Source organism: Lissotriton vulgaris, chromosome 3_1 (genome assembly GCF_964263255.1).
Source record: "Lissotriton vulgaris chromosome 3_1, aLisVul1.2, whole genome shotgun sequence".
NCBI lineage: Eukaryota > Metazoa > Chordata > Amphibia > Caudata > Salamandridae > Lissotriton > Lissotriton vulgaris.
In genome coordinates, this window is record NC_141689.1 from 1,888,236,312 (window position 1) to 1,888,524,669 (window position 288,358).

A 288,358-nucleotide genomic window follows, 5' to 3' on the forward strand; every position below is an offset into this window, starting at 1 on the left:
GCAATACTTATCTTACTGTACGTACTTTTTATAATAACAAGTCTTGCAATTGTGGCAATACATTTCTCTTGTACGAGAAGAAAGACTGTTCAATAAATGTTAACCCTTTATTGACAAACGCCCGTCTCTCTATTCTCTACATATCGTGAAAGTAAACTGCACTAATCTGACTGAGTGAAATACATGTCTATTGTTTCACACGACCCTAGAGATTGACTCTTGATCTGAGGAGCAAAGTTGTCATGTTGCACGGTTGTTGGAAAGCTGAATCCCTTCTTGTCTGTGCCAGGGAAGCTGATCACTTCCCATGCAGAGAAGAAAGTTTCCAGTGACCTCTGAGCTAGTTGGTAACAAACCCAATTAAGTTTAGCATAGTCAGTGGAGGCCTGGAATATCCGCAGTTCCACGTCGATACTACTGTTTATGTTATTCCAATGCGCAGGGCCTAGTGGGAAACTAGGAACTACACTACAGCCCTTGTGACCGATTGTCCGGCTCCGCAGCCAACTTTTGCAGCGCCACCTCCATGTCGTGCCGCTTTGCTGCCTTACAAAGTTCGCTCAGGGCCAGGAAATCCTCCCGTGATGCAGGTTTTCCGGCTTGTGCGCGAGCGCGCTTCGGCGCCATGCTTGAACCTACTAATATGAAAGAAACAACATATCATACATCAGAGAGAAATGGTTGAAGAATTACGCATTGTGCTTTCCTGTACTGTGCAGGTAACTTGTCATGTAGATAAATATCAAATTATGATCCATATACTTTTTTTTAATTTTTTTTTTTTTTTTTTTTTTTTAATGTATTTTTTTTGTGGCTTATTTATTATTTATATATTTATTTATTTTTTAAAAGGGGCTTCATTTAGTTAATATGTGGTAGGGACCCTACATGATAAGTGCCTTGCGCCCAAATTCTACTGACTTGTGCAGGAAAACTGATGCAATTGCCACATATAACCTGCATCGCACACAAGCTGCATGTGCCACCTCAGCAAGCAATGTATAACGTTACAATGGCAATTCAATCAAATGAAGTCAGTGCCTTGCCACTAATTCACTGCTGCCTCTGCTTGTACTTTGTACGCTTTTGTGATTTGCACACATGTCACTTTCCTCCTGAAAATACGTAAGGTTGCGTTTGTAATATATTCACTAGTAACTTCCTCATCATGTTTCATTATTGTTCCTTTTGTGAAGTGCTCTGACACCTTCGGGTAAAATCTGCGCTATATAAAAACGCATCAAAACGAGAAATACTTTTCAAGTGGAGAACTGAAGAAATGGGCTTATGATCAGGCGCAACACTTCAATTATAGACAACAGCGCCATCTGGTGGATCTATTTAGCACAGAAAATGGTTTATCTTTTATATGCCAAAACACGTTCACCTTTCTGCAGATGTGAGTTTAGCTGCAGGTTGACGCATTCCACCATTCGGAATACGATTACTATTAAATGCAAACCCCCGATTACAAACTCAGAACCGATCAAGCAGCCGATCAAAATGCCCGCAGCGGCCTCAACTAAGCTCGCGGGGCCTAACCTTCCTGCACGAGCCTGTAAGAAAGACATACAAAACAAATACATCGATAAAAAAGAGGAATAAAAACGCCATTGACGTGGATGATGCCTTAACTCCGCTCGTTTTATATATGTTTTAAAGAATCATCATCGGGGATCGAAGAGGAGCCCTGAACTCAGCTCGCTTTTTTTTTTTTAATAGAGCCATCATCGGGGATCGAACCCCGATTGGAGGTACAGTTTTGTTACATTGTAACCGCTACACCATCAGCAGCGCGTTGTCACGCATTTCAAAAACCCAGACATCAATTACACAAACGCATCACTATGTAGCGCGCGCCAGCCCCGCCTCCATCTTGCGAGGCCCGACTCGAGGAACTCCCAATACATGCCTCTCTTCCCCGTAAAGTGGCCGAATTAACCTTCAAGCTCACGATTAATGCATTTTTTTTAATTTAATTTTTTTTGTACGCTCCTTTGTGCCTCTTCTCATTTCTCTTTTTAATAAAAGAAGAGGATCGAACTATGTATGTAGCACACTAAAAGCCGACGCTCGCCAAACCGAGCTATAAGCTCTTCATTACTACGTCTGCCCTCCTGAACACTCCTTGCAACACACCTCGCTTCCGACCTGAAAAGTTCTTGCGGCTTCCCCGGGGTCCCAGGAGACAAAGAGGAGGAGACCCCAGGGGAGCCACCTTATATAACCGATACCCTTAGGTTTCGGTTTCCAGACGTGGCTCCTACGTCATCCTCAGAAAAAGGTCGGTGGTCGCCACCAGCCCTTCAACTTTGTGCCATGACTTCATAAGCGACTCGGTCACGAGATTCGTCTAGTTTTTGCTGACTGACGCTGCCGGTAGTCACATGACCCGGAAGTCAACTGAGCTTCAACAACAAAGTCAGCAGCTGTGCGCAGACTGGAGTCAAGGAAGCTGATGCCTGCAGAGCAGACAGTAGTAACGAACCAGCAATCGGTAACTATATTTTAACTAAATTCTTAAGCAATCTACGGAATTTCGGTTCCATCTATTAAAATGAGTTCAAAATGTAGGTAATTAATAAGCGATTTACTTTAGAGGAAGAGTAACACACACAAAGAAAAGGAGACACTGGTAGCTCAAATTAAATCTCCGCTTGAGTAAAAGAGCAGAAAATGCTCAATAATGACTTGCAACGAGGTTCAGAAACCTGGTGATTTGATAAGCACTATACAAAACGTATTGCAAGATCATTGGACTTTCTTTTTTAATACGGAGAGATTTCAACCCTACTACCATTTTGAAGTTCGTTAAGGGGTCAATTTGAGGTAGCTTGGAGCAATAAGTTATAGAATGAGTGACTATGAAACAGTGCAGGGTTTGCCTATTAAAATCGTGCATTTTAAAGATTATTCTTTATAATATATTGGGCCAGATAATAGGATTTAGAAGCAGTACCAAATAGGGACACGTTAATTCAAATATTACTTTAACACGACCGCTGATATCCGAAAGCATTATTGTTCTGTAGCTTGAGATGCGTGTCTGGCGGAAACCGTTGTTTCTATTAGATATAATGAATTTGGCATACCATGAAGTGTCACTGGTGTAATGGTATCGATCTGAAACAATTTGACCCGAATAGAGCTGTGAAAAATAAAACCTGTCCCAGGAGAAGTAACTCCCATTGTGTAAAATGTTACTGAAAACGTAGTGACCATCAAGTAAGTAGATGTGAAAGAGGATTTTTTTTTTATTATCCTATTTACAATGAATATCCCATAACAATTTTGTCACTATCATAATTAAAATACCGGAGGTGGTGGGTATTTGATCACAGAATCCTCTCTGGCTGGGGCAGCAGTGTATATCATCTCTGACACCTTCCCATATGCCATAATTTATATTTGGACTAAATTCCTCCAAAGGCAGTGTTAGAACTGGCTATTTCTGGTAGGCTAAGGCTGACGCCAAAGCCAGGCAGAAACCACCAATCTAGTCAGGGCAAGGAAGTCACACGCCAAGATAACCCCTGCTCACCCCCTTGGTAGCTTGGCACGGGCAGTCTAGGCTAAACTCGGAGGCAATGTGTAAAGCATTTGCGTCAGCGCACAATAGCAACAACATACTAGGCACACCACAAAGGAGACTCCACACAAGGTTATTATAAAAATACCTTTTGTATTGTAAAAAGCACATCAGATAAAATCACACATATACATGGTGCCAACTGGCACGGGAAATATTCACATGGGATTATTCACAAGACAGGGCCACATGGGCCACTGTCATAATCAGCACTTAGTAGAAATGAAATACTGTCAGAACTTAGAATAAAAGAATATAAAATCACTGTAGCACAAAGTAACAGTTATGAATCACATCCAGTAACTACTGGGAACAGGTAAGTACACACTACGCAACCCTAAGCCCCTTAGGAGCATGTCACGCAGGGAACCAGGACCTCGCTAGGACCACCTGTACTAGAAAGAACAACCACCTAAGGATAAAATCCACTTAGGGGTATAAATCAGAACACATTACCCATGATGCATGAATATACATTCAGAGGAGTAGTAAAGAAAGAAAACACATGCTGTATAGACCTACACATTCAGCGGTGTTCAGGACAGAGCACATGATGCAATCAAAATACATTCAGGGGTGCAGCGCAAGAAGACACATGATGACTAAACATTCAGAGGTGCAGCGCATGAAAAGAAAGACACATAATGCATAAAACATTCAGAGGTGTCAAGAGTAATACCATAGCGCAAATATCACATGAGGCCTAAAAACCTTCAGAGGTGCAGGAATAACACATGATGAAAGAGATCACATTTTGAGGTCCAATAACCATACCATTGCGCAAACTCACATAAGCCACTACCTGTGGCAGTCCCTAGGCCAACGGCCTTGTTGGGGCTCAGATGCCCTGAGTCTCAATGTCAGGGTGTCAGTCTCAAAGTACAAAAAGCCTAAACGTGGCAGATGCCCACTAAGAGCTGGGCAACTGGGGAAGAACAAAACTGCGCCAGGGCCCTCACTGGCCCTTAGGCGCCAACTGCGCCACTGCTGGAGCCACACAGGCTCTGGGCATAAAGCACATGCCCCAGACGTTGGAGCCACAGAGGCTCTGCTACTGCAACTAGCCAAACGTTGGAGCCCCACAGGCTCTTAAAACAATGGTGCCCCCATGAGCCTCACTGGGCTCTACCCTCACACTCGGAGGCAGGAAGGGACGAGCACCGACAATGTGCCCCGAAGCCCCCTCTATCGAAGATGGCCCTCTCTGGAGCCAAACGGGCTTGTAAACATAACATGGCTCCTCCGAGCCTCTCTAGGCTCATGCACGTTGGGGCGACCCACTGCCAACTGGGGCCGCCCTTGAAGCCCTCGTGGCTTCGCGCTGACAACAGGCGCGCTCTCAAGAGCCCCTCGCGGGCTCTGTAATCACGGTGGGGCGACCCACTGCCATTCGGGGCGGCCCTTACTCGGCGCCTTGACCGGCACCGCACGGAGCTTCCCCCCGCAGCCCTTCACTCACCGGCTCTGCTGCGGGGAGGCTCCATCATCGTGCCGCTCAGCTTTCTCACTCGGGGCTCCCTCTGCACACGGGAGCCCCAGCAGCCACCATCTTCTCTCCTCTTTCCCGGGCTTCCGTCCTCCGACCGCCGGTCACTCGGGGGTCGGTCTCCGTCCGCTGTCCCGCTCTGGCGATCCTTCGTGGGGCTCACACTGCTCCAGCCAATCAGGGCACGAGTCAGCCCAACCGCCTATCAGGGCGCGAGCTTCCAATGACGCGGCGCCGCCGGCTCCCATCAGCGGGCTAGATGGCTGATGACGCGCCGGCCTGCAGACCAATCGCAGCGCGGCTCTGACGGGCCCAGCCTCGGTACTGCTGAGGGGGGCTCGTCTCCATCGACCAATCCGGGCGCAGCTCCTTCGATGCTGGAGCAGAGCCCTCGAGCCGCGGCGGCGATCCCGGGAAGCGAGACCTCGGCCCCCGTCCGGCTCCCCAGGCTGGTGGCGGCCACGAACATGGCACTCTCGATTCAGCCAGAGAGCAGCCAGTGCGCCACCCAGGCCAAACGGCCGAGGCTCTGTCCCAGGGGCACACACGCAGCCCACAATCCCAGCGGTATGCAGCAGCTTCAGGAGGCAAAGACAAAAGGTCCAAAAATAAAGCGCTCCCCAGCGCTGGGGGGAAGATAAAGCGCTCCTAGCGCTAAATACGCTTTACAGCGCTACGGGCAGAGAATGAAGCGCTCTTCCAGGGCTGCAAGCACCAAAGCGCTCCCAAGGCGCTAGAACACCAAGTACAAAGGTCCTTCCAGCAATGCAGCTCCACCATGCTGCACAAAGGTCCCCGAGAGTCCCAGGGGGGCAAAGCAAAGTCCCCCCCATCAGCCCAGGCAAGGCAGAGGGTCCCCCAGGAGTCCAGGAAGGTCCATCAGGTGCCCAGGGCTGGGCAGAGCCCAGGGATTCCCCTGAGCTCAAGCAGCAGCAGCCCCTGGCAGATTCAAGTTGAAAACAAGAACAAGTTGGAAGGAGACACAGCCCCTTCTTATACACAGAAATGCCTTTGAAGTACTTCGTGCAAGGGGCCCTGAGTACTGGAATGTTTCTGGTTTTCGTCTTCCTGACAGCTTCAGGGCCAGAGGTGACAGTGGGCCGTCAGGATGGAGAGCCAGCAGGGTGGGCGGCAGGCACGGCCCGGCACCACCAGACGCTCTTTCCTCCCATCCCTGACAGCAGAGGGGCCTTGCATCTACGGCTGACTCAGACCCCCTCCTCCGGGGCCTTGCAGACCCTGCAGACCCTGTCCTACTCAAACCGGACAGTCCATCCACCAGCAGGTCCAGGCACTCCTGGGCCAGGCTCACCAGCCAATCACACGCCAGACCCAACTTACACAAATATACCAACTTCCAAAAGTAGTACTTCTAGACTAGACACAGTCATGCCGCATACATCATTTTGCAGCATTCATTCTCACGAGTTCACACATATCAAACTCGACCCTGCACTCCCCACGCATCAGGAATCTACCATGGGCATACATATTCCCCATTCATTCCTATGGGAGGGCAGGCCACTCACCACACCTATACAGAGAGCTCAAGCACTTTACACTGTACCACAGTGAAAAAGTGCGCAGAGGCCTAAAATCACCAACACCAGGTTCCAGAAAGAGGCTAGGAAAAAGCAAAAAGTCTAGGGGTGAACCTGCCTAATGGGCCGGGTCCAACACGACCCCCTTCCAGCCAAAACGCAGGGTAGACCAATCACACCACTGATGGGCTTCACTGCTTTGGGCGACAAAAAACACGGACACGGCCCCGCACAGCAGGGAGAGCGTCCAGTTTTTCGCCACTCTGAACCTACCTGGTTACCTCCAAACAATAACTCCCTGACACAACTAGGATACCCTACTGGTATTCACTCGTCATCTACAGCCAAGACCATCCACATATCACAGGTCCTAACTAATCCACAGAGCGGGGGGCAATAACCCCTGGCACACAATAGCCATTCTCCACTCTCTCTCTCAGTGTAGCTACAACTACCACTGATCCAACAACCTAGGGTCCACACCCCCAAGCTGACCAGAGGTCTCGGGCAAGAAGGCCCCACCCTACCTCTACTTCTGGGTTTCCACACCCTCACAGAGAAGCACTCACCAGAGCACAATTCTCCTACCAGATCAGGACCTCACTCCGTCACTGGTCTACCACCTGGAAACTATTTCACTCCTGAGGCACCAAGCACACAGCCCAGTTCCTCTTCAAGCAGGTGTGGGGACACAGCACACAGCACAGCCCCCTTTCCTCTACCTTAGTGGAAACAACAACTGCAGTTGAGCCCCAGATCACACAGCTAGGGCCGCCCCCTCAGTCTCTTCAGCTGATCCACTTGGGCAGAGATTCCTCTTGACCTAGAAGTTTCCTAATCTCCCAACCTAAGATCTAAACCCTCAGGTTGCACCGGGGTCAGAAGTAAGGACACCGTCCCTCTGCACCCCCTTCCAGTTCCATGACTACAGGCCCAGTATGTCTCAGGCTAGACAGAGCACACGCCAGCGGCGTATCAGCGACACACTCTCCTCCAGTACTCCCTATCACAGGGTAATTCTCAGTATGTCCCAGGCTAGACAGAGCACACGCCAGCGGCGTATCAGTGACACACTTTCCTCCAGTACTCCTCCCAGGTCAGGCCACAACCCCAACCCGGCTTTCCCCCCTCCTCGGGGAACAACCTCCAGAGGCCCCACAAATGGTCAAGCAATCTAGACGGTCAAATGCTCAGCGAGCCAGGACTTCTGCACCCTCCACTTAGGAGCGGTACTGCCCAACACTAGGACCGCCGGAGGTCTGGTTACAGACACTCCCCGTCCTCTAGACACAGGAAGATCCTCCTCAACTGACCTGTATGTACAGCCTAGGCCCCTGACCTGGCGCTCCCTTAGGGAACCCTCCGGGCCCTGAGATAGGGTTTCAGGCCAACGTGGGACACACCGTCCCACACTCACTCCGCCTCCACTGAGACAGGACGTGAGCCCCTACACCCTACCCTTTCTACTGGGATCTAGCTGGGCTACACATGAACCTCTTCACCTACACAGGATCATCAGATACACAAGCCACTGCTTTTAGAATCACTCCCTAATGCCAGTGCAAGACATCTAGCACACCGCCAGACATCCACCTTCTTGTCCAGTTCCTCTGCAGGACCTCCTGCACACCACCAGAGGTACACCTCACGTGCAAGCTCCTTTAAAAAAAACTCACACCAGCTCCTCCAGTTCAAGACATAACTCATTCGCACACTCCCCCCCCTTCGGACTGGTAAGGCAGTTTTTACCACCCCTGATCACTCAACCTGACCACACGTGACACAGGTACCAAACTCTGGGAGCGGGAAATGGGAGTTAACACACTGGACACATTAAAGCTGCCACCACTAGATCCTATCTCACTGGGGAATCCAGACACACACATTACACTCAGGGAACAACCACCCTCCTGAGCTAGTCATTTCTCCTCACACTCCCTCTCTTCCATCTACCCACACAGGTACAGGATTTGGGATTGGACACTGGACCCAGGAAGGGATTCCTAATCTATGGGAACCTCCCCTCTACTGGCGTCCCGCCCTGTCACTTTCTCTCATCTGCCGCTAAACATAAAGCGCAGAAACACATTTGAAAATGACACTCTTGAGGAAAAAAATCAAAAACAATAATCCCAAACATGTGACTATCTGAAAAAACAATTGCAGAGTTTTGTAATGTAGCCAGTTGTCGCTATGGCGCTGCGCAAACACCAGTCCAAATCCGCACCGCTGACCCACCAATGTTAGAACTGGCTATTTCTGGTAGGCTAAGGCTGACGCCAAAGCCAGGCAGAAACCACCAATCTAGTCAGGGCAAGGAAGTCACACGCCAAGATAACCCCTGCTCACCCCCTTGGTAGCTTGGCACGAGCAGTCTAGGCTAAACTCGGAGGCAATGTGTAAAGCATTTGCGTCAGCGCACAATAGCAACAACATACTAGGCACACTACAAAGGAGACTCCACACAAGGTTATTATAAAAATACCTTTTGTATTGTAAAAAGCACATCAGATAAAATCACACATATACATGGTGCCAACTGGCACGGGCAATATTCACATGGGATTATTCACAAGACAGGGCCACATGGGCCACTGTCAAAATCAGCACTTAGTAGAAATGAAATACTGTCAGAACTTAGAATAAAAGAATATGAAATCACTGTAGCACAAAGTAACAGTTATGAATCACATCCAGTAACTACTGGGAACAGGTAAGTACACACTACGCAACCCTAAGCCCCTTAGGAGCATGTCACGCAGGGAACCAGGACCTCGCTAGGACCACCTGTACTAGAAAGAACAACCACCTAAGGATAAAATCCACTTAGGGGTATAAATCAGAACACATTACCCATGATGCATGAATATACATTCAGAGGAGTAGTAAAGAAAGAAAACACATGCTGTATAGACCTACACATTCAGCGGTGTTCAGGACAGAGCACATGATGCAATCAAAATACATTCAGGGGTGCAGCGCAAGAAGACACATGATGACTAAACATTCAGAGGTGCAGCGCATGAAAAGAAAGACACATAATGCATAAAACATTCAGAGGTGTCAAGAGTAATACCATAGCGCAAATATCACATGAGGCCTAAAAACCTTCAGAGGTGCAGGAATAACACATGATGAAAGAGATCACATTCAGAGGTGCAATAACCATACCATTGCGCAAACTCACATAAGCCACTACCTGTGGCAGTCCCTAGGCCAACGGCCTTGTTGGGGCTCAGATGCCCTGAGTCTCAATGTCAGGGTGTCAGTCTCAAAGTACAAAAAGCCTAAACGTGGCAGATGCCCACTAAGTGCTGGGCAACTGGGGAAGAACAAAACTGCGCCAGGGCCCTCACTGGCCCTTAGGCGCCAACTGCGCCACTGCTGGAGCCACACAGGCTCTGGGCATAAAGCACATGCCCCAGACGTTGGAGCCACAGAGGCTCTGCTACTGCAACTAGCCAAACGTTGGAGCCCCACAGGCTCTTAAAACAATGGTGCCCCCATGAGCCTCACTGGGCTCTACCCTCACACTCGGAGGCAGGAAGGGACGAGCACCGACAATGTGCCCCGAAGCCCCCTCTATCGAAGATGGCCCTCTCTGGAGCCAAACGGGCTTGTAAACATAACATGGCTCCTCCGAGCCTCTCTAGGCTCATGCACGTTGGGGCGACCCACTGCCAACTGGGGCCGCCCTTGAAGCCCTCGTGGCTTCGCACTAACAACAGGCGCGCTCTCAAGAGCCCCTCGCGGGCTCTGTAATCACGGTGGGGCGACCCACTGCCATTCGGGGCCGCCCTTACTCGGCGCCTTGACCGGCACCGCACGGAGCTTCCCCCCCGCAGCCCTTCACTCACCGGCTCTGCTGCGGGGAGGCTCCATCATCGCGCCGCTCAGCTTCCTCACTCGGGGCTCCCTCTGCACACGGGAGCCCTAGCAGCCGCCATCTTCTCTCCTCTTTCCCGGGCTTCCGTCCTCCGACCGCCGGTCACTCGGGGGTCGGTCTCCGTCCGCTGTCCCGCTCTGGCGATCCTTCGTGGGGCTCACACTGCTCCAGCCAATCAGGGCACGAGTCAGCCCAACCGCCTATCAGGGCGCGAGCTTCCAATGACGCGGCGCCGCCGGCTCCCATCAGCGGGCTAGATGGCTGATGACGCGCCGGCCTGCAGACCAATCGCAGCGCGGCTCTGACGGGCCCAGCCTCGGTACTGCTGAGGGGGGCTCGTCTCCATCGACCAATCCGGGCGCAGCTCCTTCGATGCTGGAGCAGAGCCCTCGAGCCGCGGCGGCGATCCCGGGAAGCGAGACCTCGGCCCCCGTCCGGCTCCCCAGGCTGGTGGCGGCCACGAACATGGCACTCTCGATTCAGCCAGAGAGCAGCCAGTGCGCCACCCAGGCCAAACGGCCGAGGCTCTGTCCCAGGGGCACACACGCAGCCCACAATCCCAGCGGTATGCAGCAGCTTCAGGAGGCAAAGACAAAAGGTCCAAAAATAAAGCGCTCCCCAGCGCTGGGGGGAAGATAAAGCGCTCCTAGCGCTAAATACGCTTTACAGCGCTACGGGCAGAGAATGAAGCGCTCTTCCAGGGCTGCAAGCACCAAAGCGCTCCCAAGGCGCTAGAACACCAAGTACAAAGGTCCTTCCAGCAATGCAGCTCCACCATGCTGCACAAAGGTCCCCGAGAGTCCCAGGGGGGCAAAGCAAAGTCCCCCCCCATCAGCCCAGGCAAGGCAGAGGGTCCCCCAGGAGTCCAGGAAGGTCCATCAGGTGCCCAGGGCTGGGCAGAGCCCAGGGATGCCCCTGAGCTCAAGCAGCAGCAGCCCCTGACAGATTCAAGTTGAAAACAAGAACAAGTTGGAAGGAGACACAGCCCCTTCTTATACACAGAAATGCCTTTGAAGTACTTCGTGCAAGGGGCCCTGAGTACTGGAATGTTTCTGGTTTTCGTCTTCCTGACAGCTTCAGGGCCAGAGGTGACAGTGGGCCGTCAGGATGGAGAGCCAGCAGGGTGGGCGGCAGGCACGGCCCGGCACCACCAGACGCTCTTTCCTCCCATCCCTGACAGCAGAGGGGCCTTGCATCTACGGCTGACTCAGACCCCCTTGTCCGGGGCCTTGCAGACCCTGCAGACCCTTTCCTACTCAAACAGGACAGTCCATCCACCAGCAGGTCCAGGCACTCCTGGGCCAGGCTCACCAGCCAATCACACGCCAGAACCAACTTACACAAATATACCAACTTCCAAAAGTAGTACTTCTAGACTAGACACAGTCATGCCGCATACATCATTTTGCAGCATTCATTCGCACGAGTTCACACATATCAAACTCGACCCTGCACTCCCCACGCATCCGGAATCTACCATGGGCATACATATTCCCCATTCATTCCTATGGGAGGGCAGGCCACTCACCACACCTATACAGAGAGCTCAAGCACTTTACACTGTACCACAGTGAAAAAGTGCGCAGAGGCCTAAAATCACCAACACCAGGTTCCAGAAAGAGGCTAGGAAAAAGCAAAAAGTCTAGGGGTGAACCTGCCTAATGGGCCGGGTCCAACAGGCAGGGCTTTAGGTTGGTAGAGTCTCCGGGATACAGACCCTGCAGTAATAAAGAAAACTTATAGTGAAATTGGTCCTTATTCCGCTCTATATTACTTTACATTTTGCCTGTAAAGTTATTGTTACTTTAAATTTACAGGCAAAAAGCGTTAATCGATTTCTCAACAGTGTACAAACCGCTAAGGTAATTCATTTAAACGATATAGTCTCTGTTTAATTTTTCAAGTGTTTTACTTAATTTTGCATTCTTTAATGATGTTTTTTTTCTGTAGGTTTTTTTAGCATTATATATTACTCTTGTATCATGAGTACTGCAAACTCGATCGCAACGGTATGTCTCTGTGAGTTCAGGCTGAGGGTGGTTGTTTATAGCAGGCCATGCTTGAGAGTGCTGAAAGCATTGTCACTTTCACACAGTATCTGTCAGTGGGTCATAAAGATGTTCAAAATACATGCTTAACCAGTCCTTTGCCCCTCTGCTAATTGTACAGAGTGCTCATGTGTGCCTATTGTCATTCTGTGCTTAAGTGTTTGAAGGTTTTACACGTCCGTCAAAATACTGACGGAGAAAATAAAAAGCAGTGCTTAACAGGAGTGCGTTGTGTGTTTAGGGGACATTGTGAAGTGGTGGAGATGTAAGGAAATACATGTAAGAGAGTGAAAAGAGTGAAAAGAGGGTGCTGCGAAGGAGAGATATGAGGTGTGAGTTATGTAGATGAATAGTTATAGAAAGATGTGAGGAGGAAAAAAGGGCATACATATGTATCTGAGAGACTTCAGAGGAAAGTGGTGTGAAGGGAAGAGAAAAAGTGACGCTCCGAAAATCACTATCCTTAGTAATATTTAATTCACAGTCTTCTATGTTCAGAATTCTAATTATTTACTAGGAAATCAACCTTTTCTCATTTACCTGATTCATTAAAAATACATTTTTTAGTTTCAAAGTATTTTATTAATTTTTATAGACCAGTACATTAGCATTTCCGTTACGAGGTTCCAGCCAAACATGGTTGGTGTTGCAGTAATTACAGGTACTTTGGTATACATGTTTAGCTGAACCGCTCTACATTGACTTGCTGGGAAATTAGGGGCAGGATGATAGAAAGAGAGAGGATTGGAAAGAAAGGATGGAGATAGGATACAAGAAGTGTTATATATCAGTGAGCCTAGTCTGGGTTTTTGGTACAAAAGGGGGTGGTGATGGACGGAGCATCTGAACCAATCAAACACTCACACCCAGTCAACAGATCTGGGTTTAATCCATCACCATTCTTTAGCCCACTCTGCCACCCCAGTTCCGACATGGCCATATGCAAATCAGTCTGACCCTGTGCCTCATGGGAACAGTCCAGCCCAAACTGCCAAGCCATGCCTTCCCTGGACCGGAAACAAGCTTCCTAGGACCGGTTTCAGGCATTACAGCCGTCTTCAGCCAGGCTTGCTTGAATCCAGTGGCAAAGTGAGCAAGGGACTCACGTCTGAGCATACCCTGCCAACTTATGGCGAACAAAGCGGTACAAAAGGGGGTGGTGATGGACGGAGCATCTGAACCAATCAAACACTCCCACCCAGTCAACAAATCTGTGTTTAATCCATCACCGTTCTTTAGCCCACTCTGCCACCCCAGTTCAGACATGGCCATATGCAAATCAGTCTGACCCTGTGAATCATGAGAACAGTCCAGCCCGAACTGCCAAGCCATGCCTTCCCTGGACCGGAAACAAGCTTCCTAGGACCGGTTTCTGGCATTACAGCCGTCTTCAGCCAGGCTTGCTTGAATCCAGGGGCAAAGTGAGCAAGTAACTCACGTCTGAGCATACCCTGCCAACTTGGGTTTGTAGCCTTGTGTGAAGACCGGCACCTCCCTGGAGAGCCCGAGTGGCCTCACGGGGGTTCGTAGGAGTCCTCTCAGTTTTTTATCTAGCCTTAGTTTTTTTATATTTATATTCTTTCCACGCCCAAGGAATTTACTGATCAGGTTATCCACTTTGCGGTGGAAATCATCTGTAAGTAGAAGTGGTAGTATGCTCAACAGGTCAATTGATCATTGGGGTGACCATCTCCTTGATCGTTTCTATTCTGCCTCACCAGGTTATACATTTGGGGGACCAGGATTCCAAAAGTTTCTTTATTTTTTCTATCAATAGCTTCTCGTTTTGGTCTAGTGTGGTCATGAGGTTATTACCAAAGTGAATCCCTAGACATTTGATGAACCCTGTTTGCCAGGCCCGACCCCCCCAGGGTGTCCCTAGCGCTGTGGATGTTGAGGGGTTTGCATTCTGATTGGTCCCTGTTGAGATTATACCCAGAGTGTCCTGAGTATATCTCTGTGGTTTCTATCAGGGCCTCAATAGAGGTCTTAGGTTGCTCTGTCACAATAAGAATGTCGTCCGCGTAGGCGGGCAATTTTATTTCCACGTCATTAATAATGATCCCCTTTATTTCTGCGTTAGTCTTGATGTCACTAATTAGGGTCTCCAAAGCTAGCACAAAGAGTGAGGGAGACAGAGGGCAGCCCTGTCTAGTGCCGCAATATAGTGTGAGTGGTTCGGAGAGTGAACCAATAATGAAAATGCGTGCTCTTGGGTCCCCGTACAATGCCCACACCTTCCGTATGTACCCCTCCCCTAGGTTGAATGAATGCATGCATTGCTCCAGGAAGGCCCAGGAAACTCTGTCGAAGGCCTTCTCGGCATCAAGGGTTTGTGTTTTAGGTGCATGCCCGTTACTGTGTCATACATTTCGATGCAATAGCTGTAAGCGCAGAGGCACCAAAATGCTGGTCAGGTGGCATGCTATACTAAGCACAGGATTTTTAATTACATGTTTTAGCCTCATCACTGCGGCGCAAATTCCGCCGCAGTACTGAACATTCCAATCGCGGGCGTGGTCATGACGGCTTCCGGCCATCATCAGCACACGCCCACCGTGACTCATGACGGCCGGGAGCCTTCATGAGCATTGAAGAGGTTAAGCAGCATCCAAATTACATAGGCCACACCCATTAGGAGTCCTAGTTAAGCTTCTTAGGCCGAGTCCTTTTTAGAGACCCGCTTTTTTTTATTTCTACTTAAAGCCCTTATGAAAGGTGTGGCTGAGTATTCCATGCCTGGACATTCTGTTGCACATACCAGAAGAATGTCCCATCTAAAACGAGAGTGATTTTCAATACAGTATTGAAATTGTTTTGTTTAGCCCACGTTGATATCTCTGTTCATATGCCATGGGGTGTTAGGTTATTTATTTCAATAGTATAATATATCATTTATTCAATGGTTGGCATCTCATCAGTTTTTTTTACCAGTTACAGGATATATAAATGTATCTGCATGTGTGCTAATGAGGTTATTTAATATTTATGTCAGAAGGATGATGCCATTGCATATGACAATTAGATGAGGAGAATGGGAGTCTATGGGCCGGAGAAGGAGTGCTACTGTTCTTGGTGTGGTTTTTTTCCATCCGTTTTTCGCTTTTTTAAAATCTTTGTGAATGCAACCACAATGCTTCTGATGAGCCATAGGCTTGTTCAGTTAACATTTCTTTAGAAAGCAGTTTTCATGAGTTAGGCATGGAAGCCTCTTGTTTAACCTATATTTAGAGATGAATGGAGGAAGTGAGACAGCATTACAACAGGAAGGTATTTTGCAGACTTATGCTATCGAGAGGATTTCCTTTTCCTTGCTCATTGCACCAGTCAGCAGCCAGATGCTTTTCTAGTGAATCAGATGTAGTTGTAGAGCATTTCTCAGGCAAATTATTGAAAAAGTAAAACATATAAGTTCTGGTATTGAAAAAATAAAACCTATACATTCTGTGGGTGCAATAGTTGATTTTCTGATTGTTTCATTTGTACTTTTTTCCATAATTGCTCACTTTGAGGGTGTTATTTATTCTGACTGTTGCTTTGAACAGGCTGGCACACACTTCCTCTCAGTCAGCAGCAGCATATAAAGACTAAGGTGCTAATTCCTTTTTTAGCTGGTTCACCTTCTCATGGAGATCCTGGGTGTTTATGATGTTCCCAAGGCTGTATAAGAGCTTTCTCATGAGCTGAACAGTCTGAATCTCCAGACATACCACTGGTGGAATTGGTGAGTCCACTGGGCGAGACAGATTCAACTTTACTTCAAGGTTTAACCTGAGGAGAGGGAGGGCTATGTTTTTTTATCACCTTCATCAAGCACTGGGGAGGCTGCCACTTTTGTCTGAGGTAGATCATGAGGTGCCGGATTTTTAGAGACCCGGTGGTGCCAGGGGACCACACCCGAAGACCTCTAGGTTCTCCCTGTTCTGGACTACAGAAACACAGAGTCTTCTAGGTGAAGTCAGAGATCGAGGTTTATTGGTTGCAACCAAGTAACAGGTATCCTAGAATTACAACATCACGGGTCATAAGTTCTCAGGAGACTGTTCGTTTTTACAGAACCAGCCTTCTCCTTATATACATAAATAACAGCTGCGGGCAAGAATTCTTGAGTTTATGATATGGTTATACACATATTTTCACAACAATACAATGAGCAAAGTCATGCTGGTCAGCACATATTTTAGATGTCCGGATCGTGATGGATTACCCCACCAGACCCAGAATTCCCATCAGATATCGATGAAACACCAAGAAGGTCGGGCACCCTCCCATCGTAAAACTGGTCATAAACAAGAATCATGGACAGGTGTATGTGTATGGAAAACATGGTCTGTATGTAGTGAATGGTTTATGGCATGTTGAGCCTTGATGATATCTTACTCGGCCACTGGGCGAGGAGCTGCCCAAACAGGTTTGGCTGGAGGCAGTTGAGTCAGCTCGGCCAGGTCATGGGGAAGTCGGCTACGGTGGACGTGTCCTTTCAGATCAAACTCAGCCTTAATCAATTGACTATATGAGGGCAAGCCATAAGATGGATGCCGTTCACAAAATGGCGTCTGAGGGTTCGAGACGGAAACCACGATTTAAGGGTGTCAGCATCACTCGATCATGACGCAAATGCATAGGGATGATGTCCTAATCATTAAGGGTCAGTCGATACCAAATTCGTCATGGTACGACGACATTTTGTGATACGAGTGTGTGGACCCCGAGGTGGGTGAAACGGCAGGGTCCGGAATTGCAGTACCACAGACCCTCCTTTTGCCCTCATATTAGGCAATAACTCTAACCTGAATCCAGATCTGTATTGATGAATTCGTGGAGATGCTGCTGGAGCATCATTCTGTTGCTCAATTCGTCCCTTGACACAGGCTTCCTTACACATGAAGTAGCACAGAGGCCACATAATGCAGGAGCGCACTGTACAAACAGGCAGAACATAAACAGAACGGTTAGGATCATCCCAATGAAGATCAGAGTTTTCCATCCCCAGGCAGAGATCAGTTCCCACAGCCATCCTAGCACGGACCAATCCCCTTTCTCCACGTGAAGGGAATCAGAGATCTTGTGTAATTTGGAGATGGCCTGGTACACTGTCGGGGCATTATCGGGGATGAAAATGCAGCAACTAGATTGGATCACTCTGCACACACCACCACGGTCTGCAAGTATGACATCTAGGGCAACCCTGTTCTGAAGTGTCATAAGTCGATCCGACTGAAGCTCAGCTGTTAAGTTGCTAAGGGCACCGGCTGTTTCAGTCACGGCGGACTCAACTATCCTCGTCAATTGTCGGATGTTCCTGCTGTTCACCATAGGCCCCCAAAATGGCAGAAAACCCTTTGCGAAGTCTCCAAATTCTTGACCCGCGGTGTCGTCTTGACTCACGACACCCCTAACTGTCCTTGTCCGATGGTAATCTGCCCCGGCCGTGTAGGTGGGTGGCAGCAGAAACGAGATGAAGCATGTGCCCGAGAAGTCAACGGGCAACCATGTGTATGCCTTGTCGTGGCAGATGAAGTATGTACCCTTAGCCGCCAAGAATGGAGGGGAAGTTCGGGATGCAAACACATATGTTTCTGTGCAGATGTTTTTCCCCAACTGTGCTTTGGGATCCCTGCCAATACCTTGCAGACATAGATGACCACGGTGGGGTACTACCCAAACTGAGGAGGATTTCTTTGATTTCTGGCTCTCACTTAAGGAAATCCCATACTTGGTGATGTTCCACCTACTGTATGGGGTAAACTCATCCTTGGGAGTTGCTCTGATCGTGTCAATATCTCTACTCATATTCTTGATTCCTGCCACTAGTGCCTTGTTGTTTGAGTTTTCCCCTTGAATGTATGGTTCAAGGGAGAACAGGAACATGGTCTGGAAAGCCCACAAGGAACCGAAATAACTGAAGGGCAGGACGAAGTAAGGGATACCCTTGTCGGTTGTGTGTGGCATGAGTCCACATATCCAACAGTTCGTAGTATTCATAACATATTGGTGCTGGTGTAGGAGTAAGACAAATGAATTATTTACAAATTCTAGTCTTCTGGCAGACTCGTGTTCAGGTAGTGGATGGAAGGAGTGTGTGGGAACGGTAGGAGGAGGTGTGAGCTGGGTGTTGTGTATGAATGGAACTCGAAAGATGGACAGAGCATAGCCAGTTAAAAACATTATTATACTACACAACATTGAGATGCTCAATACTAGGAATTGTCTCTTTGCCATTATAGTGCATATTCTCTTTTCAAAGTTCATGCGTCTAGCAGGTCTCTCTACCCTCAGAAACTCCATCCTCTGGTTGCTGCCCGCAGTGGGAGGTTGCTTCTGCCAAGATGTGCGCTCTGTCCATTCCGGGGTGATTCCCTCAGACTGACCAGAACCGTTGACCTAGGCGTCCCCGGCTGCACTCCTCAGACTTCAACCGCGGCCTTAGCAGCAGAACCGGATGGCGGTTCGAAAATCAAAAATGAGCTAGTTCCCTGGGCGAGAGAGCTGTGGAATCAAAAATAGTTCATGGGAAAAAGAGGGAAAATTGCACTAATTCGCTTCTGTCAGTTCTTTGGTCTTGACCTCAGATTGTATAGTTCTTTCCCTGGCACGGTGTGATTTTCGAATAATGTTTCAGGCTCGGTAGTGTCCAACTGCTTTGCCGGTGGTACAGATCCTTGCAGAATGCAATCGCTCTCTTTGTCGATATCAGTTCCTTTTAATCGTGCATCGCTGAAAGGGACAAAACGAGGTATGAACTCTGTTTCGGAGTCAGCGACTCCTTGCTGGACCCACCGGTCATATGGAAGGGGCAGCGGGACCCTTTTGCAGTGGACGCCGTGCACCCAGTGTTTTTTCCCGTGGACACGTACTGCAGAGCGGGTCGACAGCAAGACCTGGAAAGGTCCGGTCCAGTGAGGCTCCTCGTTCTTTGTTCTCCTGAAGTTCCGAACTAGGATCCACGAGCCAGGTTCGATGGCATGGCCTGGATCGTCAGATGCCGGTGGAGAGGAGCTGTGGACCTGTTGATGTAAAGCATGCAGTTTAGTTGCCAATTCCTGCAAATAGTCAAACAGTGCAGGGTACTCGATCTCACTGGAACCTGGAACTCACTTCCCACCCACCTTCGCCTTACCCAGAACCATCTAGCATTCAGAAAGCAACTTAAAACGTGGATATTCGACAAGTAATTCCCCACCCTTCTTCAAGCGCCTTGAGACCCTCTGGGTATGTAGCGCGCTATATAAATCTACTGACTTGACTTGACTTGACTTGACTGAGCTTTCTGGGCCTCGGTACTCCCCATATATTTGCTGGGCGCCCGAACACGATCTCGTGTGGGCTAAGTCCCAGTCTAGAATGGACAATCATCCTGGTAGACAGGAGTGCTAAAGGCAGGGCGTCTGGCCACTTGAGACCTGTGCTGGCTTGGATCTTGGCCAGTTTCAATTTTAATGTGCCATTATAGCACTCTACCAATCCCGCTGATTGGGGGTGGTTTGCAGCGTGGAACTTCTGGTGGATGCCTAGACACTCACACACTCTCCTCATCACTCGTCCCACAAATTCACTTCCGTTATCACTCCAGACAATCCTAGGCATGCCAAATCTAGGGAAGAATTCTTTGACAAGGGCTTTGGCAGTTGACAATGCAGTGTTGTCCTTAAGGGGGTACGCTTCTACCCACCTGGAGAAGGCGCAAACGACAACAAGCACATATTTCAGGTTGTTGCACTTCTCCATGTGGATGAAATCGAGCTGCAAGACCTCGAATGGATACGTTGGAGGTGCAAAACGACCAGCTGGGGTTGGGGTCCCTCTACCGGGATTGTGCTTCAAACACACCATACAATTTCTGACCAGATTCTCTGCACATTTTGGGATACCACTATTCTGCCATACTGGGGCCAACAACTTACATATTCCTTTCACACTGATGTGTGCCACTCCATGGGCCATCGTCACCACTGCAAGCACATAAGCGTTAGGTAACATCCATCGCTGATGTTCTGACAGTTCGACCCAACAACCATTCGCATCTAATCTACCCTTGCTTTCTCTCCATTCATTCACCTCTTTCTCTGTCGCATCAGCTTGTATAGACTTCACACTTTCGATGGTGTCCTCACACATACCCACATCAGGGGTCCATCTAGCAGGACCTACAACATACATCCGACTCATTGTGTTCCTTGCAGTCTCTTTCGCGACCTCGTCTGCAAATGCATTCCCTCGACCAACATCATCTTGAATCTTTCTATGTGCACTGCATTTCACGATCGCAACTTGTAGGGGCAAGGTCAGTGACTCGAGAAGGTCGTGTACTAGCTGGCCGTGTTGGATTTTTGCACCATGTGACGTCAGGAACCCACGTTCACGCCACAATCTTCCAAAACTGTGGGCTACGCCGAAGGCGTACTGACTATCAGTGTACACATTCACTCGTTTTCCTTTCGCCAACACGCACGCTCTTGTGAGTGCGACTAACTCTGCTGCTTGCGCGGAATTGTGGGGGATGCGAGCTGTCTCTACAATCGTGTGTAATGTTGTCACGGCATATGCTGCAGTCGTATCACCATTTGGCAACTTGAAACATGAACCATCAACCCATAAATTATCATTACATTCAGGGAGGGGAGTGTCCTGCAAATCTACTCTCCCTTTTGTCTCTTCCTCTGTCCTAAAGCAGCAATCATGTTTTTCGACCTCATCTGTCTCTGCCGGAATGGGTAATAACGTAGCAGGGTTGAGTGTATCACACCTCTTTATGTGAATGTGACTTGCTAACAGTGTCAATTCATAGCTGGATAGTCGAGCACTAGTCAGGTGTTGTGTCTTCGTTCTGTTTAGTAAAATATCTACTGCATGTGGGACCATAACGGTCAGGGTATTATTCATGACTAACCCAGCAGACTGTCGAATACAGACAGCTGCTGCAGCAGTGGCCCTCAAACAACTTGGTAATGCCTTAGCTACAGGATCTAGAGTCGCGGAGAAATACGCACATGGGCGTTGTTTGTCCCCAAAGTGTTGTGTCAAGACTGATAATGCGCAACCTTCCTTCTCATGGACATATAATGTAAAAGGCTTGCTGTAGTCAGGGTTGCCCAACACAGGGGTCGAACACAATGCCTCACGCAACTCATGGAAACTCGCCTGACAATCTTCAGACCAAGGCAAAGGATTGGGTGTATCTTTACGGATTAGTGCCAGCAAAGGTTTGGCCAACAGTGAGAAGTTCGGTATCCATTGTCTACAGTACGATGTGATGCCCAAGAAGGCACGCACTTCTCTTTGTGTCCTTGGGACACTCAGTTCTGCAATCGCCTGTATTCTTTCTGGGGTCAGTCTCCTTCCCTCCTTCGATAAGATGTGACCTAAGTAGGCTACTTCTTGTCGGCAAAATTGTAGTTTGGAAAGCGAGACTTTGTGTTTCATGTCGCACAAATGACGCAATAATGACAATGTGGCTTGCTTGCAAATCTCTTCAGTATCTGCAGCGATCAGTAAATCGTCTACATACTGGATCAGAGTCGCGCCACCAGGTAGAACAATCGTATCGAGTTGTGTTTTCAGAGCCTGACTGAATATTGATGGACTCTCACAGTAGCCCTGAGGAGCGCGTTTAAAGCGGAAGCTTCGTCCTCCTAGATTGAAGCCGAAGATATCTCTGCTTTCCTCGTTAATCGGGATGCTGAAGAAAGCGTTCTTCAGGTCAATCACTGAAAACCAATTGGCTGAAGCTGGAACCATTGTCAATAAGGCAGTAATGTCGGGGACGACTGGAAACTGCGGTACAACGATCTTATTCACTTCCCTGAGATCAATCACAAATCGGTACACAGGGGGCTGTGAAGGATCGGTACGCTTTAAGACAGGCAAAACAGGACTGTTACAAATGTTGCCTGTTGTCTCTTCGATGACATCTTTCTCGATCAGGTCGTAAATGATCGCTAACAAAGCCTTTTCACATTCGTTCGATATTCTATATTGGGGAATGCGTGGTAACCTAACATTAGCTTTCAAAGTTATGACATAGGGCGCTATCTCCAAACGACCCACATCATTGGAACCATTCGTCCAAAGTTCGTCCGGAAGAGATGACAATTCGGTTGTAATATTCTCCTTTGCCAAATACATTGGAGAAGTAACTTTTCTTCCTAGGGTAAGCTGTAATCCCGAAGGGGAGCAGTACAAAGTTGCATATAATCTTTTTAACAAATCCAAGCCTAACAAGTTTTCGCCACAACCTGTTGTAAGAATGAGGGGTGCTTCTAATTCGCATGGGCCAACAGAAAGGGGCATGGGATTGGAGATCGGGTTTCTAACAGGGGCGCCAGAAAAACCTACTGAAACATTCATTTCGCCAGACAAAGGTGCGCCAGGAAGTTTTGAGTGCATAATAGAACTTTTTGTAGCACCAGTATCCAGCAGAAATGGCTCCGACACTCCTGATGTGGTCACCTCGACATAAGGTCCATTCTGATCTACTGGAACTGAAACAACTCCCTCTCTTTGTCCATGGCTGTCCTAGCAATTATTACCCTCATTCTCGTTTTCGGCGTAATAATCATCAGCATAGTACTGAGCTGACCTGGAAGACGCATTATTCTGTTGGTCAAAGCTATTCATGGAATTTTGAGGCGGAAAAGAAGTGGTGTTCTGGGGGAAATTTCCACGGCCCCTTCCTCTAGGAGCCTGTTGAACACCTCTACCTCTTGCACCGGAAACACCGTTTAAGCGTCGCGCAAGAGCTGGACAATTACTTTTGAAATGACCCTCTTCTTTGCAATAGGCACATTGATTCGGGCCATACGGAGAACGCTGATGGGAAAACTCGTTTCCTTGCGCGTTTCTCGAATACTGCTGTGGCTGTTGATAACTGGGCTGACTAGCAGTGCGAGGCGGATAGGCTTGCTGGAGAAGAGCTTTAGTTTTTAACTCCTTAGTCTTTTTGTCTGCCTTATCTAGCTCGTCTTTGCGCCTATTTTCATAGTACTGGGCTGTGGCTAAAATCTGCGCTGACGTGGAAACAGCCCAAGCACTCTCTGAATCTTTCAATTTATTGCACAGTTCAGGAAGCAGATTATGTACAAATTTGTCTATAAACAGTCTTTGGCCACCCTCGGTAGCCATATCCTGACCACTGTGATCGGTGAAAGCCTCCTCAAATCTCGTGAAAAAGTCAGACACATTCTCATCTTTCTTCTGCTTGCATGCGGGCAGCTTGTCCCAATTTACGCGCAATTCAGGCATTAATGTTTTCATGTACGCAATAATCCTACCGGGAAGTTCTGCTATTAAAGGCTCGGGTATAGAACCACCGACCTGTCTAGCATCAGTAGCAGTAATATTAGCCCATGAGTCACCTAGTTCTTGATCATGATCTGCATGACGAATCTTACTCCATAAAGGATGCGGAACAACGTTCCCAAACAGCATGTCTACATCTGCTAAATTCATTATACATGAGCTGGCAGTCTGTGATAATTCCTTGTAATATCCAGCTGGGTTTTTACGCGGGTCGGGTAGTGTCTGTTTGAGTGCTAAAACTTCAGATCTTTTCCAGGGGACATGCACCCACACACGCTGGAAATGCGGCAGAATTGGTGGATTTACGGTTGCATCACCTTCCCTCCATACTGGAGGAACCTCTCTCATGGGGTACTGTCGCACCTTTTTCCTATCTGACACATCATCTTCATACAATGATCTAGAGACATTTCCCTTACTCCTATAGGATAACAATAAATCTATTGCTTTTTCAACATCGGCACCTACAATCATACCTTCATAGAACTTAAAACGCATGCGGAATAATTCCTTCATTTTGCGCTTGGGATCGTTTGTCTCTACATCCTCACATAGATATACACACATCTCTTCAAATACGTATCGTTGGGTGGGTGCATCCCATTGACGGAAAACTTCCATAACGGACTGAACATCATATTTAGCAGTGTCAGTAACCCATTTGCGTGCTAACTCATTTAGTACCTCTCTTTCTTCGTAATCGGGCAGTTGACTACGCAACTGTCTACGTCCTGTTTTAGGGATCGTTTTCGGCGACCCAAAGAATGGTGAGAATAGACCAGTGACAGTATTTGCCACTCTCTGTCTAACAGAAGGAGAAGCTTGCGGCGAGGCAGATGCGCCAGAGAAGACAGGCTGATGTAAAGAGGAAGTCGAGGCAATAGCAGAGGAAGTGGAAGCAATAGCAGAAGTAGTATCATAGTGAACAGTTGGAGCAGTAGGCAAAGTTGTAGAAGTAGATGGAGTATGTAGCAAAGGCGGCGGCCCTTGAGAAGGCTGCGCCGGAGAAGTAGGAACCAGCTGAAGAGGAGCTGGTGCTTGTGCAAGGGCTGCATTTTGTGCGCCTGGGCGCGGTATAACGAAACGCTTTGGGGGTGCAGTAGCGTCTAACGCATATGGAGGTGGTGAGCTTAATAAATGGGACATTAATGGATCTTTCTCGGATGTTCCCTTTGAGTCTTGTCCTTCATGGGGCAACATCGGGTAGCATTTATCTACTGCTAGCTTCCTGCTCCTAAGCATTCGTTCACTTTCTTGCTCTTCCTCATTATCCCTGTATGCAACGGCGGCTTGCACCATTGACATACCTCTTTTGTTTTTCTTCGCTAATTTTATTTCTTTCTGTTTGGCTTCTTTGCGCCATAAGCGAAAAGAGTCAAACATCGCCGGCCGGGCTTTCTTCTTGAACAATTTGACCTCGAGGTTATCTAAAATTTCTGAGTCAAAACTACCATATTGGGGCCATTTTAAAACACCATCCTTGCGGGTGTATTTTATCCACACTTCGTTATACGTGATAGGACCTACTCCATGTTTTATATATAACTCGTATGTTGGAGTTCCAATCGGAGGAACCGGACACGAATCCTCTAATCGGGAGTCCCTATTACAACCAAGACAAAACAAGTTTCCAAGTCTGCTAAGACCAGGCATCTTTGCTCACTAGCATAGCTTCAAACTTCAAGGGATTATCTAATTACGATATTTTCGTGAATACACAAATCCCTCGGTTTTGGTGCTTGCAAGTACCAGTACAAACCGTATCTCTGGGATACCAAAACTAAGAACCAAACTAAGAACTGGGAGACGCTCCACTTATACTTAACTGAGTATTGAAGATCGGTGACGTCACTAGAAGACTCGTCTATCGTTTCGCTCTACCAAGGATCACTGGGTCCAAAACAGGGTGATAGTCAGGGCAGCAGTCCTTCGTAGCCGTCGGGACGCGGGGAACCTCGCAGCAAAGACCTTCGGAACCACGTCGACATGCAGGGGTCGCTGAAGTGGCTGGCCTTCCTCCGGAATTTTCACACGAAGCTCCTCACGAACATCTGGCTTGGACCGTCACCGCTTGATATCGCCTCGAGTTGGGCGCCAACTGAGGTGCCGGATTTTTAGAGACCCGGTGGTGCCAGGGGACCACACCCGAAGACCTCTAGGTTCTCCGTGTTCTGGACTACAGAAACACAGAGTCTTCTAGGTGAAGTCAGAGATCGAGGTTTATTGGTTGCAACCAAGTAACAGGTGTCCTAGAATTACAACATCACGGGTCATAAGTTCTCAGGAGACTGTTCGTTTTTACAAAACCAGCCTTCTCCTTATATACATAAATAACAGCTGCGGGCAAGAATTCTTGAGTTTATGATATGGTTATACACATATTTTCACAACAATACAATGAGCAAAGTCATGCTGGTCAGCACATATTTTAGATGTCCGGATCGTGATGGATTACCCCACCAGACCCAGAATTCCCATCAGATATCGATGAAACACCAAGAAGGTCGGGCACCCTCCCATCGTAAAACTGGTCATAAACAAGAATCATGGACAGGTGTATGTGTATGGAAAACATGGTCTGTATGTAGTGAATGGTTTATGGCATGTTGAGCCTTGATGATATCTTACTCGGCCACTGGGCGAGGAGCTGCACAAACAGGTTTGGCTGGAGGCAGTTGAGTCAGCTCGGCCAGGTCATGGGGAAGTCAGCTACGTTTGACGTGTCCTTTCAGATCAAACTCGGCCTTAATCAATTGACTATATGAGGGCAAGCCATAAGATGGATGCCGTTCACAAAATGGCGTCTGAGGGTTCGAGACGGAAACCACGATTTAAGGGTGTCAGCATCACTCGATCATGACGCAAATGCATAGGGATGATGTCCTAATCATTACCGGTCCGTCGATACCAAATTCGTCATGGTACGACGACATTTTGTGATACGAGTGTGTGGACCCCGAGGCGGGTGAAACGGCAGGGTCCGGAATTGCAGTACCACAATCACCTCCGAGCATGTCATCTCTTTCTGACACAAGCACGTTTTTAAAGTTATTTCCCTAATACTAGAAGGGAGTCTAGGGCCTGCACTGGGGCAGGTACATTAATTCCGTTACTTCCCTGCTTGTCCCGCAAGTGAAATGCATTACATTTCAATGTGAGATTCAGCAAATATGAATTTCTAGAGACATGGACGTGTATCTCCAATCGCTGTAGCAGAGATTGGATGCTCCTTATAATTGAAACAGCACAAGAGACAATCCTAATAGAGAAGAGGGAAATAGAAGATTTAGAGAAAACCCCACAGGAGAATATTTTCCTTATACACACTTTGAGCCAGACAACAGCACTTTCTGATCCTTATCCTGCAGTAGTGATAAGACTGGTTAGCTGACTGGAGGAAGCTGGCTCTTTGTATGATATACTACTAAGTGGTTATATCATGCAGAGTACAGAGATTCCCCCAGAAGTGTACAGGGCTTAAGTGTAAACTCAAATTGCTCTTTTTCTGGTAGTGTGGTCGAGCAGTCATAGCTCTAACACAGAGGAGTGTAAGACATTTGTTATATATACCGTGACCAATAAATGACACACAACTCAAAAAGGAGATCCACACCAATTTATAAAAATACGCGTCTTTAAAGATTTTTTTTTAAGATCAAGATATACGTAAAAAGGTAAGTAAATTTTTCATAAGAAATACTTTTCACTTTAAAAAGTGGCAGTGTATTTTCAGTTAAAAATGTTAATCTATGGTAGGAAAACAAGAATGCAGTTTTGCAGGTAGCTATACAACTTACAAACTTGTTTTTTTTGAGGATGAAGAATCTGCACTAGGCAAGTTTCAGGTAAGTAGCAAATCTTCACCTCCAGCGGCACAGGGGCGGCTGAGTGCAGGGTTCAAAATCGGACCAATGTAGACCAAGGGGGTAATCAAAGCGATGCTGCTCACAGATAAGTAAAGCTGTTTGGAAACCCAGTCTCCGGGGTTTAAAGTAAGCACAGGGGGGGCCACAAGGCAGCACCAAATTTACACCCTCAGCGGCACAGGGTTGGTCGGGTACAGAGTGCCCGCACCACGCAGGGTGCCCAATGCAAACCAATGGGGTAAATCGGTCTTGACGAAAGGCTCAGGCCAGGAGAATGATGAAGAAAACCCACAGCTGCCCATGTAAGTAGAGATGCTACGGGACAATGGGACAGAAACATTTCTGGTGGTGGCAGGCTGCCTAGCACCAGCCACAGACCACACCAGGGTTGGAAGGTTTTCAGGGGGCACCTCTGAGGTGCCCTCTGGGTACATATTTGAATAAATCCCACACTGGTATCAGTGTGGGTTTATTGAGAGGAGTTGTTAGGTGCCAAACACTCCTGGGTTCAGTAAAGCCATCATGGTGCTCTGGAACTTGAATTGTCGAGCTTCCAGCCCATGTACTCTCTATGGCTCCATTGGCACTTACAATATTAAGAATAGACTCAAATATTGTAGGGGCATATCTACTCATGCATATATGCTCACACCTGAGATATAGTGCACCCTGCCTTCTTTTTTTTATTTATTTGTGTTTTATAGAGCGCAGACTTGACCCGGTAGGGTATCAGGGAGCTTTACAGGGTTAGCAGGCTGTATACAAATAAGACTTAGGTAGGGGGGTGGAACATTTGGGATAAAAACAAGTGCAAACATTTTACAAGAACAAAGGTCGAAGAAAATATGGGTGGAGTGCCAGGAGGTGCCTGGTGGATAGCATCTGGTCAGTCCAAGGTTTTGTAGTAATAGAATAAAAACAAGGTCGCTTAAGGTAAGTGCATTGCAAGAATTAGGAGAGGATTTTGCCCATTAGGAAGGTTTTGGCTTCCTTTTAAAAACGTGCCAGAGACGGGATTCTTCTAATGGCGGGCGGGAATGAGTTCCATATTCTTGGTGCGGCCCCAGAGAACGCACAATTGTAGGTTTTTTCCTTTCAAAAGCGCAGAGGCTGGAGCAAGAGGTTTCTGGAGGACCGGGAGTTTCAGGCTCCTCCGGATACCACGATTTTCTGGGTGAGAAATGCAGGGGATTTAGTGTTTAGAGCCTTGTGAGTGATACATGCCAGTTCAAGTTGGATTCTGGCTTCAAGAGGAAGCCAGTTCAGAGCTTTCAGATGTGGTGAGATGTGGTCAAATTTTTCAGAGCATGTTAGGAATCTGGCGGCTGCGTTGAGGCAGGCTTTTAGGGGGGCCAGGGAGATCTTGGATAGGCCAGACAGAGTAGAGCATCCATATTCAAGTCTGAAGATAACTTGTGCCTGGACTGCCATTTTTAGGTCGGGAGTGTCAAGGAAAGGTTTTAGTTTTCTTCGATAGCTCAGGTGAAACCTGGCGGTTTTGGCCATCGAGTTGATGTGGTCAAGCATATTCAAGCTGCGGTCCAGGGTTATTCCAAGGGATTTGGCAGAGTCTTCTATGGTCGGTGGGCAGTTTAGGGCTGTGATCGACTTAGGTAAAAGAGGAGAGAGATGACCCAACACGTTCCAGGGAACAGGGTTCTTTAAACTAAAGCCAATAGGAAAATCCCTGGAGGAAAATCTTACATGCTTTCACACCATCCTTTCAATTGTTATACTCATTGACTTCACCATACAACCAGTTTATATCACAGCACCCGAAAAGAAGACGCAGATCCCAAGTATACTCTCAAACTGAAATGTAATGCTTACACTATTTTATTAATAAAAATTCTCTTTTTTCTCTTGATTAAAATCTCCGAAATATCCCGAAAATATACATACAATCAATATATTAAATAATTTTTCACACTTTATACATTCCACTATATTTGGTACAAAAGTGCAAGACAATCATAAAAAAACAGTAGCAATGAAAAAAACAATCAGAGACAAAATACAATGGACCCCCAATTAAAAAACAGTCATAAATGTCTGTTTAAATATCAATTTGATCCAATAGCCCTACAGGATTTGTGCGGGACCATTCGTACAAGGATTTCCTTAGTATCTAAATGTCCCCTGACTTTTTTGGATACCTTAATATACACAGGCGTCAACGCGTTTTGGTGGTTTAAAATCAATATACCCAGAGCCACCTTCTTCAGGACAAAATTCAATATTGAGTCACTCTTCTCTTTGGACAATTTTATATCTACACATATAAAAAAGTAAAGGAAATCAGCTGTATACTGAGAGAGAGGCAATGCATTACATTTCAATGTGAGATTCAGCAAATATGAATTTCTAGAGACATGGACGTGTATCTCAATCGCTGTAGCAGAGATTGGATGCTCCTTATAATTGAAACAGCACAAGAGACAATCCTAATAGAGAAGAGGGAAATAGAAGATTTAGAGAAAACCCCACAGGTGAATAATGCCCTAGAGGATGCAAAAAGAAAAATAGAAGAAAATAATCAAGACATGAACGGTTACTGTGAATATCTGACCAATAGAAAAACTCAGAAATTAAAAAAGAATAGATTTAGTCAGGAGGTGGTGTATCCCTTCTTGAAAAAGGATTACTACACAGAAAAACAAGAACCTAATTGGAAGAGACAACCAAGGGGCAGATTAAATCGGAGGCAACCTAAACATGTTAATTTTTCCGATCCATTGGAAAGTAGTGGTGATGAGAAAAAACAAAGTAGAGAGGAAGGTCCCCGTCAAAATCAAGACAGAGAATATGATGATTTTTTAGGCCAGCGACAACAAAAACCCCAAAGGGGATTCTCAGACTGGGGGAGAGGGACTCCTATGAGACACCAAGGGGGAAGGGAACCATCATTGCAGGAATATCAAAGAAACCTGGTACCGTAGGAATACACGAGGACAAGAAACAAAAAATACTGGAAATAAAACAAAATCCGGTAATAAATCTCTCAAATAGACAATTAAGTAGAGTAGAAGAGGGAGTCCTAGGGATGGGATTTAACTTTGTCCCCACTACAGGAGTAAACAAATTTCAAATGGAAAAATATCTCGGAGAGTACTTTAGAAAGATACAACTTCGTCGATTCTTTAAAAATAGACCGGTAAGAGAGACACCAAGTGTCTCTGGCCTTAGAGCCAAATGCACCTTTACCCCGAGTCTAGGTATGGTCAGGAAAAATGTGGATACTTTTGAAACAGTAGTAAAATTAGAGATAGGGAATCTACTTGGTGAGAAACAATTTCAGACACACAACATAACAAAAGCACAGAGAGAAGCCATCAATTCATTGTCAAAGGACTCCACCATTACTATCAAACCAGCGGATAAAGGGGGGGGGGGGGTTGTAATATTTGATTCAAATGACTATGAACGTAGAGCATTGGAACTACTATCCAATGAACAGCACTACATGAGGGTATCGCAAGCAAAACTAGAGGCTTTAAAAAGAGAGGTGGAAACTACATTATTGACTGCTAGAAATAATGAGGAGATAAGTGAGGAAGAGTATACATTTTTGAACATCAGTAACCCCAAAACACCTGCATTTTACAGACTTCCGAAAGTCCATGGAAGCTTAGAAAATCCACCTATAAGACCAATAGTTGCTTCAATTGATTCACAATTAGAGCCATTAAGTAAATATGCCTATAGATTCCTCAAACCTATAGTTCAAAAACAAAAATCGTATATAAAAGACTCCTCAGACATGATCTCCAAAACTGAAGGTATGACCTTTAATAGTGATAGGGAATATCTATAGTCATTAGATACGAATATACCCCAAACAGACACTATAGAGGTTATTAGGAACCTTCTAGAGACAACGGAGATAGAGGGTGCGAGTAAGGAGTTCATCCTGAAATGTGTCTCAATGGTACTCCTGAACAATATCTTTTTATTCAAACATGATCTATATATCCAGCGGAAGGGCACCAGCATGGGCGCAACATGTGCGCCCAGCCCGGCATGTATATATGTCATTGTGTTTGAGGAGAGGATTTACAATGAAATAAGTCCATTCTCTGAAAACGTACACAATTGGGTGCGTTTCATAGATGATATCTTTTTTATTTGGACTGGCCCAGAAGAGGAACTGGTTGAGTTTCTTGAATGGGTGAACCTGGGGGACAGGAATCTGAAGTTTACAGCCCAATATAGTAACAGCAGGGTAAAATTCTTGGACATTAGCATTAAAAGCGAGGAAGGTAATTTAGGGGTGGAACTTTTAAAAAAAGAAACTGACCGCAATACTTTATTGCTCGATAATAGCTACCACCCCAAAAGCCAAAAAGACAGCATACCCTTCGGGGAATTTCTTCGACTTAGAAGGAATTGTCCCTCCATAGAAGATTTCTACATGCATGCCGAAGAAACCAAAGTTAAGTTCAGAGAAAGAGGATATACAAGAAAACTTATTAATCACTCCATGAAAAGAGCCAGGTATTACGATAGAGATAGCCGTCTTAAAAACAAAAAGAAAGACCAATCCTTGGAGAAAATAGTAATGGTAAGTCAGTTCTCAAATATAGCCAATAGAGTGAAAAGCATAATTAATCACAACTGGAAAATTCTGAACGATGGAGCGGAAATTAGTCTACCCAAACCAATGTTTGCTTATAGGAAGAATAAAAACCTTTGTAACAGTTTAGTTCATACCTACAGAGAGGATAAGGTGGAGATACAATACACGATAACTGGCGGTAAAGCCAGGGGCAACCACAAGTGTGGAAATTGCAGTATATGCGACTTATGGTTGGTCACTAAAGATATAACTTTAAACTTCACAAGACATGAAATCAAAACCTTAAACAACTGTAGGAGTAAGAATATCGTCTACTTAATTCTCTGTCCATGTGGACAGGGATACGTAAGGGGCACTGGAAGAGAGCAGATTCAGAATTTGCGAACATAGGTCAGCAATCAACACAAATAAAGAAAATGCGCCATTGGTAAATCACTCGAGAGAGAAGAACCATAAGTTGAATGACATACGGTGGGTGATACTTGAGAAGATCACTGAACAGAGGAGAATAGGCAACAGCACCCTACGTAGAAAACAACAGGAACAATGGTTCATGATTAAATTTAACATCATTAGAAACGGCCTAAATACTAGAGAGGACTGGGAAACCATTATTCAGATCTAAATGACCAGAAACTTATATAGATTAATTAGTTTAAGTTATTTAATTCCATAGTAACATAAGGGAATAAGCATACTTAGGGGCTAGATGACACTATAGGTGGGTAAATGCTATGAAGCTATTGATACAAATACTACTATGATGAAGTTGATTTGAACTGAACATGGACTGCATTTCATAGGCTCAGCGTCAAAAGCCATAGATGATACAGACACTAGAAGAAGAGACATTAAATGTAAAGCAGAACATCGGACAAGATGAAACTGTCCTAAGATGGCCGCCATAATCGTCAAAGAATTGAATTCCACTAAGATCTTTAATGTTCCGCTTAGCCTGCCAATTGTACATATAGTGCTGTAAGGGGGAATAGAATCGGTTGTCTAACCAAAGAAATAGGAAAGTTAGACAAAATTAGGGAGTTCTGATAACTAGTTACAGGCTCTTACATGGCCACTCCATAGGACGTTACATTAAATGTACGCTGAGGAACGTTAGCCAGATCAAAGATGGCCGCCAGACATGCGCGGCAAGAGTAACTTCTCGCTAGAGAGATTATATATCATCTCGCGAGTTTTCGCAATGATTAGGGACAATTATTCCGAGATAAAAAGAGCACTGCGAACCAGCGCACTGCAAAACATCGAGAAAAGAGGGGAATCTTTGCAGATCACGGCGCGAAGGTAAGGAGACCAGAGCGAGGGGGTCCGTATGTGAGGAGGGGGGATATGTAAGGAGCCCCCTATGAGTAAATAAATAGAAGTAGCAGGCATTGATACTTTCCGCAAGTGTAGATCATCCCCACAGCATCAGGGGTTGCGAAATAATGTTTCCATCAGGGAAGGAGACTGTGCTCAAGAGTACCGCGAACTAGCGTAGAGTATCCCCGCAGCACGCCTGTGCCCAATAGAATAACTGGGAGTAGAATGCTATCCTAAAGAACAGGGAGGCCCTGTGAAGCAAGGTGTCCTCGAAAGAGTGAGAACGGTGCCCAATAGAGAAGTTGGGTACAGTATGGTCTCCTAAAGAGACAACGAGGAGAGGGAAACGAGACCTGGCAAATTTAAATATCCCAGGCATTACTTGCGGAAAGAGAATATCCTTTGCAAAGCGAGGTAGATTTGGGAAACGAGACGGTCTATGTATATTAAATTTAAGTCGGAACCATGGTGGAAGTAAGAGTGGGGAACAACAACAAGTGATACCCTAAGAGTTATAAATAGATACACTACTAAGGTCACAAATAGCAAATAATGAGGGGATGATGGCTACACATAGATGAGTCCCGGTTGAAGTACGTAACAAGTGCGAGGAAAGAAGGGGTATTTTAACTGTGACATTAGGAGATATATGATTTGCCATTTTTTTCTCGTATATTATACATAGATTTTAAATTTCCGGTTATCCTGGGATAGACATATCAAGAGTCTACAGGGAAGAGGGAAACCACACGGGTGGATTAACGTCTCCTGAAATATAGCGTGGGGTTGAGACCCACTTTTTAACGAAAGGTAAGCCATTAACTGGTTATTTTAAACAAAGAAGAAGTGAGATTGGGAGGTGAATAATGGGAGCATTTGCCCCTCTTATTATATCTCCATAACAGACAGACGTATGTTAGTGAAAATATAAGGTAAAGTGATGGATCCCTTTGGAAGAGGTATTTCTAACCCATAAGAAAGTGCAGAGAACGAATAAAACCTTTGTCAATAAACCTCAAGGTAAATAAATAGATTGAATACAAGTATACAAAACGTAGTGAGTGAAGGTAATTTTTGCTTTTCATATACCTATCCTTTGTTTACCAGAAAGGGAATCCAAACCCCGAAGGATCTAAGATACGACCGCTTTGGGCCTTTTTCCAAAGCGTAACCACAGATTTTAAAGGTTAGTATGAGTGATTTTCATTTCATGCGAGGCATTTCCCTTCCCTGGTGTTGTTTTCCTCTTGCTACGGACCCACCTGCTGAAAGCGCTGCCACATAGCGCCCTGACTGAGAGTGGCGCTTGCTGAACTCCGACCGCTTTCCTGTGGGGGACTGCAAGTCCCAGGACTCCAAGTCCCAGGACTCCCTCTGGCTTAGCCCACCTGGCCCGGACCACCATCACGTCCGCAGCCTCAGGCGCTTTGAAAACAGCTTGTCGCACCTGCTAATGCGGGTGCCGCTACGCTTGAGGTGACTGCGGCGTGCACAGGAGACTTTCATTTCATGCGAGGCATTTCCCTTCCCTGGTGTTGTTTTCCTCTTGCTACGGACCCACCTGCTGAAAGCGCTGCCACATAGCACCCTGACTGAGAATGGCGCTTGCTGAACTCCAACCGCTTTTCTGTGGGGGACTGCAAGTCCCAGGACTCCCTCTGGCCTAGCCCACCTGGCCCGGACCACCGCCACGCCCGCAGCCTCAGGCGCTTGAGGTGACTGCGGCGTGCAGAGGAGACTTTCATTTCATGCGAGGCATTGCCGTTCCCTGGTGTTGTTTTCCTCTTGCTATGGACCCACCTGCTGAAAGCGCTGCCACATAGCGCCCTGACTGAGAGTGGCGCTTGCTGAACTCCGACCGCTTTCCTGTGGGGGACTGCAAGTTCCAGGACTCCCTCTGGCCTAGCCCACCTGGCCCGGACCACCGCCACGCCCGCAGCCTCAGGCGCTTTGAAAACAGCTTGCCGCACCTGCTAACCCGGGTACCGCTGCGCTTGAGGAGACTGCGGCGTGCACAGGAGACTTTCATTTCATGCGAGGCATTTCCCTTCCCTTGTGTTGTTTTCCTCTTGCTACGGACCCACCTGCTGAAAACACTGCCACATAGCGCCCTGACTGAGAGTGGCGCTTGCTGAACTCCGACCGCTTTCCTGTGGGGGACTGCAAGTCCCAGGATTCCCTCTGGCCTAGCCCACCTGGCCCGGACCATCGCCACGCCCACAGCCTCAGACAGGATTTAACTGCCATAACATCCCCCCGGCGCGGGTAGCGCGCGGGAGCGTCCCGGGAGAAGCCCGGGACAAGGGCGGGACCGTTTTTGGCTGGGAGAGGCCGGGCTTGCACCCCTCTTGGTCCTATGGTCTTGTACCTCAGCTCCTGTACAGGCTGCTTTATGATCCTGTTACTTGTTATTAGCATGACTGAGAGTTGTTATTAGTTAAGGGCTGAAGCTGCATAGAATCATCTACTAGAAGATTCGTACTCCCGCAGGGCTCTACATTTCGTTATATCTCAGGGAGGTTCTGGCAAGTCGTAATTTTACATCTAGTACCTAAACTTGTACTTTGTATTCAGTTTGCTTAAGAATGGGAAGACGCAACACCTCGAGATCTGTCCCTGCACCCAAGCAAAATGCAGCTGCTATTCCTCAGCTTCCTAGCTTGACGGCGATAGATCGCATGCTGCAAAAGACAATAGCAAGTACAGAACGCCGTCTATCACTGCCTGTGGGCTTTCTCCCTCCCTTGCCCCCCTCTAATACATCAATGCTTACCACTAACTCCCAAGACTCAATCTTGGCACCTTCTTTTGTCTCCCTCCCAGGTATTCGTCAGGCCACACCGGCCCAAGTTTTATCTCCTGTGAATAGTAATGTCCCCTATGTGATATCACCTTCATACCCACAAGATAGGTTGTTCCAGACTCCGACCACCCCCTTATCCCAGCCAGACGTTTCCATAAATAGCGTAAACTGTGAAAGATCCCTAAGTCCGACCTCGATTTCTGAGAGAGACAAAAGTGCAAATAGTCCGCGTGTAACTACCAGAGGACAGCTGGCTAGGCTTAGGTCTGAACTTGCTTCTAGGGAAAACTTTTTTTTCGCAAAAGACTAAGGGGAGTGCAGGAGACAATTAGTATAAGGAAACAGAAAGGGGCTGAAAAGCACAAGGCTCCACAAGAAAAGAATAATAGTAGCTATGCATCCGACCCTGTAATCACAATAGCTGAAACTGGAAGCCCAATAACAGGCGATCTCTTTCTGCAGAGACTGGAGGCACTGCTGGAGAAACCCTCTGCCCAAACCAGCAGTGGAACTTCTAGTACTAATATCGCTTCGCTTCTTGGCGAAGGTCTAAATCTAGAAAGCCCAACATGTCCTCCTAAAGATATCCCTCTTATTGCCCATATTGAGCAGAATATGACAGAATATGAAGTCCCTTATACTGCCAGTACTTGAGAGGGTAAAGGCTCTTTAAAAAAAGGCTTGATAGTTTTGAACAAGGGACTCTTGACAACTTCTTCTCGCTAAAGGCGTTAATTAAGCTACACTCTAAAAATAGCCTTGCTTTAGACAAGCAGAAGTTGCAAGATTCTCCGCAGTCATGCACTATTGTTTACCCAAACCAAAAAGGCCTCCCTGGGATTATGGGTAGCAACAATCCCCCAGTACCAACTGCAAAAAAGGGGAGCAAATTAAGCAAACATCAGACAACAAAAAGTGATAATGGGTGCAGAGGTAGGGAACTTCCCCAACCCCAAGTAGACAAAAATGCACCTAGTAATGTACCAAGTTTAGAATCCACGGGAGGCAGTACTGCTGTTCCAGCGCAGACTCTGAAAGATAAAAATATCCCTAGTAACGTAGCAAATAAAAGGTCAAATCTGGCCCACAGATCGGGCGAAATAAAAAGGCGAACGGACTGGGTCTCCCCTTATCGACTTGCCTCCTGCAAGTATGCCTTATGTAGTTGTTTTAACAGGAGTTTCCCGGCTACCGCCTGGCAAGATAGAATCATATTCTGAACTAAAAAATAAAACTACATACTGGCTAAACAATAACAGGCCTTTGCCGAGGCAAATAGATGGAAAGGTTCTGTTTGCTAGAAGAGTTGGCTGGGTGGGCAGTAGAGTAAAGGATGTCCCAGGCGATTGTATCCTAGTTAATTTCCGGGATACACGCGCCGCAAAGTTCATTTGCAACCATCATAATGAGCCTGGTAACAATGGAATAAGAGCATTTGGCTTGGGTTATTTCTACCCGCAACACGTGCCTCAGACCCAATGGTAGAATCATGGCTACCAATCCTGGGGAGGGTTTCCTAGTGACTATTGTATCCATCCTACTTTAAACTTTGGCAACAGGCGGGAATATTTTGCCCCAGCCTCAGGGTATTGATATATCGACTCCTCCCTTTCTAATCCAGTAGATAGCCCTATAAGTGACCCTCTGCCCCTAGTGGTACACCCAATTGATCAGGGAGATGCCCCAGACTTAGGCTCATCCCCTCGGCTTGTAGAGCCAGTTAAAATTGATTCCAACTCCCCCAGAGTACGACTGGACTCCCAAACGAATCAAGCCTTAGACGCTACTGAATTCCTCAAGGTCATCAACTGGAATATAGCAGGTATACATAAGAAATCAGGCTCACCAGATTGGAATACCTTGGTGGAGGCGCATAAGATTTGCATCTTCCAGGAGACGTGGAGCTTGAAATCCGTCTATAGAGTTGGTTATGTTACCTATTTTATACCCGCAGTATCCCCAATTACTGGGAAGGGTCGTCCGTCAGGGGGGCTTCTTATCTGGGTAAGCTTTTCCCTTGGTTGCTATACTACACAAAAGCAGTGCAACTCCCCAGATATTCTTAGAATTTCGTTCCGGGGTCCCAATAGGGGGAGAACCCTTGAGCTATTTAATATTTATGCCAGGGGTACAAAAAATGGCTCTTCGTCCCCAATAGTAACTATCCTTGAAAATGAGCTTAGAGATTGCAATGATGGTATGCAACTTCTGGTCGCAGGAGATTTTAATTGCACATTTGAGCCTCTTGCGACAGAGGACTTCTTAGACCTAGGTGAGGATGATGCAAGGAGGGGTATACCCATATTAACTATTCAGTCAATAAAAAGATGGTCCCAAAGGGCGATTCAGTTAAATGCATTGACCATGGAATTCGGGTTAAGAGCCGCTAACGGTCGAACCATCTCGGACTCCATGGGTGCTGTTACATTTAATAGGGTGAACCACATGACAAGGATTGATTATATCCTCCTTGATTTTACGCTCTGGAAGTTTGTCCAGGATATGGTTGTCTTACCCACTGTAGATAGTGACCACAACTCACTTTCGTTAACCCTTAAGAGCTTGTGGCCTAGAACAACAAATGAAGTAACATCAGGTAAACTGGAGCTTGCCCCCAAAGTTTTTCCATCAAACTGTGGGAGACGCCTTAAGTGATGTAAAGTAGCCCTGGATGAAATAAAGCTAGAGGCTATAGACATAACATTAACGTCTTCGCAAAGGGAGCTGGACACTATCTCTTTAGCCGACACTGCCCTTGGTAGGGTAACGCTCATTTTCCAAGATACCATCAAGTCTGTGGGGAAAGTATTTTTGAAGCAAGCACGCGGGGCAAGACGATGGGGTCTCAGAAGCCAAAGGGTGCGCACGATTGGTTTACTTCTACATGCAGGCATAAAAAGTCTGCCCTGATAAAGGCCATCAAAGGGAAGTCACAACCTTTGATATAGTGCGCTAGAAAAGAGTATAAGCAGGCAATAATAAACGCAAAAAAGGAGTGGGAAGATCAGTATTGGCAAACACTAAAAGAGGCTAGTTCTAGCAAGGATGCTAGATGCTTCTGGAATACAATAAGAGCTAGAAATAGACCAGATAGTGACCTCATTACATGCAATATTACTAGCCAAGCATGGTTTGACCACTTTTCAAAACTGTATACCTGCCAGTATGAGACTAGCGTTTTAGTCACATCTAATTTCCATGTCTTGGAGAATGCTCCTAATGAGTTCCCTTTCACAATTAAGGAAGTGGAGTATGCTATTAGTACCATCATGCCACAAAAAGCAGCCGGCCCAGACGGCATCCCTAGGGACTTGCTTCGATCAGATAAGCAGAAATGGGGGAAGCTCATACACTCTCTGCTTATGGCCATCGACAGAGGCGCTGCCATCCCCGAGTCCTGAAAAGGGGCTGAGGTTGTGCCCATTTTTTAAAAAGGGCTGAGGGATGACCCTTCCAATTATCGGCCTATAAGCCTGTTAGACTCAACTCAAAAGGTTGTTGGTAAGGTGCTGTTGGAGAGAATATTACAATGGATTGACGAAAATCAGATTCTCTCCGATTACCAAGCGGGGTTCAGGGCTGGTACGGGCACAATAGAGCAGGCCTTTAGATTAATGCTAATCTACTGGAAGGTGGTGGTTCTAGGCAAAGGCAGTCTTTACCTCACGTTTATCGACCTAAAGACTGCCTTTGACCTTGTGCCTAGGGAGACTCTTTGGGGTGTACTCTCTGATATGGGGCTCCCACGCTACATTTTATCTATTCTGGTGAGGCTCCACGAAGGCAATTTTGCCCAAGTAAGATGGGGCACAGAAGGCGAGAAAACAAACAGAATCCCGGTAGAGAGAGGGGTTCGCCAGGGATGTGTTCTCGCTCCCACACTTTTCTCGCTATACGTGAACGGTGTGGTTGAGCATCTGCTAAAAGATCCTTCAGACGAACCATCTCTGGCGGGCGAGCGAATTCCTACCCTCCTATTTACGGATGATACGCTTCTAATATCTAAGTCTCCAATGGGCCTCTAAAACCTCCTTAATAACTTCCAGGTTTTCTGCATGCAGCGGGGTTTAGTCATTAACACCAATAAAACAAAATATTTGGTGATGAATCCCCCAACAAAACTTAGCCGCCCACCTACACTGAATCTTGTGCCTCTGGAAAGGGTGATTGTGTTAGACTATCTAGGCATACGCATCTCGCATACTATGCAGTGGACCCCGCACCTCTGAAAAAGGTTGTTAACTCACAAGAGGGTAACCGGGACACTGCTCAAGGAACAGCGTTCTTGCACGATTAGGCCAATATCCCCTGTCATTGACATTTATAAAGCTAAGGGAGTTAGCTCTGCTCTTTATGGGGCAGACTATGGGGCACTACTGGTATAGATGAATTAAGAAGATCCAAAAATAAATTCTATAGGGATCTTATGTCACTTCCCCAGAGCACCCCAATGATACCCTTACTGCTTGGTTTAGGATGTCGCCCTATTAGCGATCTGGCAAAGCTCCGGCCGTTGCTCTTATGGGCCCGGTTGTGGCGAGTACCTGAATTGGCCAAATATGCTAAAGGGCTCTCTGAAGTAATGTCATTGCCTGGATGGCATAAAGTAAAGTGGCTAAAAGATGTAAAAGCCTTGCTAGGTGACTTGGGCCTTAGTGAGGCATGGGTTAGTAGGTCCTCTCCCCCAAAGGCAACCCTAAAGAGCCTCTATTGGAACTGGGTTGCGTCTAGAACTAGCACTGATCATGCTCTGGGCATGCTCACGGACGACTTTTTAAAGTTCAAGGATCTACCTATCCGGGAACCTTATTTGGATATCATCTGGAAACCATTTGATAGGGCCCCCTTTACTTTAGGTTTAGGGTCGGGCTCTCCCAGTGCGTGATCTTACAGCTCGCTGGAAATCCCCGGCTCAGACGATGGTATTCTGCCCTTTTTGTCTAACCAGACCAGAATCAATAGCGCACTTTATGTTTGAATGCCCGGCGTATACGGACCCAAGGAACAGGTGGCTCAAACCTCTGTGTCAGTTGCTAAACACTAGGTCTCATATTGAGGCGCTGCGTATTCTAATGACAGATTCACGGCCATTGTATGCCTGTGGTCTTTCCAAATTTTTATCATGTGCATGGTATGTAGAAGCAAAAGGCTAAAATGAAATGTTTAATCTGATACTTAACTGATTGCTTAAAATGCTGTTTTTAACCTGTAAATATGGCTGTAAAAATTTTGTGTAAATAGATAATTTCTTGTTTTTAATCCCTAATGTGTTTTTTAAAAATTGTGAAGCTTTTATGATATGTTTTTTATCGAAATAAAGCCTTTTGACTGACTTTGACTGAGTGATGTAAAAGTACTCTTTGAGTAGGAATGGGAGTTGGAATGGAATGATTTGAGAGACTCATTGGAAACAGGATAGACAAAAAACCAGCATACTTGCTGAATCTCACATTGAAATGTAATGCATTGCCTCTCTTTCTTTTCATTCTGTCGTTCTTCTTCCTTGAAAAAATGTTTATGTAGTAGATTTGGAGGACACATAGAATGGGACCATTGATAGGTAGTAGAAATGTTTTTTTAACCAATAGTTATTATTAGAAATCACCCATGTTAGTGTAAAGTTGATGATTAGGAAATGTAACGCTATTAGATAAATGCAAAGATGTATAGCTCAGTATACAGCTGATTTCCTTTTCTTTTTTATATGTATAGATCTAAAATTGTCCAAAGAGAAGAGTTACCCCATATTGAATTTTGTCCTGAAGAAGGTGGCTCTGGGTATATTGATTTTAAACCACCGAAACACGTTGACGCCGGTGTATATTAAGGAATCCAAAAAAGCCAAGGGACATTTACATACTAAGGAAATCCTTGTATGAAGTGTCCCACACAAATCCTGTAGGGCTATTGGTTCAAATTGATGTTTAAACAGACCATTTATGACTGTTTTTTAATTGGGGGTCCATTGTATTTTGTCTTTGATTGTTTTTTTCATTACTACTGTTTTTTTATGACTGTCTTGCACTTTTGTACCAAATATAGTGGAATGTATAAAGTGTGAAAAATGTTTTAATATATTGATTGTATGTATATTTTCGGGATATTTCCGAGATTTTAATCCAGAGAAAAAACAGAATTGTTATTAATAAAATTGTGTAAGCATTACATTTCAGTTTGAGAGTATACTTGGGATCTGCGACTGCTTTTCGGGTGCAGTGATATAAACTGGTTGTATGGTGAAGTCAATGAGTATAACAATTGAAAGGATGGTGTAAAAGCATGTAAGATTTTCCTCCTGGGATTTTCCTATTGGCTTCAGTTTTGTGATCGATGTGTATTTAGTTGGAGCTGGTTGGATGTGAACCATTGGACAGTCAACTTCAAGGCCTCATTCAGGGAAAATATCTCCGCTGGAGAAGAGATTTTGATGTTGATCTGGGTGTCATCGGCATACATATGGTAGATGATATTAGTGGTGCATAGTACTTCTGCTAGCGGTTTGAGGTAAAGATTGAAGTGGGTTGGGGAAAAGGTTGATCCTTGGGGTATTCCGACCGTAATCAGAGAGGGAGCGGATAGGTTACCGTTGATTAAGAATCTCTGGGAGCGGCTCTGGAGGAAGGATCTTAACCATTCGAGCACAGAGTTATCCAGTCCCATCCTGAGTTTGAGGCGTTCGAAATATTTCTCTTGGTTGACTGTATCGAAAGCTGAGGAAAGATCTAAAAGAATTAGGAGACAGGTTTAGCCTTGGTCAAGGGCTTGGAGAGCATCATCCATGAGATGTAGATTGGTGGTTTTAGTGCTGTGCCCAGGCTTGAATCCGGATTGAAAATAGTCTAGTGGGTTGAAGTTGGTGATGTGTTGGCTCAGTTCAAGTTGTACACATTTCTCCAGAACTTTCGCTAGGAGTGGTATATTGGATATAGGTCTAAAGTTGTCTGGAGAGGCAGGATTCAGCATAGGTTTTTAGGTCTCGCCCCGCCCTTTCTCCTTTTGATCCGACCCATCTGGACTGGATTGTCTGCATTTTGGCTGTCGTGAATCAATTTCTTATCTTTAGGGTGGCCATATGTTCCTAATAAACATGGCCTTAGGCCTTTCACTTTAAGTTTTGCAGCCGATTATAATTTATTATGTCTACCTCTGAATCCCATGACTCCGTTTCTACTTTTCTTGTTTCACTAAAAGAACCCACCTAGGACCCCAGTGTTCGAAATGCTCGCCGTTATGCAGGTTTACAGATTCTGAGCTTTTCACGTTTGTATGCAGCGTGCTGACACTAACCAACACCCCGACACCAGTCTGCCACAAGGCCGCTAGTCTATATCCTATAGACTATATGTCGAGTGTCTTCACAAGCGGGCAGGAGGAACATGTGCAGCTGGCTGCTGCTCTGCTCTAACCAACGGACTAGCTTGTTTCGACAGGAGCAGCCGGGCGCGAGCGAGTGAGCCTGCGCAGCTCTCCACCGCCAAGCGTGCCTCGACTGGAGACAAAGGCCGCCCCAGCGTGATGCGTTCCAAGGGAAGCCGCATGGAGCTTTCCTTCCCGTTGGCACATGACACGCGCTAGCCCCGGCTGGGATTTTTCTTTAAGGAGTAAGTTGTATATTTTCCAGTCAGTGGACATGGTTAATTGAACCAGCTTCCAAATTGGGGGTGGGGGGAGGGGTGGGGGGGGTCAAGGAGGACAATGATGGCGGGGGTGGGGGGAGTAAGACGAGAACAAAGAGAGAGGCACAGTGGAAAGAACACTTTGGTATCTTTGATAACTTTGAGCGTGGTGTGCAGACAGGGTTAAAGGGGACGGGGTTTAATCTAGCAGGGAATAATCAGCCTCACATCTTTCAAGAATCGGTCAAATGAGTACCAGAGGTTTCGGTAAGATCAACAGGTCAAGCGCTGGGAGAAAATGCATGGTGTGTATTGTGCAATGTGTGCGCAGTGGCTGTTAAAATGATTGTGCCTCTAGTAGCTAACATATTTTATAGAAATAGCGGTTGTTATTTTTTACTAATATTTCTCGAATCTCAAACACACGTTTGCCAATGTATTTATCCTATTGCCTCCATTTCATTGTCTGCTCAGGGGAACAGATTCACAAAAAAGTGGGAAGTTTGTTCTGGTTCAGTGAAGTTTCCCTTTGGTGGAGTTCGCGTGTTTCACTTTCTCTGGAGTATTTTACTCGCCACTAGCTAATGTAGTGTCTATACCTGTGCAATTCTTTGATCATTGTATTAAAGCCAGGGTGCCTTGCTGTGTCCAGTAGTACAGTAGCGCTGTGCAAACAAACACGTTCTAGCACACGAAACGCCATCTTGGTTCAGAAACCTCCCCCCTTTTGATCAATAGTTACTAGATTGGGCCTCAATGATCCAAAGTGCCTCGAACAACTCACAAATCAACACTCGAGGCACCTAGGAAATGGTGACACGCTTTGTAAATTCTCGGCGGGCTTGGACTCTCTGAAGACTGAGTTCACTTCCTGCTTCACTCCAAGGGGCACTTTGCACCGAGGAGGGCACAGCCTTGGTCTTTCCCTCTCTAAATCTTTTTAATGCGAAACCTTTGGTGGTAATAAGAGCCCCTTCTGAACAGAGGCATTGATCCAGTTTTATTGTAAAGATCATTTTCACTGTGTGGGCAATAATTTACACCCCCAGTTTGTTTATCAATATTTAACAACAGATTTAAGATTGAATTGTGGAGCACTGGGCCACGGTTTGGGGGTAGGGTTACAAGGGTGTGGGGTTACCCTCCCACCTCTGGCTGCTGAAAAAACATTTGTTAAGTGGTATGTTGCTGATTTTATGGATAGTGTTCTGTGTAAAGGAGGCACGCTCTCTCTATTATTTAATGTAAGAATAGTCTCTGTTTTAAATTGTCTTTAGGATTAGTATTTTACAATACGAGAGACTGTATTCTTACTAGTTTGTCTCATGTTTTTTTTATGACATAAAAAACATTATTCTCTCCCTTCTATGTCCAACAACAGACACTCCCTGTTTGTATGTGTACTTATTTTATTTTTAATAGTAAATTGTATTTATATAGCACTTGCTACCCCTGACGAGGCCTTAAAGCACTTGTGACAAGTAACGCGCTACTCCAAAACGCACTGTTAGATGTAAATATGTAGATTAGTAATATGTGATTCCCAATCCTTTCTAGGATTGGTTGTGGTAAGTTATTTGAGTGTGATCTTGCAATCACATGCATTTAGTATCGCATGCTCAATATAGATAGAATGAGGTGCATGAGTAAAGAGAAGATGTTATTGGGAGTGTTGGACATTTGTGCCTGTTAGTTGGATACACTGGATAGGAGGAGTAGTTTGGAAGGAAGTCATATTAGTCAGAAATGTTTAGAGGGAGGGCTGCAGAGGTGGAAGGATTTCTTTAATAACTACAAAGTGATATATCACCTTGGCTGCGCAGGATATTCCTCTCCTGTGCTGGGCAATAATGATCTTGGGTGTGGTCATGACGAGCTCAGCTCGTCATGAGCACACGAGCACCGTGCCTCATGACGAGCTGAGCTCGTCATGAGCACCGAAGGGGTTAAATTACTGTTATTTACTTTTTATTATGATATTTTAGTTGGTTATAATGCGTTCTATGTTTCATACTGCTACACAGCTAACAATTACAATCCAAACCACATAATGCCACAACACAACACATCACATACATACACTCAATAACATATGGCTAAAATACAATACCATTAGCAAAGACAAATACTAAAATAAACAAATGCAAGACCTACTGCATGAGCGCGGCGCCATCTTCACGGACACCGGTCTATGCAATGCAATACGTGTTGCTTTTGGTATTGTAAATAACAATGGCTTTTACTATTTTAAAAGGCATTGCCATTTACAATTCCAATAGCTCCAAAATTCGCAGTTGCAAGACCTATTGCAACATAAATGCGTGTTTTAAGATGGGGATGACTTGACCGGCTTTTAGAGAGTCATGTATCGACCCCTGTAGAAGGGAGGCATTAATTATTGCGGTCCAAATAGGAATGATAGATTGGGAGGCAGCAGCCAAACAGTTGGAGGGGAGTGGGTAATTAAAGTGGTTGTTTGGGTTTAAGGAGGATAGCATTTCCGAGACAGAATGGTCGTCATATACTTTGAAGTTGGACCAGTGCGCTTGGTTTTTGGGTGATGTCTGGGGAGGCAGCGCGGAGAGATGAGGCAGGTCCAGAGGTGGTTGGGAGTAGGTAGCAGATCTAAGTTCGTTTCCTAGGGCAGTCATTTTGTCAGAGAAGAAGGAGGAGAATTCCTTGCATGTTATTAGAGATTTAGGGGTTTCTTTAGAGGTTTTAGCCAGTTTATTAGATTGCTGTTTGACCATTTCAAAGACCTTGTGGGGTCTGTTCTTGGCGTTCCCCAGTTCTGATCTGAAGAATTATTTTTTTGAATTGAGGATGTTCCTATTATCGTCATTTCTGGTCTGATGGAGAAGTTTTAAGTAGGAGGCTGAGGGGTTCTGTCTCTAGTTTCTTTCTGTCTGCCTCAGGGTCCTCCTTTCATTGTTGAGGGGTCCGTTGAACCAGGGGTTTTTGTCTTTGATTTGGGTTCTTTTTAGCTTTAGCGGGGCAAGATCATCAAGTATGTTAGACATAGTCGAGGTATTGTGTTCTGTGAGGTTGTTGACCGTTGAGATATTTGGGTTGGGGGGGTCAATCTCGCAGCTGGCAGCCAGTTTCACGAGATCTAGGCTCTGTGTGTCTCTAACCCAACGTTTTGGATTCATAGATTGTGGTGGCCTTGTCTTGTGGGTGTCAGGTAATAGGAAGGTAATAGCGTAGTGATCAGACCAGTCGCATGGGCCTATAGAGATAAGCTTGACCGCGGATTCCTTAGCAATGATCCAATCTAGAGTGGCGCCTTTCATGTGTGTTGAGAGTGTGCAGGCTTGGATAAGGGCTGGGTCGACCAGGAAGTCTTTGATGATGTTGACCTGAGGGTCCTTGAGGTCATTCCAGTGCAGATTGAAGTCACTGAGGAAAATCTCATTAGATTTGGGGGAAGCCTTGGTTGTAAGGATTTCCATGAGGTGGTCAGTGAAGGTGTCAGTCATACCTGGGGGGTGGTAGAAGATGTACAGTCTGCACAATTGAGTTGCGTTGTTGCATATGGAGAGTGCAAGGTATTCACAGGAGTATGTGGGATCTGCAGGAAACCTTAGGGCTTGTAAGGCCTGCTAGAGGCATGACTTACCTATACCTTAGGCAGTGCTTCTTGGCATGGATGTATGCCATGCCGACTTTGTTGTTTTTCTCTGCACCGCAGCATGCAGGCTGCAGTGGCAGTTTGCTTGGCCTTGGTGAGGGGTACCTAGGGGACCCTCTTCAGTCAAAATGCCCCACGTACCAGGGTACCATATACTAGGGACTTACAGAGGGGTCTAAAGTGCCAATTGTGGTACAGTTTTACGGAAGGAGCTCTGGCACAGGGGACCTGGTTGACAGGGACCCTGTGCACTTTCAGTCGAAACCATATCATTTTCCAATCAAAAAGTGTGGTACAAACCATGTCAAAAGATGCACTTTCTCACTCTGACAATATTCCCAATGGGCATGCATTCTCAAGGCCAAGAATGTTTTGCTTGCTTGAAACACTCACTCATAAGAGAGCATCCAGAGGAACCAGTGGTTCCCTTCTTTCCTAAGGAGCTTTCGCCTGCTCCAAACCAACCTGAAAGCTCACGCACCAAAATGGGGACCTAGACATTGTGAAATTTTGGTAGTTCAACATGCCTCTGCACAATTAATATAGTTTGCACATGATTGTTTGGTTCAGTGTTTTTGAGACATTTGATATATTTTCCTGGATAGTAATAAGGATTATCCCAGGGCACAAGGTAGCTGTCTGTTATGTAAATAAAAAAAGGATCATTATGTGTCTTTGCTCGATGAAGTGTGATTCATGTACCAAAACCATTCAATGCTGTGTAACTGTATGCTTTTGTGTACCATGCACCAAAATGCAATTTCAACTTCACTCCTTGGCTTGTGTGGATATTTATTGCCATATGGTGATGTGCCATTATTTAGCCCACAATGTGCCAGTTTTTAGCTCATTAAATATAAACTTGCAAATCATGAAGAAACAGGTAGTCGTAACTTTTTTGATGCAACTTTAAATGATAGGTTAATAAAACAAGCATTGGCATAGCCAATAAGTCTCGCATTTGGGACCTTATAAGTGTTTAGTTATCCAGCACAATATCCTTGGTACAATATCAACTGTTGCATGGCTAAACACTTATAAGGTCCCAAAGGCGAGACCTATTGGCTATGCCAATGCTTATTTTGGTCGGCATGTGGAGATTAAGTGATTTGCCCAGAATCACAGGATGTTGAGTCCATGCTGAGACTCAAAACTGTTTCCCCAGTTCCAAAGTCGGTAGCTCTGGCCGTTAGCCATTTCCCATACACCGATTTACACACTTATGATTCATTGTCTCTGCTCTGTATAAAGTGAATGATGTAAAGTGCTCTGACACGTACACTGGTATGAGTGGTGCTACAAAACAAAAGAAATGCATGAGAGAGTGGTTATGGAGACTTGAGGGGCACTTGTAAAAGGTGATGGGGGGGAATCCGTGGAGAAGGAGGTCACTGGAGGACGCAAATAAACATTGTTGCACAGGGAGCCATCAGCACTAAAGCCAGCTCTGGGTTAATTTGTTATTCTTGAGTTTAATTCCGTACATAGAAGACATCTAACTCCACTTATCATAAGAAAAATATACCAGTCGCACACAGGTATCGGCACAGAATGTTTATTTCTTACATATGATCTGCAAATAACTTATAGTTACTCTCACGTATTTATATGATTGACTTCCCTGGGACATCAGGGCTCTAGATTATTGCTGCAGCTTGACCTGTTTGGTGTACTGTTAATATTTCATATATACCTAACAAAGTTTGTTTATAAACCACTTTAGTTTCAGAGCATCTCAACAGTCAACACAACTAATTCACAAGAAAAAAAAACTTTTTTACTAACCTTCTAACTTCTTATTTCTGACCTTGGGTTCAGAATAAAGCTCGTCGACTCTTCGTCGGATAGTAGGCCCTATGCAAATACAATTTACAATTACAATCTGGTTCTCTGAGGGAAGTATGAGAAGAAAAGTAGAGACTTCGTCGCTCACAGCCCTTGGGTGGAAGCGTGATCCTTCTTCACTCCTTCAACCTGCATTTCCAACTGCTCGCTCTCACCTGCTGTTCCAGGAATGGTCTATCACTCTTCAGATACCGGAGGGACAGTCTCTTCTCGTTTCACACTGGCTTGTTGGGACCTGCGGCGTAGTGGTGCGCTTCCGATCCATTTTGATGTGCAATAAATAGCCTCGACCCGCCTGGTGACAGCCAGTAAGAGGTGCTACACTCATTAAGAACACTGAAAGCTGTGCTAATCATACAACATGCAGGCATCCCCGTGTCAGGTTACTTTAAAAGACATTTTTCAATATGACCATTTTGCTTCCTTGTTAGCAGAAGAAACCAGCACCGCCTCACCCCCACAACCTCCATCTCCGAGGACTCCCAACGAAATGACGACACAAAAAAAAACAAAAAAAAACCGAGGTGGAAACAGGATACTGAATCCCGCCCCTCCAGGACTCCCTGACCTGCCTCATGGTTGCCAAGGTGATATTTCAAGAAATATTGTCGTGATACCGTAAGGCAGGCCATGGAGTCCTCGAGAGGCGGTATCCAGAGCAGACAAATCTGCAAAACAGGAGCTTTTTCCAATGGCAGGCCTTCGTTTCGAGAAGCCTGCCAATGGATAAAAGGGGCGTGGCTTCATGCCGTATTGAAAACCCCTCCTGACAATATCTCTTTGCCTGCTACAGCGCATGTGCTGCTAGCTGGCTTCGACCTAAAAAATGATTTCTAGATTATGAGCGTTTGCGAGGGTGTGGGACAAGCACTTAAAGACTCGGGCCACCAGTTAACGGTCCAGATGGAAGAGTTGCCAAAATCAAAAGCTCTGTATTATCTATATTGACCATGAGAGATTTGGATTTCAATCAGTTGGCCACTGATCACAAACCGCTTTTTAACTGGCCCTGGAAAAGTTTGCCCTTTCCTTCCAGTCACAAAATGATTTGGATATCACCTGTGTAAGAATAAAACCAAAGGATGTTAGATGCTATATCCTCAGCCAGGGGAGCCATATAAGGGTTAAAAAGCGTGGACTTAATAATGAACCTTGTGTGACTCTACAGTTTACTGTTTTAAACACGATTCAGCAGTGATCCATACAGACCTCTTGAATAAGTCTTTTAGGAAAGATGTAAATCAACTTACTACGTTGCCCTGTAAACCAGCTTTGGCTCGTCATTTAGAGGAGTGTGATGTGAAAATGTGTTGAAAGCCACCCAAAGATCAAGAAGCATTGGACTGCAGAGCCCCAGCATTCAAAATTTTCCGAACATCATTACTGGCAGCTGTCAACACCCTTGCAGTATTAAGACTGGGGCGAAAACCTGTTCGATAGGTATTTGGAAGATCTTCGATGTGTTTTGACAGTTTCATATTAATGCTAGGGTCTGTGATTTGTAGGTTTCATGGGTAGTAAACATGCATGACAGTTTCTGGGCCATATCGCAGTGTCCAATGTGAATTTCTTCAGCAGATGGATGCTGAGTGTTGTTTTCTATAGATCAAGCACCTTTCCAGAAGACAGAAAGGTATTGCAAATTGATGTTATCAAAGGGGTCACAGAAGAGGCAAAGGCTTTCGTAATCTTAGCTGGACAGGAATTCAGTGGAGGGCCAGAGAAAATTAGGGTAAGCTTAAAAAGTATGACTTCTTGAATCACCAGTCAGTAATCTCACCAGGGTACTGGAGGAGAACAGGAAAGGGTGGTACTCAGTCCTGCGAAGATGAAAGTACATGATTATCTTTTATGAAAAAACTAAAAAGGTGCATGACCTTATCCTGACAAAAGTCTTATAAGTCGGAGCAGAGCTTTTGTGTAGAAACAGCTGATGTAGTTGTAGCTTCAGGGTGACCCAGAGAGTTGTAAATACTGAAAAACTCTTTAGCAAGATTTTTGCAGTAGAAATACGTTTGTTTTAGTGCTTGGTCCAGCGACTGTATATTAAATCTTTTACACTTGTAATTCACGTTTGTACATTTATTTATCCTCATACTTGTAATTGTGGCACCAAGATCTTTCATATATTTTACATCGTCTTTTCGCCAAGGGGATGTCTTCAATTTACAAGGGGCAAATGGATACCTTCTGTGAGAGGCCTTACCTTTCAAAGGAAGGCGTCTGTGGCCGATGTGACAGTCGCTAAAGAGGCCCATGAACGCATTTAAGGCCTGCATTTCCCAAATACATGTATGCTTATATCTCACTGCACATGTAATTAAGAACTCTATTAGTGTAATAATACAGCTCTTGTACCAAGATTTAATAGTGGGTTATGCTAGCACAAATTAATATTTGGATGCCAGTATTTGCATCCAGTATTCGCTTTGTTTATGATCCTGGTATAATACTTTATAAATATTATTTATAATAAATTAAGTTAGACTATGCTATCACAGAGTGCTTTAAGATACGTTAATATGGGCCTTGAATTAATTATAAGTGCCATATTTATCAGAGGAAGTGTACATCTTTTATCTATGATAAACACTTAATGCATATAACCCAAGTCCTTTGCTTACATCATATTTTCTTTTTATTTATTGTTCTATAAGGCTGCTACGGTATATTTTATTTTGTGGGTTAAGATGACATCACATTGAAGTTATTGACAAAGTGCCTTGTTTTTCAAGCAATTGTCTAATTTAACAAATTATATTATGCTTTTATTTCAGAACCATACAAAGGACCGTTTGCCGGCAATACAGACATGAGTAGTTTGGCATTCACTAGTAGCAGCAATGCCAGCAGTGGAAGTGATCTGGGATTTGGCTTTACTTGCTCAATCATAGCTGTTCTATTGTTTGGGACAAACTTCGTTCCTGTTAAGAAATATGACACTGGTGATGGTAAAGAGAACACTCTACTATCCCTTTTGTATGATATTGTGGTTTTGGTAAATGTATTTTTTAAAACCTTGATTGCTTAATGTTTAGTGAACTAGTCAGGCAAATAGAGTATATGTGTTATACGTCTACTGAGCCATGCCTTCACTGTTTCTATCATTGCACATTTTTGCATGTTTTGAATTCAGTTCAGTTCAGTTCAGAAAAACTTTATTTAGGTCATTATGACCTTTAAAAGTGCAACAGTAAAAACACATACAACGACATGATTAATCTCAGGTATCAAAAATCGGGGATTGGGGCGGGGGGAGCAGCACCAGTATCTTAATTTTCAACTACCAGATACAATACAGAAGCTATGCTACAGATAGACGAACTATACTATACAAATCAGGGGATGCATGACAATAGATGAATAAATAATTTAAAAAAAACAGGCTAGTCTAGGGGGAAGTTAAGAGTAATAGCACAGTTTAAAACTAGAACATAATTTAAAAAAAGACAGTTAAAAACCGGTCCAAATAAAATCATTGCCAAGTAATCTAGACCCCATTAGATAATCTCAACAGGGCCCTTCTAGTGCTCCACAGGGAAAACAAAAATCTAGAAACTGAAAACGCAATCGGTATACTGAGATCAGATTTCAATATCCGAAAAGCTTCCCGATTGTTCCTGGATCCAATGTTTCTACAAATCTGTACCAGCCATCGTTTCCGTGCCTTGCGATAACCAGGATAGGCGAAGAACACATGTTGCACTGATTCGTCTAAGAAACCACAGGCAGGGCACTGAACCTCATGGTCCTTACTCCACATAGCCGTATAACAGCGGAGTGGAAGGATCCCGAACCTCAATTGTAAAAATCATGTGTAATCATGTCTAGTATTGGCTCAAAACAGACAACATCCTTGACTTCCAAAAAAGCCATGGATAGTTTACCAGTTCTGGGGCAAGAAAATAGTTGGGCCCTTCTGTATTCTTCATACCGGGATTTGATGTGTTTTCTTGTAGTTTGGGTGCAGGCACGTTCAGGGTCCGTCTAACAATCGCCCAAGCCCAAGTTTGTCAGTACAGATTTTATATGTAAAAACCAGAGGAGGTTAGATGCACCCCGAGCTGACATAACCTCTGCTAACTCCTCCCTGTATGACACTAATTCGGGGTGGACCAGAGGCGCCGCCAATATGATATGGGTCTAAGGCTTGAAGTATCTGTTATCGCCATTAGACCAGAGTCTAATCATGTTTTGAATTGCTTAAGGGACAGTTTTTCAGATATTCCTTTATAACTCCCTTTTAATTTTTTTTCCTATTGGTTTTTCCTTCCCAGAGGCAAAGTTATGCAGACTGTTTTATTGGAAAGTATTCACCTTCAATAGAGTTGCTGCCTTTGTCTTGAGGGATGGCCCTGCTGTTCTTCCAAGATTAACCAGTTATGTTTACCTCATTATGCTATGTGACTGTTTCAGCGTTTCTACCTGAAAAACAAGTATGTTACTATTGAGAAAACTGTCTTTTACTGAATAATGTATTCTGCAAGAGAGTTGGGTCTCCTACTTTCAGTGGTGTGCTGCAGTCTACTTGTCAATTACAGAAGTATGTGTGTGTTTCTTTCTGTGCTTCTTTGGAAGTCAGAACCATTATTTCAGCTGGGCATGGGGATATCGAAGCTGACTCTCATTTGGTTAATGACCGGCTCCTATGGATGGCAAATGCGGTGGCTCCAATGAAGGACAGTTCCAGCTTAGCCAAGAGCAGACGCTGTTCTGCTCCGTGGTTCAATAATGAGCTCAGGAGCCAGCACAAGCAGTGCAAAATAAGAAAGAGGTTGGAGAAAGGCTTATCGTCTAGTGGATAAGTGCACTGAGGGCCTCCCATCAAGCTATAAAGAGGGCTTAAGTTACAATCATGTGCGTGTACTTGTATCTGTGTGTTTGTGTGTGTCTGTACTTGTTTGTGTATGTTCTTGTGTGTACTTGTACGGGCTCCTGGCAGTTGCTAGTGTGTGCGCAGAGTGCCCTCGTCTTCATCCACAGCCTCTGTCCGTCTCATTCCCCTCCTCATAACCTGTGGTTGAAGCAGAGATGTGTGGATTAGGACAGTGGAAAGTTGACAGTAGAGGGACTTTACCAGTGTTCATAGCCTGCCATTGCTCTATAATCTTCAATGAAACTGTTAACATTACAATGTTTTAATTGTTATGCACTGACTGTTCTCTGGGCTGTGCCAACTGAGTGTTCGATAGACACCCCCCACCTATGGTGGAGGAGCAGATTCGTTACTCATGTCTTCACGTGTGAAAGGATAGAATTTATCCCTGAAAGGAAAAATCCTTCATGAGAAGTAGTGGCAAACTCTAATTGAGCATGTCAAATACATTTTTGTGAAATGCTTTTGTTCAACTACATGCCCACCAGTAAAAGTATTATGGATTAACTTTTCGATATTCTTAATTTATCTCTTTTATCTTAAGTCAGTGATCATCTATAAAGTTATATTCACTAGATCTCTAGGTATACCCTTCCCATGTACTGTGATAATTCAACTCTTAAGCTTAGTAAATGTAGTACCTGAAACAAATGAACCTGCATCTGGATCATACGGAGACAGTAGCAGAAAGTAAATCCAAATCCTCAGTGTGAAAAGTGCTGAGAGATTTTAAGTCCCATCTTGACCACAAATCTAAATTACTATAATCCCTGATACTTGTGATGCTGCAAGCTTGGAATGTTGAAACAAGAATGTTCTACATTCTTAAAAAGAATTTTTGTTGACAATCAATTTTATTGTTTTGAAAAGTATAAAACAAATCAGCAATAGACACAGAAGACAGTTAATCATTGACATTTACAGGAGCATAACATCCCACGATTTCCAATCCCGGAAGGAATACACAGGAATAGTAACTGAGCAAATTATGTCAGTCATTCCACAGTACCCAGCCATTTTCCCCACGCCATACAGTACTTCTTGGGACATCCTCTTTCCCCATATAGGGTTTTCTCTTGGGTTGCGCACCAGTCCACCCCCTTCGCCACTTCCCGGGGTCAGGTGGCTCTGAACATTTTCATGCCGCTGCTATGTCATGTTTATATCCAATCATGGCTGTGTTAAAAAATAGTTTTTCGTTTCTGGACCCATCCAGCCCATCTGTGATCCCCAATAGAGAATGACGATGATCATGGGGAACCGCCCAACCCAGGAGCTCCTCTTCAATAGCTCCCCAGAATCGTGCCAGGTGGGGGCACCGTACCTTGTACAGGACGCATCCTGGCATAGGCCCGCCCGGTGGAGGCGCAAGGGAGTGAGATATGCAGCATGCAAGTAGTATAGCTGGATCAGTCTAAGTTTGACGGACGCGCTGATCGTCTTGGGCGCCATAAGGGCGTCACGCCAATCCACCTCATCAAGGGGACCCACCAACTCCACCCATTGGTCCCTTAACTTGTTCAGTGAGGTGGGGGTGTTGTTGACCAAAGTGCGGTAAATGCGGAGTCACCCAACATAGTCTGTGCCTCGGGAGGGCTATACTCTGGGAGCCTAGTATCGTCTGTGATATGTGTGTGGAGGGCGTGCTGCAGCTGTAGGTATTTATAGAATTGGAATGGGTGGAGGGAATAGCGGGTCTGGAGGTCCTAAAATGAACGCATGTGGTCGTTAGCCCTGACATCCCCAAGTTGTGAGATTCCGATAAGGTCCCACGATTTAAACCCTTGCAGCCCACTAACTTCTTGGAGCCAAGTTCTGAGCCAGAGGGGTGTACATTGGGGCAGCTTACGTGTCCAGCGAGTGTGGCGTAGTGAGGCCCGCCAGGCCAACAGCATGCAACGCGTCGCATCGGGCAGCTGAGATGGAATGGACCCCCCTGTACATCAGTGATTGCATTTTGGGTAGACCTAGTCCTCTCAGCTCGAGCCGATAGGCAGGGTTGGACCAGCCCCCTTGAACCAGTCGTGTATTACTAAGAGGCAGGCAGCCAAGAAATAAAGATATAGGTGCGTCATCCCCACACCCCCATCAAAGGAGCGGATCTGGCAGATGGCCAAGCTCTCCCTCCCCCTCCCCAGAGAAATTTGGTGGCGAGTCTGTCGAGTTCTCTGAACCAGGTCCTAGGAAAGCAGAAGGGGGCGTTCTGGAGGACGTAAAGAAATCTGGGGAGGATCATCATTTTGAACAGGGCGACCCTCCCCAGGGGATTCAGAGGCAGCGTTTTCCACTTTTGAATATCCTCTTTAGCCTTCTTCACCAATGGGGTGACGTTGAAAGACCATCCCAGTTCGGGAAGAAGGGTGACCCATATCCTCAAGTTTTTGAATGGTTGGCGCCGAAGCGTAATTGTGGATTGCCAATCATATCAGTCCCTGGATAGGTGCAATGGGACCAGTATCGACTTCCTGGGGTTTAGCCGGAGGCAGGATGCTTGCCCAAAGGACTGCAAGATCTGGAGACAGTGTGGTCCCGATAAGGCGGGTTCGGCCAGGAAGAGCAGGACTTCGTCCTCGTATAGGGCGATCTTGTCCGCCTCTGTGTTGGGTCATTCCCATCCATGAATACGATCTTCGGCCCGCACCAGGGAGGCTAGGGGCTCCATCGCTAGGGCAAAGAGCAAAGGTGAAAGGGGGCAGCCCTGCCTTGTTCCCCTGTTAATAGGGAAGGCCTCCGATAACACGCCATTGACCAATACGCTTGCTCGTGGTTGGGCATAGTGGACATGGACCAGAGCCCTTATGTGGGGTCTGTATCCCCATCTCGACCAACACGTCCAATAGGTATGCCCAGTCCACCGGGTCGAAGGTCTTTTCAAAATCTATGAGAAGGAGTGCGAGGTATGGAGTGAGTAAATGCCAATGGGCTAGGGCCAGCTGTAGCCTCCAAAGACCGTGTCGGGTCCCTCGCATGGGCATGAAGCCACACTGGTCTGGATGAACCAGCAGGGACAGATATTGCTTCAGTCGTTGGGCGAGGATGGTGACATACAACTTGATTTCTGTGTTGATGAGAGAGATAGGACGATAGTCCGCGCAGTGACGAGAGGGCTGCTGGGATTTCGGTAGGACCACAATGGTGGCGATGTCCGACTCTGTGGGAAGGAACCTTTCTCCAACGCTTCCTCGAATAAGTCGGCCAGGCGGGGCACAAGAGTTTCGAGATACAGCACGTAGTATTCTTGAGGAAGGCCATCTGGGCCCGGGGTCTTTCCCGATGAGGTGAGGGAGATTGCTTCATCGATTTCCTCCAGAGAAATGGGGTGGTCCAGATCTTTCTGGGCTGCCAAACCCAACCGAGGGAGACATACGTTTCCCTGCTCGAGGAGGGTGGAGAGCGATAGGCCAAGGGGCTCGTGCTGCATATAGTCGTTGGTAGTAATGGGCGAAGATGCGGGCCATCGCCAGTGGGGCGCTGTGTACCATTCCATCCTCATCCACAACCACCGGGATAATGAGGTTCGCCCTGGGATATGTGGCCTTTCCATGTAGGATTGTACCATTTTTGTCTCCCCAGCCATAGACTCTTGCCACTGATGATCTCGAGAGGAGCTTACCAGCATCTAAGGATAGCTGTTTGATCTCAGCCTGAAGGTGAGTGAGCATGGACTGCGTCGTCAGACAGGGAAGGGGACTGCTCAAGGCGGAGCGCCTGCACCTCCTGTGTGGTGATTTCCAGCAGCTGCGCCTGTCTCTGGCTCTTAAGCTGGCCCTTTGCGACACCCCGAATAGTAGCCTTACCTACTTCCCATAAGGTACCCGGAGAAGCTACTGATCCTTCATTAGTGAGAAAATACTGCTTGAGCTCCGTCACCACCACCTTTTTGAATTCTTTATCTTGGAGGAACCATGCATTCATTCTCTGTGTTTGGTGGACCGATGGGGGGAGACCCTGTAGTAAGAAGCACTGGGAAGTGATCAGAATTCCCCCTGGAAAGGATACAGACATCTAGAATCGCAGAACAGTCGGTCGACGGGACGAAAATCGAATCTATGTGCGCCTGTTTATGGTGTGCTGCGGAGGTGTGGGTGAATTGGGTGGTGCGGGGGGTGCCAGTTACGCCAAGCATCACAGAGGCCCAGAGACTCGGACCAGTTCCGTAGCTGATTCGCCTGTGCCCGTCTAGTGGTGGAGGGAGGGCCTGTCATGTCAAGGGCTAGGGAGGAAACCACATTAAAATCGCAATAACGGTGGGACCCAGAGGCAGGGCAATTAACAGGGCTGCAGTGTGTTTAAGGGGGAGGGGGGGAGTAAATGAACAGAAGATTGTGGGGGGAACCAGCCAGCGAGCCACAAAGGTTCACTGATCGGCCCTGAGGGTCATAAATGACGTGTAAGTACAAATGGCATGGTGTGTTTTGGAAGGTTACCCTCCCCACGGGAACCCCTAGAGAAGCCTGAGTTCCATACTCTATCTTACCCATAGCGTGACTGGAAGGAACATCAGTTACCCATCAGATACGTTTCTTGAAGTAAGAGGACGTCTATGCTAAGGCGTTGCACATAGCGCAGGACTGCTGTGCGTTTAAGCCGATCCAAGAGACCATTGACATTCCACGATAAGACCTGGAGGGACGCCCGAGGAACAGTTGTATCGTTCATGGTGGGTGGGCTGTGGATCTGGGTTGTATGACCTTATAGGGATGTGAGAGCCCGCATATGTGCGAGTGAGCGCAAGTAGTGCAGTCGTGTCTGGCCCCTGGAGAGTAAGCACGAGCTGATCCGTGGTAGCTGTAACAACAAAACAACAAAAACACAACTTGGGGAAAAAAGTATCCCAAACCTCCCCCTCCCTACATTTCAAGAACAGAAGCATCTGTCGACCCCCTCATCGTAACAGTAACAAAACTAGAACGTTCTGGTTGGTTGCGTGGAGGACCACTCCATATGGACGGATATGCAGTGGTTCCGCAGAAAAAAAAGATAAGTGAGCATGAAAGTCTATCAATGTTCAAGATCCCCACCGAGGGTACTGTAGGCCCATGGTTTCTTTTTAACATCCGTGTAGGAGCGTCGGAGTTCTTGCACCTCACTAGTGTAGTCCGGGACTACCATAACATTTTGGTTTTGGAATTTGAGGGGTCCATTGCCATGTGCCGTCCGTAGGATGGCATCCCGATCTTTGAAGTTGAGGACTTTCAGTATGATAGGGCAAGGTGGATCTCCAGGGGGTGGCTTAGGTGCGAGGGATCGGTGAGCTCTTTCAACACCGAACCATGTCGAGAGGGCGTCCTTGGGCATCCACGATGTGATCCAGGCCTCGAAAAAGGTGGCTACCTGGTTCGTCAAGACCCCCTTCGGGAAACCCGACCAGGCGGAGGTTGTTTCGACGTGCGAGTTTTTCAGTATCTTCGGCATGCCGGGGGAGTTCCCTGGTGTGAGTGCGGATGTGTGCTACCTGCTCTTTCAGTTGTGAGATGTCGTCCTCCGCTGTGGATATGCGAGACTCGGCCTCCGTAAGTTGTGCAGTGGCATTGCGGAAGTCTTGCCGGAGGAGGGATTTTTCCACTTTGATCTCACCAATCTTCCCCTCGATGAACGCCTGCGAGACACTAATTGCCTGAAGAATGTGTTTAGGGCCCTGTCCTGGGGGGTAGTGGGGCCCCCGCCGCCTACCTGAGGGGGTCCTGTCAGAGGTGGTGAACCGGTCCATCTTCGTCTGCATGGGGGCCGGTGTGGACTTAGTGGCCCTGTCTCTCCCCATGGTTGATGATAGATCCTACCGCTACAGAGATTCCAAGGACCAGGTGGGGGGAACGGAGACCGTGGAGACCCTACACGAGAGCCAGGAACCCCAACCAGATCGAGAGGCTGTCAGGTGGAGCCACAGGGTCTGTGTGGGAGGCAGGCAGCAGGGAGGGCCAAGCCGTGTGGTGGATCGGAGCGTCCCACAGCACAGTCTGCATGGCCAGAGACTGTGGCAAGGGCGTCGGTGGGGGCACCCGCACCAGAGAACGTCCACGATAAGCATAGGCAGGGGCAGGGTGGAGCCCCCTAAAGGAGGGGATGGGGGACCAACAATTCAGTAGTCTTTGGCAGGGCCCTGTGAATGGACGAGCTCGGCCTCAAGTCCGTGGACTGCCAGCCGATTAGCCGTGGGATGCGACGCCCCTGCACTCTCGTGTGTCAATGAGGCAGTGGGGAAATTCACAGCAGGGGGAAGGCCTCGCCAGTGGGTAGGCCGGGTGGTCTAGAACTGGCGCCCACAGGCCGCTGTGCCCAGGGGTTGCCTACAGCATCGCCCGCACCGCCACCTGATTTGGTGGCCGAAGTCAACCCCCCTCGGAGACCAGGCACTGGGGCTCAGGGATATTGCCGGCTCCAGCTCCGCGGATGCAGCGGGCAACCCAATCCCCCATGCAGCGACATAGGCAGAGGAAGGTCTCTGCAGCTCACCTCTCTGGCTCGGCTGGGACATGGCCACCTCTCTTTCAGATCCCCCGTCCCCCGGGACAGCACCAAAGCGTAAGGCGAGTAGGCGTCCCACCGCACCAGTCCTGAGAAGGAGACAGCCGGTCCCCGCCCCGCTCGCCGGAGGATGTAGCTGTCAGCCAGGGGCACAACACCACATCCCGACTCACAGGCGCCACTCCGTAGAGCGCTGCAGGCACTCCAGCTGATTTGCTGGTCGAGAGGCGGAGGGTAATGCTCTTCGGCCTGGTGCCCGTCACCGCCGCCCAGGGGGCGGCAACATCGCAGGTGGTGGGAGTCCACAATTGCCGCTGAGCCGAACCTGCTCACAGGTCACCAAGAGCCCACTCGGTGCCAGGGAACAGCTCAGGATGACTCCTCTGCCGCGGATCAAGCAGCTCCAGCCGGCACAACCAAGAGAGAGGTGCCACAGGGCAGCTGGTAGAAGGCTGCCATGATGGGAATGTCGGGCCTCCGCGGATCGCAGGCTCAGGACGGCCTCCGAGACCCCATTGCAACATTTCAGGCACAGGAGACCAATGCCACCGTTCCGGGGAGTCGCTGCAGGCAGGTAGGGATCACGGATGGCTGCCGTAAATACCGGGATGCGAGGCGGATGACGGAGAGGTCCGGAGCACTCTTAGAGTGCGACCGCCATCTTGACGCCTCAGGCCACGCCCTCCTCTCAAAAATAATTTATGCGTGAATAACCAAATACACATTTGTAACTAAAAGTGGCAAAATTCTAATTTCACAATGTTGATTGAAACTCTGGAATATTCTGATAATAAACATTAGAGTGATCATATCTGAATCAAAATCGTTTAAAATAAACATTCACCTGCAATTCTAAATGTTATGCCCTCTGTTCAGTAATGACATTGCATTTCGTATGAGGCAAGGATATTGCATGCTCTTTGAATAACCATCTTAAGCATTAACACCAAGCTTATTCCAGAATGCATGTTTGACCAGTGGAGCCCCCCAAAATTAAGAATTCATACTTCCTTAATGATTTGCTTGCATGTAGTAAGTAAGCAGCCCCTAAAACTGCGGCAGGTGACACTACCACATCAAAACTGAAATGTGTTGTGTCACTCCTGCATATGCTAACTGTGCTAACATTTCAGTCTGTGCTTAGTGACTCTGTCTTATATTAGACTTCAATATATATTTTACTAATTGAACTGTTATTAGATAGAAAAATGATTCTGCCCAATTGAAGCATTGTCCTACTAATACCAATGAAGTGCTAAACCTAATAGAAACACAACCTTCATCACAAAGAACCATATTAAGGCTTTGACACTCTATCAGCAAAATAAGTTGCTAGTTATGCAGTGTACATACTAACAGTTAAAGCATGACATCATCCTGTGTCTTTCCTGATTTAGAAAACTCTATTTTTAGGTCTCACTCTCGAGACCTATTGTCGTCGAGATGCCTCTCAAGGGAGACAGACCGGGGCACGAGCAGATTGTGGTCTGTGGACGCGCACATCTCCTGTCCCGAGGCAAAAGCATGCAGTTTCACTTTCGCATCGACACTGCACTTACACCAGGCTTTTAGTGGACAGTAAACAACACAGCATTCAACATGTAAGTCTTTAAATGTTTTAAATGTAGATATACCCCACTTACCAGCAATTGTGGTGACTTTGCGCTGGTCTCGTGTCTTCATCGGCATACTCCATCTTGATCACAGGAGCACCCTAAAGTCTGCATTGCCGCCACTGTGCACGAGCCGCAGATCCAGGAACAGCGCATGCGCGAGCAGCCCTCGCGCTCCTATCCCCCCCTGTCTCCTCCCCGGCGCGGATGTGGAGCACAGGTGCCGCGATGCTTGTTTTCAAACAGGTCTTTACCCCACAAACTACAGTATTCCCGATTTGCTCATAGACCACTGCACCTTAAATCCTGCCCTTAATACATTATTTCGTTAGACAAACTTTTCGCAGCCCACACCCATGCCTTTTAGCACTTTCATTTTACATCACAAGCTCATTTGTGGTGCCTTACCGCACGTATTCCCGTTTGCCTCCTGCTTGCTTTCTCCCTTCCCTGCCGGGCCCTTCTGGAAGGGGTCTGTGTGGAGCACGTGAAGGAGTGAGTGAGAGCGAGGACCGGCACGTGGCAGGTGCATGAGTTCAGGCCTGAGAAGGCGGCAGAGAGGACGGGGTCTCGGCCATGGTGAGAGCCTTTGTTTCATCACTTCGGGCTGTGTTCAACTTCCTGCGGTTGTCGTTGGCGCTAATTAGATGCGGGTTCCCGCTGGAAAGCGACCGTAAGTAGAACTCAGCCTCCATGGGACGTGATCGCAGAGGGTTTAACATGGGAGGGTGCTTGGAGTAAGATTGTCTTTCGTCGGGGGCAGGTAGAGAGTTTCTCCTGTTAAGGTTTTGACCCAGGGAGAGGGGAGGGTGCAGAATTATAGATTTATTTTTACGCTGGTAGAGTGCGACCCCAGAAAATGAGGGGGCATAGGGAGAGATGAGTGCTTTGAGAGCAGGGCTGTTCACTTGGGGGAGCTTTTCAACGGCGTCACTGGGGGTGGTAGTGGGGGGGGATGTATGATGGAGGCATTTTATCCTATTGTTTTTGGGTGCCCCATACAGGACATATTTTGGTTGGGTGAACGTTTTAATGTTATTAATCATTTCCTACTAATCTGAGCCTGCAAGATGCAAAACGATTAATGAGATATATATTTACATTCTCAGAAACGAACCACAGAAACCAGCGGAGAAGTTAAGAGAGTCACTTTCTCAGGGAAGCTGCACGCTTTGCCCATCCCTCAAAACATCTCCGGATGGAATCCTCGCAGGGCATATTTTAGTATTTTGTATTTGGGGAGGGGCTCCTACTACACGATCCGTAGTTTCACGTTTACCCCACGCTCCCTCTCCCATAAAGACACTGAGGATTGCGCGTCTGGTCCACAGAGGCACAGATGTCATTCATGCCTCTCACTCTTTCAGGCACTACTTTTTATGGTCTCACCTAAAACACCACATGCGCTGTCCATTGCAAGACATATTGTTAGCTTACGGTGATCTTAACGCCTGTCCCTTATTTGCTGTTGGCTTACGTCATTGTCACTCATTTTCTTGCTTCTTATACATTGGTTCTCTGTGCGTTCCTTCGTCATCTTGTGTCTATCCATCCCCTGGAGCATAAACACATTATTTTGTCCTTCCACAGCTCACTTTTTCAGGCACGACTCTTCTTTTTTTCTTTTTATTTAAACACTCTGTGAGTGCATGTGTTTTCCATCTGTATTCTTCATGTATTCTTCCCCCCTCACCCTCCCACTCTGCTGCACTCCAGTTTCCTCTATTAGCTATGTGCTTTTCACCAACAAGCCCATGTTGTTTTCTCACCTGTGTGCTCAACTCTGCTGTCTGTTTACTTCCCCTCACCGGTGTCCTCCATTTTGCCTCTCCCTCACACCTTCTGTGTTGCTTCCCAGCTGCTAAAAAACAAAAAAAGAGTTCCCATGTTTTTGTTATTAATCCAACTTTGGTGGGTGCCAGCCTATATAACGTGACCGGGTGTGTGAAAATCTTTTTACTTAAGTTCTTTAACCATGTAGCTGTGCGGCGTTACAAAAAACTTTGGCATATCTAGTAAGTCCCAAAGCTGAGACCTATTGGCTTTGCCAAACCTTATTTTCAGTTTGATTAAGCAATCCACAAGAATGCATGTTTTCTGGCTTTCTTGCTTATGTACTTCTCATCCACTCTGTGCCACACTTCGTATTGCTGTCTCTTGCTCAATGTACCCCCCCACGCCGTCCTTGATGCACTCCCCCCTCCTCCTTGCTTTTTTGCCCATTTGCTTGTCCATCCAGTTCCATTTTGTTCTATCTCCTGCCCGTTTGCCCACCTCTGCGCTTCAGATTGTGCTTTGTTACACCAGTGCCCCCTACCTACTTAAGAAACAAGCATTTCCAATGCAATAGGTCTCACATTTACGCGAGTTTAAGCTATTGCCATTGCAAATAACAATGCCTTTTATTTTTGTTTTCATTTTAAAAACATAAATAAAAGGCTTTGTCATATAAAATGCCAATAGCTTTAACTCGTGTAACTGCGAGACCTACTGCATTGCAAATGCTTGTATTAATAGAACAATCTAGCTGTAGATGTTGCTATGTTTAAGATTAGCACAATTTACATATGACTCGATTCATGGCCTTGGATAATAAAATAATGCTGAGGCTGTAGATGTTACTCTGTCAAAGATGAGCACAATATATCGATTACTCTGGGAATTGGTTTTAACAATAACAGAAGGCTATAGCTGTATATGTCACCGTTTCATAAATTAATCTATATTTGTTGTGACGATCATATTTAAATTACAACAACCTAGTTGTACATACAAAACTTTTGAAGATTAGCACAATGCATCTATTACTCTAGAAGGATTGGCTTTACTAATAAAGGAATGCTATAGCTGTATGTGCTGCTCTTCTAAATATGTTTATTTTTTAAACAACACAATAAGGTTGCAAAGTGGTTTTTTTAAATATAGAAGAATTCAGCAGCTATAGATATCACTCTTTCAAAACCCTGCATAATTTATGCGGCACTCCTGATTTGGCATAATGGGTTTATTAATCTTGCAGCAGCAGGCGTTACTGTTTCGAAGTTTGCACAATGTATGCAGCACCTAATGTTTGTTTTCAAAAATAGAAGACTCTCGTAGCTGTAGATGTCACACTTTCGACGATCTTCATAAGGTATGCGGCATTTGACCTTGTGCCCTGTGTTTTTAAGCTAGTAGAATCCCGTAGCTGGACATGTTACGTCTTTGACGTTTTGAATAATTTGCGAATCCTAATTTTGGGCTCTTTACACAATTTACAAAACCTAATTTTTGGTGTCTTCTAAACTGACGTTATGTAGTTTAAAAACAGAAGGCTCCTGTAGCTGGAGATGATATTCCGTTCAAGATTTACATAATTTAGAGCACTCTGAGATTGCCACCTCGTGGTTGTTAAAATAGAAGTATCCTGTAGCTGCAGACGTTCATCCTTCACGATAATCATAATTTAATGGCATCTTAAGTTTGTGAGGTGCGGTGTAAAACACAGAAGAGTATTGTAGCTGGAGATGTGACTCTTTCTAAGGTTTGCGCACTGAATGCAGGGGGGCTGTGCATTATACATGACGGTGACTGATGGCAGCTGCTCTGGGCCTTCACGGAATCGCCTTCCGTGCTGCCCTCTGCAAGAGCGGTGCCACCGCAGGCGTGAGCTCTGTGCGCCCCGGAAGCAGCCCAGCGCCGGAGCCTGCTGTCTCGTGAAGGTGAGTTAGCCAATACAACCCCTGCCCTATTACTCAGTTTCCAAGACCTTTAGGCTGGCGGATCATTAGATTATGGGCCCAGGCCTCACTGCTGCTCCCTGTGCCTCCTCGACGCCCTTCATACTTCATCTCTGCCCTTGTTGGATCTCTGTACCATGTGCATACCCAGTGCCCCTGGCGGCCCCTGTGTCCTCTCTGAACTCCTGTGCCTCCCTGCTGCCCTTGATGCCTCCTACCTTAAACCCGTGCATCCCTCACTCCCCCTGCCCTTGATGCCTCCCAGCTGAACCCCATGCATCCCTCACTCCCCTGCCTCCCTGCTGCCCTTGATGCCTCCTAGCTGAACCCCGTGCATCCCTCATTCCCCTGCCTCCCTGCTGCCCTTGATGCCTCCTAGCTGAACCCTGCGCATCCCTCACTCCCCTGCCTCCCTGCTGCCCTTGATGCCTCCTAGCTGAACCCCGTGCATCCCTCACTCGCAAGCCTCCCTGCTGCCCTTGATGCTTCCTACCTGAACCCCGTGCATCCCTCACTCCCCTGCCTCCCTGCTGCCCTTGATGCCTCCTACCTGAACCCTGCCCCGTGGCGTTGCCCCAATGAAGCTTTCAGGAATCCCAGAGGCAGGGCTCCCGCAGCAACGGTGCGAGCCGTGCGTGTCCAGTCGTCGAGGGAACCCCGAGAGCTCTGGTGAGTGGGGCTTGGTGGGGGGCGCAGTGCTGGTGCTCGTTTATTGCATGAGATGAGAGGAGGGATGGGGCCTGGGAGAAGTGGGGTTTTCTGCTAAGCTGCTCTTGGGATGCCTTTACCTGTTGCAGTTTCTTACTTTTGCCTTGGTGACTGCTTCCTGTATGCTCTGACAATATTCAGCATGTTTATTCCAAGTTTATTTATACCCCAAGGAAGACTACCGCTCCCAGAATGCACTCCGTTCATTAAACATCATGTATTTCAGTGACATGGAGTTACCTAGAAGCAACATCTATCGGCTTCATAGATTTTCCGATATGGGTCATGACCAATTTATGGTCAAAGGTTCTTCATTTCCTTTTAAGCTGAGCACTCATTTACCAAAAAAAGTGTCTCCCCCCCTGAACTCCTCTTTGTGACATAATCTGCTAAAATGCTTTAAAATGTTTTCAGTGTGTGACAGGAAGGGCGGGCCTGGGAGTAGTGGGGCTTTGTTTAGGTCTCTGGCGGCCTCGTGACGCAGGGTGTTTACCTCAGCACCCAGTGATGGACCCCTGGGCGCACGGTAGCAAATGAGCTGTCAGCGCCTTCACGGTGCCCCGGATGCTTCTTCACAAGTAATTTTTAAACTACATTGGCTCTTGGAATTATGCTCTGAGGCTCTGTGTATGTATGTGTAGCTCTGTGTGTGTGTGGCTCTGTGTGTGTGTGTGGCTCTGTGTGTGTGTGTGTGTGTGTGTGTGGCTCTGTGTGTGGGGGGCTCTGTGTGTTTGTGTGTGGGGCTCTGTGTGTGTGTGGTTCTGTGTGGCTCTGTGTGTGTGTGTCTGTGTGTGTGGCTCTGTGTGTGTCTGTGTCTGTGTGGCTCTGTGTGTGTGTGTGTATGGCTGTGTGTGTGGCTCTGTGTGTGTGTGGCTGTGTGTGTGGGGGCTTTGTGTGTTTGTGTGGGGCTCTATGTGTGTGTGTGTCTGTCTGTGTGTGGCTGTGTGTGGGGGGCTGTGTATGTGTGGGGGGGGCCTCTGTGTGTGTGTCGGGCTCTGTGTGGGGCTCTGTGTGTGGCTCTGTATGTGTGCCTCTGTGCGTGAGGGGGGGCTCTGTGTGTGGGGGGGGGCTCTGTGTGTGTGTGTGTGGGGGGCTCTGTGTGTGTGTGTGTGTGTGTGGCTCTGTGTGTGTGTGTGGCTCAGTGTGTGTGGGTGCCATTTATTTATCTGTTTTCAAAACCAACACATAAATAAAAATGTTGTCATTTACAATGCCAATAGCTCTAACTTTTGCAAAGACGAGACCGTTGCATTGTAAAGGCTTGTTCTTCTTTCTGTTGGTACTGAAAAAAGCTAGTCAGGGAGACACACGTGCTGGGAATGCTTTTACCTAGATTATGTTAACAATACTATGTTTCTTATTCATTGTTCTATTTGTTGTACATCTAATGAGGCACACTGAGCCCTATCATATCTATTTTCACTTAGTATGCCAAAGGAATGTACAGACTAAGCTGAAGATTTAATTAATAATAGAGCTGAAAGCCTTTTATGTAGATAACTGTATTTTAGTGCCTAGACTACAGGAGTTATGAACCTATTCTGGTCCTCTCTTTTAGTGTGGCTATTTAATTTATAAGTACACCATGATTATTGTGGGAGGAATGTTACCTTTGCTCCTTGAAACCATTGGTTTCCTCTGAGTAAAAGATGAATGGGCGAGACAATAATATGTTGGACAGGCTAATGCCTATGCATGAAGACTTATTGGTCTACCAATACCGTTGAATATACCAGCTACCAATTATTATCTGGTGGCTCAGTGCATCAATGCATCAACTGCATGGATCTGTATTTGACCCCGCAGTCATAGGTTCACTTGGCCTTCATCCTTTGAAAGGTTTATGAAATGAGTACTATTGAGTTGGGTGACAATGAACTTCTGTTATTTAGTGCTAAAATAGCTAAAGGTGAACATGCATTTTACAATTTCACAATATGTTATGTAATGAAGAATCGGTACTAAAACTGTTTTCTTTCTTCAGGAATGTTCTTCCAATGGATCCTTTGTGCTGCTATATGGCTTGTATCATTAGTGGTCAACCTTATTCAGAATTCCCCCAAGTTCTGGCCTCTTGCCATGGTTGGTGGATGTGTATGGGCTACAGGTGAGGAGAGAACAACTTGATACCAACTTAGCGAAAGGAGAAAATAATCATGATTGCTCTAACCGAGTGCTGATGACTGTGAGCTACTATGCTAGTATAGTGGCCAGTGTAGGGTGTTGATTGTATGGTGGACAAAAAGTGATATCAGTACTGTTCCAGTATAAGAGTTTGAGATATCATACTGCTCCTTTAGAAATGTGTTTTTGAAATCAGTTTTGTGTGTCTCTTTTGGTATTGTTATTTACTTCAAAATGTAATTTATTGTCTTAAATATCTTAGTTATCGTAATTATGTGTTGTTAACTGGATGCCAAATCATATGCTTGGTGTAGTGTTTCATAATTTCTGAATAGCATGAAAGTCACTGTCAATATGCACTTAAGTACCAATGTTGGTATCTTTTGACCTGTGCAGAACAATTTGCACTGTCACCAGTACAAAGTTTGTTTTACTCCGGTTGGCCAGGCTGAAACTAGTATAGATTTGATTTAAGAATGCACTGCCACTTTTTCAATCTATAATCCAGAATTGGTTTTGCAAATTGCACCGCCACTGGTGAAAACTGCAAAATTCGACTAGTTAAAATTGACAATGACTAGTACATGTCTATACGCACTTTCTTTGACACTAATATTTATATTTAACATTTTCTGGTTGGTTATTTCTAATGAAAGATGCAGTTGCACATACTTATACATATGCCTTTAAAGTGTTCTCTTGCAAGGTGTAAACAATATATAGATATGTTTTCAGGGGCGTTGCCCAAAGGAGCTAAACAAGTTAGACATTATGAAACTTCGAAATGGCTGCAAATACGTTGAAGAACTGGTTGATGTGGCAGTAGGTAGAAGCTCATTGGTATAAGAGGACCGTTGCAGAAAGCAGAGTAGAATGCAGTTTGCGGGTGAGTGGTGGGAGCATTGTGGTATGGGTGCTATTGAAACATTTGTTTATTTAGCTGGCAATCAAGAGAACCACAGAAACATCTATATCTTATTCCCATAATAAAACAATAGTTTGTTACAGCAATTCCAAATATGTTTCATGCATTGTGAAATGATGCTTCTTCTTTAAAGATTATTTTTTAATGGGTAGGATTGAACATTGTTCATTTGACCCTCTCCTCACAAAACATTTGTTTAAAAAATCTAGCTAGAAGGGCCATACATTCTGTATATTTGTGGCGAGATTGAGGAAAAGCCAAATTTGCACTTCTTGATTAGCCTAAATGGCTGCCATATTTTGCATGTCACAGTGATTTACATTTGTGAGTCAGGCACCCAGTTTGTGATGGATCTGTGTTCTTGCATGCATGGCAGTCTGATTGCCAGTCAGTGTTATAGCTCTTTCATAAAGAAATGACATAAGAAGTCAGGGTTCCCCAAAATATTTTCAGCAGTCTCTTAGTCAGGGAGTCGGACTGTTCTAGGATTATTAAGCCATTGCTTGCACACCTTGCCCTCATTTTGTTAATTCTCTCTTTCTTCAAGGTGGACCATAGCTTGGTTACTGTTGGCTTTCATATCTGAATTGCTTCTTCTATTTTAAACTGAATAGATATATACGGCGCTCTGGAGTCAACCTGTTTTTTTTATTGGCACCATTATACCTAGACGTGAATATATGAGTTCTGTAAAATATATGCTAAGCAAACCTTTGCCATTGGGATGAGAATGATCAGTGGAACAGTTGTACAGTAATGGATGCCTAATTTGCTTAGAAAATAAATAAATAGATGCCTGTTTATCTGTAAGGATTTTTAATTATTCAAATTAAACCTTCTGGTAGTTAAGTATAGGATAATGACATATGATGAGGAAGAATTCATGTTGTTTGTATATATGGACTCTTTCTCTAATCACTAGCATTCAATTGAGTTTAATATTAAATACAGAATTGCATTCTCCATCCAGATAACGGACTGCACAGCTCCCATCAGTCTTTCTTCATATTTGTTTGGCTAACCTGGCAGGTAACTAGTTTGGAGTATGTCAATATCAAGTTTTGCAACAAGTCTTTAAATTCTGTTCCTGGGTCCATTCAATGTTTTCCGTAGGTTTTTTCATCCCCTGTGTGCTATGCACCCGCCTTACTCCCTCTGTGCTTGGTGACTGTGCAGAACAGTAGCTATCTCTTCTCCCAGAATTTAGTAGGATAAGTGTGAGTAGTACTGGCTAGCCCATGGTGTTGTCTAATAACAGCAGAGTCAGGTAGGAACCTCTCAAAGATTGCCTTATTTCTATTGGTTTTTCTTCTCTTTACACTGATACCGTATCCAGGCCTCTAATGTTTATTCCCATTGAATCAGTCCTTTTACTCCCTAGAAATTAAAGAACTTAATAGAGGCAAGGCCAACAGCATCACATGAGGAATGCGTGTGATGATAAGATAAAAAGCGGGGTGAACTTCAATATTCTTGAAGTACTACCTGTAGGTAAGCAATATACTTAAGTGGACCATTGGTTTACGGAGTATGCTGTGGTTGTTCTTTATAGTAAATAACAGATGAAAGATAATCTTCAGTTAATTTATTTGAACATTTACTCCACCGTATCATAATGTAGGGGTGCGCAAAAGCTAAAGTAGGGGTGCGCAAAAGCTAAAGTAGGGGTGCGCAAAAGCTGAAGTAGGGGTCCGCAAAAGCTAAAGTAGGGCTGCGCAAAAGCTAAAGTACCTAGAAGGTCCGCATCTATAGTTTCCTTTTTAACCTCTGCGGTGGGTGTATTGTTATCTGAAATTGCCATAGGAGAAAATGAACTTGGACTTGAGCCTAATACTGTAAATTTACCTAGCTTATCCCCCACCCTCTTGAAAAATCCTGTTCCTCTGGAGCCTACTGTCCTTGTAAATAATCCACCCGCGCCCCGGAGATTGAGGATTTACCCCGGTAGAGAGGGTGCCTGTATCCCCTAATGATACCCTATGTGAACTACCTAGTACTGACACTGTAACCAAGGGCAATCCCAATACCCATAACAAGGAGACAAAGAGAGCTACAAAAAGGGTGTACAAACGGGACAAAACTTTTAAGGGAGACCCTCTGGATAATGACCCAGTTCTTATAAAGAAAATCCAGTCTACTGTGCGGGTCATGGTCGAGGAGATCTTTACTACTAGATTGGAGAAGGCTTTAACAACAGCAGAGGCGTAGCTAGAGCTTCTGGCGCCCGGGGCTATCCCCCAGATTGCCGCCCATGGCAGGTAGCGGCGGGGAGGGTGGATCTGGTGAAAAATTTCAGCAAGCAGCAGGGGTGGATTGGCAGGGTTTAAGTTACAACGCCACTCTCTACTCCACTGCATAAGAAAGGGTGTGAAACTGCGGTGTAAGCCTAGAGCAAACCTCGAAGGTCAAGTCTCAGTTGATGAAGGCCCACCAGCACTAAAATGGTAGCTAAATGCATAAGTAAATGTATCCCTTCCTTCCCTTCCTCCTCTTACACCTCTCCATACTGAACTGCTGCTACAAGACCACAGCAGTAAAACCACCCGCTAGACATCAAGCACAACACCAAAACAACTCCCACATAGGTCACACTCTACACCCACACTCTACCAAACAACAACAGTATTTAGAAACATAAGCAAAGCTATAGCAATAGAACAGCTTCATTATCTCTTCCATCCATGCATCTATTTATTCATTCTTTCACCCTTCCATCCATCTACTGGCATCCACGATTTCACCTTTAGATTCTGTCATCCATTAATTCTTTCATCCATCATTCAATATTTCCCCATTCTATCCATTTATCTATCTATCCATCCATCCAATTTGCCATCCATCTATTATGCCATCCATCTACCCATCCATACAGTCTAAAAACCAACCATCCACTCTGCCACCCATTGATCTATTCACTCTGCCATCCATTCTCTTTCCATCCATCCTCCACTCTTTTATCTTACCATCACATCTGCCATTCATCGATCAACTGACATCCTTTCATCAATTCATTACCTCTTCCATTCATCCACTCAGCCAACCATCAGCCTACTCTGCCATCCATCCATCCATCCTCATATCCTCTCTTTCATCCATCCATCAATCCACTCTGTCATTCACCCTCTCTGCCATCCACTCTGCCATCCATTCACCATCCATCCACTCTGCCACCCATCCATTCATCAACTCTTCTATCTATTCATTCAACCACCCATCCACTCTGCCATTGATTAATTCATCAATCCACCCACTCTGCTATTCAACCACCCATTCATCCACTCTGCCATGCATCAATCCCCTCCACCATCCATCCATTCTGCCATGCATCTGCTCATCCATCCATCCATTTATCCACTCTGCCATCCATCCTGCCATTCATTCATCAATCCATCCACTCTGCTATCCATTCATGCATTCAAACACTTTGCCTTTAATCCATTCACGCTGTCATGCATCCATTCATTTACTTGGCCATCCATCCAATCTGCCATCCATCCATACATTCATTCACTTTGCCACCCATCTATTCACCCTGCCATCCATTCATCATCCATCCACTACAACTTCCATTCACAGATCTTTCGCCCACTCATCCAGCCCTTTACTCTATCCTCCTTTCAGCTGTCCCTCCACCTATTCATCCACTCAACTATTCATCCATTTGTTCTGCCATCCTTTCACTTGTCCATCCACCTATCCATTCACTCACTCGCCCATCCACCCATACCTTTACTATACTTTCATGTGTCCATCCATCATCATTCACTTCTTCTTTCACCCACTCATTCATCCACATATCCATTCATCCTCCTACTCCATCATCCCTACTTTTTTTTCACCCTTTTCTTCCAACATTCCTTCTTTCTTTCCCTGTTCTATTTACCCAGCAGTCGGTTTTCCTCTGTGGCTGTGGGAGTGCTTCCGGTTTCCTCGTGAGACATGTTTGGGGTCCTTCTTGCTAGTCCACAAAATTTAATGAACTGAATTTGTGCTTATTGCGGCACTGGGAGTGAGCCTCTCATACCAGAGCACACGAGGACGGAGACGAGAGCAGAGAGACAGGCGGGGCGAACATAGGAGGATATTTGACTTTTTTGGGAGCACTTCAGTCAACGTCGGGCATCGAAACGCTTACGAGAAACTGAATGAAAAAGTGCAGTCCTATTCTAACTTGCACAGTGCACTTACATATATGTGACATGTGCAGTGCTGCTCGACTATGTGCCTAAGTAAATCCTGGGCTGGCCACCAGTACCACGCAGCTGCCGCCCCCAAAATAGTGCCGCCTGGGGCGGACCGCACCCACCGCACCCCCCTAGCTACGCCAGTGAACAACAGTTGCCAAGGACATTGTTGATACTTTGAACATTTGTGTTTCGAATCTGCTGGAGAAGTGTGAACGTATCAATTCTTTTTTAATTTCGCAAAATCAAATAACATGTATTACCCAAACATCTGTCCCGACCGGATGTCCCTCACAGCCAGGGGTGGGGTTAACTGGGAGGCCTGGGTTAAACCTTATGCCCGCGAAGCCTGAAATGGAAAAAAATTCGGAGTCAGTTATTTGTCATGACTCAACAACCACCCAGGAAGGTGAGCAGGTGAGGTTTGCAACAAGGGAACCCAACCCTGAGTTAATTGCACCCCTATCTAAGCTACATTAGAAACCCGGGGCTTTACTGCACGGGCTTAATACAGCGAACCAACCTTATATCAACCTCCCGCCGGTGGCAGCTCCGCTAGTGGCAGTTCTTGTGAGAGTCCCCCCTCTGGCAAGTGGGGAGGTGGAATCGACCGAAGCATTATTATCGTTGACCAGAAACTGGTGCGATCGTAATTGCTCAGGTGACTCCAAAATCTCCTCTTATATTATGATGGCCAGACGGGTGGGGTGGATAGGAGGGATTAAGAAGGGTGTAACTGGGGATTGTGTAATTGTGAACTTTAAATGTAAATGTAATGTAATGTAAATTGATACTTGTATAGCGCACTACTCACCCGCAAGGGTCTCAAGGCGCTTGTACGAATACCGCTGTGGAACCCATCCTGGCTTTCCCTGTGAGGCATCCACTCCTGGGCACCCCCAAGGTGGAGGCCAGGCATCCTTAGCATTGTGGGGGCTGTTGTAGAGATTAAGCAAGCTGTTGCCCAGAGTTGCAGAGTGGGACTCCATGATTGGAATAGGCACCGAGGCGAGAATTATCAGGTCCGTGGAATTTTGAGCCCAAGACCCGCTGAGGCGGGGAATTGAACCCTGGTCCCGGACTAGACCTCTGCATCAGGGTCTGCCGCTCTAATCATTGAGCCACACTTTAATAATCCCCATGCAGCGTCCCGCATGTTGTGGGATGCTTCAGATCTTAAGGGGGATGCTTTTGGAATAAGAGCATTACCACTAGGGTATTTTTACCCCCCGCATCCCTCAAGTAGAATAGCGACAAGGATCAGCTGCCCAGAACAGCCTATGGGGAATGCTGCTCGTAACATTCAGAATGCCTCAATTGGGGTTGACCAGTCCAGCTGGAGTATCGCTAGAACTTCTACCCAGTTAAACACTAACCAGTGAAACATTAGTAATACTACCATCCTTCTTACTAATAGATTTTCGCCCTTGTCATGGCTTGATGAAAATGATTGACTAGCCCAATCTGCAATTTGTACCCCAGCTAAGGAACTCAGTGCCCCTGAAGAGCTTGGGGCTACTATAAGACTAATGAGCTGGAACATTGCAGGGTTACGCTCTAAGAGGGAAGATGTTAACTGGTTAAGTTTTATCCGTACCCATGAGATTATAGCCCTACAAGAAACTTGGGACACTGATTGTAACCTGTGGGTTGACGGATATAGATCTTACTCCAAGCCCGCCTGTCCAACTACAGCAGGTTAGGCAAAGGGGGGGCTGATGTTTCTTATATGAGTTAACCTTCGTGCCTCGGTAAAAATAATAGATTCAGCTTCACCAAACTGTTTAATAATTGACCTTACCCCAGTGAATCACCCGAAGACGTTAATTATCAACTTTTATATTTCTGGTGAATGTGTGACCCCAAATTAACATTTGTGTTATTTGACACGGTTTTTAGAACTATATAAAGTTCAGTATACCACTTTTTTTTCATTATCCTTATGGGAGATTTTAACATTCATTTATGTAACCTTAACTGTCGTATAAATGTACCCTACGCCCCCCCCCCCCTCCATTCTGACCTACCCCATTTTGAACATACCCCCAGAGGGGAGGCACTGGAAGAACTCCTTTTACATGCAGATCTCTACGAGCCAGGCTTTTTTGATAAAGGTGAGCGGGTCGCTACTTTTGAAGCTAGAGGTTGTGAGTCCATTATTGATTATACTTTTATATCCCCTGCACTCTTAGGGATTACACTGAAGTATAACGCATCCCTTTCCCCTTTTAGTGACCACAACCCAGTGATTCTAAGGCTGGAAAAGGGGGTCTGTCCGGAGATTGTTAAATCTATACTGTCAGGCCCTACCTCTGTGGTTCCAAAAGACCAAGGGAGGAGATTGAAATGGGCAAAAATATTTCCTGTTCACTTCCATGATAGTCTAAATTATAAAGTTAAGGCAGAAATCAAGGACTGTTTAGACCCTTTAAATCCGGGTAGGGATACCATCTTAGCCTTTGAAACCATCTGTAGACAAGTCGCTACTGACCTCACCACCACCCAGAGCCCTAGAGCAGGTCAGGTAAAAAGATGGTTTGATTCCAAATGTTTTAGAGCCCACCAAAACTTGATTAAGTCACTTGAAAGTGTCCCCCGGGATAAAATCCTTTTAGCTCGTTTGAGAAAAGAATATAAACTTATTGTTCAGACACGGAAAAATGAGGTTAAAAAGATGGCTTGGGATGCCCTAAATACGCAAGAGGTCCTTAAAGACAGTTCCAAGTTTTGGACTATCGTTAATAGTCCTCTGCTTACGGGGGATGAAAATGGGGCACTTGATATTAATATTTCAGATGACGAATGGTTGACCCACTTTGAAGGGATCTATGCAAGCAATGAGGGGTTTGAAACCTTCCAGGTGCCTGTTAGTAACCCTCCCCTACCTACCCTAAGTTTTAATGTACAGGATGTCAAGAAGGCAATAATGGACTCTGCTAGCAATAAGGCCCCTGGACCCGATGGGGTTCCAGTAGATTTTTACAAGAGTAATGAGGAAGTTTGGACCCTTATCCTGAATAATGTTTTTAATGTTAGTGCCTCGCAGGGGTTCCCCAAGTCCTGGTCAAAAGCGATTATATTACCTGTTTTTAAAAAGGGGCAGAGAAGCGATCCAAGGTGCTACAGGCCCATTTCCTTAATTGATTCTGCCGTAAAAATCTTAGGCAAAGTAATCCTGAATAAGGTATCAAATTGAGTGACAGAAAAGGGGATCCTGTCGGATTCCCAATATGGGTTTAGATCTGGAAGAGGCACAATGGATCAATGCCTAAACCTGTATTTATTGATAAGTAAGTACACCATTGCTACTAAAGGCTCCATGTATATGGAATTCATGGACTTGTCCACGGCTTTCGATTTAGTAAATAGATCGAGGCTGTGGACCATTCTTCTGGACATGGGTTTAGATCCTAGCTTGGTATACTTCTTAGCTGACCTGCATCAGGACATGTATGCGGCAGTGAGGACGTCCCATACGGGAAATTGTACCCAACCTTTTATATCAGGTAGAGGGGTGCGACAAGGATGCATATTGGCCCCCTTACTTTTCACACTATATATAAATAGTATTGATAAAATCCTAGGGGAAGCTACCCTGGACATTCCGCGTGTGGGAGGCCAACCCATCCCGGTCCTCTTATACGCGGATGACACCGTATTATTAGCACGCACTTCGCTAGGCCTCCAAAGACTCCTGAACGCCTTCGGTGATTTCATGAGTTCCTTGGACCTGGTTGTTAATATAGCAAAATCACACGTGCTAACTATGGGACCCCGAAAGGATAAAGTTAGAACATTTTACTGTAAAGAGTTGGAAGTCACCAAAGTTAAGGTTTTTACTTGCCTAGGAGTTTTATCCGACGACAGAGGATCATGGGCCCCCCAATTTGTAGCCAAACGTAACAGTGTAAGCAGGTCTTCATCTGCTATACTAATTTTTTCTCGTCGTCTGGGTGGTAAGCCAAGTCAGGCGATCCTTGCAATCTATAAAGCTAAATGCATCTCAATAGCGGTGTACGGTGCAGGAATATGGGGGTACCAGAAAGCAGAGGGGTCCAGCAGACTGAAAACACATTTTTTCACTCCCTGCTTTCCCTACCCAAATCGTCATCTACTTTTGCTGTCCACCAGGAGCTGGGGATGGAATATGTCTCAGATCTGATAAGCATGGCCCCTCTACTCCACTGGATCAAAACATGGCAGAACCCAGAACTCATTATGAATCGTCTGATTTTAAGGGACTGTATGCTTTTAGATAGAGCAACTAACATCCCATGGCTCTCTTTTATTACGGAAATGTTTCATAAATTAGGGCGCCCAGAAATGTATGTTAACCCGGTGGGAGTCACTAAAGCTGATGTTAGCTGGGTAAAAACACATTTTTTGTCTTTATTGGCACAGGAACGTGAGAGCGAGGAACTTAAAAAACCCATGGTAAGGGCTCATTACATCTCCACTTATTGAACCCTACTTTAAGTCAGTAACCAAGCCGTTCCACCGCTGGTTATTGATAAGGTTCCGTTTTAACTTGATTCATTTTATATTGGGGAACTATCAAGGCTGGAATAAACCGGAGGATGCAGCACTTTGTGAATGTGACCACACCTCAATCCAAGATACCTCCCATTTTGTATTGTTTTGTGACCTATACTCCGACTGTAGGAAAAAGTTTATTCTGCCACTTTTACGAGGAAAGGGGTTTTTACAGGTGAAACCAGCCTTATTGTATTTGCAACTACTGGACACCCCATGGGTTATTTATAACATGGCAAACTTTTTAGTAGCTGCGGCTAGGAAGAAGACAATTAGATGCCCCGTATGGACTATTACATGAATGATCTTTGCATTTTTAATGTATTTTTTAACATAATACATGATATATATTTGTATCTTGATAACCTCTTCTTTTAACTTTGTTATCCATATGTATTTTTGTAATGTATTGTGATATTGATGAACTTTTATGATTTTAATTAATCGATTAAAGTGGTTTTGAACTTGAACATAATGTAATCACATGACTGCATGTCTGTTAACTAACATATAACTGTACCATTTGTTCCTTTCTTCCTGCAGGTAACATAACGGTTGTCCCTATTGTTAAAACAGTTGGTTTGGCTCTGGGGCTTCTACTCTGGGCATCCGCCAACTTGCTAACTGGCTGGGCAAGCTCAAGGTATATAAGTGAATTATGATTATCACGAACAAAGTAGAGCAAAATATTGAAAAGTTTCCTGGTCTACAATTTTCCCTTGTAACAGTTTTTTGGGAAACTGATCAGATTATTTTTGGCACTGAGATTGTCTTTTTGGCATGAATAAAAATGTGAAGAAGAGGTAAAGAGTGTGGGCGGCCATGGCCAACCGCTTATGGTGTGATCCGTTTGGACGGATGGCTCCTGCAATGCTGCTCTGAATCTGCAAGAATCCTTGCTTCAGTAGGTAGAAGAAACAAGCATTTGCAATAGGTCTCGCATTAGGAAAGTTTGAGCTATTGGTATTGTAAATGACACATTTTTTATTTATGTTTTGTTTTTGAAAATAGCAAAATTAATAGCTTTGTCATTTACAATGCCAATAGTTATAACTTTCGCAGATGTGACACCTATAGCATTTGTAATGCAATATGTGTTGTATTTACGTGACTTACATGTATTGCTATTACAAATAACAATGGCTTTTAATTTTTTTTCAATAATTAATACTTAAATAAAAGTTATTGTAATTTTTAATGGTATTAGCTTGAAGTTTTGTAAATAACTTTTGTGAAGATTATGGTCAGTGTATTTTATTGTGACGAAAATCCAAGAACAGAAGTGAAATATTAGCATCTTTTTGTTAAATTTGTAATAAAGCTAGCTTGAAACATTGAGAGAACATATTTGAACCAGGTGTTGTTGAATGGTTGCACAGATTGATGCTGTGGTGGCGCTGAGTGATGTTGTGATGGCGAACGAGTGATGCTGTGGCATTTAGTGATGCTGTGGTAGCGCATAGTGACGTTGTGGTGCCCCCTGAGTGATGCTGTGGTGGTGCGGATTGATGCTGTATGCTATGCTATGTTTTGCTATCCTATGTTGTGTTTTGTTATGCTACGCTATGTTTTGCTATCCTATGCTTTGATTTGTTATGTCATGCTATGCTATGTTTTGCTATGCTATGTTTTGCTATCCTATGTTTTGCTATGCTATGCTTTGCTATGCTATGCTATGCTATGCTATGTTTTGTTATGCTATGCTATGTTTTGTTGTGTTTTATTATGCTATGCTTTGTTTTGCTATGCTATGTTTTGTTATGCTATGTTATGCTATGCTATGATTTGTTGTGTTTGGTAGGCTATGTTTTGCTATGTTATTATGTGTTTTGTTTTGCTATGCTATGTTTTGTTGTGTTTTGTTAAGCTATGCTATGTTTTGTTGTGTTTTGCTATGTTTTGTTATGCTATGTGTTGTGTTTTTTATGCTATGTTTTGTTATGTTATGCTATGTTTTGTTTTGCTATCCTATGCTTTGTTTTGTTATGCTATGTTTAGTTTTGCTATCCTTTGTTTTGTTATGCTATGCTATGTTTTGTTATGCTATGTTTTGTTGTGTTTTGCTATGCTATGCTTTGTTATGCTAGGCTATGTTTTGTTGTGTTTTATTATGCTATGCTTTGTTTTGCTATGCTTTGCTTTGCTATGTTTTGTTATGCTATGCTTTGTAATGCTATGTTTTGCTATGCTAGTATGTGTTTTGCTATGCTATGTTTTGTTAAGCTATGCTATGTTTTGTTATGCTATGCTATGCTTTGTTGTGTTTTGTTATGCTATGCTTTGTTGTGTTTTGCTATGCTTTGTTGTGTTTTGTTATGCTATGGTTTGTTTTGTTATGCTATGTTTTGTTTTGCCATCCTATGCTTTGTTTTGTTATGCTATGCTGGTGAGGGTGTGTGAGGGTGAGTGAGGGTGAGGGGGTGTGAGGGTGAGGGAGGGTGAGGGGGTGTGAGGGAGGGTGAGGGGGTGTGAGGGTGAGGTGGTGTGAGGGTGTGTGAGGGAGGCTGTGTGAGGCTAAGGGTGTGAGGGTGAGGGGGGTGAGGGTGTGTTAGGGTGAGTGAGGGGTGTGAGGGTGCGTGAGGGTGAGGGTGTGTGAGGGTGAGGGTGTGTGAGGATGTTTGAGGGGGTGTGAGGGGGTGTGAGGTAAGTGGGTGTGAGGTGGAGTGAGGGTGAGGGGGTGTGAGGGTGAGGGGGTGTGAGGGTGTGTGAGGGGGAGGGTGTGGGGTTGTGAGGGTGAGGGTGAGGGTGTGAGGGTGAGGGTGATGGGGTGAGGGTGATGGGGGTGAGGGTGTGTGGGTGTGTGAGGGTGTGAGCGGGTGAGGGTGTGTGAGGGTGAGGGGGTGTGAGGGTGAGAGGGTGTGTGAGGATGAGGGTTTGGGGGTGTAAGAGTGAGGGGGTGTGAGGGTGAGGGTGTGTGAGGGTGAGGGTGTGTGTGAGGGTGAGGGTGTGTGTGAGGGGGTGTGTGAGGGTGAGGGTGTGAGTGAGGGTGAGGGTGTGTGAGGATGTTTGAGGGTGTGTGAGGGGGTGTGAGGTGAGGGGGTGTGAGGTGAGTGGGTTTGAGGGGGAGGGGGAGTGGGGGGGAGTGAGGGTGAGAGGGTGAGGGGGTGTGAGGGTGTGTGAGGGGGAGGGTGTGAGGGTGAGGGCATGTGAGGGTGAGGGGGTGAGGGTGAGGGTGACGGGGTGAGGGTGATGGTGGTGAGGGTATGTGAGGGTGAGGGGGTGTGGGTGTGTGAGGGGGTGAGCGGGTGAGGGTGTGTGAGGGTGTGTGAGGGTGAGGGGGTGTGAGGGTGAGATGGTGTGTGAGGATGAGGGTTTGGGGGTGTAAGAGTGAGGGGGTGTGAGTGAGGGGGTGTGAGTGAGGGGGTGAGAGGGTGAGAGGGTGAGGGGGTGTGAGGGTGAGGGGGTGTGAGGGTGAGGGTGTGTGTGAGGGTGAGGGTGTGTGTGAGGGTGAGGGTGTGTGTGAGGGTGAGAGGGTGTGTGAGGGTGAGAGGGTGGGTGAGGGTGGGTGAGAGTGTAAGTCAGCGAGATCTAAAAACAAACGAGCTATTGCAATGTTTTTCTGTTATATTTTTTTATTTGCAGTGGAATGATCATTTGACCTATTTAAAGAGATAGGAAGGAAAGGGGATGGGAGAGCAAACAGTGAAAATCGGTGGGAGGTACGACTAGTGGTTACACTACTGCCGTTGCGCCGCATTAAACCTGCATCTGTCCCAACACTAACAATGGGTAAATAAAGCAACTGGCTCACCGTCATTATCCCACACAGAACACAAAATCTATTAAAGCAGGCGGAAGATATGAGGTAAATGAGCATGCGCTCAATAGAGACACATTTCATATGCCACATACGTAAAACGTGAACACACAGTTTAGAATGAATAGGATATTAAAAAAAAGGATAGAAATAAACTTTCCTTTAAGCAGCAAAAAGGTGTCAACAGGTAATCTAACGTTATTACACAAAAAGTAGAGCATAAGTAATCCCATACCACATAATGAGGCGTGCACCGCGCTGATCTTAACTAACGGGAATGGATTTGATAAAAACAAATTACCAGCTTTCTCGTCACATCTAAAGTGCCAATGTGGAGGGGGGAGAGGGTAGGGAGGAGGAGACAGCTGCAGGCTAGGAGAGGGAGCGAAGAGCAGCTGCTCGGAACGGGAAGCAATTAACACTGCGCTGTGCAAAAGTAAAGGCGTGTGTGTTAAAGGGCGGTGCTCAGCTCTGCAAAGGGCGTAGATTATGAAAAAATAAAGGCAAGCCTAAAGTGAAAGCTGCACCTTTAATAAAGACTTGATGTTTTAAAAAGTGGATGCAGCGAGCCTTGCATAAAAAAAGGCGCTCAGCCGCTATTAATTCAGTGAAAGCGTGGCATGTTGCGCTTTGAAAAATAAAGACATTGTGGTTTAAAATGGTAAAATAAAAAATGGCGCTGCCGCCATATTTAAAGAGAAAGCGAGACATGCGAGCATTAGCAAATAGAGAGTGCCGCTGTTCATTATTACAAGGAGAATTGCCATTTCCTACTCTGGCCCACGGATGAATCCAAAAGGGTTAATGGTGAGAGCTCCGAGCCCGTGCGCTCTCGGCATTGCTGTGGCGGGGGAGTGCTTTCCTTTCAAGTCTGATGCGGGGGCGGGGGAGCGGCAACCTTTAAAGTCTGATGCCGAGGCACAGACAAATGGTGGTGTGTGATGTGGCTGGCGATAATGTGCACGCGCATAGCGATCCGCAGCTACGTAGACTTTTCTTTTCAGCTTACTATAATCTAGCCTATTTATCCCTGTGGGATATAATAGACGAGACCTAAAAAGGGCCAACTGCCGCTGGGCTTGCTTACTGATGGGGCTGAGTTAACCTTTATAGAGGGGTTGAGCTCGGTGGCTTAGCCAGTGCCGGTCCCAATCTTCAAAATAGCACCCACCATCCTGCTGCTATGAAGCGAACCCTCTGGGAAGTCCTGTTACTGCCTGAAGAGGCCTGTAACTCATTGGGGATCTCATAACAACATGAGACAGACGGAGCAGAGAGACAGGTGGTGAATCCTGTTGCTAAAACTGCTTTTGTGTACTAAACAGAGTTAATACATGAGAACTGAATCACACACAGCAGACTTTGAATCCTTGGGAGTGTGCGGGCAATATTGAAAATATTGTGTGCAATGGAGTTAACTCGCAGCTTGGAGAGTTTTTGAGTTGTCACCCTGCCCCATGTGCTGAGCACATATTCTCAGCTAGTATTGATGCAATTATTGATAACATCAGACTTGGGAGGCAAGCACCAGCAGTTCCTCTTTCCATTCTATTTATTTCCCTGCCACGAAAAGACACCTGAGAACGGACGGTGAGTGCCTGCTCTGCAGCCACACATGAACCGTGGACCTAAGAGGCAGAGTGAGCAACCGGCCTGCCAAACTAGAGGAGAAGGCTGGGGCGCAAATATCGCTCCTTCTGACAGAGCCAGGGGAGGCATTCACGAGTTCCTACACCCTTGCCACACCTGTCTGTTCCTGCAGCTCTTAGACATTGTTGACAGGGCAAGGAGGGTTGGCTCCAGATTGGCTTCAGGGGGCATAGGAGATGTTGAGTGGGCCTTGGGTATTCTGACCACCTTCTTCCCTGAACATGAGGGGCAGTGCACCGCACTGAACTGAAGGGATATAGCTAGCCCTTGGGTGTCAACTATGTACTTGAAGGGCGAGACCAATACAAAATTGACCCCACCCTACAATTGAAGATTCCATATATTCCTACTGGTGCAGATCAACACAGCACTCAATATGGTGCAACCCATGGCGGACAAAAATGGCATGCACCCGCCATCACCAGCTTCAGCAGAACCCCCACTTTAGCCACAACTTTGGCACCAGAAGAGAAAATCACCTTGGACATAATACTATAGGCAGTTATAGACATCAAGTGGCTACCCCTACACACGAGACTCACTGTGACACAAGCCCTCATCACCAGCCAACTGGACTACGACAATGCCCTCTACAAAGAAATCACCGCACATCTTCCTTCGACAATAGAGAACGCTGCAGCCAGATACATCCTCAACCTTCCCTGATGAAGGTTGAGGATGTCATTGTTTCACTTTCATTCACTTCATTTCATGTAAATCCATCGTATGTTTTTGTTAAAGTTTGTTTAGGACAACCACTGATAAATATATGTATAGCACTGTTTTTGCTACAACTAATGGTTTATAAAATATTGAATATACAGGATTAAATCCAAAAATGGTGTGTTTGCTTAGTTTTTAACTGGATATTTGTATTTTCAAAATAATATTACAAATGTCACATGAGATTAATCTGTCCTTAGGACAAACAAAGTAATTTTTCTTCCCAACAGAACCACTGTTGCATATACTAACTTCTTATTTTTTGGCATGGTGCAACAAGTATATGATCTCCCTTTTAGGCAATTTTTAGCCTGAGCGGCATTTATTAAGACGGCAGCTCTCTCATGGGAGGGGTGGGGGGCAGAACCACTGCCTGACGCACTCATGCAGATTTTATGGACACTGGCCAACGGCAAACAATTTATTACGCTAGCCTATAGAGCAATTAGGGCCACAAGATCCAAAATATGGGCCTCTCTGAAAACAAGTTGGGAAGAGGTTGTGGTTCACACACACAGAGGTAGAATGGAATCTGCTCCTGCAATATGTACGTCACATTATGGTAAACACCCATCAATTAAATAATGTCCTACCAAACTTATATAATGCCTGCAAGTTGTGTATCCCCAGGCCTCCCTGGTATATCTTCGATTCGACCAAGTTGAGGGTCCCATTCATCTACATGGTTTGGTCTTGTGGGACCATTGGACACTGGTGGGAGTTCACCAATTGACTATCAGAGTGGACGGGAAAAAAGGGTCTTGGCTCCGGTGACGTAGCTAGGGGGGCGGTGGCGGCGGTCCACCCCAGGCGGCACTATTTTGGGGGCGGCGGCCTTTGTAGTTTATTTCTCACTGACTGTAAATGTTGGCAGGAGCGGCATTCGGAAGCATGGCTTCTCGCTTCCTTCCCAGCATTTCGCTTTAGGCACAAGCTTGGTGCGAGTTTTCTGAATCAAGTGAGTGTTCTTCACAGCAGCTGGGCTCAGTAAATTAATAGATGAATATCTGCTCTCTGCGCTGGAGAGTGCTACAATGTAGCAAATATGCCCGACAGCATATTTCCTGCGGCGCCGCGCTGCTTTAAAACGCACCACCACACTGAGACTGACTAGGGGTGAGACTGACTAGGGGGCCCGGGATTAAATCCGGATGTGACCGCCATAGTGCCTCGTCAAGTCTTGAAGGAAGAGAAAGTGAGGTTGGTCAGATTCGGCGCAGAACTTATATCTGAGTCTGAGTCAAGTGACAGTCCTCGGTGCGCTGCTGACTGTCTGCGCAATAGAATACATTTATGAAAACCCCCGGCGCTGCTGGAAGGGCGGCCAGATCAAGACCAGTGTCAATGAGGGATTAGTTTCTGTCACAGAGACACTCACGGCGGCCACGCATCAGAGGCATCAACATCGTGGTGATGATGACCGCGGGCACACAGTGGTGCTGCCGGGCGGGGGACGAGTCTGTGACTGGTGAGAAGACTGGCGAGTGCATCATGCAGTGTGCTGTAGCTGTGCGGCCACCATTCGAATCCCTTTGCGGCATACTGCGGCCGCCGGACGGGCCAGGAGGAACCATTAGACAGTCTGAACAATTCATTAAAATGTGTGTTACTTTAGCCAATGCTTGCAGCGTGCAGAGCCATTACTGACTTTGCTGTACACAGTTTATTATAACTTGTGTCAGCGCCGCACGCACAGTGTCTGATCTGATAACTGAATTTCACAGTCAGACAACATTGGGCTGGTGCTAGTAACTTGCTCCAAGTCTCTTATTTATAAGCCATTCTTTGCGGTTTTTATTTTATGTTTCACAGACGCACGTTTTAAACATGCTAATTGTGACATACTGAACAGTGCAGGTGCCATCAGCATGTTGCACTGATACTAGTGAAGCATTGTGCACTACATGCGTTAGTGGTGTGCTTTCCATACACAGGTGCTTTACTGCACTCTGCAGACACCAGCATGGTGCTGCGGGGTGTCAGTAACAATAGTAGCTCATTCTAGTTATATACTTTATGGATGCTAGTGACATACCGGGCCTGGCTTCATTTCACACAGACAACATTGGGCTGGCTGGAATGAGCTCTGCACCAGATACCCAACGTTGCAGGCTATCAGCAGTCTGTGTGGCGCACTCTGACTCCTCTGCCCCAGGGTCAAGAGAGCCTCTCCCTGTAGCACCACTGAGGCCACTAACTTGGGAAAAACTGGACTAATGTCTGCCTTGCGGCTGGTCGCCTTGCGACTGCCCTGTGCCCCGAGAGAGAGACCCTTCCGGTGCCCCTGTCTTGCTATGGACGCCAGCAGCACTGAATTGAGACAACACAGAGAGCAGCACTGGAGCCGTTCTGGCACGTTCAGCGTTTCCCACTGTCTGGTAAGGTTGCTAAATACTGCCATACTGGTCATTTGTTCATGTTGAGTTAAAGCTTAAGCATGACAAAATTACAAAAAAAGCATTGTCTTCATATAGTTTAGACATTTAACAATGGACTTTGTCTTTATTTACTTTAATTATGTGACAAACTTCGCAGCTTCAGAACACTGCAAAGTATGCACTGATGAGGGGAAAAATCTCTGCTTTTTGTAAGACCCCGAGTCAGGACAAAACAATACTGATCATGCCAATAAAAACAACAGATTGGTGGTAACCCTATAGTGACTGGTACCGTAGGAGCTACCTGGGATCTACTGCAGTAACAGTGAGCAATAGTGAAGGCAATAATCCAGTCAGGCCAGTCCAACCCTGGTCAGGCTCACGTTCTTCTTAATGGCAGGAGGGTGAATGTGCAGACTCAGAAGCATTTGCTGCTGCATTTGGGCCAGTCCAAGCCTGGTTGGAGATTCTTATTATTGTGGTGGGTAGAAGGCTTTAAATTACATTTTTGTCAGAGGGTGGCTCTGAGTGTCACTTAACACCAAGTGCGATAATGTGGCCCATCCATAGCTGCTTCCTGATGTGTTTCATGTGATTTGTAACACTGTGAAACCTGATTTGTTAATCCTAAACACTTTGCATGCTGAGGTTAATAATTTTCTAATTTCCTATAAGAATGAATGCACATACAATATCCACAGTACAAAATGCACCTAGTTATGAAAACCATATGTGTTGTGATCAATAAGAAGTGCTCTGCAGCAGTTCAAATACCTTTTTCGAGTTTCTCACAGCTCAAAAGGGTATAATTTGTAATGTTTATCCATTTCCATGGACTTCATTGTTTGGTTTTGCACGCAAGAAATTGTCACTCATAGTAGTTGCAATGTCACTCATAATTTCATTGCAATTTAAAAAATGTCACACATAGCAATCTGAAACCTTGGCAGCTATGCTGACGTGGCTGCCACACAGTGACACACTTGCTGGGATAGGGGAGCAGTTGAGACTCGGACCGATGTGTGTGAAGAAGGGGACACATTGCTTTGGGTGTGTTGAATGCTGTGGAGAGCAGGATTTGAGTGTGGCTGGGCACACACGGAATTGTTCTGTGTGGGTGGTAGGGTGGGACATAGGTCATTTGGCACATGGCTCGGGGTGGTGAGAGATGGGCCCAGAGTGTGGCGGGGTGTGGGAAGCCCTGGCACGGATCTCGATTGCCTCGGGCCTATATCGTGGATTCATTGGAGTCAGCTGACTCGCGGACTCCGGCAGCTGCGGTGAGCATGTGCGTAATGGCATGGTTGCTGAGCGGGCCTCAGGACGTGCATGCCGATCAGTCAGGCAGGCTGACGGATATGTTTGGAGGTATTAGGAAGAATCACACCCGTATGGTTGGGCGCGTGGCCTCGGGGTGCTCTGCAGCTGCGAGTTCAGATGGTTGACACTTGCTTGCACTGGTTGGTGGACCGGTGTGGAGCTGGCATTTCAGTGATACATGGAAGAAATATTTGTGCCCGTGGATTGACAGTGGGGCGAGATTCGAAATTCGAGTCGATACTTGGCCTCGCACGGTCATGGGGCTGCGGATGCCATGGGCGGCAGTCTGTTGGATGGCCCCAGGCGCCACAGGCTCTAGCTACGCCTCTGCTTGGCTCCCCAGAAATCTGTCTGCTTGGGCTTCTGAAAAGTTCTAAAACTAGAAAATCTACCACCTAGTTCATAGAATTAGCTATGGCTCTCTTCAAATGCCAAATAACTACGAATTTGAGACCCTCATATGCTGAAATCTGTCTGCTTGGGCTTCTGAAAAGTTCTAAAACTAGAAAATCTACCACCTAGTTCATAGAATTAGCTATGGCTCTCTTCAAATGCCAAATAACTACGAATTTGAGACCCTCATATGCTCCTACTTATGACGCTGGAGGATGGACCTAAATAAATATGTCAAGCTTAGCTTGATAGGAATTCTCACTTGACTGGAGGACTATCCAGGTCTAGGGTGATGCTCGGTTGGGAACTGCTCCTCTGGATTGTTTGCCCCCAAATCTGAATACAAGCCACTCTAAAGGGTAGACTGGGACTGTAAAGCTAAAGGATAACTGTAGATTGTTCCTGTTTGATGGGCTTGACATTCCACAGCTGTCCACTCCACCAGAGCTTTAGAGTGGCTTATATTCAGACCTTGTAGTTTGCCCTATGCTTCACAAAGTATTGTAATATGTTGACCCTGCAGCTGGATGAAATGGTAGTAGTGCCTCAGGTGGAGGGAATGGTGACCTGTAATTTGTTCTCGAATCTTTAAATGAGCATTGGAACACTCTTCCATTGTAACATAGGCTCGTTTTGGTGAAGACGAGCCAAGCATATTGTTCAATATTTAGGTCTCATTTTTGTATTGTAATTTGGAGCGCCTTAAGAAAATGATTTTTTTTTAAAGCAACTGGGAAAAAAAGGAAAGGTAAAGTGTCTGTATGTACTGATGACATTTGAAACGTGTTCTCAGACAGTAAATGTCTCACTTCCCTCAAAGCTGTCCAATTGTGGGGGCATGATGGTAGTCACCTTGAGGAGGGAAGCTGACATGACTTGCTTTGCCTTCTCTAAATCATTCGTCTTGTGATTATAGATTTGGGTTCGGATATGGTTGCGGAATAGGGGGTAAACTAATCGTGCACTGAGATCCTGATTGCAGCCACTTTACTTTGACTCGGAGTAGTCAGCTGTCAGACAGCAGGGACTCCGCAGTGTGGCAGCCTCCTGTCACTGCCCTTCCCAGCAATGCAGAACTCTTGAACCAAGGAGATGTAGTCACCAAATACCTGTAGGCCAGCAACAGAACCGAAAAACTACATCTTGCCAACAGACCTCTGGGTTAGATGGCAATTACATGCCACATTCTGCCAGTAAGATGTCCATAAATTCCAGTACCATTCAACAATATTACGTTAATTTCACAGTATGAAATGTGTTATGCCAACTCTGCATGCTTTAGAGAACGCAAAAGCACTGTACATGGGTATGCCTTTAGGGAGAGCCATGTACTGTAACTTCGGTGATGGGCTAATGAGGCAAATCGGTGTGGAGGAGCAAACATAGAATAGGCAGAGACAGGATATGGTTTGGAGCCTCTTGTTTTGGAGAATTCCAGATGATCTCATCTGGGCTTTGTCATCCCTGAGCCGTCTCCTCCCTTCGTTGCCTTCCTCTGTATCTCAGGTGTTTACTTGTTCGTCTACAAGCACCCTCTTGCGTAGCCAACCCCATTCTGCTCTTCCTACTGCTGAAAATTCCAGAGTCAAAAGGTCTTCTCCCTAAAGTCCCAAAACAAAAATACCCTTCAGCAAATGCCTACGCATGGAGAGAGCTCTCTTACATCTCAGAAGTTGCTCGATATGGCAACTAAAAGCGCTGTAAACCGCTTGTAAATGAAGTTTCACAGCAAATATATACAAAGACATATTAAGTCCTTTTCGGTCCCCAGCACTGTTGAAGCTTAGTGTCTGATCTACCCATCTATTATGTACAGCTATCGACCCCATATGATGTATTACACTCCTTTTGCTTGTCTTATGATCTACCTTTAACGACACCCTATCTGCATTGCTCGTTTCTATAAGCGGCTCAGGAGGTCCTATGTGCACACAGTTGTAATCTCCATTCCCAGGTCCTACTGGAGACATTGTGATATGCAGACATTTGAAGAGCCAGAGAGTGAAGTGGAATTGTTCAATCATCCAACAATCTTCCTGTTTTGGTTGTTTCTCCAAATAACCTGCATAACACAAGGAATGACATTTGAAAAGTCCCTGTACTATCCTCGAAGCGGCTGGGGGGAGGGGGGACACGTCCTCCAAATATTATGATTATTATAATTATTATGCTTTATATAGTGCTGCATGTTGATATGTAGAAACACTGATTTATGCAGATTTGGGCAGTATGAGTGTAGACAAATACAATGAAGATTTACGTTTCTCAAGCTCAGTCCTCAAAACGACTTCACTTGAATGTATTCTTAAATAATTCTGTTTTTATGAGTTGTTTTCTTTTATAGTTGAGGTTATGTCCTGTCTACCAAATTGGACTGTGGAATTCCTATAGTTTCAGCTTCTGAAACCCAACTATTGGGGGTGAAGATGTTGCAATAGACAATAGGAGAGCCCTAGCAGAGGTGTAGTGAAGTGGCAGTCTTTGTAGATATCCACTGCATTTTCACATCCTTCGGAAATTGACTCCTTATTACATCTCAACCTCAACATGAGATTTGGCATATCAAGCCTAATCATTCAGAGAAGAATTAATCTGAAGAGAGAAGGAGACCGAACTATCCACTGAGTTCTCAACTTTCAAACATCCTGAGCACAATCTTAAGGAATCATCCAAAAGAAACCCAGAGATGAACATTTTCAAAGAGGTATTTACCTCCCTCCTTGATGTCACTGAAACTTTCACTGCCTCCACTGAAGTTTAACATCAGAGTGTCTCCTAATCGAGGAAATAAGGCCTCCATGTGAGACATTCCGAATGCATACTGAGAATTCTCACGTCAATTAATATTTGGTGCGAGGTGGGTGTAATAAGGGGCGCCGTTATCTGTAGTGTAGTGCAGATGATCCTGATGCTGAGTCACTAGGCCAAGCAGTAGAAGGGGCCACTGCCAGCCCTTCATGAGCTGCAGTTCAGCCAAAAGGCCAGCCCACCAGAATTTGTATTGCAAGTGCCTGATTCAGGTATGGCTTTGTGTTTACATTCTCCTGGAGGTGTTGGGATGTGGGAGTTCGAAGGCATTGGGTAGAGCAACACGGAGGTCAGTCAGGTACTGACCTAACCCAATCGGAGACTACGGCTGTATATATGGGCAGGTTGCTGTTCATCATGAGGTGAGCTCCTTGGGAGCTTGATGACCAAAGCAGTCATCATGTAATTAGAAAGCAGGCCACTTAAAAATAATTATATGTCCTGTCACGTTAAAAGTACCTGTATTGGACTGGGTGATGAGAGAGGAACAGGTCAGTTAACAGTGAGAGTTTTTAATATTGATTGCATCATAGACTGTAGTAATAATTACCTTTCTCAATAAGTGAGGTTTAAACGCACAGGAACTGACCAGTATATCAATATCAATACAGTGCTTAATATCAGCAGCAAAGGTTGAGCCCCAAATAATACAAACAATACAGGGCAGATTTGTCAGTTGTGGAAACTAAGTGCCCTGTAGGCCACGATACCCACTGATTTCCAATTATTTGTAATAATGCCGCCCCATGGGCAGCAAAATACAGTTTCCTTGATTGTGTTGGGACCCAAGGCAGTTTTACTATGCCTCTGTTTGGAATGTGACTAACCAGCACTATACAAAGCATTTAAATGTAAAACATCGATAACTTCCTACATGTATTGCCTATTTTACAGCACTAATGTATACTTTGACATTCTGATGTAGTAGTAGCTTTTTTATTAGCCTTGCCTTGTATTATTTGTATGTGCTGTAAGCATTTTTAATGAAATCTAGCAAAGGCAAAGCTACCTAATGCGATGAAACCTTGATTCTTCCTTAATAAAGTGTTGCATGAAATGTTAAAACACGTGTTTTAATCTTCCAGGTTTGGCATGTTTGGCATAGATGCTGAAGTGGTAGCAAAGCCGTATCTAAATTATATTGGAGCTGCACTTTGTTTCCTAAGGTAAGAATGTTATGGTTTTTGTAGTATGCTTGTTTATTTTACTTGGCCTTCTATTTTGTGTTTTCTTAAGGATTGTCTTATGGTACCCCTTTCAGTGAAAAAAATATATTTAAAGTTCAGTTATATTTGCAAAACCTGAAAAACACTGAAATTCGCTCCTTATGGTTGTGTAAATTAACCATAACTCACACCCCATCAGGTGCTGATTATGGCCTTATGTATGACAGCACAAGCATAAGTTTACTGGACCAAATGGGTCCCCTTTGTGGCTATCATAAAATATGTAATCCCAGAAGAATACTTACAAACTTAACATTAAAATACTCCGGAGTTGATTTATACTCAATAGCATACAATAATGCCCTCTACTTTCCAATGTCTTTGCTATTTTGGATCAAAATTGTGACGTGGCATTAGTTTTTATAACATTTTGAATGCTCTATACTCCAAAAAAGTATGAATGTGCTGCTCCTAAATCAGATGAAGTATTTCTAATCTACATGAACGCTACAAAAAAGAATGGGTACAGACTCCAAGTAGTAAGCCTTATTAGAGCTTGACAGATGCTTGATGAACAGCTGCCAAAATCTGTGGTTGTCCCATCTGCCCTACTCAGACTGTATAGAGCCTTTATGGACTCTAGGTATGGCAGATGTGGTTTGGTGGTTGTCCTTCAACGGTTGAACTTTAAAAAAGGCTCTCTGTCTCAATCTGCATAGATATGATCAAATCAATCTATCCCTAACCTAATGTAATTGCCTCCTATTGGAATAATGCATATATTTCTCAATTCTAAGTCTACGTTACGAATCCTAGGGAAAAAGTCCCAAACCCCTGTGTACGGCTTGAGCATCAGATCCAGTAATGCAAATTTGATTTGTCTTCCCAATTGCAATAGGAAAAAAACATAATCTGGAAGCCATCAGAGCATATAACAAATCTTCTAAATACATTTATGTTTATGTTTAGGTGATTTGTATTGCGCGCAAATACCCAGAGGTGTCTTGGCGCATGAGGACTATGTATCTGGACATGGAAACGCCGGAGCGGACTTGTTGATTTAGCTTTTGCCCATTTGGAGTCCATCAGGCATTCCACTGCTTTCAAGGCTATAAAATAATCCACTCTGTGCCAATCATGTTGGTAGACTTGGTTGGGCAGTTGAATCGCAGGTATTTAGCTACAGCTTTCTCATCTTTGGTTGGTTCACCAACTTCCTGGCTCCGTTTCTTCTGTCTTATGGTTGATTATTTATAGGATGCTCAAATAAGGGAGCCCTGGGTATGAGTAGAGCAGTGTACAAAGTAAGTGCTTGCAAATAGAAATGATTTTCATCGTTATGATTTTCATCGTTTGTGCTTATGGGGAAAGTCATCAAAAATTGTTTCTTCTAAATGAGATGTTCTTTGAAGAGGATGGTCTGCAGCTCCTTCATGAATCGAAGGAGCAAAGTTATCCATTTGATCTCTGTTTGGATTCTATCAATCCTCTGGTGCAAAACAAGATCAGGGTCTTGTCTTTTCCTTCTTATGTTTATTTACTTGTCTGGCATTTTTTTGGTTGTGCATGCTCATTTTGGGACTGGAGTTAATGGTCTTGTCTGTGCAGTGAAGTGGTGTGTTGAAGTTGAACTGCTTTGCCAACGAGGTAGGCGTTCTTCAAGGATATCTAATCATGGAGCGGTAACACATTTAAGTACTGTAATGCAGAGATAGTCCTGTCAGTTTTTTTCAGACTCTTTAGGAATTGGTCTGTTTCATTGTAAACCCTGTTTATTGAAATCTGGTGCATATCCGGGAAGCCTTTGAGCTGGATGCTGCTGCTGTCCAAGTTTGAGTTGACTATAGCCATAACAGGTGTCGTCTAGGAGATGTGAGTTGATGTTGTGGACAGGTAAAAGCTGGTGCCAAGCCACTTGAATCTTCTTAGCAATGCCTGCTTTTGAAGTGGAAGGGGCTCTCGATGTTCTTATGTCTGTTTACAGGTGGGAGGGTGTCATGAATTTGTCAGAGTTCATTACAGTGAGCTATGCTTGTAGTTTAGTTATTAGATCGTCATTAATAATAATAAAACACTCTGTTTGCATTGGGTTTAGCTTCACATAAGCCTTCACCAAGCAAGCATGGATATTGGAGAAGCAAAAACGTTGTGTGTCATTGGCACTCTGAGGAAGCATGTTGACCACAGGTTCCATTGAAATGTTTTAGAGGAGTGAGATGCCCAGGACATATTGTTTGGGGTCAAGGACAACAAGTATTCAGGTTTATTTTGTCCTTTGGACAAGAAGGCCCAACCACCTGTAGCACAAACGTTTGGCTGTCAATTTATAGAACCACTTTATAGAGCAGGGAAAGGAAATGTCTGCAGTTGAGGTAATAGTTGTGTCTATTGGTTAATGCTGTTCAAACTTGTATTTCAGATTATTTAATGCCAAGCCCTTATTATTAGGGTGGGTGCTCTAAATAAATGTTGTAAGCTTAGACTGTACTACTGACAGTAGTTCCAGTTAAAAATTGTGTACACAAATTTGAAAGGTTTAACAAACTGCATCTCCATATAACGCTCCAAATATTTTCTCTGATTACATGTAAATATTAATATTAATCAAGGTAGGGAGGAGGACTTTTTGTCCATTTAGTTCCCCAGTTCAATATTCCACATAATCAAAAGAGAATGGACACTTGTAACTACGTTACAGTAGATTGATTGGATCACCCTCATAAACGCTATGTATACTTTGCTGTTTATATCGTTTTTCCGCCCCACATACGCGTTAAGGCATTATCATTGGGTGTCCCAAATTTGTGCTGTATGCCAGCCTCAAGCCTGACGCAACCTCTGGTGTAGCATAGTAGTGTCCAGAGATATGTATATACCCCCGAGAGGAGAAAGTTAAATTTACATAAAACAAGCTTTCACCTGGTTTGAACTTTAATTATCAGGAAGAAAATGTTGTTGTTAAAAACAAAGGGTATAATCGTAGATCGTGTTACTGGATCTTATTATATCACTTTAGACAACATGTTTCTGCCCCACCTAGCCCAGCCAGGTCTAAGGGGCATTCGTCAGAACAAACAAACAAAATTAAAAATATTTCACACAATTTGTGCGGTATATAGTGTTTTTTTGTTGCCACTCTGTTTCTTAGTAGGTATGATGCACCTGTACTCAAGAGAAACATAAGAAAGTATGGGGGTACACATTCAGCACTTATCAGTAACTCTCTGTTTGAGGTATACACAAATATGCATCATTCTCGCATCAGTTAAGGATTCATAAGAACAGTCCATATGAAGACCGTCATGTTTAGCTAAATACGGAGGTAACATTAGAGATAATTTGGTGACATTGTTGATCAATACTTCTCATCTATGGAGATAATGATTGTATTATATCCCCATGTTCTGTTTCATTATTAATCACAATAATTTGGTTATCAATTATGATTAGGTCTCATGAATTCATAATTACAAACACGCTGTTCAAAACTTAGTATTAACTATTAGTTTTTTGCTTCGTTATTAAAAACTTACCCGAATCGCGTTGTGCTCTATTGGGAACTGAAATCGGAAACACTCACTGATCCCCTCCCAGCGGCCTCAGCCAATCGACCAGAGCGGGGCTGAGCATAGAGGCGGGGTCAGGCTTTAAATTTGGGTGCAGCGGGAGGTGCGAGCAATTGTATGCTTGCTGCCGCGCGGACCACTTAGCTAGTGCTATTGAAATTTTACTCTCTGTTATAATAATTGTTTTTAAAAACTTACCTGAATCGCGTTGTGCTCTATTAAGAACTGAAATCGGAAACACTCACTGATCCCCTCCCAGCAGCCTCAGCCAACCGGCCAGAGCGGGCGGAGCATAGAGGCGGGGTCAGGGCATATATGCATACCAACACGCGGAAGCGCAGCAGACGCGCGCAGCGGGCGCGCCAAAGGCAAGCCCGTCTGTGCCGGTCCGTGCCTGCCCGGGCCCAGGGGCCATAAACCCTGGCCAAACCACTGTATATTCTTCGGCTGAACTTAGATTGCTGGAGCAACCTAAAATTCTGCTACCTCATGAAGTAATTGATCGCATCACGGATCATGGTATCTCTTACGATCAAGTGGGCCTTCTTATCTCCTTGCCAGAGGCGCCTTCTAACTTACCCACTGATCACCCAACTAGAACTAACTCGACCTCTCTTCGGGTTCTGTACCTTAACACCCGTTCCTTGGTGAGGCACCAACTTGATATTTTTATACTGTTGGTATCTGCCAAACCGGATGTTCTTCGGCTCTCCGAGACTTGGCTCACATCCAACTCCACTCCAGATATTTTAGCAGCACTCCCTTCTGATTTTTAGGTCTCGCATATCCTATTCCGCAAGGAATGGATAGTCGAGAATTATAGGAGGCAAAAAAGTTCTCAAACCATCGGGCGGATTTCAAACAGTTCACGTGAACACAAGCACGCGCATTTCCCCACATCAAAGCCATCAGCCTCCCTCCCACAGGCTTCCCCAGCGTGCGCAGTGCGTACTGGCCTCAATTTTCCTCCCCCCTAATTGCTTTCACTTTCACGGCCACTTCAAAGGGATCCTTTCCCGGACGCTTTTTTTTTCTTTCGGTTTTATAACGTGCATATGGCGGCCGCGCAACTTTATTATCGTGCTCACGGCCAAAATGCTTTTCTTTTTGAATGTATTTTGTTTTTATAAAGAGTGGAATGCCAAGCTTAGTATTCATGGTGGCTGCACACCTATATCTTCCCTTCTACCCCAGCCACGGCTGATACTGAGGCGGGCACAGCGAGGCATACGAACTTCTCCAGCTGCCTGTTCTACCATTTGCAATGGCCCGATAGCGACACATGATTCATTCCCAGCAACCATGTGACCATTGTTTACAAGGTTGCTGGGAGCGATGCCGCCGGCATTGATTGAAAGTGTGGAGGGCTGCTGGGGGCCTGAGCAGCTGCTAAGCATGCTGCTAGACGAGGGAGCCGCGGGGCAGGGATGGCACAGGGAGGCATCGGCAGCCAGGCCAGCTTCAGGGTGCAAGTAATCCACGTTTCAACATGATTTACAATTGTTATACTTATTCTTTGTGCAGTTTCTTTTCCTAAATTACCTTTCTTTATTACAATTGAAATGTAGCCTTTGTTGTTGGCCAGGACGTTTGTGACCTATTACTGCTTGCTGTAGCTGTTTTTAAATGTCTGCCTCTAAGCTGAAGTTTCTCCTCGTACAGTGAAGGTTTTGCACTGCCAATGCATCCTCTTCCGTTAGGCCAAAGAAGGGCAGCAGCTGCTAAGCATGCTGCTAGACGAGGGAGCCGCGGGGCAGGGATGGCACAGGGAGGCATCGGCAGCCAGGCCAGCTTCAGGGTGCAAGTAATCCACGTTTCAACATGATTTACAATTGTTATACTTATTCTTTGTGCAGTTTCTTTTCCTAAATTACCTTTCTTTATTACAATTGAAATGTAGCCTTTGTTGTTGGCCAGGACTTTTGTGACCTATTACTGCTTGCTGTAGCTGTTTTTAAATGTCTGCCTCTAAGCTGAAGTTTCTCCTCGTACAGTGAAGGTTTTGCACTGCCAATGCATCCTCTTCCCTTAGGCCAAAGAAGGGCAGCAGCTGCTCTGTGATGACTCACTCTTTTATGCACTACTAAGCCTCTCCAGCATGTGAAATTTCCTGCTGGTGCTACCCCCTAATTACATTTTCATTCTTGTTTGCTTTTCCTTAAACCTGGCCTCTTACACACCACTGTCCCTAAGTGGATGTGCCCCTGGTCTCACTCCTTTGCCTTGTGATTCCAAATTTGTTTAACTCTCTTTCAAACTAGATTGAGCCTTTGCAGCAACCATTTATTCTTCTTATTGTTTTCCTATTGTTTTCCATTAATTGTTTCTTCAGGCCTTGCCAGTCAGTGATTTACTCCGATTTATTGCCTGAATCGGTAAACCGTGGATAGTCTGATATAATTGGAATTTATCTGTCTGTGTGTCTTCATTACCCTATCATTTTTGCTTATCCAGAAACCCCATTAGCTTCACAAATTGGCTCTGGTATTCCTTTATTTCATACTTGAGGTACGTCTCCTTCATAACTGGACCCAACACCAATAGTTCCCACACCCCCGAATACTTTCACTCATGCCTTCTTTCTCATTTTATAGGGTTGCTAATTTTAAAATGTTGTTAGCACCATCCTGATAATGACCCCCTATAAATGATAATGTTGGGATCAACACATCAACATCTTAATTTGGACTGTTTTAACTTCCACCTGTTTATTTCATCTGGAGGCATATAACTGAATTGGGAATCCATTATATGCCCTTGTAGTCACTTTGGCTGCCGCTGCTCTTTTAAATGAGCTGCACTTGTATTACAATAGCACTATTTCTTGCACATTTGACTCACGCCATGACTGTGACTGAGTAACACATTATAGATCATATGCGCCAAACTTTTTTCACCCAGAATAATTAAACAGCCTGCTACTTGTTTCCCTTGTTTTTCTGCCCTTCTGCCCTCTGTTAGACTCGTTTTGTGTGCCCTTCTGCCCTCCGTTATTCCCTTGTTTTTCTGCCTTTCTGCCCCCTGTTAGACTTGTTTTTTGTGCCCTTCTGACCTCTGTTAGACTCGTTTTTCTGCTCTTCTGCCCTCTGTTAGACTCGTTTTTTGTGCCCTTTTGCCCTCTGTTAGACTCGTTTTTCCCTTGTTTTTCTGCCCTTCTGCCCTTTGTTAAACTGCTTTTTGTGCCTTTCTGCCCTCTGCATCACCACATCATCACTCAGCGCTACCCCAGCATCACTCAGCACCACCACATTATCACTCCGCACCACCACAGCACCACTCAGCACCACCACAGCATCACCAAAGCATCACTCAGCACCACCAAAGCATCACTCAGCACCACCACAGCACCACTCAGCACCACCACAGCACCACTCAGTGCCACCACAGCATCACTCAGCACCACCACATTATCACTCAGCACAACCACAGCATCACTCAGCACCACCACAGCATCACTCAGCACCACCACAGCATCACTCAGGCCCACCACAGCACCACTCAGCGCCACCACAGCACCACTCAGTGCCACCACAGCATCACTCAGCACCACCACAGTATCACTCATCACCCCTCAGCACCACCACAGCATCACTCAGCGCCACCACAGCATCACTCAGCACCACCACAGCATCACTCAGCACCACCACATTATCACTCAGCACCCCTCAGCACCACCACAGCATCACTCTGCACCACCACATTATCACTCAGCACCCCTCAGTACCACCACAGCATCACTCAGCACCACTCAGCGCCACCACAGCATCACTCAGTGCCACCACAGCATCACTCAGCAGCACCACGGCACCACTCAGCGCCACCACGGCATCCCTCAGCGCCACCACTGCATCCCTCAGCGCCACCACGGCATCCCTCAGCACCACCACAGCACCACTCAGCACCACCACAGCACCACTCAGCACTACCACAGCATCACTCAGCACCACCACAGCATCACAGCATCACTCAGCACCACGACAGCATCACTCAGCACCACGACAGCATCACTCAGCACCACGACAGCATCACTCAGCACCACCACAGCATCACTCAGCACCACCACAGCATCACTCAGCACCACCCCAGCATCACTCAGCACCATCCCAGTATCACTCAGCACCACCACAACACCACTCAGCATCACCACAGCACCTCTCAGCACCACCACAGCACCACTCAGCGCCACCTCAGCATCAATCTGCGCAACCATTCATCAACAACTGGTTCAAATATGTTCCCTCAATGTTTCAAGCTTTATTACAAATGTCACAAAAAGATGTGAATATTTCACGTCTGTTCTTGGATTTTCGTCACAATAAAATAAACTGAACATAATCTTCACAAAAGTTATATACAAAAGTTTAAGCTATTGCCATTATAAATTAAAATCACTTTTATTTAAGTATTAATTATTTAAAAAAATTAAAAGCCATTGTAATTTGTAATATCAATACATCTAAGTCACGTAAATACAAAACATGTTGCATTACAAATGCTATAGGTGTCACCTTTGCGAAAGTTATAACTATTGGCATTGTAAATGCCAAAGCTATTAATTTAGCTATTTTCAAAACCAACACATAAATAAAAAAAATTGTCATTTAGAAGACCAATAGCTCAAACTTTCCTAATGCGAGAACTATTGCATTGCAAATGCTTGTTACATTCTATCAGCTAACCGGCCTGCAGGGAAGACGGGAGGGGGAGTTGCCGCTATTATACATAAAAGTCATAAGTTTACCACGTTGACCTCTCATACTCTTCCAGAAGTCGAAAACATTGTTATCAATCTCGACACTAATTCGGGATCGCTGGCTTTGGTGTTTATCTACCGCCCTCCCCAGCCTATGCCCACTTTCCCTCTCTCCCTTAGTGAACAGATGGCAAACCTCGTCATGAACCATACTAGAGTCATGCTTATCGGGGACTTGAATTATTGGTTCAATGACGAAGGTGGGTGGCCTCAGTCGGCAGAACTCTCCGAACTGCTTTCTAATATTAACTTGGCCCAACATATTACGGCTCCTACGCACATTAAGGGTCACATCCTGGACCAAATTTGGTCGCATAACATAGAACTGTTGCCACCTCTTATTTCCCCGTGTATATGGTCCGGCCACCACTTAATTGAATTCACAGCCACCTTTAAAGGTAGGGTAAAGATTCCGAAGGTAGCTGGAGGCCTGACCAGAAAGTGGAGAACACTCGAGACCCAGGAATTTATTGATCCACTGGTTAGTTCCCTCCCCCTTGCTAATCCCAACTCTAATGTTGATTTTATGGAAAAAGATATCACTGATTGGTTACTGGCGGCCATTGAAATTCAAGTCCTGCTTATTAAATTCTCACGGGCCAGACATGCTGAAGCCCATAAATGGTTCACCACTGAACTTAAAACACAAAAATTATTGTTGCGTCAGTCCGAGAGGAAATGGAGGCACTGTTATGCTAGCGAAGATAGACAACTTTATCTGTCAGCTCGCAGGGTCTATAAGAAAGCCTTATTGGCCGTTCAGACCTTGTACTTTTCTACAAGGGTTCTTGCGGCCCCTCACAAACACAGAGACATTTTTAGGATTGTAAATGACCTCAGTAGCAATGACAGAATTTCACCCTGTTTGGCCCCCACCCAAAAGATGTTCAACTCACTGAACAGCTTCTTTGTGGATAAAATAGAAATCATTAGGGCAAGTATCCCCTCCTCAGCACATGGGAAGCTTCTAGATGACAATCCTTATAATTTATCCACTATGGATCAATTCATGACCATAGGTCCCGACATCCTATAAGAATTAATGTCCCGAGTTAAGTCGGGCTCTCCCAAGGACTGCTGCCCTCCCTCTATTTTGAGGGAAATATTTTCAGCCTTACCTCATAGTATCCTTCCCTTCCTTAATGAATCTCTTAGTAAGGGGAAGTTCCCAGCGCATAAAAAAATGCCACATTAGTTCCTCTTCTTAAGAAGCCAGGAGCAGATCCCTCTGATTCTTCTAATTTCCCTCCTGTTTCCCTCCTCCCCTTTTTCTAAAAAATCTTGGAGGCCCATGTGGCCAGGTGCCTCTCCAAGTTTATTGAAAAATCTGATTACCTCGAACCTAACCAAGCTGGATTCCGGCCTGCTCATTCTTCAGAATCAGTTATCCTGGCAGTGATGGATACCTTGAGGGCTAACGCTGACATGGGGACCCCGCAGGCACTTGTGCTCCTGGATCTGTCGGCTGCGCTCAACACGGTCGACCATAACATCTTGCTGTACTGTGTCGAACAAGCTGGGGTCCGGGGAACGGCCTACAGGTGGATAAAGTCTTTTTTAACTGGCAGAACCCAAGCAGTGCGCCTTGGGAATTATACTGCCTCCAACCTGTCCCCTTCATGTGGAGTCCCACAAGGCTCGTCCCTTTCCCCTTTATTGTTTAATCTGTATATTCGCCCTTTGATCCACTCGTTAAAACCATGAGAACTACTGTTTTCAATTATGCTGATGATCTCCAGCTGGTTTTTAAGTTGGATTCTCCAAACGCAGCCGTCGAATTCCAGGCTACAATGCTACATATCAAACGCTGGATGGATCTGAATCAATTAAAGCTAAACCCTGGCAAGACGGAATTGGTGCTGCCTGGGAAGAGCTCCACCGGCTGGGGACCTCATTTTTGGCTGGGCGAATTAGGTCCTCCTCCTGTCCCTTCTCTATCAGTAAAAAGTCTCGGGGTGACTATAGACTCTTTTCTCTCATTGAGGGGACGTGTGGGCACCGTGGTCTCCTCTTGTCTTTTTCAATTACGCAAAATAAGGAAAATCGCGTACCTGCTGTCCCACCAAGCTCTTGTTCAGGTGGTGATAGCCTTGGTGCTTTCTCGCCTCAATTTTTCCAACTCTCTTCACACTGGCCTTTCTCTGGGCCTGCTTAGCCGCCTTCAAAAAATTCAGAATCAGGCGGCGAGACTGATCTACTTACAGCCGAGATGGCAATCAGCCAGGCCTTTACTGTCTAAACTACACTGGCTGCCCATAGCACAACGCACTGCTTTTAAGACGATGTATAGTCTTTAAAGCATTGCATTGCAATTCCTTAACAGCCTGATTACCAGACATGTCCCCATGCGTAACCTTTGTTCCGCCCATCTTCATCTCCTCACTATTCCATCAATTAAACTAAAACGACAGGGTGGTCGTAGGTTTTCCTACCTGGCTCCCAGGCTTTGGAACTCACTCCCACTATCAGTCAGGAACTGTGACAGCTTATTGGGCTTTAGAAAAGCCTGGAAAACCTGGCTCTTCGGGCAATCCTGCTAAATTGGTCTTTCGCAGCTACTTTTGTATGATTAGTGCCATGAAACCTTTGGTGAACGTGCGCCTAACAAATTTATTATAACATAACTTAACATAACATAGTATTGGCCCTGGCATAATCAGAGAGGCTATTATCAATGCTCTTATGTAATAAGATTGCTGCCATAGTTTGTTGCCACACATCATGGCACTAAAGGAATGAGTGGATTGTTTTACATAGCAAGCTGATTTATGAAGCAACCTGTCTCATTAACAAGTAGATATTGTATTAAATTTCACAACTCTGGTTAGGTAAGATACTTCAAGACGTACAGGTACATGCATCATTGCGGCCGTTTGCGATTCCTTAATTGTGAAAATGAAGGAATCGCAATTAAGGAATCGCAAACGGCAATGCATTAAAAAATCGCAATTTATTTAGCGATTCCTTATAATTCCTTAATTGCGATTCACACTTTGCGAATCGCAATTAAGGAATCCCTTCCCATTGATTCCTATGGGCCATAGGAATGAATGGAAGACAATCTCAATTTGCGAATCGCAATTAGCTAATCGCAAATTGAGATTGCGATTTCAAGGGTGCCGGAGTGTCCAAAGGACACCCTGTTGCACCCCTGAAATCAATCTATGCACATATGTTGTGCACACACATGCCCTAAGGGCATGTGTGTGCACAACATGACAGTTAGAAAAATGCACAAAATTGCATTTTTAAGATTTTTCGCAAATTACCATGAGGTCCAACCTCATGGTAATTTGCTCCCCTTAATTGCGAAATCACAATTTTCAAATGTTTCTTGCATTGCATTTAAGGAATCGCAAAATGCGATTCCCTAAATGCAATCGCAATTTGAAAATTCGCAAATATTTGCGAATTCTTAAATTACGAGGGCCTTGAACCTTCATGCATTCCAAAAGAGGATTTTGCGATCGCAAACGGCCGATTTTTGCGATTCGCACCGTTTGCGATCGCAAAATCCTTTGATGCATGTACCTGAAAGTGCTTAAGATTTATTGTCTTCCAAAACACCAGTTCATCACATTTTTAATATTGATTCATTTTAATGATCTCCTTATAGTTATGTGTTCCTTATTTGTTTGTGTTAATGCTCTCCTGATAATTATTTGTTCTTAATTGATGTCAATGATGCTACTCATTGCATTTTAGGTATCACACATTCTTTTTCTGGCAAAGTAACATTTATATATATTTTCATGTATTACATCGAACATTTCATTGGATCTGTGAGCGCAAATAATATATGATTGTCCCAGCTGTTGAGATAGAAACAAATTATTTTTAAGGTGTCATAAAAAAAGGCACTAATGAAAATTTAATGAACTTGTGTATTGGTATAGGATATACTATAAATACATTTTCCTGCAGTAAAGGGCAAAGCATACCGTGGTAAAAACGACTGCTTCTCTGTTGATTTACTTTATCACGAATAAGGCGTAGGGACATGTGGTGCACCCACTAACCTGTTTTCAATATTAAAAAGTTACAAAAAGAAGTTCTGTAAAACCAACTCCAATTGAATTAATAGACCTTTGGGTACATCGTAGTGATGAGCTTGTATCTTTTTGCCACACAGAAAGCAAACAATTTAAGGATGGTGCTGTGGTAAATTAAATTACCTATACTTAATTTCTATGCGGTAAAGTTCAATAAGAATAACTCAGTCAAAAATGAGAGGCAGAGTCCGTGGCATTTGAGGTTATATGGGTTTTATTCCTTAAAAAGGAATTGGTTCGAACCAGGTATCATGTTCCATCACCACAAGGGTTCAGGAAGGGAATGGACATGGACATGGACATGTACAATGTTTTATTAACAGCATATCATATATATAGTCAAATGCCTATAGTGGTGATGAATGCAGAAGGCGTAACAGCTGAGAGAAATGAGATAAGAACACATGTGCGTAACAGAAGGCGTGCACGAAGGCGTACACGGAGGTGTGTACTAGACACGTCACAGAAAAACGTAACAGGTGGGTGGATCCATAGAAGAATCCTGCAGAGTCAGCAGAAATATGTGGCAGAGATGCGCGCAGCAGTATGACGTGTAATTGACGTGGAACTGGAGGGTGAAGGGGACTTGACATTTGCGCTATACGTGGAGACAGAAGTCTGGCGTGTCAGAACAACCTAAACCCAAATCATATCTAATATCTTGTGTTTGAGGAACTGTATTATCTAGAAGGAAAGGTCTCTCGGGCAGAGGCTATTCTATACTGACTGCTAGTGCGTGCATATGCGACTACGTGTCTACGTGTAAAGAAAGGGGCCATGGGCCTACCATGGTAACGGGAGCTATGAATTACTTGCATGGAGACAGAAAGGCCGGGCCCTTTGCTCTGCAGCTGGGAAGGATGTTTACCTAAACTACTAGACAGGAATGTATTTTCGAGGAGCGGAGCAGATAACCTGAAGGCTGAATGCAGTCTTGGCAGGCAAGCAGGCCGAGCCGGGCACCGCTCGCCGCACAGGGAGTAAGACAAGGGTCAGGGATACAGATGCAGGTCCAGGCTGCAGCTTCCAGAGGCAGAAGGCAGAAAGGGCTCGATGGCAGGAATCAGGGCCTAACTCGCCAGAGCCAGAAAAACGTGAAAGTGCACCATGTAAAGACGGTGGCAAGGCATACTTAGGAACTGAATATTCGACCCATTCATGGTGGATCTGAAAGAGGACATGTTAACGTTGGACGCAAATGTATTTGCGTCTTCATAGCTGGAAGTGGAGGGAACATACATGTACTTGCAGCACGTACATGGAGCCGTTGGGGTCTACGTTAGGGGACACAATTGACCATAAAAATTCATATTACCTCATTCCCTCCTTGTCCCCTACGGACCCTTCATGATATATCAATCCTCATTAATCTATCAATCTGTTCATGTAACATCATTTGCTCTTCTTTCTTTTTCTGACGTGATTTTGAACGTGGACTTGAATGAGGAATACATGATGTGGCGCACAAGCCGCAAATCGCTGGCCCACATTGCAGACATAGACAACAACTGAATACTATGAGAAGGGCTATTCCTAGGAAGGATAGGACTTTCCATCCCCAGGCTAATAACACGCTCCAGAACCAACCGGACCAAGTCCAGGTGCCTGGATTCTGGTGTATCTGACTTGCAATCTTGTGAAGACGGGTTATGGCTCTATATACTGATGGCGCGTTTTCTGGAATGAAAACACAGCAGCTCGATCCGATGACTCTACAGGCTCCGCCCCTATCGGCCAGGATGACGTCAAGGACAAGACGATTTTGAAGAACAACAATCCGCATAGCAGACTGCTCCTCTGTTAAGTTGCCTAGGGCGGAAGTAGTTTCATTCACTACTGCTTCAAGGGTTCTAGTTAATTTACGTATCAGTTTACTATTGAAGACAGCACCTAAGTAGGGGAAGAAACCTTTATTGAAATCTGTATACTGCTCCCATGCCGTTTCAGTATAGTCGACAATCGGGAGATCTCTCTGGGGTCTATTGTGTACTAGATGGGAGTCCCTATGATAATCAGGAGGGGCTAGGAAGACAGGTGGCAGAAGGAAGGCAATGTAACAAGTACCATCCCAATCTAGAGGTAAGCGTATATATGCTGTATGACCACAAACGAAATAGGAATGACGGGAAGCCTTGAATGTAGACTTGCCTTTATCACTAAAGTCAATCACAGTAGTACATGTGCTATGACCTAGGTGTACTGAACCATTCTTTCTGACACATAATTCACCTTTGACTGGTAATACTGACATAGCGGGCAAGACTGGTTCGGTTTCGGACTCAACATTCAGAATCATGAGGTTAAGTGTAAAGTTACCTAATCCATATACTTCGTTTTCTAGATCAGTCCCTGTCCTTTGGGGAAGACCCTCCTTGTCAGGGAAACATACTTTATGCAAAACTGTGTTCAAGTTTCCCCATACCCAGTTGCCCTGGTAAACTACGGAATCAGAATCTAGAGAGTTCATTATACTGAACCATGCACCACAGGAACCATTGTGTGTGAACGGGTACGGAAAGAGGGGCAGAACTCCCTTGTATTTCTGATAGGGAGGGAGTCGGCCACATATCCAACAATTAGTAGCATTGCTGGTCTGATGGGAATGGTGTAACATACTAATGAATGTATTGTTGCGCAGCGCAAGTCGGTAGGACAACTCATGCGGGGGCAGTTCACTGAAAGTGTGCTCGACAGTGTCATTTGAAGAAGAATGTGCACGTTTGAAAATAGGAAAATAAGCATGTAACAGTATACTTGCAGCAATAATCATGAGACTCAGAAAAAACATAATCAATAGTGTCACAATACAGTGACTGCGAAGTGATTTACAATATTCACGTTTCTTGAGCTGTTTCTGTCTATCTCTCTCTCTATTGGGGTCTAGGGGATACATGTCAGAAACTTGTCTAACCGATTCACCTAGGGGAGGACTTAAACAATTAAACTGTCTGACTTGCTAGACCTCAACTTTAATTTATACTCCTGAGAAGAAGTTTTCTCTGCCAGGGGGAGTTTTGAGTCAGTCTGTGGAGGAGGGCAGGGCTGGGAGTCTAAGTCTGGCGGCAGTCCATAATGTTTTTTAACATGACTCGAGTGAAGCCAGCCCTTGCGGCCCTCCACCTTGATCGCGGTCCTTGTTGTCAATAACACGAGCTTCGGCGTTTGCCAACGGGGCTCCAGCGGACTCCTCCTGTCGAAGTTCCGGACGTAAACCAGGTCGCCGGGAACAATCTTGTGGGGCTTCACCTCGGTGTTGTCGGGAAAGGCTGCAGCAACCTGTGAACGACATGATTGTAGTGCAGACATCAAGGAAGCAAGGTAATCTGTCAGCATGTTACAGTCAACATCAGTAATTTTTCTCGGCAAAGGCGTCCCCCACATATTCGGTGGCCTGCCAAAGACCACCTCGTACGGGGATAGCCCTGTTCGGGAGTGTGCTACCATTCTCATGTAAAAGAGTGCAACTGGTAAAGCTACTATCCAGTCGACGCCTTTCTCTCTACAGATCTTGGCAAGACGAATTTTCAGAGTTTGATTATGACGTTCCACAAGACCTGCTGCCTCGGGATGTCGGACACAGTGGAATTTCCATTGATAGCCTAGCAGGAGTGATACCTGCTTCATAAGCTCGGACGAGAATGGCTGACCGTTATCTGAGTATACGATACGGGGCAAACCATACCTGGGGAAAAATTCACGTACCAGCTGCTTGGCAGTGGTCGGAGCAGTGTAATCTGGGACTGGATATGCTTCTGTCCAACGGGAGAGTGCACATACAACTACGAGGACATATTTGAATCCTCGACAACGTTCCATCTGGATATAATCCATCTGGAGGACTTCAAAAGGGTGATCGAGAGGATGAAATCCACCTTGCTCTACGGGAATGCCTTTACCTGGGTTGAACTGACAGCAGATCATGCAAGTACGCACTTTCTGTTTGGCTGCTGCTCGTAAATGCTTATTGAACCAAAGGTTTTGAATACTATCTAACATGGCTTTTTCTCCTAAATGTGCTGGACTATGTGCTGTGTTAATGATAACTTGAACCATAGAGTCAGGGAGAAACCATGTGGCTTTCCCCTTCGTCATCCATCCTTGTTCTGTCTGGATCCCTCCTAGTTCAATCCATTTCTTGATTTCATCTGGTGTAGCATGTGTCTGTATGTCAATTACATCTAGGGCGGGATCCTTAACTGTCATGCAATGTGTTGGTGTCTGGACTATTGTCTTTGTCAAGTCAGTTGTGTAAGTCTGAGTCTGGGCTGTATGCTTGGCTGTTCGGTCTGCCAGGTCGTTACCCTGGAAAATGATATCTGTAACTTTCGTATGTGCCTTGCACTTCATGATGGATATCGCTGTAGGCAAATGTATTGCGTCTAACAGAGCTTGAATGAGGGGACCGTGTTGGATCTTGGCACCGTGAGAAGTCAAAAAACCTCTCTCTCGCCAGAGTACTCCGAAATCGTGTACAACTCCGAATGCATAACGTGAATCTGTATATATGTTAACTTTCTTGTTCTTTGCTCGGATACAGGCTTGAGTCAGAGCGATGAGCTCTGCTGCTTGAGCTGACAGGGTGTCAATACAATTTGTTTCTATGACTTCAGTTTCTGTCGTGACTGCATATGCGGCCACTAACTCTCCTATACTTGTTCTCATACATGAACCATCCACATAAAGTGTCAGGTCTGGATCTGGTAATGCGGTATCCGTCAAGTCTTGTCTGGGTTTCGTCGTGATGGTAATGACTTCAATACAATCATGTGCCAATGGATCTGTCTCGTTTAATGGCAGAAGTGTAGCAGGATTCAATGTATTACAACGTCTGATTTCTATGTGTGGCTGAAACAATGTCAGTTCATAACCTGTCAGTCGTGCTATAGTCAAGTGTTGAGTCTGTGTTCGGTTTAAAAGAACTTCCACGGAGTGTGGAACTTGTACTGTCAATTGATGTCCTAACACTATGGAATCGCTTTGTCTGATTGCTAGAGCTGTCGCTGCTACTGATTTCAAGCATGCAGGCAGCGCCTGGGCTACTGGATCTAATGTACTAGAAAAATAAGCACACGGTTTGTGTGAACCTGCTTGATCCTGAGTGAGTACTGACAATGCAGTACCTTCGCGTTCTGTGACAAAAAGTGTAAAAGGCTTGCTGTAACATGGTGTCGCCAAAACTGGTGCTTGACACAGGGCTTTCTTTAAGTCATCAAAAGCTTGTGTATGTTCCTGAGTCCAAGGGAGGACAGTAGATGTCGCTGCCTCCTGGGTTGTCAACTGTATGAGTGGTTTGGCTAGAAATGCATACTGAGGAATCCATTGTCTACAGTAAGAAGTGAGGCCTATAAAGGCTCGTACCTCCTTTTGTGTCTTGGGTTGTGACATGTTTACAATTAACTGGATACGATCAGGTGTTAGCTGTCTCCCCCCTTTGGACAGCAAGTGCCCAAGGTAAACCACTTGCTGAACACAGAATTGCAGCTTCGAAGGAGACACCTTGTGTCCCTTGTCGACCAAGAAATGCAAAACCGTCAGTGATGCTTGCTCACATTCAGGTTCACTTCGGGCGGTGATCAGTAGATCATCGACATACTGGAGTAGGGCAGTGTTGTCAGGCATGTGAATACTGTCAAGTTGTCTTTTTAATGCTTGGCTATAGATGCTGGGGCTTTCTGTGAATCCTTGAGGTGCGCGTGCAAATTTGAAGCTTCGGCCATTTAAACAGAATCCGAAGAGATATTGGCTTTCCGGATCAATGGGGACACTAAAGAAGGCGTTCTTCAGATCAATTACTGTAAAGAACGCTGCCTCTGAATCAATAGCTGTCAATAATGAAGAGATGTCTGGAACCACAGGGTACTGTGGGACAATGCATTTGTTCAATTCTCGTAAATCAATAACTAATCGATAAACAGGAGGTGCATTTGGATCAGTACGTTTAAGAATCGGAATGATAGGGGAATTACATAAATTCGAGTCGGTTTCTACAACCACTCCTTGTTCAATGAGCTCGTCAATGATTTTCAGTAAAGCCACTACAGCATCTGGGGGTAACTTGTATTGTCGGATTCGTGGTAGTACCACTCCTGGCTTGAGTGTGACTCGATATGGTGTAATGTGCATACAACCTACATCAGTGGGGCCTTGTGCCCATAAATGTGCAGGAACATTCTGTAATCTGGGATCAATATCTCTCAACACATAGTGACCCTTAAAGTCACGCAAAAGCAGTCTTACTCCTTCCGGAGAACAGCAAATCACAGCTCCTAGAGCTTTCAGTGTCTTGATACCTAACAAGTTTTCTGGACATGATTTTGTGAGTAATAGATCAGTAGTGCGAGACAATGGACCAACTAAAAGCGGTACTGGTTTCGATACTTCATTTACAATAGGCTTGCCTGAAAATCCAAGGGAAACATTCTGGGAGCCTGAGAGGGGTGCCCCTGGAACCTCGTCGCGGCTTATTGTTGTTCTGCTTGCCCCTGTGTCAATCAAAAATTTTCTATCTTTACCTAATACTTGACTATGTACGTAAGGACCCTCTTGATCTACAGGAACCTCAATAAGAGGCAAGCCAACTTCCCTCTCTAGGCTGTTTCATGTGTATCGCTGATAATCGGGATAATCAGTTTGGGCATACTGGTACATCTGCTGCGTTGCATGTTGTGTTGCGGCAATCGGTTGGGGCTGTGGTACCGCTACGGTCTGTACTGTCTGTTGTGGAGCATGCATAGGCTGGATACTCTGTGGTACTTGTTGTTGGACCTGGTCCTATCTAGGTTGACGCGGTCTTTCTTTAGTTTTACCTGTAGCTATATTGTGTTTCAAAACTGCACAATCGTTTATATAGTGACCTGGCTGTTTACAATAGTTACATGTCCCTTTAACAGGAGCTGCTGAATTATTAGACTGTGGCATACCCTTTTTCTGACCGTCAGCTGGAACTGACTGAGCAACTAGCATTTTCATTTTCGTGTCTTTCATACGTCTTTGTTCGTGATCATGTTCTTCTCTAATTCTGTTCTGGTGGTATTGTAACATTTGTAACATTTGTGAAGGCGTGTTTGCTTGCCAGGTGCTCTCGACTTTCAGTACACGATTCTTAACTTGGGGCAGGGAATTTTCGACTAACTTGGATACAAAAAGGTGTGGATATGACTCGCTACTTGCTTTCAGTCCACTGTTAATAATAAAACATTTCTCAAATCGGGAATAAAAATCACTAGTGTCTTCCTCGGGTTTCTGTTTGCAGGCTGAGATTGCATCCCAGTCCTCCTTTTTCGTTGCTAATAAACGTGGCAAGACTTGTACTAACAATCCTGGTAATGCTTTAGTTTTATCCCCAAGCCCTAGGCCTGGGGTTTGAGTATTTTCTTCGTTCTCTAATGCAGCCCAATCAATCTTTGCGTCTCCCACCTCCCATTCTTTTTCTTTGAGTTTCTCGTAAATACCGGCAGGCAGTAATACTTTCAATATTTTCATAATGTCGGGATAAGTATAATCACCCATGAGTAACATGTCTTTTATTTCACGGTGGAAACCTGCAGGGTCTTTATCGTGACTGGGCACTAGTTTCTTCATTTCCAATAATTCCATTTTAGTTATGGGCGTGTACACAAACACACGTCTAAAGGTATTATCAATATTCCTGACTGGATGCACTTCTCGCAAGGGGTTTTGCCTGTCTATGTAAAACATTTTTCTTTCTGGGGGTGGAGCTGAAACAAACTGTGGATTCAGGAAGGCACTATATCTGTGTCGATGTTCTAGAATTACCTTAATTAAGTCGGTACCCAGGCCCCTCCATTTATTCATGAGTAACTCTATTAGTACATCAGGTAAAGGACCTGGATCAGAATGTTGGCTCTTATACAATATAAGGAGATGTTGTATCATGTACATACTAGCTAGTCGCTGTTCATCTGGGGAAAGATTCAAAAAGGTCTGCGCTAATGCGTCATCACTATATTTATCAGAATTGTCAGCCCATTGGACTGCTGACCTGGCTAATTCTTGTTCATCCATGGAATCGAGTACATGGTACCCCATTCGTTCTTGAAGTATTTTATCGGTAGCCTGAAATAAATGTTCAGGAGTCTTCGGGTTTGACATAGCAGAGTGAAAAAGTCTCTTGCTTTCTGGGCGTATCGGCTTATTAAAGGATCTACCCTTTCCTACATATGCTATCGTACCTGTGTCTACTTCTACTTCTAGCTCCTCCTCCTCTGAGGAGTCATTCTTGTTATTATCTGCTTCACTTTCAGCTTTCTCTTTTGCATGAAATAGTACTATTTCTTTTCGGATCTTTCTGTACATGGCTTCTATACATTTCTGTTTATCATGTTTTCCGTCTGCAATATTCTGACCCCATGTAGTTAGTACCTCCATCTCATCTTTATCTACACCAGGCCTGTCTCGTTCTCTTATAAAAACAGTTTATGAGGAATTTTAAAATCATACTTTGGATGTCTACTTTCTGGTGTGCCATGGCCTCGTGAATGCATTCCTGACCCTCCCCTGTCTGAACAAAATGATATATCCTGTCTAGATAATCTTGCATTCCTGGAAATAAAACCAAAAAGTTTGCAGCACGTCTTATACGTATTGAGGCTAATATCATGCAATCGTCTTTGCCTGGTACTGGGTCATATCTACAGTCTGTAAGGTACTCTTTAAGTTTTTCCATTGGGACAGCTCTCGGGGTACGTTGCTTTGCTAGTTCTCTAATAGTTAATCGCTGTACTGGTGGTGGGGTGTGGTAACCTCCTGAGGCGCCTCCTGAGGCGGAGGCTTGAGCATGATCTGTTTGTAGGGTCGTGTCAGACCCGAAAGGATTATGCGGATTAATAGGGTTAATGGGGGGTGCAGGAAGTGGTGGAGGAGTGGTCTGTCGTTGGGGAAGGTTATTAGGGGGTGGTATAGGTGCAGGTGGAACATTGGTGTAGGCGGGTGCTACATCGTCTAAATAAGAAGAAAGGAAAATCTCTGCTGCGGTCTTGTGACGTACTTTAGTCGGAACCAATGGAGGGGGCAGATCTTTCGGTATTTCCGGGGTCGCCTTGGGCAGGCCCTCGGCCAGGACTGGATACAATCCTGTCATAATGGCATTACTCCGTCTATCGTGTTGTTCCATTCTAACTCGTTCTCCTTCTTCTAGTAGTTCTTTTTCCTTGGCTTTTTCGGAATCCTCTCTACTTCTCTCTGCTTTTCTGAGTGCTTTCTCTGTCCGTCTGTGTGATTCTTTACGCCATAATTCAATGGCATCCTTCTGTGACTGTCTGGCTTTCTTTTTCCATAATGCTTCTTCTACTCTCATGATGCACTCGGCATCCCATGTCCCTGTAACGGGCCATCTCTGATTCTCTGCTAGATCTTTGGTGTAGTCCACCCACAAGTCGAGATATAATACAGCATCTAAGCCGTGCTTGTGGTACATAAAATACCCTGGAGTGTCCCTGGGTGGGATGGGAACAGCTTCCTCGAGTATCCCTTTTCTAGTTCCTATCTGTTTCAATTTCGAAAACAGCGGCATTTCTCAGCCGTGATACTTGATACGTGATACTTACTCGGACTTGGACGCAACTAATACAATAAACACAGTAAATGAAAATCAAACAATCACTCATACCACAACATTTAAAACACATTGAAACATTTCGGAAAACATTTTCGGAAAACGAACAATAACTTGATAGCGGAATACTGGATATACTGCTAAACAGTACAGATACACTGCTAAACAGTGCAGACCGGGTCTGTGTACCCAAACTCGTCTTGACCGGACACAAATTAATGCACCCGTCTAGATGCGTCCCCAGCAACGGTACTCACCGGGAAGCACGGAACGGAAGGCCTCGGAAACTCGACACTGGACTGGACCGGACTGGACTCGACTCGACCTCGATTCTGGACTTAGGTACTTCGGAACTTCGGAACTGGTGGGCCTCTGAACACCTCGGACCTTGCTCTCTCAGCTGGGCTCTGGTCGGGATCCTCCGCACTCCTCACCGCCTCGTCTGGGTGTCGATCGCAGCCTCAGTCACCTCCGTTGGCCTGAGGGAGATACAGGAAATCCTGCGGGTACGCGTAGTTGTCCTTCACGGCTGTGGCAGGGGACCAGGCCTGCAACGCACCGCCGGCGCGTAAGGTGGGGGAGGGGTACCTATTCGGGCGCCAATTTTGTGGTAAATTAAATTACCTATACTTAATTTCTATGCGGTAAAGTTCAATAAGAATAACTCAAAAATGAGAGACAGAGTCCGTGGCATTTGAGGTTATATGGGTTTTATTCCTTAAAAAGGAATTGGTTCGAACCAGGTATCATGTTCCATCACCACAAGGGTTCAGGAAGGGAATGGACATGGACATGGACATGTACAATGTTTTATTAACAGCATATCATATATATAGTCAAATGCCTATAGTGGTGATGAATGCAGAAGGCGTAACAGCTGAGAGAAATGAGATAAGAACACATGTGCGTAACAGAAGGCGTGCACGAAGGCGTACACGGAGGTGTGTACTAGACACGTCACAGAAAAACGTAACAGGTGGGTGGATCCATAGAAGAATCCTGCAGAGTCAGCAGAAATATGTGGCAGAGATGCGCGCGCAGCAGCATGACGTGTAATTGACGTGGAACTGGAGGGTGAAGGGGACTTGACATTTGCGCTATACGTGGAGACAGAAGTCTGGCGTGTCAGAACAACCTAAACCCAAATCATATCTAATATCTTGTGTTTGAGGAACTGTATTATCTAGAAGGAAAGGTCTCTCGGGCAGAGGCTATTCTATACTGACTGCTAGTGCGTGCATATGCGACTACGTGTCTACGTGTAAAGAAAGGGGCCATGGGCCTACCATGGTAACGGGAGCTATGAATTACTTGCATGGAGACAGAAAGGCCGGGCCCTTTGCTCTGCAGCTGGGAAGGATGTTTACCTAAACTACTAGACAGGAATGTATTTTCGAGGAGCGGAGCAGATAACCTGAAGGCTGAATGCAGTCTTGGCAGGCAAGCAGGCCGAGCCGGGCACCGCTCGCCGCACAGGGAGTAAGACAAGGGTCAGGGATACAGATGCAGGTCCAGGCTGCAGCTTCCAGAGGCAGAAGGCAGAAAGGGCTCGATGGCAGGAATCAGGGCCTAACTCGCCAGAGCCAGAAAAACGTGAAAGTGCACCATGTAAAGACGGTGGCAAGGCATACTTAGGAACTGAATATTCGACCCATTCATGGTGGATCTGAAAGAGGACATGTTAACGTTGGACGCAAATGTATTTGCGTCTTCATAGCTGGAAGTGGAGGGAACATACATGTACTTGCAGCACGTACATGGAGCCGTTGGGGTCTACGTTAGGGGACACAATTGACCATAAAAATTCATATTACCTCAGTGCAAGAGAATCCTGTATGTAGTCGGGGTGGAATGTGACATTCTGGACTTGTGCTATTCTGAAAAGGTGTCTGTGGAATTCAAAACACTTGATCAGCTGCTATTTCTGGAGAGTGCATGGCACTGTGGAATTGCGAAAGATTGCATGTTCGCCTCCTATCTTGTAGGGATGTTCATGTACAGAGTTCTATTGGTTCTTAACAGATGAAATCAATATAACGCTCACCCAGTTCACTCAATTACTGTTACTACAGTGGCATTTAACGAAGCTTACTGAATTCCAGAAAATTGGATGCCAGTTGAATGAGCGAGGACAGAACATTCCATAAAAATTGCCCCTGAACCTGGAATATCTGCCACCACAGCTCTCCAGCTTAATGTTTGGAACTATAAAGACTGGGGAAGAAGATCTCAGTTGACATAGGGGAGCATATTTGTCAAACTTTTTTTGAGAGAAAAGACAGTGAAGACTCATAATTTTTAGGTGTCGCTGAGCCAGCGCATGCGCTGCTCGGAGAGACTTTAGTAGTCGAGTTTTCAAAGTGCTACTGGCTGGCCTAGCATTTGCGTTCACGCGAGCGTGCACGCGCGAACCGCAGCCTTTAGCGCCTCTGTCTTTCCTCTTGCTTGCTCCCTGTCTCCGCCCCTCCCCCGCCGCGTCTCACTTTTGCCGTCTTGTATATCGCGCTGCCCTTCTGTACGTCTCTATGCCCCATGTATCCCTCTTTACACTCTGTTCCACGTCTACCCGCTTGCCTTCTTGTGTGTATCTATGGACCCCTGCTGGCTTCAACGCACCATTATCTGCCCCCCCTGTATATCACGGTTGCACTCCGCATAATGCGAGTAGGACCGGCATTACATGGTGAGCCTTCTACCCCTCGAAGCATCCACTGATCACTTTCACTTAGCAGCTTAGCTCCCTACTCCCACTCCCCCCTCCCTCCCTCACATCTCACACCACTCGCCAGCCTCAGCACGATCATTCTCACTTTTGCCGCTTGCCTCCCTTCTCCCCCTCCCTCCCTCACATCGCGCATCACTCGTCAGCTTCAATCCAGCCTCGATCTAGTATGCGGGTAGGACCGACATTACATGGTGAGCCTTCTTCCCCTCGAAGCATCCACTGTCTTCCTTCACCATTTCAAGTTGGCGATAGTGGGGAAACTACGTAGGACGTTTCTTGCATGGCGCTATTTAGGGCTGCATGTGCAGGCCGGAGTACGCTCTGACAAGGGGGAGCCCTCACGCTCCCACGGTGGATAATTTCCGGGAATCTGCTCGGGAACCTCTGGACTTGTTTGAATCATCTGTTCCGGTAGTAAGGAGTCTGGCTGTGTCCTTTTTACTTCCACCCGTCCGTAGCAGTTTGGTCTGTAGCCTTTGTGGTCACAATTTCTGAGTGAAAATTCAGACAATGGCGAGTCATTTTTTGGTTTCTATTGATTTTTATTTTGTGTGGATTGTCCCAATGTGACCCACCGTGTTTTATCTCGTATTAACTTGCTGGGTAAATGATCGAATGCCTTTACAATCCCCTCCATGTGATGTGGTATTGCTTCTACTTGACATATTTTTTTGTTCTGGAATTCTTGTTCTGCACAGCAGTCAGGGAAGTCTGAATGTAACCCTGCCATGAGTCGATCGCATTCCACATACACAAAATCTGATTTACGACACCATTTGACACACTGGAGCCAAGGATTGTAGAACCAGCTTTTGTAAATTCTTTTCAACCCCAGTACAAAATCACTCTGAGAACAGCAGTAGTTAATGAAAACTAAAACACTAACCTGTGTTAATAAAGTGCATTCGGTGAGCACTTCGAACATGAGCAAATGAGAACTGTTCTAGAATCAACATTAGTACAGCAGGTTACTCGCACTTATCTTATTTGTACACTCGCTCCGTCTCCCCATCCTTTCTTTCCACCTCCACAGAAAGGAATGCAGAAGCACGCAATCATTTAGCAAAACCATCATTTAGAAGAACGCTGTAAGTTCTGAGTCTGTTTTCATTTGAAATGAAATCATTTTCCTTGTAGCGTCTATTATACCTCCAGTGATAGCAAAGTAAATTGCATCCTTGTTTACATTTCTTATGGCAGATGTGCATTCTCTTTGGTTACTTTAATGATTTTCGAGTGAGTTTATGTGCTTTTAATATGTGCTTTTTTTTGTTACCAGGCACTCATTTCAGTGGCGATTGCACTTTGAGGCGCAATACCACCTCAGTACCAGGGTAGTATCACCTCAGCACCAGCACAGCACCACCTCCGCACAATTACACCAGCACTACTCTGCATGACCTGAGCACTAGCGCAACACCACCTCAGCACCACCTCCGCACAGCACCTGTGCACCACCACCTCATTACCAGTGTACCACCACCCCACTACCAGTGCACCACCACCTCACTACCAGTGCGCCATCACCTCAGCATCAGCGTAGCACCACCACAGCATCACTCAACACCACCGTAGCACCAACGCAGAATCTCCTCCGCATCACTCAACACCACCACAGCACCACCTCCGTATCAGCACAGCACCAACTCCGCATCAGTGCACCACCAGCAAAGCACCAACTCAACACTACTGCAGCCCCATCACAGCATTGGCGCAGCACCACCTGTGCAGCATCACTTGAGCATTAGCGCAGCACAGCACCAACTCAGCATCACTGAGCACCACCACCGCATCACTGAGCACCCACCACCTCTGCACCATGTCAGTATAACTTAGCATCATCGGAGCATCATCACAGCATCACCTCAGCACCAGGACCGACAAACTAGAAGACATTGTATATGTTAACTAGCAGCCCGTCCCGACGTTGTCCGGGTATGAATTGCTGCCGGCCAGTAGTATATTGTTTTGTAGGATTTCGTTTTGATAGCATTTCTTATCTGCGACAGGCCTGTGAAACGCTCTGATTCACAGTGCATTGCTGATGCACTTAAGAGTGCGCGTTCAGTAGTGTGCGAACTCGAGTTTCCCTACTATATTTTTCCTTGCAATATTATATAGCGCGAACTCGACAACATGGCATGAGCACAATTTACATTACAGAAGAACACATTCATTTGTGGGAGGCACGGGGAGACAAAGCGATTTGCCTGGAATTACAGGATGTTGAGCTGATGCCGAGATTCGAACGTAGCTCCCCAGCTCTAAAGTTCGCAATTCTAGAACTTGTGGCGGGAGGTGTGTCTAAAAGTGTATGTCGGTGCTGGCCATCAATGAAAGAGACCTGTGCATTTTTAGGTCGAGCTCTCTCGACCTATTGTGGCCAAGTTGCTCCTCAAGGGACGTAGATTGGTGCACACGCGCCGATTGCACATCGTGGACGCGCATCATGCCCCGCCCCCCCCCCAGCCGTGCACATCTTTTGCTCCACATTCCACATTCACAGCGGCAACCTCTCACAATCACGCACACAGCCACACTCACAGAAGCGCGCGCACACACACACACACACGCACACACCACACACCATACACACCTCACACACAGGTGCCAAGCCCCACTTACCGCCTCAGCCGCCTCTCCTGACTTCTGCTGCCATCCACTCTGAGGGCGCGGGCTTCTCGCAAAGTCGGAAGTCCCGCCCCACGACTGCCGTGAGCGTGCACATCCCGAGACCGGAAGTTCGGGAGAGTGCACGCTCGCGGCATTTTTTTAATGTGCAAATGATCCTGTCACGGCCGTGCAGCTTTACTGCTGCGCAGCCAATGCTTGGTTTTTTTGGATCCATTTCGCGGCCGACGCAACTAAACGCTGACGTCTTGTTTCCCAATTGTTGGCAGAAGCGAATCACCTGAAGAGGTCTGATTTATGCAGGGATTTACTTCTGCTCATAGGGAACTAACACATAAAACGCTGCCCTGCCTTGCTCATGAGGAGAGTCCGTAAACGGATGTGAACAGGTGATTTTTCGCATGAGGTACCAGGATTGTTTTTGCTGAGTGTTGGTTTTTATGAGAGCAGGTTTCTCTGTTTGAGGTGACTTCCCCCAAATGTATTTTTTAACTAAATCAGGACATGTCGTGCCTTTTTTAGCTTCCATAGCTTCTAGCCTGATGATAGTGCATAAAGACTATCGTGACGTAGACACAGATGCGATCACGCACGGTGACTAAGATTGTTTTCTTTCCTGCACTGTGCACTTTTAGGTTTTTTCTAAAAGTCCATAAAACTCAGGTTAAATGAGTTACTAATGTAAATCTGTGAGACTCGGGTCGTGTGTGAGAGTTCATGTTTGGTTGTTAGCGCAAAATATGGATGTACGTTTACGAAACCCCAGTGGGATTTTTTTTAATCTTCACAAACAGGGGAGTACCTCGTCACTCAAAATCTAAAATGCACCATGTGTTTCTGAACCTATTGCATGGCCCGCGTGCTTTGTTGATCTTTCCCTTAATCAGTTTGTTTTAAGCTTGCATTTTATCTAACGGTCCTACAACATAATGGTGTTAAGGTTCAATGAAGTTATATTTGACGGAAGCAAATTTGCACCCATTTCAAAAATAAATATTTATGATTAGATATTTTAATTTTATTTATTACATTTTCGTCAAAGTACAGAATCAACAGTTAAGTGGTCAACCAGACAAAGGGCTAAAATGTGTCAGACAAGACATTATCATTTTTTCCTCAGCTACTTATTCCACAGCAGACATAAAATGTGCTTACCCTTGACCACAGTGATTGCGCAGCAGCGGCACATGGACATAGTGGATGCACGGGCTTCTCGCTCTTCTACATATTTCCTTTAAATGTGTATCCAGGGGGTTCTGACGACCATATTGCTTCCATTTTTCAGGTCCAAGATCATCCCATTTCACTCAACTCCTAGATTAGTTACTTCCACAATTGTCGTCCCTGTCCTGAGGAGTCGGCGCAAAGGGGCCCATATGTCTCTCGGGCGAGTCATTTCCAGGAGCATCCATGTGTATGTTTCTAGTTGTTCATTACTGTGGATCAAGTCCAACATTCACGTTTTGCACATTGGCATACTACCCTTCCCCTTTGGCACGCAACCAGACGTTTATCTAACAGTAGTGTTGGGGCTCTATTGCTGTAACCCAAGCCAATAGTGCCATCTGAAGCTTGAGGATGCCCGGCATGTCTATCATCTTTGACAGGGACTCCAGCACCGCTCTTCAGAAACCCCTCATCCCAGGGAAACCCCACGCCAGGTGCATAAACCCTTGCTTCCACTGCCTGCAATCTTGCACAATGAGAATCTTGCCTAATGCCCCATTTCTATTTCACAAACGCTGTATAGGAGAGTCTATGAAAGTATCTTGAGTGAATCAGGCGAAGTTTGCTATTTGATGAATAAAAACATATCTTGAGGGTTGTGTGTGTCTCGTCCGTTAATGTGGCCTGAGGAGATAAATATTTCCTCTTCATAGAGCCACCGCCTATTTCACAGTCGTTATTGTCTGTAGCTAGATATGACATTATCATCACTTGTCAGACTGAAGTGTTGGTGGTGTGGTATTGGAAGCGCATGTGAATGCATCAGTTCGAGTTTTGCTCTGGACTTGAGTATGCACCAGGCCTACAGCGTGCCATGCACCATGCTGATCTCAGCCGACCAGCTTTTTGCATGATACATTTAACAGTGGTGTCAGGTTAGCCATAAACTGTTCCACCACCAAGTGGGCCATATAGGTTTGGGGATTAAGCCTGTAAAAGGCAAATTGGTTCTGTTCACATAGGTAGTATATTTCCGTGCTGGGCGCGGCAAAGCTAACTTGTTGATATGGGAGAAAAATCAGTGGCAGCTGGTGACATTTGAAAGTGGTTGGGCGTAAAATTTGGGTATGACTTTTATGTTGCGGGCAGGCTTAATGGATAAACATTCCAGAGAAAAAAGATTGATAAATTGTGCATTTTAAAGGAAATGAATTTAGTGATGAAGCAATGCTTATAAAGCAGTGGGAACATATAGTCTTGGAATATTGAACACATTAAAAACTGCCCCATATCTATCTTCATTATATGTTATACAGCTACTGTAATGTGCAATGCACGTAAAATCACAATCTAAGTACAGGGGAGAAGTAAAACCAATTCACCTCACACTGAAGGGGTATGGAGTAACTGGCCGTACAAAGGCAGGGTGTATTTATTGCAGCTAAATATTAAACCAAATAGCCCTGTGTCACATCAATCACAGTAGTGTAATTGTGCAAAAGCCTTTCTAGATGATATAAATTGCCCTGGTGTCGTGGCGATTTTGCACTGACATTTTCAGATTATGTAAATTGCGCCGGTGCAACTTTGTACTGCCATTATCCTGCCTGGCAAGTTGACCGATGCAAAACCAACATTTGCACTTGTATGCCTGTCCTAATGTCAGTGGGAAATAGCCCAGGCTTGCAACAGTGAAATATTCATATTCTCAGGACACTAATGTGACCTTGGGTCCACCCTGCATCCCTCTTTTAAGGAACGGATGAGAGGTTGCAGACTATTCCTATAGGTGTCCAGCAACATTCTAGGATAACTCAGTGAGTTATAAGCTTAACCCTGTGATAACATGTCACTAGTCCAACTCACGAGAAGCCAGGGCCAACTCCGTCGTTCATGCTGCTGAGGCGGATAGTAATGCTAACTTACTGATAGTTGCCCGTGTATGCCGTACAATTACAAAATTGTGAAACTGATGTTGCAGGTGGGTGGTATACAGAAAACAAATTATCATCAGATGGGATCTATCTCTTCTCCATGAGCATCCTACAATGACGTCATGGAACTATAGAAATATTAAGATATGCAGCTGTCTGCCATGCATTATAGTCCCATTCAAAGCTACTCAACTGTTTACTTGCTATTATTAAATACATTCCTGATTTAGGATCGTGTTAGGGAAGCCTGTGACCTGGTGCATGACCCTGCCTTCTTTTAGTTTGGGTGTCAGCAATTTTCCAGGTGCAAATACACACATGCGTTATAGACAGTTTTGCGTTAAAGCGCATAGAGGTGTGTACCTGCCCACCATATGCGATATTTCTTAGTGAACCTCTACCCTAATTAGTAGGCGGACCGGAACATCCATGTGGAAGTTAATAAGCCTTTGAACAAAAAGATCCTCTCTGCTTTATGTTATTCCTGACAGAAGAGTAGCCTGACTCTGGTGCCCTCCTTAGCTTCGTGTCAAGACTTCGAGGTGGGGCATTTGTATGCTTAGCCCAAACACAGTAAAGAATGCATGCCATCCATACATACAATTTCAAGTCTCTACTCAAGTCCCGCGCTCCCCTTCCCTGTTCCCCCACCCTAACACCAGTGTTCGGTGTGGCAGGGAAGTGTGGACATGAAACAGGTGCCCATACCCAGTCTATCTCCGTCCCCTCACCCGCTGCCTCCCCGCCCCCACCCTCCAGCCATGACATTCATATCCGCGGTAAGTGGCGTCACGCTTGGTTCTCTGCAACTGGCATGTGTGTGTTTTAATTCCTGGTGGTGGACACACAGAAAGTGAAACTCACGAGCAATCAACGGGGCTCGGGGTGCACAACGTAGGCAGAGCACAGCTTTTTAAAGATGTTTGTTAAGGTGTACGGTCATTTTCACAGCTTCAAGTTTACAGACTTTTTTGTTTTACCGATTTGCACACCTTGTTATTTAAAGCTACCAAAATGATGGAACAGAACATATAATTTGCAAAAACTGGTTATTTTCCTGCATGCTCCACTTTGTGGTTCTAGAAAACGATGGACTTGTAGAGAATTGTCCAGACAGTTTCCTCTGTGCATAGAAAAGATTTTCAAAAGGTACATTGCGGGAAATATTCGTCATTCATTTTTGTGCAGTGAAAATGGTCTCATGCCACAGAAGCAACCCAAACATCGTAGCCATCGACGCTTAGAAGCGAACAAACATACAGTGTGCTTAAAAAAGCTTCCCAGACACTGCAGTGAATGTCTGTTTCTACTGTGCCCTCGGGTACAGAGGCCATTCGTTTGGAATGCATGTGAAGAGAAGGCAGGGAGAGAGTGGGACCCTTCAGGTGGTTCACAAAATATGAAGATGGGGCTGTAGCAGCTCCCTGTGGAGAGTTGTCAGACAAGAATTTTTGAATGGACAGGTGGTGATCGTTGTGACAAATAAACAGAAGTGAATATGAGAGGTAGTTTACCACGTAGAGGCCAAGGACAACTCCATACTAGGTTCCAGTCCCTCTGGGCACCAAATATGCAGCTTGTTCCCAGTACGCCACTAGAGTCAGCCTCATGTTTCTGCTCAAAAATGTACTTGTGTGAGGGGAAAGCATCACGTCACGTCACCCTTAAGGAAACACATCCAATCACAGTTTGGCTTGATAATCAAGCTACACCGTGATTGGTTATGATATTTAATTACCCGCCACCACACAGTGTCTCCAAGCGCGGTACCACAGGGACAGGCTAATCGAACAACAGCGAATCGTAAATTTGCTCTCATGCAGTTTCAAGTAGAACAATCATTGAAAATGCTATAAGTCTCGCCTTTTATTAAGTTAAAGCCATTTGCTTTGCTAATGGTTTTGTATAGCATAGCAAATGGCTTTAATTTAATGAAAGGCGAGACCTATTGCATTTTTAATGCTTGTTCTATTTCATGTTCAGTGGTGAGGCCTAGGATTCCCTATCAAGACCTATAAGCTTGTACAGTTAAAAAAAAAAAACGTCTTGCTAAATCCCTTTTGCATTCATCATACTTGGTTTGGCGAGCAGCTTTAGTTGAAGCTATTGCAGCTGTAATAAAGAGTGCCAAGGCATATGGGTAAAGACGTTTTATGTTTTGCACCTACATTGAAAGGGGCGTCGTGCTGCAATGCCCGTGGGTGCAAACTTGGCACACTGAAGCCCCTGAATGCATGCTGATGAGACATCCCTGCCTTTGGCTGATGTACAGCTCTGAATTATAGAACTTGCTTGAAATACTAATTTTTCTCCCCCGCCGCATCAGCAGCCCTTCACTTTCAGAGAAAAAAAAGTAGTGTCAGCGGTAAATATTGGTCTTCGTTGGTTATATAATTAGGGATTATTAATATAATAATACTTGTATTGATTGTCTGATTTTTTAGCATTTTTTACAGAACTCTATTATCATTATTAATAAACTACCAAAATTATATTAAATGGCAATTTAAGAGAAAAAAAAGATTTATTAACAGAGCTACCTTTGCTTTGCAATACGGATAATTTCTTTCACATATATATGCGCCTCTTTACTCGCAGGCAATGTAGTAATATTGAAAAATCACATTAATGAAGGCGAGAGCCTGCCTCCATCCATCCATGCCTGTTTTTAGGTCTCGACTATTTATCACTTAAGTGATAAATGGACGAGAGTATTGAGGGCCAAATAAGCTTTGAAACCAACGGCGGAATTGCCACAGTGCATGTGCTCCGTGCGCGTTCACAAACCAGCCTCGTCATAAACCAGCATCTGTCTCTCAGTGCCTCACACACTTCAAAGGCTCCGCTCCCCGCTTGCACTTTGCACTCTCCGACTTCCCCTCCCACCTCCCACGGCCGCTCTTCCCATTCACGCGCTCGCACATCAAAGGCTGCTGCTCCCCCGTCAATGCGCTCCCGCCCGCCCCCCCCACAGCAATGCCAAGAGCTTGTTGATTTTGAGTCACAAAAGCAGATGGAAAATGGCTAGGGTGCCGCCCGGCGTAAAACGCTTCAACGCCTCGTCGGGCGTAGTAATCGCTATATAATTACTATTAGTTTACTCTGTGGGGCTTCACTAACAGATCGATCACTTGCCGCCCACTACAAGTGCCCAGTCTATCCTGATGGAGCACGTAACGGAAGAAACTGGCACCACTGGAATGACGAGGGTACGTGCCACCCACACCATCACTTGGCCCCCTGACTGCGCAGACTCATTCACGCGTTAACTGCAGCCGCACAAGGATAATGAACACATTTCTGTGCCTTTTCACCCCCATTTTTGCAACTCGATTTAAAGCATTATCGAGTAGCTCACACGTCACTGGCACATGGCAATCTCACCATATATTTTTATCTTCCAAGCCCTGAAAGATTCTCCCATCTTGACATGGTTTATCCAAAAACAAATTTTTTTTCTTTGAAAGTAAACACTTCCAAGCGTATTAACCCATCCTTCACTCACAGCTGCTGAGACACTTGCTATTCACAAATGTATTTTTTTCTTGTCTGGCGTTTTTCAGTGCCAACAATAGGGGAGGCCACGGCGAGGTCATCCCCCTCTTATTAAAATTCACATCAGCTCCGGCCGCTGGGCCGCAGGTTTCCCACAATGCCGCTGCACCTCTCGCATCTGTGCAGCTCTCAGCGCCCCATTCACACCCGGGCATTCGTCATTCATTCGAAGGCCTCGCGCTCCCGGGCCTCAAAGGCGCGCGCCGGCTGCAATGACAGAAGCCTCGGCTATCATTAAAGACGAAAAGCTGAGTATTAAAGCTCTCCCAGTAAGTGAAATGCTGAATGTCTAAGATTTATTATCACTTATTATCACCACTTCACTCAGGCAGAGTGAAGTGGTGAGGCCGCTGTCCTGTGGAATTTGCTTCTTCAATCTCTATTACTAACACACACCTCCCTTTGTGAACACATGTGAATGTGTGGTTGTTACACAAGAAGCAGGGCATTATCACTCAGCACCACCACATTATCACTCAGCACCACCACAGCACCACTCAGCACCACCACATTAACACTCAGCACCACCACAGCACCACTCCGCACCACCACCACAGCACCACTCAGCACCACCACAACATCACTCAGCAGCACCACCACAGCACCACTCAGCACCACCACATTATCACTCAGCACCACCACATTATCACTCAGCATTACCACAGCAACCCCACAGCATCATTCAGCACCACCACAGTACCACCGCAGCACCACCACAGCACCACTCAGCACCACCACAGCACCCCTCAGTACCACCACATTATCACTCAGCACCACCACAGCATCACTCAGCACCACCACAGCACCACCACAGCATCACTCAGCACCACCACAGCACCACTCAGCACCACCACAGCACCACTCAGCACCACCACAGCATCACTCAGCACCACCACAGCATCACTCAGCACTACCACAGCATCACTCAGCACTACCACAGCATCACTCAGCACCACCACAGCACCACTCAGCACCACCACAGCATCACTCAGCACCACCACAGCATCACTCAGCACCACCACAGCATCATTCAGCACCACCACAGCATCACTCAGCACAACCACAGCATCACTCAGCACTACCACAGCATCACTCAGCACCACCACAGCATCACTCAGCACCACCACAGCATCACTCAGCACCACCACAGCACCACTCAGCGCAACCACAGCATCACTCAGCGCAACCACAGCATCACTCAGCACAACCACTGCATCACTCAGCGCAACCACAGCATCACTCAGCGCAACCACAGCATCACTCAGCGCAACGACAGCATCACTGGTTCAAATATGTTCTCTCAATGCTTCAAGCTTTATTACAAATGTCACAAAAAGATGTAAATATTTCACTTCTGTTCTTGGATTTTCGTCACAATAAAATACACTGAACATAATCTTCACAAAAGTTATTTACAAAACTTTAAGCTACTGTCATTATAAATTACAATCACTTTTATTTAAGTATTAATTATTAAAAAAAATGAAAAGCCATTGTTATTTGTAATATCAATACATCTAAGTCACGTAAATACAAACCATGTTGCATTACAAATGCTATAGGTGTCACATTTGCGAAAGTTATAACTATTGGCATTGTGAATGACAAAGCTATTAATTTAGCTATTTTCAAAAAACACACATAAATAAAAAAATTGTCATTTACAAGACCAATAGCTCAAACTTTCCTAATGCGAGACCTATTGCATTGCAAATGCTTGTTCAAATGGGTGGTGAAAAAATATGAGTATGTTGCTGGAGATGTGGGCCGCCGTGCCACCAATGTACTTACCGGGGGAGGGTAAACACCCATTATTCCGCAACTTTCTTTCCGCATACCATCACTCCGCATACTTTCATTACGAAAGTACCATGACTCCGCAATGCCATTATAACGCATGGCATTACATTTTATATGCTTTCACCACGCATACATTTACCAGGAAATTCGTTGTAAATGCATGAATGGTAAAAGCATGTTTTTTTTAATGTTTGGATAAGGTAAGTATGGGTATAGGGGTATATGTTTTGGGGTACTGAGGTATATGTTTTGGGGTGTTTGGGTATTTTAAGGGTTCAGATATAGTTTTGGGTTATGGGGTACAGGGGTAGTTTTAGGGTTTAGGGATAGGTATGGGTTTTGGGGTACAGGGTATTTTTAGGGTTCAGGGCTAGGTTTAGGTTTTGGGGTATAGGGTTATCTTTAGCGTTCAGGGCTAGGTTTGGGTTTTGGGGTACAGGGGTATTTTTAGTGTTCAGGGGTAGGTTTGGGCTTTGGGGTACTGGGGTATTTTAAGGGTTCAGGGCTGGGTTTGAGTTTTGGGGTACAGGGGTATTTTAGGGTTCAGGGGTAGGTTTGGGTTTTGGGGTGCAGTGGTATTTTTAGGGTTCAGGGCTAGGTTTGGGTTTTGGGGTACAGGGGTATTTTTAGGGTTCAGGGGTAGGTTTGGGTTTTGAGGTACAGGGGTATTTATAGAGTTCAGGGCTAGGTTTGGGTTTTGGGGTACAAGGAATATTTATAGGGTTAAGATGGGTTAGTGTTTAAGGGTGTTGGGGTATTTTAAGGAGTAAGGGTGGATTATGATTATGGGGTGCAGGGGTATTTAAAGGGAGCAGGGTGGGATTAGCACACGATATGAGACATTGCATGAAGGGCGGAACGTACCACACACCCCCAGCGTTTGACACGCCCCCAGCACACGCCCACAGCATAACGCAGACACGCCCACAAGGGACTACTTTGCTGCCACGGTTCTTTTACCTTTTAAATGTATATGGTGGGCGTCTGCATAGCCTATGTCCTTCTGCTGCAACTGCCCTTTCCAACGCTGTATTGGGTGTTGTGATTGATGCTGTGGTTTCTGAGATTACCTGCCTCAAAGGTTTGGGCTCTCTCTTTATTATGTTAGTATGGATTCTTAGGGTTGTTCATTTGTACACAATGTTTACTTGGGTATATATAAGGTAACAGAAATGCTTATAACACTTTATTATACATTTTTAACATGCTGTACAGCTGCCGCTCTGCTCTACAACATAGCTTGAAGACCCTGGCAAAGCCAATAGCTCTGGCTAAACACTTATAAGGTCCCAAAGGCGAGGTCTATTGGCTATGCCAATGCTTGTTATATTAGACATGCAGTCTTAAACTGGCACATATATTGATGGAAATCTAATTGAGTAGATCACAAAAAGGAGCAACATAGGTGGATTTATTTTGTGTTAAACACCAGCCTGATTGCAGTATGTTGAAGCTTTTGCGGTTGGTGTATATTGTTTTTTGCCCAATCCAGCTAGGCAGAATTTCATAATCCAACAAGGACCAGAGAAAGGCACTGGCCACCATAACAGTGTGACGGAAGAGTAAGAATGGAAAAATTCTCAAATAAAAACGGCCTCAATTAGACACTGCTGAGATCTGTGGCTCCAAGGATAATTATCATATTACGAGTTACCAGGCCTGGTTAGGGGCAGGGCCCTTGGAGGTAGACCGTAGGATTTCATCTCATTTGTTGATTTTATTATAGTTGAGTAGTATTTCCCTTTTACTTGGATACAGGAAAACTTTAAGTTAAATCCAATTTTAAGTCGTTTTTAATACTGATGAGGCAACCTCAGCAGCGGTGTTTGGAAGCTATGAAATAAGTGGAGATTCATCTGCAGAGGAGTATGATTTCACATTGCAGTGCTCGAAAAATCCTACAAATTGTACTAGTCCTGCAGGTCTGGTACCTTGAAAAATCTCCTCAATTTAACTGCAACTTACTTTTAAAAAAAACTTTATTTATAGTTCTTTTTCAGTAATACACGTTACAGTCATATCATGTAGGTGTCATCATTCATCTCTCAAATTACACAGGATCAATCTTCACCACTTTGGGGTGCTAGGCAGAGCCGGAGTGGGCTCCCGACTTCTGCTCTTGCTGTGCACACCAACTTGCACGCATCAGGCGTGAGTCGCGTTTTGGCGCGAACGGGTTTCCTTTTCTCGAGCGTTTCAGCGCTCGTTGCTCCGGCCCCTCTTGGCTCCCTTGCAGTCGCTGGAGGGACAGGGTCACCTGCTGCTGGCCTCCCTCTTCAGGCGGCAGCTCCGCTTTGCACAGCAGCGTTCTCCTTTTCTGGACGCTGCATGGGAGAGGACACTCTTGCAGGGTTCTGTGGGCAATGGACATGCCAATCCCACCCTCGTCGCCAGTTGTCGTGTCTCTGAAATGACGACAGACAAATCTATATATATTTATAGAGGAGCTTTATTGATTACCTCCTTCTGTGTCCCTGTCCCTACTCTAACTAACTCCATCCTGTCAATACTCCTCCTCTTCCCTTCCACCCAGCTAACTCCACCCACCCAGCTACTAGACCGCTAACTACATAACACTCTGGACCCGCCCCAGGACACTGAGGAGTCTTGGGGGCGGGTCCAGTGGATGACCCTGCTGGTGGGGGGGAGTGGTGGGCACTCCCTTCACTGTGTATGAGGTGTTTGGCTGTCTGTCTCAGGCCTGCCGAACCCCTCATGCACAGTGAAGCTTTCTCCAGGCTCAGCCGTGTTGCTGGGGCTGTAGAGAGCGGCATAGGCTCCTAGTCTGCTGGGAGAGCAAGTTGCCAGCACAACAACCAACCCTGACGCTGGTCTCATGCGAGAGCAGCTTCAGGATTGGCCGCACGGCAGGTCGGGAGCCTATGCACAGGATCAGAATGACGAGGCGATACGCCGGAGACTACAGCGTCACAGCGTCAAGGTAAGTTTTTTTTTTTTTTTTTGCCCCCTCCCCACCTCCTTCTGTCTCTGCCCCCCCCCCCCCCCCCCCCCCCCCCAGCCCCTCACTTTGGCAGGGGATGGCCGCTACTGATGGAACTAATGGTGATGGTGCCTAATTTTGAAAACCTTTTTTTGGTTTGATGAAGGTTATTCTTTCTGTTCACACTTTAAATTTATTTTTCTGTTGTTCTTGCAGTGCCGTCATATTTTTGTTTGTGAAAACTGATGTTAATCCACGGACAGTTTCATCAGAATCTACTCCTTTATTAAGAAATTCGGTATGTATTTCATGTGTATAAAATTCTAATTATTTCCAATAGCAATAACGTTCTTTTCAATGAGGCATAAAGTGGCCGAAGACACTTGAATCATTAGGGAACACAATGATGTATGGAATCTATTACTCATCTGAAAAAATACGGTACAAAGTTTGCTAATATTTTGCGCATGCCTATGTGAAGGAAATGAATAACTGCCTAGATAATTGTTTTTTGATTGAATCGACAGAGTGTTTGAATTTTGAAGATGGACTGATTTGTTGCTGTCCTCTCTTTTCGTATTTCAGTCTGATTGCAGTGAATTCTATATGTGTTTTTTATTAGCACATCATTTGGATTTCCTCTAAACACCTTTGTAAAAGGATTTTCATCGTGAGTCAACTTCTGCATATCCTGCTGAAATACAGTCCACAATGTGTTCTAGTCTCTCAGATGTATGTATAGCCTCTCATCTGTAATGACTCACATCACTTGGATTTTTGCTTTACCCAACCACTCCTGCATGTTGTTGCACTGGGTTCTGCCCCAGCAGTATGCCCAGATTATTAGCTTTTTCGATCACCTGCTTTTTTAAAACTTTTTGCGGTGGTTGAGCCTCAATACTGGTGTCTCACCCATGGTAATCACATGGTAAACTGTGCATGTTTACCACCAGTATCCACCTTTTAAGATAAGGTGACACAGCAAGGTTAAGGTGCACTTGACTGGTTACACATGAAAATGTGTGTGGGCTGCGCACAGAATATTACTGACGTCCTCAGCCTAGTAACAGCGCACAGGTAGCCTGGTGCAATGGTTACTCTGCAGGGTTAGGTATTCTTCTTCTTTTTTTGAAGACCTTTATTGTACCTTATTACAAGAACACAGCGTTTGGCCCACAACCCGAAAAGAGGGCCGGCCGCAAATCACTTCATGTGCATACCTTAAGTATCATGAGGAATCTCAATAGGCGAGACCAAAGGCAAGGTGTACAGCAATTTTACGTGATGAACCTGAGTCTTGTATTATCATTATACAGATTTATAAGCAGTCTCATTTTTGGTTATACCATAATAATAACAACGGAATACTTTAACATCCCCCCTCCCAAATAACCCAGGTTTCCAACCATAGCTTCGTCCATTAATACACAAAATCAAAAGGTAATCAAGGTATATGGGATATGGAATGTATCACAGCTCTGGTTGATGTATTGGTCAGGGCATGCAGGGGGCTTTCTCATGGAGAGAAACTGTGGCACAGGCAAACGGAGGCAAGTCAAGGGGTCCATCCATTTCTATCCTATAATAAATATTCACATGACGAGCAGAGGAACATCAGTATCATAATTACAGCTTGACAGTGGACATCTGCACAATTAAGACTAACCGGGGGTACCTTTGTCCATCACTGGGTCCTTATGGTTATGTCACATATCAATCGTCATCAAGTTTAGACAGCATATACGCAGTGTATGGGCCCCAAACATCACGTGGGCGTGAGGTGACAGGCAGTTCTTCATAATAACAGGTCAGCTGATCACGACAATATGCCATGTCTTGCAGCCATAGTTTGACATCTGGTGCACGTCTCCCACCCCAGCAAACAGCCACTCTGCGCTTAGCAATCTGTAGCGCCAAAACTACTAGTCGTCGCATTCTGGCAGGCACTCCAGAGGCCATACCCAGCAAGCATAAGCGCGGGTCAGCAGCAATTTCAATTGATGTCATTTCAGATAACGCTGCAGTCACAGCTGCCCAGAACTCCGCCACACGCTCACACCCCCAGGCCAAATGGATAAAGTCGGCGCCTTCCATACTACATCGTACACAATTTGACGTGTCGCGAAGACAATCCTAAACCAACTGTGCAGGTGTGTAATACCATTGTTGCAAGAATTTATAGTGAATGAGACGAACATTTCCATTTGCTGCAAACCCACCAGTCATAGAACAGCACTCAGACCATTCATCATCGCTCAATGGTTCAGCGATGGTGCATCCCATCTTGCTTTAGCAATCACACCGCCTCCGCCTTCATCCTCCTGTGAGGCCCGATACAACCGGGAGATTAATTTCATTCGATTAGTAGTTGTATATAACAGCTGTAAGGCACCCAGCACCGGTGGCTCATCCGGGAAAGTAGGATATAAAGCTCGCAATGCAGCCCGTAACCTGACGTAAATGAACGTGGCCATAGTCGTGTTAGTCGTCTGTTCTAATAGGGTCTGTGTTAGAACCGGCTGTCTCTAGTTGGCAGAGGTATACACTTCTGACAAATAGGGACACTCCTTTTCTAGTCAGGGCAAGGGGATCACACCCTTCGATAACCCCTGCTCACCCCCTTGGTAGCTTGGCAGAGCAGAACAGGCTTATCTCAGAGGCTGTGTGTTAAGCAATTATGACCACATACAGTAATACAGTGAATACACTACAAATGGACACGACACCGTAGTATTATAAAAATAAGTATTTTTATATAAGGCTTAGCACAAGACCAAAATAACGGCAAAACTGTACACAATCGGAATAAATACGTTTAGGAAGGAAAAAGGATAGTTCAAAGGTAGTTCTTCTTTAGCACACGAGTCTTTTATATCAAGCAAATCTTCTTCTTGGAAACACAGTTCTTTAGCAACAGGGTAACTCACACGGGAGCTACACAACGCTGGGCAGAGATAATCCACAGGTTCGGCGTCGACCGCGAGGAGCGCTGCGTCGGGCCTGGAGTCACACGGACCCCCAACAACACAGTACCTTAGGAAAATGAAGCACACGATGATCAGCGGCGTCGAGCAATCCGGCGTCGCGTCTTCGGTGTCGATCAGGCCTCAGCAGGCGTTGTCGATGATGCAGTTGCACAGAGTGAGCAGCGCTCACGGCGTCGAGGGGCACACGGTTGATGCGATCAGCAGCGGGGCAGACACGAGGTCCTCTGGAGTTAGAGCCGTACTCCTACTCACTGGCGTTGCTGCTGGCGTCGGTCGGGCCCAGCGTCCGATCGTCGTGGTTGCTGGTTCTTTCAGAGGTGCTGGATTCACACTTCCAGCGGATAGCACTTTTTAGCAGGTGAAGTCCTTTAGCCCTGTGACTTCGGCAGGAGACTGGCACTCTTCCAGTCCTTGGAGATTTTCTTAGCAAGCGTGAGAGTACACACAAAGTTCCTCTCTCCTGGTTCCTTGGCAAAAATAAAGAAGCACTGCAGGATTCCCCCAACAACAGCACACTGGCAGAAGGGGTAAGCAGTCCTTTAGATCAGCAGGCTTCTTGTCCTTGGTTACAGGGTTCCTTGTCAGAAGTGATCTGATTTCCTAGTTCAGGGGTCCTCCTCTTATACCCCTTTTCGTCTTTGATCCCTTTGTCTATGCCGGGGATTTCCCAACACCCTGGGTCTGTGGTGGGTGGAGCTAGGCAGTAGCACCTGGCCTATTCATTGAGCCGGGCCGGGTGCTCAGACGCCCCGCAGGAGGTGGAGCCAGCATTGACACTGGCAGGAGCAGAGCTATCGCCCTCCTGGCAGGAGGTGGGGCTAGGATCGTCCATGGCAGGTACAGAGCCATCAGTCGCTCGGCAGGAGGTGGAGCCAGCATTGTATCAGGCAAGGCAGGCTATCAACAACTACTCTCCCCCTACTCTCAACGTAATGTCCCACTCATCCCACACTGACTCATCCAGACCTCTTGGAGCCACCCAGCTCCTGTCACATACACGCAAGACCAGCAGAGACCAGATATGGTTAGACAAGAAAATAGACACTTTCTAAAAGTGCTATTTTCGAACCCAGAGTCCAAAAACCATCCACACCAACGGATGCGTAATTAAACCCCGAGTTCAGGGATACCAAACTCGACATTGCACCATGCTCCCCGAGCCGGCTAGGATTATAGCGTTAATAATCCCGGCGGCCCATTCTATCCAACGGAGAGCAGGCTACCTCGCAATAGTGTAGCCCTAAGATGGCGGCACTTCACTATCAGGACAGGCCAACTTGGTCAGGCTTGTCCTACCTTACACTTACAATGCACCCTGCTCACGGCCTACCATAGGGGTGACTAACATGAAGTTAAGGGAAGGTTGGAGGGCTGGCAGGTAGGTATACCTGCGCAGCCGACGTGACAGTGCAAGACTGCACGTGGGTCTCGCAATGACCGACCCGTAGACATTCTTTTACAAGGCCGCTCCTGTGGGTGGCACGACACGTGCTGCAAGCCCACGAGCGGCATTTGTATTTACAAGCCCTGGCACTCCTGGTGCACTAGACTAGGGACTGACAGTAAACCAAATAAGCCAAACATGGATACAATAGATACATCATTTTAACAGCGGGAGCACTTGCGCTATGGCACTGATCAGCAGTGACACGGCGCCCAAAGCATATACCAGCAAAACATCGTAACACAGTAGAGGCAAACAGAAAAAATGGAGGAGAGACTCAAGCCAATGATGTCAGGTCTAACAGTCTGTAAAGGAAGAAATCTGGCAATCGGGAATACATCTCCCATAGTGTTAATCCCTGCACCCTGCAGCAACTGTAAAGCTCCTATTTCACTCAATACCGAGACCTTAGTATGATACAGCAACGGCATACTCGGGGCATATAATGGCAACTTGTTCGATCGCTTGCCTAGTTCTCCCCAAGCCTTAGACGTACACTGCACCGTATCCACTTCACCCTTGTCAAACACCGAGTGCGGATTCACTATCATCGCCTTCAGGGGCAGAGGAAATACTGCGCTCGCTTCAAGTGCCACATGTGGCGTATATGGTGGAGCAGATAGCCAGTAAGTAGCAAAATGAGCCTGAGCACATAAATAATACAGTCTCATGTCCGGCACAGCGAAACCTCCCAGCTCGTAAGGTTTTGTTAAGACATCCCACTTCACACGTGGCTTCTTCCCTGCCCAGGCCAAGGTAATCAACAATGACTGAAGCTGCGCAAAAAAATGAGTCGTCAGGGCAATTGGTACGTGAACAAAATAGTACAAGAACTTAGGCAGAACTACCATTTTAATCAGGGAGACCCGATCAGCAAACAAGAGCGGTAGCCAAATCCAGCGTGTGACCTGATCTTCCAATTTTGAAATAGCCACTCCGTAGTTAGCTCGAATCATCTCTTGGCAATCCCTGTGCACCCAGATTCCCAGGTAACGAACTGGTTCCGTCGCCCACGCCAATGGAAATTCCAATGGGAATGGCAGCGTGACGTCCGTGAGGGGTAGCAATATGGATTTATCCCAATTGATGGATAAGCCCGAAAATCGCCCAAATTGAATAAATTCCCGAAGTACTCTTTCCAAATTTTGGACAGGTTCCCTTACATACAGAACCATATCATCGGCATACATAGATACCGCCAGGGACCTGAGAGGGAATCGTAATGCGGTGTCTGCATACCTTTGCCGCAGAATACATGCTAGGGGCTCCAATATTATAGCAAACAGTAAGGGTGAGAGGGGACAACCTTGCCTAGTCCCCCTCTGCACTGGGAAAGGTGCCAACACATGACCGTTAACCCGCACTCGCGCAATTGGATTCGTGTAAAGCAGAGTGATTAAGGATGTAAAAAAGAACGGCACTCCCATGCGGTGCAGCACTGCTATCATATATCGCCATGCCACAGAGTCGAATGCTTTCGCAGCATCCAGCAGTATCACCACCGCAGCAAGATCTGGCTTAAGAAGATGCAGAACTGCAAACAGAGCCCTCAAATTATGAGTCGTGGAGCGAAGGGGGATAAAGCCGGACTGATCCGGCAGCACCATAACCGGCAATATCAGTCGCAACCTCGTTGCTAGCACCTTGGCAATAATCTTAACATCCGTGTTCATCAGGGATAGAGGGCAATATGACTCGCATTGATTTCATGGCTTGCCCGGTTTCGGCAGAGCCACCAACAATGCCTCCCTCATCGTTGTTGGTAACTGTCCCTGCTCTAACGCCTCTTCCAGCACCATCGCCAAGTGGGGTAAAAGTAAATCAACATACTCCTTATAAAATTCAGACGGCAAGCCGTCAGTTCCAGCCGCTTTACCGTTTGGCAATGCCGCAATTGCATCCCGAAACTCCCCCTCCTTAATGTGATGCATTAGGAAATCTTGCTGTCCCTTCGAAAGCCATACCATCGCTATGTCCTCCAGGTAGTTCGCTATGTCGTCCTCCCTTGCCGTCTCCCGATGCTCATACATCTGCTCATAATATTGCACAAAACAATCCAGGATACCATCCGCGCTAGTCACGGTGGTGTCCCCATCCATAATCTCCTGTACTCCACAGTGCCTAGCCCACGGTTCTTTAAGTCTGTCTGCCAGTCCACGTCCCGGACGTCTCCCCTCACCATAATACCGTGCCCTGGCACGTTTGGACAAGAACTTAACCTCCTGTTCTGCTAGTTCGTTATATTCAGTGACTTTCACCCGTATGTCAGCCAACAGAGGTTCCGCCGGTTGCAGCTCATGTTGTCGTTCTAGAGACAACAATTCACTCTCCAGTTTATCCATGGAATCCCTCAGCGACTTTAGCACTCCAGATTGCAGCCCAATACACGCTCCCCTTACCGTCCCCTTAAAGGCCTCCCATACTGTTCCCATGTTCTCAACAGAGCCAACATTTTTGTCAAAGAATTCTTCAATAATTGTCCTCAGTTTCTCAGTAATACCAGGTCTGTCAAAGTACCAGGTGACAGACGCCACGAGAAGGGAGCAGGTGCATGCAACGGCATCCATACCTCCATGAGCACTGGAGCATGATCCGATAGCGTTCTGGGTAAATGGCACACTTTCATGACCCAGCCGCTAACATCCCGTGTCTCCAACCAATAGCCCAGCCGCGACCATCTGTCATGTGCTGATGTATAACAAGTACCTTCTCTCACTCCTGGGTGCCCCAGTCGCCACACATCCACCAATCCTAGCCCATTCATACCATCACTCACCGCTTCTGCTGCTTTCCTATGCGTGTAAGGTCTGTCATCTTTCCTATCCAACGTACTATCAAGTGTGACATTCAGATCCCCTCCACATATAATTGCCGAGGGTGGCAGAGCATATACCTTTTTCCACAGAGTGACATAAAATTCAGGTCATCAATATTTGGACCATATACATTGACCATCGTTATCAGCGTACCACACAGTTTCCCATGTAATATAATATATCTACCTTCTTTGTCAATTTCCTCATGTAGTGAAACAAACGGTACATTTTTTTAAATCAGGATCATGACTCCGCGAGCATATGAGGAGTAGTTTGATGCTAATCTAGTGCCCGCCCATTGCCTAGCCACTGTCTCCGCCGCCCTCCCCTTAAGATGCGTCTCCTGGAGGAAGACCACCTGCACTCCATGTCTGTTTAAAAATGCCAACACCTGTCTCGTTTTTTGTGGTCGGTTCAGTCCCCTTATATTCCATGTGATCCAATTAATCTTGCCCCCCTTATCCATATGACCTTTCCTCAGTTGTATCTTGAAACATAGAGAGCGAGCTCACCGCCCAGCACCCATGCTAATTACAAAGCAGCGAACCAACCAACCATCTGCAGAAATCATCTTAAAGGCAAAGTGGTATTCAAACCATCAAATCCCATTCCCATCTCCCAGCCCTCCTGACCTCCCGCTCGGAACATTAAAGTAAACGACCCAATCCTGAGATCCCTGGTAACCCCCTGCCCTACCCCCACCCACTTAAGCACCCCCCAACCTGCCAAAGCCTTCCCCACCCCCCCATACTCCAAACTCCCAACCCTGCTCCAAACATATTGTGGGGATCTCCCATACGTGGGGGCGTAGAGGCGCTCAACTCCCGTTAGTAGCCTTACCAGGAGAGAACCAAGCCATTTGTGTGAACAGTCAACCTTTGCCACCTCAGCGCCGTGGCCTACATCATAGCATTTCTGTACTGTGCAGACTGATAGGCGTTACCCCAAACAGTGTTCTGTGTAGCGCCATTATGCAACCATTAATACATTACAATACTGTATCAAGCGGCAATTCCAGCAAGCAGCCAATCCCTAGTCCATATCCTTCTAATATTCTTACAGGAAAGAGTGGTCCCATAAGGCCAGCTGTATGCCCTTAACAATTGTTAACTCAATCAGTGCATAAGTCTTGTAGTGTCAGCTGGAGTGTGTGCATTACCATTAAAAGTGCAAAGATGCACAAACCCACTACCCAACAGTTAAAGTTATGTATCGCCGAAGTGTCAGTGATGAGAGTGGTCTTATCAATTGGCATCAGCACCCCAGCTAAGGGGATCAAGGATTACTGAGTTGTCCGAAAGGATCAAAGGCTCATGCAACTTCGTCGTGTAGGTCTTCCTCCCTATCCTGCGCCACATTGGAGTCTCGTTTTCTCTTCTTTTGCTTTTTAGCACAATCCATGGGCGCTTTGGGAGAGGTGAAAATGTTGTTATCCGATGGCGCCCCGATCCGTAGACCGGGTCGGGTACAGCATGGCATATGGTATATCTTCCGCTCTGAGAAGTTTGTTAACCACATTGAATTCTTTTCGCGCTGTTTGCACTACCATCGTGAAATCAGGAAAAAACTCAAGTTTGTTACCCTGATATTCTATGGTGCCCTTCTCTCGTGCCAGGCGCAAGATCACGTCTCTGTCTTCATAATTAAGTATGCGGGCAATGATGGGACGTGGAGGCGTTCCAGGCGCTGGCCGTTTCGCTAAAGAGCGATGCACTCGTTCCACTATGAATACCCGGGACAGTTGTTCAGACCCAAATATTTCAATCAATAATCGTTCCATGAATGCTTCCATTTTGCCAACATTCGTGGATTCCGGCAGCCCCGTGACGCGGATGTTGTTGCGTCAGGACCGCCCTTCCAACTCCTCATTCTTGGCCTGTATAACCGCCAAAACCCGCTCCATGTTGAAAACTTTATTAGTCACCGTGGCAGATACCCTCTGTTCAACTTCCCCCATCCGCTCATTCTGCCTGTCGAATTGTGTGGCCATGTGATCAAGTCTGTGGTTAACTGCCTCCATGGTGCCTTTAATGGACTGTAATGTCGTCTGCATAGCCACGAGCGTGGCCTCTAGATTCGGTGTCCCTCCGGATGCCCCGGCTGACTCAGTGTCCGGTGGCGCCTGTGAGGAAGACATTGCAGTTTTTCTAGTTTCAAAGGTGATTTCGGGCTGATTCCTCTCAGGCCTGCCCATGCTGCCACCAGTCCGCCACAACCAATGTCACTGCGCCCAGGCCCACGCAGCAATAATCGATTTAAAATTGGTTTGGCTAGTATAGCATCCGGAATCAAGGGCTCAGTTAGATCCAGCACCCGATAAGAGCCACACTGACACTTCACCGGCAAACGATCAGTATCGTAGTTAGGCCCAGGCCATTCATTCCTTGGGGCACCAAACTCCCTTCTCAGTTTACGTGAGTCTATCGAGCCCAGCAACTGGTCCCATACACAGTTATTTGCAATGCCCCAGGCACCACGGAGCAGTCACCTCGTTGTTGTATCCTCTCGGTCGTCCCGGCCTGCACCCCGCCCTCGCCGGCCGCAGTTTGCGCAGAGCAGCCCAGTACGGCCTAACGCCGCCTCCGCAGCCCCAGACTTTCCTGGACCGCTGCCCCACTCACCGCTACCAGCAAAGACGGGCGCCAGCCCCGTTGCCGGTCGTCCTCCGCTACACAGACCAGCACACCCTTGCTGGCCTCCAAGATCTTCTCCGGCCGCTCCCACCTCTCCCGGCTCCAATGCCAGATGCCGCCGGGCCGCTCCACAGCAGTCAGGCCCCAGTCGTAGTGAACTGCCGCAGGCTGGGCCCAGACACCACGAGGCCGGGAGCCAGCGGGGAAGGCCAATCGCCAGTATTCGCCGCAAAAGAGGAATCCGGGGTCCGGAAACAGCTCCAAACTATGCCGCACCGTATCAATCACGCACAGCCATCAAGTTGGTAAGTGGCAAAGGCAGGATGTGTAGGATATTGTAAGGATATTAGCTCGGTCTGGCGGAGCCTCACATGAGTGCGGCCATCTTGCCCGGCGCCCTCTAGCGCCCCCCCAGGGTTAGGTATTCACCTGGGATAGGCCTCATGATGGTAGTGTACACTATTAGAGAAAGTGAGTGTGCTTTACGGTTTTAACTGTAGTGACACACCATTATACACACAGGGTGTGATCTGCCTTAGAATGTAGATTAATTTCCCCTTGGCCTACATAGACTATTGATGTCTCGGATTAGAGTGTAACCTGTGGAAAACAAATTATTGTAACTTTCAAAATGATATCTTTATATCTTATGGGTCATCCAGAGTTTTCATATTTTTCTGGCTCAGCTCAGGATCAGAGCCCAGGCCTTTTGTCCCCCTGCTGTGTCTGGTATATTACATTTCTCTCCAGCAACAGGAACAAAGGTCACCCCACAAAAAAGGAGCAATTAGCAGTACTTCTCCCAGCTGGAAAGGGGTAGGGCAGAATTACCTAATCAATCACTCTGCTGTTACACTGTACTAGAGTGGGCCTGCCCAAGCCCACTGAACAAAGGAGAGTGCCCAGACCCTAGAGGGAATGTGACCATTGACTCCTAGATGACACCCTCTTGGACTGTCCCAGCATGCTCTACAGGAGGGTTGGGACGGGGGTCGGAGAGATGATGTGGTGCCCCGTGATAGTCCTCGGGAGGCCTGTCTTCTGGAACCTTTCTCTCTCCTTTAAAAACTCTTGCACAAGGGAGAGACTTCTCTCTTGCTTGCGGATTTTCTAACTACTGTGCTGCTGGATCCTGGGACTGCCATGGAAAACTGTAAGGAGGAACTCCCTGAGCCCCTCTCAGGACCCAGGACTTTGTCCAGATGATGTCACGATCAGTGGGTCTCCCTTAGGGTCAGTGAGGCTGGCCCCTTTAAGTGAGGCTGGCCCCCTTCAGTGAGGCTGGCCCCCTTACTCCCCCCTGAGGCCAATTTGGGAGAAGCCCTCGACTTTTCAGCACCCACCAACAATGCCACAGAGGAGAACTGGCGTACGGAGCCATGAATACCAGTTATTTGAGGACTGCACCGCTTTGGAGGTGAGAAGGCTGTTGGATAGAGCTCACTACCAGGAGTTATAGAGCAGGTACCCATGGGGGCCTCCTCCTCGTGTTCTCATCTCGCCCAGGGACCCCATTCCCTGGGCGGACTTATAAAAATGGGGCCCGGAAACCCATCCCCAGACCCCCAGCACTGCAAGGATGTGGGGAAGCACAGAAAACAGAAGGGGCACAGGACCCCTTGCCTGGGCCTCAGAATGACAGCAGGAGGCTGCTCCAACAGTACACATTCAGGCAGACACAAAGAAGGGCTGCCGGCTCCTGCACTCGGTCATGCTGCCGGAGCGAGAAGCCAGCGAGGGCATCTGGGGGTGGTCTCCCTGTGCTGCCCTCCAACACGGTTACCTCCCACGAAAAAGGGAAGCACGGCTCGAGGCCACATTTAAAGGCAGCAACCAGGGAAATCTCAAGCAGCTCTCCCAGGCTCAGTGGGAAAGCTGATACTATGATATTTACCGCACTCTGGATTCTTACCCCATAATGCTTTGCGGGGCATTCTTTTTAAAACCCATTTTTGACCATAACTGAGCCTGTGATGGTCCTAGAGCGATGGAACCACCACAAGAACGTTCAGCACTGCATGCTCTTTCTCCTTGGATCATCATCTGGGTCCTCCCCATAAGTTGAGTGGGGGGGGCAAAATCATCAACTTCCCTGCTTTTTTAATTCATTTTCAAGCTCTCCCATGACTGGGGCGCTTGTTCTACAGCTGGGAATAGTTTGTATTCTAGGGACCATACATTTGAGAACATTGTGAAAGGCCTTCCAGGCCTAGAAATGCTTAATGCATTGATGTTTGGTTATGCCCTTGTGTGGTTATATTGTAATGCTTTATTTCCTATGGTCATGCCTCCTAGGGGCTAAATGTGTAGTTATTCTGCAATGTCTTTTCACCTTGCTGGATTACTGTGATGCCTTCTAAGGGCTGTACCGATTGCTACGGTTTCGTAACAAATATTTAAAAGAATGCTCAAACAGAAAGTTAATTTCTAATAAATGCTTATTGGGTTTTCAGGATGATTGCAAGTTTTATGGATGTGTTTTCTTTTCACTTCTTACAAAGATTCATGCCAGAGTAATAGAGTTGTTACACAATCACTGTTAAGCTCACTTGACATGTTTGGGTGACCCCTCTAAGGGGTCACCAGTGATTTCCCAATGCCATCTATGATATATTCCATCCGCCAATCTATATTTGTAAATTATTTTGTAGTATTTAGTAGTGTTTGCGTAATAAATGTACTTCTACTTTTTTAAAGAAAAGCTACTGACTGGACAATCATTTATTGAGTGTTATTATTGCATGCCAGTAATTGGTGACTCTTAGACCACAGCACCTCCCTTGAGTTGGCCTTTAACTGCTCCACCTCGCTACCCTATGAGAGTCAAGCGCTACAATGGGGTGTTTGGTTCCCACTGAGGATAATTGAGCAACTATTACTTGTGCTGGCCACACAACTAATAACCCAATTCCCAACACATATCCATTCACCCCCTATCAAAACTAGGTCTCACAGTTTGTATCCAATGCAGTTTCATATAGCTCTATGACTGGGGGCAGATTCAATACAAAAAACCTAATCTGAGCATTGCTTTTTCTGAGCTCAGGTTGTAGAACCAGTAAGCTGTTCAAAACAGACTTAAGTATCCTGGTACTCGACTGTCAACTACCTGTGTCCAGAAAGCCAACACCACCCCTCTGGATCAGACCATATTAAAAAAGTCAGTATTGTCAACACCAGACCTAGGGAGCATGTAGAGCGCATTGAGGATGGATTATTGCAGGGCAAGGCATTGCAGATGTAGAAACTTAAACTGAGTTCAGAAAAATCTAGCTCTACTGGCTGATGCCTTGATGTACATTATTTCCTTGATCCAATCTACATCTGACATTTTCTTTCTCGTCTTTTTCCTACTTCTGCCTAAACAGATATGATTTTGAACGACACAAAGAGGACAGCGGAATGTCCAACCTTTTTAAGTATGTGCAGTACCTAAAATATTATATGACCATGAAACTCTTCCCATGCATCTCAAGATGCCTTAGTTAATTTTCCAACCCAAACTTAAAACAGACCTGCCCTGTTCAAAGGTTAAAAAGGATTGTTTCATGTACGTGTTGTTCATCAATAGACCCAGACAGACATACCAGCCTCAATATATAGCTCCCGAAAGCTCTTTCTTCTCCAAATTGGCACCTCAGTTGTGAATGGCCCTGATTTCAATATTCTATTTCTTGCCCACTTTCAGATTTTGAACATCAGAGCGACCAGATGGAATACATTGGGTTGTAATTCCCATATGCTCAAAAACTGGTACTCTAGTGACTTGATACCATGGCAACCCACCAGCAGGCCACTTTCTCAACCAAAAAGTCATTTGGGAGATGTTGTAACTTGGAGGTCAATTAGTATCACAGTAAATAGGGAATGACTAGCACACCAAACTCATACGTCCGTTTCCAATCCTTCAGCTTTAGCCTGGGTATGGCATTTGTCCATATCAGTAAGGAGAGCATACTTTCTAATTAACTAAATATCCACCTCTGTAGGAAAGAGAAACCACTCTGATGAACTGCTGCCTAAGGAGGATCATCATCTTTGTTAAAGCAGCTGTGCCATTAATAAATAAAGAGGCCTTTGTCCAGAAAAGGTAGATATTCAGGAATGCCAATGAGTACTTTTCACATTTACAAAACATCCTATTCTGTTTCATGTGCAACTCCAGTTCCGAGATTTCTTCGAATTCCTGGTCTGCACGCCATGCTTGGGTGCAGACTAAAGTGTCCTTACATTATCAATTAGTCAAAGTCTTATCTTGCTTAATATTCTGAACCCTTATGATTAACAGTTTTCCCAGTTCTTTTGTAGTCAATGTCCTCCTTGTATGTTTGCTTGAGATGCTCTGTGATACCTAGATATCAATTAAATATTTTCAGGGTTAGGAGTCTGTCAGGGTATATTGTCCTTTGAATCCCCTCTCCAAAAACCCCAACAATGGGCCGTATATCTGAAAAGTGTAATTTAGCTCCAGATAAAGAATGAGAACTTTTCCATGGCTTACAGCTTCCATAGGCTAAGGTACCAAAGCGAGACTGGGGCGGGGGGTGAGGGTGGGGGTGTTCCCTCTTCTTTAAGAATGTATTCTTTGCGGCTCCTAAACAGTTCCATATCAATAGGTGATCAGCTTTGGTTTGATGTTGTAGAGTGGAATGGCACATCACCAATATACATGAGCTGTGTTGCATGATATGGGATATTCCAGTATCTTCTGCATTCTGTCTAAAGCATCTCCCAACAATGGTTAGATAAGTGGAGATTCCCACCATATATGTTTGAAATTTCTCTCATACCAGACTCTCTCCAGCAGATATCGTTTGAGTTCGGCATATGTCTTGTATTGTGCCTCCCGCCCCAATATACTTTTAGACAGTGACCGAGTGGACACTGTCCTGTGCGGTCGCTCCCCTTGCCCTCTGCCTCCCCCAGACGCTGCACTCACTGCTGACTGTTTTCGCGCCTGCCTGCCTGCTGGTGAAGCGCACTCAGCGCTTGGTATCGTTTAGCAGTTTATTTACTCGTTATTACATTAGTGCACTTGGAGCTTGGTGATATCTGCCTGCTTGCACAGTATTGTTTTCCTGCTGCGCATTACTGATAGTTGGGGAGGGGAAGAGACGATTGTGTGGGGTGCTTTTCTCTGTATTTTGGAGCGTGTTGCCCACTCCGGCTGTGTCTCAGTTTCGGTTCTGTTTACCCTCGGCAGCCCGTGGCTCCTCCCAGATCCCGCCTCCCAGCTGCCCCTCCCACGCTCCGCCCCCCTCCACTCTCCATTTATGTCAGATGTCCCAACGCGCAGCGTCCACGCGCTGCGGCCGCGCCGAAGGTGCGCCAAAGGTAAGCCCGTCTACGCCCGTCCGCGCCTGGACCGCGCCCAGCGCCAGACCCCCTGGTCCACGCAATGCCCAGCCCACCCGCATTACATACGATTCCTCCTCCCTCCTTGCTTTAAACCCCGGCCGACTCCCCAACTGCGCCCAAGCCGCACCAGGACACACCCATGGACCATTCACATGCAACTCAGTTTGACGGCACAAATACCAATTCCACATCCAATAACACTAAACATAGATCTGACGCCAACCACCTTAAATGCTTCCTTCTCAACACCCGATCGGTCCACAGCCACGCCATCAACCTTTGGAATCTACTAGTCACCATCTCTCCAGACGTCGCCTTCCTAACAGAAACTTGGATGAACACCTCTTCAGCCCCAGACATCACCATAGCCATCCCGGATGGCTACAAGATCATCCGAAAAGACCGCACCAACCAAACAGGAGGAGCCATCGCCATCGTCCATAAGAACTCCATCCGCGTCTCAACCAGCTCGGACGTCAACCTCTCTAGCGCCGAACACCTTCACTTCCAGATCCACACCGACCCCAAGACCACACTGAGAGGCACCCTCCTCTACAGACCACCGGGACCACGTGCACAATTCACTGAAGACATCACTGATTTTATCACCCAACACGCCCTCTCCTCCGAGGACTACATCCTCTTGGGAGACCTCAATTTTCACCTGGAAAAGAGCAACGACAACAACACCATCAACCTCCTCGACAATCTCGCCAACCTCGGACTCAAACAACTTGTTAATACCCCCACACACCACGCAGGTCACACTCTCGACCCTATCTTCACCTCCAGCAAACACATCTCCTTCAGTCACACCACAGCTCTCCAATGGACGGACCACAGCTGCGTTCACTTCACTTACAATAAGACCACAACCCATAACCATCCTCAATCTACCCTGCGAAGAAACTGGAACAAAATCACCATCGATCAGATCTCCTCATCGCTTCTTCAAAACCCCCCTGCCCAATCATCGAACCCCAACCAAGCAGCCATTAACCTTACTCAATGGCTAACCAACACCGCGACAACCTAGCACCTTTGAAAAAACTTCAAATCAAACCAGGCAGCAAAAACGCCCCCTGGTTCAACGAGGATCTTAAGAAATCCAAGAAACTCTGTCGCTCCCTTGAGAAGGCCTGGAAAAAAGACCCAAACACCAACACCAGGGACGCCTTCAAAAACGCCACCCGCATACACCTCCAATTGATCCGGACTGCCAAGAAAACCGCACTCAAAGACCGACTAGACAAAAACGCCCACAACAGCAAGGAATTATTCAACATCGTCAAAGAATTTACCAACCCCTCTGCCAACTCCAACGACATCTCCCCCTCTCAAACCCTTTGTGACTCCCTAGCTACGTTCTTCCACGACAAAATCGCAGACATCCACAACAGCTTCGATAACCAACTCAAAGACCAACCCACCCAACCCTCCGCCGTACCTCCACCCCCCACGAACATCCTTAATGACTGGAACACAATCTCCACTGAGGACACCATCCGCCTGATGAACTCCATCCACTCAGGATCCCCCACAGACCCATGCCCTCACCACATCTTCAACAAAGCAGACTCCATCATAGCACCACACCTCCGAGACGTCATCAACTGCTCCCTCAACTCCGGCACCTTCCCAGAAAGCTGGAAACACGCCGAACTCAGCGCCCTTCTGAAAAAACCCACTGCTGACCCCACCGAACTCAAAAACTACCGCCCCATCTCGCTCCTTCCATTCCCGGCCAAGGTCATCGAGAAGGCTGTCAACAACCAGCTCGCCGCCTTCCTTGAAGCCAACAAATCCCTCGACTCCTCACAGTCCGGCTTCCGAGCCAAACACAGTACTGAGACCGCACTCATCGCAGCAACAGACGACATCCGAACTCTACTGGACAATGGAGACACAGTCGCCCTCATCCTCCTCGACCTCTCCGCAGCCTTCGACACAGTCTGTCATAACACCCTGTTACAACGACTCAGAAACATCGGAATCCAAGGAAAAGCACTGGAATGGATCACCTCATTCCTTGCTGGAAGAACTCAGAGAGTACGCCTCCCACCATTCAAGTCAGTCCACTGAAGTCATCTGCGGCGTGCCACAAGGATCCTCACTCAGCCCCACCCTCTTCAACATATACATGAGCCCCCTCGCGACCATCGCACGCCAACACAACCTCAACATCATCTCATACGCGGATGACACCCAATTGATCCTCTCACTCACCAAAGACCCAAACATCGCCAAAACCAACCTACATGAAGGAATGAAAGAGGTAGCCGAATGGTTGAAGCATAGCCGTCTGAAACTGAATTCAGACAAAACAGAAGTCCTCATCCTAGGCACCTCCCCCTCCGCCTGGGACGACTCTTGGTGGCCAGAAGCCCTTGGAAAAGCACCCATTCCGACGGATCACGCACGGAACCTAGGCGTCATCCTGGATTCCTCACTCTCGATGACCAGACAAGTCAACGCCGTCTCTTCATCTTGCTTCAACATTCTTCGCATGCTCAAAAAAACATTTCGCTGGATCCCCACCGAAACTAGAAAAACGGTCACCCACGCACTGGTTACAAGCCGCCTGGACTACGGAAACACCCTTTACGCCGGTACCACCGCAAAACTTCAGAAAAAACTCCAACGCATCCAGAACGCATCAGCCAGACTCATATTAGACATCCCGCATAAAGAACACATTTCTAGTCACCTGAAAGACCTCCACTGGCTCCCCGTCAATAAGAGGATAACCTTCCGCCTCCTCACCCACGCACACAAAGCTCTTTACGAACTTGGACCCAAATGCCTCAATACACGTCTTTCCTTCTACACCCCCTCCCGCCTGCTTCGCTCTTCCAACCAAGCCCTCGCTGCGATTCCCCGCGTCAACAAAACCACCATGGGAGGAAGATCATTCTCCTACCTAGCGGCCAAAACCTGGAACTCACTTCCCATTCACCTTCGCCTCACTCAAAACCACCTAGCATTCAGAAAGCAACTTAAAACCTGGATATTCGAGAAGTAATTCCCCACCCCTCCTCAAGCGCCTTGAGACCCTCTGGGTATGTAGCGCGCTATATAAATTTATTGACTTGACTTGACTTGACTTGACTAGATTTCCTTCTCTTATTGCTACATAGGACATTGCTTCTCATTTATTTCAGTTTTCAACAAGTCAGCCCAATATTTTTGGATTGGTGCAGTACTGGCTCTGCTATTTCTTGTAGGAGCCTATATAAGGTGGAGATGAGACCTATAGTTTCTCCCACAAGTCGCACCGGTTTCTCAAAGAAGGTCAAATCTCTGGTTGCTGCTTATTTAAATTCCGGGTTCAGTACCCAGTTTTTGAGTTGAATGTATTGATACTTTTCTGTCCCGTCCAAATTAAACTTCTTACCAGGGGTACCAAGGTCAGTGTTTAAATACCCGTCTTCTGCAGGTTGCCAAGCAAGGTCCATATTGGTTCCCACTATTGCTGCATCCCCATGTACCCACAATTTGTCTAAGTTGTGTTGCTCGATAATAGGTCAGAAATCTGGGAGGACCATGCCACCCGATTTCTTTGGGAAGCTGAGAATCTTGTATGCAAATCCGGCTCTTTTATTTTGCCAAACAAATTGTAGGGAAAGCTGCTTGATCTGTGCAAAGATGTTGATGGTATTTTAATCGGCAAGGCTTGAAAGAGGTACAGCATTCGTGAAAGGACATTTATTTTAATCACATTTCTTCTCTCCAGCCACAATAAAATGAGACCACTGCCTAAACAACCCTCCCATAAAGTCGACAACAAGGTTCAAAAGTTGCCTGATATGCACCCCAGTCCCCTGGGTATTTAATTAATTTTCAAAGTTTATAAACGGATTTTGTATCCCCGCTAGTGATTTTCTGGGAAGGAGAAAGTGAGCAGTATGGCATCAGCAAACAGCAATATTTTGTGATGATCTGAACCAAAGGGTAGTCCTTGTATTGAATTATCTTTCCAAATTTGTATAGCCAACAGTTTGTTGCTTCGTGCAAACAGGAGAGGAGAAACGAGACAACCTTATCGGGCCCCCAGCCAGAGCAGGAAGGCACTAGAGAGCTGAACACTGCACTGGAGTGTAGGTATCTTGTATCAGCAAATTGCATGTCTGTGAATTTGGGACCAAACCCAAAAGCCTGGATCATCTTTGCGTAGAACCACCAATCTACTCTGTCAAAGGATTTCTCAGCATCAAGCAACATCAAACTAGCCTGTATCTCTTTCTTTTGGATGTTTTCTGTTAATTGGACAATCTCAAAATTACTGTCCTGTCTTTGTTAATATTTTAGTGTGCAATTTAGCATTGACTTGAGCAAGGCTACCGGTCTATAAGATAAACAACACCATGTTTCTTTACCCAGTTTTGGTACAAGAGTAATTAATTCCTCCTCCATGGAGGGTTTCACCATTCTCTCAGACACAATGGCATTGATTAGGGTTTTAAGATGAGGGGCCATGATAGAGGCAAATGTCCTGCAGAATATTCGTGTGAACTCATCAGGTCCTAAAAATGTATGGGTTTTCAGCTGCTATTTGATGCTTGAACCTTTTCTTTTTAGATGGGGGTTTCGAGCTCTTCCCTGAATTTTAATTGGAGGTGAGGAATAGGTGAAAAGTCTAGAGATTCATCTTGATTGGTCTCCTTCAACCTTTTCTTCCCCCAAGGCACCTGATGTGTAAAGAGAGTGGTGAAAATCACTGAAGACCACCAGCTTTTCATCTCTGTTCTAACCAAGGGATTCAAAGAATATAATATATCTTCTATATGTATTCTGTAGTCTCTGACAAAGCTATTTTGCTAAGTGGGTACCCACCTGTTCAATGACCCACTGCTGCAGACGAAGTAACGTGTGTTCCACTTTGTTAGTAGAGTTTGCTTCTTAATTGCTTGAACTGTCTCTGTCTTTTAAGGGCTATCATCACTCTTATGCACTTGTCTGTGGCCTTCGGTTTGAAATCATCCATAATAATCCTTTTAAAATACTCCAGGATATGAGTTTTTAGCTCTTCCTTAAAAACTGGTTTCTTAATAAGGGGTAGCTGAACAATCCTTTGTCCCTCTTGCAACTTCAACAGTGAATAACTCTGCAGAGTTTAACCCTTTCACTTTTGGCATAAATATGTTGATAACAAGCATTTAGTCAAGCATGGAGTAGAATCGCTGTACATGTTAGACAAGTATAATCTATTTCATCTGGGTTAAGTTGTCATTATGTATGTCTCAGGCCCAGAGATTTTATAGGTTGTTTGAGAGTTTTAGAAAACACCCCTGTGTTTGGATTATTTACTTCATGCCTGTCATCCTGCACATTCCACACTGCTTTAAAGTCGCCTAGTAATATGATGTTCCCTATAGCATATAAGAGCGAGACCAGAAGCTTGTCTTTGGCAACATTAGGGGCATAAACTGTGATTCATTTTAGCTGCCCTTTGTTGGAGGTGGTTTAAAACCATAGGAAATCTACTATCCCTATAATGTCTGTGGATAGTAGGTCTAAAGCCCAAGGACTTGTGAAAAAAGTGAGCAACCATTCTGTTTCGCATGTTTAGACAGTTGGAACGCCAAGGGATACACCCTACAGCTGCTATTCTATCAAAATGGCTTTCTCTATAGCTTGCAATAATTTAAGTATTTTGTTCTGACAGTTAAGACTCTGCTTTTTAGTGAGATGAGCTGAAGCAGATATTGTAATTTTTGTGTCTGGTGTGTATTGCCGCTACTTTCGACTTTGAGACTCAATGAAATACCACAAAAGGACTCTGTGTTGTTTCCCAACGTAGAGGCCAGATGGTTCCCCCTTCATTCTCCTTCTGAACAACTAACAAAGATAACTATACATGGATGTAGAGTTATACAAAATGGGTGTTATGTATTATGTAGTGCGAAAATAGCCTCTCATCTGAGAGTGGCCCACCAGGTACCCAATGCAGTTGGATCATGTTGTCGCACTGTGGATGAGATTGTTTCCTATCCTTCAATTGAGCCAGTACTGCATACTGTAATCTTGAGAGAACAAGAAATCTTGATAGATCTTCATGCTGTGGTAGATCATGTGTTGCACCTCCTTCAGTGGTCCTTCGAATAGCAACTTCAGATTTGTTCCTACAATAATGTTTATTAATCAAGTCCAGTTTCTCAGCAGAGTCCTTTAATCATTGCCGCAGAGGTGTAGCTGTTTATTTGTCTCAGTAAAGCTGGTTTGCCTTTTTATTTTCCCTTTGTCTTTGTGTTTTTGGTTTTTACCAGACCAGAAAGAGATGCCTTGCTCCCTCCACTCCACTGGAATCATCATTAGTGGTTGCATCTTTTCTCGAGACCTCTAGAGAAGTTTTCAGTAAATGAGCTGCCGCCTCCAAAGTTGTGAAATGATGAGTGATTATTTTTTATAATCCAATTCAAAGCTATAATGATTTGTCCAACGGTATCTTAACTTTTCCTACAGTAGCTTCTCGGTAATGGACAGAATGTTTGTCTTTGCTTCCAGGTCACTGGTGCGATGTCCTGGTGAAGAGAAAACAGGTAGCCTAATACAAGATGCTATCCATCCTTCTTGCTGCTGCTTAGATTCTTTCTTTGGTCTTGTAGCTGCTTAGTTTAACCAAAACGTCTCTTGGTCTACTCATGTCTCTTGTTCTCCTGAGACGTACCCTGTGTATTCTCTCAATGTGAGGCTTCTACCATCTCTGAGGAGAAAATCCCTTGAACCAACAGTTCCAAGTATGGCAGGCCTAACCTCTGTACTCAAAGTCGTGATCTCTATTTAAAACAATTAGCAAATTTCTAGTAACCAGGTTAAGTCGGGGCACTGTACTTAGTTTAGGGGTAGTATTACAGCAAATGACTAAATTAACAACAGTGCTTCAAAAGGGAGAGGGAAGGGGTGGTTACAGACAGCCCCAATTAATCTACATAAAATGTGGATCCTATAAAGTCAAATTCTAGTCCTCCCTGAGCACCCACCATATATTATTAAATTGAGAGTCAAAATGATATCATAGATAAACACTATTCAATACTCCAGGATAGGTACAGTCACATAGAGTGTTATTCCACTTGTAATCATAACCAACAAACATCAAATTTTAAATATATCCTTAAGTCATTAATTCAATGCAATAGTCCATTCCCCACGTCCATTAATTTTGCATTTAGTATTTCAAAATAAAAGCAGATTTTCTTTAATTCTGTAAAAGACCAAAGCGCAGCCAGTATTCCAAAAGTAGATCTTCTTTAATTCCGTGAAAAGCAAAACGCAGCCAACACGTGTTTCGTCATGCACTCGTATGTGCTCAATGACTTCCTCAGGGCTGCAACCCAAAACATTAAAAAATATATATATCAAACAGAGTAATACAAATACAAAATTCATGTCTATTGCATACATCTCCATTAGAGGTATTACGAACCTGAGAAAAATAATAGGAGATGCCAGAAAAATCCACCCGAAATACGTGTTCATAGTATAAAGAAAGAAATGGACCAGAAAGCAAAGCACGACACCAAGAAGCTAAGTTCACCATTGTGCACAGCTCCACCAAGAAAGGAAAGATTATGAATAATATTCTGTATTCACCTGTTTATATAATCACTATATTCTTTAGGTCAGCAATATAGATATTCACAGTATGTGTTTCTATAAAAACATAAGAAACATCCCAAAAACAAAAAAAAATTCCACGATAAAGTAAAGTAACTCTGCACTTCATCATAAACAAACCAACTTCTAATGGGGTCTAAGAATTGTATATATTAATAGACAAGTCAGTTACATTATTTCAATCACTGATATGGCAATAATATTAGATGACTTGGATACAAGGGGACCTCCAACACTGATCATTTCATAGTTAATCAAACGCTTTAAGCGATTTCCAGATTCATTATACCCACAATAGTATAGTTTCTGAAATAAATAAGTAAACGTCTGACTTCTCACCCCTATTTTAATCAATGGACAGTATCAATTACGCAAGCTTGTATTCTTCATAATACACGTAAATTCGGCAACCTCAAATACTATCTGCATTCAAACAAGAACATCGTGGGTAAATATGGTTGTTGTGCATAGTCTCAAAAGGGTCTACGAGCTTCCAGATATGAGTCTCTCACCGTGAATATAATATATACAAAATATCGCGATGTCCCGTTTCCTAATCTCCAAATCAAAATAAGGCTCAAGTACTGCCCACAGTACTGCCCACCAGGAATTTGCTAATTGTTTTATATATACAGGTGAGGGCAGACACAGGGGATAAAATGTATAGAGATAAGGAAGCCCAGTATTTATTTAGCAATGTTAATGCAGGATCCTCTATAGGTACAGCTGTGGGTACTAGTAAGGAGCAAAAACAAGAAGGTTTGAGAGCTAAGTTTGTTAGATTGGAACGACTCAAAAAGGACGAACTTAACAAATGGTGGGATGCCGCTACTCTTAAACAATATTTGGTACTAAATAGGATACCATGGGGACTGAGGTCACAAATTATGCCAACCTACGAAGATTTGGAACCAGACTTACTTGATACTTGGGAGAAGGAATTAACTAACAGTTCTAAGAATTTGATTAATATTCTAATAGAAAATGCGGAGAGGAAGATTAACAAATTACTTATTGAGATAGAGACAGTAGAAGATGAAATTAAACAACTTAATATACCAGAGGCAACAATAAAGAATTATGTGATACTTGATGAGATCTTAATAACTTTACAAACTGATATTAAGAGAAGGAAGGCAAGGAAATTGAAACGGGATGAGAATGATTATGTAACAGGACGTATATTTACGTTCCCATGACGTTTTGATTATCTTATGAATAAAAGTCAACCTTCTAAAAAGAAAGGTGAGACTGCTAGTGTGAGTGATGTATATTCCTCTTCTAGAAATGTCTCTTCCAGTGAGATTGAGGATGTAGCGGATGGACAAGGAGCAACAGCCAGTGGCTATAATTTTTTACTGGAAGTCCGCAGGATAAGGATGAAAGAAATCGAGAAGCAGGAGTGAGATTCAGAGAAACAGGAAGTTTAAGACCAGGAGAGAAACGAGAGGGAAAGGAAGATCCAAAAATATGGCAAGGGACGAGAACTCGTTATTGGAAGAATTGAATAAGAGTATCACTAACAATAATGAGATAGAGATTATCAATCTATCTACACTAGAATTGACACCGGATATGGTTTCTTTATTGAAGAAAGGTCTACGTTTTTGCCCAACTACCAAGATGGATTGGAATATGGCTAAAGTTGATTTGTATAGATTCGTGAGGATTCTTAAAATAAAGAAATACTTTGCAAACCAACCACAGACGTTCAGACCTGTTATTAAGAGACCAGAAGTGAGTAATTTCTCAATTCAAGAGATTCAGGATACAAAAATGTTGTTATCCATAACCGAAAATGAGGAAGATCCATTGACAATGTCTAAACTACTACTTGATCGTGAGATTAATCAGAGTTACTTTGAAACTAGTGGTCTGAAGACCAAGTCACGATGGATCCCCCAACTATCCTCTGGTAATGTGATAAATGCTTTCTTTAGAGCTGTGAATTTGGGTATTGATAAATTAATTGACAGAGATATTAAAGATTGCACTAGATTTCCATTAAGAAACAACTTAAATAAGAATGAGCGTAGTGCACTGAGGAGTCTAACTAATAACCTTGATATTGTCATAAAAATGGCAGATAAGGGAGGTAACATTGTTATAATGAATAAATTGGACTATGACCAAGAAGTGTTTTCTCAACTGAATGATGTTAAGTACTATGAAAGGGTGACAACTAATCCATTGCATCAGGTAACAATCAATGATTAATGAGAAACTAAAGGAGTGGTATGAACTATCACTATTAGATCACGATGAATGTATGTATTTAGGAGTTGAATTTCCACAATCTCCCTGTTTATATTGCTTACCTAAAGTACATAAGAATAGACAAAAGCCACCAGGGAGACCGATTATTTCCGGAATCAATGGTCCAACTAAGAAAGTGTCACAGTATATTGATATTTATTTGCGACCTTAGGCGCAGAATTTACCTTTTCATATTGAAGGTACGAAACACATTTTAAACTTGATGAATGATTTGGTCTGGGAACCAGGCATGATCTTGGCTACATTGGATGTAGTCTCTTTATATAGCAACATTGATCATGACTTAGGACTACATGCCTTGGAAAGTTTCCTGAACAAGAGACCGGCTGAACTGTATAATCATACAGTGATGCTATTGGAGATTACCAGAATTGTATTAGAGAACAACTACTTCCTATTTAATGACAAATGGTACAAACAGAAGCTTGGTACTGCAATGGGTTCCAGATTCGCTCCGTCTTTTGCCAACCTCTTCATGGGGTGGTTTGAGGCGGAGTGGATCTGGGGCCCTAGGGGGAGTAGATGGATAGACCACCTTTACTATTGGGGACGTTTCATTGATGATTGCGTCCTTATTTGGAGAGGTACTGTTGTGGAATTAAAGGAATTTTTTGCTTACTTGAATACCAACCAGGTGAACATGAGATTTACTACAGAGTACAGTATGGAACGTCTTGTTTTTCTGGATGTTGAATTATTTATTGAAGAAGGTAGACTCTGCAGTAGGATGTATCGTAAAAAACTAGCTGTAATGCATTATTATATGCAAGGAGCTGTCACCCTAGGAGTCAGATTAATGCTATTACCTACGGGGAAATGCTAAGAGCACGCAGAAATTGTTCTGAACAACGAGATTTTGAGGAGAATTTGTTTGACATTACAATGAGATTTAAGACCCGGGGGTATTCTGAGAGGCTCATAAGTGATGCTAAAGTACGGGCTAGTAAACTACGGAGGGAAGATACCCTCAAACCAAAGTCGAGTTCTCATCTCATTGATGAGTCTAAAAAAATCGTGAGATTGGTTACCAATTATGGTGAAGGTAATCCGAGATTTTATGTGATACTTAACAAATATTGGCACTTATTGAAAAGTGATGCAGATATCTCTCCAATGCTAAATGATAAACCAAGTATCTCAATTAGGAAAGGGACTACCTTATCGAGAATAGTAAGCCCTAGTTATCCCAAGGGGGCAGTTAAGACGAATTGATTAAGCAAACAACCGCATGGATTTTTCTGCTGTGGCAATTGTAGCTCCTGTAGATGGACGGTGAGAAGAATAAGTGAATTTAATTACAATAACATGGGGGACTACAAGATCAACACATTTATTAATTGTGATACAACTTTTGTCGTATATGTAATTATTTGTTCCTGCTCTAAAATGTATGTGGGGAGTACTATCCGCAGACTAAGAAGACAAAATGGTGAAGCATTTTCGTGCACTTTAGAATGGTGATACTAGATACCCCATTGCCGCTCACTTGATACAAAACCAAGAAGACTCACATATTCACAAATTTAAATATCATGGTATAGACTGTGTGAAACCAGATAAGAGGGGTGGAAATAGGACCCTGCAATTAAGACGAAGGGAATGTATGTGGATTATGAGATTGAGGGCAGTGGAACAGGGTTTGAACCTGGATTCAGAATTACAGTATTATTTGGGACAATAGACCCCTATATGTTATACTGATGTCTTTTACTGTAATCATGTGAAAATTGCATGAGAATGTATATAAAAGGTTAAATGTGTTGATTAGCCTCAGACTGAATCTCATGAAAAGTCGATTTCTGTATCTGTAGTTATAGACAATGTGTAGTATCTTTAAATGAACTGTTAACCAATGTGATACTTAATTTAGTTATCTGTTGTTGAGATGATGTAAATTTATCAATGTTTGTTCTCCTCTTTTCCCCTTTTGTTTCCTCTTCTGTCTTACAACTCATATGTTGATATATATATATATATATATATATATACATATATATATATATATATTTTTTTTTATTTTTTTTTTTATTTCTTTTTTACTTTGAATATCTTTCACTACTTTTCGACTGGGGTCATAGTTTGGTAATTGTATAAGGTATTTGTTTCATTTGGTCAGAAGTTGTTAACAGATGCACTATAATTACATAGATAGGACCGCTGTTAGTAGCTGAACTATAGCTCACAGTACTAGCGTTGCTTCGGGATGCTGTGGGTCGAGAATTCAAGACCCACTGATGGTTTGAGTAGTTTGCTCAGAAATGTAGTTTGATTTTATTGTTTCTTTATATATCGAGATTTCGTATTACATATACTTTTTTCATAACTTAAGTGTTTTGTATATATGGTTTCAACTACACTTATTACTGTTTTAACTACATAGGATATTAGATATCATGAATAAGGGTCCATAGATATAGAGAGGGGACTTCGACCGATAGCTTTCTTATGGATGACGGATTTAACTGACATGAATATTTCCTCAATTGGAGAAAATTATTAGTCTTTAGCTCTACGAAAACAACTTGAGATGGATTACTTTTTTATCACTAATTAAAGATAGATTGTTCGGGACTATAAACCATTTCAAGATGGCGCTTGCTAGATTTACTTATTTAACCAAGCGCTAAGAGAGCGGCCGCGGTGTACGCGAGCTTCAGGTTCGGAAGGTACGAGTTACCGAACAAGGTGAGGACATATGCTGAAACAAGGTTTCATTGTAGTTAGACTTTAGAACTACGTATGTTAATATGTATTTATGGTTATTTCTTTAGATCACGCACTCGTGGATATGTAAAAATTGTGACTTTTGAGGTGAGATATGGAGAATACCTCGTATGACTGGTGCTCGTTAGTTCTTGAATGACGATAATGATCTTTGATTATTTATCTATTTCCTTATATCATACAGAACTTTGTGTGGGCAGTACTTGAGCCTTATTTTGATTTGGAGATTAGGAAACGGGAAATCGCGATATTTTGTATATATTATATTCGAGGTGAGAGACTCATATCTGGAAGCTCGTAGACCCTTTTGAGACTATGCACTACAACCATATTTACTCACGATTTTTTTGTTTGAATGCAGATAGTATTTTAGTTTGGCGAATTTACGTGTATTACGAAGAATACAAGCTTGCGTAATTACATATTTATTTCAGAAACAATACTATTGTGGGTATAATGAATCTGGGAATCGCTTAAAGCGTTTGATTAACTATGAAACGATCAGTGTTGGAGGTCCCCTTGTATCCAAGTCATATAATATTATTGCCATATCAGTGATTGATATAATGTAACTGACTTGTCTATTAATATATACAATTCTTAGACCCCATTAGAAGTTGGTTTGTTTATGATTATTATTATTATTATTTAGCGATTTATAAAGCGCCTGGTGACCCGGAGGCATCCCCGCGCTTATGATACATGTGGAGACCAGAGGGGAAAGGGAGTTTATTTGGGGAAAAGCAGAGTTTTCAATTTTTTGCGGAATAGAAGGTGGCAGGGTTCCAGTCGCAGGCAGCGGGGGAGTGAGTTCCATCCTGCGGAGGCTTTTACTGCGAACCGTTTGCCGCCGGTGCGAGCTTTCCTGAATCTCGGAACGATGGCCAGGCGTTCGTTATCCGAGCGTAGGAGTCTAGGGGCCTTGTAGGGGGTGACCATGTCTCTCAGGATAGAGGGGCCGAGACCATTGAGGAGTTTGTGGGCAGTGCACATCGCTTTAAATTCTACCCTCTGATGCACTGGAAGCCAGTGTAGGGCCTTGAGCGCTGGTCTAGCCGAGGTTCTGGGAGGAGTCGGGCCGCTGCGTTTTGAATTCGCTGGAGTTTAGCCAGGGTGGATTCAGGGGCTCCCAGATAGACAGCGTTACTGTAGTCTAGCCGGGCAAGGATCAAACCTTGAATCAAGAGTTTCCTAGATAGGGGCGGAAGTAGGGGGAGGATTTTGCGGATGGAACGCATGAGTCCGAAGCAGGTGCCTGCTGTTTTGGCTGCCTGGGTCTTCATGGACAGCTCCGGTTCAAGCCAGACTCCCAAGGTCTTGATTTCTGGTTTCGGGGTGGGCACCTCACCGAAAACGTCTGGCCAGACCGATGGGGGGATGGTGGTCCATTTCTTGCCCATGAGCATGACTTCGGTTTTCGACCCGTTGAGTTTCAAAGATGACTCGCACATCCAGTGGTGGATTTCCTGGAGGCAGTTCAACAGGTTGTCCGGATGATTGTCAAGATGAGAGAGTGAGACGACCAGTTGCGTTTCGTCCGCGTAGCTCACTATCTTGATTCCGAAAGGGGAGACGACATCCTCGAGGGGGGCCATATAAGCGTTAAACAGAGTGGGGCTTAGTGACGACCCCTGGGGGACTCCACTAGTGAGGGGGAGAGGGGCTGAGCGGGAATTGCCGTCCCAAACCTGGAAAGAGCTGCCTGAGTCTGATGAAGTGCGGAGTTACTTTACTTTATCGTGGAATTATTATTATTATTTTTTTTTGGGATGTTTCTTATGTTTTTATAGAAACACATACTGTGAATATCTATATTGCTGACCTAAAGAATATAGTGATTATATAAACAAGTGAATACAGCATATTATTCATAATCTTTCCTTTCTTGGTGGAGCTGTGCACAATGGTGACCTTAGCTTCTTGGTGTCGTGTTTTACTTTCTTGTCCATTTTTTTCTTTATTTTTTCTTTATACTATGATCACGTATTTCGGGCGGATTTTTCAGACATCTCCTGTTATTTTTCTCAGGTTCGTAATACCTCTCATGGAGATGTATGCAATAGACAGGAATATTGTATTTGTGCTACTCTGTTTGATATATATATTTTTTGATGTTTTGGGTTGCAGCCCCGAGGAAGTCATTGAGCACATACGAGTGCATGACGAAACACGTGTTGGCTGCGTTTCACTTTTCACGGAATGAAAGAAGATCTACTTTTGGAATACTGGCTGCGCCTTGGTCTTTTACAGAATTAAAGAAAATCTGCTTTGATTTTGGAATACTGAATGCAAAATTAATGGACATGGAGAATGGACTATTGCATTGAATTAATGACTTAAGGATATATTTGAAATTTGATGTTTGTTGGTTATGATTACAAGTGGAATAACATTCTATGTGACTGTACCTATCCAATAGTATTGAATAGTGTTTATCTATGATATAATTTTAACTCTTAATTTAATAATATATGGTGCTCAGGGAGGACTAGAATGTGATCTCTATTTGTAATGTGTCTTAAGTCGTCTCTCTGCTTCGAGGACTATGTCCTATATTTATATGCATACATAGCTCCACAATCTTTAGGCTGCTGACTGATTTAATCTCAGATAGCCCTTTCTGCATGTTTGATTTAATTTCGTCTGTCTGCTCAGCTGTAAGCAATTGCAGACAGTTCAGCAGGATTTTCCTTCTTAGGGTCTATATTATCTGCCTGGTGTGTCCTCTTGACCCAATTCACTATTTGCTGTGTGTAGAAATTGCTCTATTCCACTGTGACAATGTAAAATCGAGTAACTTTGTTGTGCCTGTTTTATGGGAGGCATAAAAATAAAGTTAGTCCCTGGTAATCTGGGGGGAGGGGGGAATTCTCTGTTTCATACATTAGGCCCTTCTTTGGCGGGGTTTATCAATCCTGTTACTCCTTCCAGTGCCTGCAGGATGCCTCAGGGGAATGACATTCCCCACGAGCAAGCTGGTGACACACCAAGGCCCAAAAAGCCCCTCTGCCTTCCAATATTGAGATGAGGTTAGAACATTGACCCTTTCTAATCACCGGCATTCTAGACTGGGGATTCTTGTAATTGGTGTTAGTGTCCTTGCCCCTGCATCACCATTTTGTTTTGATGTAGGCCATGTTTCTTTCTCTGAGTTTGGGCCTAGTTTGCTTACAAGGTCCTCCTCCCGCTTTCTTTCTGTCAGAATGGTGTGTTTTCTATTCTCTTACAGCCCACCTAAGCATTTGCTGTCTTTGGGCTCTCGCCCAAACCCCTCTGCCAGCTCACAGCACCCTGCGTCTTGCTCTCTCCTACCTGGGCTTCATGTGCTGTCTGGGTGATCTTTTGTCATGGGTATTGCCTCATCAGCATCTTCTCCAAGGCAGCAAGATAAGCGCAGTAAGAAACAGGTCTTCTCTCTGGGGCCGCCCACTTATGTACCTTAGGTGTCCTCACCTCGCCGCCACAGCCCAACGAGTAGAAGGGGCATGACTTCCCTCCCTGAGCCAAAAGGGACCCTTAGCATCACATCCCTCAGGGTTTTTTACAGTGGGATGTGCATCCCTCCCTCCCTGAACCAATACTGTCCCCCTGGTGCCAAAACATATCTTTCAAAGGGAGGGGTGCATGCAGCCCACCTCTCATAGCCATAATGGGCCCTGGAACCCATACTGGGTACTGCGCAAGCAGGCATTGCTCCTGCTTGGTGGGCACAACTGTTTTTGTTTGCTTCTGACAGATGAGAGCAATGTGATTTTCCCTGCCCTCAAGAGGGGGGCAGGGAAACTAAAGTCTAAAGTGTGCTCCCAACCGGCGGGAGCATTTTAAAACCACCCGCTAGGGGAAGCAGACATACCTTCCCTGCCCATGTTTCTGCTAACAGGAAAGATATGTCATCTGCTACTTGGCAGGAGATGTTGCGGGTAGGGAAACTACTGTGCCCGGTGCTGATCTCCCAGCATTCAGTAATTGAGCCGGCCCCATTAGAAGGCGTCCTTTCCGTGCACCCCCTCCACTTCAATTTTAGGTTGAACCTGGGCAATGGGGTCGCCTTGCTCATGACGGAGATTCGCCTTGCGCACAACACTTGTGAGCAAGGCGAATCGGGCTTAAATGTGTTCACTCCTATCTTATCTGTACTTCTGCACATTTCACAATAAAGGAATTACAGCTGTATGTGGAGTGCAGTGCTCTTTCTTGGGGCCCCTTTTTTTCCATCCATTTTGTATTTCTGCTTTTTTCTCTTTTTTTCCTTTCTGTTTCTCGATCTTTCTCACTGTCAGTAACACTAAGGGATCTTTTTCTGCTTCATGTAATTCTATTGTGTCCATTTTCATAGATAAACAGTGACTTGCAGCAAAGTCCTCCTGCTGATGAATCGTGGGTAGACAGGCTTTCTCCTTTGCAGAAACGAATAATGTAAGTGGAAATGCTTCATTATCTAAATGACAGTTTTATGTTTTATTAGCTATTTTTTGATTTTATAAATCTTTGATTCTGCGCTTGCTGTCGATAAAACAGGTTACAATACTTATTTTGCCAGAAAGAAATTTGAACTTACTGTCTTACCCCTTCAATCGCAAACGTCTATATTAAAAAAAAATAAGTTATTAAAATGAATGCCTTGTTGAAACGGTCCACAATGCATGGCCTTTTGGTCATGCACTGGTCTTTGATAATGTGGTTGTGTTAGTTCCGTGCTTCACATTAAACGAGGCATCTGTTTAACCAATATAAATAACAAAACACTGTAGCCATAATGCACGTGGTAGAAAGCCATTTGTCTGTATCTACAATCGGGTATGCCGTAAGGCAATTTCTTATATCTTTGCCTGCATTCTCTGTTGCTTTGTACTGTCTTCTATGACGTTATTTGCAAATGTTTTTTAAGTGTGACTGTGGTTCTCATTTCAAACTGGATATTCTGAGCATGTTAACCTCATGCGCGCTGGCGGAATTCCGCTCGTACGCTGAGATTTTTAAAAGCGCATGTTACGTGACGAGCTGGGCTTATCATCAGTGTGCGAGGAGGCTACGCCATGACGAGCCCAGCTCGTCATCAGCGTGGAAGGGGTAATGTGTCATTAACTATCTAGCTTTAAATATGAGTTGTGTGTCCATTAATGATGTAACTACTATTGTGCTGGTGGTCACCTTGTTCTACCATATTTGCCTAAAGATTTTGTGCAAAAGTGCTTTCTTGCTTCGTTTGTGTATAATTTTTCATATTTCTTAGCAAAGTTTCAAATATACAAGAGTAGAAAAGAGAAAATGGTAGAATAACTAGACTTTTAAGCTTCAACCAAACAATTTTCAGTTAATTATTGAATTGAAAACATTTTCAAAATTCAACTATTTCTGAGAACCTCCATGTGTGGGGTTTTTCAGAGGTATCAACTTTAGATATTTACAGCTGCCCAATAGTGACAAAACAGGATCTGAGTTTACTTCAACTCCAACACACTTGTCTATGCATAAAAAACGAATCTCCTGTACTTCTCTTACATTGGGCATACCAATACTTTGACATCTTGAACATTGGATGGATGTATTTTGATTACAATTAAGATAAGCTAAAATATAATGAAACACCTGTGAGGCTAAGAATTGCATCCTTCAAAAACGAGTACCTATTAATACATTCCTGGGGGGTTTACAACTGACTCTCCCATTGGCGGCCAAGGAGAAGCTGGAGGCATGATACACGACCAAAGAATTACTTGTGGCACTTCGAGAGTTGCCTCGGGCCAAGGCAGCTGGTGGGGTGATGGAGGGAGGGGGGGGTCGGGGAGAAAGGGGGGGGAATGGGTTCCCGACTGAATACTATTAGGCTTATTCTAAACAGTTGGTGCAATCATTACTGCAATTAGGCAATGAGGCATTTGAGCGGGGGTTCTTACCCCCTTCCCTGCGGGTAGGCGATATATGAATGCTCTTGAAACGAGGGGTTTATCCCTGGCTGAAACACGGGATTGAATATAAGGCCCTGTCGCATGTCATGCATGCGGTACAGACTAGAGATGAGGAGCTAGTGCTCCTGTCAATCAACCTTGAGAGGGCATTTGACACTGTGGATTGGGGCTATCTTCAGGAGTTGCTGAGGGTGACAGGCTTAGTTTGTGGGTCAAAATCCTCTATACAGATCCCTGTGTGTGGGCCTGAGTGGGGCTGAGCCGGTCGGAAAAATTGGTGTTAGAGCGTGGAACACTGCAGGGCTGTCCTCTGTTGCCATTACTACTTGCTTTGGCCAGTGAACCCATGGCAGTGTGGGCCCGAATAGAGCGTGGGCAGTGGGGAATCCACATTGGGAAGAGCTCTCATTTAATATCGCTGCATGCGAACACTGTCTTGTTTTATGTTGCATCACCTCATTTGGCGGTCCCCAAATTCTAAAACCCCCTGCTCGAGTTTGCTGACTACTCTGGCATGAATAGGTGCAAGTACTTGCTTTTCCCATTGGCGGGTATGACGGTGTTGCCACCAGACAGCCTTCTGTGGCTGGGTCTGTTTTGGGTGACTGGGCACTTCCGATATCTAGGCATACAGGTTGCTCATGTGGAATCGCGGAATCGCGGCTGTTATAGCTGAACGTGATCGGGGTGGTTGACACCTTGAGTCTGTTGGTGGCTTTCTGGAATTTCTTGCCGCTCTCATATGGGAAGAGTAGCAGTAGCCAGAATGGTTGTTCTTCCACATTGTTTATAAGTGCTCCAAAACTCGCTGTGCAGCATCCCCATGAGCGTGTTCCCGCAGTTGATATCAATGTTGGTGGTCCTCTACTGGGCTGGACGATGTTGCAGGGTGGCCATGCATGTTTTAACGAGGCTCAATGAAGATGGGGTACTGGAAGCCCCCAGATAAGATTTATAGTACTATGCGGCATACCTACAACATGCAGCCCGGTGTCTAGACGAGGGGGACAACTGGGAAAAGCGCTTGATTTAAGAATGAGCCCAGTTGGATAGGCTTCCACCCACCCGGGGGGAGGGGGCAGGTGCCCCAGACTATCTGCCATAAGTTGTCAGACAGACCATGAATGTGTGATATGTATTTGTAGAGCGCATGCTTAGGATTGCGCCGTTTCACGAGGAACTGATTGTATGATCTTTGGCCCGGTACGAAAAATGATGGAAAACACGTCATTTCAGACCTGGAGGGAGGGAGGTTGTCGGGTATTGGCGGACTTGTACCCGCATGAAACCTTTATATCCTATGAACAGGCATGTGAGGCATTTGGACTTGGTCGGGCCAATATCTACAGCAGCCTGGCCTCATGGACTTAGCTAGGGTGACATGGCTCACGTTCCCTAACACTCCTCATATGACTCAAACACTGGACGCTATACTCATGTGTGGGAGTAGGCGTCAACAAATTTCTCTATTATATAGGGCCATGAGGACCTACACTGTGGGACCCACCCACTGACCCCTCCCTCCAGGGCACGAGCCACCTGGGACAGTGATTTGCCGATTGCCATGGGTGACAGGACATGAAAAACTGTGTGTGTTGTAAATCATACGGTATCCTGCAATGCACGCTTTAAAATAATGCATTTTAATTACCTGCATCGTAAGTATATGACCTCGATGAGACTGTAAGCAATAATGCTTACCCTAGATGAGGAGTAGAGGGGGGCTGACTTCCTGCATTTAGCCTGGGGGTGCCCTGAGGTGCACCAATTCTGGACCCTGGTGGTGGACCGGGTGAGGGATTGAGGCCACCCTACTGAACTGCCTACTGGAACAGGCTCCTAGCCCTTAAAAACGCAAGATGGCTTACAAATTGCTGCAATCACTCCTGGTTCTAGCAAGATGAAGGATCTCAATAGTATGGAAGGGAAGGCGCTCCCCTTTGATGGTCGTCTAGTTGAGAGACGTGCGTGAATGGTCGATTGCTGAGGAAGTGCACATGAGAGTGAACAACACGATTCGGAGGCTAGTAGTAGTGGGATGGAATAGGATGTGCAAGGCTGCCCCTGAGCAAATTGCTTCTGGGCCCCTAGCATGTATTTTCAATTGAAATTGTCTACCTCTATTGTCGTTTCCTTTAACCCCTCCTCTGCTGGTGACGGAACCACTCCGTCATCAGCAGCGGTCGCGCTGTGCTGATGACGGAGCGGTTCCGTCACGGCCCGCTCGGAACGCCGCGCCTGCGCTGAACATTCTATTGAGCGGGCGGGGTCGTGACGGAACCGCTCCGTCTTGAGCACAGCGCAACCGTGCCTGTTGACGGAGCGGTTCCGTCACCAGCATGCGCCCGCCGCTCTTCCGCCCCGCCCCCTTAGCACTGCAGCGGAATAGCCGCCGCAGTGAAGGGGTTAAAGTGTAAACTGCTCTCTCATCTATTCTGACCACCTGCCGGTAAATGTGCACCCACTGTGTTGTTTTTTGGTTTTTTTTGTCCTCATCTTGCGATATCTGTATGAGTACGGAGTATCAGGTGTCTGCCTCTGGTTCTTTTCCAACACTGCCCCTCGGTCTCTCTTGTCTGGGGAGTTCTTATCTTCCTCTTGTTGTTTTTTTTTTTTTTTGAGGAGTTTCCTTTACCCGTTACATACCATTGCTTCTGATTTGGATCGGGGGGAGCTAGTCATCTTGACTACTCGACAAGTATCATACTTGTCCACCAGAAGAAGTATCACATTAATCATAGGACTTACATTTAGATCTTATTTGGGGTTTAAGAAACTTTCGAAACTTTCCCAGAATTTAAATCTCTTACTTGCATTTCCTATTCTGTCTAGTTTGTTAATTCTTATGGCCGAGTTTAACCAGTCTGCATGGGTTGGGCTAGAAGATCCTATCCATTTAATACAAATTTCCCTCCTTGCAAGAACTATTAATACACAGAGGAGATTTTCTTGCCCTTTGGTGAGCCCCCCTTCATTTCCTGGGTCTACAATCCCAAAAAGGGTAAGAATTGTACTTACAGTTAGATGTTTGGACAGGATGGTGCTCAAGGTCTTACCAACTTGATCCCAAAATTCTTTCAGTCGGGGGCAGGTTTTGAACATGTGGATGTCGTCTGCTCTTTCCTCTCCATATTTTGGGCATTTCTTTATTCCTGCGTTTTTGAATTTGGAGAGCTTTCTTGGTGTCCAGTATGCCCGGTGAATTGTGTACAGATGGTTCCTTTTCAAGGCCGCGGATTTCAGAGTTGACCAACATTTTGCCACGGATTTTTCCCAGATTTGATCTAGATCTGCTGTTAATATGTCTTTCCCCCATATTTGTGTTTCTATGTTAAGGTTTATATCGTTGGCCGTTATCAGAGCCCAGTACCATTTCGCTACTTCTTTTGGTATTCGTATTGTTTTAACCATATCGTTTTCTACTTTATCATTACCGTTGTTTACACCGGGTAAAGTCTTGGACCAGCTTAAAATTTGATAGTATTTGAATTTGGATAATGTGTGGTTTGTCAACTCTTGAAGCTCTGACCATGTTTTCAGGTTGAGTCCGTTTATTATTTGCCCCCAATACTTTACGTTGGCTTTCTTTATTGAAAGTGCAAGTATGTCTTTGAAGCATTCAGGGGTTCCAGGCGAGTCCCAAATGGGGGCCCATTTGCTGTAGTACGATATTTTCAGAATACCTCTTATTTGTGTCCACAACTTTGCTGCATCCCTTAGTGTCTTAAGTTTTATTTTTTTGAAGTACTTAGGGTGTTCAAATTTAAACAGTACATGGTCATCTGATTTTGTGATTGCTTGTAAGTAGGTTGGGTAATATTCATGACTTTTTAGTAGTATTCTGATGTTCTTGAATTGGAAAGCTCTGCAGTACTCCACCAGGTCTGGGCTGGCTAGCCCTCCATCTTTCTTCCCCCTCCGGATTTTTTTCCAAGCAATCCTCGTGCTTTTTGCTGCCCATATGAAGCTTGTGATGTCTCTCGGTGCTCGTGCTAGCTCCGTTTTTCCAAACTCCAATGGTATTGCATTAAATAGGAAAGTAAACTTTGGTAAGATGGTCATCTTGACTATGTTTGACCTCCCTATCAAACTCAATGGTAAAGAGGCCCAAGCCTCGAGCAATTTTCTTACATCTCCGGCTACCTTGTTCAGATTGCGTTGTGGAATCTTCCCTATATCGTTATTCACTAGGATTCCTAGGTATCTGATTTCTTTTTTTATGTTGTTACTTTGGAAGGAAGTATTCCAAGTCATGATCTCCGTTTTCGTTTGATTTACCAGGTATCCTGAGACTTTCCCAAATGTTTCTATAGTTTTCCGATTGTATCCTTGGCTCTTAAGTAGTCATCCGTGAAGATCATTAAGTCATCCGCATATAGTGCGATTTTCTTCTCCCATGTGCGGTGTTTAAACGGAGTGATTTTTTTATTATTTCTTAGTTTGTTCGCTAGCGGTTCAATGTATAAATTGAATAGCAAAGGAGAAAGGGGACAACCCTGCCTCGTTCCTCTGCTTATCTTTATGTTTTCTGTAAGACTACCATTTATTAGAACCTTAGATCTTGGATCCTTATACATTTGCTTTACCATATGTATGAAGTTTGATCCTATGTTGTTATTACCCATAACTTTCTCAAGGAAAGCCCAGTTGACCCTATCGAAAGCCTTTGCGGCATCAACGGTAAGTATGGTGAGAGGAGTTTTCTCATGTGTTGCGATATCTATTGCAGTTAGTAATTCTTGAGTGACTTCATGTAGGTTTCTCCCTTTGATGAACCCTTTTAGATCCTGATGCAACAATTTTAACAATACTTTCCCTAACCGAGCTGCCATTATTTTTGTAAATATCTTATAGTCAGCGTTCAGCAATGATATCGGACGATACGACTCGCATTTGGCAGGATTCTTTCCGGGTTTCAGGATGATTGTAATAATGGCGTCGTTCCAGGAGTCAGGTATAGCTTTATGTTGTATAAGAATTGTATTGATTAATTTGGTCAAATGAGGAAGTATAGAGTCATTTAGTATCATGTATAGTTCATTCGGTAGAGCATCAGGCCCTGCTGCTTTTCCTTTTTTCAGGTTTTTAATGGCATCCGCCACTTCGTCTTCGAGGACTTCTTTATCCAGACCTTCTCTTTCATCTTCTGTTAGTTTTAGAAGCGCCGCATCTTCCAAGTAGTAGTTGATCTTTTCATCTGATGGATTTATATCTTCCGTATAAAACTCTTTAAAGAATTTCCAGAATTCGTGCCTGATGATATTTTCATCTGAGTTTGGAACAGTTTGATCGTCCGGAATTATGCTTCCCACTTTATTTCTAGCCAAGTCAGTTTTAAGTTTCCATGCCAGCCATTTACCACAACCTTCACCATATTCATGCCTTGCTAGTTTGCTGGAGTCCCATTTTTTTTTCAATCTTTCTTCTAAGATGTGATCAATTTTATCTTTTGCCTCTGTTTTTTTTCTAAAAAGTTCTTGTTTCTTTACCTCCTCTTGTTCCGTAGAAATAGCGATATCTAGGGAGTTAATGTTACTTTCCAAATCTGAGATCTCTTGTTTTAATTGCTTGTTTTTGCGAGCCCCTAGACTCAGAAGTTTGCCCCTTATAACAGCTTTAAAGGTGTCCTAAGTTGTTTGTTCTGTGGTACCTGAGGCGTTTAGTTAAAAAAAAAATTTTGTTTCAACTTTCAGTTCTCTTATTAACTGTTCGTCTTGTAGCAAGGCTCTCTCGACTGTGAATCTTCTTTCCGTTATTTTTACTATGACTTGTAATACTAATTGTACTGCCGAATGATCTGACATATGAGCTGGTAGGTGGGATACTTTATCTACGTTCTTTGTTAATTCATTGCTGATCAAAAAGTAATCGATCCTTGATTTATGCCCCAGTTTTTTGTTATACAAGGTGAAAGAGTGGGTTTTTTCTCCTTTATTTTTCCAAATGTCTACTAGGTCGAGGTCTCTTTTGTAGATCCCAATCCATTCTCTCATTTTTTTCAAATTAGTCTGTCTCCCTGGTGGTGATCTGTCTAATTTTAGATCCTGCACTAGATTGAAGTCACCTCCCAATATTATGGGAGAGGTGGCTAGTAACAACTGCGAGTATAATTTTCGCAAAGGATCGGCATCATCCAAGTTGGGCCCGTAGTAACCTGCAATGGTGAAGGGAAAATTTCCTATTTTAACGCTAGCTATGGCCCATCTACCTTTACTGTCTACTTCTGAGGAAGTTACAGTTGCTTTTAGGGTTTTTTTAAAAATTATCGCGATTCCCTTGATGTTGCATTGTTGTGTAGTGCATACAAGGGTGTCTACCTACCCTAAGTTCTTGATTATTTGGTCCCATTCTTCTTTTAAGAGATGAGTCTCTTGTAGTATTATTATCTCACTTTTTTCGGTTCTAATATATTCCAAGATTTTGTTTCTCCTACTTTTTGTCCTCATGCCATTTACATTCCAAGATAAGATTTTTACTCCTCTACTTGTACTCCCCATTTATTTTATTCATTTGTTGCGATTTTTTATGAGATATAGCTCCGGTTTGTCTTAAATTTCTAAGTTTTCGCAGATGAGGAATTTTTTGTTTTTTTTTCCCTATTTTGCTCCCCACCCTTTTTCGTGTGATTTTATGTTCTCTTAATTGTGCTTTAAAGTTGCCCTCCCCGGGGAAGCCTCCATCTTCTTTTCCTTCGGTTATCTTCGTAACCCTTTTAGCTTCCCGTTCCCGTGATTCTTGCCTATATACAGTTAAAAAAGTTAATTGGTTGAAAGCACCTTCATGTTTTGTTTTGTTTTTATACTTTTGCACTTGAATATGTTTTGGATTACAAATAATTTTCCCATTAGGGTTTTTTTTTTTTTTGGATATTTCCTTTACATAAGTTCATTTAGCTCATTTAGCTCAGGGGTTCCTCTGAACGCACTTGATCTTTTATTTGCTCTATCAAGGCTTTCACCTCTTCTGGCTCTCTCATGTTTCTCATTTTATTCCTCCACATGATACGTAACGACGGTGGAAATTTCATCTGCACCGTGGCACCTAGTTGTTGTAATTCTGACATTAAGTTTCCCAATTCCCATTGCCTGGTCTGGGAGGCTTTTGACATGTCAGATCTTATTTTAAAAGTCCAACTGTCCTTGTTGTAAGTTCCTTTTTTCAGAGCTTCTCCCAGGATCCTGTCTTTCAGCATATACGTTTTGAAGTTGACTAGGATCTTCCTGGGGGTTTTTCTTTCTTTACTCTTTCCATATGGGTCTCTATGTACTCTCTGTATGTCTTCTTCCAGTGCCCCTTTATCTGCCCATGGGAAATGTTCTGCCAGAAGTGCCACTACAAATGTTTTAATGTCCTTGCCCTCTTGGTTCTCCGGCACATTTAGAACCCTGAAATTGTTTTTCCTTGCTTGATTTTCCAAGGATTCCAATTTTTCGTTTTCCGACCTTAGGGAGTTTATTTCCTTTCTATTTTTTTCCACCCTTTTGTCTAGCACAACAACTTCGCTCTCCACTGCCGAGACTCTGTCTCCTAGTGCGTTTAACTTGTTGTCTAGTTTTTCACAAACTTCCTGGATCTTGTTTTGTTTTGCTTCTGAAATAGAGAATTTCTCTTTCATTTCTGCCCATATCTTCTCAAGAAGTTCGTCTGTATGGGTTTTCGAGGATTCTTTGTGGCTCCCTTGAGAATTCGCGTCGTCTTCTTCTTCTTTGTCCTCGTCTTCTGCAGTTATATGTACTGCTGCGACTGAGGGTTCTGTTCCTCCCTCCGCCATGTATGTCTCTTGAACTTCAGCTCTTTCTACTGCTCTGCTTCCTTTGTTAGTTTTCCAAATATCTTCCAAGCTCTTTGCTTCTAACGAGTTCTTTTTCTTGTTTCTGGATTTTCTCCTTTTCCTTATGCTACCTGAACCTATTTTTCCGACTCGGAGGGGGGTCGTCTGCGGGTTCTCTTTTTCCAAAGAGAAAGTGTCCGCAAGTTTGATAGTCTCCTCTTTTTCTCCCCTCAAAGTTTCCGAAGCGGACTGTGTTTGCGCGGAAGCGCGAGACTCTGGCTTTGACCCCTGCTGCTGAATTTTAAAATAGGTTCTTAGTGAGGGAGTGACCTTTATTTTTAATCTTAGAGCGGTGTCCAATTTATTTTCCTCCTTCTCTGAGGTGTTCTTGAGGTGGCCCTTTGATATGGTTTTTTGTCTTTTTCTACTCACTCTTGGTGTAATCCCTTTAGGGAATTGCTCTTGACTCAAGAAATTTCTGTTGCGTAGGCTACAGAAGGATTTTACTTGTTTGACCTGATTTTCTGATTGTTGGGGTTCTGATGCTTCTCCAACTTCCCCTCGATTTTTTTTTACAGGGTTCTCCTCTAGATCTTGAAGTAAGCCCTCTTTATCCTCCCGTGCTGATTTTATGAATTTACTCATAGGCTGATAGTTTGCAGATGTCTTTCCTTTTAGGGAAGCAGAATGAGCAGTGAACTGATTGTTAAAATTGTTGATATTATTGCATATGCTATTTTGTGGTGTTAAGCAAAATACCTTTTTTGATGTCCAAACCCTCTCCGTTTGAATAAAGTTGTTAGTTTCCCTTCTATCGTTTTTGTGGGGAACTGCAGTTTTGAGTCTTTTTTTTATTATTTTCCGACTCTCTGTAGTCTTATCCTTTGTCTGTTTCTGCCGCGTTATGTCTCTAGCACTCTCTAAGCTCTCTCTGTGTCCACTCGCTATGATTGAGGCAGTTGAGGCAGTCTTTACACCGCTGGCAGAATCGAGGAACTGAAACCGTCCCCCTCTGACTCTACCGCTCGTGCCCCGGAACTGATAGCTCAGTCTTCCGGTGGCACGGCGGCAGCGCGACCTTGCTACTGCTGCAGCGTCCCACTTGTGAAGCTGTTCTCCGGCTCCTACGCGGTTCTCTGGCTCCCGGTCAAACTCACCCTGTCCGCTGCTCCCGCCTGTACCGGCGGACGTCCTCCGGACCCCCAGACGGCAGACTGTGTCTTTCTCGAAGTTACCACGCGGAAGGCACCGGACCTCACTCGCTACCCCACGATCAGACGGGGGAGAGAGAGAACCGAGGGAACACACCATCCCAGGATAGGCTTTCAGAGAAGGTAGGTTCTTGCTATCTTCGTGCTCCGTGCATTCTTTTTCTGCTCGTAGGAGCTTTTTTCAACCGCTACTGTCTTAGAATCACGGGTGCTCCGGGAGCTCTCCGACTGAGCTTCCTACTCAGCCGCCATCTTCCCCATCCCACTGTGTTGTTACTGTAAAATGACAAAGGTTATATTAAAAAACAACATTTCCCGGCTGTCCTGGGGCCAGATGGGCCCAGGGCAGGGGGTGGCATCTCCCCTGCCTGGGGAATCCTTGGGTTGCATATCAAAGGCGGCAGAGGCCTTTGAAACTTCGTGCCTTGATACACTAATTTAAAAGCCTTGTGGAGGCGGGGTGTAAATGCCTCTCTCCAGAGCAGACATTGTTTCTGGCCTCTGAGAACGGGGCGCCTACATCCTAGGGGGTCAGAAACGTATCTGTGTTGGAAGCCTGGACTGAGCCAGTCTGTCAGCACAATAAAGGGCTAGTAGGTTTCATGGGGTAACTCTAAGGTACCCTTTGGGTGCATGTATTACTAAATCCATCACTGGAATCTGTGTGGTTTTATTAATGCGATGTGTTTGATACCAAACACCATAGGTTTCAATGAAGCCATTGTGGGTAACTTGTTTTTACAAGTGCCCAGTACATACCTTAAGATGACTTCCCTGCTCACTTGTAATATCTAGTAATAGAACTAGACATAGGAGGGGCATTTCTGTTTATACAGATATGTCATACACAGTAAGTAAGTGTGAACAGGTGTATATATAAAAAAAAGGGGAATAAACCTTTATTTCTTAAAAGAACCCTCACTCACCAACCTGGTAGTGACATGCTTCATCATAGGGTTCCCACTGGGGAGACCGAATGTGCCCCCAGCGTGCTACAACGCCTGATTTACAGCAGAGCTGGTTTTTGTAATGGGATAATAAGAGTGTGCTCAAGTGAGGTGGTTATGAGTTTAAAAGATAGCAGCTGTACCCTAAATTATTTTATTAAATGGTCAGCTGGTACCATTAAAATCAAGTGAAAAGGACACCTAGTGGTCTAGCTATTTGAACCACTGTGTCCTAGTAGGTATAGGTCGCCATGTTTCAGCTGTTTAATGCTATATTCATCTCCGCTTTCTTCAGGACCGGAAAATATCCCCCGGTGGTCCGCGCACGCTAAGGCGTGTCCTATCCGTGAGGATATATGTGTAAAGGTGAAAAAACTCACGTTTTACCTGTGTGGGCACTCCTAGAATTCACCAGGGGCCAAAACCTGTAAAACATGAAATCAAATTATTAAATGACAACAAATTAATCCCATATGGTGGGCAAAAAGGGAAAAAAACCACAATTATTCCATTCCTGATGGTAGCCAGGTATTAATGAAGTTTTTTTCAATCACAACCCCTTGTTCACACAAATGTGGTTGGTTAAACTACAACCAATGCAGTCATGTAACTACAAATCACTAGAAACCCCTTGTTATTTAGGGAAGGTTAATGACTATAAATGTCCTTTTCCAATATAATCACACTCCTTTTAACCGGCAGACTTCAACTCTAGTCTCCACCCCCAAGGATAAGTGCGAATAAATTGTCAATGATTAAACAATTGGTGCATACCCCCGTTAAAATGATCTCTTTCCCAAACGGAGAAAGAAAATAACGTTCAGAAATTGAAATAAAAACACATGGAACATAAAGGCGCACTCACAATACGTGGTGGTTGTATGTGCCACATGGGCCTGCGATGGGGGCAAATCTTCACGTTGCATATAATCTATGAGGAAAGCAGACATTCAGTGTAATGGCACTGCCGGCAAAACCTGCGCTTCGAATGGCAATATCCAAACAAACAGAGTTTATTCACGTTGCATAGATTATATGCAACGTGAAGATTTGCCCCCACCGCAGGCCCAGTTACCAATGCATTGATCTCCAGGGACTTCTGATCATCTCCAGTATGCATGTCATATGATTGGGTGACTGGGAGACTTCGCCGGGTGATAAGCCGCCCGACAACACAAACTCTTTATATCTTTCGGAAAGCCTTGTTTTTACTGAACAATAAATGTCTTATTTTTTTAGAAACTTCATGTTTGTGGTGTGATTTGTTTTCTTAAACCTCCTGAGTGTGGCATTTGCCTTTCATATATTTCTAGTTTGGGATCGCAAAGTTGTGCTAATAGAGTGCTAAACATCACCCTTCACGTTAATATTACCAATAGTCTTGATACTCCTTTCCTTCTCTTGCCATTCTTTGTGGTATCTGCAGCTCACTAAGAGGGTTCCATTTACTTCTTTCCTCTGTGCCCACCACTTATTTTCCTTTACCTTTTATTGTTTGACTTCAGTTTTACGATCTGCCAAGGCAGCTTAAGGAGTCCCATGGAGCATAAGCAGTCTACAGCAAGAGGAATGAGTACATTGATTGAGTCTAGGTGTCATATATCACATTTGACAACCACTGGTTGAGTGTACCTGTCATGATACATAATGTATGAAGTTCTGCTCTTCCACAAAGTCATATGGGCATTTCATTGGTGAAATGAAATAAGACCACAGAAGGAGAAACACCTCCTTCTTTGCCATAAGTTGCTGTACTTCCATTGCTGAACTGGGAAAGCATTTGATTGAACCTGTTGTGTTTAATTCGAGCAGACATTATAAAACGTGCTTCAAAATGTCCTATTTAATGCACGTTTCTCAAAAGTATTTAAGGATCAGAAAACAGCACAGGAGGCAAATAGTACTAAATGTAACTTTGACATATAGGGGAATAGGCACATTCCTGACTGACCAAGCATATTGGTTTTCAGGGGCAGAGGCTAGTGTTAGCCACATGCCAGACACATCTCTGTATAGCGTGGAGGGCCACTCCTATCTGAGGCAGACTAGTTGGGTTTAAATAATGTCAGTCAAATGGCAGGCACACCTTTGAAGGTAGTGGCATTTAGGTAGTCAGAGACAATATAGTAATAGCCTGAAATGTTCTGATTAAAATGGTGCCTGTATCACCAACATGTTTGCATATGTAGGTTCCCTTTAAGAGTAAAAAAAAAACATTTTTGAGTGAAAAATCTAAATTTTGATTCACAAAAACAGGAATGGTGGAATTTTCCCCTTTTAGATTAGATTTACTCACATTGCTCTTACAACAGAATAATGGATTTTTTTGAGCGAACACATCTTCCATGGGCAGGGTTGATAAGTGGCAATGCGGTCTCTAGGTTTTGGAAAAAAACACATACTTGTCCCTTTGTGGCGATTTTGCAATTTTTGTAACCATTTTCCCACTCTGAAACGCTTGGAAATGTTTCCTACCACAACACGAACTATATAGGTTTTTAGAAAAATGATGGGAGTGTTTCCCTATAAGAGCAACATTTTCTCTGCTTGTTTACAAGTGTAAATCCAATTCTGCTTCACAGTTACCCATGCAAAAATATGCATTAGATGCATTTTATGGTTATAACGGAGTACTTGTGGATATCTGAGACTACTGTAAGCATGAAGCAGGAGTATATTTCTATTGGACTTTTTTGCGTTGGGCCTTTATTTCTGTGGGACTTTTTGCATTGGGTGTTTAACTAGCTTTCAGCTGTTTGTGACGTGCTCCCTTTATTGTTCCTACTGGCAAATGGACTTTAGTGGAATTTCTCAGATGATCTTTCAGAGGCCAATGTGCAGTAGCACATTTTGTTTGTATGCCGTAGCTCTGTCCCGCCTGTGAGTACAAAATCAAATGAAATCAATAGTGTGCAAAATGTCACTAGAACTCTAGAGTACGCACTGATTTAGATGTCACCTCACTTTTGTATTTGTAAAGTGTCTTCTGTCTAATGCTCGTTTCTGCATTGTTTTTGTTTCACAAGAGGCTGCTCACTAGCCATAGTAGCTGGTGTCCTGTATGGCACAAATTTTGTTCCAGTTCTTTATATCAAGGATCATGCCAAACGAAATGAAAGCATGTATGCAGGAGCCAGTCAATTTGGTGAGGGCAGCCACTATTTTTATTTATCTAAGTCCATGCATGTGATTCTCTGCTTTGCCTGAACTGTGTGCATCTTCATAGCTTAATAACCCATGTAAACAGGCATGTAATACATGTTTGCTCCTGCACATTCATACATTTTTTAGGGAGAGGCATCATTGTTTAAGTGTATGTTAATCTTACTGTGTTGTTTTAAAAAAAAAAAATACTAAATGTAATTTATATAAAAGGCATTTCATTTCAATAAAAGCTGTACTATGCTTTCCATGCAAAAAAAGCATAGCTAGAACCTACTGGAACCTACTGGTAAGGTGGCTGATTCTGCTACCCGTGTTAAAGGGACAATAAAATTACGAATACCAAGTATTGACAATGCCAATGGGACTGGTTGGCGCTCTGACTTATAAGTAAACTTCTTGACTTTGTCATTGCTTGTTTTCAAAAGTGCCTAGGGGATCCCATTTGTATTGGACATTGCATGCTTCACAGCAAAAGAATATTACCAGTCCGTCTGATTTGTCACCTTCCTGCCAGATCCTCGTCCACCCACCACAGGCGGAACCTGCACTGGTTGCGCATTGAAAGCAGAGTGCACTTTAAAGCACTCTGCTACATGTATAAAATCATGACTGATAGAGCCCCGCGCTATCTTGCTGCTCTAGTTCAGCAATATGTTCCCCCCCGCACACTTAGGTCCTCATCGCATAACAAATTTAAAATTCCGCGCATCAACAGAGCCAAAATGGGTGGCCGCTCGTTTGCTCTGTTGGCCCCATCCTTATGGAATTCTCTTCCTCAATCCTTGCGCACGGAATCGTGCTTTCTGAAATTCCGTAAGGGAATAAAAACCTGGCTTTTTAACAACTAATGTTCCTCCCTCCTTTCACCGATCAGTTTGCTCTAGCGCCGGGAAACCTCCGGGTAGCTGCGCGCTTAATAAATGTAATAATAAATAAATAAATAAATGGCACACTTTACCTAAAATAGAGGCAAAAGAAGTTATATAATATAACCTTTACTCTGCTCGCACAAATGGAGACAATTGCCATCTTGTTGTTTGGAAGAATGGATTGGCATCCCAACACAGAAGACGTTTTAAGGCCTTTAAAAACAGCTGAATGAAAACCGTTAGATATGCATTACTTACATTCAGTGATCACTTCAAACCTGAACTTTTGCTGGGGGACTCGAGCCCTTGCCCAAGTAAATGAACAGGTTTACGGCAGGGGCTTTGTTGCCTGATCTGTCCTGTTTGTCTTCCTCGATTCCAAAAGGATTGCTATTGTTAGGGATTGTTTTTATTGCCGCACTCAAACATCCCCAGAAACAACATGTTGGCTTGACATCGAGACATACACTTAATCACTTGAGAGATCGCATGAGATAGGCCCATAAGTTACATACCGTCCTTTTACCTGCTGCAACTGAGACCATACAAATTAAGCTTAGTTAAACTTTACTATGTTGAGGTTAGAGCTTCTAAATCATGTACCAAAGTCCTGCTTAAATCACAGGCTAAACTTCTAAAACAATCATCTTCTCCGTACAAGATATTTTATTGGACGATTGTACCTCCCAATCATAGACATCAAACTCTATATTAATTTACTTCTAGATATGAAAGAGTGACTGTCAAGTTACTGTCTGCTGATCCAGATACACATATACTGTTACTCTCATGGTGCCCTTGCCCTAATATTCACATTGGTACCATTGCTTTACTGGGAGTACTGCACACTTAGTTGACCCTTCTGCAGGAGGCCATGACTCCATCCGCTTTATTGGTATAACTATTCTCGGGTGAGTTTCTCTGATATGTTAAGCAATTGAAATTGTTGTTTCAGTAAAAATGAAATGGCAGTGACAGTGTATTATTGGTGTAAAAGCCCACATAGAAGCCCCACACAATTGCTGATTCATGGCACAAGCCTTTGGAAGTGTCCAGTAGAAAGAACAAATTATTTTGTTTCAGTAGCCACCTGGACCCTATGGCTTCAGCCTTGAATGCAGTGCTTGTTTTTTTCACCACATACTAAAGGAAAATAATCTCATTAGAGCAAACTAACCATTTTCAGCCGTAATGATAAGTGTGGACTACTGTGCATTGTTATAACTATGAGGGGCTTAAGACCTTAGGGATCATTTAGAGTTTGGCACAGAGGAAGTATTGTCTTAAATGAGCAGTGCCTCTGTTCCACTAAACCAGAACCACCTGCTTTCTGATTTGCAATCTTAGCTGTTGCAAACTTTGACTGGTGGCCCACCCACCATAGGGCTGTTGCCAAAAATATATTAGAAGGACCCCCCTTGTTTTGGTCATGATTTCTATATTCCCCTACCTGGGATCATCATGTGAAGCATCGCAGAAAATTCAATTAAGTGTTCCAAGTGCAGAAAGACTTCTCCCTGTGTGTCATATTTATTTAATATTTAGCCCTGCAGAAATAAACACAAATTTGGGGTTTTGTATCTGCAGAAAACAAAATATGCTGGCCTGTTTCCATAACCTAATGGTCTATTTGATAGAGACATCTAGCCACAGATTGCTTACCTTAAAATATCCCAGGTTGGATGCGGAAGACTTGAATAGGCTGGTTGGTGTCATCGGTTGGCTCTGCGTGGTATTGGCCACACCAGAAGTGACGTCTGTGTCACTTATATAGGTGCCACCTTGGCGCACCGATGTCGGTTCTCTTCTTTCTGCGTCAGCTAGTGCAGATCCATGAAGAGGGCTACCCTCGGTCACCTTTTGGCAGGCTTTTTTTTTGACGTTTTGTTAACGATTTTTGGTGTGCAGGTTTTTTCCTCAATGTCGAAGAAGACTTCCGGATTCAAACAGTGTGGATTAACACTTGATTTGTCTTGGGTACTTGATGCGCAACCATGACTCGAAGTTGTGCTCTGACTGCAAGGTAGGCTCCGACAGCTTTAAGGGAGCATTCTCTAATGCGTCTTGCGGGCCAACGTTCAACTTTACGCCGTTCGCCCCAGAGGTCTCAGTCTCAGTCCTGTTCGAGACGAAGGTCCAGGCATCGCTCCTGGAGTTCAAAGTCATCATAGGGCGGTCAGGTAAGAGACATAAGAAATGCAAGAATTTGAAGTACACTTCAACTTCTACCCATCTGTCGGCTGACATTACGGAAGAGTCTCGACGCTCTAGGCCTTGTTCTGCGGAACCTGTGCCTGGGTTGGCTCCGCGCTTCTCTGCCTTTCCAGGAGCGGTAGCAACCTCCACCAAGCTCAAAGAATTCTATGATGCCATGAGCCTCTTATTAGGTGACCTGACCCTTCCTGAGCGCTTTTGGGCCCCAGAGGCTTGGAGGTGGCTCCATCTGATTCCATGCCGGTAGCTCTAGACCCCTGTGACCTTCCCTGGCGATGGCTCCATGCAGAGACTCCGAACACTACTGCCAGCCCACTTGTTATACCAAACAAAACGGAGCTGAATCAGCACCTATCACCTAACTAAGTACGGTGTGCCCTCACACATAGGAGTTTACAGTCCATGCCTATCTCTAGCAAATGCATCACTTCCTGGGATCCATAGTGAATACATTAACAGGCAAAACCTACCAGAACAACAAGAGTGTGAATGCATTCTAGAGTCTGCTTCCCCTATACCACTGATCACACCCTCTGCAGCAGTGCCTTGCTAGACAGTGATTACAGGCGACTAGTCAGTGGGAGGATCATGTATTGGTGGAACCCAGAGTTCAGCATCAACCTTTATGGTGGAACATCAAGAACATTTTTTTGACAGGCCATTCCGCAACTCCCAGCTGGAAGTGATGGATGCCCCAACAAACTAATGAATGGGAGATCAACACTTGTGTACATCAGCAGTACTTCCATTGCTGGGGAACCCCTTGTGATGACCTCTTTGCTGCTTCTAAGAATGCAAAAAAATATTGCTTTGCCTCCAAGCACCCACACCCACGTTCCACAGGTACTGATTTATGGATGGACTGGTCAGGGGTGTTAATTATTTCCTCCACTACCATATATACCATACGTAGTTAGAAAAATGAGGCAGGCTCTTGTGCTCATATTAGAAATATATCTACATCCACATGACAGCTGCTTTTATGCGCAGGCCTCTTCACACATCACGATCAGATGGAAACCCCAATATCAGTACGCTAAATCCTGCACTTTGGAGCCTCGAGTCAAAGTTTGGATACCTTCAACTCCGAAGAGAGTGCATGCTAATTACAAAGGAGGCCCTTAAGCCAGCGGCAAGGGTTTGTTATGCTGCCAAATAGAAAAGATGTGTTCACTACTACTGTGTTCTAAATAAGCAGCTACTTAAGGCTTCATTGTAAGCTACTTGTTGCACCTAAAAAAGATAGGATTGTGTATACTTCTATCAAGGTAGATTTTCCCACTGTGACAACATCTTACGAAATCAACAACACCAGTCTGCATTCAAAATACTGGTTGTCAAATACTTTATGGAAGACCTTAAAAGATTGATTCCTTTTTGAGCACCACCAATGCCCCCATGAGACAGTAACATTGATCCTCCCTGGCTCATGAAGCTGCATTTTAAACCAGAATACTCGTACCCACAGTAGTTTCTCTCATGGAAAGTTTCCTTCCACATTGCAATCGCTTCCCTTCATAAAGTTAATGAACTGCAAGCTCTAACTGTGTACAAGCCTTTTATTGAAACTCACAAAGATTGGGTTTTCCTTAAAACATAGTTTTATGCCCACAGATATCTCCCCAGTAAATGCCAGTCAAATTATTGATTTGAGCATTTTCCCCCTACCTCAATAGTTGTGGAAAGGGCCTCACACACTCTAGATGTTAAAATACTCTTGATGTATTTCATTGATTTAGCTCTGGGCATGCCCCACTTAGGGAAACACATTTCCATGCAGGCCTTTCTATATGGATTGCCAGGTGTATTCATTTTTGCTATGCCAAAGCCAAGCTCACACTATATTCTGTTTCTAGGGCGCATTTTACTTATTAAAAGGAAGCCACTATAGCTGTCCTGTGTAATATTACACTTGTCGACCTATATAAAGCAGCAGCAGCATCTAGTTTCCACGCTTTTACCAAGCATTATTGTGTGGACGTTCACACCCACCAAAAACTATGGGCCAGGCAAACTGTCCTTAAAACTTTATTTCAGACAGCTTTCAATACAGCATCCAAGCTGCTCCCTTATAGAGAAGGTCACTGCTTTTGATTCAGCTAACCATGTGATTTAATGGAGTACATGCTGTGAAGAGAAACATTACTTACCTCAGTTTGCAGCTTGCAGTGCAGACTATTCCGATGTGGCCTCCAGCCTTCCCATTGCCAGCTCACGGTATGATGCTTTTAATATTAATTTACTCTTAAATGATTTTTTATATAACACCATTATGCACAGGCTGTCTTGCTTCATATTCTACGCCTACTTTCTCACCCACATGGGAAAATCTTAACATAAAATGGGTCTTTGTTCTGGTACATGGGGTTTCAGGAGATTCATGAGAACTCACCTGAAACCTACAAACACTTTACCTTGAGGAAAACAAACTTGCAACATCTGCTCCAACACTAGATCAAAGTAGTGTGCAAAGCGTGCCCACTCCAACAAAAGAGTAAGCCCATTTGTATTCACACACTGCACTTATATGGTTACTACAGCCAAAAAGGACCCAAAACAGTTGCACATGTATTGAATTTAAGGGAAGCCTGCACTTTATAATACATTTATACTTGTGAACAGCAAATAGCCAAAAGTGGTTAATTGACTGGAAAGTATAAGAGTAAACTTCTCTGTGTGTGTTGAAATTGGCCCTACTTAGTGGATTTCCCTAAAACGTTTTGCTTTTGTTCCTCTTTGTTTTTGCTGATTCTCTTTTCGTGGCCTTAGGACGTGAGGCACTTTTCCACTGTAATGCAGTGTGAAAGCACGCATGCCCTTCCTACATATGAGAGGAAGTGGTGCTTACTTGATTGATTTAGTGTTGTAGCTGTGAGCGCCCTGTAAAAAAGCATGCTACATACCCAGGCCAGCTACTGCCTTGGCTAATAGTGGGGCTCAGCACTGATTGTGCCCCCCACCCAAATAGCCTTTCAAACATGTATCAGGCCGACCATTGCAGGCCTGTGGGTGCATAGTTATGCTCATTCTCATGCTCATGATTCGTTAGCCAGCTCTGAATGGGCCTTCCATTACCACTGGAGCACCCCATTGTAAGCCCTAAGCAGCGGAACAAGTGGCAAAAGCAAAGGTAGGTACATATAGGTATTCCTTGCCTAGATAGTGAAGAACTCCCATGATGGTTTCCTCTTCCTAGGAGGTTGGCTCTTCCCTTGGGACAACAACAGATTCTTTTTTGTGGCCCTAGGGTTCTGGGCACTTTTCTGCTGTAAACGTAGTGTGAAAGTGCATGCGCCCCTCTTACACATGTTAGGAAGTGGTGCTTCGCTGATGTTTTAAAAATTTGTTACAAGCCTGTAATTGGAGGCCTGTTTGTGTGCACATTTCCACTTATGTGTGCAATTGCACTTATGCTCCGGTTGGCCTTTCGAAACCACTGGCCAATCCTGAGGGGACCTTTCACCACCACTAGAGCACACCTAGGATAAGTCTTGAGGGGTGAAGCAAGAGGTAGGTGGAATGCAGGGCAGGTACACTTGTGTTCTTTGCCCAGCTAGTAAAGAATACCTGTGTGTGTTATCACTAACTATGAGGTTTTCTCTTCCCATAGGTTAACATGGGCGGAATGGTTGAAATTCCTTCAATCTGCCGTAGTTGCTTGCAGTGGAGCAGCCTCGTAATGTTTCCTATCATTGAATTCGCAATGACAAACAGTCTTCTGTGATAAAGGTGGGGTTGTCATTAACAGCTTAGAAATGCCTCTTCTAGAAAGTGGTCATTTCTCTGTTCTAACACTCTGGGTGCCTTTTAGCTTGACTTCAGCCCACACTGAAGGGGGGCACATCTGTACAATCCCGTGACTGCTATAAACATTGGGCATGCAACTTGCACGACAGGCCAATGCCATTTGAGGGTCTGGCTGATTATTTTGAACACTTGGCCTCTGGGAAGACAGATCATGGCCCCACTAAAGATTAAGATCTACATTCCACAGCCTCATGGCATACAGGACTGAAATTTAGGTGAGACGTGGTTCAAAGGGAGCCCTTTGAACCACCGCCTATTTCAAAGTCGGAGTTCAGTATACCTACTGGTGCCATACTTCAGCAGAACAGAGATACACTTTTGGAGATGTGGGACCAGACATCCTGGGACTGCATGATGCACACTGCCAGAGGAATCTGTTGTGCACAAGGAGGATTACTGCCTTTGGAAGGGACTGTGCACCCTTCCTAAATAGTGGCTGGCCTTGGCTGACTTCCTGCTGGTGTGTGACACCCTGAAATGTACTCTCCAAGGGCTTGTTGGATTGTGCCCTGTTCTCTTGTGGCGGTCTCAGGCACATCTAAGACATCCCATGAAGCCCCACACCATCTACAGTGACACCAAGAGAACGGTGCCCTCTTAAGTGCCCACATCGTCTGATGATCCCAACTGGTAGCACTGCGTGAGTGCAGAACTAAGTATTGTGCCTGGAAACAGTAATGCCTTGTGTGGAGCCCCAAAAGTACTGCCTGCATCTAAGGAGTGCGCCCCCTGCATCGTGGGGGCCTCAACACGCATTAGCATCTTGTTGATGGCCACTTAGTTGATCGTGCCACATCTCTCTCTTATGCGACACACTGACTGCATGCATATTGCATGAAGTGTCCGATTCACAGGTTGCGATCCTCAGAGGGAGGGCATACCTGTAGTAGTGCCTCATTCTACCTTGTGTGGAACTGCTACAATTTTGACGGTGTGTGCCACAGGAATTGTCTGGCGAGACCAGTATCAACTCACACCAGACGTTGTGCCTCATTATCTTGGAGGTACGTCATATGCAAATTTTTTTTGTGTGAGACCGGAACTGTCTGATGTTGCTTGTATCAATGCGCACCAGACATTGTGCCTCAATTCCAGGAAGGTGCGGAGGAGCAGATTTGTGGTCCGGTGTGACCGGATTGCTTTGGTGCTACTTTGATCAACATCTGTCTTACTGGGTTAATCCTTCTACCGAGAGGCTCCCCTGCTTCACCCTCCCATTCTTTGACTGTTCTTTTTGTGCCCTTGGTGCGGCGGATCAACTGCCCTCTCCTCACCAGGCTCAACCACTTTGTGTTGCCAGGAACTATTGCCCAAATCGGGCCTGGGTAATGAGATTAATTGAATGGGCTAAGAAATGCTTCTGAGAAGGATCCGAAGTGGGTCAAGCAATTGCGTTACCACACCCCCCTGTCCTTTGAAGAACTGAGCTGGTGCAGGAAGGCCAATTGTGGAACCCTTTGATTGAATGATTATCACCCTTACCCCACCTCTTCGCATACAGTGGGTGAACTTCCCAAGTGGTGGCAAAACCCCATTTGTCAACTGCTGTCTAATTAGCCCTGCTACTTATCCCCACGTCCTTTCTTGGGACCCTGACTAAGTGTGACTCTGGTCGCAATCGGCCTAGTATTAGGGGGAGTTTTTTTGTTATCCCCAACCGGTGGGCATAGGATAATCAGGGTTAGCTAAAAGGTGGATTAGGCCTTGTGCCAAGGGATCTGCATTTGTATTATCATCTGACCTGTCGGATATCTATTGCACCACATTACAGTGCTGCGTGCATGTGTGTGTGTGTGTGAGCACTGCATACGGACCTGCCTGATATCCGTGGCACTGTGTATCGTAAGTGTGCAGGAACGACTACATAAGGACCGCCTGTTATTAATTACACCGCACAGCGGTGTTGCATTACACGTTGATTCCTTGCCAAAAGAATACTACATTTGACATTGTTTTTTATCCTTGTGACCTTGGCCCATGGTGCTGTATCAAAGAGTTGTAATTATTTGTGTGTACACATGTTTTATATTGTTGTGAATTGGGATGCACCCTATAACTGTGTGGTATGAAATTGTAATAACTGCCAGGGTGGGTCTAGTTCTGACAATGTTTTGCATCGGATACGGGTGCTGGCAGGTAAAGTAGGATTTTTCCCAAGTGGGCATACTGTTGATGTTATTTTAACAAGGTGGGTCTAGTACTGATTGTAATATTTCCAAATGTGATTTATGCCCAGTAATATATGATGTTCATGTTGTGTTACTTATGAGTGTGTACACACTTTATTTACAATTGATTGTAGGCAAAAACCCTAGGCAGTCATACAGTTCAATTAATCTAACATCCCATCATATCAACAAAGAGAAGACCCATCTCTTAGCCACCTTTTCATTATGTATATATGTATTAGGTAATGTTGTATTTCATTACCTGTCGCATCAATATATGTATTTTGTGATTTTGGTGATTTGTGCTATATCATGTTGCATTGTATATACAATTTGTTACACATTCTTTTAAGAGTAAGCTAAATAAAAATCAAATATGTTTTAATATAGCTAGACTGCATTTGCCCTGAGTTCCTACAATAATGAGTTTGTTGATATGATGGGATGTTAGATTGATTGAACTGTATGACTGCCTAGGGTTTTTGCCTAAAATTATATTATCGCCCTGCCCTAGGAGTTCTAGAGTCATTGCTGGGGGTCCTTGAAAATTGCATTTTGGCAAGCTTTATTTACATACACCACATGTGAAGTCTCTTGTAACGCTCAGTGTAATTGTGAGAGCGTGCTGTGCCAATGCTTAACACATTGCCTTTGTGATAAGCCTGACTGCTCACTGCCAAGCTAGCCAAGGGTGACCGTAGGTTATACAGTGAGTGTAATCATCTACCCCTGATGGGAGCGGTAGGTTCTGCCTGGCTCGGGCACCGCCTCAGCCAACCAGAAAGTGTCAGTTCCAACATTGTGGATTTACTCAAATATAAGTTTACCTTTGTCTATATCCTCCTTTAGTTTAAAACACTATTTGTATGCTCATGTCTGTCTGTGTCTTTCAATTTGAATGGTTTTCAAAATGGGACATATCCTTCAATCAGTTAACAATTAGGCATTGATTTAGACTTTGTTCGGATGGTCCACTGATCCTGGCAGTAGACTGTCCACCCTATGAGAGATCCCCCACACCTGGCAGCAATCTCTGTACTGTGAAGCTAACACTTTCCAGCATTGACATTTTGCTGAGTATCCACTATGCAAAAAAATGTTGTGCTAAGAAAACAACCTCCCATAGTGGGACTTTAGTTTCTCAATACTAAAAACGAATGTCCAGACGCATAACGGCAGTGACAGTCGCCCTGCCCTTAATAAAAGGAACAGTCGTCACTGTGACATGACAGCCCTTTGGGGGGTATGCCTCCAGGTCAGAGGTTCATACTGGCAGATCAAGTGGAGGCTCCACCTTTGTAAACACAGCACTTCCTCTGACTCAATAGATCAGTGTAGCCCCTCAACTTACAATGCTCTATCAGTCGATTTTAAAAGATTCTGGACGTATGTCTTACACAGAGTACTAATTAGGTTTGATGGCGTAAGGAGGGACACTGTTGAGTTCCACTCACGAACCTTATAACAAGGTTGCATTGAATGGTAAGTCATTTTTGCACTGCCCTTGCACATCATGAAATTACTTCCTGTGTTTGAACAACATGTCTATGGAGATTTAAAAGAACCTCCTTAAATCATGTTGGCTTTTCTGAGCAAGGATAAATCACTCATATCACAGACCTAGGTGTATGGAGGAGTCAGACAACACAATTGTGTCATCCAAGAGAATGCCTAAAGTTTCCTTGAGGCATACAGTGGAGTTAATAAAGTTAGTCATTTAGTTCTGTTTTACAGGTTGTGATGTCATAAAGGGTCTAGCTGGGTATAATGTACTAGAAGATGTTTCATTGAACTTTGAGACCCAGATTCCCAAAATGAGGTTAATCTTCACCTGTAGAGGTACTTTAAGGCAGTGGTGCAGATTTATAACATTAGCCTCCTCACAAACCATTCCAGGAGTCCACCTTCAAAGCTGCAATAATCACCCCCCCCTAAATAATACAGATGTAAATTACCAAATTAAAACATATCAATCTGAAAGTCATTGAGTTCCCAAAGTACAGTATCTGGGAATGTTACAAGCCCCCTTTATGATGGCGGTAGGGCATAAGGGGTATAGATTCCCCTAAATAGCAAATTCTATGGGCTATGTGTATAAAGGTAAGGGACATGACCCAGAAGTGAGGAAGTAGGAAAGGACCCAAGGAGAAGTGTCATGAAATGTGTCTGAGGCAGACAATAACATAACCATAGATATAACAGAGATTTAGCCGTTTAACACTTTTGCTGTAGTATCAAAAGAACTGTAATAACTACAACCCTGATGGCAACTGGAAGCCTATGCAGGATTGACACGCATACTAGCACTTTTTGTACTTCTACTAATCTTTAAAACACTGGGGGTCCTATTCACCAGAGTAAATTTACACATGTAATTGTATCCGTGTAAATTTACTCTTACTCTTTTGAGTGATTTTACCACTTTTATTATTTATTTATTTCTGAGTATAAACGTATATGTACCTACCCTCAAAAACCGGAGTATGGAGCGAAATTTTCCAGCGGTCAAGTTACTACTAGTTACTTTTCATGGATAGGTTGAGGTCCCTGCCACTGGAGAAGAAATCTCCTTGTGGTAAACTACAAAGAAAAGAAAAACGGTATTAAATGTAAAAGTAATGTAGTAATGTAGTAAAAATATTTTAATGTTCAATTTTAATATAAAGCAAATACAAGGAGATGATGGACGGAGTGCTGAAACTTTTCAAACACTCACTCCCAGTCACAAATCTGGGTTGAATCCATCATCATTCTTTAGCTCACTTTGCCACCCCAGTTCAGACACAGCTATATGCAAATCAGTCTTGACCCTGTGCCTCATGAGAACAGTCCAGCCCGAACTGCCAAGCCATGTCTTTCCTGGACCGGAAACAAGTATCCTGGGACCGGTTTCGGGCTGACAGCCCTCTTCAGCCAGGCTATCTTGACTTCAGTGGCAAAGTGAGCAAGGGATCCACATCTGGGCATACCCTGCCAACTTAGGGCGAACAAAACAAACACAAGGAGATGATGGACAGAGTGCTGAAACTTTTGAAACACTCACCCCCAGTTACAGATCTGGGTTGAATCCATCAATCTCCCTGTGTTTGCAATTTTAATATGAAATCATTTTGGAGATTTATTAAAACCTATAACAAACTTGTTACAGCACTGCTTATCTGAAAAGTGCATTAAACATTAATTTAAATATATTTCATTAATTTATAAATAAAATTTTTTTTAAATCTACAATAAAATGTTTCTGTATTAGAAAGTACTAAATATATGCATTTATTTCAAAATTCTTTGCTATAGGTTTAATTTTAAGTCCACTTCTCCATTATTTTTTATGGAAGGGTGTCGCAGTTCCAGTAGCCTTGTTGGACTTCTGGGCTATTCAGGAGTACGTTTTCAACTGTTTTAGAACCTTTTTGACTGTACTAGTTTTAGCTCTTCCCAAAGCCCCGCTTTTCCTTCATACACCCCTCCTATTTAATAGTATGTATTCCCCATTTTCCAGCCACTACCTGTGTCCCTCACACATTCAGTCTTAAAATGAATGTCAATATGTGCAGAGATCTCTGGAATCAAAGCAAAGATCTCTGAATGGAAAAGAGAACAAGCAGAGGCAGAGTCTCCACATGTAGGTTTAGGAGTAGTATTTTGCAGTACCCAAGTAATGCCACTAAATGTATTACTAAAATTACAACAAAATGCAGTTTGTCGAGAGGCTCCTGTCCCCTTTACCTAGCTATGTAATATCCACAATAACCCTATGGAAATTTGATTTTACACCAACTAACTCTCTGGCTTTGAACCTGCCTACTGCGGATGCCTGCAGAATCAAAGTCAAATGGTATGATATTGTGCCAATTGAATGAAATAACATACAAAATTATCCATGTGTTATGTATTAAGCAGATTCCGTGTCCTAGCATTGCTTTTTATTTTAAGAACCCTATCTATTAACTGCCATAAGGCTGTTTTGCATTATGGCACGTTTGTCAGAATAAGTGTGTTGTACACAACCCATACGAAACCATTAAAGTTGTATTATCCATCAGCCTCCTTTTATTTAGCAGGACAATCTGAGCATTACCAAAGGTTCCTTGAGCCACAGGACACTAAATGCAAAAGAGAGTGACTAGAGCGTTATGAAAAACATGGCTAAAAACGTACGAATGGTTTAGACAGGTTTTAAACCACTTACCCGTTTTGTATATGTGCTTTCTTTGGCACCATAGTGACTAATGTCATTACTCTGGCATAATTTTCTCATCATATCAATATTAGATTTTAACATGGTTATCTACTTTTTGACTTATCGCTGTTAAAGGATTATGTTGCTTAATATTATTTCATATTTATAATTTTGCTACCTGTGTTTTCTTTTCAGATTTAGACTACGTATTTGCTCACTTCAGTGGTATTTTTGTAACCAGTTCAGTTTATTTTCTGATATACTGTGCAGTTATGAAAAATCACCCCAAGGTTTATCCTGAAGCAATATTACCAGGTACTGTATGAGGATTAATATGCAATTTTTATCATTTTGCCTTTTTTGCTCTTCTAAAATCCAAGACTTCTGGTTGACTGTCTGTACTCTGTATTTACCATTTCACAAAGTTCCTCTGAAAGAACATTCAATTAGCTGAATTCAGTGTCCTCCAGCTACTACCTCATCAATGTACAAATCATGACTGTACATGCCAGTCTCATCAATCCATTTTTACTTTCTATCCCCAAACAGCTCTACAACTTTTACTCTTAATTACGTACAAAAACAGGCACACATGAAATACTTCTCTCTGGTCCAAGGTTTTTCCTTCAAGCCTGATCACTTTTTTGTAAAAGTTGAAATGCTTCAATTGGGCAAAGCTGGAAGCTATAGCCAGGCATGGCTGCATGAGATAGGGTACGTTCAGGGGCGTAGCTAGAGCTTCTGGCGCCTGGTGCTATTCCTTAGATTGCCGCCCATGGCAGGTGGCAAATGTGCTGGGGAGAAAGGACTGCATTTAGCACAGAATGTACCTATTACAAAGGATTAAAGCTAAGGGGTGCATCATGAAGTTCCACTGCTCTACAAGTGCAAAACAATACAGGCTGTGCTGCATGTGCACTGCACACTAGGTATATTTTTCATATGTGAGCCCTGGCGCGCTTTTCACTTCAAGAGATTTCAACGTACATCCTACATTGTAATTTCTTTCGAGTTTTGGCTTAAAAAAGATAAAACCATAATCCAAATGATAAGAAAGCAAAATGTACTCCTTGACTATTACTTTATCGTTGTTTTTTTTAGCACATTGCCCGGGTTGTTTCTTAGCCTTCACTTTTGTTGGAGGCAATGCTTTTGCTAAAATCAAATTTCGTAAGTGTTTTTCTGTTGAAGCCCTGGGTGTTGACCTTTAGTTGAGGAGGCAAACCAAAACATCCACTCTCCGTGACTTTGTGGTCACATGCCACGAATGGTACTTGTGCCGCTGCAAGGCATGTAATGCCTATGGCAGACTGATGGGCAGGGGCACCTGAGACTATCACCACATAGAGAAAAGAAACGTCATTGGAACGGAATTGGTATATGTAGATCTGAGTTTGCAATTGAAGCTCCCATGGCCTCATGTATTTGCTCTGGAGCACAATGGATTGGATTCAACCTTGTAGCTTGGCTCTGTTGCGCCATCATTCCATCCCGATATCATGTACAGTTTTTAAACCTTTTTTCTAATCTCCACATTCAGTACTTTTCCCATTTCAACAAAAATGTTCCTGTCTTTTAACTTTCACACTCTCTTCACTCACCTGTCTCTTTCATTCTCATTGCGACGCTATCACATGTTATTTCATTTACTTGCTCCTCAGGTGTTACTTCCCCCGTCACCAGCAATCCCCTTGGCGTGACGGTCTCCAAATATTATCACTACCCTTTGTAACGGGGGACTCTACCATACGTGCACGAGGCCCTTTGCATCCTCGCTACGCCACCAGAGCGTTCCGGTTTGTTTTTAAATTGCCAAAGGAGCCCCAGTATTAAAACCAATAGGAGATCGCATGTAGGCATGGGTAACCCTAATCCAGATCCCACAAACGTGTAAACATAATTAATATTCAAGTGATCCCACCAAAAGTGAGGTTGAGCCCACCTGGTAATTCGAGGGATACAGGGGGGCGGGGGGCTCATGATGAAGCGTGCAACACAGAAGTCTGGATGAGAGCCCTTTAAAAAGAATATGTGTATTTTCCTTCACCAGTCTAGGAATAGGACTAGAACATAGAGGAAATTAAGCATAAAGAGAATGTGGACTGAGAGTCACAGAAGGAGAAAGGCGGGAGTTAAAAGAATGAGAGTGGGGACTCGGAGCTGAGTGAGCAGACACAGGATGTCAGGCGAGGAGGTGGAGAAAAGACGGGAGGGTGCGAAAAGAGCGAGGATCGAGGAAGAATGCAGCACTAGCCAGTCCTGCATGGTGTGAGCTGTGGTGCAGACCGTCAGGCCGGCAGCATCCCGGGGGGCCTCCCTAATCCCTTGAGGATCTCCAGTGCAACTCGGGTCCATCTCACCCCCTCCGGAAAGGGACCCTGGCTGAGTGTGAGTGCTCTGAAGTCTGAACTCACGTCCATCAGCTTCCAGCATCAAACACGATAACACATGTCCGGTGTGTGCTTAAGACATCCCAGTTCGTGGTACGTTAGGCGGCAAATAAAGCCGGAAAGAACGAGCATGGGCTAGATGTCACCCCCGTAAAGGAGTTGTCTCTCTTAGACTCTCTGTGAACTGACCGCCTCTGGAGCCTTCACTTGTCAGGCGAGGTCAGCTATCTGAATGTAGGATCACTTTCCCCACCACACGCGCACACACCCCCTGAGCTGTCCTATCCTCTTCTCTAAAGCCAGCTTTTCCCTCGGAGGCTCACGCTGACTCTCACCTGGGACATTGTGGAGTCAGTCACTTTGTAGGGTCCCGAGACCAACGGTAACCATGCTTCACTGCCCCGCCTTGTTGTGAGCTATTTATTAAAAAAAAAGGTCCGTAGGGCCACTGCAGCAGGGTTGACCTCAAGAAGTTATAAGGCTATGCGCTGTCCCCACCCACCGCCAGCAGCACCGCTCAGACCGGTCTTCACCTAATGCTAAGGAGAGGTGAAGGGCCAGATTCAAAGAGTGTGTTGGTGGCACTGTGTCAATCACAATCGGGCACAAATATTTCTCACAAGCAAGTCGGTCTCCTGTTTAGGTCTTACCTTTCCTGTGAAGACTCCACAGTGGCAACACCTGCAAACACGTCCCGTTCTATGTTGAGGTAGGGGTTCTGCAGCAAATCCCGCAGCACTCCAGAGACTCCTCTCAAGAGAACACTTGGTGCCGCGGGGGCTGGTAAAAAAGGATGCCCAGGGTCGTCATTGGTAGCGCTTTCGCGCGCTACAAGATTGACGGCCCTCGGACCCAGATACACAGTACGCCGCACTGCACCACCACTAAGCTAGGTGGTGAGTGCAGCATTTGCTAGCAGGTGTGCTTGCACTTCAGACACGTATGCAAGGCTGCTCGGCAACAACCGCATGTGTGGGTGTGGGGGGGTGGTGGGTTTACTGCACTGCCCCCAAATAATAAAGGCCACAGGCCACCAATGCTGCGCAATCGCCACCGCCCCCAAAATAGTGCTGCCTGGGGTGGACCGCCACCCGCACCCCCCTAGCTACACCGCTGGGTACGTTTACTGTGTGGTCCCTCTTAACTTCAGTGTGATATGAACCTGTTTTTTTTTTGTCTTCTTTTTTCTCAATCTTAAAGTGTAACCTTCCTAGGCAAGCCTCAACACCTTATACTGTCTACCGAAGATGGAAAAACTGGAAACGTCCTTCTTTTCAGTCCTGTAGCCCCATGCTCCTTTGGAAAGACCTCTATGCTTCAGTTCTCTTACCAGGCATGTCTCCTACAGCGTCCAACCCCCTGTGAACAGTTGGCACATTTTGGAGTAGGAGTCCTTTCTGTTTGTGCCCCCAAGGCAGGCAAAGAGGAGGTCAATTGCCCGTCTCTTGGAGAGTAGTTCCGGTACCTGGGTGTCAGCTAGATTAGGAAGTCCTTGAGTGGATGGGCAATTCTTCCTGCGAGGCCTTTTTCAGGTGGGGCCTTCCCTGGTGCAAGAATGTTCTAAGGAGTTGATGGCTGGAGTGCCAGAAAAATCATGTGCACTAGCCAGTAATTGGAGAAATTCTGCCACCTGATCCTAAACATTTTCTCATTGTTCTCCAACTCTTTTTGCAGCACTTACTCTTTGTCTTACAGTAAACGTACTAAGGAGCCTCTGTTTCAATATGGCGGATCCTTCTGCTACCAGGCAGGCCTTACCTTAGCCCTGGGGCCACTTTCCTTCTAATATGTGCTCTCCTGCTAACGGGCAGGGTCCAAACTGGTTCTCACTGTCACTGTTACTGGAGCCTGTTTGTCTAGGTGGTGCTGGAACTGCCTGACATCTCCAAGTTGCAAGAGTTAGTCATTCATTCGGCCAGCTGTTTTTTTCCAGTGAAGTAGTGTGGCTCACTGGTTAGAGGCGGCAGGCCCGAGAGCAGAAGTCTGCCCGGGACCAGGGTTCAATTCCCGACACGGCAGGGTCGTGGACCTTGGTCAGCGGACTCGATAATTCTCGCTTCGGTGCTTACTCTAATCAGGGGTTCCATTAGGCAACTCTGGGCATTAGCTTGCCTAATCTCCACAGCGGCCCCACCAATTCCGGGGATGCCTGGCTCCACCTTGGGGACTCCCAGCAAGGACCATCCCATAGGGAAAGCCAGGACGGGTTCCCCAGAGTTATACAGCGCCAGGAGACCTATGGACGGGTAGCAGTGCGCTTTACAAGCGCAAAAACATTTAACATTCCACTCCCAGATAGGCAATCCTTGCTCGGTGGTCAGCCGTTCTCACTACTCCTGTTCTTTCTGGGCTCAGAGGTAGGCCATTTTCTTCTTAGTCAGGATTGTTAACTCTCCCAGGTATGAATGTGTACTTTAGCTCTAGAGTTATGATGGTTTTAAGCCAGTTCTTGTTCTGGTTCAGGCAGCCTAAAGTACATTTTGATAGTGTTATTTTTCCAGTCAAGTTATCAAAAATCAGATCTTAGCTCCAAATTATAATTCACTTAATATTCAAAATCTGATGTAAAGGGTTTTGCTACCATTTTCCCAAAGGGGCGCTACAAAATTAAGTATTTTAATCACACCTAGGCTTTCCTGTGGGCAGTGTAGCTAGACTAACAACAGAATGGCTTTTAGACTTTTAATCACTATGAGGGCACACTTTAAATATAGTGTCTGCTATGTTTTTTTTTTAATCAAAGACCTCTGTCTTGTGAGCTTAACAATGTACACTTTAGGGGTAACAATAGGTTTTCCTTCATAGCAAGCACACTTTTCGGTATTTTAGAACTGGGGGTCTCTAGTTGGCAGAAGTAGGTACCACTGTCCAAATAGGGACCCTAGCTTCTAGTCAGGGTAAGGAGGATACACTCTTTTGATAACCCCTGCTCACCCCCTTGGTAGCTTGGCACGAGCAGACACGCTTATCAAAGGCAATGTGTAAAGTATTTGTACAACCACTCACAGTAACACAGTGAAAACACCACAAATGGACTCCACAACAGTTTAGAAAAATAGATGTATTTAATCTAAACTAGACAAGACCAAAACAACAAAAATCCAACATACACAGTTCAAGATTATGGTTTCAAAGGAGTGATTAAGGTTGCGTTAAAATAATCCACAGTTGCTTGAACATAGTTCACAGTTGCGTCACGTTTAGCCAACAGTACCTTTAGATGTGACAGAGTTCCAAAAAGAAGCTGCTGCGGTGGAAAACAAGCAATGCGCTACTCCTGAGACCCTGGGGAGGCGATGCAACAGTCCCGCTGGATGCAGCGGCCGTGTTGCGACGAATCCGTTCTGTATGGGGAAGGAGGCAATACCTTGTATGGATTCCGGTGCGTAGGTTCCGTAGGGAGCGTCTCTCAAAGGCACGATGCGACGATCTTCGGGACGGCGACGATCTCAGGTGCTGCGGCGATGCGTGGCGTGGTGGCGATCTTCTCCTCTCGTGGCCCCTCAATGCAATGGCTCTGCGACGATACTCACAGCGACGTGATGCGGTCCGCAAGCAAGTGGTGCGGTGATCTCACCCAGCGATGACAGGCTCTGCGACGATACTCGCAGCAATGGTACTTTTCCCGCACCGGAGTAATACGTTCCGCAAGCGAAGGGTGCGTCGGTTCTTGCAGCGGCAAGAGGCGCTGCGACGATCTTGATTTTCGCGGCGTCGGGAATTTCCTCGCACTGACGGGGATGAGCTCTGCAAGCGAGCGATACGTGAAAATTTGCAGGTAGTCTTAGTTTCTTGTTCTTTTCAGCTTTCCAAACAGCAGGTCACAACTTCCAGATACCTCTCAGTCGGATTCAGCACTCAGGAAGGGCAGAACTCTCTCAGCAGAGTTCAGAGAAAGCTGGGGAGTGAAGTCCTTTCGTTCCTGGGACTTCTTAACAGGAGGCAAGCTCACAAAGCAAAGCAGCAGCAGGGCAGTCTTCCTTCTGCAGTCTTCCAGCTTTCTCCTCGGCAGAGGTTCCTTCTTGATTCCAGGATGATCTAATTTTCTGTAGTCAGGGGTCCTGTACTTATACCCCTAAAAGTCTATGTTCCCTTTGTGCAGGAGGGCTCTGAGCCCGGTCTGAACCAGTTCTGGGTGTTCCTTGACCACTTTGTTTTCCTGGTCTCTCCTTTCCTTTCAGAGAGAGGGGCAGGGCTGTCAGCAGCCCAGCAGGAGGTGGAGCCAGCATTGTGGAAGGCAGGCACAGCCCTATTCAGGCCCAGGTGCTACCCCCTCCCACCACTCTAGATTCAGATGGAGCTATTCAGCCCAGGGATGCCCTACTCAGCCTCTGGGAGCCACCCAGCCCCTGTCACTCACAAACCAGACAGTCAATTCACAAACAGGCCAAGGCACACAGAAGGGTCAGACAAAAAAGCAGCAACTTTCGAAAAGTGCTGTTCTCAAACACAGGATTTAAAACAACCTTTCCTAAAAGGTGTGTTATTAAATTCTGAGTTCAGGGATACCAGACTTTTATGTCCTACCTTGCTCCTATGGGAAGATATGTTGGTAGTCACTGTAGCCAACATTCCCCATGATAGCCTATGGGCAAGGTAGCCTTACAATAGTGAAAAACGAAAATGGCTTTCATTCACTACCAGAGCATGTCACCTGCACTAGTACAGGCTCTACCTTCCACATACACTGTGGCCTTCCATAGGGGTGACCAATGGGCACAGAAAGGGGAGAGTTAGGCCTGGTCAGTGGAGACACTGACCAGGAGGATATGGCAGGTCACAGACGGCACACAGGCACTGCGGTGGTAGGCCTGAGACACCATTGTAGGGCTACTCATGTGGGTGGCACAATCAGTGCTGCAGGCCCACTAGTACCATTTGTTATCACCAGCCCTGGCACACTCAGTGCACTTTACTAGGGACTTCTTTGTGACACAAATATGCCAATCATGGATAACCAATTACCATCATAATTTACACAGGGAGCACTTGCACTTTGACACTGACCAGCAGTGGCAAAGTGCCCACAGCATCTATACCAGCAAAAACGAAATCCAGCACAGTGTCAACAATACAGGAGGCAGAGGCAAAAAGACAGGGGAAACCACGCCAAAGATGCCAGGTCTAACAGGTACCATGTGTTATTGCAGTACTTTTAAGCTGCAGCCTCAGGACAGTGGTGCTCCTGGCAGCCATATGTTTTTGACATGTGTGGTTGGTGTAAATACACTTTCATTGATGCTCCTTCTACTGTGGATTTACAGGAAAGCTAAATAGACCAACTGGGTAAAACCTATTTTACTTGTACCATTTTAGCCCCAGAGCACACAGATTGTGGAACTGAATAGCAGAATTACAGTACACAAAGTCCTAATACCAGTGAAAATGGGGTCCCAAAAATATGATATACCTGGAAAGGCAAATTGACTACTCTGATCTTTCCACCAAATCTCAATAGAGCGGTTGAATAGTGAATTTAGCAGAGCAAGAACACTGTCAAACTTTAAATGAGATCAAGTAATGCAATTGAACAATTTCACCATAAGTATTTGTCGGAATAAATCTTTGCACTGAAATGTGAAACCATTAAAAGTGATGTAAATCATTTTCATTCAGAATAGCCGTTTTTTAAAAACTCTCTCTCAATCATCTACATAATTTAGTGTACTCTACCACTGAGCAGAGGATGGAAAGGGAAACGCGAGACAAAGAAAGTAAAGATTGCCTAATTATGAGTTCTTAGATGCAGCTGGCTTAAACATGGACTTAGAATTACTTATATTCCTTTTTTGTGATTAATAATCCTTTTTTTGTGATTAATAATCCCATTTTCTGTCAGCACAATTTCCAATCTTATTTTCATTTTAATGTATGTTGTATGTGTCATAGAAGATCAGTTATTGAAGACAGTGTCCAAGTAACATTCTTGTGCATTTTGAGAAGGGTACACTGATTTATCTCTTCTTTTTTTATTTACTTGTTTTAATTTTGTTTTTCCCAACATATTTTACATGAATTATACTATATCCCCAATCAATTACTAGTAAATATATCAATTTTGTTAGGTGTTGATACCACATGGATTGCAAGAAATAGAATGCTTACCAACATGTGACCAATATTTGAAGGAGTAAGGGCTCCAATTTTTATGTTTGATTTTGGATATAAAAATTAATGAAACATTACTGTGAAAGTTCATGGTTGTCATGTGTTCTACCACTCTGCTTGGTTTAAAAGCTTTTCCCCTTTTGATATAATATATGCTTTTACCTTTAAAGTCCGGAGGTCTTCTTTACCTTTTTTTGTTTTGCATAATTTGGCAAGCTCCTGTGCTTGGTAAGAATCTAGAGTGCACTGATTGTCATTTCATTGTGCTGATTCAGACCTACACAGTAGCCAAATTAAAAGCGGGGAAAAGGCCACCATTATGAAATCTGTACTATCTACTAAAGATATGCCTATTATATATATACCACCCATTTAGGAAAATTAGTAAGAAGGATAGAATCTTTGCAGAATTAAACCTCCAGGAGAGTGTTAGGGGAAGGAGTAAGATGGTGGACTGAAGCCGCCACGGAGAGCAGCAGTGGAGGTCCCTTTCCCACCATGGGGGAAAAAAGAAGGCTGAAGAAAAGATAATGCTTTCTGTGTCTGCATTTCATTAGAAACAAAGTAAAAGACCAGGGGCTAGATGTAGGGAATTATATTTTACCGACTCATAAATACCGAATTTTACCGATTCGGTATTTATGAATCGGTAAAATAGAAGGAGGGAGATTTAGGTAAATTCGGTAATTGAATTACCGAATCTGTAAAAATCGGTATTTACCGAATCGGTAAATACCGATTCGGTAATGCCCATTGATTCCTATGGGCCTTGAAGCCCATAGGAATCAATGGGCAATACCGAATCGGTATTTACCGATTCGGTAAATACCGAATCCTGCAAGGGTGCAGGGGGTGTCACTTTGACACCCTCTAGCACCCCAAATACAGGCATGTGTGCCATGTGGCACACAGACATGCCCTAAGGGCATGTCTGTCTGTCACATGGCATAGGTGTGCATGCACAAATGTGCATGCACACCTGGATTCAGTATTTTACCACCCAACTGGATTGGGTGGTAAAATACCGAATCTGTAAGGCCTTTGGGACTCAGAAGAGTCCCACCTACATCAGGAAGTTACCGAATCGGTAAAAATACCCATTCGGTATTTTACCGATTCGGTAAATTTTCTGAATCGGTAAAATAGGGCCCCTACATCACAAATACCCATTTACCGGTCGGTAACAGCCGAAATCGGCCGTTACTGGTCGGTAAATGGCCACCTACATCTGGCCCCAGGTCACCTGCGAGGGACTGAACTATTGAAGGTATTAGCAAAAAACGAGCAAAGGCAGGCCGCTTCAGCGATGAATGGGAAGCGGTAACCGCGGCAACGGCAACAGCGGCTGAATGAAGCAAAGGCGGATACGGTCTGTACATGGCTGTACTTGGCTGCTGACGCGAGCTACAAGTCACGAGCTGATACCGGATAGTAGATTTTACCTGTTGACATCGGATGACATCGGATGTAGCGCTTCGGCTGGAACGGAGAAAAGTGGATGTGGCGGACAGGCGGGGCTCGCGTTTGGTGACTGCTGCAAGCTGCACAGATGCTGGCGGTGAGAGTCTCGGGTCGACCGGCGTTTGATTGGCCACGGCTGCTGGTCTCTGTTGTTCCCGCCATACTGCAGGTTCCGAAGTAGGCTGGAACCCAGGCTTTGCTACAACCAGAGATGGCGCCAAAGAATCCAGCCAGGGTTACGCGAGCTGGCAAGGTCACTGCTCATGATGAAACAAGTGTAAATGGAGCAGAAGATGCTACGTTGGAAAAAACAGGCCAGACCTCTAGTAACTCTTCTACACGTACTATGCAACTTCTAAAGGGGGGGATTTGAGAATTCTGGTGTTAAAAATGGAAAGGAGAAAGAGCAGAAGATAGCTACTCGGAGCAATGTTACTATAGCTCCTGCTATAATAACTCAGCTGAGTAACATAGTTTCATTACAGGGCAATAATGACTCATGCCACAATGGAACTTCAGTTTTAGATTCAGCTCCTGCTCCAACTTCAGTATCAGCTTTAATCTTAACTCCGGCCCCTGTTAAGGGGACAGAAGAGGCAAATAAAGTACAGATCAAGGACCCGAGGGCAATAGCTGATAAGCTGGCACTAACTGCAGAACTTATAGGTAAAGAACATACAACGTCTTTGGACTGCCCTGGAGTGCTTGATGTAGGTAACCAATCATATTTGCCAGATACATTACCGAACATGCTGGACTCTTTAAACCTTCAGATACCCTTTTCTAATGTAGGTACAGACTCGATCTCAGAGCTGGGGGCAAAGATGTGTGCTGCTATTGACAGTGTGACTGAAAACACAGACTTGTGCGCAGACTCAGTTCCTGATGATGAATTTGAAGAGTTGGAAGATACCACAATTAGAACCCCCAGTGAAATGAGTAAAGGCTCGGCAGGGAAGAAAGGCAGAGGAAAACTTAAGAACAAAACCAAAAAAATGGGATATGTGCAAACTGCTGTAAAAACTAAAGCTATAGCCGATAATAGTCCTCTGCGGAAATGGGTGCAAGCAAAAGGCGGTGTTAAGACGATAGCACTTCGGTTATCAGGTACTAGCCCGCCGGAGGGAGGCTCTGCGAATGCTCATACAGTAGTAACAACGGTAGCAGTAGTATCTGATAGCCCTAAGCAAGATCTACCAGACCAAACCACACCCCCTGCTGTATCTTCTGCCATTGACATCACTAGCAAGAGAGATAGAGATAACCAGACCGGGGATCTGAGTCAGCTGTTCGCAAAATCACGGATAGAGAATGGGGCTAGCCAAGAGGATGCATCACTTGGCTTGATTGTTCAGCTTCTTAGTGAGCAGAGATATGAATCACAGCAACACAAGTCACAGGTCCGGGTAGATAATGACAAGATGCAGCGCTCGTTAAATGAGCTGGCAGGCAAATTGGGAGGCCTGACGCAAGAGATGGCAGAGCTCCAACAAAGGGTGGTGGATACTGAAGAATGGACCTCCAGTATAGAGGTCTGTGTAAACAAACATGAAGCTCAGATCGTAAATCTCCAAGCTAAAGTAGAGGATATGGAAAACCGACAAAGAATACAAAACCTTCAACTTTTTGGTATTCCAGAAGGTGCGGAGGGGGGAGATCCAAGAGCGTACATGGTCCAACTTTTTCAAAAGGAGTTTCCCGATCTCTCCGATTGAGACTTGGACTCACAATCGCAAAGGGTTCATAGACTGCCATTAACACAACGGAATAAGGGTAGCCAATATCCTCGTCCGTTCCTGATTTATATGGGGAGTTTTCTGCTAAGACAAGCAGTGTCACTGAAGGCACGCCCTAATAATCCAGTTACAAAAAAATCAGTAACTTTCTTTGTCAGGTCGGATTTAATTAAGATCACTATGGAAAAACACTGGAAACTGCGACAGTACATTGATCCAATCAAGGCTCTTGGAGGACAAGCGTTTCTGCAAGAACCAGTGCGGCTAAAAGTACTTAAGAATGGTCATATATACTTTTTCACAGACTATCAGGAGGCCGAAAAGATGTTAGCCCCAGGGCGGGCGGGAGTCGCAGAGGAAACAGTAGGTTAGAATACAGATGCGTTTTCTGCAATCCACTAGGGGATACGTGATATAAGGATATGTAGTACTTTAATTTAATTTGCTGGTGTTTATTTTCTTGTTTTATCTATTCTATGAAGCAGAATATGCATAATGTTATAAAAAACATATATAGTGTTATCTAAGGCACTAATATGATGAGAATATGGAGGAGAGGGGCCACCACTGCTGTGTCTCTCATGGCTGCCTAAAGGAATCCTCCTCTATGGAGAAGGGGTGGAGGGGTGCTGTGGGATGGTGTGTGGGGGGTGTATGAGGAGGGGCAAAAATCAGCAAAAATGACATGAGGGAAATAGATAGTGAGAAAACTAATGGAAGGAACTCTGTTTTTGTTATTCTTATTTTTTTCTCTCTTAATGTATGACGTAGTAGGAGGGATGGGTAGGAAAGAGTGGGAGAAACTTTTTTTGGAATGGATAGAATAAGATGTTTAGCTTGGAATGTAGCCTGATTGAATAGCAGGAATAAACGAAGGCTGGTCTTTGCAGAACTAAGGATGTATAACCCACACATAGCTTTACTCTCGAAGACACATATCCCATATAAGGACTGTAGCGGGAATTCCGTTCTCCTACAGAACTGTGCATAGAGACCTGGAACCTCAGTGAATTAGGATGGCCCAAAACTCACCTCAGTACCCAAAATCCCCTTACCGAGCTAACTACAGTGTCTCATTGGTCATAACAAACTCCCAATGTTTAGACAAACCAGAACATGAACTTGGATTACCTCAGGTATCGTGGAAAACATGAACAGTCTTTCGCTATATAATCATTTCAAACCAGAGCGTGGAGTAAATGAGGACACGTGCATATTTGAAATATTTATTTACTAATGCAGGGTTCTCAAACGCAGTATCTTATACAATACTAGCAAACATATTATAAGCAACAAAGTTATCAGCATAGTTACTAGTCCATAAAAGGCGAATGGTGACAGCATACTAAGATGCTGAAATGAATAGGAATTAACAACACCTAATTCTCACACTCCCTATTTAGCATAGTATTTTATATCTATGAAGGCCTCATTTGTGTTTTAGCAGGGCGGGCCCATACCTTAAAATCTCAGTGGCAGCGGATCACATCATCTTCCACCATCTTCCACCACCTAGAACCAGATTTTGGCAGCAGCTTGTATGTTATGTCTATGGAGGTGCGAAGATCAGACCTCACAACAACACTGTATCGAGTTATCCTTGGAGCCTTCAGCACTCACTGTGCAGACAGTGTACCGAGCAAAACTGATATCAGAGAAATAACATATTATTTCTCAAGTAAATCACGAAGCTCTTCTGGGTTGAAAGCTAAAACAACAATTACGTGTCGTGTGCAAAATGAAGCAAAAAGGAAAAATGGCGTTTAAACATTATCAAGCTCATGCTAACTTAACACAGTATATAGAAAAGAATTAGCTATATGACCCCCCCACCCCCAATGATCCGAGCACGTTCAAAAATCAAGGTAAGGTAAGACCAGAACAGGGGCATTAAATGAAAGCAGAGTTCAATAATAATGAGCTAAGCTAATTTTCAAAAGCATATATGATGGCCTACAGTGGCCAAATGAAATGGTCTAAACTATTCAATACAAGGCCCCTTTAGTTTAAGTCAATAGGCCTGGGGCGTATAAAAAGAATTGTTTGTAAGAAAAAGGCACCTTCCAAAAATACAAACAGGTACGTGCCTAAATAATAAAAGTCTCCCAGGCATCTCAGGATAGGACTGAATATGCAAAATATGCAGCTACAGCCTCCAACATGAAATCACTGTCATCATCCGAAAACAGTTCAGCCATCCAATTAAGTAGTGGCAAAGAACATACGTGCTCCTCCAGCACTGGATCCTCTAGTATCACCAGAGGACAACTCGGTGGCATCTCAAGAAAGATCTGTGCCAAGAACTCATGCGCCGCTGCGAGTATGTCCCAATGACCCATTAGTCCATGCATCGCTGCCAAGGCCATAATCCTTTCGCCAGTACAAACCAACTCGTGAGCAACTACGGGGCTCATCAGATGATTAAAATCGACGTCAGGAGACACCGTCAAGCAGAGACACAAATCAAGGGCCCAGTCGAAATCGCAGCTCAGGCAATGAAACACTGGCTGGACACACGTTAAATAGGAAAATCAAAACAATAATCCAAATGTCGTGCTTAAAGTCGCCAGCGGCAGGATGCCATAGTAATCAAGCATCTGGTTGCGAAACAGTGGCAGGAGGGGCTCTGCGGCTTCTAACGCAGGACGGGTATCCATGTTTAATAAAACAAAGTATCACCAAAACGCCCGCAGCTAATGCTAGCAAAACAAGGAAGCCACCAAACCGACTTGAAAATATAGAATGAAAGAAGGTAGGGATGACTCCAAATATTTTCTCGAATGAAGTCACGAGACCACTGCTAACTATTTTAAAAAAGTGAGCAAATCAGTATTTAAAAGCGCCTGCACCTCTGTGCGCGTGTTAGCTATGTGAAGGACGAATGTTTCTCGGGCCGAACTCAGGGCCATCTCTTTTTGAGACAAAAGGGCTCTTATTGTACTCATACCATTGAACTCTGCTTTCAAGGTTGAGATGCGCGGCCAGATGGAAACATCTGAATTCCCATGCGTGGGGGGATACAGAACGTTTTTGCAACAGACAACACGCTCTGATACAGTTACCACATAAGCAATACCTTTAATTAACCCACAACACTCTTCGTTATTCAACAGTAAATAACTTCCGTTCGCCAGTAATGTGAAAGTGGGAACGATCGCGGGAACCGGAGTGCCTTTCAAAACACAGGCTAAATTAGGCCGTCCTGATTACAGGAACCATGTAACTGGATGTGCCTGCATATCAATGAATGGTCAGGAGACTCCGTGCATTCTTCCCCATTAAGATACACCTCTTTCTCGTCTTTCAGGCACCTACATGTGAACGGAAGAGACCATGCCTCGTGGAGGAATGAGCTTCCTAATGGTTCATATCTCCCTATCGCAATATATCGCATACAATTAGTAAACTTGTATAAGGCAAATGGTAATGTGATTAATCCGTGGATAAGCCACGTTGCAGCAGTGGCCTCAGCTACAGAGAACGGCAAAGATTCCAACCTCTCAATGTGTAACATGGAAAAGGATGCGTCACGCATTGAAAGCAGGCGCTGTTTGTCAGTCAAATTAAATGGAGCAAAGAGGGAGGACACGTTCATGTAATTCCAGGGCACTCTACCTGCCTTAAGCGTCTGCAGGGTCCACGCAAATTGCATTATAGAACGCAATTGATTTTGACCATGGTACAACACAGACACTTCATCATTTACTATATCAACAACAGACAAAACAATATTATTCAACGTGTAGATGCGGGAAGAAAGCATGTTAATACTGTTATCGACAACTGCAAGCACTTTTTCCAAATTAGCTTGATCAATAGCTCTTAGGCCCTTAGCAGCCTCAATTTGTGAAAGTTTCCAGATTTCATTGTAAACTGCATAAATCCACCGTTTAGATCTACCACTAGCCGGGCCCTTTATGAAATCATTTAAATCCACATTATCAGTTAACTGGGATAGATGTAGTTTAACTGCAGCTAATGTGGAATGTTGTAGCCAATTCTGACATAATTTGCCCACTGAGTAAGTGGTGACAGTATGATCAGTATCAAAACGGGGATCAGGCCTGACTTGTGTAAAACCTTCAGTTAAACCCAAAAAGCGACGTTGGCAAGAATCTGAACTTCTGTGCCACATCAGCCAACCCTTCGGATCCAAACCTGATACATTAAAGGATGAATTGTGCAATAATGTTTACAATTCTCGAATGGAAAACTGTGTGAAATTATTTCAACCGGAATATTCTTCCAAATCAGGAATAGTAGGGGTATTCAATTTTTTTGAAGTAGCCAATCCAAAGCATGTTGTGTGGAAAATAGTAGAATTTAAAAACAACATATGATTTGGGATGAGACATGCACGGTGCAAAGCCTCAGTGCCTTGTACCTGCCAACTTTTAGAACCCCAAACCGATTTAAGGTCAATGGTTTCCTTCCATAGCTCGTAGCCCTCTTCAGCTAATTTGTCTAGAAAGGACTTCGAATACAACAATTTAGTATCGGTAAGTCTAATTTTGGACATGGACATCTGTGTCATTTTAAAATAAAAGGACTCAGGACTTGATTGATTGAAGTCGGTAAAATAAGTGTACTTTTTCAAAAATGTACTAGAGCTGCCTTGTAATGGTGCTGGGCAATGTTCCCACTGTGTGTAATTTACAGTACCCCTCCTGGAACTCGTTTTATGCAGAAAATGGTTACCAAAATGTTGAAAGCAAAATAAATCACCATAATTAGCAGATTCTAAATATAAATCTTCAGCATCAAAGGCAGCATAATATTTCAAATCAGAGAATAATGATTCTACGGCCTGAACATCCCAATCATCAGAACGTATGTGTTGTTTCACCACATCCCCCATGTTCACTCTGAGTACATTAGGGACATTAACCACTTCAGTAGGACCATGGATTTGAAATTTAACTGCATGCCACACAATCCCATCAAGAACCGGCCAAGCAGTGATGTTAACAAAATGCAAGTCTCTTTTCAGTCTGTGTGCTGAATGTGATGAGAAAAAGGGGGCCAAAGTTCCATTAAGATGTCGAATGCATGTTCTCTCCTCGACAGTGTCCATCGATGAGACGGAAAAAATAAAACACAAAACCAATTGACATAAAAAGGTAAATTGAAAAAAGTACCAGCCAAATATATGTCATGGGGGGAATCAAAAAATGTTTTTTTTAAAAAGAGGCATAAATCGCACAACGCAAGGGTTTATTCGAAGTCACTGAAACAGAGTCAAAGGAGAACCTGGATTCTGTGGCCAAACGTGTTTGTAAATCAGGCATCGATAAATCAGCAGGATAGGCGTAATCTAGGTCATCAATGTTATTAACGGGGAAAGTATTTAGTAAAGGATTGGAAACAGCAGGCATCTCGAGGGCCACTTCTGGCTCAGCATTAGAAGTAGTGGTCAAAACAGAATTTCTCACAATCGAAGGACAGGAGACTGCCAGTGTCATGCTATGAAGAATCGGCCACCCTGTGTATCTTGACATTGTCAATTGAGATAAACCTGTTTTCCTTACGACCTGTAAGTGGTGGTAAAATGACTGTTCTTGTGCCCTTCACTCCAAGAACGGGAACCGGTGCTCGATAGGAAGGACCAAATTCTTTCTTGTTATCGATCTTCTCTCGAACCAGTTCTCCAACTTTGGGTAGCCAGCCAACTACTGTGATCTGCAACGCATCATCCGATGTGGAGGGCAAATGTTCCTTTGCAAGACTGACTCTGGTCTTTTGTAGATCCTGTAAAACATTGCAATGTTCATCTACGTCAAAGGCCGTGGCTTGGGCCACGCAGTCTAGACCGTCGAGGTCAGGGACATACATCTTGATACCAAAGAGCATTTCGTACGGGGTCCGCCCACCCAGAGACCTAGGGAGATTATTTAAAGCACGCCATTGAGATGGGCCAACCAGTTTCTGCCAGTGCCTATAACTCGTGCTGTCAAAGATTGCTTTAAGTCACGGTTCATTCGCTCCACTACACTATTAAACTCTGGTCTGTACGGAGACGAAAACTTGACTTGGACCCCCAACGAAATCATAGCATCCTTATACGCCTTAGAGGCGAAAGCCGGACCCTGATCCGAATGGAAGGTACCACAGGCAAAAATCCCTACAAAGACACGCGCATCTCTTATGACAGTCCGTGAATCAGCGCTGCGATGGGGCCATACCCACACAAAGCGTGTGCATGAATCAACTGCTACTAAGATGTACTTATACGCAGTATCAGAAGAAAAAGGACGCAGTGATCTAAATAAACGCACCCCAGTGGTTTATTAGATATGTACAACTGTGTCTGTGGTGGACGCGCAGCAGTTGAAGGCTTAATCTGCTGGCAAATGTCACATTGAAGGACATAATTGCGCGTCTGTTTGTACAGTCCCCGCCACCAGAACTGTTGTTGTAGCTGAGTTACAGTGGCCGAGACGCCCGCATGCGCAGACGCCACACCTTCATGCGCCGCTGTAATTAATGTAACCCTGCGATCCAAGTTGGGAATCAATCGTTCTCCAACATCAGGAATTTTCACATAAGGAACCTTATCGGGACTTAAGTGGTATGTGTACCTCGAAGGGAACCCTGCAGGATATTTACCTCCCTTCTCAGTGGCAGCTACAGCCGCCAAGATGTCATCATCTATTTTACTTTTGGACCGTGTAACTGCTGCAACTAAATATTTTGATACTGCAGATTTCGCCGCTTCATCAGCAAGCGAGTTACCGACAGCGTGAACTCCAACATGCTGATGGCCGAGAGTATGAATCACAAACACAAGTGGCAACAGCTCTTTAAGCTCAGCCACTCGGACCCAGATCATTTTATGTTTTATTGTGCTACCCTTGGAATCATGAAAGTCATTCTGAATCCAAAGGAACAAGTTCTCATTGTAAGACTGGACACAGTAGTAAGAATCACTTACAATTATTGTTGTCACACTAGGATCAGCGTACTCCAATGCAAGCATCAGTGCACGAAGCTCTGCTAATTGTGCAGTACAGTCCCCTAGTGTCAGCGTGTACACGACACTGGACTTGAACTCATCGTTCACCATGGCACCGACCACAATGGCGCATGCGGAAACGTAGGCATGTTTAGAGCCATGCGCAACCTGCGCCGAACCATCAGTGTAAATGATGCAATGGAAATCCTCCAAGGGTCGCATTGCTAAAGGAGCCGGATGATCAAATTCATACTTTAAGTACTCCTGCGACCGTAATGAGGCATCAAAAATAAACGTGACATCTTGGGATGTCAAGGAAGCAGCCCATTGAATCCACCGTGGGTGCAAAGCTTTCGAATTTGGTACACTGGCTTTCGCGACTGCCTCCAAGGCAGGACACGGGGTAACAACCAACATGCGCTTTCCCTGTGACAGGGCACGTTCCTTAAGAATTGCCATCTGCACAGCCGTCAAAACTTTCTCCACAGTGGAAAAGCGCAATTCAGCCGAAGTGTACAAGTGTGACTTGTAAGCAATAGGTACGTGTCTCCTTCATTAAAAGTCAGGTACGTGAAATCCACCGTCCCAGGGATAATTCTTATCACCAGGTTGGTCTGGTTATCACGAGTCAGTAAGAATTTAGAAGCGAGCAGATCAGCCTGCAATGACTACAGAATAGCCGAATGCTCAGGCAGCCAACATGATTTAGAAAAAAATGGTTGTATCAAAGCATACAAAGGCTTGATACGCTGGGCATATTCCGGAATGTATGTTCTCCCGAAATTCAAGAAGCCCAGTAAAGATTGTAATTTTTTCAGTGTTGTCGGAGCGCGCAGTTGTGTGCATTTCTCCAGGAAGTGAGGAGCCAATCCCTTTCCCTCATTATTGAGCTCGTAGCCTAGAACCAACACTTTGTACTCTGCAATGTGCGATTTTGCAAAGTTGAATTTGTAACCCAAGTTTGCAAAGGTACAAATTTTCCCGTTGACTCGACACAAATGCTCCCAAAGTTCGTCGTCTGTGAGATATAGGTCACCCACTTACGAACAAGCATCTGGGTCGATTCCTTCCAAAAGAGAGACTATGCGGGCAGTAAAAATCCCAGGACTATTCTTATAGCCCATAGGCAAACGCCGAAATTGTGTTAGGACACCGCCGCAAGTAAAGGAGGTCCATTGGGAACTTAGACCATCCAATCGATGGGCATAAAAACCATTGGAAATGTCAAGCGTGGTTTTAAACCGCTTACGCACAAGACTATTCACTAGGGCAGAGCCGTGAGTATTCTGTACTGCACAGTTACGGCAATGCGAGTTTAAATGCCGGTAATCCAATACCAAACGATATGAACCATCTGGCTTGTTTACAGTAAAAAGAGGGTTATTCATCGGTGATACACATGTTTCAATCACACCTTGATATTCCAATTGTTCAAGGATAGCCGCGACGGAAGCCTTTGCTTCACGCCGCATGGGATATTGAGGTTGAGGTTGTGGCTGAGACCGTAAAGAAATCTCGTGGCATGGGGACAATTTATCCCACCCACATTGATTGCGGTACACAGCCGGCACTAGAGCCAGAGCCCACTCTCTGCAAAATGCAGCACATCCTCTTTCGAGACTGTGTTCGCGAAACTGGGGAGGATTACCTCCTCCCCTCGCGGAGCTGTGAGAACAAAAGGTGGGAGCAAGTCAGCCTCCGAAAGCAAAATGTCATAGGTAGACGAAAGATTTTCCCAAAATACCCCTTTTATGGTTCGTTGTATGTCACCCTCTATTAACAGAACAATTTCAAAAAGTCAATCAGGGGGAGCAACTCTTGTATCAGCTGTTTCAATCACAACATAAGTATCAATCGCTGTCACCTTCAGTAGTGGACGCAGGGCCTCTCTCACTATTTTAATCTCCGCCGTGCTGTCCAGCAAGGTCAGAGCCCACGTCAGATTCCGAAGCCGCGTTCTCACTATCTATGGCATATCGATGCGCTGTTAAGGCTGCGACTTTCTTCTTTGCAAACTGCGGTCTCTTAGGCGTCGAGCCTTCCTGCTTTTCTGCACCGTTTTTCGTGCGGGTCTGGTCACGTCCTTGCTGGCCACCCCGACCCCTTCCGCCCCCTCCACCACCGGTTGTCGGGCCGATGAGTCCTGAAAGGAACGAGTAGAGCGTTGTTCAGAAGCCTGAAATCGATCAGGAGATTTAATCATCGCGCAGTCGCGCAAGTCATTAACACGTTCCCACTGCGCAGGCAACGGAGACGCAGGACGAGAAACCTGTGTTTGTTGTTGTTGCTGTTGCTTTCCCTGTTTCTGTTCTTTTGGCCAATTCTGTTTCTTGGACTTGGGCTGAACTTCCGTTTCCGAAGCTTGTCCCTGGGGCTGCTTTTTCTCCTTAACAGAAAAAGGCTCAAGACCCTTACTATTGCGACCCACGGTTTTATAAGCCGCCACAATAATTTTCGCTGTCGGGGTTTCTCGGCATCGGGAAGCGCCGCCAACGCGTTAGCAACCTGAAAGTTCACTGCATCCCCCTTGACATTAGCAAGGATGAGATCGCAAACCACATCAAAGGTGCCACACAGGCGCATGCCCAACTCAACCGCAGACTCCGGTCCGTGATCATCTTGAACACAGTTAAGGACCGTAGACCGCACTGACATAGACGGGGTGCCGTAGCACCTTGCATATAGCGCTGCAAAAGTCTTACCCCAGGTCTCACAGTCAACGAGCTCAGGGCCCAAATCTTGCGGCAAACTAAGCGTAAGAATCCGGTGTTTTTTACCAGGAGTCGTATTAGGAAATACAGCTTCCAGCTGGTCAAATTTCTCGGCAAGCCAGAAAGGAAAATCATCCTTATCCTGGGGCTTCTTGCCCATTACGGCATGGACCACGACGGGACTGAGTTTCAAACCACCCTGTCCGGCCGGAAGCGCTGCACCCCCCGGGGCTCCACCCGGAAGATTACGGCCCATGTAATGCACTAAGGCTCTAATCACGGCAATTGCGACTACATGTAGTCGTCGAAGTTCAGCCACGTTACAATTGCCGTGTAGAGGATGAGGAGTAAATCCAGCCAAAACAGGCCAACTAGCGCCTGGAATGGACAAAGGACCTAACCTCGGAGCGTTCAAAGTATGGGGTAGGGCGCCACCAAACCAAACTCGATGCTGCCAAACATCAATAGGAATTTCCTGTGCCCTGTACGGAGTATACTCATTAGGTACAGCCTTGGGAGTGTATGTGTGGAACACACGAGTATTAGCGTCCACCTCCGGAAATGTCACCCACGAATAAAACAGTTCGTAAGGGTAAGCAACATCCGCACTCACCACCATTATCACAGCCAAGCCTTCCAAAGGGACATTGTAATTCCGCAAATGATCTCGCACCGCAATGCGACTATGCTGCGGCATGTCCACGGCTTGGGCCATGACAGCACAGGAATGTTGAAAAACAAAGGAAACTTTGTAGCACAACTGGGTGGTAATTCAAGGAAACCGTTTTAGTAAGAATCAAGCTTGAAAAGACCTATTTCAAAAATAGGTAGGTATTTCCGACACCACCGTTTTCCGGAAACGGCAGTGAAGGGGTTAAGGATTGAATGATATACTACTCGAGTGTCATGATATAAGGCCAGCAACGTATGGGCGCCATGTAGCGGGAATTCCGTTCTCCTACAGAACTGTGCATAGAGACCTGAACTATTGAAGGTATTAGCAAGAAACGAGCAAAGGCGGGCCGCTTCAGCGGCGAATGGGAAGCGGTAACGGCGGCAACGGCAACAGCGGCTGAATGAAGCAAAGGCGGATACGGTCTGTACATGGCTGTACTTGGCTGCTGACGCGAGCTACAAGTCACAAGCTGATACCGGGTAGTAGATTTTACCTGTTGACATCGGATGACATCGGATGTAGCGCTTCGGCTGGAACGCCAAAAAGTGGATGTGGCGGACAGGCAGGGCTCGCGTTTGGTGGCTGCTGCAAGCTGCACGGATGCTGGCGGTGAGAGTCTCGGGTCGACCGGCGTTTATTTGGCCACGGCTGCTGGTCTCTGTTGTTCCCGCCATACTGCAGGTTCCGAAGGAGGCTGGAACCCAGGCTTTGCTACAACCAGAGATGGCGCCAAAGAATCCAGCCAGGGCCACGCAAGCTGGCAAGGTCACTGCTCATGATGAAACGAGTGTAAATGGAGCAGAAGATGCTACGTTGGAAAAAACAGGCTGGTGTTCAAAAAGGAGTATATAGTATACAGTATATAGAAAAGAATTAGCTATATGACAGGACCGTAACTAAACAACTAGGCTATGATGTAGTTGTTAGTTCTGAGCTACACGCTTCAATACGAGGCGTTGCAATCTTACAGCATAAACAGTTCAGAGCTGAGATTATTAAGACCTACTCAGATAAAAATGGGAGATATGCTATCGCTCAGCTGTTGGTTGAAGGTAGTAAATATACGTTTTGTGTAGTGTATGGCTCAAACATAGATGATCCTATGGTTATTGATAAGGTTAATATGGAATTACTGGGTTGGGAGGGTGAACAGTTGGTGATGGGAGATTTCAATTGCATTATGAACTACGATATCAACACTACTAGACGGGGGCATTTAAGAGTATGCGTAAAACGAGGGCTGCAATTAGGGAAATAGAAAGAATACATGATATAAAAGATGCTTGGCGGGTATTACATCCTGATATTGCTGGCTCCACTTATTACTCAGCTGCGCATAAATTATGCTCTCGTATAGATATGGCTTGGGTAACTGATAGAATTTTGGAGACAAGCCATAAGGAGATCTGGCCACGGGTCACCTCTGACCATAACCCCATTCTTCTTTCTATCAAAACTAAGACTTGGAAGCAGTGCTCCCGTCCTTTTTCATTTCCTTGGCATTTTTTGTTAAATGAGGATTTTATATTAAAACTTAAGTTACATTTAAAAGAATTTCTTGAAATTAACATTGGCTCAGCCTCACATACGGTGGTTTGGGATTCTTGTAAAGCCAGCATTAGGGGCTTTGCGCAACAGTATATATTCAGACTAAATTATGAATGTAAAAAAAGGACAGATGAAACCATTGCTAGAATTCTCTTAGCAGAAAGACAGATGGCTGCAGCGCTTTCACAGGGCTTTACTGAAATAGAGGAACTGGGCTATATTTTAATCGATCTTAAATCTTCCCTCAAAAATACACTGAGGGAAAAAGGTCTCATAAAAATGAATAAACATCATTTATCTCAATACGAGAGCGGAGAAAAAATTGGTAAAATATTAGCTTACAAAGTGGCAGATGATGGAGCCAAAACTGGTCAAATCTATCAAAGGGCCTAATAATTTGGTATATAATAACTCTCAGCAAATACTCAAACAATTTGCTAAGTATTATAAGGATCTATATACCCCTGAAAGTAGACCGATGTTAGGTGATATTTATTCATACTCACAAACTAACTTGGTGAGCTGTATCGAGGATTAACAATCTAATGTATTGAACAATGATGTTACATTGTCCGAAATTAGATTGGCAGTTTCGGCTCTACTATCAAGCGTCTGTGGAAGATACAATTCCTCTTGAGCTGTACAAAAAATGTATTGAGGAACTAGCCCCATTATTTAGTATGGTAGTTGAACATATCGGACAGGGAGGAAAAGCTCCAAAATATTGGCGAATCGCCTCGCTCCGATAATAGCGGGATTGGTGTCCCCAAAACAACACAGGTTTATCCTGGGCAGGGATACTACGACCCACATAAATACGGCCTTCATAGCATTCGATGCTGCCAGAGTCAAGTCAACCCCACTCGGTATGATACTATTAGATGCTGAGAAAGCATTTGACCGAGTAGGTTGGGACTACCTCTGGGCTGTATTGAAAACATCTGGGATTAAAGGGCAGTATCTAAAGTGGATACAGGCCCGGTATGACAACTCTTGTGCCAAAGTCTGCCTCTGCAGGGTTGCAATCAATGCTATTTCCCATATCTCGGGGTACCCGTTAAGGGTGCTCTCTGTCACCTTTATTATTTGCCTTATCTATGGAACCATTTTTAGTGATGCTACAAACTCAGCCATGCATAATACCAATTGTCTCAGGTTTAAATATCCTTAAAACAACAGTGTATGCAGACGATATTGCGGTCTATTCAGTCGATGTAGTAGAAGCAATGAAAAGGTATCATAATGGAATCTGAGAAATTTGGTGCTGTATCTGGCTATCGACTGAATACAAATAAGACCCAAGTAATAATGAATTACAAAACTCAGACTTTGGTACAATGAATGTGCAAGGCTGCTACCTATCTGGGGGTTAAAATCTCAGCTACTATAGAAGAAATAGCTATATTAAACTATGAATCGTTATTAAAAGAGACAATCAACCCCTTAAAAAATGGCACAAGGTTCCTCTTAGTATAATTAGGCGGATAAACCTAATTAAAATGAAGATACTACCTAAATTCCTTTATTAATTTTGGTCTTCTCCTTTACGTATTAACAACACCTTTTTCAAAAGACTGGAAGGTGTATTAGGTAGCTTCATTTGGAGCTATAAAAAAAAGTGTGTCGCGCGATTGAGACACTGAAACTCATTTAGCCAAGGGGGCCTCGATTTCCCAGATTTCAAAGGGTATTACTGGTCGGCTTTTTTAGGACGCATTCGTAGTTTTCTAAACCCTAGCCATAACCCTTTTTTTATTATGAATTTATGTTTGGAACAGAATCTAAAATGTTTTTGTATCGCATTAACGACCCGAATTACTTTAAACGGGTTAAATTCAAGACCGTAGGCACATAGTATTCATCTGGAGGGCTATTATCAATAAATATAAAATATCAATGTATCATCCCAAACTCCCTTTATGGGACAACCCAGTTCTTCCTGGTATCTTTCATGAGGAGGGTGGGAGACAATGGGCTAATTTGGGCATCAAAAGTTTAGGAGATTTGTATGATTCCTCCGGGTTTTCAACGTTTGACAGTCTGAAACTTCGATATAGCGCTACAGAGAGCATGCCTCTTCAAATATCAAATTTGTGATCATTTTTTACTCAGTATGAAACTTGTTAAACTATCAGATTCTGATATATAGGACTGTATATATTTAGCTAAAGATAGATCACTGATCAGTGTTGGATAAAAAAGTTTTAATTTCCATAAAGAAGATGACTGTGGCCACTAGGTGAAGTCAGAAAATGGAGTTTACTATTCACGCTAACACTATCTCATTTGCACTTAGTTCTATATGCCTGTAGCCTCAAATTCGAGGAATGTACTGACTTACATATATTACTGTCTGCCTAATATACTACACTCTTGAACGGATAGCGAAATGGTCACTAGGTAATCCTATTAGTGACCGGAGTAAATGCCCAAAATGCGATTTATTCGCAGATGACCTGCCACACATGTTTTTTCAATGTCCATCATTGAAAACATTCTGGCAGGGAGTCGAAACAACTATGTCTCATAAGCTCGGAAAACCTGTCCTACTCTCAGTATCAGATGTGTTGCTGCGCCTACAGACAGGCGATCAAAGAGATCTTACAAATATCTTATTGGCTTGTGCTAGGCTGTCTATAGCTCGGGCTTGGATTGCACAAACCCCACCAGTGACAGTGGAATGGTGGGGTATTGTTATATTCATATATAGCATGGAATTAGCATTAGCTTAAACTAGGGGGACCAAGTCATTGCATAAACTTGAAAAAATCTGGGGAGAATTTGTGCAAATGTAGAGATAAAATCTCACTCAAATATATTTGTCTTTATGAATTTCTTTTGATTCTACTCTTTATCTCAGGTGTCTGATCTACTCTCCTACTCCTTTATATATCTAGTTTGGATAATATGGATAATCTATATATTATGGCATTATGGAGCTATGAAAACATTTTCTCTCTGTTTTTGTTTTTTTCTGTCTTTTTTTTCTCACTGGGATTTGTATACTGTTGTTTTGCTACTATGACCTCATGTTATCAATAAAAAAAATAAAAAACGAAGGATAGAATCTGTTCAATAAATCCCTCTGCTCAAGCACCTCTTCACTTGGCCCCATTATCAAGAGAACTTAGCACTTAGCTTGCTGACCTAGTAAGTCTCTCCTACTCAGCTTCCTTATGTTATTTTGGGAGTCCATGGAGAAATTGAAGAACCCATAAAATGTACCCATCCATGGATTCTCTCTGTACCATGCAACTATTGTAAGTTATATCTTGGGCTCATTCTCCAAGTCTGAAACAGATTTCATAGGCCTTCAATGAAAGTAGACCACATCAATAGAAATAAGCAAGTGACTCAAAGAAAGTAAAGATACCATAAGCGTTCCCATTATAGAAAGAGCTGTGCTTACACGAAGAAAAAGGAGCAACAAAGAGATATACTTTTTTTTTTATTCATAGCTTTTGTCTACCAGTACACAGTCAATATTATGCCTGCTGTCGTACTCGTATGTAGTATGGCTAATGCATACCACTGCTATTCTGGAATCTTAGTTCATTTGTGTAGCCCTTGCTGTCTTGCCCTCTATTTGTATGCATAAAGCTGTTTATCTTTTAGTTGTAATAATTGCTAGAATTCAAAGATTCAAGTTTATGGTTGCCATATTCAGTTTTTCATCCTCCCCAATTAAACTAGTGGCAAATAAGTAATCTAGGAGACGCTGAGTAGATAGCCCTTCAGGACATAGACCCCTTATCCTTTTGTCAAAAGAATACCACAGGGTAAGGGTTTAAAGAGCCTCATCCACAAAGCGTTGCAAAAGGCGTTATACACGCAGCTCAGTAGCATTCTATTAAGATACGTGTGTGTGTTCTTTAAGGCCCCCCCAAATAACCACACTCCAGTCAGGAACATCTGCAGCACATAAAAGTCATGAAAAAGATAACTGAAATCGAAGTGTGGTCTGTATTCGTGCCGAGCCAGAAACCACAAAGTTGCCTTACAGAAAGTCCTGGCTAGAACACCATGTGATTCACAGACACAAATGGCCAGCCCAAATAGGAAATGGCACCAGGGCTGCTCTGTAGGGAAACATGATCACTATTGTTCTTCATTTCTGGTGTTTAATTGATCATTGATTTTGTTTCTTTCTTGACTCATATAAAGGCATAGAAGGACACCTCCAGCAAGTGTCGGGATACTTAATCCCAGGGCGTAATTCATCTGAAGAGGCAACTGGGATGGTGCCTCACTGAATATTGGGATTGAAGCATGGCTAAAGATATACTTCTTATGTTTGAAACTTTGTCAGAATTACTGCTATTGTGATGTCAAGGTATAAAAGTATCCTAGCCAAAAGACTACCGTTCCACTATAGCTAATGCTGGGACTTTTGGTTGAGGTCTCCTGTGGTAGAGGCAGTCTTCAATGTCTTCAAAAGGCTTCAGCAATACGTAGTACCTCCGACAGCACACTCATAGCTACCCGCCTGAGTGTTATTTAACTCTTTATTCAGCTGCTCTGATGAGGACTTGTTTTGACTGGCTGGTTAGAGTTTTCACAACTGCTCTGGGATAGCCCTTACATGCCTGGGGTGGAGCAAAGTGGTGGCATACGGTAAATGCAGAAAACACAGGTGGAGTTGTGCTCTACTTTCATGGAAAGGCGTGACCTACTCTCACTCTTGCGACAGGATCAACAGTGGTCTTTTGAATTGCACTGCTGTACGTAGCAGTGCAAATAGTAGTACAGATATGTTATTTCAAAACCCTTCCCATGTGCTCTACATAGTTCCATAGGCCGAAAGGACCTTTTATACTGTACTATAGATGACTTTGACTTTCAGTGGGTACTAGTTCTTCCTACAAATGCTCTAGAGCTACATTATATGCTGGGTTTCTCTTGAGAAACCGTGGCCATTTAGAGGTCAAGTGTTTGGGTGTCATATTCAGTTTGGTGGCGGGCCAGCCACCGGTTTTGGCACTTTCTGAGGCACTGGCAGTGTAATCTTTGTCAAAGGTGCTCCTGCCAACACGAATAGAGCTCCTTTGGGGAAAATGTAAAGTTCTACATCTGTTTAGTTTTGCAGATATAAAAATACCAAGTGGGGGTTTCCCTCTGTGAAATAAAATTGCAACACCTGTTACATGCTGCATGTTTTTTTCTAAGCACCTAGGGGCGGGGGGTGGGGTCATTGTTGATTTTTTCTGTTGTAGACCACCATGCTTAGTATGGTTGACACAGGCAGGGAAAAATCAGCTTTAGAATGCCCATCCAAATAGGACAGGGCTTCGAGTGGCTGCTGCATAGTCCACAGTTCCTGTGGTCACTCTGGTGTATGTGTGTGTGTGTGTGTGTGTGTGTGCTGACATAACAAATCTCTGTAGTTGAAATTTCAGCACCTATACCTATAACTGATGTGACGAACCGCAGGTGTGGCAGATTTGTGGTAATCGGCCACAGCACTTGCAGTTCTATTTTCCTAAACCTTTTATGCTGTTACTGTTGCTTGAATCTAGCATTACTTTGTTTTTTCTTGTCATTGATAGGTTTTATTTCTGGTTTACTCTGGGGAATTGCTAATTGCTGCTGGTTTATGGCTAATCACTACCTGAGTGCTGTTGTCAGTTTTCCAATTATTACTGCGGTAAGTAATTAGAGTATTTTTATTTTTTTTAAAGAGCATTATTTTGAGATGTGCTTGAGTAATCATTGATGCCTAGTTATTTTAATATGCATGCAGGTGTCTCATACTTAGATCTTAAGTACTCTTTTGAATGCCTAAAACAGTTGTCATTTTTATCTATTTGAAGTATTTAAATTAGAAATGCCGTTTTTTAACCGGAGAACTCTCCTTTGCCAGCTTATCTCTGGGATATGTTTTCGTAGAAGAAACAGTGGAGGAGTATTCCAGGGATTTTTGTGGTCAGAGCTATTACTTTTTCATTGTTTGTCATTTTCCAAACTCATTTATTTCTGTGCTTTATAACATTTTGAATGAGAATATTCCCTATTATGTTTCATTTCTCTAAAAAGAAAAAATACATGACACCAAAGTATTTGTTCGGGCCAAATCTAAGTTACAGCTCTAAGCCCATGACCTGAACATGTGTTTCTTGAAGTAGTAAATTCGAGAGAACGTATTGTTTTCGGAGATTATCTCGATAAATAACTTCCACCCTTACAGATAATGCAGTTAGGAGAATGTACATTTCAGCATAATGCTTATTTGCAAAATGGTGAGATGAGTGACTTATCCATATTATTAATACAGTCACTGAAAACTCTATTAATGTGATCTGTGTTACTGTGCGTCAAATAAACGGGTCTAATGACCTATAAAAACTAAGGATGTTTGTACTTCACGTTGTACATTATTGCAAGTTGCTTTTCTCAAAGCATGTTAATAGCTATAGTTCAGCACATTTATTGTTTTTACTTTAACACTTTAAGGAATTAGAATATATTGTGATATATAAAAGTGCATCAAATATTTAATTGCATGAAATGATGAAATGTTAATTATTTAGTCAACCTTATTACAATCAATGCTCCGAAAATGATGATAACAATAACAATGTATTTGTTTGCCTTGAAAGAATATCGTAGAGACCTGAGGCACACACGTGCTAATTTCTATGCTCAGATAATTGAGCAGTCAAAACACTGGTTTGGGGAACTCCTTCAGATAGTCAAATTCCTGAGCTCTTAGGAACTCACTGCTGTGTCAACGCCACCCACCACTGACCTTTGTAATTAGATCGCTTTTTTCTCTCAAAGATAAATACCATCTATACCTCCCTTTCCTGAGAGTGGCAGTAACTTTCAGTTCCTCGCATCTTATTAATCACCCACTACCGCCCTGGGAGGTTTCTCAAACCTAAAAATCATCTCAGAGGCGGGAACCTATTGCTTAATGCCCAAAGTAAAGTCTGGATCTCCACTGGACCCCGCCTCCCCTGCCAAATTAAAGCGATGCAGGTAAGTGATTGCCCCCGTGCTCACAAATTTACTTAATCTATCTTTTGCGTCGGGCAGGTTCCTTCAGATTGGAAACACGCTATTGTGCTTCCACTCTTAAAGAAACCACCATTAGATTCTTCATACCTGGGAATCTGAGACCCATATACTTCCTGCCTTTCTTTGCTAAAGCTGCTGGATGCAGGTGTGTCTTACCGGGCCACTCGTGGTTGCGGGGGGTCTACGTGCAGAGGCTGCAGGCAACGTTGGGGAGTCCTGTTGGGGAATGGTGTCCCTTCACTGCCTCTTCCAACTCAAACTAGAAACTCCAATCACCTGGTCCTCTACAGCAGGAAAACTCAATCTCCTTACCAGAAAATATAACTTGTTGGATTTTTATTACTCAAATGTATATTTGAATTATGAGAAGCAAATGAATGAGACCATTCAGTGCTTTCCTGTCACTAGCTTTGACACATACCCCCAGTATGAAATTATTTAAAATTAAACTCGAAGGTCAGCAGATTAGTAGGAAAATAGTCCATGTTTTTTTAGCAGTTCAAACAGTATTTTGGAAACATACAGTTAATGAGTTGGTTATTGTTGTCTTTGGTTAGTTTATAACTGCCGTTAGTCAGTGAAGCCATGAAGAAATACATGATTATTGTTATTTCTCGTTGCTGCCAAGATTCAAATAATGTTTAATGGAAATGTATTTACTCATTAACAAAATAATCCTTTCCTTGTGGCTACCAAGATGCAAACTAACATTTATTTCAAATTTATATACAAATTAAAACATGGAATAGCAGGATTTGTCTATATATCTATCCATCAAAAACATTTAAATTAAACAATGGTATATTATTTTACTGCAGTTATTTGCCACCTACATACTTTGTTTACTATAACATTGATATATATATATAATAGCCTGGAAATGAAATGTTATATAAATATACATTGTGAAGGAATGTCAGTAGATAATACCAATGCAACTCATGTAGATTGAAGTAAACTCATAGAGTTTGTAGAGCGAGAACTTGCATTGAATTATGTGAAAGACAGAATCAGGTAAATATGACACATAGGCTGTTTAAAGGCACTAATAAACATTACAGATACATAAACATAGGTAGGCATTTAAAGGATGGAAGGGTTGAGACAAGCAGCAAAAAGGAGATGTATAAACTGATGAATCAAAAATAATGGCAGATACATATATTGATTAATACCCAACCAGACGGTAGTAAGGCAAACAAACACTTAGGAAAGTAGGTGGATTGGTGAATATCGAAACAATTATTTTGTGCATTTGCTCAGTTTACTGAGTCTGCAAGCCTCATCTTGTCACGAAAATCAATCAAACTTAGCTGGTACTTGACCTCTAACATCCAGAGTGACGTATAATGGTATGTAGCATCCAATATAAAATCACGCACTAAACATTTGCTTGTCTTTTTAGGGTCCTGGCATTATAGCTGCTATGTGGGGTGTGTTCGTATTTAAAGAAATAAAGGTGAGCTTATACGCAAGAAACTATTGCAGTGAGGTGCATACTAATTCATTCTGTCATGGTCCATTGTTGAAACAACCTTCACAAAATATAGTTGGTCGTTGTATCATTAATTTATGTGAAAGCTAGGATGTAGGTTGTGGCAGGCAGTTTTTTAGATGAATAATAATTTTAAAATTCAGTCTTGATTTGTATTCAAGAGGAGTCGTGTTGATTTTTATGTTCGTGTTAAAATGCATGATGATACCTCATGTATCCATGTTTTAGTGCCTCTGAATTTGTTGTGGTCAAATATGTACTTTTCCCTTAATTGCTGTATGCCACTGACATTCTCAGAGCACTGAGTAATACAAGAATATAGTTGAGGACTTGGACATGAAGAATAAGGTAAGAATTGAACAAAGACCTAAATCAGATGCATGGTAGTGTAAAAAGGTGCTCTAGTGCCTTTAAGTGGTCTAAAAGCAAACATGCACTAAATCACACACGTAACCTAATATTAATTTAGCCTTCATGGTATATTACACAGATAAAAGCCGTAAATTAATTGGCTCTTAAATTTAATAGCATCAGATGAACGGCCATTTGGTCAAGGTCTCTTCCCTATTTGCTGGATTATGCCTAGAGTTCTACATTACACGCACTTCTTGCTGTTGGGCAATTGTAACATACATCTTGACAAAATGGATGGGAGTGATTCGCACGAATTTCTATCCGTGCTGCATGCGACCCAGCTCCAGCAATATGTAACCGCTGGACTCATTGCAGGGGGGCCACATGATTGATGTCATCTGTTCCAGTCTGCCTCTTATGGTTACATCCCTCCTGCAAGTAACTTGGTCTGATCACTATCTTATCCTCTACTCTTGGCATATTGCCAGGGGGACTTATTCGCCAAGGCCATGTGGGGCGGGCACGGGTAAGGCGACCCATAAAATAGACCCAGCTGCTTTCTGTCAAGCCTGGGCTGAATGCCAACCTCAGCTCCCTGCTGATTTCAGTCTTGCTCTTTCACATTTTAATAGATGGATTGAGAACGTGGTGGTAGATCTCACTCCGCCAGTTAGACCCATAGGTCAGAACGCGTGCCGCTGTCCCATCCATGGTTCTCGCCTCAGCTAAAACGACAGAAACAGCATTGTAAAAGGATGGAAAGGAAATGGAGGCAGAACTATAGTATAGAGGCCAAAACTGCATTGAAAACAGCCCGAAAATCCTACTATGCTGCTATCGTATTAGCGAAACGCTCATACTATACTGATTGCATTGCCTGGTCCGGCAAGAACGCTAACGAACTGTTTAATATTGTGAAAACGTATGTGACCCCTAAAACTATGAGCAATGTCCCTTCTCCCGCTTGCTGTGAAGAGCTCTCTAATTTCTTTATTAATAAGGTCAGGGCTCTTCAATTGGCTTTCGGCAGCCAGGATGGCCAGGCCACTTCGGTTCCTCCTGTTCAGTTAGTTTCCTCTCCTACAAAAGTTAGCTTTTCCACCTTTGATTCTATATCACTGACTGACTCCTTGGTTGCTCTGTCCTCTCTCAAATCAGGCTCCCCTAATGATCCCTGTCCTGCCAAACCTATGGCTAGCGCTGCTGCTGTTATCAACCCTCTCCTTAATCAGTTGATCAAAGCCTCGCTGACAATGACCTCTGTTCCCACTGATTGGAAATGGGCACTGCTTATCCCTCTTATCAAAAAGACGACTCTGGACCCCATCCTCCCGGCCAGTTATCGCCCTATCTCTCTGCTCCCTGCTATTGCCAAAGTATGTGAGAAAATGGTTAATAAGCAGTTGACCGCCTTCATTGAACAGCATGGCATTCTGCATCTGGCTTCAGGGCCTCTTACAGCACAGAGTCAGCTTTGGTGGAAATCGCAGGAGCTATCCGTGATACCGTGGATGCTGGAGGCAGGGCAGCTCTGGTCCTGTTGGACCTCTCTGCCGCTGTTGATACTGTCCCCCATTCACTCCTTTTAGCCTGCCTGCAGAAATTAGGTATCATGGGTACCGCCGGTGATTGGCTTAAATCTTTTTTCGAAGGCAGAACACAAGTATAGATCCCCCCTTTCATGTCCACTTCCCAAGCTCTTTTGACAGGACTCCCGCAAGGGTCTGTACTGAGACCATTTTTGTTCAATATGTACATGTCTGCTCTCATTCAGCTGGCAGAGGAACTAGGAGCTAAAGTTGTTGCTTATCACAACAACACTCAGCTCCTGTTTACTTGAAAAAAACAAGAGACATCCACTGCTCATGTTAAAACTTGTCAGGCTGCGGTGTTCAATTGGCTTACGTGCGCTCAGCTGAATTGTAACGAAGATAAAACCGAGATTTTACTCTTTGGGGAGTTCCCCCCTCAGGTCTGGCATACTTTCCGGCCGGATGAGTCTCACAGGCCCTCACCTTCAGAGCTCCCAGTAAAAAATCTTGGGATTTGTTTTGACGAAAAGGTTAGTTCCTGCAACCAAATCAATAAACTGATAGGAACCTGTTTCGGCATCTTGAAGCTTCTAAAAAAAAATGTCTGCCCCTCTTGCCCTTAGCAGCAAAAGAAATGGTTGTCTGAGCTCTCGTTACCTCCCGCATTGATTATGCGAATGTACTGTATGTGGGCCTTCCCAGCTACCTAATGGACAGACTTCAGGTGGTACCAAATGCCGCTGCCGTGCTTCTTGACCTCCCCAAACGTACTAGTGTCAGGCAACATCTGCGCAATCTGCACTGGTTACCAGTGAAGGCAAGGGTCACTTTTAAAGCCCTGGTAACGGCTCATGCTGCTCTCCGAGTATGCCCCCCTCTATCTCAGGAAACGCTTTCAGTTCTGGACCCGTAGCAGACACTTGCGTTCCTCTAACATGCTTATGGCCACGATTCCTAGATTCCGCTTGAATAGAAAGGGCGGCAGTTCCCTGGCCTATTTGTCAGCTATGGAATGGAACTCCCTCCCTTTTGACATGCGCGGCTTACAGAACTCTACACAATTTAGGAAGAAACTTAAAACCTTCCTTTTCAACTGAGTTGGTTCTGTGTTTTTTTTACTGCTCATCTCTCCCTTTTCCTGCTGAATCTTGGGCTTGCGCCAGGACACCCTTTTGAGTAGCTGTGCGCGTTATAAAACTCAGTAAATAAATAAAATAAATAAGGCTGTTAATTTGCACGTTAAATCGCAAACATTTAAAGGAATCAATTGATGAATGGAAGGATTATGAGGATTGTTGGACCTACATCCTTGGGCATGTTTTTCCACCAATTTTTTGCCTTCCATCCTTCTGTTTTTGTTGACTTAATTTTTCCTGGCTTTAGGTCTCTGCCCACTTTACCACTGCTGACCAGAGCTAAAGTACTTGTGCTCTCACCGTTTTACATGGTAACATTGTTTTACTCCCAATTGGCACATTTAATTTGCTGGTAAGTCCCCAGTATAGTGGTACTACATGCACCCAAGGCCTGTATATTAAATGCTACTAATGGTGATTAGTAGCTGATTGTTCTCACCACTTAAGAAGCTTTTAAAACATTTCTCAGGCCTGCAGTTGCGGCCTGTGTGTGCAATATAAACTGCTAATTCAACCTGGCAAAGTAAATCTTTTGCCAATCTCAAACCTTCATTTTTAATATATATGTCACACCGAATGTAGACCCTTCACAGCACATAGAGCAGGGTGCAGTGTATTTAAAACGTTGGACATGTACTTTTAAGTTTTACATGCCCTGGCAGTGAAAACTCTTACATTAATTTTGTTTACTATTGCGGGGCCTTCCTCTCCCATAGGATAACATTGGGTGACCTTATTACATTTAATAAGTACTAACTTTCAGTTAAGAGAAAGTAGGAATGTTGAGTTTGGTGTCTAAAGAATTATTATTTAAAAAACTTTAATTGTCAAGACGGATTTTAAGTCTAATTTTCTGAAAATGCCAATTTTAGAAAGTTAGAATTTTCTTGTCCCAACCATTTGGTATCTCCAGAATGTATCCTGTGTTCCATGACTAGGTGTAGATGACAGTTGGTCCTTGTGTATTGCTCCCTGACAGTAAGACAAAGGAGAATAGATGTTGGCAGGATGAGCCATATCTGACTTGATGAGGGGGAGGCGCTGTCACCTAGCACTCTTTCACATCACAAAGGCTCAGCTTGAGCACACTCACTAAGGGTTTGACACTAGTTCTTGGTGACCTCATACGAGTGAAAGGGCTGGGCCTGCATCTTGAATCCAGGGCCAACATAGTGACTCCAAGGGCTAGTTGGCTGGCCACCTGATCAGTGGCTTAAGGACAGAAAAGGCTCAGCCGACCTTGAACTCAGCAACTGGGCTATGTCTCCTGTGAGTCCTACCCCCCAAGTAGTGCCACCACAGTCCTGGACCCCTGGAAGTGGGCCTGTAGGTCCTCTGCCAAACCAGCTGTGGCGCTATGAGCAGAAGCGCGTAGGAACTGCTGCTGTGTGATGCATCCCGAATGCAGGACCCGTCATCGCAAACCCCCTCATCGATGGAATCCTTAAACGAAGCAGGATTTTGCATCCTAGCCTGTAGCTTCCTCATCAACGGCCTCCTCAAAGATGATACAGGTTTTTGCATCACAGCCTGCAGCTTCCTTGGAACTGCTGCTACGCAACACATCTTCATCACAGGACTTTGCATTGCAAGCCCCTCGTCAACAGCACCCTCTACAACGATGTAGGACTCTGCCTCGGAACCACCGCAACGCATCCGCGACACGGGATCTCTCAATGCTCCGCAAACCAGGATTTAAGGTACTTTTGTTCAGCGGGCCTAAATCGGTCCATGTATCCGGCTCATGCTGCATCGCAGTCGGCCTAAACAGGCACTATTTCAACAGCCTCTATTTACTGTCTTGATAGAAAACGACCAGTAGAGGTCAGTAAAATACCAAAATTGCTTTCTGCTGAGGGACTTTCTATTTTTAATTTTTCTGACAACTGCATATAATAAACTTTCTTGATAGAAAACGACCAGCAGAGGTCAGTAAAATACCAGAATCAGTTTAGCATTTGCTAGATTCCAGTCCATAAAAATTGTCTTCCACGCGCAACCGTAGACAATAATATTGTTTTCAAATCGTTGTATTTTCAGTGCTATGACCACCGAAGGCCCTGATTTTACATAAAAAACAGAGCTTTGGACTATACCATTTCCCGCTGAAAGGCAATATTCCTCTCTATGTGTTCCCATGCCTGGCGTGTCACGCAGTTTCGTGCTTACTTTCTCTCCATGTTAAAGAACAGTAGATGTTTCAGCACCAAGGCTAATGTGCTGCATAGCTAAATACATATAAGGTCCCAAAGGCTAGACTGATTGCATTGCAAATGTGGAGAAGTGTGGCTCAGGGGTTAGAGGCGGCAGACCTGGAGCTTGAGTTCGGCCCTGGACCAGGGTTCAATTCCCCGCCTCGGCGGGTCTTGGGCTCAATAATTCCACGGACTCAATAATTCTCGCTCCGGTGCCTTCTCGACTCACGGGTTCACACTCTGCGACTCTGGGCAATAGCTTGCTTAATCTCCACATCGGCCCCTCGCGGTGGGATGCCTGGCTTTCACCTTGTGGATACCCTGCCAGGGTTATCTCACAGGGGAATACCAGGACGGGTTCCCTAAGCAAGCGCGGAGATGCCCCAGGGTAAGTCATGCGCTATATAAGCTTCATACATTTACAAATGCTTGTTTTTCAAACAAACGTTATTTCCCTTGTGAGTTAAAAAAAATAACTACTAGAAGATCCCCGTGAAAGAGAACTGAGAATAAAGATAAATAACTTTCCGTTTTGTCACTATACGCATGTGTATATTGTATTTCAAAGCTATATTTCATTTGATAATTTCCACTGGTTACCTCCGTAATATGAGTGTTTCTGCATTCTAGTGTATCACCTACACCTTTTACGTTGTCCAATAATAGCTTTTTGTCTTTTATTTTTATAGGGGCTGAAAAACTATATCATACTTGCAGTGGCGTTTTGCATCATCCTGGCTGGATCGTTATCGACAGCTTTTTCCAAAGTGTGAAGGTATTTAGTCTCTCCAGCAGATGGCGCCGCTGCATTACCTAGAGGATGTTACTTGGCAAAACAAGTTGATTCTGGGAGGTTGAAAGGGAACGCACACGTGACTGAGAAAATCTAATTTGTTATAACTTTCTGCTATCTTTTATGGTTATGATATCAAAACGGGCATTGTAAAGGACACACTGAAGAAGGAAAGTAAATGTTTTTCTGAGGAAAAGCGACCATCATTTATCTACGTCTCTGCTGACGCTTTAGTTGCCAAACTACCATTTTAACAACAGAGCCAGTTGTGGGAAGAGTTTGTGTTACAATTTGGAAGAAAAAATATGACAATTTTACAGTGTACTTTTTTATCACAGTGTTTCAAAGCACTTTAATTCTGTGAATTACTACATATATGTATATACTATATGTCTATTTTGCTTGTCTAAGATGTTATCTGTGTTTTAAAAAAGATGATGAACTGGATATTATTCTCATGGTGCGAGCTACTACCGCACAAAACAAGTTGGTCAAGAAAACCTTAAACGAGCGAGGCATTAGGAAAAGCATCAAACTGTTACACTTTTCGATTTTAAAATAAAGTTGTCTCTGGAGTGTTTCCATCGTCTCTAAATGAGCACTACAAACCCCAACAGCATTCCCTTTATTGAGAATGATAGTGGGCTAGCTGCTGCATCCTAGAACAGATGTCTTCAAGCTGGGGTAAACATTTCCTTTATAGTTATCTATTCTGAAGTAAGTTTTTTTTAATAAATCTGATAATTTTAAAAAAGCGCTACTGGTGAATGAACTTTTGAAGGGCTCGTAACCAAATATTGAATACTTATTTTCACGTAACATTATTTGGGACTTGATGATTTTAAATAATTTTTTACAAAATTCAGATTACAGTTTAGCAGTTCCTCTACGCTACTATGGTACTATGGTACAAAAATAGTGACTTTCTATACCTACACATTACATTACAGAAAAGGTAGAGTATATATTCTTTCATTCTTGTCTCCCACTTCAATTACCCACAGTGATGATCATGATTATCATTCTCTCTCAAGATTATAAATGTAATATTTAAATAATTCCTCGCTACTTAAAGGGTAATAATAATCTTTATTGCATGATTAATTAAAATCTTTGCAATTCGGCAGTAAAAACAAGAAAAAGCAAAGTACATGAATAAAAAGAAAAATAAAAACATTTAGAAAAGTTAAAAAGTGAGAGAAAAACCCTGCGGGAAGTACAGTACTATACGTTAGGAAAAAAGGACTTTCACGATCGATTGTGACTTTGATTATCAAAGGAAAATAGTCTTGAGAGGAGAAGCCATTCACAGTACGACAAATTTAATTACTAACTGCTGAGTTTAGGGCCGTGTTGACTAATTTCATAAAGCGCACTAGCCTGCATGCTAGTTGGATGTTTTCTCCCTTAAAGCTCATCAACAGAGCTTGTCTACGGGTTCGCACACGTCTCTGATTCCAAGGCTGTGTTAGTAAGCTCTTTCGGATACTATCTAGAGCTTTGCAACTACACAGCAGATGCAAAACGTCGTCCTTAGCATTGTCACAAAGCCTACACTTGGGGTTGCAGTCCAGGCGCTTCCAGGGGGCAAGATGTGGCTGAGATGGTATTACCCCCATCCTCAACCGCTACTTAAAGGGGGTTTTGACGTTTTTAAACTTTTTATGATCTTTTGAAGCTTCTTCCACACTAAATGCACGGTGGTGCACTGCAGATAACTGTCCCAGGGATTTCTCAGGGTTCCACTCTAGTGCCCAGATGGTGTTTACGAATGGCTATATTAAAGTGCAGCAGAGAATTGAGATTAACATTTAGAGGTGGAAATTGCTGTAGTTTAAATGAAAAAAATATATACAAGATTACTTGAAAGGTAGTGAGGAGCATAACCTGTCATTTAACCCTCCCTTTTTGTTAGCACAGAATGCCTTTTCACATCCAAAATGCACCTGGGTATGTATTTTGTCCTAAGAAAATAGTTATAAGTGCAACAGAACTGGACCAGCAGCAGCCAGTGGCCGCTCTCATTCTGTTCCTGTGCTCTTGGGTAGGCATTTTTCCCAAATTACTGAAAATTACATGAGCGGGTATAATCGCATCATTTTTGGCAATTTCACATCACGAGTAACATGAAAATATTCTGATTATTTAGGCATAATTTATATTTCTCCCAGGCCTAATTTAAACGGCAGAGATCTCTGGTAAGACGGATATGTTTTTAAGTAACTAAAGGCAATGACCCATCCAAAGCAAAGATGGCACTCGTGCTACTTACTCTGCAACATAAAATGTACTCTGATTAATTTTCAAATCATCCATGTTTCTCTGCGACTTTTGCTCGCTTACATCTGCTATCAATCCAACACTTTCCCACAGTGCAGACCATGGTAGACCAGATCGGCTGTTGAACCTGTGCAAAAACTGAGGAAATAAGACAGCACATCAAATCCATAAAGCAGGTGACTTGGGGACCATTTCTGCTATTGCTTGACATAATAAAGATAAAGAAGGTAAACATGTGCCTTCTAGTATTGAACAGAACCATAGTAACGTTGGTATGATGTTTGGAGTCGCTATGAAATATTCAAAAATATATTTTTATTAATTGTAACCCTTCAGCAAACTTATATACCTTCAAAATATTAATATTGAGTCCTCCTTGGAAAACAAAATGTTCCCATTAATGCTAAAATTCAATGAAACCATTGCAACAGGATACTTTTATATTTTGGGAGAATGTAGAGATGGTATTCAAGCTACACAGGACGTTTAAGGAATGTCTGCATTGTAAATTACCTGCTTCGAAAGCTGGTTATGTACTTTGTTTAATGTTTGCTCGGTGTCACGCATTTTTGTAGATGCCTCTGCCCTTCGTTCAGGGCAGACCACTATGCTATGCTTTGAATGGTGTATGGATTGAAACAAATTGAAGAAGTGTAAAATCATAGATGTGAGCTGCACGTCGGTCAAGGTAATGGGTGGCTACTTTTTCGAAGCCTGAGTGAGTTGTAGCTGAGACCTATACTGATGGGACCTGTTCTTTGCATTAATACAGCAATCCCTAGCTACCTTTGCTTCTAAAATGGCCAGCTGTGTGCAAAATGCCAGCCACAGGCCTCTTAGATGGGCCTTGAAAAACGTTTACTGAGTTCAGAAGCCTTGTGTAGTGAAAGAACTGACGGACCCAAGCCTTTAGCAAATGGCCGTCCCAGAAGTAAATTTGTGTGATTGTTTAACACTTTCCTTTTTATCTAAAATCCAGAATATTTGCAATTACGTACAAAAAAGGGGAAATAACTGTTGTTGTTCTGATTTCTATCTTATTGTTACTTTTAATGAATTAAAGTTAAACCTTTATTGCTTTAAGTCCAGTTTCCCTTTCTCTGTTTGGCCTATGCAGCGCCCACAAGTGGTGAATCCATTACTTAAAACTATTTGCTCTATTATTAATCATTCTGTGGCTACAGAATCTGTGCTTTCTGGGTACAACATAACTGAGTGGAGAAGGCTATTACTGAAGAATCCTAGCTTGAACCCCAGTAAACCACAAAACTAGCTAAACATATGCTGTTACCTATGATGACTAAAAATAATTAAAAGTATGCTGAACTAAATATATTAGTGCTTTCATGGAAAATCATGTCTTGAATCCTCAAGTAGGTTTCCAACCTCTAAGAGGAATACATTGGTGCTGATTTCATGCTGGATAATCTTAGATAAATATTGGATACTAACGAGGCTGCTGCTCTGTTTCTTTTGGATTTATTGTCAGTTTTTGATTTGTTTAACCAACATGTACCATTATTGAGGCTTGAAAGTAAACGAATCAAAGGAACGGCCCATAGGTTGATGACATCTTAGTTAGCTCAGTGGCAGCAGATTAGGTTCATATCCACATACAAATATTTTTCCTAAAGTAATGCTTGTAGAGTTCCACAAGGATCAGCACTAAATCCAGTCCTCCTCGTAGATTCAGGAAAAAGAATAGAACAATCTTTTTAAGACCACAGAGTTTACCTGTGCTTCTATAGATAGTTCCTTGTCCAGATGGAAACCAAAATGTTTAACCTTGGCGACTTGCATTTGACCAGGGAAAAAATGGGCTCCTCACTTGTGTTTCAACAGATTATGATTCGTCCCCATGAGCATACTAGAAGCCGATGCAAGAAGATCTGCTGAACGCAGATTCAATTGAAAGAAGCTGGTCTGCAAAAAAAGCTTTAACAAAATGGTCCTTCATACCTAGAGGAAGTATGCAGTACAGACTGGAAGTACAAAATATAACAGCAATACATTTATTGAAGAAAATGTATGGATCATTTCTAGCAAGTCACTTTGGTCTGCATGCTGTTTATCTCTCTGCAAGTAATAGGGTGCTGTATTCAGCAATCTAGTAAAATCACCAACCAAGCCTTCTCCTGTCTGGTCCCCAGACTTTGAAACTCCATCCTTGAGGAACTCAAGTTTCCTTTCATTTAGGAAAGGCCTCAAGACTTGTCTCCTCAAACATAATTTTCCGGTCTAATCTCCCTCCTCTTCGAATCAACCGCTTCCATGCTCTGTCACAAGCCTAAGTTCTTCTTTACGTATCTAATCTTGTGCTAAATTCATGCTATTCATGTTTACAACATGTTCTGTGCTTCGCTCCCCTTGCGTCAAGTTCTGTGCTGTAATAATACCTAAAATAAATACGTTAAATAAAATCTAAGTGAGAACAGAAGCGTAATTTCTTTATAGCCTTGAAGATGCAACAGATATTGGCCGAAACGTCTTTCCTGAAGATCAACTAGGCATAGCAGGCTGCAATAATTGCTCATTCTATTAGAAATTCAATCAATAGTTCCTCCTCATTTGAGGGGATGGCTATTACACACATGCTTATTATGGCATACAATAAATAGTTTTGGCCTTTGCAGCATATATGGATCAGCTCTTCATATAATATGTGTGCTTAGGAGAGAAGGATATAATGGAGTGTATGCATTTGTACATCATTCACCTACCATGATGGAAGGATCGAAAAATATATCTTTCCCTCATTTATATGCAACTACAGAGTTTAATTTGATCATAAATATCTTACAATGTTTCCTTGTATGATTATATTTACTCTAGTCCTTGTTGGATCCCAGTGTTTCATAGTTGTTTTGAAAGCAATCTGAACCATTTTTTTCAATAAGTCAATTGTGTTTTAAAATAAAGCCTGTTAACATATTTATTTTTAATAATAGAAAAAATAAGCAGTACTAAAGTCTAACCTCCCACGCCTTCATTTCAAAAATTGTAGTTTGCTGTTTTCTAAAGACTCATCTCATTATACTGCATCTTTCCCATTGACACTGATGTAAAGTAGTTGCTGGAGCTCTACACCCTAACTCTGTCTTCTGCAGTGTTCTGTTTGCCTAGCTCACATTTGTCTCTTTGCCATCCCCAACATCTTGCGCCCCTTTTTTCTTCTCCCCATTTTCATTCTAATTTCTCCGGCTGCTCCCATCTCCTACTCGTCTCCTGTTTCTCACTTCACATTCTACTTCGCGTCCTCTCCCCCTCCCTTTTTCTTCACTCTTAACCTGCTCTTTTGTTTTTGTCTCTCCTTCCTCACTATCCTGTTCCTTCCCTCCTCCCTCCAACTCGCCTTCCCTTTCCATTCCTTCTTCGTTGCTTTCCCCATCCTTCCTATTTCCTCTCCATCCAGCTTTTCTTTTGTTCACCACACATTCTCTCTCTACACCGACCTCCTTTCCTTCCCTAGCCTTGCTCCTTCCTCCCTTTCCTCCAGCTCTTCTATCGTTTTCTCTTAGTTTCTCCACCTCTGTCTCACTCACTGTGCCATAGCTCTCCTCTCATCCAATCTACCCATGTCCATTATTCTCATTTCCCTTGAGTGTTTCTTACAGTTTCTTGTACGGCTGTTGCTGCTGTTACTGTTACTATGTGAAGCACATCTATACCTCTCGGTTCCTATTTGCTATATAAAAATGTTAAATAAATCAAATGAGACGTTACCTAGTTATCCCGCAGTTTGTTCATATAAGACAACGTGGTCCCTGATGATAGGTTTGTTTATTTATTTTGCAACCATCAATGAAACACATTTAGATAAATACATGAGGAAACACTACCAGTAGTAAATAGGTTGTAAAAGGGAGAATACATTTTTTTTTCAGCATTTCATATCTGACAGTAAAATAACACCAAAGATTTCAAATCATTTACGCTGTAGCTTAACTAGCCTCCCTGTCAATTTTCCATTTGTGGATGGGGGCCCAGATACTTTTCCCTAGTTTTTTTGCCCTCCATCCTTAACTTTCATAAATCCCCTCTTCTAGATTATAAATAGCTCAAAGCCTTGAAAGCCACTGTTGAAACAAGGGAGGACCCGGTTCCAACCATGCAGAGGATATACATATTCTTTTTACTGCCATAGCCAGAAAAACAAAGTATTTGTGTGCCTGTGGCACTCCTCCCTTCATGACCCCTAATAACATTAATTCGGGTGTACGTTTTTTTTTAATCCTCAGAGACTGTCAGGAAGTTCTCTATAGCTGTCTACAGGGTCTCTTAAGATCAGACAAGTAAAGAACATATGAACAATGTGAGCATCTGTGCTGCAGCATCGGGGCAGGGGACTCCTGTGCCACCCCATTGAGCAATCTTGGCTGGCGTATAATATAGCGAAAATATGGTTTTATAATGCTGAGCTTGAAGCCCAGACGATCTCAATATCGAGTGGCCCAGTAGAGTGAGTCGAAGAACTCAGCTCCCTCAATACCTAGTCTTCGCTTCCACTTCTCAGAGCGTTTCTCTAAATCATTGGACATCAACCGTCACAGCCCTCCATATATTTGAGTGATAGTACAACTTTCTGGATCCCTAAGCGCCTCCACTATGGGGTCTTTACTAAAGGCTCTTTCACCCCTTTTCTTTTTAGCAATATAGCTCTGGACCTGTGGGTACTTAAAAAAAATCTTTCCCATCAACGTTAAAAGACAGTTGGGCCTTCTCAAATGGCACTATTCTGCTTGGATCAAGCACATCCTCTATTATACCCACACCTAGTACATCCCACCACACCATCACACTGAAGATGCCACCCCTAAGGTCTTAAATGTAACTTTTTTCATATTAACTAGGTTCAGTGTATTTCAAAAGCTAAATATAGGCCTCATTCATTGGTAACAGTTCGCATATATCTGGGGGGGGGGTCACTTATCCACTGATCCACAACCTTCCCTCCAAGCAGTCCCCGCATATACTGGAATACTATGGCCCAGTAATACATTCTTAAATCTGTGATGCCCTCCCCCCACTCCCTGGGAAGGGACATGGATCTAAGCACCCTTCTGGTCTTCCCGTGTGGCCATATAAACATCCCCTTAAACCAATGACTTTAAATCTCTAAAGGCATTGTTCTAAAGAATACAGAATCTTTGGGAGAAATAACATTTTAATGATGTTGCACCATCCCACAATTTAGAGATGCAAATTATTCAGCCTGTCTAGATCTTTCTTCCCTTTTTAAATTACTAGGGCCAGATTTATCCAGATGGAGCAGGTAGCCTGAAAACATCCCCAAAGTTTTTGCCTCTTTCTCAATCTCCCTTAGGGCTTCATAAGGGTTAGGTGTGTCTAGTCCCCTGTGTGATACGGATAGGTTCTGTTTGACCCATAAATTTGACATAGGCACAAGGGAATCTATAGAGTGCCTGTATAGTATCAATAAACCCCTTTCCAATCCCCACCATCTCAAGAGAGGCCCAAAGGTACTCCCAGGAGACCCTATCAAACGCCTTCTCAGCGTCAAGTAGAATAAGCGCCATAGGGTCTCATCAAATGAAGTGATCACTCTGCATATATGGTCGGCCGGCCCCCTGTGTGGGATAAAACTATGTTGCGTGGGGGAGATCACCTTCCCTACAATACAGCTCAGCCGGTTGAACAATATCTTTGAGAGAACTTTTGTGTTGCTATTCATGAGGCTTATTGGCCTATAAGACCCCGTCTCATTTTGAGGTTAACCCTTTTTTAGGAAAATAACAATGTTAGCCCAAGCCACGACTCTGGGGGGTATGAGGGCCTCTCCTTTCTGCACTTGCCACATTAAATAGATTCGGTCGGCCCGCAGGATTGGAAAATAAACTTTGCAGAACTCCAGAGCAATTTGATAACGATTCGCAGCCTTTTTCAGAGGGGAGATCTTTTAGCGCACTTTGTATTTCTTCCCCTGAGAATGGAGCATCCAGGGATTCTTCATCTGCCTGGGAACACTGCTCAATCTGAAGAGACTCCATGTACCCCCTTTAAATATCTCACCTCCGGGTGTCCCTCCTCTCCATATAACTTCTCTTAAAATCTGTGGAATTCCTCCCATATGTCCCCAGGGGTGGACAATATTTCACCCTTGTGGTTCTTGATCTCCAAGATCTCCCCACTTCTGTCTTGTCCGTATAGCTAATAAATGCCCCACTCGCTCACTATATTCATAGAAATTTTGCAGCCAGGCCATGTATTTTTCTGCTGCTCTTGCTACTGAGATTTCACCAGCAGCTGCCTTAGCTAGGGCGAGTTTTTGCACAATTCCCTCTATACATAAGCCAATAACTATAGCCCTAACCAGTTCCTGTTTGATGTCGGCCATTGTATTGTATATTTCGCTTAGGCGCTAGGATAGCTGCTTATTCTGATTCAGAGAAATGCTCATGGTCTCCACCTAACCCCGGCCTTAAGAGCATCCCATTCTACACCTCTCCCAGCACGTCCCCTATTAAACTCCAGAAACTCTCTCAAACATTTGCTCATAGGATTATTAGAAGCAGGATCTTGCAGCAAGCCCCTCTTTAATGTCCAGGTTCGTTCTGGTATTTCTAATCCTGTACTAATTACTTCTGAGACCAAAGGGTTATGGTCTGACAAAACCCTGGGGGATTTCTTGTTGGTGCATACCATAAGCAGTTGCTGACAAACAAAAAAATAGTCCAGGTGTGCTATTGCTTTGTGCGGGGCAGAAAAGTACGTACTGCCCCCCCCCCCCCCCATGAGGCTCTAGGTATGACTAAACATCTGTAAGCCTGTTATCTTGCATTAGCTGAGTCAGAGTTCGTTAAACTTTTCTTTTCCGACCAGCATAGTTGCTAGACCTCCCATCCCATAGCCCGCCCAAGCCGTTGATATTCAAGTCACTGCAGAGTATAATTGATATTGGCCACTCAGTGAGCTCCAAGTTAAGATATTCGTAGAAATCGGGATCATCTCCTGTAGAGACATAGACTGAACAGAGAGTGAATTTAATTACTGAATATTGGCATTCCACAACTGTCCAGCGACCAAATCTTTTCTTTACCTGTTTTTTAAAATAATATACTCCGCTTCCGGGCCAAAATAGCCACATCCCCTTGGTCTAGTTTCTTGCGTTGTATATGCCACAAGCTGATATCCCAACTTCTCTAGCAAATTATTTCCTGGTTTCCTCAATGTGCATCTTCTGCAGGCACACTATATCGGCATGCAACATTTGCAGGTCTTCTTTGTTTATCCTTTGCTTAACCGGGTCATTCAACCCACATATATTTACTGTTGTAATTAAAATTCTAATTTCACTATTTTAAACTGTTCCACCACTTTCTCGCATTCTTCCGAACCTCTTTAGTTTCCTCATGTAACAGTGATTTTCCCTTTTTTCCACCCCCTGGATAACCCTCCTCCCCACCTGAACCGCACACCCTCTACCCTGCCTTTGCATCCTCCCCACCCCCCTTCTCTTTGAAACAAAAAGACCAATAGTCTTGGTGATTGAACCTGTGCTCGGGTCACCCCACCACCGATCGGTTCATAGCACCTTTTGATACCTGTTTTAGGGATATCCTTTTACTTTCTCTCTCTTACGTGAACAAAAAAAGCCATAGAAGGGTAGCCAAAAATAAGCTGCTTAGAAAAGGGATTACTCAGCCTGAACTATTTTAGTTTATCAATGTACTCTTTTGTTTGAATTTCAGAGGTGAAAACTCTTGTGGTATTTTGAAATATGATTTTTAGACAAGCCGGGTTCATCAGAAATGCTTCAGCCCCCAGAGCGTGGCATGGTTTGATCAGTTGTGTGAGCCTCCAGCGTCTCTCCACAAGAAATTGACAAAAATCTGACCTTGCTAAAAAAGACCTTCATAAGTTTATTTGGCATCGGGCGTGTCTTTGAAAATGCAGCTTCTCGGAGTAAATCATTTCCTAAATATATTATGATTGCTATTGGCTTTGGAGTTTCTACATTATGCGACTGACCTGGCTTCTTTCGGGTCAATGGGATGTGATGCACCTGCTGGATTTCCAGGTCCCAGTTCCAATGTTGAAGTACCAAAAAGGCTCCCTTCATTAAATTCAGCAGATATGTCCGGATGTCATTGCCCTTGACTCCTTCTTTGATGCCTAAGATTCTTAGGTTATTCCTCCGTTGTCTGCTTTCAAAGTCCTCCAATTTCCATTGGATGTCAGTGATTTGTGCCCCCTGCGACTCTGACTGGGTTTGAACTCAAGCTACATCCTCTTCTAGAGAAGCTGTGCGTTGTTCTGAAGCAGACAGCCTGGCATTCATATCTATGCAGGCTTTAGCCATCTTTCTTACTGCACCTTGCAGCTTTTTATTTGCCAACCATTTTTTTTCCCATCAAGTCCGGTCTCTTCTTGGAGCTGCTTGATGGACTCATAAATCAGTTTCAGGGAGGGCTCCCCTATTTGCGTTGTCTTAGTGTTACTAGAGGCATCTTCCTGCACCAAAGACTCGGGGTAGAATTTCTGCTTTGCAGAATAATCTCATTTCAGAGTGGGGTTATCGATATGTTTGGATAATTCCTCTGCAGTCAACCAAAGTGACTGGGGATCTCTACTCCTGGAAAGCCTTTGCCTTCTTACCACTGTCCCAGGTCCTGCCCTCTGGCTACCTAGGCTTGAGCTGGATAGCTGAAGATTGCTCCAAGTTTCTGAATCTGTAGAGGTAATAGTGGAGCCATCTGTGAGTGAGGAAGAACTTGTTACCCTGCTCCTGAAAATCTTCCAACACCTTAAGCCCCGTTGCACCCTCAATTTATACACTGATGCCCATATTATCAAATGCATGTGTTTGCGATGCTCGGATGGATAAACTATCTGCAGGACAGTGGTGCCTAATCACCTCAGTTGGTATTATTTTAGGAGGGCTTAGAGCATGCTTCTGGGTATCAATGTCTACCAAGCTCATCCCAAATGCAAATTCACTGTTAGGGCTTACCAGAAGTGTAATTGGCCCAGCTTGTCCTTCGCTCGCCACTTTACCATGTTTGCAGGACAATCTCTTCCAAGTTTGATCTTCTCCAGGCTGTCAGCATCCCCATGCAGTTGCTTCGGGTCTCAGCAACCTGGTGCTCCTATTGTTTCGATCACAGATTCTCCAGCAGGGATCACGATGGTGGTAAAAAATTCAGAGATACTCTGCTGCTACTGAGACTGCTGTTGCAGCGGCTGTCCAATCTGAGAGTCTTGGGTTTCTCCATTGATTTTCTCCAACCTTCTATCTCCCTTTCCTTCTCTCTTTTTAGCAGTTTCCAGGCTCTGCTTTCCCTTCAAAAATGTTTTAGGATTGATGGCATTAGTGGCATTAATATTAGCTCCTAGCTTCCCCACTGCGAGAATATGACATTTCAATTTGGGAGGCTGGAGTCCTAGCGGTGGTGTTGATATCCATATTTGCTCGCACAGAGCTCTTTACCTTTGGAGGCATCTTTCTGTTCATGTGAGTTCTGGCTGTGAGCCACCCATCCTGCCGGCCCCTCCTCCTCCCCAGACCGAAGCTGAGAGCCATGCGAGCTGAATTATGTGGCGAGACCCCAGCAACCCAGTAATCACCGCAGTCACCAATGCAAAATAAAGCACGTCCGCGGTCCAGGAGCTGCACTGTCAGTAAGTCCTCATGTATTTTCTTAACTAATTCATGCCTCCGATAGGGAACATCTCTTTATTCCTGTTGTTTAGACTCAAGTGGTGGAGAGCGGCTAGCCTGGCCGTTCACAGAGGCACCATATGGTCTCCTCTCCACTCACAGCATAAAAGGTTTTAAGTCTGAATCATCTTCCCATTTCTTGAACAATGCACATTTAATAATTTGATAATGCAGGGCCCTGAGTGAGTATTTGTAAGTCTTTTTTTCAGTTTGCAACCTGGAACCTGGGCATTACAAGTCAACCCAGCAATGTGGATGCTTGACACTTAAATTAAATGCCATTCAGTATTTTTGAGGCTGCATTTTATATATCACAATGAATACTGTACATTCACATTTGTGGATTGAATGTATGACATGTACTACTGTCACCACAACATCTAACTTTTCAGACCATAGCTTAGGCTTGCTCAAGATCTTGCCAGCTAGCATGCAACATAGATTTCTATAATATTGTCACTATTTGGGAAGAAAAATCTGAGACGCTAATAAATGCATGAGAAGCAAATAAAAATATGTCAATCAACATTTTTGTTATTATGAGTGAATGCCTCTTTTCGCATGGTTGCTCCAATTTTATTGTTCGTTTTTAGACTTAGCACACTGTTACGATGCTGTCTAGTGGCTAGTGCATTTGCTCTGACCCTTAAAGTGTGGAGGAACTGGCTAATTCCTAATTGCCATGTTTAACTCTCCTATAAAGCCATAGCATGCTGTAGAGAGTGTGTCCATGGCATGAAAAGTTAAATCTCACCTGAGAAGTGCAACACTTATTGTGCGATTCACAACTGTGACAAAGGAAAACATGGTTTCTAGCCTGCTATTATAGCATGACTACGGCAGAGTAAATCCTGCAGCACCACCTATTGAAACAACCCTTTTAATAGGTGAAAATTGACTGAATATTAGGAAGTCAGCCCTCTGTTAGCCTTGCAGCCCACAAGGTAGAGTGCATGGTATTTAAAAGTTGAACATGTAAAGAATTTTTATGCCACTACAATCTTGAACTCCACGAACAGTACTAAAACTCTTTTTAGGAAATTTTTGTTTTCTTCAAATATTCTTTATTGTCAAGCCAATTTTCCAGTTTTTTTTAAAATTGTTTTTATTGACACAACATAAAATAAAAGGGGGAGCAGTTATACAGAGAAATGAAAGTATATGCATTGAATGGACCATGTGAGCAAAACAGGCTTATCTGTTACACAAATTATCTATACAGAATACATTAGTGGACACACCAAAAAACATAATCTCCACATGTCTATACATTATTAGTCCGAGTCTCTATCATTTCCTGTGGTATCTGGAGGCTCACAAATATTACCACGAAACTTATTCCAAGCCCCCCAAATTTTCTCCCACTTCTTGGGGCATCCCCGGTGCAGGAATACCGCCTTCTCCGCTGCCATCATTTCGTCCATGTCTTTGCACCACTTACGGAGGGTAGGCAGTGTCTCTGAGCCCCAAAGTAAGGCAATGTTACGTTTTGCCACCATCAGGCCCAACATGACCCAATCCTGCTGACGGTGATTTAAGTCGTTTGGCACCCACACATTCAGTCAACAGCGACGAGGCTCGGGCAAAAGGGAAACATCCATAGCCTGGGAGATTGTACGCATGACTGCCGTCCAGTATGCTGCTATGTGCTTGCAGTCCAATATGGTGTGATTAAACGTCCCCTCATCTCCACAATGTCGTAAGCAATATTTATGTGAGGTTGATCCTATCTTGAATAATGTTGTTCTTGTATAATATGTACGGTGTAATATTTTGAGTTGGACCAGTTGTAACCTCGAGGGGATGGCTGTTTCCCGGGGGACGACAGGGCTTCCTGCCACTCAGACTCATCAAATTCACCTACGTCACCGGACCAATGCAGCCGCAGTGTGGACGTCACCTCAGGAAGGTTGTTTATCAATTTCCGGTAAGTCAGGGAAGTGGCTCTATCTGGCATGTGTTCCGTCAGAAGTCTTTCTTCTAGAGGGGAGGATTCCTGTAACTCGGTGTCAGCCGGTATAACTGACTTGAGTGCATGTCTAATTTGGAGGTATCTAAATTTCTCGTTCTGAGTCATGTCGTACTGTGTTTGTAGATAGGAGAAGTCTACAATCTTGCCTCTCTTCCAAAGGTCACCCACCACTGAAATGCCTATGTTGTCCCAGTTGCGGAATCCCGCGCTGCTACAGAGGGAGCCCAACCTGTAGGAGTCCCATAGCGGTGTCATCAGTGTGATCTTCCCTTCGCAGTGGAGGCGTCTATTCGCCTTATATCATAGTTGTACCGAGTGTCGCTTGGGCCCAATTAGGTCCGGGGGCATGCGGCGGCTATAGAGGTTACCCGACAACCCTCTGCTCTCCAAGCATTGTCTGTCAGCTAAGTAAGCCGGTTCAGTCTGTGGGGCGTGCAACCAATAATGAATCTGCTTCAGATGGGCCGCCCAGTAATATATTTCTACATTGGGAAGCGCTATACCCCCATCATACCAGCTCTTTGTTAATTTAGCTTGCGCAATACTTGGCGGCCTTCCATCCCACAACAAATTAGAGACAGTAGAGGCGATAGCCCTAAAATACGAGTCTGGAAGCAGAAATGGTGTATTTTCGAGGACATATAGAAAGCGCGGGAGCGCCATCATTTTATATAATGCCGCCTTGCCCAGAAGTGTATGAGGGAGAGTCTGCCATACCTTAACGTCTCGCTTAAAGCACTCTAACTGGGGATTAAGATTTAAAGCCAAAAATTTGTTTGGGTCTGAAATAATATAGATACCCAGGTATTTAAATGCATTTGTTGTAGTGCGAAGGGGGCAACTGGCAGGTAGAATGGGAGGAGGGCCAGTCAGAACATGGAGAACTGACTTGGACCAGTTGATTTTGTAACCAGACACTCTTCCAAACTTCTCACATACGTTCAACAGTTCTAAGATGGATTTCTTGGGGGAGGTGAAATATAACAAGATGTCATCTGCATATAAGGATATGCGATCTTCCCACGTGTTGGTCCAGGAAAGGCCCTTGATGGAGGGTTCCCATCTGATCCAAATTGCGAGAGGCTCTAGAATCAACGCAAATAGCAGCGGGTTCAATGGGCAAACCTGTCGTGTACCCCTGCCAAGTGGAAAATCAAGGGAGACATGCCCGCTGGCCGAAACATGTGCCAAAGGCTTGTTGTAGAGGAGGCGAACCCAGGCACAGAATTTCAGACCGAAGCCCATATGGCGAAGCATGGCAAACAAGTAAGGCCATTCCACAGTGTCAAACGCCATAGTGGGGTCCAATTAGAGAATGACCGCAGGTTCATGGATGTACGACTGACGTGCCAGGACCGCGTAAAGCCTGCGCAGGTTGAGTGCCGTGCTTCGGTGTGGCATAAAGCCAGACTGGTCCGGGTGCACTAAAGAGGAGACGTGGGGAGTCAACCGTAGTGCCAGAAGTTTGGCAAAGATCTTGGGCTCCGCGTTTATCAAGGAGATGGGGCGATAGGACGAACAGTCCGTCGCTGGTCTGCCTGGTTTATGGATCGCGACGATCGTGGCGAGCCGCTGATCTCTCGGCAGCTCTCCCGCTTCAAGACTGTCGAGAAACATCTCAAGCAGGAAGGGAGCATAGGTCTGCGCTGTCTTTTTATATAGTTCCACTGGGAATCCATTAGGTCCCAGCGCCTTTCCAGACGCTAGTGAGTAAGTTGCAGTTTGTAACTCCTCTGTGGTGATATCTGCCTCTAACAGGAGCGTTGCCTCTGGGGAAAGTCGGGGAATTGTCAGATCTTTGATGTAGTCGTATGCCTCCTCAGACGTGAACGACGCCCGGGGGGCATATAATTGCTCATAATGGTTGGCCAGTATGCCCACTATACCATCCGGGTCAGAGGTCACGGAACCAGTAGGGGAAGTCAGTTGCGCTATGACCCTGTTTGCCCTTTCCTTCCTATTCAACCAGGCCAGCATATTTCCTGCTTTATCTCCCAGTTCATACACTCTATGCCTAGTTGCTTGGAGGCGAGTCATCACTGTCTCCCTCTGATACGCCACATACGCTGCCTGTTTAAGCTGTACCTCTAGGGTGGCTGCGGGGGATGGTTGCCTCTCCTGTTCTGTCATTGCGGCAGCTAATTCTTCCTCAAGGTTGTCTAACTCCGCCCTCTTTGCCCGCTTGTGACCTGTGATCGAAGCTATTGCTTGCCCACGGAGAACTACCTTATAGGCCTCCCACAGCGTGCTAGGGGAGTCCACTGTGCCCACATTCTCTTGAAAGAATAGTTTGGTAGTGGCTGTGAGGTGCTTTATAATGGGGCGCACATGTAGAAATCCTGCATAAATCAGGAACATACGCTTTCTGGGAGCTTGATGATGTGTGTGCTTGAGCTGCAACGGAGAGTGGTCTGATATACCCCTTGGGCGAATGAGTACCTCTTCTATTCCCGTCAAGCCGTCTGCTGAAGTTAGGAAATAATCAATGCGGGTGTGGCAGTTATGGACCCCGGAGTAAAAGGTGTACTGGCGCTCCTCAGGGTGTTTATATCGCCAACTATCCGTAAGTCTCATAGCTTCCGTGAAACCTAGGAGACGTTGTCCACCCTGTTTCCCTGATCTAGTGGGAAATCTGTCCTTCTCACCATCTATTATATCATTAAAGTCTCCCCCTATGAGCAGTGTTGCAGCCGGTAGTGCTAGGAGGAAGGCTGTGAGGGCAGAGTGGGTTTGTGCATGTAGGGCCGGGGGGACATATACAGAAACCAGATTGAATAAACGCCCTTCCCATTGACATGTTAGTGCCGCGAAGCGGCCCTGATCGTCAGTTCGTTTCTGCTGTATTATTAGCGGGAAGTTTTTTCTGATAAGTATCCCCGTGCCTCTAGAACCTGAAGAAAACTCAGCGTGTGCCACCATATGGTATCCCCATCTATCCATGTGCTTTAACAGCAGAGCCCATTAAGTGCGTTTCTTGTAGGAGCGCCACAGCGGGCCCACAACGCTTCAAATGCTGGAGTGCCAAACCCCTCTTCACTTTATCTCCTAACCCTCGGACATTCCACGACATTACTGTTAAAGCTGAGTGGGGAGACCTAGACTCTTGTGAAACCTGTTCCTCCATTAGTCCTGTCAAAGTGTGTCAAGCATGTAAAGCCACAAATGCTACACATAGATCCATCGTGAAAGGAGAGTGCTGCCCCAAGAACATTGCATTTAACAAAAAAACAAACATGTGTTCCCTTACCCAAACTCCCATCCCCCCTCCCTGCCTCCCTGCCTAGCAAGCCTAAAACTGCCCACCACCCCAACTCAGCAGAGTGCTTAAGCCCACCCAGAATCGCAATACTTGCGTATCGGGGGTAGTGAGTTCCGTAAGGCTCCAGCCCTTCTTAAGACTCCAAGGCCAGCCTCAGTCCATAACCCAAAACGGCACATTCCGGAAAAAAGTCACAGCGCTACACAGTTTGGTCTGGAACATCAGTGCATCTGCAAAGTCTATTCTTCCTCCAATGGTGTCACCTGGCTCGATCCACGGCCACTGCAAGCCTGTTTCCCCGAATCTTCTTCTTCCTCTCCGCAGCGATGGGAGCCATTTCCTCACCCAGCTCGGCCCGTCGGACACCACCCCTCAATCCACCATAGCTACCTCTGGCGTATCAAAGAACCAGGTCCGGTCCCCAGCCACCACTCTAAGCCTCGCTGGGAAAAGCATTGAATATTGTAGTTCCTTTTCGCGAAGAAGTTTTTTAACGTCAAAGAAGCTTCGCCTACGCCTTGAAACATCTGTATTCAGGGAAGAAGTTCACAGTAGAGTTCAAAATGCGTATTGGAGGTGAAATGCGTGCCACTTGCAAAATTGCATCCCTGTCTCTAAAATTAAAGAGTCTGGCCAATACCGGCCGCGGGGGTGCCCCTGGTTTTGGTCTCCCTCCCGGTACCCTGTGGGAACGTTCCACCGAGAAGAAATGTGATAGTCCCTTGGGTTGTAGTCTAGTTTTAATCAGCTCCTCCACGTATAAGTCCATCGCCTGGGCACCTTCCGATTCTGGAATACCTATGATTCGAACGTTGTTCCGTCTTGCACGTCCTTCTTGATCATCGAGCATGTCAGCAAGGAGTTTGTTCTGTTTTTCAAGGTGGGCAACCGCAACCTGGAGCTCTGGAGTATCTACTACCAACAATTTGGCCACCACCTCTACCTCTTTCACTCTGTCCGCCATTTTGTGGAGGGCTGCAGGTAGCGGGGATACATCGGTGGATATTGTGCCAACAGTAGTCTGGACGTTAGCAAGAGCTCGCATAATGTCCTCAAGCGTGATTTTTGAGGCTCCCTCTGCATCTGGCGTCTTATTTTGAGTGGATCGCCCTTCCGGCGCGGTGGGAGAGTTTTTACCATAAGCATATTTGTCCAATTTTTGTTGCGTGGTCTGGTTTCTGGGACCCCTTCCCGCCATGGCACAGTCAATCGGGGGTAGTTTCTGGGGCCTAAGACCGCCCGTAGCAAGAGGTACAAATGGGCTGGAGGAATGTATCGTCCTGTAAAAGTATGGCAATATGGCGCTGCGCCACTCCTCAGGAAACGAAAGCTGGTTAAGGGCTTGTTACGCTGAAGGCGGCAGTATGGCTGCAGGGCTTCGTCCCCTGTCTGCGTAATTAGGACCCTCCTGTATAGGCCCGGAGCAGCACCAGGCCACGTGGGGGACCGGGTATTGAATCCACCCAGGCCGCAAGTCAACCGGACCCAATCCCGGGTAGAAACGGAGAGCAGAATATATCAACGCACCTCTCCAAGTCGTCTGGTCGAAGCTGTGGGGGTCCAGGATAAGCCGGATCCTCTGGGGCCGGTAGGAGATGATAGTCTGAGAAGGGTGCTGCAGCCGTTTTTAGGATTTTTAAGGACATTACTTTGCCCCCCAAGTCAATGTAACAAGACAATTGCTTCACAACAGCTTTGTGATGATATTGCAAGTCACTTTCAGGAGAAAATTAATAATATTGTCGGGAATTTAGCCCCTCATAATACTCAGCCTCTAGATACTGAACAGAATGAGCTAAGAATCGAGTTAAATGACAATTCTTTATTAACTTCGTTTCAATTATTCACGGAGGATTCCTTTGCCAACATGGCTCTTAGTGTTACATCAGGTTTCCCGGCTGACCCAATTCCTCACAGATTTTGGAAACAATTTGGCATAACGTTGTTTCCACAGCTTCGTATAATCTGCAATCAGTCTTTGGAAGAAGGTGTAGTCCCAGCTGCATGGAAGCAAGCAATGGTTTTTCCGTTGCTAAAAAAGCCATCGCTGGATCCTACACTACCTGCCAGCTTCAGGCCGATCTCCCTCCTCCCTTTCCCAATAAAGATCTTGGAAAAGACAGTCAGCAGAACCCTATCTAAACATCTAGAGGACAATCAGTTGCTGGACGCATTCCAATTTGGGTTTCGTCCAGCACATGGGACTGAAATGGCATTGACCACAGTGATGCACAATCTTCGATTGCGCGCCGACAGAGGGGATGCGTCGATCCTCGTCATTCTGGATATGTTGGCGGCTTTCGATACCGTGAGTCATGACGTGCTGCTACAAAGACTGTGGAACAATGGAGTGAGAAGAAGAGCCTTTGAGTGGTTACGGTCCTACCTCCTGGACCGCCAACAGACGGGGACTCTAGGCCAGTTTTCGTCAGAAGTTTCTCCTGTCCTTCACGGAGTCCCACAGGGGTCTTCAGTTAGTCCCATTTTATTTAATGTGTACCTGAAACCCCTGTTGTCCATCATTAAATCCTTTGGTATCAGTGTCATAAATTACGCGGATGATACCCAATTGATTTTTTCCTTGGAGGGCAAGCAGGAGACCTCTCTAGAGGCCTTCCAGGAGTGTATGCGGAAAACTGTGGGCTGGCTCAGGGCTAATTCACTACAACTGAATGGAGGGAAAACGGAGGTGATGTATTGCTCAGCCGCAAAAATTTTAAAGCACCCCATGACAGACTTTAGGCTCTCTCCAGAAGAAGCCTCTCTGAATATGACGAATACAGTACGAAACCTGGGAGTGCAAATGGACGCCAATCTTCAAATGGTGTCACAGGCCAACAAAACCATCCAAGCTGGCTTTAAGCTAATCCGCATGCTGAGAAAGCTCCTCCTGTTACTACCAGCTGATTCTCGAGCCCTGGTAGTTAGGAGTCTAGTGCTAAGCAGGCTGGATTACTGCAATGCCCTGTACCTGGGGGCCCCTCAGTACATCTTTCAAGGGCTCCAAAGGGTGCAGTCAGCAGCAGCTAAGGTGGCTTTGAATAGACCATGGAGCTCCTCAACATCATTGGCATTGAGAGACCTCCATTGGCTGCCAACAAAAGAACCGGTCAGCTTTAAATCACAGTGCATCGTCTTTAGGGCGGCTCATGGACAGGGACCTTTACCATTACAGGACAAATTCAATTGGCATGAACCCCCTAGACACTTACGGTCTGCTAACACTGGCCTAATCCTGGTCCCCAGATTTAAACGGTCCAGAATGGGCGGCAGGACTTTTAGCGTGGCAGCTGGACAATTATGGAACGGGCTGCCACAGTATCTTAGGGTAGCCAACTGCTTGTCAGAATTTAGAAAGGGTTTGAAGACCCTATTGTTCCCTAGGGGATAGTTCTCTGCTTCAATCTGAAACTGCAGGTATAACTGTCACTTCCTGGTTGAGCGCCAAGATGCCTGCAGGGTGATAGTAGCACTATATAAGAATACAATACAATACAATTATTATTATCATGTCCCTACAGTAACAAGACCCTAAAAGCTATTTTTACTGTAGCAGGTCTAGCTGACCTATGTAGAAAACCAAAGGACAGACTAAAATACTAACACTGTTATCTCTGGATTGGGGACAAGCTGGGAAAATAATGAAACCACTATTTTAAATTGTCATTAAAATCCAATGTAATGATGAAGTTAGATTTTTAATAAATATTAAAGAAAAGTAGCTTCTAGAAATTTGAAGTTATTCTTTACCTGACTGAACTACCAGAAGGCTCATTAGCATAAGCCTCTGCCAGCCTGTACTCATCCCAGGAATAGGTATGAAAGAGGTGTGTAATGATTCCCAGAAGCTAACATTAGCTTACCTGACTTAGGAGATATGAATTCTATCAAATCCACAGAATGTTAAGAGTCAGGGCTGTGGAATAAATCCTGCTTGACAGGTCTGTTGAGGCATGTGTACCACTAGGAGTATACTTGAAGGTGAGAGAACTGGATTCCAAGACCATGCTTGTGTTTTCTGTGTCTGGTTGCTGAGGAACAGGCTTCTGTCGCTGGATTTCTTTTGTGTACAGGGACTGCTTCAAACTGGATTTTAGTGTTCAATTTGGGTAGACACAGCCAGTTTCCCTATGGCATTACCACACACACTCCCAGCCCTCAAAGTCCAAGTTTAGTGTTGCAGAAGTCTTTCGCCAGCTTGAAAATGCCCAAAGCATTTTGGGTCTCTTTGCAGCAAGACTAACTGGAACTATTGAAAAAGCTGGTCGGGTTTCACTTTCCCCAGGGAACCTTTACCGCATAGGTTAGAGAGTGCCTTGATATCCCACACCTACTAGCTAGTGATAGGCATAAATGTGGATGCCAAGGCACCCCATCGGAACACTGCTGGACATGCTAAAGGATACCAGGCAGATTGAACCTGCTGAACTTGGTATCTGAGACCTGTGGGAAGGACTTGAGGAATTTGGACTTTCTTCCACTTGAAATCTAAGGCCGGAAGAATCTCCAAGGATCATAAGGCTGACCTACTGGGTGTCTCCAGGAATATAAGGAAGCTAAAGAGTAAACCTTCTCAGTGGAAAGAGCTCAGCGGGTGCTGTGGTGGTCTCCCTCTGCCCGGGTTCTCCACCGCATCCGGTGGTGGCCCGCCTATTCAATTACCGTGACGAGAGCATGGGGCCCATGGACTATTGAGAATGCACCAGCGCACATCTACCTGGAATACACACTGGAGGACCAGCCCCGTAGATCCTCCTTTTTTGAGTTGAAGAAAAGCCTGCGGGAACGCAACGTGAAATATGCTCCACAGTTCCCTGCCAGGCTACGGATAGAACATGAGGACGCTACTACATTCTGCATTACCTGGAAGAGGCTTGGAACTGGCTGGAACAAAAAGGTATTTTGCCCTTGCATAGATACACAAAAGGATCCCCCTCCATGGCAACAGGAAAAACATTGTAGGGCACACAACAGGCGTTGACCGTACGCTATATTTCATTCTCCTTCAGCCTCGAGCTCGGAGGTAGAGAACTCGCATGATGGTGCACCGGCATTAACAGACTTGCACCTGGCTGCGGTGTTGGTCAGAGGCCTTCGTCACCCTGCAGTTATCCGAAGAACTAATGTGATGTACTTCTCAGAGGTTTGGTGTTGGTACTCAAATGGCGCTCATGACATTACAATGGAGTGGGATGATATTGTCGTCATAATACTCCATATTTATAACTAGCCACAAGGGGAGATAAGTGTCACGTGGGCCACATATGGTTGCCGTATTTGCTTAATCCATCTATTATATTGTTTCACTGGCACGGACATTGTTAATTCTTGATTGAGTTTTTGCTGCATATTAGTGTCAATGGCCTGATGCCTGTTTGTGTGCTGGCTTGGGAGTGGGAGTTCGGGCCTGCTATTACTTAATTTTCATTGTTCACAATTTAGTGGAGAATTTGTTGCTCAATCTGTGTAGGGGACCCTGCATGCTGACCAAGTGTGTGGAATTAAAGGGTGGATGGTTTTTTAAATGTGTTATTATGTGCAAGGGAAGGTATATGTAAATTATCATGACTATGGCAATACATACACGGAGCTCTTCCATACGGCTCCTGACATGAATGTCCGGGGCATGGCAGGGTACAACAAACGCTACTGGGTATATCAATACCTATGGAGGTGTAAAATTACCATAGCGTTCCTACAAGAAACTCATCTCACCTCACAAACATTGTAATCTATGCACAAGCATTGAAGGGGAACATTAGTCGGGACCACATATTCTGGGTATGCGAGGGGCATGCTGATCTGGGTGGACTGTGGAGCACTGCTGGAAGTTCTATACACTTGCGTTGACCCCGAGGGTCAGTGTGTGGTATTAGAGGGGCATTTTAATGGCCTCTCGATATCACTGATTTCATTATATGCACCAAATTTGGAACATTTGAGGAAATGGAAAATCTTCATTATCAGGGGTCTCACTAATATAACAAAGAACTTGGCACAGAAGCTGAAATATGAAAAGACATCTTTATTAAACTTTCAATAAGTGACCCAGCTGCCTTAGCAACTGAATGAGGCAGTCTGAGGAATACAGAGAACAGAGGCCTTTTATATGATTAGGGTTACAAAACTCAGCATAAAAGAAAGGGGCAGTCCTAGCTTTTGCAAGCATGCAAAAAGCCCAACATTCCTTCTTACGCAAGCCGGACAAACCCATAATAAAAGACCACAACCCATATCATAAACAAGCCATAAAAGGAGGAACAGAACCAGATGAGAAGTAGGATAAGGGGTGTGTATGTGCATACCAAACTTTACAATCTCCTGTGCTCTGATCCTTAATCTTGATCAGCTACTGGGCAAGGAACTGGTCTAACAAGGTCAGCTTCAGGCAACAGGGTCAGTTCACTCAGGTCATCCAAAAGTCAGCTTAAGTCATCGGCCTATGTGAGAGCAACCGCAAAATGGCTGCCATGCACAAAATGGAACCCAAGGGTTCAGAACAAAATCTTCAAATACAGAGTGAATCCATCGGTGTAACATGACGAAAACACTCATACTTGCTGAGCTCACTGTTTACGGTTCGGTGTTACCAAATTCGTAACAGAACCACGACCTTGGTTCAGAATTTACAGAACTTCACAGTCCTCCTTTCTGCAATCCTTGAACCTGACTATACTTCGTAATCCACTGGCACTGGTTACTGGAGTGGAGACTTTAATTGCACTCCTGAGTTGGACAAGGATTGCCTCCGGCCCCGCTACTGGGTGCCCACTCTATTCTGCTTACCCAATACTTTCGGACGGATTCATACCCGGCAGATATACCTTCCACAATCTGCGTAGGCTCTTCCTGTTACTGGACTGGGCTCGCACGGCAGGCGTTCTGGCCTGGAAAGCCTCTTTAGACATTGAGAAGGGGTTTGACAACCTGAGTTGGTGGTACTTACCTGCTGTGCTCGCTGGCTTCGGAATGGGCCCCCAATTCTGTATAATTCACTTACGCTCCAGTTAAGATGTTCTCTGTAATTTCTGACCCATTTGTTATGGAGCGAGGCTCCTGGCAGGTATGCCCTCTGTTATTAGTGATACCGGCATTTTTCAGGTCCCACATCAATCTGAAGGTACCGTAGTTGCTTTTCAAAAAGATAAAGCCGAAGTTAAAACTCAGCTGTATGTGCAGGGGTCTCCAGGTACACTTTGAGGAGTACTGGGAGGGGGGTGGGGGGATAAGTTATTAATTAAACACAGTGGCTCACCTAAAATAAAAACTAAAATCTTACTTGATACCAGCTCAAAAAAGTCAGTTAAAAAGAATTGCAAGTAGGGCACTGTTTGTAGTAAACAGGGAAAACAGAGTGTTTTGGAACATAAGCTTAAGACCACTCCATCTCTTAACTCCTTTTATTAAAACAATTCCAAAGACCCTGATATTAAAAGCTAACTCTACACAGCTTAGACAGAATTCAGACCGCACGGAGGAGGGAGAGAAGGTCAGTCGGGAGTTCCCTGGGGTATCAGATATACAGGATTGGTCTATTCATCTGAGTCCCAATCGATATCAGGCCCTTACTATAGATATGGAGGAGGAGGGACAGGATTTACATGATAAGTTAGAAGCAACGGATACTGTAACAGTCAGTCCTGTTCAGCCAGATCAGTTACCGCCCTCTTCTGATTTCGCAGTTTCATACACTGTTGAGTCTGTAGAATCTTCCGCGATTACTAGCATCCCAGCTATTGAGTATAAGGCTGTAGAGAAGTCTGGGATAGATCTTGAACCAGACAATTTAGATCTACCAGTTATTGCCCTTTTAAAAAAACTAGCCCTCTTTATGCATAAGGGCTTTGAAGTTTCTAAAATGAATCAAGAAAGCATTCGAGCTTCGTGTAGCTTATTGGAGGCAAAATTCGATGAGCTGAGCTCTCGCACGGATTTGTTGAAAGCTGAGGTTAAAGTGATTCGCGAGAGTGTGATGGATAATCGCAAAGAGATTGAGGCTATTAAGCTTAAAGAGAGGGAACATCAGGAGAGGGTAGAAAGGCTTGAAAATATGCAAAGGCGCAATAACCTGAAGATTTTGAAGCTACCGGAGGGAAAAGAGGGTTTGGATATCAAGAAGTACGTGGTACAGCTACTTAAGTCTGAATTATAGTTAGATGAAGCGGAGGATGTGATTCTAAGGGATATTCAAAGGGTCCATCGTGACCCTTTATGGTTGAACCCGAACCATTCTAAGCCCAGAAAAATTTTGATTAATTTTAAGACGTATAATCTGAAAGAAAAAATTATTGCGGCTGCTCTCAAAAAGAAAAACATAATGGTTGATGGGGTAATAGTTGAGGTAAGATCAGATCTGTCACCTGCAACTGCTAATAGGCAATGGGAGTTAGGTAAGCGGATGGAACCTCTAAGAGCACTGGGTGCTATGGTTCAATTCAATTTCTCGGCTTTTCTAAAGGTTATGTGGCAAAACAAGATGTACTCTTTTCGAAAGGTTGAGGATGTGGATAGGTTTCTGGAGCAATGTCAAGGGGGCAGTCTTTAATCTTGTGTTTCGGGATGTGCTAATTTATGTTTGAAGAGTTGATCTTAGCCAGGCATGTATATATTACTTACTTATATGTTTGGTGTATACTCGTACCATTACTGCAGGCACCCAAAGGGCCGTGGCCATGGGTAGTTTAGGTTGGGTATTCCAGGGTAGGGGGGGGTCAGTGGGGGGATGGGGAGAGGGGGCACGGGGTTTGGGGGTTAGTGATGGTAAGGGCATGGGGAGTAAAAATAAAAAAATCCTCAGAAGCTTCTGTGTCACTAGGTTTTTGAAGGAAGTTGGCTCTGGGTGTTATGAGTGGGGATAACTCGACCGAATTGAGATTTCTTTCCTGGAACGTGAATGGCCTACGTGTGAAATCCAGGAGACAATTAATTTTGAAATATTTAGAGGATTCTTTGGCCCAGATTATAATATTGCATGAGACTCATTTGACTGCCGCGGAAAGCAAGGAATTTTTTTTTAGCTCAGCGGTGGATTGCTCATTCATTTTATACTCCTCAAACTGTAGTTACGAAAGGCGTGGCAGTTTTGATTAGACAGGAGGTTAAGACTACAATGGAATGTAAAGCGGCAGATGTGAAAGGTAGATGGTTGATTGTGAAACTGAAGGTGCCAGGGGAAATGTTGGTTATTATCGGTTACTATGGTCCCAATCAGGATGATGTGGGCCCCCAGATGCGTTGGCTAGCGCATTATTACGTTTTTCGGGGAAAATAACTATGTCAGGTGACTTTAACACTGTGTTAGATTATAAGTTAGATCGCTCGGAAAAAAGTAGAGCTTTGGTAAATTCCAAAAGGTCAAGTAGAGTTAAGACACTGATCATTCAGCAAGGCTTGTGTGATATCTGGAGGTTGAAGTCGGGTCAACAGTTGGGGTATACATTTTATAATAAAAAATATAAGCATAAATCCCGGATAGATTATTTTTTGATCGACTCTAGACTAAAGGATTGTGTGACTAAGGTGGGTCATGTAGGGGTACATCTTTCGGATCACTCAGCTACCTCGTTGACTCTGAAATTAAGGATGCGCGGATCGGGTTCAACCTGGAGGTTAGATCGTACGGTCCTACAGGACCAGGAAATCCTAAAAGCTTTAAGTGAGGAGATTGAGGTCTTTTATGAAAAAAATATGGATACTGTCAGGATTGAGACTGTGTGGGATACCTGTAAGGCTTTTTTGAGAGGGAGACTGGGTGTTTTTGGAGCTAAGAAAAGGAGAACTTATTATATCAAGGTTTCAGAATTAGAAGAAAACATTTGCTTATGTGAGGCTAATATTGTAAATCATGGTGGATGTGAAATTGATGAAAGGGTATTGCATGATTTCACGGCGTTGAAATCAGAATTAATGGTAGTCCTGACTCATAGAGTTAAGTAGAAATGGGATGCTAGTCAATTGGCTCATTTTAGCTATGGTGAGGGGTGTAGCAAGCTCTTAGCGTGGAAAGCGAAAAGAGATCAAGTTTGTAATCAGATTAAGGAAGTAAAAGTTGTGGAGTCAGGCATAACTATCACAGATAGCAAGGGAATAGCAGACGCCTTTCATGACAATTTTGCTAAGGTATATAAGGAAGACCTTAGTCCAGAACACTCAGTGTTAAGGGGCTGGTTACAGGATATGGAGCCACTTTCAGCTGACCTTAAGGAGGTTTATGAAATATCACAATTAGAAGTGGAAAGGGTTATCAAAGGGGGAAAGAGAGGCAAGGCTCCCGGGCCGGACGGTCTACCGGCTGAAGTTTACAAATCTTTGATAGATATTATTGCCCCTATTATGTGCCAACTGTTTAACCAAAATCTTTTGGGGTAAGGCCTCACTGCCCTGTTCATGGAATGAGGCAACTATCACACTAATACCAAAGCCAAGGAAGTCACCTAAGTATATGGAGTCTTACAGGCCAATATCGCGGTTAAATTGCGATTATAAATTCTTTGCAAAAATTATGGCTGATAGGTTGAGTATGGTTATTTCAAAGTTAGTTCACGAGGACCAAAAAGGTTTTATAAAGGGTAGATTTTTGAAAGGGTTATCTTTTTCACTTATTGGCACTATAGATATGGCTTCGGTCTACAAACTTCCCCTGGCGGTGATTGCACTTGACGCCGCCAAGACGTTTGACCGTGTAAATTGGGTTTTCTTAAAGGCTCTGCTAGAACATCTTAAATTAGGGAAAAACTTCACCAATTCTCTTTTATCCCTGTATTATTCTCCTACTTCCCGAGTCTTGGTCAATGGGATATTAACTCAGCCTGTTACGATCATGCGTGGGACCAGGCAAGGGTATCCTCTGTCACCCTTGCTGTTTGATTTATATATAGAACCCCTAGCATGCAAGATAAGGAACACAGATAAGATTCCCCCTTTTGTTTTGGAGGGGTGGTCAAAATAAATTGGGTTATATGCTGACAATATAATTATTTACACACCTAAATTGCAGCAGTCAATGGAGGGTCTTTTAGAATTGACCAAGGAGTTTGGGGCTGTCTCAGGTTATGAGATAAATGAGGATAAGACCGAGATTATGACCTGGAACTTAAATCTTGAAGGGGTAGTTTGTAAGTCTGAGATGAGATACCTGGGGGTGAGGATTACACATAACATTGGGGAGCTCACTAAGGTTAATTTTTTTAAGATAAAAAGGGAAATAACTGCAACCCTTCGAGGATGAAAAAATCTACAAAAAACAATTTGATAGACAGAATGTAGATAATTGTCTAACCCAGGGTGGTGTGGAGTGCAAAAAAACGATGGATTTGGGCCCAGATCTTTGGACTGGGGTGAATGTGTGACATTGATCCACATTCGGTCCATCACCTGTTTTGTTTGCAAATTCGCCATAAGTGCGCTGGGGATGCTCAGACGTGGGTCCCAGGCACTCCACACCACTGGAGTCAAGCTAGCCGGGCTGATGAGAGGTGTTACCTCGAAACCGGTCCGGTCCTCGGATGCTTGATTCCGTTCTGGGAAGGACATGGCGTTTGTAGTTCGGACTGGACTGTTCCCATGGGGCACAGGGTCAGAGCTGATTTGCATATCGCCATTGTCTAACCCAGGGTGGTGTGGAGTGCAAAAAAACGATGGATTTGGGCCCAGATCTTTGGACTGGGGTGAATGTGTGACATTGATCCACATTCGGTCCATCACCTGTTTTGTTTGCAAATTCGCCATAAGTGCGCTGGGGATGCTCAGACGTGGGTCCCAGGCACTCCACACCACTGGAGTCAAGCTAGCCGGGCTGATGAGAGGTGTTACCTCGAAACCGGTCCGGTTCTCGGATGCTTGATTCCGTTCTGGGAAGGACATGGCGTTTGTAGTTCGGACTGGACTGTTCCCATGGGGCACAGGGTCAGAGCTGATTTGCATATCGCCATTGTCTAACCCAGGGTGGTGTGGAGTGCAAAAAAACGATGGATTTGGGCCCAGATCTTTGGACTGGGGTGAATGTGTGACATTGATCCACATTCGGTCCATCACCTGTTTTGTTTGCAAATTCACCATAAGTGCGCTGGGGATAATCAGACGTGGGTCCCAGGCACTCCACACCACTGGAGTCAAGCTAGCCGGGCTGATGAGAGGTGTTACCTCGAAACCGGTCCGGTCCTCGGATGCTTGATTCCGTTCTGGGAAGGACATGGCTTTTGTAGTTCGGACTGGACTGTTCCCATGGGGCACAGGGTCAGAGCTGATTTGCATATCGCCATTGTCTAACCCAGGGTGGTGTGGAGTGCAAAAAAACGATGGATTTGGGCCCAGATCTTTGGACTGGGGTGAATGTGTGACATTGATCCACATTCGGTCCATCACCTGTTTTGTTTGCAATTTTGCCATAAGTGCGCTGGGGATGCTCAGACGTGGGTCCCAGGCACTCCACACCACTGGAGTCAAGCTAGCCGGGCTGATGAGAGGTGTTACCTCGAAACCGGTCCGGTCCTCGGATGCTTGATTCCGTTCTGGGAAGGACATGGCGTTTGTAATTCGGACTGGACTGTTCCCATGGGGCACAGGGTCAGAGCTGATTTGCATATCGCCATTGTCTAACCCAGGGTGGTGTGGAGTGCAAAAAAAACGATGGATTTGGGCCCAGATCTTTGGACTGGGGTGAATGTGTGACATTGATCCACATTCGGTCCATCACCTGTTTTGTTTGCAAATTCGCCATAAGTGCGCTGGGGATGCTCAGACGTGGGTCCCAGGCACTCCACACCACTGGAGTCAAGCTAGCCGGGCTAATGAGAGGTGTTACCTCGAAACCGGTCCGGTCCTCGGATGCTTGATTCCGTTCTGGGAAGGACATGGCGTTTGTAGTTCGGACTGGACTGTTCCCATGGGGCACAGGGTCAGAGCTGATTTGCATATCGCCATTGTCTAACCCAGGGTGGTGTGGAGTGCAAAAAAACGATGGATTTGGGCCCAGATCTTTGGACTGGGGTGAATGTGTGACATTGATCCACATTCAGTCCATCACCTGTTTTGTTTGCAAAGTTGACCCTTCGAGGATGGGCACATTTACCACTCTCCTTGTTTGGCCGCATGAATCTGGTAAAGATAGTGATTTTACCAAAGATGACTTTTTTGTTTGAAACAATCCCCCTGGCGTTTAAGAAAGATTGGTTTGTTAAGTTACAGAGCGAGATCAGCTCTTTCTTATGAGCCTCAAAAGGGTTTAGTCTTTCCTGGAAAAAGTTAAAAAGAAGAAGTAGTAAGGGGGGACTGGCGGCCCCTGACTTTCAGATTTATTCGTGGGCATTTTTGTTAAAAAATTGTAGAATGCTGTTTGGTACCCCGACTATTTCAACGATCGGAGAACTGTTTTGGGCAATGCTTAAAAGCAGAAACTATAATGAACACGGTTTTCTGTATAAGTTTGCGGATCTGAAAATTTTCAAGAAGGTTAGGCTCAAGGTTTTACGTGACTTGGCGGAGCTCTGGTTTAAAATCAAGAGGCTATTAAAATTCCCATACTATAGTCACATGGCCTCGATCTGGGACGATCCAGGGTCACCGCTTTGGTCAAAAGATGCTCTGGCTCTTCCATTAAAAGAGGCGGGACTTCAGAGTTGGAATGAACTATTCCCAGACGGCCAGTTGATCTCTTGGGGACAATATAAGCAGGAGTGGGGTCGGAGCTTTTCAAAGTTCAAATATTTGCAGATTCAGAGTTGGGCAAGTAAAACGGAGAATGTAGTTGGAGTCCAGAATGAGTTTGAAGAAAAACTTTTCTCAGACTGCTCTTTCAAAAAAGAAGTGGCCCTTTGGTACTGGCTGATACTCGAGATGGAAGATGGCTCCTTCTTGCTTCCTGAGTCTCTGTGGGGTGAATGCTTGCCAGAGATCGCGACGGAGAACCAATGGCAAGTAACAATGGCTATGTTATACAAAATAGTTAAATCTGCAAATTCAAGGCGGAATCATCTTTTCACGATTCACAGGGCGTATTGGTCACTTCGCTGACTTTCGAAATTTAAGGCTGGTGGTGTCGTGGATTGTCCCAAGTGTAAGAGCCCCAACGAAGATGATCTGCATATGTTTGTGTTCTGCCCAAACATAAGAGAATTTTGGGTGGCCGTGAGTAACTGCCTGTCACAAGCTCTAGACCAGCAGATTGAGGTAAGCCCTGAATTAGTTATCACCGGGAGACATGATCTGCAAGGTAAGGGCATTGATGACAATGCTAAACTTATTTTTATGCTATTTTACTGGCCCGGAGAGAGATATGTAAACTGTGGGTCTCCCCGATATCTCCGACAGCGCTGGATTGGTTGCGAGCCATGAGACATATTGCTAAATTAGATACTTCGGATCAGACAAAGAGAATGCACAGATTTTGGATACCTTTTTTGATAAGATTAGTTAGTTAAACAATATGAATCTGATGATTAAGCCTTCTCCTATCTCACCGGTGGTCTCTTCCTACCCAGGAGGAGAGTGTAGGATGAGGTGGCGGAGCTCTGGAGGAAGGCTCAGTATCTCTGTTTTGTACAGAGATGGATTACGTTACGAGAAGAGTTCTGATTCGAAATAGCGTTGCACATGCCTTTTTTCCTACAGCCGGTATATGAGATAAAAAGCCCATGGGCGGTTTCGTTTAGTAATGGGTGGCGAGAAGGCCAGTGAGGATAAAAAAGAATACTTTTTTTTTAATAAACAACTGGTGTGGTGTCCATCTGTAGAGTTGTCACTGGGTTATGTGCGTGCTAACATCATACATCCTTACTGCGGTATACAACCTTTAGCACGCATCTTTTAGCACGCACTACCATTACCACGCATCTGTTACAACGCATACCATTACAACGCATAGCGCTTTGAGGCGATCTGACTTAGGGAATGGCTAGTGAATAGGTTACTTTACTATCCAATAACCTTCCCTAGTGTCCACGGGGACTGGTGTTGGAATAGTAAATTAAACTATTCACTATCCAGCACCAAAAGCACTATGCGTTGTAAAGGTATCGCGTTGTAAAAAATGCGTGGTAATGGTATGCGTAGTAAAAGTGTGCGTGCTAACATCATACATCCGGTTACTGCATATGTTCACAAATGCTTTACACACTGCCTCTGAGATAAGCCTGTCTTCTCGTGCCAAGCTACCAAGGGGGTAAGCAGGGGTTATTTTAGGAGTGTACCCCTTACCCTGACTAGACACAATCGTCCCTTTTAGTCAATGGTACCTACCTCTGCCAACTAGAGACCCCCAAATCTAACATGGACCAGGGCTGGAATTCACTTGTGGGGTGACTTGTTCACTGATCGTTCGAGAGTTTGTGAGATAACTATGGGATACCTCCTAGTTTCTTTTTACTATATGCATCTCTCACGCACCAATTGCACAAGGTATGGGGTAAAACTCAAGACAAGCAAGAGACATGCAGGTTGCTCCAAACACTGCCACTACACGACACTGGCCAGCAGGCCATCAAAAATCTGTTCAATTCCATGAGACTGGACGCCCTGACCCCACTGACATTGCTTTGAACCTACTGGGGTGCCGCACTTACGATAACTCTGACTGACAAACAATCGGAGCAATATTTGGGGATCCCCAAGATCATCTCAACAAATGGCAGACTCAAGTACACTCTAATTAAATATCTCTATCACAAATATCATCCTCCACAGACTTGCACGTATGTACCCGAGCTCCATAGATTTCTGCCCTTGCTGTGCTGAACCCGAGACCACGTTCATGCACATGGTGTAGAATTGCCCAAGACTGTTGGCTTATTGGATGACGGTGGCGGACCCACTCACAGAGGCCTCAGGCAAGCCGAATACATTGCACGGCCCACACTTTCTGTTGTGCGTCACCTCACGGTTGGCTAAAAGTAAAACTGTAAACAAGATCTCGCACTGGTCCAACCTAAGCGAAGACTGGTCATGTAATCGAAATCACACACAGCCTCTTCTGCTCAAACATGGCTCACTGACGTGCATAGAGCCCGGGTGCCTGAGCTAAAGATATCACACTGTAATATACTGTGCCGCCTGATGGCACTAACACCCCGACTGAAAGACCTACCTCATGGTAATTGAGGTGCAACTAACAAGCGCCCTGTAGGTTTGCAAAACTGTGGAACAGCACAGCGAATAGAGCAACCCATATCCAGACGTAAGCCTTGTGGAACTTCCTTTGGACAGGGCGCATCATATACCCTAGCCCCACAGATGATTCCACCTGCGCTGATCGTTATAAAAATAGTTATTGCCAATACTTGGCGATTGTTGTTATGTTCACACATCTCGTGTGCATTAATCATTGTTACGCTCCCCACTCACAAACAGATAACCACAAACTAGGTTGTGTACCTCATACTCTCTTTTAATATTAGACCAGCTTATTCCTTGACATGGGTGGCAGTTATTCTTAAAATAAATCTTGTTAATTTTGGACTTGGAACATAATACTTTGCACTGACTTTTCCAATGCTACTGTATTTGTGCTCCTGTCACGCTTGTTAAGACTTAAGAGACCCTTTTATGGGGGCGTGGCTAAGCAGGCTACGATGGTGGACGTGCCTTGCTGAGGCACCACATCGGGCGAACACATCTTCCACTTTACAGTGTTGATTCTGGCAATAAAACTGATATTCAGCAATCGGAACGCATGGGGCATCCGGCGGAGCTAAGCCCCTACTGAAACGGAACAGGGCTGCGGGACGCACCAAGCCGTTACGGGACCCAACACATGGCGGCAAGATGGCGCCCGCCCACCCGCGCCTCCGCCTGACATCAAGAGATCTAGGTCTGCTGAGGGAGATAAGATCCGGAGCACAGATCACGAGACCAGGTAGACCGGGCTCCGAAGGGCCGGGGCGGCCAACGTGCCTGGTTGTAGTGCTCCGTTAGAGAAAAGGGTCAGGGTATTTTGAGTATTAAAGAATTGTAACATAAAATCCACCACAATAGAAATGCTTCTTAGATTCATCAAAAGCATACATTTAATGAGTAACACATTCGTCAGAAGTTTTAGGTTGAAAACATAAATGAGAAATCATGTGTTTACTCCAAATTTGTCATTAGTTTATACACAGATTAAATGCTTTTATACTCTAAACATTTGGCTTTTTTCATGTGTGATATTTTACAGTGCTCACAGTGAAAAAAAGGGAAGGTTTGGTAGGAGGAAATGGGGGTGATTGGATGGGTGAGGGAAGGGATAAAGGTCAAACTACCCTGACCCGTTTCTCTAACGTAATGCTGTGATAACCCCGGTCAGGTAGTTTTATTTGTGTGATCCCCGTTAAAACTCAACACATGGCAGTAGTGCTCGGCGGATAAGGCACCAAGGAAGATGTTGGGTGCTGTGTGGGTGCCCGGAGCCCCGCTGTATGCTACGCAGTGGATAGTGAGCAAAAGACGCATCAGGCAGAGCGCAATCAAGAGAGGCCGAGGAGAGAAAACACCCTGGGCAGCGGAGGACCGGTGACACCAGGTTGATTCCTCTCACGGGCTGCCACAGACCAGAGTATGTCTAGGCCGGGACTGCCTGACTCCAACATGAGCCTGGTAAGCGCAACAGCTGAACCTCCCTGGGGAGGGAGCGGAGATCCAGACCGGCTGGGAGTAGACCACACAGACTTGTAGACGGTGAGTAGTGGGACCCTCCGGGGCTGCCTGATATCGGGGAATGTGCATGGTACCCCCCCCACTGCCGAGGCCCAACTCGACTAATGCCTGACCTTAAGAGGGAGGGTTAGCAGCCCGCTTGGCGCCCAACTCGGTGCTTGGCCTACAACAACCTAACGGCCGCAGAGAGTGTGGCGCAACCCATGCCTCCTCAGCCCCATAGTGCACCGGATGGTCACATCGGTCTGGGCCCTCGGAACACAAGAGAATGACTGCCCCAAAAAATTTAGTATAATGGCTCAATTAGAGTCCCCAATTTTACAAAATGCAGAGGTGAGCCCACTGACACCAGAAACAGGACCACAATTTTAAGAAAATACAAAAATAATTTATTTTTCCATATATTGTTTCATAATAGTACATAGTCAATCAAAATCAAAAAAGAAATCACAATAAATAGTTAAATACACACCCCACACACTCCTGCATCCCTTCAATCACACCATACAACAGACACGCAGATTTTGTATCATCATGCACCTTCTACTGTCAAACATACCCTAACATTCCTCATTTGTTCAAGACTCATCATGCTTCCAAAGACAGATGTAGCACAAAAATTCTGTCCAAATGGTTCTCCCTGAAGCGGATATCAGATGGCAAGGATCCGGACAGAATACAAAACGCCAACGCGCGTTTTGGTGCAGTGCCAGGTCTAAGGCAACACCTTCATCAGGGCGATCAGAAAGAGGAGGAAGGGGGAAAAAAAGGGAGTATGAAGCAACCGCATACAGTCTGAAAATAGGTAAAAAAGACAATTTACAGTTTTTCATGTACATTTTATGGACTATGCCACCATGCCAGTTTACCAAACAAATAAATCAAAACAGTTTTAGTGGCACATTTTATATAATATTTATGGTAGAACATTGTGAGCTCAACAATATGCATAACAAGTTTATTCAGGATAGGGTAACACGTCACAATAGAGAGCCTCGTGGGCAGAAATCCCAGTGGACCACTAACAATCACACAACACAATAGACCTTTGCGCCATGTATGCTTCCATTCCATAAACATAGGGAATAGGGAGAAAACAAGAAACCGGGGGGGAAAGGGGGGCGCCTGTCTCCCAGAACAGCACGCACCACCCTAAGTCATTCATGTGGCCAAAAAAAGGGGGAAATTCTTTGCAGGTCGGTTCTCAACATCTAATGTGCCTACAAGAGGTTCATTTCATACAACAAGATGTGAATACAGAGTGGGTCAATACTTACAGAAAAAAGGAGAAATGACCAATCTCCCAAGGTCGAGAAAGCTCAATTTCTAGAGTCCTGATGAATGGAGACTCATAGAGTCCTGATGAATGGAGACTCAAAATAAGATGGAGCCACAGAATCGGCCGAAGATATTCTGAAAATGAATACATGGATCCTGCGGTTAATTATCCAAATTCACTCTCGCTCTCAGGTGCAGAACGAACTGGCGGTGGAACGCCCAGCTCAAGATTATAAATCTGCTTACCGATAAAGAGAGCCACTACATCTCAAAAACTTTGTCGATATCTTTTAAGGATCAAACAGGAATCCTGTTTAATAGATCTCAGCCATAGGATCGAACAATGACAGAGCAAACGGGCCCAATCCCCAGTTAGTGGGTCTCAAAAGAGGGGATCTGGAATCTAATAACAAAAAGAAAGAAGGATTAAAATAAGAAAATAAGAAAATATACATTTCCCATGATCTACCGTATTGCCTCATCAGTGCCCGGGAATCGCTGTCAGGGGCTAAATGCCTAGTTTGTACTATAGCGGACCATGAAGGTGGCTAAAGGAGCCCGGCGTGGTGAGGCAGAAACCGGAAATGGATTTACCTGTTTATACTTCATAAAGTCACCGTCCGTTTGTGAAGTTGCAAGACGGCACAGATATATTTTTGATAAATACCACTCCTGAAACAACAAACAAACAACACGTTTAACTGATGCTGACCGTCATTTTAGTGCTCGCCCAAATCTTGCAAGATTGCGGAAGAACAAGTGGCCACACGATATATAAATAGATAGATGCGAGCCAAAAATAAGACAATGTGTAGAAATTCAGGGGCTGGTCCTTCCAATGCTAATAATTTTGTTCGCATTTCATCTGCTTCCAGCCCGTTCAACACAACGGCAGTCAGCGGAGGGGCCAGAGCTCACAGAACCTGCCGGGTGCCCAGGGACTCGGGTCGGGAACCGATTTACAAAATTAAGGATTTTTTCAGGGAGAGTGGGGTCCAGATAACCCAAAACCCTCACCTTACAGTTAGCCTCCCACGCGTGACCCAAAAGAATAAAGAAAAGTGGTCTGCTCAGGCTGGCTGGAAAAGCGTACCTGGCGGGTAGTGCTGAAGCATAGAATTGGCGTTTCTCAGGGTTCCGGCGTCAATACGGGTCAGCCGGTGTTCCTGGAGGTAAACTGAGAGACTGCTGGTGGGCTTTAAATATAGGGCACGCAGAGTTTCTCCTCCAATCGGGAGACCAGATCAGAAGTGGACACGATAGTAGGAAAACCCGGGATGGATTATTAATGCATGTCAGAAAGCCGTCCATGCATCAAACTCACAGACAACCAAGATACTATCGCTGACGGCTCAAATGGCAAATAACCATTACTAAGAAATAAATCTGGCTGCGTTCCAAGGCCGAAGGATTCAGTGAGGGGTCCACAGACCTAAACTATGAAACAGCTCTAAAAGGAGAGAAAGAAACTTCATCAAATTCAACTAAAATAAAAATTAAAAATAAACAATAAAAAATGAAAAAAATATAATAAAAAAAGTAAACTACAGAGATTTTAACTCTGGAATAATTCGAGCCACTAGGCCGATGGTCAGACGATCGACCTAGACACCAAAGCACGTCTCAGGACCTCACATCAACTGCGTCAGAATAGGGAAGCGCACAAGGGAGAGCTAACAGGCTCAAACATATATGAGGTAAAGGTGCCTCATATAATAGCGTTCTCCCAGGGGCAATGTTCGTTCCGCCCTTTATTTACCGAGTTGAGAAGAAAGATCCAAAAGACCTCTCTTTTCTTTTTGAGGGATGCGCTGTCCTTCCCTGCTGCAGTGCGTACTTTTTCAAGAATGGACCATTTTAGGACTGATTCAGTATGTTTGGTGGTAATCCAGTGTTGGACCAGTGGAGCCCACTTTTTTGGTTCCTAATGCTGGATTTATGTTCACCGATCCGATGCCTGCATTCACGCCCCGTCTCGCTCACATAGGGCCATCCGCAAGGGCACAAAATCACATAAACTACATTGGTCGAGCGACAATTGCTCATTCCACTCAGTTTCACAGTCCGGTTATCAATCCCCACTGTGCTTCCTACCAGTGCATGCAAACATGCCTGGCAGGTACCGCATCGGTGGTGCCCTTCAACAGGGGGGAGACCTAGAAAACCAGTCTGTCTCAACCCTCCTGGAGGTTGAACGACACCACGTACCAAGTGGTTGCGTAGATTTTTATTCCTGCGAAACGCAAACAGGGGTTTAGATATCATCTTTTCTTGGTCTCCAATGTTCAGGAGATACCAGAGTGAATTAACCGTCTGTCTCAGTTTATGGTTAATCGTGGAATGTTTGGTAATGCAAACCAAGCGATCGTTGGCCACACGGTTTCGATCCTGAAACATGCTTTCCCTGCTGAAATACCTAGTACGTTTAAAAGAATTGTGGTTCAGGCGAGGGGGGTATCCACGTGATGCCAATTTGGTTTTTAGAACATCGGATTGCTGCAGGAAATCCCTGATTTCCGTGCAGCTCCTCCGGAGACGGAGGAACTGACTAAAGGGAATGAAATCCCTTTGGCATTGTGGATGGAAACTCCCATATTCGAGCAGAGTGTTCTTGGCCGTAGGTTTGGTGTAAAGCTACACCGATAATTCGCCCTCAGTGTCTTTGACCCAAACGTCCAGAAACTCAATTGTAGTGTTGCTGGAATTAGCCGTAAATTTGAGATTTGGATCAGCTAGGTTGATCCATGTCACAAATTCATTCAATGATGCCTGATCGCCACTCCACACGAAGAAAATATCATTGATGAAGCGCGACCAGGCACGCACGTTCTCGAAAAATGGTGCTATTTCATTATAGATATTTATGTCCTCAAAATTGCCCATGTACAGGCACGCAACACTGGGGGCACAAGAGGCCCCCATGCTGACACCTTGTACCTGATGGTAGCACTCCTTATTAAATTCGAAATAATTCTCACTTAGAACTATCTTCAGGCAGTTCAGGATAAGGGGAGCATTAGGCAAATCGTTTTGGTTCAATAGGATCCCTTCTAGGACCTGGATCGCCTCATCCTGAGGGATGTTAGTATAGAGGGATTCCAGGTCCATGGTAACCAACAGTTCAGTATTGCACTCAAAAGACATTTTTTCCACCTTGGAATTAAAGTGTCCCGTGTCTTTCACATAGGATTTGAGTTGGCTTACCAGAGGCTTAAGGAACTGGTCCGCATATTTGGACAATGGCTCCGTGGCCGCCCCAATCGTAGATACGATAGGTCGCATGGGCGGGTCCATGATGTCCTTACGGACTTTAGGTAAGCCATAGATTATTGGCATTCTGGTGAAGGTAGGGGTCAAGTATTCCGCTTCCTTCGTGCAGATATGTCCCTCCTCTATCGCTGAATTGACCAAAGTTAGGATGCGTTGTTTTAGAGCTTCCTCAGGGCATCTCATAATTCGCCGATAGTGTCTGGTGGACGATGGAAGGGTAGTCATCTTTTCAACATAGGTGGGGGTATTAAAAACAACTATCCCCTTACCTTTATCGCACGGTTTAATGGTAAGATTCTGATTTTCACGAAGTTCTCTCAGAGCCGCATTCTCGCTCCGCAATAGGTTGTTAGTAGGTTTAGGGACATACTTAATAATTTTTTTCATTTTCTTAATAACACCTTTCTCAAAGATCCCTACCTCAGGCCCCAGAAGATCAAGACTGGGGGTGAAGTTAGATGGCGGTTTCAAACCCCAGAGACTCTCAGAATCCAAAAGGGTAGGACGAGATAAGAAGAATTTTTTAAGGCGAATCTTCCGGAAGAAAGAATGAAGGTCTTTGTTGAACTCAAAACGATCGAAGTGGGTGGATGGGACAAATGAAAGACCTCAGGAAAGTAGGGTCATAGATTCAGGGGAGATATTAACGTCAGACTGATTGAAGACCGGGATATTATTCAGGTTCTCCAATACTGGCTGTGACTTGTCTGTCTATAACGTTGTGGGCGAGCCTGACCCTGACCCTGACCCTGATGGAATTGGCTTACTTGGGGGATCCGATTCCTTGATTTGAAGTTTCCCCTGCGGTTCCCTAAAAAAAGATCCTGTCCCTGAGGTCTATCGAAAGAGTCTTGTCTATGCTGGTAGTGGGTATTATAGTTGGGGTCATAGTTGGAGGCACCTTCACCATCTGAATCTGTTGTATCAAAAAAGGTATTAACTCTTCTGTTGCCCCAGCGGTCTGGGCCCTCCTGGCCTCATGAGTCGCCTAGCAACAGGAACAGCGGGTGGGGAAGACATAAGGGACCCGCACCCATGACAGATGCACCCTGCAGACTGACTTACACGGTGCCCACCAAGGAGTGCAGTCGGGGAGAAGCATCCCCAGATCGGACAACCAGAGCACCAGTCTTACCCGGTGGGGCAGGTGGGGGACAGAGCATACCCAAAACCCATATCAGAGGAGCAGAGGCCCCGCACGGCATCTTCCAGACCCCAGCACCACAGTACACAGACCAGCAAGGGACAAGGCACCCCAGGAGGCACGATGGGGAAACCCAGGACCACGCAAACCATCACTGTGCCAGAGACAGCAGCAGAGAATGTGCCACATCCCAAAACAAGGACCAAGCTGACAACAGCTAAAGGCGAGTAATATTCAATATTCCCTGTTATTCCCCGCCAGACTCAAAATTATTCACAACGACTCTGCTTTATTTTTTGCATGCGCAGAGGAGGCGAGTGACTGGGTGGACCTGCACTGCCCGCAGCTATCCGGGACATAAACCGTGCGAGGGCAGAGGCACAGGGCATCACGACCCAGGAAGCGCAACCCAAACAGGGGTCAAAATGAAGAGAACACTATGGCACGGAACCCCGCATTACACTGCCCGGATCTGGAGCAAATTATGCAGAAATGCTGGGACGCTCTGCGGGCCGTGACAGCACTGCAGGCCTCTCTGCCCTCAGATGACATGGATAGAGCCCCGCGCCTGTTCTCCTTGGCGGGAGAGGAGGATAGCGACGAGACCTCGTCTAAGGGAGACTCAATCACGCTACCCCAAGGCACCCCCAGACATCGGATCTCTAAAATTGATAAGCACGCAAGGTAGCTCAAGGGAGGCTACCACCGAGATGCTGTCCATAGTCTCCCGTAGCAAATAGACGCACAGTAGCCCTATTAACAGCCATTCGGGTCGCCCCTACAAAGCTGCAGTTCTCCCATGGTACACATGGAACATCGTCCCGACACCGCCCGGGACCAGACAATGCACACTGATCCTTCACATGCCCGTCCAAGGCCCACCCTCACACGCAGGCACCACCACCCCATGGTTATATTTTGTTTGACGCTCTCTTCCTCCAGGAGAGCCACTTTGGACGTATCACTCCTAGCGATAGGTCCCCAGTTTTGGGACTGTTCCCCGACCCCAGTTCTCAGTTCAACCTCCCCATGTACCATGACCTCTTGTTACCTCCCTTCTGAAGGGTTGGGGCACGCACCCACAGCTCCACACTGCTTTGCAAGCAACACCTATTGGCACGGGATGGGTGGCTCCACACCCCCAGAGACCCAACGCTGTACGGGGATGCACACAGCCAGGAAACGATATGCGATATATGCGTATATTAAGTGACAACAAGCCTAGATCATAGCCCTACAAGAGACCCACCTCACTCAGGAGGAATTGCGTAAACTCCAGAAGAAATTGCGTGGTCGATTCTGTGCCACAACCTATTCCGCCTTCGCGAGAGGAGCGCTGGTCTGGATTTGGCCTGGAGTGCCCTTTGGCGAAACAGGCAGAAAGGTGGGCCCGAGGGACGGTATGCGCTACAAGAGGGGTTACTAGATGGGCAGCCCTTCCTCATAGATAGCATCTACACCCCCAACATAGACCAGGCACCATTTTGGGGGACCCTTTCAAGCACCCTGGCGAAATTCTCATCCTCCCCGTGGATACTAGGAAGGGATTACAACTGCTCCCTAGATCTTGCACTAGATAGATCCTACCCCCCCACCAAACAATCCCCAGCCCATGCACACATAGCCGAACTCTGCGCCTGGGTTATCCACTGGTCTTTAGCGGACGCATGGAGATATACACACCTGACCACCAAAATATATTCATTTCTTTCTATACCCCACATCTTGCGAGTTTGTTAGACCGCTTCATGTGCACACAATCTATCCTCCCAACTATTAGACACTCGGACTACTTGGGCAGGGTCATATCAGATCATGCATGTTGTGTCTCTCGCATGGTGCCCACCCATACCACCGATCCCTATACGGCGCCTCCCCAAGGACTACCTTATCGACCCGGTGTTCCAACACGAGCAGTCCGAGACCATTCAACACTACTTTGCTGAAAATGCAGGCACTACACCAGCTAGATCACTAAAATGGGACGCTTTGAAAGTAGTCTTATGGTGAGCATGCATCTGGCAAATTAAAGGAGTGAAACAAACACTAGAGAGGGCGGTACAAGCCACAGAACAACAAGTGGCGCAGTTAGCTAAAGCAGCAGATCAACAGGAACTCCCCTCACGACACTAGCAGAGTCCAAAACCAAATACGAGGAGGAGCGTTCCAACCACTAGAGTCCACAATGAAGGGAACTGAGCCAGCACTCTGCTAGCTTGGCTCAGTCGACAGGACACGCACACACAGCCGATCACCGGCATTCCCAATGCCGGTGGGGAGGTGGTCTACACGCAAGCTGACATTCTATCAGCCTTCCACGAATACTACCCAATACTATACAAGGTGCCGACCCAGAACAGGGGGGAACATATTTGAAATATACTAACCACAGACACCATTGCCCAAATCACAGACGAGGAGCGTACGACATTAGATGGTTTACTCACAACGGCTGAGATCAAATCCACCATTCGTTGCCTAACCAAAAACAAGGCTCCGGGACATGACGGTTTCCCGGTAGAATTAAACTCCACATTCTCTCAGCAGCTGGTACCGCAGCTTAGCGTGGCCTTTCATGAGGCGTTAGAGATGGGGCTACTCCCTCAATCTATGTGGGAATCTATGCTGGTGACGTTCCCCAACCCCGATCGGGATCCTCTGCTCCGGGCTTCCTATCGCCCTCTCCCTCTCCTGACCACGGATTGCAAAATTCTAGGGAGGATCCTAGCAGACAGACTCACAGAGGTATTCCCCAGATTGAAACATACGGACCAGAGCGGATTTGTCGCTGGGAGAAACACCTCCCAAAATATACGTCAGTTGTTCCAGATCCAGGACGGGGTGTGGGGCAGGTTTCCACATGCGGCGTGCCTTGTGCTGGATCTCGAGAAGGCGTACAACACCCTGGCATGGCAATATCTATTTGAGGTGCTCCGGGGGGTGGGCATAGCGCCTCAATTCATAGCGTACACCGGGCTATTGCACACTCACCTCACCACACGGGTTAGAATAGGTTGCTACATTTCCTCCCCCATTCCGGTCATGCGCGGCACACACCAGGGTTGCCCCCTGTCCCCCGTCATATTTGCCATTGCCATGGAGCCACTGGCAGCATGACTACGAGTGGTGGACGAGCACTGGGGAATCCCGCTGGGAGGCCGCACCCATTGCATCTCCCTCTATGCGGATGATCTCCTCATTTATGTCAGAGACATCGCAGCAGACCTCACGACCCTCTGGACCACGCTCACAGACTTCGAGAGGGCTGCAGGGTTACGAGTGAACTGGGAGAAATCCTATATCTATCCCCTACACCAGAATACTCCACACAGGGAAATTCGGCTGGGAGATTCCTCACTGGCGTGGAGGGGGGACGCCCCTCGCTACTTGGGTGTCAGACTCTACCATGAGCCCCGGGACCTCCTGGAAGGCAACCACTACCGAGCCCTCCGAGGACTTAACAGCCAAATTAGTTTCTGGTGGACCTTACCCTTGGCTCCCAGTGGGAGGGTTGCCTTATCCAAAATAATCATGGTGCCCCCCGGCTTCTTTACTACTTTGCTAATATCCCGGTCATACCACCGCAGCCTTTTTTCCAAGAACTAAATTCATTACTAATCTCCCTGATCTGGGGGAAGGGCCGATGCAGGGTGGCCTTGCGGCCCTGCAGCTGCCACATGATAAAGGAGGGATGGGTGCCCGTCATTTGAAGCCTATTTTTTGGCAGCGCAACTGCAGTGGCTATCACGCTAGACAGCGCATCGCAACCTCGGGGAAACAGACGCTCAGGACGGACAGATAATAGTCCCGGAGCTGACCTGAATACTCCTCCCGGGGACCAAACCCAACCCAGCTCATCCATTATTCATCATAGTGGCCAGGTCCTGTACCATGAGGATTCACCGTATGTCCAGAGGGACACCTATGTATTCCCCATTACTGCAGCTAGTAGGACTCCCCAAAGGCCGCGGGTACTACACCGCGGGAGAGCTTATTATTTGGACCGAACATCAACTCACCGAAGCTAAAGCCCTGTTCACCGATGGCCGATTGATTTTGTTTGCAGGTTTGGCCAAAGAAAGCGGGCTCCTAACCGGCCAATTCCTGCTGCACCGGCAGCTGGTGGCGGACTGCAGACGGACCTGGGACCTCTGGGATGGAAAACCCAAGACCCACCCGGTGTTGCACACACTGCTACACATGGGGACTGGTAGACCTCATATTACATGGATCTATAAATCCATTACGGAACTTACACACGTACCACTGACATGACTACTGCTCCGCTGGGAGGAGGACTTCGGCCGCGTCCTCCAAGATAGAGAATTGCTGATGGCCCTAGAACATCACAAAAAAGTGTCCCGCAATCAAAGATTAAAAAATGTCCAGTTTAACGTGCTGCACTGTGCCTATCTGCACCTTAGGGGTACGTAAGGTCTACCTCTGGGTAGGTCAATGGGTTCATCGTGGGATTTGATTCAGATCCAACTCCCCTTCTTCTTTGACCATCTGGACATCCTGGCTGAGTCGTGCTGACCATGTCAAACTGATTGCATCGCCCTTTTGCTTTGGACCAAGACTGCAACAGAGAAGTCTCTGTCGCCTCCTGATCTTGTCATCCTGTAAACCAACTGCACCATCAGTGTCTGTGTTCCATACAGGTTCTGTGCTGGGCCTGTGGACATCTAAAGGAATCTCCCTTGGAGTGAAGGATTCAATCCCCTGCATCCGCACGCACCGCAACATGATTAACTGATTTGCCAAACCTGTGCTTCCACGGACTCTGCAAGGCTCTGCAACACAGGTGGTGGATCAGCGTTCCCTTGAGGCCTGAGCTGCCCTCTCATCGAGCTGAGGCCAGCATCCTTCGTAGAACGCCCTATAACCAAACCTCTGTGCACTGTGTTGCTACATTGCTTCAATCACCCAGTTACCACAACAGTTACCATGACCAACTTATGCCAACATAGTTGGACGCATTGAGAGGTTCTGTCGACAAGTCTGTCCTTGCTCTAACCGACCCATGCCGACACGGTTGGTTGGACGGACCGATTCTGTTGTGTTCAGCATCCGGTGCTCAGGCAGAGCAACTGATTCGGTGTACCCAAGCTTGAAGCCTCTTCACCGAACCTGTTTTATTGACTCAAGTGGCCCTCATCTTCCATGCCTCCTGGATGTCCCGGTGTGGCATAGACCCTGCTCCTCTGCTTTCAGGTACTCTTCAACTTGGACTCATTTTTGGGTTCCAATTGATTATTTAGTCCAGTATTAAGTACACATTTGGGTATTCTCTTCCCACCCGACCATTGGGGGTTTCCTAGACTCTCACCAGGGGTTGTTTCTTGGGTCCCTGAGTCTTCTACTTCTCTTGGGTCCAGTCTCGACTTAGGTTGTGGTTTGCTTCCCACTATTTTGATATATGATCTGGTCTCCCCCTGGGGACCACTGTATATTGGTGATACCTGCTGTTCAATGTCCAAAGTTTTGTTTGCATTGTGAGTATATCCCTGGGTAGGAGATATTGTAACGTGTTAGTGAGTGATTGTAATAAATATCTATTTTTATAAGTACACTACATGGTTCTTTTTCATTTAGCCTATACTAAAGGATTAGATACTGGTAAACCGAGCTGCTTTGCACCGCTCCCCAGATATAGCCTGAAGGCTGTTCTCTATAGCTTTATATGGTTATCCAAACCCCTATAATCACCATAAGGGTCGCCTTGGTTAGTGCAGGGTGCTACACTTACATAAGTGAGCACCCTATACTGACCCTGCTTCTCACACAGGTCAATTGTTATTTATATAAAAATATGCATTTTCAGGGATCTCTTAAATGCTGACTACTCTAGAAGTGTCATATTATCAACTCTTTTAGGTTTCCTGCCATACTTCTTATACTCAACAAATAGAGCAAGATTTGAAGACTATTCAGTTATGGGGAACTATAAATCAAAACTATTTGTGAATAATAAATCCTGTTCTGAGATTTTCTTCCTAAAAATATCCACTCAGCACAAATTCCTGAATTATATTTTGGAAATAGACCACCTTCGTTTAAGTGAAAAAATTGTCCCTGAATTCTGAGCATACCAACTTTGACCAGGAAAACCCCCTCTTTAAATATGACTATGTACATTTGTGATTCTTCGTCACCTGGGTCCCAATGAAACCTAATCATGCTGAATGTGCCATTTCTCAGGTTTATTTGTTTTCCCACCCATGACTTGTGGAACATCCATTTCCCACTGGTAGTAATTGGGATACTTTTCATTACTTAATATTATTTTGCATTCCTAAATTATTTTCCTTCAGGTTTGTAAAAAATGTTGTATTCATCACTTTTGTTTCCTTATTTACATTGGGTTTAGATCTTCCAAAATCATGATTTCTTTAACTGCCTTGTTGCTTGCTTGGGTTAGTACAGAAAACACATTATCCATTTCTCTAGATACGATGTTGCTGCTCAGACCAACGTATCAAAAGGAAGATTTGTGAATGAAAATTATTTTACCCTTGGTAACTCTGCAGTACTGGCAGAGTAGGGTCTTTATTCAGAGCGTATATCAAGACCAGGACCTCTCTACGTCACAGCCTTGCAGTGTAATTCTGTACTCTGAATTTCCACATTTGTGATCGCATCGATTTTAGCTAGGGAAACGCAACACTTTTAAGATCACTCTTTTATACAAGATGGTGCTTTGCACTCATGTTAGTTAAAGTTGGGCATGTGCTATCTATCAGTGACAGTTATTTGCCTGTGCTTTGTTATTCCCTGTTAGAGAATTTATCACTAGCAGTTGTTTCCTTACGATAAGTATTTAAACACCATCATGGATCATTGTGGACCAATGCATGAAGGATGCATTATAATTTACCCATGGTTGATTAAGTGAGTTCAGCAGCAACGTCCCACGCTCCTTCCATGTGGTGCTCATTGCTTCTTGTAAGAAAGTGGGCTACTAGTTGAGAGGGGTGTAAGCCCCAGTCAAATGATACACATTATTTTTGTCAGGGATAACCATGAATTTCCCTAAATTCACTTGTGCTTAACCCTATGGTAGCTTGGCGCAAAAGCAGTGAGGCTTAACTTAGAGACAATCTGTTAATTATTTATAATAAAGTGAAAACCCAACACATGAAAAATCCTAAACTAAATTAGAAAAATAGGGTAGAATGCATGAAATAAAATGACACCAAAACTGCAAACATCTAATCAATAGAACCGTAGGTGAATATAACATTAGAAGTTCCAATGCGTTTCTTGCAATTATCTGGTTGTGCTAGACTGGGGAAAAGTCATACGTTCATACTGACTGTGGTGGTGCATGGGTCATATATAATGATCAGATTCATTGCCCTGAAGAGCTACCTTCTGAAGACGATGCAAAGGGCTACTGTTCCTATTGGCGGCATCTGCAAGGAGGTCAGTGTCAGTGTGAGGAGTAGTTTGGTTGTTGCGGGTCGTTGCTGCTTTGGCGTGAGTGTTGTTTTCAGTGAACTTCTAAGGTTTTTCAATTGATAATTTTTAAGTATAACGTCCCTGAAACCTGTGTTTTTTTCAGTGAATTTCTACGGTTTCTTAAATGTTAATTTCTAACAAAGCCTACAGAGGTAGGACGTGTGCAGAAAGAGGAAGAACAGCGCAGACAGAAGCAAGAGAAATGCAGAAAGAGGCAACAGAAATTGAGGAAGAAATTTGCAGAAGGAACCAACAGAGATATAAAAAGAGACCTTGTTGCAAAGTCATCTTGTCCCCTGGGCACCCCCCAACTTTTTGCTGACTGTTACTGGTGGTAACTGACTGACTGACCCTGGGCTCTGCCTAACCTGGCCCGGAACCAGTGCTATGCTGAAAGACACTTAGAATAAAGTGAAAACACCTATATACACTAGGGTACACTATGGGTTGGGGTACCCCTGTGATTGGCATGACCTACCCTGTAAGGACCTAGTACATAATAGGGCAGGGGGGTTAAAAGTACCTCTTCATCCCTAGCATATAACAGGGCATGGCAGTTTAGAGACCATTTGCCCTTTTCTGCACTTGCATGTGTGCACTGCTGAGCCTGAGGCCAGTATAAAAGTTGCCCTATGTGTGCAGAAAGAGGCAAGAGAGGTGCAGAAAGAAGCAAGAGAGGTGCAGAAAGAGAGAAGGGTGCATAAAAGGGCAAGAGAGGTGCAGAAAGAGGCAAGAGAGGTACAGAATGAAGCAATAGAGATGCAGAAAAAAGCAAGGAAAGTGCACAATGAACGAACGGAGGTACAGAAAGAGGCAAGAGGGGTGCAGAAAGAGGTAGGAGAGGTGCAGAAGGAGGCAAGAGAACTGCACAAAGAGTCAAGAGAGTTTCAGAAACAGACAAAAGAGGTGCAGAAATGGTGAACAGGTGTGCAGACAGAGGTACGAGAATTGTAAAAAGAGGTAAGAGGGATGCAGAAAGAAGCAAGAGGGGTGCAGCAAGAAGCAAGAGCAGTGCAGACAGAAACAACAGAGGTACAGAATGAGGCAAGAGGGTATAGCAAGAGGAGATAGAAGTGCAAAAAGAAGCATAAGAGGTGCAGAAAGAAGCAAGAGGGGTGCAGAAAGAGGCAAGAGGGGTGCAGAAAGAAGCAAGAGCAGTGCAGAAAGAACAAGAGATTTGCAGAAAGAGGCAAGAGTGGTGCAGAAAGAGGCAAGAGATGTGCAAAAAAAGGGAAGAAGGGTACAGAAAGAAGCAAGAGAAGGGTATAAAAACGCAAGTAAGGTGCAGAAGGAGGTAAGAGAACTGCATAACAAAGTAAGAGAGTTGCAGAAAAATGCAAAAGGGGTAGAGAAAGAGGGAACAGGTGTGCAGACAGAGGCAAGAGAAGTGCAGAAAGAGGGAAGATGGGTACAGGAAGAGGCAAGAGGGATACAGAAATTTGCAACAGAGGTGCACAAAGAAGCAAGAGCGGTACAGAAAGAACCAACAGAGGTACTGCAAGAGGCACAAATGGGCACAGAAAGAGGCAAGAAAAGTACAGAAAGAAGAAACATAGAGGTGCAGAAAGAGGCAGGAGAGGTACACAAATAGGCATTGGGGGTACAGGAAGAGGCCAGAGGGGTGCAGAAAGAAGCAAGTGAGTTGCAGAAAGGGGCAACAGAGGTACAGAAATACGTAAGAGAGATATAGAAACAAGAAAGAGAAATGCAGAAAGAGGCAAGAGAATTGCTGAAAGAAGCAACAGAGGTGTAGAAAGAAGCAAGAGAAGTGCATAAAGAGGCAAGTGAGGTACAGAAAGAGCCAAGAGAGGTGGAGAAAATGACAAGAGAACAGCAGAGAGAGGCAAGATGGATGCAAAAAAAGGGAAGAAGGGTGCTGAAAGAATCAAGAGAAGTGCAAAAAGAAGCAACTGAGGGGCAGAAAGAGGTAAGAGGGATAACAACATTTGCAAGAGAGGTGCTGAAAGAAGCAAGAGCAGTGCAGAAAGAAGCAAGAGAAGTACAGAAAAAAGCAAGAGGTGGAGATATAGGAAAGAGGGGTGCAGAAAGAGGCAAGATGGTTGCAGAAATTTGCAAAAGAGAGGAAGAAAGAATCAAGAGCAGTGCAGAAAGAACCAACAGATGTGCAAAAAGAGGCAAGAGGGGTACAGAAAGAGGTAGGAGAGGTGCACAAACAGACAAGAGGGATACAGAAAGAGGCAGGAGGGGTGCAAAAAAAGGAAGAGAAGGGCAGAAAGAAGCAACAGGCGTTCTGAAAGAGACACAAAGGGTGTAGAAAGAGGCAATAGAAATGCAGAAAGAAGCAACAGAGGTACAGAAAGAGGTCAAAGAGATGCAAAGACCAGCAGGAAAGGTGCAGAAAGAGGGAAGAGGGGTGCAGAAAGAGGTATGAGAAATACAGAATGAGGGAAGAGGGGTGCAGAAAGAGGTAAGAGGGGTCCAGAAAGAAGCAAGTGAGTCACAGAAAGAGGCAACAGAGGTGCAGGAAGATGCAAGAGAGGTATAGAAAAAGCAAGAGAAGTGCAGAAAGAGGCAAGTGAACTGCTGAAAGAAGCAACAGAGGTGTAAAAAGAAGCAAGAGAAGTGCAGAAAGAGGCAAGAGAGGTGCAGAAAATGGCAAGAAAACTGGAAGAAGAGACAAGATGGATGCAAAAAAGGGAAGAAGGGTGAAGAAAGAATCAAGAGAGGTACAAAAAGAAGCAAGAGAAGTACAAAAAGAAGCAAGAGAGGTGTAGAAAGAGTCAAAAGAAGTAGAGAAAGAAGCAACAGAGGTGCAGAAGGAGGTAAAAGAAAGAGGCAGTATAGTTACAGAAACAGGCAAAAAGAGAGAACAGGGGTGCAAACAGGCAAGAGAGGTGCAGAAAGTGGGAAGAGGGGTGCAGAAAGAGGCACGAGGGGTGCAGAAAGAGGCAGGAGGGGTGTACAAAGAGGGAAGAGAGGTGTAGAAAGAGGCAAGAGAGTTGCACAGAGGGTAGAAGGGTGCAGAAGGATACAAGAGGGGTGCAGAGAGAAGCAACAGAGGTGGAGAAAGAAGCAAGAGAAGTGCAGACAGAAGCAATAGAGATGCATAAAAAGGCAAGAGGGGTGCACAAAGAGGCAAGAGGGGTGCACAAAGAGGGAAGAGAGGTATAGAAAGAGGCAAGAGAGTTGCACAAAGAGGGACGAAGGGTGCAGAAAGATGCAAGAGGGGTGCAGAAAGAGGCAAGATAAGTGAAGAAAGAGGCAATAGAGGAGCAGAAAGAGGGAAGTAGGGTGCAGAAAGAGGCAAGAGGGGATAAAAAGAGGCAAGAGAGGTGCAGAAAGTAGGAGATGAGTAGGTAGAGGCAAAAGAAGTACAGAGAAAGAAACCGTTAGTACCAATTTAACACCCAAATTTAGCAATTTTTATTTATTTATTTATTTATTTTTTGCTATTTTTAAAGCGCGCAAATACCCATACGGGTGTCTCGGCGCTAGTGATCAGAGAACTCCTTGCTCTTTGAGGGAAGTTAGACAGAGGAGAAAAGCCATGTCTTGAGGCTCTTTCGGAATTTGATGAGAGTGGGGGCAGTTTTGATATGCAGTGGGAGGGTATTCCATAATTTGGCAGTAGCTGTAGTAAAGCACCTGTCTCCCCAAGTGGCTTTTTTTGTCCGAGGGACAGACAGCATGCAAGTAGTAGAGGATCGAAGTGTTCTGCGATGCTCTAGAGGATGAAGAGCTATTTTTAGGAACTTAGGCCCTGGATAATTAAGGGTCTTGTAAGCTATACAAAGAGCCTTGAATTTTATTCGGTTCCTGATTGGGAGCCAATGGAGCTCTTTGATGCGGTGGGATACTGAAGTGAATTTGGGGATTGAAAGTAAAATTCTTGCAGCCGCGTTTTGGACGGTCTGGAATTTGTTAAGAACTCCTTCCTGCGCATTAAGAAGCAGAGAGTTGCAGTAGTCCGTTTTTGAGAACACAAGGGTACTAATGAGAGTTTTGCCAGCTGACTGAGGTAGATATGGAAGAAGTTTCTTGATTTTTTTGAGTATAAAGAATGCAGATGATGTCACGGCATTGGCGTGGTGGTGGAAGGTCAGTTTGTTATCGAAGATAACTCCCAAGTTACGAACCTTAGTCACCGGTTCGGGGGGGGATCCCAGCTCCGGTGGCCACCATTGTGCGAACCATGCTGGTTTCAAGCTCCCGAATGTCATCACCTCCGTTTTATCAGAGTTAAGCTTGAGGCAATTTGATGACATCCAGGAGCTTATTGCCTTCATACCCTCCTGGAAGTTGGCTGCTACGCTAGCTCCGTTGTCATGTACCGATAGCACTAATTGCGTGTCATCGGCGTATGTGGTCAGTGCAATGCCATAGGATTTTATCACCCTCGCCAAGTATGATACATAGATATTAAAAAGCGTCGGACTTAGCGAGGAACCTTGTGGGACTCCACAGGGGAGAGAGAAGGTCTGGGAGGTGTAGTTACCCATTTTGACAGTCTGTGGCCGGTTGGCAAGAAATGAAGCAATCAGGTCTTTGGCTGTTCCTCCTATTCCCAGGGCTGCGACACGGTCGATCAAAGTGATATGATCGACCGTGTCAAATGCAGCGGAGAGATCTAGGAGTATCAAGACAGCTGATCCTCCCTTGTCCATAGTTGTTCTAATTTCGTCCGCGGCTTTCAGTAGTGCCGTCTCAGTCCCGTGTCCCTGCCTAAAACCGAACTGCGTGTCGTCTAACAGGTTGTTGTCATTTATGTATTTTGACAGCTGCAGGTTCATGGATTTTTCAAAAATCTTTGCTGGAAATGGGAGACAAGCGATAGGTCTATAACTTGCTGGAAGAAGAGGGTCTAGCGTGGGTTTTTTCAGCAATGGTTTTATGATCGCTTCTTTCCAGACTGAAGGATAAGTTCCCGTAGCGAACATGGCATTACATATTGTGGATAGTGAAGGGGAAATTGCTTCCGGTATGCGGTTGAGAATGGAAGGGGGACAAGGGTCCAGAGGGGAGCCGGATTTGGTGCTAGCTACTAGACGTTGAATATGATCTTTATCTACAGGGTTAAAAGATAAAAAAGTTGGTGGATTGCTAGTGGAGGAAGAAGTCACGGATTGTGGAGGGGTAGATCGCGAAAAAGTCTGGAAGATGGAGCTGACTTTTTCCTCAAAGAAACTGGCCAAGGCATCGGTCAGTGATTGAGAAGTCTCTAAGGGCGGCGTCGGGGGGTTGGATAAGGTGGTGACTACCCTGAATAATTCTCCTGATGAATTTTTTGCCTGATTGATCTGAGTGATAAAGTAGTGACTTTTCTCGGTAGTTATTGCTCTTTTGTAGATAGCGAGGGCAGTTTTGTAGTTGGATTTGTCTGCCGGGCTGTAATTACGGCGCCATTGTCTTTCCAGGTTCCTGCAATGTTGTTTCTGCATGCGTAGGGCCTCCGTGAACCATGGGGCTGAAGGTGTTGTTCTATTTCGGTGTGTTGTTTTGGGAGGGGCTAGTTTGTTACAGGCCAAGTCCAGGTTGGTCAGGTAGTTTAGAGATGCTTTGGTAGGGTCTTGCTCAGTAGGGCTATATATATCCTGTATCATCTCTGCTAATTGAGATATATCAATATTTTTCCAGTCTCTGTATGTTGATCGAGCTGGTACATCAGTGTTCGATTTAGTGGCAGTTGTTTGTATTGTGAAGCAAATGGCTGAATGGTCTGACCAGATCAAAGGGATTATCTGGGTAATATTTACAAGAGGACTGTTTGTAAATATGCCGTCTAATGTGTGACCGGCCTGGTGAGTCGGAGAGTTAATGAGCTGTGTTAGTTCCACAGCTTCAAGATCAGAAATTAGTTGCATGGTATCTTGGTTATTTGAAATCTCAAGGTGAAAATTAAAATCACCTAGTAGCGTAAACTGGGGGGTGCCAGCGACTGCTTCCAGTAAATTACCTATGTTAGATAAAAACTTCGCTCTTGAGCCAGGAGGGCGGTAAATTAGCATTCCCTTAAAGGATGCTTTTTCTGATAAGCCTAAAGTGAATGTAAGTGACTCGTATTCTGAACATGTATGTGGTTTGGTCGCGAGTTTGAAGTGGCTTTTATAAATGATGGCAATGCCGCCGCCTCTTTTTATTGGTCTATCGAGTCTACAAACATTGAAATTGTTGGGAGTGGCTTCAGCAAAGTCGGGTCCTGAGGCCTCGTCGCCCCAAGTTTCAGTAATAAACAATAGGTCAAGTTTATACGCATCGATCAAGTCGGCTATTTCCGTTTTGTGTTTAGGGAGGGATCTGGCGTTTATTAATGCCGCTTGTATGGAAGGTATGTTATTTATTGAGGATTTACTGGAACGTTTGATGCAGGATGGACATGACACTGGGCCTAAGATCTGATTGGAGTGTCTTAAGATAGGGAGTGAGTGCGGTTGATCCGCTAGATATCTTAGTTGTCGTAGTTCGCCGGCGGAATAGGTTAATCTCACCGTATGTGAATGAGGCCGTAGGTCTGGAGTTGCAGGGGGGGTGGCCGTTGGCCCGTCCTCGGCGCGGACGAGCGCAGACGAGCTTGCCTTATGCGCGCCTTCGGCGCGCATTCGTCGCGCCCGCTGCGCTCGTCCGCTGCGCTTCCTGTTACAGCACATTTTTATGTCTATGGGCTGGCATAGGATGTAGGCGTGGTCACGTGATAGGTCACGTGGTTGGGCGTGTCCGCTGCTGTGACGCGGCGTTGCCCTAGCAACAGGATGCCGTGTCAGCCCTGGATCGGCTGGCCGGTTCTGTCACGAGTGCGCAAGAGTTTGGGTGGAAGTTAGCAGTTCTTTTAAAATCAATAAGCAACAACACAAATGCAGATTAAAATAAGGGCGAGCTAACTCCCGGCTTCCGCCTCAGGAGTGGAGTTCTTTGAACGCGCGAAAACGATCTGCGCGCGCTCAAATAGAGCTAGTGGTCACGTGATAGGTCACGTGGTTGGGCGTGTCCGCTGCTGTGATGCGGCGTTGCCCTAGCAACAGGATGCCGTGTCAGCCCTGGATCGGCTGGCCGGTTCTGTCACGAGTGCGCAAGAGTTTGGGTGGAAGTTAGCAGTTCTTTTAAAATCAATAAGCAACAACACAAATGCAGATTAAAATAAGGGCGAGCTAACTCCCGGCTTCCGCCTCAGGAGTGGAGTTCTTTGAACGCGCGAAAACGATCTGCGCGCGCTCAAATAGAGCTAGTGGTCACGTGATAGGTCACGTGGTTGGGCGTGTCCGCTGCTGTGACGCGGCGTTGCCCTAGCAACAGGATGCCGTGTCAGCCCTGGATCGGCTGGCCGGTTCTGTCACGAGTGCGCAAGAGTTTGGGTGGAAGTTAGCAGTTCTTTTAAAATCAATAAGCAACAACACAAATGCAGATTAAAATAAGGGCGAGCTAACTCCCGGCTTCCGCCTCAGGAGTGGAGTTCTTTGAACGCGCGAAAACGATCTGCGCGCGCTCAAATAGAGCTAGTGGTCACGTGATAGGTCACGTGGTTGGGCGTGTCCGCTGCTGTGACGCGGCGTTGCCCTAGCAACAGGATGCCGTGTCAGCCCTGGATCGGCTGGCCGGTTCTGTCACGAGTGCGCAAGAGTTTGGGTGGAAGTTAGCAGTTCTTTTAAAATCAATAAGCAACAACACAAATGCAGATTAAAATAAGGGCGAGCTAACTCCCGGCTTCCGCCTCAGGAGTGGAGTTCTTTGAACGCGCGATAACAATCTGCGCGCGCTCAAATAGAGCTAGTGGTCACGTGATAGGTCACGTGGTTGGGCGTGTCCGCTGCTGTGACGCGGCGTTGCCCTAGCAACAGGATGCCGTGTCAGCCCTGGATCGGCTGGCCGGTTCTGTCACGAGTGCGCAAGAGTTTGGGTGGAAGTTAGCAGTTCTTTTAAAATCAATAAGCAACAACACAAATGCAGATTAGAATAAGGGCGAGCTAACTCCCGGCTTCCGCCTCAGGAGTAAGTAACAGGTAAGTAACAGGTGACCATTCCGGTTTGTAAACAGCCTTCCACCACGCTGTAACACTTGTCGCTGCATTTTTGGTAACGTTTGCGCTAGAAACAAGTTTTTTTTTGTTCAGTAGACAATGGATTATATGGCAAATGTATATTTGTGCAAAAGTCAGTGCAGCCAAATAGTCGCATAATTCTAGTGGCCCTGCTCATGCCTCTGACTAGGCCCAGAAGTGATCCTCAGAGGTTCTTTCTTTTTTATCTCATTGAGTTTATAGTTTAGCTTCTATGGAAACGAGGAAAGCTAAGCCTAAAGTTACCACTCCACAACACAGAATATCACCACACAATTATTCTCCATAACACATAATCCCACTCTACATTATTCCTGTAAACTAAATACCACATACTTTCTATCCACATAATTTCACTGCACAACATACCTCATAATTCCACTACATCCCACCTACATCAACTCCACTCCACTCCACTCCAAGAAACCTTAATAAAACACTGTTATATTTACAACGCTAATAGCTCTAACTCTTGCAAATGTGAGACCTAATACATTACAAATGCTTCTTTAACTAGTAGTTGCATTTGCAGAGTGGTGGAGAAAGGGGGCTGAGCCTCCAACCAGTGCTCAGGAATTCCACTGTATAGGACTTACAGGAGGTACAGGAGGGCTACTTGGCTGCCAAAGTCCCTCAGGAGTAAAGTGGACTTCTTCCCCCAATCAGTACTGTGCCAAGAGGTGCGTTTGCAAAGTGGTGGAGAAAGGTGAGCGTGGCCTCCGAAGAACTCTTAGCAATCCCACAGTGTGGGATGTACTGCAGGTAACAGGAGGGGTAGTTAGCCCCTAAGGTCAATCTTATGGGCCAACTACACCTTCTGTTACCTCCAGTTAGTCCCACACAGCAGGATTGCGAAGTTCTAATAGCAGGCCACGTCCTCTTTCCCCACCACCCTGCAAACACACTTCCTGTCGCTCTCTTGGATGGGGATTAAAGTCCCCTTCGCTGCTGGGGATCATTAGGGGTCAACTACCCTACCTGATACCTCCAGTAGGCCCCAGATAGTGGGATAGCTGACAGGTGGACACAGGCCACACCCCCTTCCTCCACCACTCTGCAAACGCAACTCCTGCTGTGTTCTGAGTTGGGGGATTAAGTCCCCTTAAAACCTGAGGGTGCCTAGGGACCTACTAGCCCACCGGGTATGTCACAGCTGCCATCTTTTCTTTGAATTTTTAGAAGGGGGGCTGTGTGGCCCCCCTTCTCTTAATATTTATGGGGCCCTAGGGACCTCATCCCCCAGGGCCTGGCAGCCTTTTGTTTTGGAGGGGGCCACTCCTGAGGCCTTTATGGGCACGGGGACCTCATCCCCCGGGGAATTGCCTCCTTTTTCTTTTTTTTAATAAAAACAATAAAGTTTTCAGGAGGGGGGCCCCGGTGACCCCATCCCCTAGGGTCTGACCAGCCTTTACTTAAAATAATAATTGGCCCCCCTCCTGAGGCCAGTTATGGCCGGGGACCCCATCCCCCAGAGCCAGCCTTTCGTATTTAAAAATAAATAAATATATAATTTAATTAAAGGGGAGGGGGCTGAGTGCCTGCAGCATCCCAACGCAATCTCTGGGTCCCAGATATTGCTGTTGGGATGCTGCAGTGGTGCCCACATATTATCAGAAATGCCGTGGGGGAGGTGGCAATCCCTGGGGCTGCAGGGGTCCCTGTGGGCCCCCACCACAATAAAACATTGCCCCCGGGATCTGGCTCACCCGGGGGCTTAATTAAACGAAGCGCGGAAGGTCGTACTTTGTTCTATTTTTTATTTTTTCAGATGGATTCACGCACCCTGTGCGAATTTGGCCAAAAATATATATTTGTTTTAATGTTTTTTTGGGGCCTAGGGGTCCTTGTGGGACCCCTGAGCAGGCCTAGGGGGTTAGGGTGTTTCTACCCTGCCCTCTTTTCTTGCTTATTATCCTTTTTTAAACACATTTCTTGTGACTCGGTTTGACAAGATGGCTGACAACACTTCCTGGTTTGAAGTGGTGATAGCCAATCAGAATGAAGCTTGTGCTCGGGAGGATGGCGAATCCTTCTCGGCCCTCAGATATCAATATTTTTATTTTTTTGATTTCTCAGCAACTACTAAACAAATTTACACCATTTTAGAAAAGAGTGTCTTCTGGACCAAGACCTAGCTTTTTGCCAAATTTGGTGTAATTCCATTCAGCAGTTTGGACTGTGGCTTTGTCTAAAGTTCCAGTGAAATTAACAGGAGAATATGCATTTTGGGACCCCCTTTTTCTCAGCCCCCACTTGATGAATCACCCTGAAACTTTCGAGACAGGAGCTGACCTGAGTGAACCATTTGTTTGGAAAATTTCACGTAGATTTGTCAAACGGCGCCCTGTTTGAATAGAAACAAGGTCCTAACTATAACTACCTACTGGCGACCGCTCCAAGGAGCCGAAACGTCATGCGGCATACTCTGCAGTAATTAAAACGATATGCACCAAATTGGACCGTGTTCTGGTGATTTTTTGGCGTCCTACCTGGCGTTGAACTGGATATTCGGAATATAAATATATATATATATATATATATATATATATATATATATATATATATATATATATATATATATATATATGTGTGTGATCAAGGCACTTTGGTGCTGAAACGCGTAATGGCTGACTGA

The 288,358-nt window shown here is 44.9% G+C and overlaps 1 protein-coding gene across 1 annotated transcript; it reads left to right on the plus strand.

The window, feature by feature from the left end:
* The first annotated feature begins 2,399 nt into the window (after positions 1 to 2,399).
* On the plus strand, positions 2,400 to 233,109 carry TMEM144 (transmembrane protein 144). The gene is made up of 13 exons (XM_086962354.1): positions 2,400 to 2,497; positions 52,283 to 52,456; positions 68,871 to 68,993; positions 79,196 to 79,295; positions 92,767 to 92,847; positions 131,762 to 131,843; positions 163,738 to 163,817; positions 178,266 to 178,384; positions 191,838 to 191,957; positions 220,771 to 220,868; positions 223,647 to 223,700; positions 229,643 to 230,822; positions 231,385 to 233,109. Exons 2-12 carry the CDS (start codon positions 52,318 to 52,320, stop codon positions 229,724 to 229,726), a joined length of 1,080 nt encoding a protein of 359 aa, XP_086818480.1. The 5' UTR covers positions 2,400 to 2,497; positions 52,283 to 52,317; the 3' UTR covers positions 229,727 to 230,822; positions 231,385 to 233,109.
* Positions 233,110 to 288,358: the final 55,249 nt, after the last annotated feature.

What these genes read in the sequence shown, in the direction of transcription:
- TMEM144 (XM_086962354.1), top strand. Translation starts at nt 52,318, where the DNA reads ATGAGTAGTTTGGCATTCACTAGTAGCAGCAATGCCAGCAGTGGAAGT. An exon ending in TGGATGTGTATGGGCTACAG is followed by an intron (nt 68,994 to 79,195) that starts GTGAGGAGAGAA and finishes TTCTTCCTGCAG; the next exon opens with GTAACATAACGGTTGTCCCT. An exon ending in TCCTGAAGCAATATTACCAG is followed by an intron (nt 191,958 to 220,770) that starts GTACTGTATGAG and finishes TGTCATTGATAG; the next exon opens with GTTTTATTTCTGGTTTACTC.